The sequence below is a fragment of the Bufo bufo genome, chromosome 6 (assembly GCF_905171765.1).
Source record: "Bufo bufo chromosome 6, aBufBuf1.1, whole genome shotgun sequence".
Lineage (NCBI taxonomy): Eukaryota > Metazoa > Chordata > Amphibia > Anura > Bufonidae > Bufo > Bufo bufo.
This window is the reverse complement of record NC_053394.1, coordinates 360944120-361211947: the sequence shown is the minus strand read 5'-3', so window position 1 is coordinate 361211947 and position 267828 is coordinate 360944120. Positions and strand designations below refer to the sequence as shown.

Here is a 267828-nt window from a genome sequence, read left to right as displayed (position 1 = left end):
GGCATTAATTCCGGATCCGGCCTTGCGGCAAGTGTTCAGGATTTTTGGCCGGAGCAAAAAGCGCAGCATGCTGCGGTATTTTCTCCGGCCAAAAAACGTTCCGTTCCGGAACTGAAGACATCCTGATGCATCCTGAACGGATTTCTCTCCATTCAGAATGCATTAGGATAAAACGGATCAGGATTCTTCCGGCATAGAGCCCCGACGACGGAACTCTATGCCGGAAGAAAAGAACGCAGGTGTGAAAGAGCCCTATTAGACACCGGCATTATAGAAAGTGCATGCTGGTCAATTTACACCTCTGGCTGGGGGGGAAGGAGTGAGGTTAAGAATTTGGCATGAGGGGGCGCCCTTTCAATGTTTGCCTCAGGCAGCAGGAAGGATATGGGCTCCCCTGCCCCTTGCCAACAAGCACTGAGGGAGGGGGCCCCAAGCTGAACTCTTGCACCCGGGCCCATGAGCTTTTAGCTACGCCCCTGATTACTGGGCAGTACTGCGGCTGTAACCTGCACTCTCGCTCTTTTCCACTACAGACGGGGCTCTTGCTTTCCTCTCTCCTCAGGAGGCTGCTCGTCTCCGGGGACAGAGGCTTCACATTCCTCCGCACAGAGACCGGACCCGGGCCAGATGTCAGGTTGGTGACACGGCCTGGGGCAGAGCCCTCCGCCGGTCACGTGGTCCCACGGAATACTCAGGGTCATGTGAGTGATCTGCAGCGATGAAACAAGAAGTGGGTGCGGCTCACACTTTCCCTCATTTGCATGATTGCTTCTCTTTGGACTTTCTGGTCCAATCAGAGCCCAGCCTGCCTTTCACTCCGCCCGCTGATTGGTGCGGCCCACTGTCACTCTCGGCGCTCGCCCAGCTGCTGATATAAGTGACGGTCCCGGAGAGTTTCTGGACAGTAGAAAGTGAGGTAACGGGAGGAGAATGGCCCCGGAACGGACGTGCGTCCTGGAGAAAGGGCCGGCGGGCTACGGCTTCCACCTGCACAGTGAAAAGAACCGGCCCGGGCAGTTTGTGAGGCTGGTGGAGCAGGGCTCGGTGGCGGAGAAGTCGGGGCTGCGGGCGGGGGATAAACTAATCCGGGTGTGCGGGGAGGATGTGCAGGAACTCGGGCACCAGCAGGTGGTCAACAAGATCCGGGCCGTGACTGAGACGCTCATCCTGGAGGTGGAAGGACCCGAGGAGCCAAGTCAGGAGGCGCCTCAGGTAGATATGGTCCTTGAAGCTGTGTGACGTCATCAGTGTCTGCCACAATGTGTCACCATCTGCAACTTGGTTTCAGCCCCATCAAGTCAAAGTTATTAGACAGTGCCCAGGTCCTTGTCAGAATAAGATGCAGGTTGTAGTCATGGGGTGTTCTCGCCAGATGTATGAAAGTTTGCACTGCTTTTCTCAATGCAATTAATGCTTTTTGTCCCTTCCAGTTGCAGGAAGTACAACAGATTTACAGAATCTTCTCCTCCACTTTGCATCTTTGATAAGTTTATGCTGAGCCCCGGCATGGTGCATCAGTGTTTGCCGCCATCTTGGTGAACACAGCATTCGCTATACTTTGCCCATGTGCCAGTCTTCATACGTTTTGTGTTTCATGGGGGCAGTTTTTTTTATTTATTTTTTATTGGGGAAAATCTGAGATCATGATCTCTAGAGACTGGGTATGGCTGTTGCATAGCAACCAACCATGCATGCACTGGGTGACAACCGCCAGTCTACTGCTTTGTGGATTTCTCAGTCTGATGACCTCTCGGTGCTGCAGCTCGACCCACCCCACCCCCAGAAAGAGGGATAGGGGGCTGTTTTGTAGGCGCCGCTGCACCTCATAGCATTAGACTGTTTTTTGCCCTTTTGAACTCATGAATATCTGTTCTGTTTTCAGACTGTTAAAGAGACGCCTGCATCTGTTACCGTCACGGTGAGTGTGTGTGTATATATAGATATATATATTGTATGAGCCCCTTCATGCAGGACAGGGATCCGCAACCTCCAGCCTTCTGAAACTACAACTCCCAGAATCCTCAGTTTACTTCTATGGGAGTTACAAGAACTGCTGAGTAAGGCCTTTTTCACACGGGCGTTGCGGGAAAATGTGCGGGTGCAAAACATTGTAATGCGTTTTGTATGTTTGGTACCCAAATCCGTACTTCTTCACAGAAGTTCGGGCTTGGGATCGGTGTTCTGTAGATTGTATTATTTTCCCTTATGGTTATAAGGGAAAATAATAGCATTCTGAATACAGAATGCATAGTAAAACAGCGCTGGAGGGGTTAAAAAGAAAAATAAAAAAAAATTTAACTCACCTTAGTCCACTTGATCGCGGCCCGGCATCTCCTTCTGTCTCCTTTGCTGAACAGGACCTGTGGTGAGCATTAATTACAGGAACAGGACCTTTGATGTCACTCAGGTCATCACATGATCCATCACCATGGTAAAAGATCATGTGATGACCGGAATGACGTCACCAAAGGTCCTGTTGCTGCACAGAGATCAGAAGGAGATGCCGGGCTACGCGATCAAGTGGACTAAGGTGAGTTAAATTTTTTTTTTTTTTTTTTTTTAACCCCTCCAGCGATGTTTTACTATGCATTCTGTATTCAGAATGCTATTATTTTCCCTTATAACCATGTTATAAGGGAAATTAATAATGATCGGGTCTCCATCCCGATCGTCTCCTAGCAACCGTGCGTGAAAATCGCACCGCATCCGCACTTGCTTGCGATTTTCACGCAACACCCATTCATTTCTATGGGGCCTGCGTTACGTGAAAAACGCACAAAGAGGAGCATGCTGCGATTTTCACGCAACACACAAGTGATGCGTGAAAATCACCGCTTATCTGAACAGCCCCATAGAAATGAATGGGTCGGTATTCAGTGCGGGTGCAATGCGTTCACCTCCCGCATCGCATCCGCGCGGAATACTTGCTCGTGTGAAATGGGCCTAAGTGTGCATGTTGGGAGTTGTAGTTTCACAGCAGCTTGAGCCTCTGACGTGGGAACACATGTGATATTATATAATACACCACTCTCAGAAAGTGAAAGAACTGGACGCAGTGGGGGTTGTAAAGGGTTCAGGTGCTGGCGAACTGGTTGCGTGCAAAATACGCCCAGTCACGTGTATGGTGCGTCAGTGGACAGACTGGGGTCACAGATGGTAAGAAAGCCCTAGAGGACCCGTCGCCCCGATACGTCTGTCTTATGAAATAATTGTATTCCCCATGACATAAGTTCTGGAGTATCTTTTCTTAGAACCTCTGTTATTCCTCCTGGAAATGTGAGCATAAAATGGCGCCTGGTTGTATGTTACTTTTTTTTTTTTTTTTCCTTCTCAGTTGGGCTTCTCTGCACATTCTGTCGCTGACTGAACAGTGTAGGTAACTCCCAGTTGTCCGTTCATCGTTTTCCAAGAGGAGTAACAGAGGAATGGTATAATACAGAGTTATTATGTTGTAAAAATGCAATTAAAAACCTAGGAGGGTTGACAGATCCTCTTAAAGGGGACATCGAGGGTACAGGCGCCACATGCTGGGCGAGACAGTTGCTGAGATAAGCGTCTGATGCTCGGCCAGTTCTAGGAGACCTCCATGATGCTAACTGGGCGTCAGACGTCTGCAGTAGTGTCTTTCCAGTATGCCAACACAAGTGACCTGCTTTACTAATGCACCTCGGCTGGTGCGCCCCCTGTAGGTAATAATGGGTGCAGCGCGGGAAGTGCTAGCTCAGGCTACAAGACACATGCTAATGCTTTACCTCCAGATGTTAGCAGGGAGGGGGGGGGGGGGCTTGCAGCTACGTCCTCCCTGACCCAGATACATGTGCATTTAAAGGATATGTTGCAGATTAAGCGTACGTTTTTTATCTTTGCAGTCCACCCGTAGCTGAGTCTTTCTGTGCATGTTCTGCGGCTTTGTCTTCTCCACCCTCTCCCCTCTCTGTCACCGTCTTGGTGGCTTCAGCACTTCCTCTTGTGTCACTGCCAAGTAGCTGCTCAGAGGAGTCCTCCCCCATATCCTATGTGTATGCAGCGCAGGTCGGAGGCAAAAGAAAAGTGTTGCCCTGTTTACCAAGCCTCAGAGTTTAATACGGTCCCGTCTTCTTGTGCCCCCTCCCGAATTTCCCACTGATGTCAGTAGTGCCCAAGTCCAAGATGCCTAAAGATAATAGAACGGATTTGGGTGGCATGTCTAGGCATGCAGGGAAGGATATGGATGGCCTACAATGAGTTTCAGTGCCCTGACTGATGGCCGTCATCCAAGTGCAGCGTTGAGGGTGTGCCTTCTAAGGGCCCGTGCCTCCCATCCTAATCTTATTTGCTTGGGTGGTACGTAGGACATTTAGGTGACAACCTTGACAAATAACCGTGAATGTGGACACCATGACTGCAAGTTTCTCTCTCTCTCCAGAGCGAAGGACGTCCTAGGTTGTGTACAATGAAGAAGGGCTCCGGCGGTTACGGGTTCAATCTGCACAGTGACAAGAATCATCCCGGACAGTATATCCGAGCAGTGGATCCTGACACACCTGCCGAACGAGCCGGATTGCGCCCAAAAGATCGTATATTGGAGGTATGGGGTCTTACTAGGCAACGGTTCTTCAGCTATGGAGGACATCAGATGCAAGGCCATAATTGAATTGCTTCTGAATAATCTTATAGACGGTCACACAAGTAACTGCCGATGACTTGTTCATAAGCTTTTTTTTTTTTTTTCTTTAACGTTTTTATTTTTTTAATAGCTTTATTTGAAAGTTAGCACAATTTGGCTTGTGCAGCTTCTATGTTTCACAGTACACAGCAGCTGCAGAAAGCCATCGTCCGACTGCTCGATCACTAACCCCTGGCCCTCTTGTACAAAGCTCTATGCTGATCAAAGTTCACCTTTTGCTTTGGGCATAAATCTGCTTAGTGGATCACTCGAGAGGTTGACTGTGAACGGCGTTCTGCAGTCTGATCTGTAAGTGATGCACCGTAGCTGCAGAAGTCAAACTAAGCAATATTTTTAATCAAAAGCTATTGCAATTTTATTTATTTTTTTAACCCAAAATGCATGTAATTCAATCATTCATTCAAAAAGAGCCTCTGAAGGTGTCCATAGTCCCTAAATCCTAGGGGATGAACAGATGGAGTAAATCCGGACCGACCCTTGGGATGGTGCTCAGACCATTTACGCTGAAGATCACATAGTTGGTGTAAAAGAAGCAACGCTGGGTGATGGTTATGACCAGTTTGCCTGGCTCGTCGGTGTGGCTAAGTTATTATTCAGGGTTGGAAGGAGTTAATGACGGCTACTCCACCCTGATAATCTGCCGCCCAGCTAGGGACGGATAACGCAGCGCGGGTCCTTACACACCTGCACATTCTTCGTTCCTAAGCAGGTTCAGGACCCTGCGAAAGATGAACCTGCAAACCAGGGGTTGTCACTGATGTCTGAATTGAAGGGGTCGGGTGGCACTCTGAATTCAGTGCTGTGCGACAACCACTTTAGGATTGGCATATAGGGGGCATATGGGCTGAAGCTATTGGTATGACATTTCATTTTATGGCATATTAATTTATAATAATTGCCATTGAAATCAACATTACGTCCAAACTTCCTCTCCAGCTGCGGAGTACAATCTAGTGTTCAGGATGGACGGTGCGCCCTTCAGTAGGATTAGGAGACTGATTACCCTTTATACATAACTTTTTGGGGATTGTGTGATCTTGAAGCTTCATGTATATGTGACTTCATCAGTTCCATCCTGAAAATTGTGCAATGCTTAAAAGGGTAGATTAAGTTATTCCCTATCCACAGGAGAGGGGATAACTTTTAGATCAGTGGGGGTCCTACCGTTGGGGCCCCGTACCCCTCCAGCACCCCTGAAATGAACGGAGCCGCAAGAGGGGCATTTCCTGATTGGTTTATTGTAAACACATTATCCAAAAGCGGAGAAGTCCTTTTATTAACCCTAAAAGATGACTGTTTTCTGTCCCCTGTCTGGCTATACTGCTGATTTGTCGCTTATTGCTTTCAGGTCAATGGGGAAAGCATGCTTGGAAAACCACATAGTGACGTGGTGAGTGCCATCAAATCAGGGGGGGACGAAACGACTCTGCTTGTGGTGGATCCGGAGACGGAAAAGTACTTCCAGGAATGTCATGTGACCCCTGGACGGGAACACTTGACAGGTGAGTGAGATGGGATTGTGAGGGATTGGCGCCTGCTTCCACCCCCCCTCCCCATCTATAATCTGCTTAACCCGATTATAAGGAATGAATGTGAGCTGGATGTTCTGTTACATGTGGGGGCTGCATGAAGGAGTTGAGTAATTTGCTCATCTAGCAGTTTGCTAGGAGCTTTTGATCTGCGCCCTTCCTGACTTTTGAGCCGCTGACACACAATACAGGATTTGTTTTTTCACTCTTTATTACTTTTTTCCCTCCTGGGTTACTATGGGACCTTCAGAATAATCCCCTACATATTACTGCCGACGCTGCATTGTAATCTGAAGTCTGGCGGTGAATGAATGTGGCTGTACAAGCGTGCTGATCTTATTTCCCACTACTTATATTGCGCTGACCTATTCCACAGCACCGCACAGAGGCTGTCCCTGTCCCCAGCGGGGTTCACAATTTTATCTTTATCTTATACACATTGGGGACAATTTTTTTATATATTTTTTTTTGCATCCCTAAAAAACGGATGCATTGTTGTATCCTGACCTCATAACTTTTGTCTATAGAGCTATGTGCGGGCTCGTGTAGTTTTTATTGATACCATTATGCAGTGTGTATGACCTTTTTTTGATCACTTTTTATTCAATTTTTGGGGAGTTGAAGTAAAAAAAATTTATGGCGTTCACCATAAGGGATTAATACGTTTGTTTTAATGGTTCGGGCAATTTGGGACACAGTGATCTTTTATGGTGTGTTTTTGCATTTGGAGTAAGGGGATGATTTGAATCTTTATTTTTAGGTCCCTCTAGGGGACTAACATTTGATCATCTGATTGCTTCTCCCATAGACTGCAGTGATTTTAACTTTGCAGCCTTAGAAAGATTAGCTGTGTTCCCATGGAGCCCTGCCACAGAGGCTGTCATAGCATCCAAACAGCTCCCTTGAGCCATTCGGTCCCTGGGGGTGCAGTGCTTCCAGGGTCTTGATGCTGTGGAGTACGGCACTTGTCGGGTTAAATATCCATGATTGGCGTTATCGCCGATCATGAACATTGCCTCTGGGTGTCTGCCGTGTAAAACAGGAGGTAACTGGCAGCTATGGTCCTCTTTAAACTCTCGACATGTGCCGTACATGTTTGCCGCTCATCCTTAACGGGTTAGGCCTCATGCACACGACTGTTGTTTTCACTTCAATGGGACCCCAAAAGATGCAGACAGCACTTCGTGTGCTGTCCGCATCCGTTGCTCCGTTCCATGGTCTGCAAAAAAAATATATAATCTGTCCTATTCTTGTCCGTTTTGCGGAACACACACGGACGCCATCTGTGTTTTGCGGCTGTACAATTTGCAGACCGCAAAACACACAATGGTCGTGTGCATGAGGCCTTAAATAAATGAATAGATGCTCAATCCTGTTCACACTACTTCCTGTGCTGCACAATGGTTCTCCCCATCAGCGACATTATTTTTCTGGCTGCAGCAGTGATGTTATGCACACAGTGATGCTCCGTGTACAGCTGAGGGCAGTGATTGGCTCGTGTGCACACTGCATCTCTGCTGCAGCCAGGAAGACTATCAACGGCAGTGTGGATCGGAGCGCAGCAATGGAAGAAGCAGGAGGCAAAGGGGTGAGCATTGATTCTTTGGTCATTTTTAGACCATTTGCAGGGGCTGTCAGTTATTATTTAAAGGGAACCTGTCACCGAGATTTTGGGTATAGAGCTGAGGACATGGGTTGCTAGATGGCCGCTAGCACCTCTGCAATATCCAGTCCCCATAGCTCTGTGTGCTTTTATTGTGTACAAAAACCCGATTTGATACATATGCAAATTAACCTGAGATGAGTCAGAGCTTGACAATATGACTCTTCTCTGGTCACACAAAAAAGATATGACTAATGTTAATTTGCATAAAAGGTGGGAAGTACAAAAATGCACAATGCTTATTGAATTAGTCTGCAAATGAAATTAAAAGTGTAATTTATATGTTAAGGGTAACACAATGAACATTTAGAAACGCTCAGTGAGGGTAGCATAGTAGAGGTGACCGGTTCCCTTTAACTTGGACAACCCCTTTAATCTGCCTTGGGGGTCACCTTTTATTTAGCTTTATTATTTATTACAAATGTGGACACAATTTTGCACCATGGTAAACACTGCAATCTGTGTTGTATGTAAAAAGTATTTGATTTGGATTTTTAAGTGGCAAAATTAATAAAATTTTTTTTTTTTTTTTCAAGGTCCTTTGCCGAATAAATTTGCTAATGGAGACATTGAAAAGGTAATGCGGTGCGCTGTATCTTCGCAGTGTCCTTTGTGGCTTGTGTGATTATTAACACTTAGTATCCTCTCGTTGTAGGAGAAGTTGGAGGAGGAGCATTTGGAGAATAATGCTGATGGAGACTCCCCGGTGTCCTCTCCGGTGTCCTCTCCAGAGCCACTAGATATGTCACCCACCCAGAATAGCCCAAAGGTAACTTTAGCACACTTAACATAGGTAAATTCAGGACTACCTGTCACCATAAAATGCATTGCAAACTAGGGTTGTCACGATACCAAAATTTAGATTAGATTTCGATACCATAAAAAAATTACCATTACACCTAGAGGCTCTGCTCTCTCTGCAACTGCCATGTCCTCTGCACTTTGACAGAGCCAGGTGTAGTGGTGATTTCACAACCTGGCCCTATCAATCAAAGTGCAGAGGTGCTCTAGGTGTAATGGTGACGCCCCCGTTGCTCCTAGAGGTTCATTTGCATATATTAAAACATAATTTTTCTCAGCAATGCGGGCACATATGAACATGGCACCAACACAGATGCCTTCATTTGCCAAGCGCCCATTAGCCATAGGTACAAATCTGCTGACAGATGCCCTTTTAAGGAATGAAATGACTTCCTGGTGCCTATAAGTTCTCCTCACCCTGATCTTCTAGACTTAACTTACCTGCTAATTGAAGAATCTGTAAAATGGTAGCAAAACTCCCATCCAGTTACCTGCTGTAAGTAGGCTCCCCAGTTCAACCCGTAGGGTAAGTCCAGACATTGCAGCAAATTTCTGGTAGGAATCGTCTGCCAAGTTTCAGGATTTGCCTTGGATTTTACCCCCGTGCATTATAACGGTGAAATCCACAGCGAAAATCTGTCTTTTCTGAACAAAAATTAGCTTATTGAAGAGCTGAAAGCCTGCGGTATGACCATCATGTGCATTTTTGTTATATATATTTTTTTGTTACTTCTGTGTGAGGATTAGGTTTTGAAAGCCCCATCCGCATGGGTTGTACTGTAAATCTGTGCGGAGCCACACTGCAACTTTTCCACTTCTGAACTTTGTTCAGGCTTGCACGCCCCTATGCAGGGGTCATTAACATCACATTTCGTTCGTCACTGAGCGTTCTGCCAGGCAGGTACCTTTTTGAATACTTGTCTTCAAACGTATCCCGTGGCCGATCCATTCACTTTAATGAGGCAAGCGGGTCCCGAGTGATTAATCGTTGGATTCTTTGACCTGCTTTCCTTCTACGTCCGGACACAATAGCACGGTAGATTGGATTGTGTCCTCAAAAAGACTCCGGCATTGGATCTGTTAAAGAATACCTGCTGCATGTGACGGCACCCCTATTCGGGAATCGAGACCTGTTTCCCGTGATGTGAACAGCTCCTTACAGACGCCTTGTGTATTGCAAACACTTCACCCTGTATTGTGTAATTCTGTTGTTTTGTAACCTTGATGCTTTGTTACTTCTGTGTATACCAAGGTCGTCTTTTATCTCCTTTTGTATTTAATGGAAACAACACCTGTGAATCTAAAATTTAACGTGTCATATTTTTTTTATTTGTAGGGTATTCCAGATTCTGCCCCAGCACCCAACGACGACGCCGTGCCCACAGCCGAATCCCTCGATCTTAACATGTCGCTGGCCGCAGCAAAGGAGCGAGCCCACCAAAAGCGTTCCCAGAAAAGGGCACCCACTATGGACTGGAATAAAAGAAAAGAAGTTTTTAGCAGCCTGTGAGGCACTCGTCTGCACCACGCGATATTCCTGTCACCTGAATCAGCCGTTCTGTACGTCCCGTTCCTGTTCTCGGCAGAGACTGGTTATTTACCCCTGTTCTGTGGGGTCGGTCAGTGAAGGAAGACTCTTGTTACCCGGTGAATCCGTCCATTTATCTGGAGCTCAAATGTTGGAGCGCTAGTGGGACAACGCAGCAGTAACGCTCCATCCTAGCGCAAGGGTGCAAGCGATAAAGTTTTGAATGCCACCTGCAGGCGTCTGGTCAGCGTGGTTCTGATAGGTTGTCGCCATTGAGGTCATTGTTCCCAATGGCTGAATGACTCTTCTGTTTGCCCACAGCACTGCTAGTGCCTGCATATTCCCATATACTGCAGAGACCCACAGCCATTTGGCTCAATGACCCCAGTAGTCAAGTCGATTGGCCAGAAATGTCACTTCGGTGTCGTGTAGGCATCAGACTGCTCAAGCCTTTCATTTTCTGGCTGGAGCACACTTTATTATTATTTTTTTCTTCTGTATTAAGTGGTCTTTCTCTTAGAAAGTTCCATTTCAGAGACTCTAAGGTCCTGCTGAATTTCCAGTTTATTCACTGATTTATAGTTTGTTTTTTTTTTGCTTTTTTTTTTTTTTAAATTTTTTCCTAATGGTTTGTTAAACTGTGACCAGATATTTTGCTATGTAGCGGAATACAGATATCTTTACTTTTAACAGTTGTGCTGTGTTATTGAGTTGCTGTGGTGTGAAAATACATATTAAAAGCGGACATCCATCTTGACACCTCTTCTAGTACAGAGCAGAAACCGCAGCAGATCTGCTGCTTTTTTAACCTTTTCCATTACAAAGGCCGAAAGCCATGGGTATAAGCTGACCAATCCATTTATGCTGCAGGTTTTTTCAGTGGTGTGTCTGGATTCACTGGTACTGTAAAACGCAATGGAACTCTATGGTGTACGGATGTCATTGTACAGCATCAGTCTGAGGCATCCGTTTTTCGTTTTTTGTATACATTGAACAGATGTGAAAAAATGTGTTGTGAACCCAGCCTAAGCCTGTTTAGTGGGATATGATGTAGTCGTCTGGAGCCTTTTCTGGTGTATTCGTCAAATATAGACCTTTACTGTGATGTGAACAATCCCCAATAATTAGAGGTTGTATACACTACATGAGATCATTAAAGGGGTTGTTGGGGTTTAGAGCTGAACCTGGACTTATCCCCCATCTTCATCCCTCCAGCCCCCAATATGAGAAACATAGAATGTGTCGGCAGATAAGAACCATTTGGCCCATCTAGTCTGCCCAATATACTGAATACTAGGAATAGCCCTTGGCCCTATCTTATATGAAGGATGGTCTTATGCCTATCCCATGCATGCTTAAACTCCTTCACTGTATTTGCAGCTACCACTTCTGCAGGAAGGCTATTCCATGCATCCACTACTATTTCATGCTCAGATGCTGTTCCTTGTCCTGCGATTGAACACCCTGCGATTTTGAAAGTTCTCCCACTTAGAAATCATGGAGGGGTCTGAAATTCATATTGTAGGTGCATTCCCAGAATAAAAAAATAAAAAATTCAGGAAATCATTGTATGATTTTTAAAGAATTTATTTGCCTTGCACTGCTGAACATAAGTATTTGAACACCTGAGAAACAGCAAGAATTCTGGCTCTCAAAGACCTGTTCCTGTGCCTTTGAAAAAGTCCACCTCTACTCCACTCATTAATCTAACTTAGTAGCTCCTGTCTGAGCTCTTTAAAGACCCCTGTCTACCCTACAGTCAGACGCCAACTACTACCATGGGCAAGACTAAAGAGCTGTCTAAATACACCAGAGACAAAATTGTGGACCTCCACAAGGCTGGAAAGGGCTACGGGGCAATTGCCAAGCAGCTTGGTGAAAATAGATCAACTGTTGGAGCAATTGTTAGACAATGGAAGAGGCTAAAGATGACTGTCTGTCACCCTCGGACTGGGGCGCCATGCAAGATCTCACCTTGTGGGGTATCACTGATAAGAAAGGTGAGGAATCAGCCCAGAACTACAAGGGAGGAGCTGGTCAATGACATGAAGAGAGCTGGGACCACAGTTTCAAAGGTCACTGTCGGTAGAACACTACGCCGTCATGGTTTCAAATCATGCATTGCACGGAAGGTTCCCCTGCTTAAGTCAACACATGTCCAGGCCCATCTGAAGTTTGCCAATGACCATCGGGATGATCCAGAGGAGGCATAGGAGAAAGTCATGTTGTCAGATGAGACCAAAGTATAACTTTTTGGTCTAAACTTCGCTCGTTGTGTTTGGATGAAAAAGAGGGAGGAGTTGCATCCCAAGAACACCATCCCTACTGTGAAGCATGGGGGTGGTGCTTTTCTGCAAAGGGGACAGGATGACTGCACTGTATTAAGGAGAGGATGAATAGGGCCATTTATTGTGAGATTTTGAGAAACAACCTCCTTCCCTCAGAGCATTGAAGATGGGTCGTGGCTGGGTCTTCAAACATGACAACGACCTGAAGCACACAGCCATGATTACCAAGGAGTGGCTCCGTAAGAAGCATATCAAGGTTCTGGAGTGGCCTAGCCAGTCTCCAGACCTAAATCCAATAGAACATCTTTGGAGGGAGCTGAAACTCCGTGTTGCTCAGCAACGGCCCCGAAACCTGACAGATCTGTGTGGAAGAGTGGGCCAAAATCACTGTTGCAGTGTGTGCAAACCTGGTCAAGAACTACAGGAAACGTTTGACCTCTGTAATTGCAAACAAAGGCTTCTGTACCGAAATATTATAATATTTTTATTTTTTTTATTGTCTCTCAGAGTAGGAATGCACCTAGAATTTTCTTTGAAAATAGGTGGCAATTATTGCCCTTATTTAAGGAAAGAAGGCAGCAAATGTTGTACATGCTGGTTACAGTGCATTTCTCTCTGAAATTCTGAGGAAAATGGGTTGTTCCGGACATTGTTCAGAAGAACAGCGTACCTTGATTAAAAAGTAGATTGGTGAGGGGAAAACATATAGAGAAGTGCAGAAAATGATAGGCTGCTCAGCTAAAATTATCGCAAATGCTTTAAAATGGCAACCAAAACCTGAAAGACGTGGAAGAAAGCAAAAAACTACCATTTGAATGGATAGAAGAATAGCCAAAATGGCAAGGACTCAGCCAACATCAGCTCCAGGAAGATCAAAGAAGGTCTAAAGTTACCTGTGAGTACTGTTACAATTAGAAGACGCCTATGTGAAGCCAAGCTATCTGCAAGAAGCCCCCGCAAAGTCCCACTGTTGGAAAAAAAGACACGTGATGAAGAGGTTACAATTTGCCCAAGAGCACATTGACTGGCCTAAAGAGACATTTTGTGGACTGATGAAAGTAAGATTGTTCTTTTTGGGTCTAGTGGCCGGAGACAGTTTGTCAGACGACCCCCCAACACTGAATTCAAGCCACAGTACACTGTGAAGACAGTGAAGCATGGTGGGCAAGCATCATGATATGGAGATGTTTCTCATACTACAGTGTTGGGCCTATTTATCGCATATCAGGGATCATGGATCAGTTTGAATACATCAGAATACTTGAAGAGGTCCTGCTGCCTTATGCTGAAGAGGAAATGCCCTTGAAATGGGTGTTCCAACAAGAGAATGACCCCAACCACACCAGTAAATGTACAACATCTTGGTTCCAGACCAAGAAGATTGATGTTATGGAGTGGTCAGCCCAATCCCCGGATCTTAATCCAATAGAAAACTTGAGGGGTGACATCAAAAATGCCGTTTTTGAGGCAAAACCAAGAAATAAAGAAGAACTGTGGAATGTGGTCCAATCATCCTGGGCTGGAATACCTGTTCACAGGGACCAGAAGTTGGTTGACTCCATGCAACACAGATGTGCAGCAGTTCTCGGAAACAGCGGTTATACAACTAAATATTAGTTAAGTGATTCAAAGGAAAGCAAAATCTTCGAACATTTTTCAGTTTTATATAGTGAATGTTTGAGTTTGTAAAGAAGAATACAAACACTGCTATTTATTTGAACAGTCTAATATTCACTTTTCTTCAATATTTTTTTTTTTTTTTTTTTTTTTTTTTAGAGGAACACAAATTTGATATTTTTCGTTGTTTTGATTTGGAATAGAATGTGTCGTGTTCCCAATGCATTTGTGTGTATGGAAATAGAAGTTAGGCCTCTTTCACACTTGCGTTGTCCGGATCCGGCGTGTACTCCATTTGCCGGAGGTGCCCGCCGGATCCGGAAAAACGCAAGTGTACTGAAAGCATTTGAAGACTGAGCCGTCTTCAAATTGCGTTCAGTGTTACTATGGCAGCCAGGACGCTATTAAAGTCCTGGTTGCCATAGTAGGAGCGGGGGAGCGGTATACTTACAGTCCGTGCGGCTCCCGGGGCGCTCCAGAATGACGTCAGAGCGCCCCATGCGCATGGATGACGTGATCCATGCGATCACGTGATCCATGCGCTTGGAGCGCCCGGGGAGCCGCACGGACGGTAAGTATGCTGCTCCCCCACTACACTTTACCATGGCTGCCAGGACTTTAGCGTCCTTGCAGCCATGGTAACCATTCAGAAAAAGCTAAACGTCGGATCCGGCAATGCGCCGAAACGACGTTTAGCTTAAGGCCGGATCTGGATCAATGCCTTTCAATGGGCATTAATTCCGGATCCGGCCTTGCGGCAAGTCTTCAGGATTTTTGGCTGGAGCAAAAAGCGCAGCATGCTGCAGTATTTTCTCCGGCCAAAAAACGTTCCGTTCCGGAACTGAAGACATCCTGATGCATCCTGAACGGATTTCTCTCCATTCAGAATGCATTAGGATAAAACTGATCAGGATTCTTCCGGCATAGAGCCCCGACGACCGAACTCTATGCCGGAAGAAAAGAACGCAGGTGTGAAAGAGCCCTAAGAAGGATTTTGTGCTTTTTTTTTTTTTTTTTTCAAATCACTGAATAAAGTAGCCTAAATGGGAGGAAATGCTAAACCCCAAACACTGTGGCGTGTTTATAACCAGGGGAGCAATTCCTCTGCATGTGAACCGTTGCTAACTGCAATCCCCAGCAAAAATGCATACAATGGAGGATGCCGGCAGCAAATCACATGCACCACAAAAACATCCTACACAAGATGAAATGATGTATGTATGAAAATATAAAAATACATAAATCACTAAAAAAAGGTGCACCATAGTCGCATATTATTGTGGTGTACCTTTTTTCAGTGATTTATGAGATTACTTTTTAGCCTATGAAGCATGAGAGTGGAGCAAATGTCGCGGTATAAGAAGTTATGGACGGGTTTTGTCCAGATTTAGGCATGCGATTATGAATGCTCACATAACCATTACCTGCTATGGTAGACCAGTCTCGGCAGAGGATTGAAGATTTGACTAATTTTCTCTGACTGATATAAAGGGTGATTTTTATTTTATTTTTTATTTTTGCAAAATGACGGAGTTTAAACACCATGTCAAAAAAGGCAGAAAAAAAAATGTACGGTGTATATATAAACCCCCTAATGTATCAGGAAGCTTGTCCTGTCAAAGGACAAAATCCACATTTTAACTACAGCATAGATCTAGGGGGAGGGAGGGGCGGGCTAGAAATAAACTGATCAATTACTGTAGTTTTCACTTTACTTACACCCTACATGGTGGTCCTTGTGCATGTCAGTGTATTATGGATCCGGAGTATGGTGTCTAAAGGGTTTTCCAAGATTTTGATACTGATGACCTATCCTCGGTTGGGGTCTGACATCTGGGACCTCAACTGTTTTTAGAGAGCACCGGTGCTCGCAGTAGAGCCGCTGCCTTCTCGCCGATCACAGCGCTGTATAGTGGCTGTGCTTGGTATTGCACTCGGCCCCATTCACTTCACTGGGGTGGAGCTGCTCCTAGGCCACATGACTGATGATCAGGTCGTCGCTTGCCCTAGAAAAGCAGCAAGAAGGCCGCGGCGCTACTGTGAGCACCGGTGCTTTCTCAAACAGCTGATTGGCGGAGGTCCCAGGCGTCGGACCCCCACCAATCAGATACTGATGACCTATCCCGAGACGGGATGGGGGTCCTTTCTGCTGCAGCTGGTGGCAGTTGAAAAATGGAACTGAGCATGTGCAGTGAGCAGGACAGAGAAATTAGAAAAAGAGCAAACGGCAGGTGGCGCAATAGATAGATAGATTTCTTTGAATACCTCAGTAGCTATAATACATTTTTAATTACATTCAATTACAAAAGTATTCAGGTCCAGGTGCTGGTTTGTAAACTGTAGAATATGTTTCGTAGGACAACCCCTTTAAGGGGCTGTTCAATAAACTCTTCATTTTCACTCTTAGGGTACTTTCACACTTGCGGCAGGACGGATCCGACAGGCTGTTCACCATGTCGGATCCGTCCTTCCGCTATTTCGCCGGACCGCCGCTCCGTCCCCATTGACTATAATGGGGACGGGGCGGACCTCTGGCGCAGCATGGCGAAAGGCCGCCGGACTAAAAGTCCTGCATGTCCGACTTTTTAGTCTGGCGGCTCTCGCCGTGCACTGCTGGAGCTCCGCCCCCGTCCCCATTATAGTCAATGGGGACGGAGCGGCGGCGGCACGGCGAAATAGCGGAAGGACGGATCCGACATGGTGAACAGCCTGTCGGATCCGTCCTGCCGCTAGTGTGAAAGTAGCCTTAGTCCTTCTTAAACAAATTGCCCATACGGTATCACCAATTTTGCAATCGGGGGATGGAAACTTTCGCAAATAGGAGTTTGTGTCCATTGTTTTCCTCAATCGGGTAGTTATCACTTTACATTCTTCCACCTTTACCGACATGTCTAAAAGTTCCAGATGTGTCGCCCTTTCGCTGGTATATCTCACATTTATAGTGTTCTTAACATTCAGATATTCCACAAACTCCTGAAATTACACTTCACCATCAGTCCAAATAATGAATACATCATCAATAAACCTCAAAAACAATCGTACATGGCTCACGTCATGATTTTCTACTGTGAAACTTGTGCCGCCAAGAGTAAATTAGCAGCTGTACGTGAGACAGGTGTCCCTATAGGTGTCCTGGTCTTCTGAAAAAAACATTTATCTCCACACATAAATGCATTGTGCAACATGATCAACATAGTCAGGACTCTTCATGGTTCTGCAGGATAAAGCAGACAAACCATACACCTAAATCATGTGCTATACGTCTATACAGACTCTCAATGTCTACTGTGGCCAAAAAATAACCTACCTTTCAATGCTTTAAAAAAAACAACTTTTTTTTTATTTTTAATATAACCTTGTCAGCTGCAATTATTATGAGGTCTTCTCTCATTGTAAATCCTTTAAGGAGTTATACCATGAATAATATATATATATATTTTTTTTTAAATCATACAGTACAAGACTCTTTCTACCAAAGCTAAAACCAGCCCTGTACCTCACATGGGTCCAGAGATCTCCCCATTCATTGTTAAAAAATAAAAACTCAGCTCAGGGTGTGTGTCCTTTCTACTGCAGCTAGGGGGTGTGTCCCTATTATTGCAGCTCTCTCCCTATCGCAGCTCAGGAGGCAGTTGAAAGATGGAACTGAGCATGTGCGTCCCCCTCAGTGAGGTGGACAGAGAAATAAAAAAATAAAAACAGCAGGTGGCGCTATACAGATACATTTTATTGAATAACTCAGTGGCTTTACAAAATTTTTCATTACATGCAATTACAAAAGTATTCAGATCCAGGTGCTGGTTTGAAACCTGCAGAATATTTTTCATGGGACAACCCCTTTAAGTCCTGCTTTCTCACCAACGCTAAGGTTCCTTTCCATAATGTGGTAAATCGATGATTTCACATCTTTCTACACCTGCTTCTGAAACAAGTCACGATTACTGCCGGCCAGCAAGGGAGGGTCAAAAGTGGATCTAACACCACCACAGAAAGGGGGAATCTTCTCCAAACTCTCACTCAAGTTCCGCTGCCCGTACGTCAAAACCCAAGGGGTCCATCCAGCATCGGACTGGCCCACCAGAGTACCCTCTGGTGGGAACAAGCTCTGATACCATAATGGGCCCCAGATGTCTATGAGAAAAAACAAAAACATTTTGAGCTGCCTTTGGAGACAGTCACTTGCCACTAGGGTCTATTGCTTTGAATCAAAATCTATTAGACTTTACTGATGATATGGGGTTTGGGCCCCAAGAATAATTTTCTCTGGTGGGCTCAAGGTACACCAGTCTGAACTTGAGATCACCATACTTGTTATCTCACCCTCTGTCTGTTTGACTGCATCGACAAGCAATTCTCAATGTGTGTCAGATTAAGATTAGTGCCTAAAGGTGAGTTTTCTACAAGTCCCACGTCAATGGTTACCGCCTCCACGTTACTTGCTTCCGTTTCCATCCAACTTTCCACCTTGATCTACTGTCTAATTTTCCTTCTGACTGTGTCTCTGTTCTTCTGTGGGATTATCCTTCCTCTCTTCATTCTGAGATGATGCCACCACAGCGTCGTCTCATGCACTAGAGTCCGCCCCTGGTTACCAGTAATTATAACTCTTTGTATTCTATCTTCTACCTTTTATTTCTCGTTTTCATCAAAAACCTTATTACCACCATAGTCTTGCTTGTCTCTCAGGAACTTATCTTTCTTCCGTTCTTTTATTTCAGCTTGTACTCGTGTGAAACGCTTCTCAAATACTTGGGTTTAACTCTCCGTTAATCTAGTTCTTAATTCTGTCTTCACCGGACCTGGCTCAACTGTGTCTAATTTATATTCCTCTGAATTGCGCCTGAAAACCAATGGCATCAATCTAAACGAATGCTCCATCTATAATGCCCTCCTCACCTCCACAAATCTGGCATCATCTTGATGCAATCCTCTGGGCACTCTCCTATTTTCTTCAAATGAACGCAATAAATTAATTGGCCAAAACAATCGTTCTTCTTTCTCTGACGTTTTTTGAATGACCAGTGAATAGCGGCCATCAAAAAGTATGACGTGTCCTATTTCTTGCTGTCTTCACAGTCAGACGGACCCCTATGAAATCAATAGGCTTGTTTTTTAATGGCCATTGAGACAGAAGTGCACCTGTCTTATAGCCATTAATGGGTACAAAGGGCCTTTCATGGGTTAAATAAATAAAAAAATCAAGAAAAACCTCATCCACTTGAGGAAAGGACCTACGCTCCCACCGTGATGACATAATCACACTAGGAGCGCAGGTTATTTACGGCTGCATCCAGTGAGGAGCAAGAGTCTCCACGCTTTTTTGTTTTCTGCTCTTCTGATGGATTAGAAGAATGGAAAACGAAACGGTCATGTAAACACGCCTTAATGCTGAGTTAGGAACTCCAGCTGCTGTGAAACTACAACTCCCAGCATGCACACTTAACTTGGCTGTTCTTGTAACTTCCACAAAAGTGAAACTAGGATTCTGGGAGTTGTAGTTTCAGAACAGCTGGAGTGCCGGAGGTTGCTGATCCCTGGTCTAGGTGATTTTACTCTTGTTTCCACCGATCCCTTATGTTCTCTACACCACTCATGTAGGCTTCCTATCTTTTTTCCTATGTATAATCCCCAGATCATGACTAACGTGAGATATCGGAAGAATTGTTCATGTACACAAGGTGGCCCTGGCCTGTATCTTGTACCTGTCTAAGTTCCTACTACCTGTATTTGTATTCAGGGTGGAAGAATCATGTCACTTGTTGTTGGCGGCATCTAGCTGAATTACCCGAATGAACTTAACCTCATAGTCTAGGCCCTACTTCCACTTCTCATGATGTCTCCGCACAAGCTGCCCTGTGCCCTAGAATCTAGGTCACCTTGTGCTGAGACATCATGAGATGTGGAAGGTGGGGTACAGATGGTGCACAGGGTGTGCAACGTCCTAGGTAATCTGGGAACACTGATAATGGTACAACATATTACCTCTCTGATATCTGAGTCACCCATCTGTACACGTAGACATCTTCTGTTTCCTTCCCGCGTCCACTATCCAAAGAAGGACCAGCTGTGTCTTTAGGGGCGCTGCCACACTATGGGGGACTTTTATCAGCTGTGGTTTTGTTTGTGTCAAGTTTATGGTCTGTCTTTGGGTTGTCTTGTTTCACCATGTTATGACCGACGGTTTTATAAATTCGACGCACGTGCAATGTGGCTGCGCCTTTTTAACGGTAGTACGACAGGGGGTTACCTATCATACTGTGTACGCTAATGTGTCATTTTGTGCAACATTTAAAAATGTCGCTCGTAATAAATGCCCCTTAAAAGTGACCTAGTGGCCGAAACAGGCCTACCTTCCACACTGCTTTTCAAAGTGGGGTAGATCTCCAAAAGTCGTAGAATTTTAGACGAAAACTCGCACACATCACTTGTGACTTTTTACCTCCAGAAAACTGGTGTGGCAATCTTGATACATGTCCCCCTATGTCCTTTTTCTTGTTATTTGTTTGGCTTATTAAAAAAGCCATGAGATTCTTCCATTTTTTTCCCTATAGAGAGGTCTATTGGAAGACTTCTGAAAAAATGCCAACGGAACAAAAAAGCACAAGGAAATTGTCCTAAAGGGAGTCTGTCACTTTAGACACCTGAAACTGTTATCACTGCCCAGTAGGTGACATAAACAGTTAACAGATCTTACGTTTTTTTCTTATTTCTGTGTATTTGATGTTGAATAAACGAAGTTTGGATATACAGTACAGACCAAAAGTTTGGACACACCTTCTCATTCAAAGAATTTTCTTTATTTTCATGACTATGAAGGCATCAAAACTATGAATTAACACATGTGGAATTATATACATAACAAACAAGTGTGAAACAACTGAAAATATGTCATATTCTAGGTTCTTCAAAGTAGCCACCTTTTGCTTTGATTACTGCTTTGCACACTCTTGGCATTCTCTTGATGAGCTTCAAGAGGTAGTCCCCTGAAATGGTCTTCCAACAGTCTTGAAGGAGTTCCCAGAGATGCTTAGCACTTGTTGGCCCTTTTGCCTTCACTCTGCGGTCCAGCTCACCCCAAACCATCTCAATTGGGTTCAGGTCCGGTGACTGTGGAGGCCAGGTCATCTGGCGCAGCACCCCATCACTCTAATTCATGGTCAAATAGCCCTTACTTTCAAAGTTTTCCCAATTTTTCGGCTGACTGACTGACCTTCATTTCTTAAAGTAATGATGGCCACTCGTTTTTCTTTACTTTTTCTTTCCATAATACAAATTCTAACAGTCTATTCAGGAGGACTATCAGCTGTGTATCCACCTGACTTCTCCTCAACGCAACTGATGGTCCCAACCCCATTTATAAGGCAAGAAATCTCACTTATTAAACCTGACAGGGCACACCTGTGAAGTGAAAACCATTTCAGGGGACTACCTCTTGAAGCTCATCAAGAGAATGCCAAGAGTGTGCAAAGCAGTAATCAAAGCAAAAGGTGGCTACTTTCAAGAACCTAGAATATAACATATTTTCAGTTGTTTCACACTTGTTTGTTATGTATATAATTCCACATGTGTTAATTCATAGTTTTGATGCCTGCAGTGTGAATCTAAAATTTTCATAGTCATGAAAATAAAGAAAACTCTTTGAATGAGAAGGTGTGTCCAAACTTTTGGTCTGTACTGTATATGCAAATGAGTTGCAGATGCCCAGGGGCTTTCCCCCCCAAATGCACGTTCCTATGTCACCTCGAGAATGCCGTTATAGCTCCTCCCATGTTTCACTTTAAGCCAGCCCAGTGCCCTTACATCACGGATTCTGCTCCCTGATATCCCGCGCCAGCTGGCGTTACTGTCGGGCCCAGGCATGCGCTTTACACCGCCCACTGTGGTTTTCTGACTCTTTCTAACTGATGATCTATCCTCTGGATCTGATCGGAGGGGGTCCGACACCCGGGAACCCCACCAATCAGCTGTTTGAGAAGGCACCACTGCTCGCAATAGTGCCGCGGCCTTCTCTCAGCATAGCATAGGTCATGTGACGTCACGTTTATCGGTCACATGGCCTAGGCGCAGCTCAGCCGCATAGAAGTGAATGGAGCGGAGCTGGGATACCAAGCACAACCGCTATACAATGTATGGCGCTGTGCATGGTGAGCTGAGAGAAGACGGAAGCCGGTGCCTTCGCAATTAGCTGATTGTTGGGGTTCCTGGGTGTCGGACCCCACTGATCAGATACTGATGACCTGTCCAGATAGGTTGTCAGTTAAAAAGTGTTAGAAAACCTCATTTAAAATACAACTACAAAAAAAATGTTTGTAGGGCGTTTTATCATTTCCTATTAGTCAACATGTAACATCTGACTACAGCAGTTTTGCAAAAAAAAAAAACATTAAAAAATGTTTTCATGTTTTAAAAAAAGTCAAGAAAAAAAGACAGTGTGAAACCCACCCAGACACTACCAAGCCAGAGCTTCAGGTAATTAATGTCTAGGTCCCCATTCACACGACCGTATTTTTGCTCCGCATCCAATCCACATTTTTGGCAGATCATTTGAATGGGGTTGCAAAAAATGCGTACAGCGCACCATGTGCTCTCTGCATCCGTATGTCCGCAGCCGCTCCGTAGTCCCGCAAAAAAACATAGAACATGTCCTATACTTAAAGGGGTTACCCAAACCACTATAATGCCCCCCAAAATGCCCGGGCACTGCATACAGGTTATACTTATACCACTCCCTGGCACCCGCAATGCTAAGGGAGGCTCGTTCCCGTCGCGGCCTGCTATTGGCTGTCCCTCCTGTTGCTGGATGTTTTGATCTGTGCGACGGGGAGATGCAGCGGCGGTGGTGCAGGAACAACGCGGGTGCCGGGGAGCGGGGTAAGTATAACCTGTATGAGGTGCCCGGGCATTCTGGGGGGCATTATAGGGGTTGGATAACCCCTTTAAGAATAGGCATCGTTACAATGGGTCCAGAAAAAAAAAGGATTCAACGCGGACATCACCCGAACGTTATCCGTATTTTTTGCGGACTGCAAAATACATACAGTCGTGTGAACACACGTGTTGTCCAGTTTGGACATTTATGGCATATTGATAGGGTCTCTCCTCTGGGACCTGCTCCTGTCACAGAAACAGGGCCCTGAAGTGAATGAAGAGCATGGCGCACGTGGTGTGTGGCAGCCCCTCCATTCTCTGCTACTGGACTTCAGAAAATAGATGAGCGAATCTGCTTGGTCATTTTCAGAAGTTCCATAGCAGTGAATGGAGAAATTCATGCTGCCTAATACATCCTCGCCCTTGACAGGTGCCCTCATCCACAATATTCTCATCACTCGTCAGTGGTTTTCATGTCGTGGCTGATCGGTGTATATATACCGGACCGAGAGATCTACTCTGCAGTCGGCCTTTTGGGCTTTAGCGCCGCCTGTGTGAGTTCCACATTTTGAGGAACAGAATGGGCTATCCATAATAGAAATGCCTATTATGGGTGGCCCATAATAGGACATGAATAGGACAGAGTGCTGTCCGCATCTTTTACGGCCCCATTGAAGTGAATGGGTCCGCACCTGAGCAGCAAAAGAATGCAGCTCGGCTGCCAACCCGAACAACGTTCATGTCCCTGAGCCCTTACATGTAGGAGATACGAGCAGGAACGAGTTCAAGAAATTCAAGTAGAGCTTTTCACTCCAAACCGACTTGCTGGTCACGGTTATCATCTAACCTTTGACTGTGCCAGGGATGAAGATTTCAAGCTACTTTATACTGGATGTTCCTGGAACCCGCTGAGATGCCTCCACCCGTGACGGATTTGCTTGCAGAAATTTCTGCAACTGAATATGAGTTCCATACATCTGAATGGAGCTCGCAGAAATCCATGTGCTTGTCGCCAAAACAACCCCTCGTACAAATGAGTGGAACTGATTTTCAGTTGCAGAAATTTCTGCAATTAAACCTGCCTGGTGTGAAGGCGCCTTTAACGTTTTACAACGTACGAAGTCACATGTGGTTCTGCTCCTGTGGCCGGGCTGAATGGCGTCCGCTCGGCAGGTTACCCAGCCGTTTTTTTCTTCCGTGTTAGTTCTCTGTAATGCTTTCATCTCTGTGCATTATTTGATTTGTTCTTTAGGCTGCACGCAGACATTTCGTAGCTCTAGAGCTCGACTTTTAACCCTTGCCGGGCCTCATTAGAGACTGTCACATGCAATCTGTCACAGGTTGACATTGGCGCGTTATAAAATGTTTGTGTGTCCTCCCGGCCTGGTGTGTTTGCATTTGTTAGGTGTCACATGTTCATGGACGGAGCTAATCTGAGCAAAGTACATCAACCCGTTACATCACACGGATGATCGTACAGTACAAGCGCTGACATTCTAAAGGCAGTCACATTTTAGCACTAATCCGGAGATGACAGCATTGCATAACGTATCTTGTACCGAGCTATAGTCTGTATGATACTCCAGAGCTGCATTCACAATTCGCCTCGTTACTGTTGGACCTTCCATTACATATGAGAGGTTGATGGCAGAATACCACTGATTTCAACCCTCTCCAGTTGATGCCAGACTGAAGCAATAGTTGAACAGGTTGGATGCTGACCCTTCCAGTCCTTCCATAGGGGGCGCCGGACCCAGAGGTGTCTGACAGGTGCTTGCACACCCCTTTTGAAATATCTTGCTGAACAGGCATGGGGGAGTTGGGGAAGATAGTGCAATGAGCAGGACCGTGGTACGGTTAGGCGGACGCCAACATATGCAGTGGGTCCGGATATGGGTATAATAGTCTATGTTTTTTGTTCGTGACGCCAATTGCAGCGTGCGCAGGGTACAGTCTCAGGGCCCTTTAAGGTGTTGCAATTCACGTACCAGGTTAGGAATGCCAGAGTGGTGTAATGTACGGCTGGACTCCTGGATCCTGGCTCACTTGCAATAAATGAGTGTGTTGCTAGTAGGAGTAATTGAGGGTTTTGGTAGCAGTAAATGAGATCCAGACTTGTAATATAATTCAACTTGTCTTTACTGGTTGCAGCAGTAATCCATATGAGATATAGCAATAGTCTTGGGTCCCAGCAGGTATTGGCAATGTATGGCAGGGATCAATATCTCTTCTGCATCTATCATGTGCCTGGAGAATATGGCAGGAATCTGTCTTCTGCTCTGTCTATCTTCTGCTGTGTATGGGACTGACTAGCTGAGGAGGAATTTGGCTTCTCCTGGTCTCTGGATAGTTACTCACAGTTATGCTCACAGGGAATGGTTCGTCCTGAAGTTCTGGAGATGGCTGCTTGCTGGTCACCAGTTGAGGCTTCAGGCTCAGACTGGGAATGGTGATTTTTGGTCTCAGCCGAGACACAATCCTGGGTTGGGATCCCTAGAACTGGGAGCTCCTACCAGCACAACCATCCCCTAGCTGGGGTGGCTGGCACACTAACTATAACTTCCTTTCCTCCCCATGAGGCAGGATGTGGGAACATTCCACACCTCCTCAAAGAGGGGGGAGCTAAACTGGAATGTACTATTCCAGTTTAGATATGCTAAACTGACCTAAGGTCCTGCTAAACATTGCTGCCACCTGCTGGTGTACATGAAAATTACAGCAAATAGATATAACAGGCTTAGAATAAGCACATTTGTGAGAATGTGATGTTAAATTACACAGGATGACAGTACAAATACACTAAACAGGTTGTAGCGGGGTAAAAGAGTTTAGTAACATAACGCTGGGATGTTACAATAGCTGTTGGCCAAATGAATGTAAGAGCTATCTTACAGGGGTATTCTCCTACAAGAAGATGTCTCCTTTCCAATGGATGGGGGATAACTAATAGCTTGGGGGGTTCCGACTGCTGGGGCCCCCACAGATCATGAGAACAGGTGTCCAGTACCTTGAAACAAATGGACTGGTTGATCGCATGTCCTGTGATGCTCAATGCTAGAAATAACTGAGCTATCACAGTACATGCCCAACCAGCCGCTTCATTCATTTCTGGGCATGGGGCCTCCGTTCTTGTGATCAGTGGGCATCCCCACCAATCTAATATTGTCCTTTCTGCAGCAGCTCTTTCCATGTAACTGCCACAGTAGATATGGCTGGTAGCAGTTGAAGATTTAAACTGAGCATGTGCGACCACCTCAGGGAGGTGGACGGAGAAATAAGGAAAAGAACAAACAGTAGGTGGCGCTATTAGATACATTTTGTTGAATAGCTCAGCGGCTGTACTAAATTATTAATTACATGCAATAACAGAAGTATTCAGATTCAGGGGCTGGTTTAAAAAATGTAGAATATTTTTTGTGGCACAACCCATTCAAAAGGACTGTAAATTGCCTGATTTTAAGACAGCACAAGCCTTGTGCAGCCATTTTACAAGCACTGGAGATTTACTTATTCTGGCTGCACCAAAGATCAGTGATTGGGGATGTAAAGGTAGACATACCCCTCAGAGAGCTGACGGCTCAGTGCACTTTCGATAGCTGATGGTCGACACCTGTTCCTTCCAGAGACTCATGTGGTCACAATAGGGAGAAGGGAAAGGCCTCTAGTGGCAGCTTATCTACCATGAAATCCAACATGTTTGATCCTTCTTTCCCCCATCACCTACTGTCACGGCCTATGGTGTGCGCTGTGACACTGTTTTTTTTTTTTATCAGACTGCAAGGAGAGGGGAACACATACAGCTATAGAGATGGCAGGTAAGCGAGACCAGTAACACACCTACCTGCCACAGACACACTGACTGGAACCCGTGCACTAGTGCTGCTGTCCACACCAACATTAAAGGACACAGCACACACCACAAACCACACAGGAACCCAGGACACCCATAGCTGCAATAACATGAGACACCATAAAAACATCTACTATCTTCTATGACCACAAGGGTGGCCCTCACTGGACAGATGGAATATGAAGACCAGGAGGATAGCTCCAGCATACACCATGGCTGGAGTACCCCTCAGCTTCAGGCATCCAGCAGAGGCTAAATAGCCCAAGCAGCCGCACCCACACACACATAAACCCAGTGTTAACAAAACACTAGGAAGGGAGTTAACCCTTCCAACACCAGACAAGGGGAGGAAGCCACTTAAAGGGCAAGTGCACACACAAGCATGGAAAGCTACACGTTGCCGCAGGCAACAACATGCGTGGCAACCATGTCACGGCAATCACCCAGAAGGCCGAGACACTGCCACCGCATGCACACACAGCAACACGTTGCCGTGGGCAACCGCAAGTGTAGCAACAGTGTCAAAGCGCACACCATAGGCCGTGACACCTACAGTTGGTAGAGAGCTGGGGCGGACTGGGAACTCAAAGTGGTCCTATGTTGTGGGCGAGTCCAAATTGACAGAAGACAGGGCAAGACAAATAGGCAGGAATACGGTAGTGCAGCACAATATACTGCCTCAGCAGCACCAAATACCACAGTGCAGCACAATATACTGCCTCAGCAGCACCAAATACCACAGTGCAGCACAATATACTGCCCCAGCAGAACCAAATACCACAGTGCAGTACAAAATACTACCACCCTTGCTGCAGTGTTCAACTGTATCACTGTCCTGAGGACGACAATGCAGTTGAATTCAAGAGAGCATCAGATCATTATGTGAGGACTCAGTTGGCCCCCTGCGAATCAGCCCACCAGGAAATATCTCTGTAGGGTTTATTACCAGTCCTTCCTTGGTAGAGAGTAGGGACACCCACTTTTGATGGTTGGCCTGTCCTACCGAAATCATTGGGTTCACTCAACATCTATCTAATGTAGAAGCACTGTTCAGATTAGCAGATGCAACTACTACATGTGAGCTTTGCATCATCTTGGGGAGAAGCAGCGGCGGCGGTGCGGGGACCAGGAGCGGCGCAGGGAGTGGGGAACCAGGTAAGTATATTCATCGTCAGGGGCCGGGCATACGGGGAACATTCTTTAGTCTCGGATAGCTCCTCTAAATGAAGTCTGAGTGCAGAATAGCACCTTAGCATTACTTATGTAGGTGAAGTATTGGTGACAGATTCCCTTCAGATCAATAATTCAGTTGTCTGAGTAACAATAAACAATGTGTAACAATGTATCACTGTAGATACAATGTATCAGACCGGAGAGCTCAGCTAGGAGCAGGTGAGGACGGTTCTCGGAAAGTGACTTTGTAGCCGTCTGATGTTTGTGCAAGACATTTCTCCATTTCTGGATCAAGGTTCAACCTTTCAATTAAAGTAGAACAAACCCGGTTCCAAAGACTCAGAGGAGAAAACTGATTACACAGCTAAAATAATTAGGACGCCAAGATTTCTGAGTATGTCCTTTAAACAATAACTTTCTAGTGTAACATTAGAAAGCCTTTGGAACAGGCATGGATTTGTCTTCTAACACAGTTACCTTAGGTTTAAGAGCACCTGTCAGCAGGAGCATCCCTATTAAATCAGCTATATATTTTTAGGGCTCATGCATTTTTCCTTGTCCATACTGTGTTTTGTGGCCTCTAGGCAGAACCATTCACTTCAATGGGGCTGCAAAGAAAAAAAAAGAAGAAAATTACTCCGTGTCCGCATGTCATTTCCGTAAAAAAATAGAACATGTCCTATAATTGTGCACATTACGGACAAGGATAGGACTGTTCTATTAGGGGCCGGCCATTCCGCTCGGCAATTTACGGACCTTAAAACACCAACGGTCGTGTGCATGAGCCCGTATTCTGTATGTAAATGAGGGCTTCAGTGCACTGAGGGGTGGGGCCTGGCCACAGTGCACCTAAGCTTTCCAGTGCTGGCCCCACCCTTTGGTGCACTGAAACCCTCATTTGTTTTTGTTCTCGAGAACACCGTAAACGGATTTTCACAGGACAGGAATAATTTAAACAGCAGGTTCAACTCTACCAGGCAGAATAGCTTGTTTAAGAGGGTTGATCCTGCTGATGGATGCTCTTTAAAGGAAAATAAAACAGTGATACAGCTGAAACGTGATAGTACTGTAATTATAATGTAATTCTAATGCTATGACTATACATGAAACTGGAAATATACGTGCAATATACATACAAATATGTCCAGTATTTTGCTGTATACCAGTGTCAGCTATTGCTGGTCTCAGAGGATAACATTTGATTTTGCACCTTCTGTCAAACAACACATCCAAACCCTTACCATCTACTACCGCCTTCAACTCAAGAACAGCTTTCATATTTGCTCCTTCCCCATCCCAGAGTCGACAAAAATGCTAGTGAATGCCCCAGGGGTGGATTGGGAACTTAAAGTGGTTGTGGAAAAAATACTAATAGTGGCCCCGTTTTGTATTCGGGTCAAAATTGATAGAAGGCAGGGCCAGCACAAGTAGGCGAAGCCAGCAATACCATATTGTGGCACATTATACCACCCCAACAGAGCCAAATACCACAGTCCATCACAACATACATCCCCAAAAACTTCCACTGGCCGGCCGTGAAGAGGGCCCAGGCAGCCCCCGGGCTGTTATATACTTCTTATAGTCTTTTCTCTGTTCCCCCCTCTCTGGATCAGCACTCCTCCCCATTTGGCCCAGGTGTTTGTAATCGGCAGAAGTCTGCAAAGGGTCTATAAATTCCTACCACCTCTCAGTTGGAGTTCCTGAGAGTCTGTGAATAGGTGAGCTCTTTGCGCCTGTTCACATTATGCGGTGCTGCACGGTGGCCATTGCTGCTTTTGTGCTGTGCTGGTGGAGGGATGGGGCCCGGGGCCAGGGTGGCTTTGCCGCACAGTGAGGGCGCTGTGTGGCTGCTGGGTCCCGTCGCCTGCTGGTGGTCACCGCACAGGGCCGCGCCAAAGTTAGAGTAGGTCCCCACTTGAAGAGGCAACCTTGTCGTGGTAAGTGGGCCTATGCTCTTTGATCAAACTGTATACTAATGCCTCATTTTAATGCATAGCATAGGGTTATATTTATTATAAATTGTGCTGAGAAGCCATGTTTTATTATGCTGAAAAACAGTTGTCATATCAAAAGCATAGCATTGAGGATGTGCGATCTAGATTCTCTCTCACATGTTATCTATTTCTCTATTTTAATGACATTATTTCCAGACTCGATTAACACTTGTCATAAGTAGTTTTGTTATTATTCCTATTATTTGCATATTATTATTCACAGGGATAATGCGCTTTCTCCATTGACATCACCACTGGGGTCATGTGCCATCATGGATCACTGAACTGCTGGCGATGGATGGCATGTTTACTGTGTGGGAATACAATGGGAGCACTATTACTGTGTGGGTCACAAAAAAGTGGTATTATGACTGTGTAGGGCACTGGGGGAAATGATTACCATCTGGGGCACTGTGGATTTTGGGAGTAGAGGTGGGGAGGGTACAGGAAAGTAATGAGCAAAAACAATCTCTGTGGGCAGGCACAAGTCATGGCTGGAAGAAGTCTTCATGGCAGTCTGGGCCTGATGGAGAAGAAAATGAAAAGTGAACAACTACTAACTTGTATTCTAATCACGTAGGTAGCCTGTAGCGTGCCTGTGTTGAACTGGTATGTACTGCTACATGGCCACTGTGAGGTGGTAATTTGTGTTTTAGTATAGCTCATCTGTAGGGTGGTATTATATAATGCAAGATCAGCATTGATGAAATTTAAAAAAATAAAACTATTACACGTTTGTGTATATCCTGAGTATTTATGCATTGTTAATTTACATTGTTCTCTTCCATCATAGGTGAAGAGCAACGCAATGATGGTAGTTCTGTTACGTGACTGACACGAACGTGCACAGCAGACCCCATTGGCTATAATTGGGATCTTTCAGGTTTCTGTCATGGTGTCCGTCATTTTGCCGATAGAAAACTGCATTTTGTGCTGTTTTGTCCAACATTTCTGATGGAGCCTCCAAAGCACAAGATAACATAGAAACTGAAAAGAATGGCGTGGTATTAAACAGGCAGGAAATGCTCAAACCCACATGCAGTTGTGCATATATATACAGGGGAGCAAATCCTGCACTTGTGGCCCGTTGCTAATGGCGATCCCCAGCAAAAATGCATACAGTGGAGGATGCCCGCAGCGAACCACAAGTACCACAATAGACATCCTACATAAGATAGCAATTATGTGGATGTGATAATCAATATAACAAAATAATAGCAAAGACAGGTGCACTCTGCGGTCTTACTAAACCCTCAAACAGATTTTAAAATTGAGAGATTAGCCAAAATGTCCTACGGTGTAGGACATGTCTGAGCCCGAGCACCGCGCCAAGGTTTCTCAAGTAGCTCGGGAACACTCACCTACCTGTGCCATGTGGGCAATACCAGGAGCCAGTGGGCAAATTACAGGAGCATGAGGCTGACTCACAAGCAACTCACCAGTTACCTCCAGCATGTAACCCGAGCTACTTGAGAAACCTTGGCGCGGTGCTCGGGCTCAGACATGTCCTACACCGTAGGACATTTTGGCTAATCTCTCAATTTTAAAATCAGTTTGAGGGTTTAGTAAGACCGCAGAGTGCACCTGTCCTTGCTATTATTTTGTTATATTGTCATTGATTATCACATCCACATAATTGCTATCTTGTGTAGGATGTCTATTGTGGTACTTGTGGTTCGCTGAGGGCATCCTCCACTGTATGCATTTTTGCTGGGGATAGTCATTAGCAACGTCCACAAGTGCAGGATTTGCTCCCCTATATATATATATATGCACAACTGCATGCGGGTTTGAGCACTTCCTACTTGTTTAATACCGCAACATTCTTTTCAGTTTGTATATATAGAGATGCCTGGAGGTGTATAAACTCCAATTTAAATGTGCCTGCTTTCCATCTACAGGCTACATTTAGGTGCACCTGTGAGGCCTGGGCCATATCAGCCAGTCTTGAGTGGGACTCGCAGACTCCTCCCTCCTCCCATTGCTAGCATGGTTACATGCTGGAGGTAACTGGTGAGTTGTTTGTGAGTCGGCCTCATGCTCCTGTAATTTGCCCACTGGCTCCTGGTATTGCCCACATGGCACAGGTAGGTGAGTGTTAGGTCCCGAGCTACTTGAGAAACCTTGGCGCGGTGCTCGGGCTCAGACATGTTGGCTAATCTCTCAATTTTAAAATCAGTTTGAGGGTTTAGTGAGACCGCAGAGTGCAACTGTCTTTGCTATTATTTTGTTATATTGTTATAAGATAACATAGCCTTACAACCAACAGGGTGTTGCTGCACGTTCGAGTTAGCACCTGCCCCTTTACTTCATTTTGTTAGGAGGTGCCAAATAACTTTCTTTTTGCACTACCAAAAAATCCAACACAGCTTGAAATTTAACTGCAAGCCTGATCTTCTATGCTTTCTATAGTTGACAGTGGAGCAGATCAGATTACTTTACACTTAACTAAAACCCTGCTCTGAACCCGATGAATGACATCACTGAGCCAACGTAATTATGTCACTGCGTAACTAGACATGGTCACTGTGATAATAATGATGTTGCTAATCTGATGATGATGATGAGCTTGATGAAGTCCATGAAATCCTTTCTTCAGTGTGACCATATGCTTACCTTCTGTACCTCTCCCCTATAATCCATGTGATCCAGCCATAATCCATTATGTTCGACTAGAATAATTTTGTGGTATTTTGCAGGTTAAGAGTTATGTACAAGTGGGCAGCATGGTGGCTCAGTGGTTAGCACTGGTGCCTTGCAGCGCTGAGGTCTTAAGTGCGAATCCGACCAAGGACAACATCTGCATGGAGTTTGTATGTTCTCCCCGTGTTTGTGTGGGTTTCCTCCAACACTCCAAAGACTTACTGATAGGGAACTTAGATTGTGACCCTTTTGGGGACAGTTGGATGCTAATGTCTGTAAAGCACTGCGGAATATAGTAGCGCTATATAAGTGCATTAAATAAATTTTACAAAGCGCGCAAGTCACAGAGCTGGAAATATTTTGCAGATAAAGCTCAGCATCAAATTCTCATCTTGACCTTGACTACCAGAGAGACCATCCTCCATAAACAGAACATCAGACAGAGAGCCCCAAATAACAGTCTTTACCCATTTTAAAGCACCAGCATACCAGATCTCACCACAGTCACTTTCTCAGTGCAGCATGAAGTGGTATTTAGCAGCCGTGTAACATAGCAGGTGTGGACCCACTGTGCCATTGAAGATTTTTACTTGGAGATACTCCTGAGGGCATTGTCAAAGTGGACCCCTGGTACTCACTCTTCAACCACATGCAGGGATCTGGAAATCACTGCAGGGTCCACCTGGCCGCTACCTCTAGGAGTAATCTCCTTTCAGAGGCTGCTGACCAAGAGATACCGGTGCGTGAACAAGAAGAAGAGTGGTCAGAACAAAGGCCTAGGTCAGGACACGCAGAGTTCATGCAATACAGTAAAACAGGCAAAAAGTCAGGGCGGGCTTTGTCCTGCTTTACAAATCAACCAGTTTCCAGTTGATAAAATACAGTAAATTCTAATTTACAATCAAATTTTAAAGAACAGATAAAACCGTTATAACATAACTGTTGGCCCTTCAATGGGGTTGGCCACCTTGTACCCAAAATTCAGTAATTCCATATATTAGTGTGCAATGGCATAGGAACCTGTTAAATGATCTCCGGGCTCATTTTAGCTCACATGGGTAGCTGTGTATAAGCAGGCACCAGCATCCATACCTTCTCCAAGATGGCGCTCATGCACTGAAAGCAGTCAACTTCAGCGCAGACACGGGATCCCCATTGCTTCCCTGAATGCACCTGTGTTGACCTCCTCAGGATAAGCCATCAATATCTGATTGGCAGGGATCGGATACCCCTGAACCCCTGCCGGTTAGCTGTTTTGTGGTAGCTCTGGTGCTGGAAGTCAGCACTGGAACTCCACAGCTCTGTCCATTGTGCGGCAGATGGAGCTGGTTACTGCAGCGCTGCTCCCATTGACGTGAATGCTGCAGTAACCGACTCTGTCCACTACACAATGGATGGCGCTGTGTAGTTTCATTGCTGACTTCTGGTGCCATAACTGCCCCGAAATAGCCGATTAGTGGGGGTGCAAGGTGTCTGACCCTTGCTGATTAGATAATGATGGCCTGTCCTTAGGATAGACCATCAATAATCAATCAGTGCATGCATGAATCTTATTATGTGGATCCAAATTACCAAATCAATCAATATTCATATCCTGGCTTCACTAATGGCAGACATTGTGTATGGTGATTCGGGTGACAACACTAGGGTTCTTTGTGCTCGTTGGTACCCACTGAAAATCCAGAGATGCAACTTGGACTTGTTGGATTTGGGGGAAGTAGTTGTCCAGCTGGCTGGTATACAGGATTATAGAAAAACCTGCAAACCAACCCATAGCTTACACAGCAGCCATGCAATATAGCAGCATGAAGGATGACCACTAATGCTCGTATCCGTGTGTCATCTGCACACAAAAGTTTAAATGGATTATCTGCAGCTGATTGCTCTGACAGTAAGCGTATAATTGCCTGAAACGGGCTGACACATACGAAGACCATCACTCTGCTGATAACATTTGCCATGGTCTCATGTTGTTCAGTGAAAAGCGATCTGATGTGTCTGGTAAGAAGGCAACAGGATGCAAAAATAAATGACATCACCGAACCAAAGCCACTGCACAGACCGAGCCTGACACTAAGAAGATTATGTGGTCTTAGCAGAAGAGGATAGTAGTGGCCATAAAAACACCAGAATGTAACACAGAGAGGGATCCAGGAGGTAACGCCTGCTCCTGACTGTATGGTCACGGTGGAGGATCTCACAACTTTTAAAACGCCCAAGGAGGGACTATATCAGTGGTGCATCCAATTTTATTTTACATTAAGCTACCCCTCTAACTCTGCCCAATCCTGCCCAGTTCCCTTTGTGCCCCCACACAGTAGTTATGCCCCTTACAGCTTCCACACAGTAGTTATTCCACTTTAGTGCCCTCATACAGTTTTTATTCCCACTTAGTGCCCCCATACATTAGTTATGCCCCCTAACAGGATTGCTGCTTTTTACTTTTCCTTTACAATAGTGTTGCCCCCTTAGTGCCCTCTTACAGTAGTTCTGCCCGCTGACATTAGTGCTGCCTCTCAGTGCTCCCTTAAATAGTGCTGCCCACTTAGTGCCCCCTCACATTAATGCTAGACCCTTAATGCCCCCTCACAATGGTGTTGCCCACTTAGTGTGCTTTCACAATAGCGGTTCCCCCTTAGTGCCCCCCATCACAAAAGCACTGGCCCCTTATTCACCTCATACAATAGTGTTGCCCCCTTAGTGCCCCCATTACAGTAGTCCTGCCCCCTTAGTGTAACCTTACAATACTTCTGGCCTTTTAGTGCCCACTTTATAGTAGTGCCCCCTTACAATACTGCCCCTCAGTGCTCCTTCACAATGGTGTTGCCCCCTTAGTGCTCAAATGACATGAGTGGTGACCCCTTAGTGTCCTCTCACAATACTGATGCCCCCTTAATGTCCCCTTACAGTGGCACTGCCCCAGTAGTTTAAATAAAATAAAAAAGTAATGTTCACCTAGCCCCGTTCCCCTGTTGAACAGAGTTCGGTACATCACTTGCCGACGTGCACTCTCTCCCGCTCAGTGCAGCAGACATCACTGCTGGGGGGCGCACAGGCCGGTGAATGGTGGAGCGGAGAGCTGGAGGCTTCTTAAATCATTATTGTGTTCAATTGTATCTGCATCCTCAGGACACATACACTATTGAAATTAGAACATACAACAGCCATCCTGGGACTGCGGGACAGCCCCCAAAATCTGGACTGTCGCACCAGATCCAGAAAGGTTGGGAGGGATGCTATGGAGTTTAAAGTGACCCTCCAGTTCATGAAGATAACCTAGGGAATGAACAGAACACTTACCTGGTGTCCTCCTTTTTATATTTTTAGTTGCAAATCCACTAATGGCTTATTAGGATGGAAGATTCCTTCCGGCTGCTACACGACCCCCCCTCCCCCCACTTATCATTCTAACAGAACACGCAGAGACTTACTTCTTGGTGTAAAGCCGTAGCAGCCGATTTTATTAATAAATTAAATAATTATAAAACATCTTAATAATAAGAACTTAAACAAATATCATAAAGTGCCATAACATTACAGTCCAACATTGGCCAACCTACCCAGCGTTATCACTATGGATGAGCGAATCGACTTCGGATGAAGCATCCGAAGTCGATTCGCATAAAACCTCGTTCTAATACTGTACGGAGTAGGAGCTCCGTACAGTATTGGAATGTATTGGCTCCGATGAGCCGAAGTTATTGCTTCGTGAAGTCTCACGAGACTTTGCGTAATAACTTCATAAATTAATTTGTACTGTAAAAAAAGCATTTCCTGTACTCATGTTCGGTTCCAAGGTCCTGCTCCGTACAGTATTAGAATGAAGTTTTATGCAAATCGACTTTGGATGTTTCATCCGAAGTCGATTCGCTCATCCCTAGTTATAACCTTCGATATTGTGGAAGGATCCTAGAAGGCAACCCAAGCAAATTGCATTTTTCACTCACCACCTCCACTTTTATTGCAACCTTACCCTTGGCCACACTCACAGACTCAAGGGCACCAAATCATCAAATATATATACACACCCCTGTAGGCCTTTTAGCCCAAACAGGAGCCCCCAGCCTTCAGGTTACCAAACCTAATAAGATGCACGCTCCAACGTGTCATGTACCTATTAAACATTGTTTTGCCTCCCTGGATCCCCCCATTTACCTGCACCCACTATGACAACGTAATCCCACAACCTAGCACAGGTACCCTCCGGCAACTGAAGGACCATTCCCCCTCCCCAGCTTATATACAGCCCGCCAAACCCTTAACTGTTCCACCCCTCCTCCCAATTGAACCATTCCTTCCTCACTTCAAAACCTTAACCCCTTCCTGCCTACCGACTTACCCCTAAGTCAAGCCCCACTGCGCTACGGCTGCACCCCGCTCCATTGCTTTACGTCTCACGGTCCTTTTCTGTAATCCTATATGGCAGCACCTACTGTGCTTCAGTAGCCCGAGATACTCCCTACTTGTCCAACCTTGGTCTTGGGGCCAATGCAAGGGCAGAAAGAAGTGTTTTGGGAAATATTCCTTTTCCACAGCAGCAAAGTCTCTTTGTCATAAATGAGCAAATACCTCACTGTTGGAATTTTGTACGGCCTGCATGGTTTTGGACCTTCCATAGACCTCTGATCCCTTTCCTACTCTGGTAGTAGAGGTGCTTCTTTGGCAGCTATAGTATTAGGTTCTCTGAACTTTGGCCAGATGTGCAGGAACTCACACACACTTCCTTCCTGTGGCTTGGTCAGACTAGACTCCTACTAACTAACCAGGGGGCCGACCAGGTCCATTACCCTGGCAACCCAACTAGTCTGCCAATATTAACCATATATTACCCACACATTGCTATTTGGGATACAGAGTGCATTAAAAGATAAGTGCTTTGACAACAAAGCACAACATTTTACCTGGTAACATCAAATTAACCCTTTAAATATAATTAACCCTTTGCAGTCCTCCACTGAGGCAATGCACATTGCTGCTTCTTTTAACTCTATGGGACTGTATAAGTAGTTGACTGTCTCTGGAATTCCCATTGAATTGAATGGAATGCTAGCCCATATGTGTGACCATCAATTCATTTATCGTGATTGGTGGGGGCCCTAGTGGTTGGACCCCTACAGATCAAACTCTTATCCCTTATCCTGTGGATAGGAGTTATACTTTTGTAATGGGACAACCTCTGTAAGGCATTAACGGTGAAGATATTTTTCATTTTAATCTCGTAAAATATGTGAAACCAGAAATATATTAAAGGAAACTATAGTGCAAAGGAAAAGTGGACCAGTTGCCCATGGCAACCAATCAGATTCCACCTCTCACTTTTCAGAGGCCCTTTGGAAAATGAAAGCAACGACCTGATTGGTTGCCATGGAAAATTGTTTCACTTTTCCTTTGCACCAGTTTCATAACATCTGCCCCAATTTTCACATGTTACTATTGTGAAAAAAACTTGAAAACACTGAGGCCTGGCACTTTAAGTAGCCCAGAAGGCCAGCGTGCTACGTCCAGGGTCAGAACATAAGGGTAACCGTGCTTGCTGAGAAGAAATACTTGACCTGTCATTGAACAATAGTAAGCCATAAATTATTAGTGGCCCTCTGCCAGCTTTCTACATGCCTCCATGTCTTGGTTACAACAGGGAAAGTGTTTGTTTTTTTACAAGCTGGTGCAGCTTTCTCTTGCTTGGCAGGGTTGCTAAATCCACCTCTAGTATACACAGCGTGAAGCTGTAAACCATCGACCAGTTACTAAGTGACGGATAATTGCACACAGTCAGTGTCATAAAAATCAAATAGTGAGTCATCAGAGATAAAACACTCCCTGATCTGACCTTCTGGAATTTTCTCCTGAACGACCAGGGTGGGGTCCTCCCAGGCCTTTACATAGACATTGTGTTGGTGTTTACTATTAGCAACTTGTGGACTATGACCATATGGATTAATATCCGCGCCTAAATACCCTCTAGATGCAAAAGGGTTATTCCACCGAAAACATTCCCCAATTGTATGAATGAAAGCCAACAAATATATGAGGTTGTCTGGAACGTAAGATGAGGTAGTCTGAAAAGTAGATGAGGTAGCCAGGGACGTAAGAGGAGGTAGTCTGGAACGTAAGAGGAGGTAATCTGGAACGTAAGATGAGGTAGCCTGGAATGTAAGATGAGGTAGTCTAGAACGTAGATGAGGTTGTCTGGAATGTAAGATGAGGTAGTCTGAAACATAAGATGAGGTAGTCTGAAACATAAGATGAGGTAGTCTGGAACGTAAGATGAGTTTGTCTGGAATAAGATGAGGTTGTCTGGAACGTAAGATGAGGTAGTCTGGAACATAGATGAGGTAGTCTGGAATGTAGATGTGGTTGTCAGGAACGTAAGATGAGGTAGTCTCGAACATAAATGAGATAGTCTGGAATGTTAGATGAGGTCGTCTTGAACGTAAGATGAGGTTGTCTGGAACGTAAAATGAGGTACTCTGGGACGTAGATGAAGTAGCCAGGAACATAAGATTGATGGAGACGTGATAAGCTCCTACAAATCAGGTCACTGCAATTGTATGTCACCTATCACGTACCCTTGCCACAATCTGGTAATCATTTTGGGGATGTAATGCACATAACACTTTGTGCTGTGGACTCGGGGGAGATTTTGCTGCTGGAAATTTCCAATAATCATGTAACTCCAGGATCTGGTGGGTGATGACTATCAAATTTGTCTCATGAATATGAGAACCTCTGGTCCACGGATTGTCAAGTATCCAGTTTCCGAGATGCCCAGTGAAGAGCTGATTTAGCCAGGGAGAAGCTGCCATCGACTGCTCATTTCCGCTAGAGGGAAAATGGAGTATTACAAGCGGCACATGGATAGCGGCTCTTTGTTTTGGTGCGTAAAAGGGTTTCTAAGAGATGGACTCTTCTCTATGTTGTTCATGTGCCCTAAAGGGCAGGATTAAAGCGGTTGTTCTATCTCAACGTTTATGGCATATTACTAGGATATGCCACAAATGTCAGATAGGTATGGGTTCTTTTCTGTGAGCTCCGGAGCTGAAAACAAAAATAGTGGGAAGTAAAGTGCAGCTGAAACAGGGAATAATATGACTGAAAAAACATTAGGGAAGCCCAAACATAACTGTTCCTTCACAGTTATGATTTTACAAAGAAGCACAGCCATTATGCAAACTTTTTTTTTTTTTTTTTTTTTTTTTAACTCAGGTACGCTTTAAAGAATACCTAACTGTCCAATCGTGTGGAGTATGAAACCATATAATTTCTCTGGATCCATACTCCACGTGCTTGAACAGCCGGGCAGAGCCAATGAAACCTGAGAACGCTCAGAGTGGCGCTTCTGCACCCTTCCTGTTATTTAACAAAATTTTTGTTACCCTTTAAGGTGCCCATACTCATTAGTCGAAAGTTTATCAAAGTGCACAATTGTAACCAAAATAATTGGTCATCAGGTGAAATTTATATTGTCGTCATCTGTAAAAAGTCAGCCATTTTTAAAATTTTGGTCGATATTTCCATGAAAGAACGTTCCCACAAAGATTGTTCTTCCTTTGTCCAGTGTCAATGACCATGTATGGCCAGTCTGAATGACCAATATGGGCAAATCGTGTGTGGCTACATCGGCAGAATGATCATTCTCCATACGATGGTTTAGTCAATGGATGTTCAACCATCAGCCTACTTCCGTATAATGTGTATGACCAACTTCAGGGTCTTAGGGGTTGATGCCCAGGACGTCTAATATTAAAAAATGCTAACCTATTTCTGGTTCATTCCACTGAATTCTCTCATCCTAGGTTTGCTCGCCCTTCCTTCCATCTCATATTGAAGGATAGAGTGGCATAGCAACGTCTCTGTGGGAGCTCAACCTTGCTTCTCACTGCTCATGAACATGGGTAATGGGCCAACCTGATGTAAAACCCACTCCTACATGACCCATAGAACCTGCGTGGGCTGTCTCGATGGCATGTATGGTCATTTTATCCTAAGACATCATTTACCATGGAGTTTGTTGTCATTCTTATATATTCAGATTGTCAGCAGATCTCACAGAAACTGACTTGTAGACAAAACACTAGTGTTTTTTCAGCTTTGTATTATATATACAGTACAGACCAAAAGTTTGGACACACCTTCTCATTCAAAGAGTTTTCTTTATTTTCATGACCATGAAAATTGTAGATTCACACTGAAGGCATCAAAACTATGAATTAACACATGTGGAATTATATACCTAACAAACAAGTGTGAAACAACTGAAAATATGTCATATTCTAGGTTCTTCAAAGTAGCCACCTTTTGCTTTGATTACTGCTTTGCACACTCTTGGCATTCTCTTGATGAGCTTCAAGAGGTAGTCCCCTGAAATGGTTTTCACTTCACAGGTGTGCCCTGTCAGGTTTAATAAGTGGGATTTCTTGCCTTATAAATGGGGTTGGGACCATCAGTTGCGTTGAGGAGAAGTCAGGTGGATACACAGCTGATAGTCCTACTGAATAAACTGTTCGAATTGGTATTATGGCAAGAAAAAAGCAGCTAAGTAAAGAAAAACGAGTGGCCATCATTACTTTAAGAAATGAAGGTCAGTCAGTCACCCCAAAAATTGGGAAAACTTTGAAAGTAAGGGCTATTTGACCATGAAGGAGAGTGATGGGGTGCTGCGCCAGATGACCTGGCCACCATAGTCACCGGACCTGAACCCAATTGAGATGGTTTGGGGTGAGCTGGACCGCATAGTGAAGGCAAAAGGGCCAACAAGTGCTAAGCATCTCTGGGAACTCCTTCAAGACTGTTGGAAGACCATTTCAGGGGACTACCTCTTGAAGCTCATCAAAAGAATGCCAAGAGTGTGCAAAGCTTTAATCAAAGCAAAAGGTGGCTACTTTGAAGAACCTAGAATATTACATATTTTCAGTTGTTTCACACTTGTTTGTTATGTATATAATTCCACATGTGTTAATTCATAGTTTTGATTCCTTCATAGTCATGAAAATAAAGAAAACTCTTTGAATGAGAAGGTGTGTCCAAACTTTTGGTCTGTACTGTACATCTAAGCCAGCAAATAAAGGATGGTAGAATGATCACATATGTAACCTGATCCTCACCTGTGCTATACAGTGTTATATGACATAGTGCCGTGATATAAGGCCTTAAGTCGGCAGGTGTAGATATCACCCTGCAACCTAATCTTTTGGGGACTTTATTAGTTTATCTTCTATACAGATGTTGGGGTTTTATAATTAGTGCTGCCATCTAGTAACTTCCAAAAATAAGAGGAGAGAATATACAGTATATACGAAAAATATATACACTATATGGAGAAAAGTATCAGGACCCACCTCTCAGTCATTGAATTCAAGTGTTTTATTCAGTCGCATTGAGACAGGTGTATAAAATCCAGCCTCTAGCCATGCTGTCTGCCAATGTTTGTGAAAGTATGTCTCGTTCTAAAGAGCTCGCTGAATTCTTGTTTGGTCCTGTAGTAGGATGCCAGAGTTGTAACAAGTCAGTTCATGAAATTTCTTCACCCCTAGATATTCCACCATCACCTGTGATGGGTATCACTAAAGCGTTTAGGCAGGAGCATACATAGAAATCACTGGGACCCATAGCAACAATCTAAATTGGGCCCCCACTTCTTTATATACTATATATCTGTACACACTGCATCTATTATACCTCGTACCTCAAATATCAGTACACTGCTGTATATACTATATATCTGTACACACTGCATATATTATACATCGTACCTCACATATCAGTACACTGCTGTATATACTATATATCTGTAAACACTGCATCTATTATACCTCGTACCTCACATTTCAGTACACTGCTGTATATACTATATATCTGTACACACTACATCTATTATACCTCGTACCTCACGTATCAGTACACTACTGTATATACTATATAGAAAAAATGTGGGGGATTCAGTCAGCACAACCCTGTATGCAGGTGCACATCGCTATGGCGAAATACATATTCAAAGAAAAAAACACAAATGCAATAGCACTCTGCAACCAGCACTCCGCCCTGCCTCCATGCTGGATGTTGAATGAGGCATTGGTGTAGATTTTGGCCAAAGCGTAATAAGCCACTCACCACGTCAAGGTCGCCTCTGAGTGGTCCCTAACACTAGTTCCTACCTGTTTATGGGCCATGACAGCCACACAAAGTCCAGGGAGCGCAGGTACAGTGCTGGTTGCAGAGTGCTATTGCATTTGTGTTTTTTTTCTTTGTATATACTATATATCTGAACACACTGCATCTGATTGTGAACTTCTAATACTTGCTATTAGGGGTTGAAGGACCTGTGATTATGTCATCACAGGTCCTGCCAGATGTACCTTTCAATTGAAAATAAGAGTTGCCTCTATGCCTCGGATGCCTCTATTATTGAAAATACTCATGCCGTGAACAAGGTCTTGGATAAGACCGAAACATTAGCCAGTATACCACTATGAATTAATTTATTTCCGGATGGATATATAAAAAATATAAAAGAAAATATATGAAAATAAACAAGATATTTATGCAATATTCTCTTTTGAGTGCCGTGGTCTTCCTATCAACAGATGTACCTTTCAAACTTGGGAACTACACCATTTTTGGTGCAGTTCCTTTGCTAGATCCTGCAGGACCTGTGATATTGAAGATGATGTCATCACAGGTCCTGACAGATGCACTGTTCTAAGGCTACTTTCACACTTGCGGCAGAGGATTCTCTCCATTCAGAATGCATTAGGATAAAACTGATCAGTTATTTTCCGGTATTGAGCCCCTAGGACGGAACTCAATGCCGGAAAAGAATAACGCTAGTGTGAAAGTACCCTAACCTAGGAATTACACTTTACACTGTGCAGTTCCCTTACAGGACCTGTGATGACATCATCAAAGGTCCTTTAGCTTTTGGAAGATAAAGGGGAGCAATTAGGGGGCCTCTTCTCCACTGCGAGCCCCCCTTCCTCACGGGCCCCATAGCAGCTGTGTGGTTTGCCTATATGGTCCAAACCTCCTCTGCCATTAGCAACAGCACAAAAATTGTGCTGTGCTGGGAGCTTCATGACATGAGGTTTCATGGCCAAGCAGCTGCATACAAGTCTGACATCACCAAGCACAATGCCGAGCATGGGATGGAGTTGTGTAAAGGATGCCGCCACTGTAGTCTGGAGCAGTGGGAACATGTTTTGTGAGGGGATGACTCATGCTTCTCTATCTGGCAGCCTGAAGGACAAGTCTTGGTTTGGTAAATCCCAGGAGAATGTTACCTGTCTGACTGGATTGTGCCAGCTGTAAAGTTTGGTGGAGGAGGAATAATGCTGTGGGAAGGTTTTTCAGGGGTTGGCCTACGCCTCTTAGTTCCAGTGAAGGGAAATCTTAATGCTTCAGCATGCCAAGACATTTTGGACAATCATATGCTTCCAACTTTGTGGAAACAGTTTGGGGAAGGTCCTTTTATCTTCCAGCATGACTGTGACTGAGTGCACAAAGCAAGCTCCATAAAGGAATGGTTGGGTGAGTTGGTGTGGAAAAACTTGACTGGCCGCAAAGAGTCCTGACCTCAACCGTATCAAACACATTTGGGATGAACTACAATGCAGATTGCAAGCCAAGCCCTCTCGTCCACCATCAGTGCCTGACTTCACAAATGCTTTTCTCGACGAATGGGCAAACATTCTAACAATTAGAGCAGGCTTTGTTCAGCTGTAGAACAAAAAAATGGCGCACCATAGGGTAATAACGTCTTAAATAGAAGATAAATAGTATCTCCAAAATTGGGGGCTCACCTTGTGGAGTTGTGCTAAGCTAGGCACAACTCTAGTGTAGGCACATATAAGATTAGCAGAAGCCCCTCATAAACGGATAGTATGCAGCCCGGGATATAGATACTTCTATTCAGGGATGCCTGAAATCCCTCAGAAAGCCAGTGATTCAGTAAGGTAGAGATGTCCCACGGCGCAAAAACCACCCGGTGGTTGGATTGGATTACAGGGTTCTTTTATTAGGCAAGCGGTACAACGCGTTTCGGGGATATACCCCTTCTTCAGGTACAAATGACTTGAAGTCATTTGTACCTGAAGAAGGGGTATATCCCCGAAACACGTTGTACCGCTTGCCTAATAAAAGAACCCTGTACTCCAATCCAACCACCGGGTGGTTTTTGCGCCGTGGGACATTTCTACCTTACTCAAACATTCCAACACACAGTCTAAAATCTTGTAGAAAGCCTTCCCAGAAGAGTCAAAGCTAAAAGGGGTACCACCTCCATATTAATGCCTATGGATTGACAATGGAATGTCATATAAGTTCCTATAGGTGAAAAGGTTAGGTGACAATACTGACTAAGACAATCCCTAAACTTTTGCACATAATTCATTTTTGGGGTCATTTATTAAGACTGGCGATTTATATGCCGGTTTTAATAGCCCTGAGGTGGTGGTGGATGTGCCTAAGTTACGTAAAGGCGCAGGCCCCAACATAACTTAGGCGCATGTTCTAGTGGCGTGCAACAAGTTTAAACTTAAAGTGGTCATCCAACCCCTATAATGCCCCCCACAATCCACGGTCCCCTCATGCTGGTCATACCGTCGCGGGCCTGCTATTGGCTGCAGCCCCCCCCCCCCCCCCCCGTATCGCCGAGTGTTTTGAGTGTTGGGAGTTGGGAGATGCAGCGGTGGGCATCAGGAGCAACGCGGATGCCAGGGAGCGGGGTAAGTATGACCAGTATGAGGGGCCTGGCCATTTTGGGGGGCATTATAGGGGGTTGGATAACCCCTTTAAGCCAGCTCCCTTGCTGGCCTAGTTTTAAGCTATTTTCTACGACAAAAACAGGAAAATGCACTCCCATGCCACACCCCCATTTCTCAGCACTTGTGTGAGCGATGTAAAAGGGTGAAAAGTCACAGATTTTGCCACAAAACACCTTTTTGACAAAATCTGTGCCTAATATACACCAAAAAGTGACTACGGTGTTTAAGGGGTTTTCTCAACAAAACAACTCAGTTTTGAAAGATGCTGGAAATCCATGCAAATGTATGTTTCCTGAGAGGGAGAGGCGCACTCATTTTTGCTTCGTAGAGGGAGATCCAGAGCAGGGGATGCCTTCATTAATTAACCAAACACATTTTACTAGGTAAGCATGGCAAATTATATTATATGGCATGCCAAAAATTAAAATGATGGGAAAAAATTAATAGTGTCCACCATCGGTCCGTCCCAGGGTACATTATTCACAGCAGGAATTAGCATTTGCCCTGCCACTCCTAGGAGCTGTGATGAATGATCCTCATTGCCCTTTGTTAGGCTTTAAGTTGTATAATGGAGCAATTCTGTTCCACAATGGACCCTTTGTGCTACTTTGTAAAGCGCTCAACTTTTTACTATTTTTGTAGGTTTACTTTTGGCATCACATTTAAAACCAGCACTTTGGAATCAATGGCTATGAGCTTGTGCCGGAAAATCGTGATCGATACTGTAAGAAGGTACCTGGAAACATCGTGGATGGAAGGTATGTGTCACCGATGTTCCTGGCCTCAGTGAAGTAAGATCCGGTATTTTATGTATCAGCAGCATCTATTGCTAATTGACACCGTGAGATTTAGCATGGCTGTCATAGCTGATCCGGGACGGCTCTTACTGGGAGTAGTCAAAGTGCTGGGTGGGTGACTACTCCCCATGTACCAGGCCGGGTTTTGCTAGGCATAAAAACCAGCCAGCACTGCCAGGTGTGTGGATTTACCTCCCTCTGACAGTGGAGCTCAGGAGTCTGTGTGCTGTGCTAGGATTTGAGGTTTGAGCCAGGCTGGAGGAATCGGGCCGCTCTAAAGGCGAACAGGCCGCCTATGGACTTGATGAGGCTGAATTGCTAACAGGATGAAATGGGAGAAAATGTGACTTTTATTGTTTATGGACTTTCCTTGTGTGTGAACAAACACCAAGCCACCTGCCACCTGTGAATAAACACCGCTGTTTGATTCAAGAACTGTGTACTTTGCCTCTATACTGCATCCGCTAGTCCTAACTACCAGAGCGAATCCCCACAGTGCATAGTTTGTTTGAAAAATTGGACAAAAACATTTCTCAAGTGAAAAGCAACCCATGTCCCCTATAAAGTATTAGCGGTATCAGAACTAGACCATATGGCTGGCATTGCCCTCAAGTAGGGTACCGTTTTTTCACTTGATGTTCCATGCAATGGGGTAGTTGTTTAGCACAATTTATATAACTCATCATATAGCTCAGGACACTTTCCAGCATTGTTTGCATTTATATGGGCTTCCTTCAGATTTCCCTGCCTTTCTACTGTAGAATGACTTGGGCAGGTGCTTTGTAGCCTTCAGTGAATGCCCTCTTTAAAATCCCATTTAGTTTAATGTCTCCCCACCCACCGAGCTGCACAACATGGTTCCCAGGAGATGCAGGTTAAGAATGTTCTTGGGAGAATTTATGGGGGGTGGGTGAGACCTTGTTAAGAGATACACCCCCCTAAGGAAAAGGAGAGGAGCAGGGCTGGATGGGCAGGGGTACCTCTGACAGCATGACACACTGGAGCACTGCAAGACAGGTTATAGCAGGAACAGGACTATATCAGGATTACAGAGTTGGAATTCTGGTGGCCTAGGAAAATAACTTTAGGTGGCTTAGATGGCTATTGACTTGTCCTAAGTGCATATCTCAATACAGGTGACAATGGTCTTTATGGTCCCTGCACCTGCTTCACTGGACCTTCTAGGTTCATCTATAATGTTCAAGTGCTGGACAGGGGGACAACCAGTACTACTGTATTTCTTGTATACTACTGTATTATATGAATCTCTGTTAAATGCAGAAATAGCATTGAAGGAAAAGAGATCTGAAGAGTCAGGGGGATGTAGGACAACCTATCTAGAAAATGAAGACACCCCTTTAGACACCGATGATGACTGTTCCTTTGACCAAGGATGGAGATCAAACCTACAGACCCCAATACGATGTCCTCTGCAGTGCAAGTGCACATCCACCTACGTCAACTGTTCTGGTGCTGGATTACGAACCATCCCTCCTGCCCAGGACTTTCCACCAGACACCATCACCATGTGAGTAACACCATGTAGAAAACATCTGAGCAAATGTTAACTTCATTGTTGTCATTACTTTATCCTGAATTGCCAATATTTTTCTATGATGTGTACCTAGTCCTATTGAAAGTCTTCCTGTGTATACTGTATTTGGTAATGTCTGAATGTGAACTGTGCTCACCTGCAAATATTTGTTTCTGTTCTTCTTTATTTCTGGGTAAGTCGCTCCCTTTCCCACTGCACCACCTCCCCCCCTCCTCCCTCCCGCACATTGTGTGGGAACTGGCAGCACAGACCGGAATGCCAGAATGCCATTCTGCAGGCTTGGCACACATGGAAGGAAACTCTGAGAGCGTTAGAAACCCTGCTACTAATTGTATATTATATAGTATCAAAGAGATTCTGCAGCAGCTGGGGCATGTGAAGTAAGGTATAATGTAATACCCAATTGTATAGCCCTGGAATCCCTTCCACTGACTTCTACTATTATTACAGCAGGATGTCCTTTACCCATATTCATTAGTTTTATTCATTTCTATAGCTTTTAGGTTACTTTCACATCTGTGTTTTCTTTTCCGGTATTGAGATCCGGCAGAGGATCTCAATACCAAGAAAAAAAAACGCTTCCGCTTTGTCCCCATTCATTGTCAATGTGGGCAAAACAACGGAACAGAACGGAATGCTCCAAAATGTACTCCGTTCCGTTTGGTTGCATTTCCATACCGGACAGAAAATCGCTGCAAGAGATGGTTTTCTGTCCGGCAAGAGATGGTTTTCTGTCCGGCAAGGTATGCGGAGCAAAACGGATCTTACATGAAACACAATGTAAGTCAATGGTGCCGGATCCGTTTTCTCAGACACATTAGAAAACGGATATGGCACCCGTTGACTTACAATGGCGTTCATGCCGGATCCGTCATTGCTATTTTAAAGATAATACAACCGGATCCGTTCATAACGGATGCAGCCGGTTGTATTATCAGTAAAGGAAGCCTTTTTGCTGAACCTTGACGGATTAGGCAAACACGCAAGTGTGAAAGTAGCCTTACATAGTTCATGGCGCTGTGCAGAGATTGTCCTCCTTCACTGTCCCCGAAGCTCACAATCTAAATGCCAAGTTAACCTATACCAGTATGTTTCTGGTGTGTGGGCAGAAACTGGACTGCTTGGAGGAAAGCCACACAAACATCGACTCCCTTATAGCCTATAGCAGGGCTGGCCAACCTGCGGCTCTCCAGCTGTTGCAAAACTACAACTCCCAGCATGCCTAGACTGCTTACAGCTATCAGCCTACAGCAGGGCATGGTGGGAATTGTAGTTTTACAACAGCTGGAGAGCCGCAGGTTGGCCTGCCCTGGCCTATAGGACCCTGGATCACATGTTGGATCCAGCAATTCCATTTTCTCTGTTCTTATATTGGAATAGAAAAATGAAATTGTAACATAGTAACATTGTTTGTAAGGCTTAAAAAAGACCTCCGTCCATCCAGTTCGGCCTGTTATCCTGCAAGTTGATCCAGAGGAAGGCAAAAAAAAAAACTTATGATGTAGAAGCCAATTTTCCTCACTTTAGGGGAAAAAAATTCCTCCCCGACTCCAATCAGAATATCTCCCTGGATCAACGACCCCTCTCTAGTAGATATAGCCTGTAATATTATTACGCTCCAGAAATACATCCAGGCCCCTCTTGAATTCCTTTATTGTACTCACCATCACCACCTCCTCAGGCAGAGAGTTCCATAGTCTCACTGCTCTTACCGTAAAGAATCCTCTTCTATGTTTGTGTAGAAACCTTCTTTCCTCCAGACGCAGAGGATGTCCCCTCGTCACAGTCACAGTCCTGGGGATAAATAGATTGTGTCAGTGATGTGAAACCAGCCTAAGGCTGAGTTCACATGAGCGTTGCGGGAAAAGGTGAGGGTGCGTTGCGGGAACATGCGCTATTTTTCTGCGCGAGTGCAAAACATTGTAATGCGTTTTGCACTCGCGTGAGAAAAATCGCGCATGTTTGGTACCCAAACCCGAACTTCTTCACAGAAGTTCGGGCTTGGGATCGGTGTTCTGTAGATTGTATTATTTTCCCTTATAACATGGTTATAAGGGGAAATAATAGCATTCTGAATACAGAATGCATAGTACAATAGCGCTGGAGGGGTTAAAAAACAATAAAAAAAAATTAAACTCACCTTAGTCCACTTGATCGCGGAGCCCGGCTTTTCGTCTGTCTCCTTCTTTGCTGATTGCAGGAAAAGGACCTGTGGTGATGTCACTCCGGTCATCACATGGTCCATCACATGATCCATCACCATGGTAAAAGATCATGTGATGGATCATGTGATGACCGGAGTGACGTCACCACAGGTCCTTTTCCTGCAATCAGCAAAGAAGGAGACAGACGAAAAGCCGGGCTCCGCGATCAAGTGGACTAAGGTGAGTTTAATTATCATTATTTTTTTTTAACCCCTCCAGCGCTATTGTACTATGCATTCTGTATTCAGAATGCTATTATTTTCACTTATAACCATGTTATAAGGGAAAATAATAATGATCGGGTCTCCATCCCTATCGTCTCCTAGCAACCGTGCGTGAAAATCGCACCGCATCCGCACTTGCTTGCGATTTTCACGCAGCCTATTCACTTCTATGGGGCCTGCGTTGCGTGGAAAATGCACAATATAGAGCATGCTGCAATTTTCACGCAACGGATAAGTGATGCGTGAAAATCACCGCTCATGTGCACGGCCCCATAGAAATGAATGGGTCCAGATTCAGTGCGGGTGCAATGCGTTCACCTCCCGCATTGCACCCGCGCGGAATACTCGCCCGTGTGAACTCAGCCTAAAACCTTATTCACACATCATTGTTTGCTCAGTGATTTCCATCAGTGATTGCCAACAATCAGGAACAAATCTTTCCATTATACCTTATCTCTGTAGGCTTCACTCCTGGCTTTGGCTCACAATCAGGCCTCATGCACAAGACCCTTGTTGAGTTCCGTTCCGCAAAATGGGGTTCCGTTGTTCCGTGATCCGTTTCCGTTTTTGTTTCCGTGTGTCTTCCTTTATTTTTGGAGGACCACCAGACATAAAGGAAGGTAAAAAAAAGTCTAAGACAGGTTTGCCATGCAAATGATAGGAATAAAACGGACGCGGATGCGCGGACGACAATCTGTGTGCCTCCGCGTTTTTTAGCGGTCCCATAGACTTGAATGGGTCCGCTAACCGTTTTCCGCGGACAAGAATAGGACAGGTTATATTTTTTTGATGGACTGGAACCACGGATCACGGACGCGGATGGCAAACGGTGCACTATCCGCATTTTCAACGGCTCCATAGAAATGAATGGGTCCGATTCTGATACGCTAAAATCGGAGGAACGGACACGGAGACAAACAACGGTCGTGTGCATGAGGCCTCACTCATGGAAATCACTGATCAAACACTGACTGTGTAAAAAAGTCCTAAGGTACAGTTCACTCCTTTGTTGGAGCCTCCGTTGCAGATTTGGTCATATTTGCCCGTAAAAATAGCGCAGGATGCAGCACTCTTTTTCTTGTAAAATGATGGAATTGGATGAACCTCATTATAAGTCAAAGGGTCCATCTGTCATGTGATGGGTTCCACAAGTTGGTGTTCAGTTCGGTTGGTGAGGGTATTTAGAGGGAGGGCTATGGCGCAGACTGAACCTTCATCCTTGGTGCAGTAAAGCTTGGCTACGTCTCAGATAATATTTTGCCGCCTGTTTGTCCTCACCGATTAGGCTAGTTTCACATCTGCATTTAACGGATCAGGCAAGCTGTTCTGGCAAAGGAACTGGATCCGGCCTAGCTGGACACTATTGTTGACCGCTGGACCCCATTGACTATAATGAAATCCAGCAGGAAAGTGGCCAGACCCCCACCGGATCTCATTATAGTCAATGGTGTCCAGTGGTGAACGTCAGTATCTCAGCTAGGCCAGATCTTTGTCGGAACAGTATACTGGATCAGTTAAATGCCTCTTTGACACGGTCAGTATTTGTAAGCCAAAACCAGGAGTGGAACCTACAGAGATAAGGTAGAATAGAAATATTTGTGCCTCTTCTGTGTTTTGGACGCACTCCTGGTTTTGGCTTCCAAATACCGATGCAAATATACCTACCGTAAGAAAGAGGCCTACGGCCGAGTTCACACTTCATTTATCTGGTCAGTTATTTCAATAAGTTATGGTGACCCAAAACCAAGTGCGGGTCAAAAACACAGAAAAGGAGCACATTTTTCCATTACACCTGATCTCTGAGTCGGCTTCACTACTGGTTTTGGCTCACATTAAGGGATGGAAATAACTAATCAAATAACTGAAGTGTGAACTCACCCTAAGGGCTCATGCACATGAACATATGTATTTAGTGGTCCGCAAAAAACGGATCTGCAAAAAATACGGATGGGGGGAAGAAGCTCATTAGGGGCAGGAGCACTAACTGGCTCATTTTCCTTAAAGGGGTTGTCCCACGACAAATACTCATATGTGTCAGATTGCTGGGGACAGAGGATAAGTTCCTGTGCTGGGTACTCCACCGATCATAAGGACGGCGGCTCTGTGTTTCCTAGTTTGAACAGAGTGGCGGTCACACATGCGCACTGCTGTTCCATTCAACTACATGCTGAAAAATGGCAAAAAGTTGCAAATTTTTGCGCAAATGAGGCCTCCGACAAAATTTGTGACTTTTTAAGGCCATTTTTTTGGCGTCAAGCTAATGATGTGCTGCTAGATATATCATCTTGCATAAGTGACTGTGATAATCCATTTCTAGACTGTCTAGTCTTAGGGGGTAATGCATCAAGATGCCACTTTTTGGCCTTTTTCTCAAGTGTCTGCTTAAATTGAAGCTGTTTTTTCCCCCCACAAAGTTAAAATTGGTCGCCTGATTTTTCAGTCAAATCATCTTTATTACAAAAGCTCCGTCAGTTTGTACGCCGCCACAGAGGACTCTAGTATATTTGTGTCTTTTTGCAAAAAGTTGTAATGATAAATCTGGCTAAAATTGTAGCTCCGCCCCCCAAAAAACATCTGCCTGCCCCTTGACAAATGTAAACTGCTGTGCATGGCGACCACCCTAGAAATAGCACAACTATATCATAAATTTGGTGCAGCTGCAAATACCTACTCCACTTCTGTGGCGCATCACATTTTGTCTATTACCCCTTAAAAAGGAGCTGTCCCCTCCCCTGACATGTCTGGTTTAGTAGCTGCTTGATTTCCCCATGTAATAAAAACTCTGGAGCATCTATTCTTATTATCACTCTCTGTTGTACTGTTCCTCTATTATTCCTGCTAGATGTTTATGCATGAATTAGCAGGAGCTTGCCATAAAGGTACAGATGGGTGTTACTAGTTGGGGGTGTGTCCTTGCACAGTCTGACATCAGCAGCACTGATTGGACAGAGTCAGCCACACCTGCTATTGGTAACACCCAAAAGTACCTTTTGCAATTTAGCGGTAAACTTCTAGCAGGAATAATATAGGAATGGCACAACATAGAGCCATAAGAATAGACACTCCAGAATTGTTATTACATGGGGGATGCCAGTAGTTACTAAAACTGACATGTCAGGAGAGGGGAGAGGTCCTCTTTAAGTTTGCAGTTATGCAGAAGATTTATCAAAACTGGTGCGAGGTAAAACTGGTTTAGTTGCCCATAGCAACCAATCAGATTGATCCTTTCATTTTCCAAAGGAGTTCTTAAAAATGAAAGGCGGATTCTGATTGGTTGCTATGGGTCACTAAGCCAATTTTCCTTTGCACCATTTCTTAGACACTTTTAGTAAATCTGCCCCTTGTTAGAAGACATATCTCTGGAGACAACGGGGTAGATTTAGCAAAACTGGTGTAAAAGAAAACTGGCTTAGTTACCCACAGCAACCAATCAGATTCCACCTTTCATTTTTCACAGCTCCTCTGGAAAATGAAAGGTGGAATCTGGTTGCTATGGGCAACTAAGACAGTTCTACTTTACACCAGTTTGATAAATCTCCCCCACCATGTCCTATGAGATTCCCCCTGACATTATTTTCTTGGTGTCCGTGGATCACCCGCAGGGTGTCCGCAGCTCCGGGTATCCGGGCAGCCCCTGAGAGAGATCAGGAATGTCCTGGCTGATTGTGCTCAGTCTATCTCCATGGCAATGGTAAGGGACTGTAGACAAAGTGTTCATAGCCGCGGTGACCGCCCCTCTGACCCCGGTGCCCGTCATAAAATCCCATTCCACCCAGGACCCTTCTGAGTGGGATAATGAAAGGCACAAATCTGCAGCCGCACAAAACCAGCTGCATGAGAGCTCATTCCTGTTTCTACCAATACAGGGGTCTCTGTGATAAAACGAAATTATGATAAATCACTTTTTTGTATTTTTTTTTTTAAACTTCCATTTGATAATCCAGAAAGTCCAATAATCCGGCACAGAGCACAGATATGATGTGGATCAAAAGCAGAAGACCAATGATAAACTGTCTCCTGACATGTATTCTTCATACAGTAGTATAACCATTCTGGAGCACCTTTCCTAAGGCCTCTTTCACACGGGCGAGATTTCCACGCGGATGCGATGCGTGAGGTGAACGCATTGCACCCGCACTGAATACCGACCCATTTATTTCTATGGGGCTGTTCAGATGAGCGGTGATTTTCACGCATCATTTGTGCGTTGCGTGAAAATCGCAGCATGCTCTATATTCTGCGTTTTTCACGCAACGCAGGCCCCATAGAAGTGAATGGGGCTGCGTGAAAATCGCAAGCATCCGCAAGCAAGTGCGGATGCGGTGCGATTTTAATGCACGGTTGCTAGGAAACGATCTGGATGGAGACCCGATCATTATTATTTTCCTTTATAACATGGTTATAAGGGAAAATAATAGCATTCTGAATACAGAATGCATAGTAAAACAGCGCTGGAGGGGTTAAAAAAATAATAATAATTTTTAACTCACCTTGTCCACTTGATCGCGGCCCGGCATCTCCTTCTGTCTCCTTTGCTGAACAGGACCTGTGGTGAGCATTAATTACAGGTAAAGGACCTTTGGGGACGTCACTCCGGTCATCACATGGTACGTCACATGATCTTTTACCATGGTGATGGATCATGTGATGACCGGAGTGACGTCATCAAAGGTCCTATTCCTGTAATTAATGCTCACCACAGGTCCTATTCAACAAAGGAGACAGAAGGAGATGCCGGGCCGCGATCAAGTGGACTAAGGTGAGTTAAATTTTTTTATTTTTTTTTTAACCCCTCCAGCGCTAGTTTACTATGCATTCTGTATTACATAGTGTCAACATGCCCATTTGACAAGAGTAATTGTAATCAATTTAGTCATAGAATCCCAGGAGGAATAACAGGGGCACAACACAATGCAGGGTTCTAAGAAAAGATGATCCAGAATATGGTGCTGTGCTTGGTATACTATGAAGAGGCCCCTTCAACGGCTGATCAGTGGGGGTCCTGAGAATCGGTTCAACATTGATCAGATATTAATCACTTATTTTGAGGATCGGCCATCAATATTTAACTCTCTGGGAAAATCCATTTAAAGGGGTATTCCCAACTCGTGCAATAATGGACTATACCACAGAATATGTCATATTTGTTTGATAGGTGCGAGTGCCACCTCTGGGACCTGGTGGCCCCCATCCCACCTGGTGACAGCCTCTGGCAGGTGTAGAACGAGTGAAGAGGTGGATGTGCATGTGCATCGACCTCTCCATTCAGGTCGATGAGAGTTAGTGCTCATTCAGACAGCCGTATGTACGGGTCCGCAATTGTGGAACAGGGTGCGGACCCATTCATTTCAATAGGACCGCACATGATCCGCATCCGAAGTTCCTGGCCCTAGTAGTTTCTATATAGTGCTGATCCTATGCCTTCCGCAAAATACAGAACTCCCACGGCCTGCATCCATGTTTTGCGGATCCGCAATTTGCAGACCGCAGAACACTTACGGCCATCTGAATGAGCCCTTATAAAACCAGTTGAGCTTGGAACCAGATAGAAGAGGAGTCAGGTGAACCCAATTCTCCATGTAGGTGCAGGTCAATCTTGTTGATATTCCATAAATGTTCAAAATACCCCTTTAAGTGGAAAGGGGCCAGTACTAGAGGTCCAGAAGACAACCCGATTTGGAAAGTGGGCAACCACATGTTCTGTACAGATGCAGGAAGGTCTCGAGGAACCCTAAGAAGATACTGAAGGGGGCAGTTACTTTCTCACAAGGGTAATAATTTGAGTACTGGATAGTGAACAATTCCGGAATTGTGTTATGCCTAAGGCAGAGTTTACACGAACGTGTGTGACCCGTGCCCGTGCTGCGGCCCGCAAATAGCAGGCCGCAATGCACGATCGCCGGCCGTGGGGCAGCCGCATCGGATTGCGGACCCATTCACTTTAATGGGTCCGCGATCCGCCCGTTCCGCTAAAAGATAGGACATGTTCTATCTTTTTCCTGAACGGAAGTACGGGACGTAACCCCACGGAAGCCCTCCATAGTGCTTCCGAGGGGTCCCGTCCCGTGCGGCCGTTCCGCGATTCCGGATTTGCGGACCTATTGAAGTGAATGGGTCCGCATCCGTGATGCGGAATGCACACGGAACTGTGGCCGTGTATTGCGGCCCGCGATTTGCGGGCCGCAATACGGCCACGGATCACACACGTTCGTGTGAACTTAGCCTAAGGGTATGGCCACACGGTTAGATTTTCTCATGCAGTTTTGGATAGTGTTGAGCTAATCCAAACGAAGTGGAATTCGATCCGAATTTAAGGGAAAATTCAATTCGCTGCAAAGCCAAATTTTTTCATGCTTCGTGATAGTGAATCGATTTTCCCTGAATGGCGGTAAAAAATAAATAAATCATACTTACCTGATCCATTTGTGCATGAAGAGCTGGCAGCCGCCATATTGATTGAAGATCTCACACGAAATCTTGTGTGTGGTGATTTATGACGTCACCACACCGAATGATGCGATGAAGACATCAAAGGGCAACGCAAAATTTCGTGGTAAATCTTCAAACAAGATAGTGGTGACCGGCTCTTCGCAATCAAATGGATGAGGGAAATGACGGACAGGATACACGGATCACGGAGGCGGATAACAAACGGTGCATTTTCCGAAAGTCAATGGGTCCGCAGAAAATCACGGAAAACGTAACAACGGCCACGGGTGCACACAACGGTCGTGTGCATGAGGCCTGAGGCCTTATTAGAATTCTTGCTCACGTAATTTCTGAGACAAATCCCTCCATCTAATCAGGATGTTAATGGATTGCTCCACATTCCAGTCATTTCTGTGGGACGCTGTTTTCACACACACTGAGCAAAAACAATTCTCCTCGGCCATGTCCAGATCCTGATTGTGAAGACACAATGGAAGGGGAGAAGCTCGTTACTGGAAGAGATGTGTGCTGAGACATACTGTGAAAGAGTCCACACATGACGTGCCACAATCCGTCCTCCGCAGCGTCCGCATGCTGATTAGATGGTCATTATGCAGCTATGCGCCATGATTATTACAAGCTGGATATTATGCAGTTATTTAATATGGATCCACAGCCCACTTCTTACCAGAGGCCTAATAGATATGAGGCTGTGCAGACGGAGAACACATCTCTATATATATTGTGGATTTGATTTTTTAAGCAAAATTGAATATTAGACCAAATGACCCTAGGGCGCATTCACACAGTCAGTTTTCTGCGTGCAAAACTAGGAGTGAATTCAAAAAATAAGAGAAGTCGTTTCTGATCTCCATACCAGTGACGGTCAGTTTGCAGTGTTCGCCAGCGAACACATGCGGGCTGCCATCTTTAGTAAGGTAGATTCACCCGTCCGGCGATGCACAGGTAAGCTCTTACCTGTGCCTGTGTCGGGAGCCGGTCTGAAATCAAATGCAGTCACCGGGAGCAGGCAGTTCCGAGAACAGCCCGATGAAGGCCCCCGGCGGCTGTTCTCGGAACTGCCTGCTCCCGGTGACCGCATTTGATTTCAGACCGGCTCCCGGCACAGGCACAGGTAAGGGCTTACCTGTGCATCGCCGGACGGGTGAGTCTACCTTACTAAAGATGGCAGCCCGCATGTGTTTGCTGGCGAACACTGCAAACGGACCATCACTGCTCCATACCTTCTCTCCTTCTATGATCCACTCTGGATTTTCGCTTCCAACACTGGTGCTGATCGAAGTATTAAAAAATTCGATTCGGCTGCTTCACCGAATTTTACAAAAAAATTTGCTTTGTGACGAATTACTTAGTCACGAAGCGCATTTCGTTGTAAGTAGTGGGTGCAATGACAGGGAGCGCACAGTGTAAAATAGAAAAAAAAAAATCATACTTAGGCCTCCTGCACACGACAGTGTTTTTTAACGTCCCGCAAAACGGGGTTCCGTTGGTCCGTGATCCGTGGGTCTTCCTTGATTTTTGGAGGATCCACGGACATGAAAAAAAAGTCGTTTTGGTGTCCGCCTGGCCGTGTGGAGCCAAACGGATCCGTCCTGAATTACAATGCAAGTCAATGGGGACGGATCCATTTGACGTTGACACAATATGGTGCAATTTCAAATGGATCCGTCCCCCATTGACTTTCAATGTAAAGTCAGGAGTTAATATACCATAGGATCGGAGCTTTCTCCAATCCGATGGTATATTTTAACTTGAAGCGTCCCCATCACCATGGGAACGCCTCTATGTTAGAATATACCATCGGATTTGAGTTACATCGTGAAACTCAGATCCGACAGTATATTCTAACACAGAGGCGTTCCCATAGTGATGGGGACACTTCTAGTTAGAATATGCTGAGAACTGTGTACATGACTGCCCCCTGCTGCCTGGCAGCACCCGATCTTTTACAGGGGGCTGTGATCAGCACAATTAACCCTTCAGGTGCCGCACCTGAAGGGGTTAATTGTGCGTATCATAGCCCCCTGTAAGAGATCAGACCCCCCTCCCTCCCCAGTTTGAATATCATTGGTGGCCAGTGTGCGCCCCCCCCGGCCCCCCCTCTATTGTAATATCATTGGTGGCCAGTGTGCGCCCCCCCCGCCCCCCCTCGATTGTAATATCATTGGTGGCCAGTGTACGGCCTCCGTCGGCCCCCCTCCCCCCCTCTATTGTAATTTCATTGGTGGCCAGTGTGCGGCCTCCCCTCTCCCCCCCCCCCCCCCCCCCCCCCCCCCCCCCCCCCCCCCCCCCCCCCCCCCCCCCCCCCCCCCCCCCCCCCCCCCCCCCCCCCCCCCCCCCCCCCCCCCCCCCCCCCCCCCCCCCCCCCCCCCCCCCCCCCCCCCCCCCCCCCCCCCCCCCCCCCCCTCCCCCCCCCCCCCCCCCCCCCCCCCCCCCCCCCCCCCCCCCCCCCCCCCCCCCCCCCCCCCCCCCCCCCCCCCCCCCCCCCCCCCCCCCCCCCCCCCCCCCCCCCCCCCCCCCCCCCCCCCCCCCCCCCCCCCCCCCCCCCCCCCCCCCCCCCCCCCCCCCCCCCCCCCCCCCCCCCCCCCCCCCCCCCCCCCCCCCCCCCCCCCCCCCCCCCCCCCCCCCCCCCCCCCCCCCCCCCCCCCCCCCCCCCCCCCCCCCCCCCCCCCCCCCCCCCCCCCCCCCCCCCCCCCCCCCCCCCCCCCCCCCCCCCCCCCCCCCCCCCCCCCCCCCCCCCCCCCCCCCCCCCCCCCCCCCCCCCGCCCGATCATTGGTGGCAGCGGAGATTCCGATCAGAGTCCCAGTTTAATCGCTCTGGGGCTCCGATCGGTAACCATGGAAACCAGGACGCTACTGCAGGCCTGGTTGCCATGGTTCCTTAGCAATATTACAATATTAGAAGCATCATACTTACCTGCTGGCTGCTGTGATGTCTGTGTCCGGCCGAGAGCTCCTCCTACTGGTAAGTGACAAGTCTGTGCGGCGCATTGCTTAATGATCTGTCACTTACCAGTAGGAGGAGCTCCCGGCCGGACACAGACATCGCAGCAGCCAGCAGGTAAGTATGATGCTTCTAATATTGTAATATTGCTAAGTAACCATGGCAACCAGGCCTGCAGTAGCGTCCTGGTTGCCATGGTTACCGATCGGAGCCCCAGAGCGATTAAACTGGGACTCCGATTGGAATCTCCGCTGCCACCAATGATCGGGCAGGGGGTGGGGGGAGAGGGGGGCCGCACACTGGCCACCAATGATTTTCAAACTGCCCCCTCCTGCCTGGCAGCCCCTGATCTCTTATAGGTGGCTATGATATGCACAATTAACCCCTCAGGTGCAGCACCTGAGGGGTTAATTGTGCGGATCACAGCCCCCTGTAAGAGATCGGGTGCTGCCATGCAGCAGCGGGCAGTCATGTACACAGTTCGTAGTATATTCTAACTAGAAGCGTCCCCATCACTATGGGAATGCCTCTGTGTTAGAATATACTGTCGGATTTGAGTTTTCACGAAGTGAAAACTCATCTCTGAAAAAGCTTTTATGCAGACGGATCTTCGAATCCGTCTGTATGAAAGTAACCTACGGCCACGGATCACGGACGCGGATGCCAATCTTGTGTGCATCCGTGTTCTTTCACGGACCCATTGACTTAAATAGGACAGGTCACATTTTTTTGACGGACAGGAAACACGGATCACGGATGCGGCTGCAAAACGGTGCATTTTCCGATTTTTCCACGGACCCATTGAAAGTCAATGGGTCCGCGAAAAAAAACGGAAAACGGCACAACGGCCACGGATGCACACAACGGTCGTGTGCATGAGGCCTAATGGAAACTGTATAAAAGAGAAATACAGCGGCTCACCCGTTTCAATGGTTCTGCAAGAAAAATGGAATGTACTCCATATGCATTCCGTTTCCGTATTTCCGTTATTCTGTTCCGTTCAAAGATGGAACATGTCCTATTATTGCCCGCAAATCACGTTCTGTGGCTCCATTCAAGTCAATGGGTCCGCAAAAAAAAAAAAAATTCTATGTAATTACTGTATACTGTATAGGCCATACGGAAAAACGGAACGGAACCGGAAGCACTACTGAAACAAAAAAACGGAAGAACGGATCCGTTAAAAACAGCCCGCAAAGCACTGAAAAAGCCATACGGTCGCGTGAACAAGACCTTAAATCGTAAAAAGTAGGCTCAGTATGATCCTAATGTGCCTATTTCATCCAATAATCCTGCGGATTTGATTAAAACGTCCTTTTTGTTGTATCCCAAAAAAGAATGAGTGCTCATTCATTGCAAACAGCTGTAAACAATGTCAATTCTTCATGATTCAGTTTCATTCTCTCATCAATGTCCAGGATTATGGGCAATAAATGGTTACTTAATCCAGGTTTTGTATATAATTTGATGATGGATAATTACTTTCTTTTCAAGGTGCAAATGATGTTATTGCTAATTCAATTTCATTCATAAATCAATGTACATAATTATAAACATGAGAAGAATGCTTGATCCAGATATTATCAATCAGTGTTCATAATTCACTCTATATATATTGTTTGTCTTTTCAGGTGTAGATAATAATAGAAGGTTGTTCTCGCTCTGCTTTAGATGCTTATGTAAATAGTGTAACTCTTTGTTACAATGAAATTGAATTAGCAATAACATCATTTGCACCTTGAAAGTAAAGTAATTAGGCTACTTTCACACTAACGTTATTCTTTTCCGGCGCTGAGTTCCGTCCTAGGGTCTCAATACCGGAAAAGAACTGATCAGTTTTATCCCCATGCATTCTGAATGGAGAGCAATCTGTTCAGGATGCATCAGTTCAGTCTTTTTGACTGTTCAGGATGGAGATAATACCGCAGCATGCTACGGTATTATCTCCGGACAAAAAAACTGAAGACTTGCCGGCATTTTTTTCCATAGGAATGTATTAGTGCATTTAAAATACCGCAATGCCGGATCGGTCCTTCCGTTCTGCGCATGCGCAGACTGAAAAAAAATGCTGTCCGGTTGCATGCAGATTACTTGATCCGGCAGGCAGTTCCGGCGACGGAACTGCTTGCCGGATCACTCTGCCGCAAGTGTGAAAGTAGCCTAATCTATCATGAACATTGATTCATAAATCTAATTATATGCAAAACCTGGATTAAGTAACCATTTATTGCCCATAATCATGGACAACGGAAAACGGAACAACGGACACAGAACAAAACAACAGTCGTGTGCATGAGGCCTAATAGTGTTTTTTCTTGGGATTTAATGATATTGTGTATATATGTTCAGGATGTGTCTAGTCACATCTATAACTGAGTGCCAGCCTACATCCAGCACAGCCCTATGTGCCGCTGGCAGTTAGTTTGCATCTGACTCAACAACACAGGAGAACACACCAACTGATAGCTGACGTATTAATTTGTGACGTGTACTCGCTTTTAAATACTCATTCCTATTTTATGTAAATATCTACCAATATTTATTTTTATATATACAGTTTTTTCCTGCCTATAAGACTACTTTTTAACACATGAAAATCTTCTCAAAAGTCGGGGGTCATCTTATACACCGGGGGTCGTCTTATATGCCAGGTGTCGTCTTATATGCCGGTATACGGCGTGCTGAAACTTACTTCCTAGCCGGACTGGAGAAGCTGTCCTTCTCCAGCTTCAGGGACAGGCGTCCTCTAGCGGAGCCATCATGCACTGCATCCCGGCCAGCCGCTCCTGAAGCAGCCCCCTCTCCATGCTCTCAGTGGTTTTCTCATGCCGGCAGTATCACATTGCATACTACCTCTCAGATCGTCTTGGAGAGAGGGAGGGCTGGGCAGGCAGGGAGAGCGGAACCACCCAATCCAAGCAGGCTTTGTATGCAGTGTGCACAGAAAATACCGGTACATCGCTTGCCGTGATTGGCTGGTTGTTGTATACTGGGTTGGATTGGCGATTCTGAGGGAAGGCAGGGGGACGCACGAGCATCTGCACTTCAGCCAATTCTAATGTTGGAACGGCGGATCTCTAATGAAGTTTGGTGTGCATCTTATCTGTGGTGAAAAAACAGAGTCTATCTGGGGAGAAGATACATGTGGTGGTGAATACAGTACAGCACCAGTATCTGTACATACAGTACAGCACCAGTACATACAGTACAGCACCAGTACATACAGTACAGCACCAGTATCTGTGCCGGTTCATACAGTACAGCACCAGTATCTGTGCCGGTTCATACAGTACAGCACCAGTATCTGTGCCGGTTCATACAGTACAGCACCAGTATCTGTACCGATTCATACAGTACAGCACCAGTATCTGTGCCGCTTCATACAGTACAGCACCAATACATACAGTACAGCACCAGTATATGTACCGGTTCATACAGTACAGCACCAGTATCTGTACCGATTCATACAGTACAGCACCAGTATCTGTGCCGCTTCATACAGTACAGCACCAATACATACAGTACAGCACCAGTATATGTACCGGTTCATACAGTACAGCACCAGTATCTGTGCCGGTTCATACAGTACAGCACCAGTATCTGTGCCGGTTCATACAGTACAGCACCAGTATCTGTGCCGGTTCATACAGTACAGCACCAGTATCTGTGCCGGTTCATACAGTACAGCACCAGTATCTGTACCGATTCATACAGTACAGCACCAGTATCTGTGCCGGTTCATACAGTACAGCACCAGTACATACAGTACAGCACCAGTATCTGTACCGGTTCATACAGTACAGCACCAGTATCTGTGCCGGTTCATACAGTACAGCACCAGTATCTGTGCCGGTTCATACAGTACAGCACCAGTATCTGTGCCGGTTCATACAGTACAGCACCAGTATCTGTGCCGGTTCATACAGTACAGCACCAGTATCTGTGCCGGTTCATACAGTACAGCACCAGTATCTGTGCCGGTTCATACAGTACAGCACCAGTATCTGTGCCGGTTCATACAGTACAGCACCAGTACATACAGTACAGCTTCAGTATCTGTTACATACAGTACCGCACCAGTATCTGTGCCGGTTCATACAGTACAGCACCAGTATCTGTGCCGGTTCATACAGTACAGCACCAGTATCTGTGCCGGTTCATACAGTACAGCACCAGTATCTGTGCCGGTTCATACAGTACAGCACCAGTATCTGTGCCGGTTAATACAGTACAGCACCAGTATCTGTGCCGGTTAATACAGTACAGCACCAGTATCTGTGCCGGTTAATACAGTACAGCACCAGTATCTGTGCCGGTTCATACAGTACCGCACCAGTATCTGTACCGGTTCATACAGTACAGCACCAGTACATACAGTACAGCACCAGTATCTGTACATACAGTACAGCACCAGTATCTGTTAATACAGTACCGCACCAGTATCTGTGCCGGTTAATACAGTACCGCACCAGTATCTGTACAGGTTCATACAGTACAGCACCAGTATCTGTACCGGTTCATACAGTACAGCACCAGTATCTGTACCGGTTCATACAGTAAAGCACCAGTATCTGTACATACAATACAGCACCAGTATCTGTACATACAGTACAGCACCAGTATCTGTACCGGTTCATACAGTACAGCACCAGTACATACAGTACAGTATACAATTGGCTAACAGTCAAGACCCCATCATGGCTCTACCAGCAAGAAGAAAGAAATATGAAGCCAGTTTTAAACTTAAAGTTGTAAACTTTACAGCCATGGAACATAATAACTGCGCTGCTGCAGGACAATATGGAGTAACAGAAAAGATGGTTCGGGACTGGAAAGCAAATGAAAAAGCATTAAAGAGTATGCCAAGGGGTAAGTGTGCATTAAGAAGAGGCACCCCACATTGGCCCGGACTCGAAAAACATGTAGCAGACATGGTGAATGAGCATCACCAAAACGGTTATGTAGTGACACGAAATAAAATACGTTTGTTTGCACTTCACTTCAGTGGGCCAAATCTAACCCAGATAACAGCAACAGATTTAGGGCCACTGTATCCTGGTGCACTAGATTCTTGGAAAGGCATAATATGGTACTGAGGCAAAAGACGAAAATTGCACAACAATTACCTGCAGATCCTGATGCCAAAGTAAATAGCGTTGGAGGGGTAGTCTTATACGGCGAGTATAGCCCAAACCCTATATTTTAACTGGAAACGTTGGGGGTCGTCTTATACGCCCAGTCGTCTTATACGCCGGAAAATACGGTATTTTTTTAATATATTTTTATTGTCTGCATTGATTTCATTTATACTTGGTATAATAAAAACTGGTGATTGAGTGCCTGTTAACTTTTAGAAACATAATTGTAATAATGTGCATGTTTAATAATGCGGCATTGTAAGGTCTCTTTAGACAGGTCGACTTAACGGGCAATTATCAGGAACGAACTGTCCTTTCCTGATAATTCCCAGCTCGTCAGTAGAGGTGAGAGCTGCATGTACATGCAGCAATCATATCCTCTGTATAGGTCAAGCAGCTGTGATCGCTCGTCCCCATAGAGATTGCTGATTTCTGGTAGTGATGGACAAACATCAGCCGGGACGGTCAAATCTTCGCGAACCGCAAGTTCGTGGCAGGCCCCATTCACTTTAATGGCAGGCGAACCTGAAAAACCTTCAGCTCATATTTGCAGCCACCAAATACTTACAGTCGGTTCAGACTGAGCGTTTTACAGCGCGTTCCTACGCGCTGTAAAACGCTCAACAAGGAGAAACCAATGCTTCCCTATCGGCATGGTTCTCACCTGGGCGTTTTACAGCGCATACGATCGCGCTGTAAAACGCCCGACGCCCCAAGAAGTTCAGGAGCTTCTTTGGGGCGTAGTGTCGCGCGTTCCCGTACATAGACTTCCGGGAACGCGCGACTATGGGCGTTGCTTGTTGCCGGAGCCGTGTCTGTAAACGCGTGATACAATCGTCTGAACCCAGCATGACTAGAAGTGCACAAATAGTCCCACAACATGGACAGTGACATACCAAAGGGGGATCAATGACAAAAATTCCAACAAAAAATATGTATCTTAATCAGGGGACATTTTTATGCGTCTTAAAGGGAAATTCTGTGAAATGTGCCCTGTTGGAGCCTGTACGGGCCTTAAAAATTAAGCATTCACCTGACATAAAAGAAATTGTGATTATGTGGCTCGAGATACATTATGCGATCACTGAATAACAGTTTTCTGTAGCCCACTTTTTTTTCACTTTTTTGGGGGGGGCAACTGGTAAATCACACCAGTAGAAATTATTTCTTCCAATGTCGTTTGTCACTATCTGTAGCTGAGGTAACGCAGCAAAACCACAGACAAATGCTGCACTACCTAAATGCACTATATAGAATGTATATACTGTAATTGGTATATAACACCCCTGATTCAATCAGTTTTTTGGGGGGCAACTGGTAAATCACACCAGTAGAAATTATTTATTCCAATGGCGTTTGGCACTCTGTGTAGCTGAGGTAACGCAGCAGAACCGCACACAACTGCTGCACAATACAAATGCACTATAATATACTTTCTAGAAAGTATATTATAAGTATATTACACCCCTCAGTAAGTCACACCTATCGATAGCACACCTTTTTTTGGCCATATTAGCTAGCGTTTGGTGTCCCTAACAGACTGTCCCTGCTCCACACAGCAACCTCTCCCTACACTGGCAAAACACTGAATGTAAAGTGGTGGCCAGATCAGGTTTATTTATAAGGTAGGGGGTATGTCCATGTGCTGAAACGTCTCAATTGGCCTGTACCACCTGATGGATGTGTCATGGGTCAAAGTTCTTCACAATGTAAAAGAATATGGCGCCAGCGCACATCACCAAATGTTCGCCAGGTTCGAACCGCAAGGCCGTCTCTAATCTCTGGGCAGCAGAACCCCACCCACACTCCGCCCTCGCTCCTTTCTGTAAAACTGGAGTAAAATGCCATTGAAAAGTCACAGTTCTGGTGGATTTGCGACTTTTCTACGCCAAAAACTGGTCTAGGGGAAATAAATAATTTTCTTCATTATTTCAAATGTTGACCCTTCTATTTCAAGACTTCTGCAATTTGCCCTGGCATGCTGGATATCAGCTTCTGGACCAATGGTAACTCATTCTTCCCAGTCAGTGCTTGGAGTTTATCACAATTTCTGTGTTTTTCTTTGTCCACCCGCTTTTTAAGGATTTACCTCAGGTTCTCATTGGGATCAAAATTCCTGGCCGTGGATCCTAAGTTTCAATGTTTTGTTCACCTAGCCACTTAGCACTCTTGACTTGTGACATGGTGCTCCATCATGCTGGAAAAAGCCTTGTTCCTCAACAGATTACTCCTGGATGGTTGGGAGAAGTTGCTCTTGGAGGAACTTTTGATCCAATTCCTTATACATGGCAATGTTCTTGGGCAAAATTGTGAGTCCACTCTCTTGGATGAGAAAGGTCTCAGGATGCTAGAGTGCTAAATCAGTGGATCTTGATCGATTAGGATCTATCTTGGTCTTTTACTATGTAAAGTATATTTAACCTCAAACATTTCATCTTCATGTAGGGATCTCTCAAGAAACCAGTTGACTTTGCTTCACTCAAAAGACTTTATTGGACTCCAGAACATAAGGAACCTGTAAGTACAGAATTGATGGGAAAAGCAGAAATCACACTATGGTTGATGAACCAGAGGTGCTGTGTATGTTTCACACATGCAGATCTTCTATTCACCTTTCTTCTCTGCAGGTATCTAAGTCACAACCAGATTTGGATAATTGATGAATTATGGGATGTATCCCTGCCTGAGCTGCAGACGTTGTGAGTATTATTACATTGAAACATGCTTGTACTACTCAGAAATCATGGGCAAGCATCCCAAAACCCCAATGTGACCCTACAATAAGACTACAGAATGCGATTTCCACTTTCTACCTGCCTAGAGTTACCTGCCCGGCTATTACCGGTAATAATACCTAGATGCCTGTACTTGTTATCAGTGACTGATAGCTTTCTCTGTAAAGGGCCACTTTCACACGACTGTATTTTTGCTCCGCATCCAATGAGCATTTTTTGCAGCTTGGATGCAGACTTATTCATTTCAACGGGGGAGGGGCCGCAAAAAATGCAGACAGCACACGGTGTGCTGTCCGCATCCGTATGTCCATTCCGCAGGCCAGCAAAATAGATAGAACATGTCCTATTCTTGTCCATTTTGCGGACAAGAGTAGGCATGTTACAATGGGTCCGCAAAAAAAACAAAAAATAAAACGGATGCAACATGGACATTGTCATCCATATTTTTGTGGATCTGCGATTTGTGGACAGCAAAATACATACGGTCGGGTGAATGCATCCTTAGGCCTCATGCACACGGCTGTTGTGCGGTCCCCAATGCACGGGCAACGTCCATGCGGCGGCCAGGACGGATCGAGACCCATTTAACTTGAATGGGTCCGTGATCCGTCCACAATGCAAAAAAATAGAACATGTTCTATTTTTTTTGCAGTGCAGAGGCACGGACAGAAAGACCACTCCGTAGTGCTTCCGTGGGGTTCTGTGCCTACGTTCCGCACCGCAGCTCCGGACACCATCCATGATGTGGGGAGCACACGGCCGTTGCGCGCATATTGCGGATGCACTGTTTGCGGGCCACAATTTGGCCACGGCTGGGCAACGGCCGTGTGCATGAGGCCATAGTGTTTATACAGAGAAAGCTGTCATTCGCAGATAGCTGTACACAGGGGTGGTCTTAAGTTCAGAAAAAAAGGTATACATGTATATATTTAAAGTTTTACTGAATCTTTTCCCTTTCTTATCTATTAACTACACTGCGTGCAGAATTATTAGGCAAATGAGTATTTTGACCACATCATCCTCTTTATGCATGTTGTCTTACTCCAAGCTGTATAGGCTCGAAAACCTACTACCAATTAAGCATATTAGGTGATGTGCATCTCTGTAATGAGAAGGGGTGTGGTCTAATGACATCAACACCCTATATTAGGTGTGCATAATTATTAGGCAACTTCCTTTCCTTTGGCAAAATGGGTCAAAAGAAGGACTTGACAGGCTCAGAAAAGTCAAAAATAGTGAGATATCTTGCAGAGGGATGCAGCACTCTTAAAATTGCAAAGCTTCTGAAGCGTGATCATCGAACAATCAAGCGTTTCATTCAAAATAGTCAACAGGGTCGCAAGAAGCGTGTGGAAAAACCAAGGCGCAAAATAACTGCCCATGAACTGAGAAAAGTCAAGCGTGCAGCTGCCAAGATGCCACTTGCCACCAGTTTGGCCATATTTCAGAGCTGCAACATCACTGGAGTGCCCAAAAGCACAAGGTGTGCAATACTCAGAGACATGGCCAAGGTAAGAAAGGCTGAAAGACGACCATCACTGAACAAGACACACAAGCTGAAACGTCAAGACTGGGCCAAGAAATATCTCAAGACTGATTTTTCTAAGGTTTTATGGACTGATGAAATGAGAGTGAGTCTTGATGGGCCAGATGGATGGGCCCGTGGCTGGATTGGTAAAGGGCAGAGAGCTCCAGTCCGACTCAGACGCCAGCAAGGTGGAGGTGGAGTACTGGTTTGGGCTGGTATCATCAAAGATGAGCTTGTGGGGCCTTTTCGGGTTGAGGATGGAGTCAAGCTCAACTCCCAGTCCTACTGCCAGTTTCTGGAAGACACCTTCTTCAAGCAGTGGTACAGGAAGAAGTCTGCATCCTTCAAGAAAAACATGATTTTCATGCAGGACAATGCTCCATCACACGCGTCCAAGTACTCCACAGCGTGGCTGGCAAGAAAGGGTATAAAAGAAGAAAATCTAATGACATGGCCTCCTTGTTCACCTGATCTGAACCCCATTGAGAACCTGTGGTCCATCATCAAATGTGAGATTTACAAGGAGGGAAAACAGTACACCTCTCTGAACAGTGTCTGGGAAGCTGTGGTTGCTGCTGCACGCAATGTTGATGGTGAACAGATCAAAACACTGACAGAATCCATGGATGGCAGGCTTTTGAGTGTCCTTGCAAAGAAAGGTGGCTATATTGGTCACTGATTTGTTTTTGTTTTGTTTTTGAATGTCAGAAATGTATATTTGTGAATGTTGAGATGTTATATTGGTTTCACTGGTAAAAATAAATAATTGAAATGGGTATATATTAGTTTTTTGTTAAGTTGCCTAATAATTATGCACAGTAATAGTCACCTGCACACACAGATATCCCCCTAAAATAGCTAAAACTAAAAACAAACTAAAAACTACTTCCAAAAATATTCAGCTTTGATATTAATGAGTTTTTTGGGTTCATTGAGAACATGGTTGTTGTTCAATAATAAAATTAATCCTCAAAAATACAACTTGCCTAATAATTCTGCACTCCCTGTATTTATCAACCTGCTCAGCTCCCCCTGATTTATAATCTGCTGCCTGCAGATTGCACTGCAAATTTTTTAAAAGTAGCAAAACATAACATCATATATATTTAATATCTCCATGATTGTCCTTAGCCACAGATTAAAGTTATCATGTCATTTTTACCAAACAATAAACAATGTAAAAATGTAACAATACCATAATTGCTGACACCATCACCTTTTTATAACCCCTTCCTGATGCAGCAATTTTCTGTTTTTCATTTTTACTCCCTGCCTTCCCGGAGCTATAACTTTTTTATTTTTCCGTTCACACAGCTGTATGAGGGCCTGTTTTTTGCAGAACAATTTAACTTTTTAATGGTACCATCATATGATGTAGCTGGAAAAAAAATTCTAAATTGGGTGAAATTGGAAAGAAAAAAATGTGATTCAGCCGTTGTTTTACGGGTTTTATTTTTACGGCGTGCCCTGTGCGGTAAACCTGACCTGTTAACTTCATTCTGTGGGTCAGTACGATTACAGCAACACCACATTTTAATAGTTTTTCTCAGGTTTTTTTCAAATAAAAATAAAATAAAAACTAGCCATAACATTCTGACCCCATACATTTTTTGGGATATTAACGACGGCGACAGAGTCACACCGAAGAAGTGATCAGCCAGTGTTGCCGAGCAGCTAGTGTTGGCCTTCATTTAGAAAAGGCTAGGCAACCATTTTAAGCAGATATGTCAGAGCTAACAGATCTTCTTTACATAAAACAATGGTTGCTTTCCGCTTCTCTTTGTGTCCACAACCACAGTTTCATTACTATATTGCAGGGATATGTCTGGCAATCGTGTGCCATGTGGTTGTCCCTTGAACCGTTTCGTTTCCCATTTGGCAGCAGGAGTGAAAATAGTCATGGACCCAGAGACAGAACGTTGCCTTCATGATACCAGTATTCCTCTACTTCCCTGTGGTAAGAAACATGTAAAGCAACCCCCCTAGTTATGCCTCCTACGCTCCCCATACAACCTCCCACCCACTGTTATGCGCCCTTAGTGCCCCCACACAGTGGTTATAAAGCCTTAGTGCCCCCACACAGTGGTTATTCCCCTTTAGTGCCCCTACACAGTGGTTATGTCCCCTTAGTGCCCCCTTTAGAGTAGTTATGCCCCATTAGTGCCTCTTTTGCTGTAGTTATGCCCCCTTAGTGCCCCTTCACAGTAGTTATGCCTCCTTGTTGCACATTTCACAGTAGCATACCCCTTTTAAGAAAAAAACACAAAACAGTAATACTCAAGTAGCCCCATTTCCCCAATGTACTGATCACATCATGTTCTCCCTAGCAGGGGGGAACATCGCTGCTCAGCAGAGAGCGCACAGGTCAGGGACAGGCCAGTGAATGATCTTTGCCCTCCGCACTCTTCCATTCCATCCAGCAGGGGCGATTATGTCAATGCATCACCCTGGGGAGAGCACAGGCTGAGAAACAAGACACGGGCCTCCATGGATGACCGACATCCATTACAGCCTAGGCCTCCCTGCCACTGTGGGACCTGTAGCAGCAGCCGCTGCGGAGGTAGTTTCGCCTCAGAACAAGTTTGTGTCACCCCCAGTTTGCAAGACGGTCACAGGGGCTCGAATTGCCCCCTTTGAATGGAGCGGCAGTCAGGCGTGCACATAGAGCGACAGTCATGCGTGCGCACTTCAATTCCATTTAACACTATGGATCTGACGGATGTAGCCAAGTACTTGTACTTGACTATCTTTGGCAGTCCCATAGACTGCCAGAGATAGTCCCAGTAGCCTCCATAATTCTTAAATGGAAAAGTTTGGAACAACCAGGACTCTTCCTAAAGTTGGCCACCCCACCAAAATAAGAGAAGAGGGAGAAGAGGGCCTTGGTATGAGAGGTGAATCTAATTGTCACTCTGGCTTGAAAAATCCTGTGTGCAGATGAAGAAACTTCCAGAAGTTCAACAATCACTGCAGCACTCCACCAATCTTGGTTTTATGACACACTGGCCATAACCAAGTCTCTCTTCAGTCAAAAAAAGATGAAAGCCTACCTGGAGTCTGCAAAAAAAGCACCTAAAAGACTGTGAGAAACAAAATTCTCTGGTCTAATAATACTAAGATTGAACTTTCTGGCCTGAATTCTAAGCGTCATGTTTGGTGGAAACCAGACACTGGTCACCACCTGCCCAATACCATCCCCACAGTGAAGCATGGTGGTGGCAGGATCATGCTGAATGGAACAAAATGAAAACCTCATCCAGAGTACTCTGGACCTCAAACTGGGCCGAAGGTTCACCTTCCAACAAGACAATGACCCTAAGCACACAGCCTAGACAACACAGGAGTGGCTTAGAGACAACTCTGTGAATGTCCTTGAGTAGCCCAGCAAGAACTCTGACTTGAACCCAATCAAACCCAATCGAACATCTCTGGAAGGACCCGAAAATGGTTGTCCACTGACGGTCTCCATTCAACTTGACAGAGTTGAGGGCATTGCTAGCCCAAAACCGGGCTAGATACCAGAATGCTTTGTCCAGTGTCCTGAACATTGTGTCTGCGGTGGCATATTCAACTGTATCATCAGTCTCAAGACGGGGAAACAGTTGAATATTGCGGTGGGGCATAAGAGCCCCGCAGTTTCATCTAATAGGCCGTGGCCTGCCATCACAAACAACTGTAGATAGCGGCAGTCAGGTATTTAATTTTATTATTATTTTATTAATGTTTTATTTGTCACTATGGCTATGGATATTACTGGGGTGCTATGGATACTACTGGGGTGCTATAGGGATCAGGGGCATTATAAGTTCTGGGGCACTACAGGGGAGATTATAACTACTGAGGCACTACAGGGGTCAGGGGCACTTTAACTACTTGGGGTACAATAGGGGACATTTTAACTACTGGGGTCACTACACCAGCCATATTAACTACTGGGGCACTGTATGGGCATTTTAAGTACTAGGGGCACTATTGGGGGCCTAATTTCTACTGGTGACAATATAGAGAGGCCTTATTACCACTGGGTGCACTATTGTGGACACTATTATTGGGCACATTATAAAGGGCACTAGTACTAATGGGGCATTCTTGTATAATTATTGGGGACATTGTAGGGGATATTATTACTAATGAGGGCACTCTGGGAGAGAATTATTATTATTGGTGAGACTTTTATATTACTATGGGGTACTATCTGTATAGCACTATTATCTCTGCAGAATATTAGTTGGGGGCATTGGGGGCACAGTGGGCACAGTATTGGGGTAGCAGTAGGATAACACTGTTGGGGCACCAGGGTGGGGAGCATGATATAAAAGTGAGGAACCTAAGATGAATAGAAAAAATAACATCTAGATCAGAGGAGACATCACCTGTGAGGCATTGGAAGTAATAAGTATGTGGTGCTGTATAGTCCTATTTAAGCAAGTAACATATTGCATGTCTTTAGTGCTAGCACATGGCGGTCGGGGGATATTTGGCACACATGCATTAGGGCTTGGGGCCAGGATCTTTTGAGACCCTAGCAATGCTCCTGAAAGAGTTTGCTTGAGAGGATCTATAGAGAACAATGGGAGAAAAATAATCTAATCTAGGTGTGCAGACCTTGTGGCATCATATGTGCAATGGACAGTGGATTTGGATCCACTGTACCAATTGACCAGTTTGGCTTTGGGCTAGCTCTAAGGGCGTTATTCTGGCAGTTCCCTGATTTTCACCTTTTAATCCTTATAAAGGGATCTTTTCTTCTCTGCAGGGAAGTCACCAGGTCGCTACCTCTTGAAATAGTCCCAGTGTAGTTGGCAGCTAATCCACTGGGCACAGACACTAGTGCAAAGCACCAAGGTGACAGGCAATACTCGTAGTCAGGAAACAGGCCGGGGTCAGGGCAGGCAGAGTTCATGCGTACAGTATTTGTAAAACAAGTCGGGGGTCAGGCAGGCACTAGAGGGTCAATACGTAAACAGGCAGGGGAGGATTAGAGTCAGTTAACAGGCAGAGTTCAGTACACATGCAGACAGACTGTAAAGCACACCTTCACTAGGACTAGCTAGCTGGAATACCTGTTGCTCAGGCACCTCTCCATTGGGAAAGGCTCCTTATATATTCACAGGTGCCCAGCCATTAGCTGGAGAAAGTAGTGTTTAGGTGCACTGGCCCCTTAAGGGCCTGGAAGTGCGCATGTGCTCTCTATTTTAGAGAGGAAAAGGCATGGCAGCAAGACTGCGACCTCCAATGCCAGGCACAGGACCCCAGCATGCAGCCCTGCCACTGGAAGGCAGGGAAGACTCACCTCTGCTGGGCCACTGGGCAACAGCAGAGTAAGGGATGTGGCACCCTTGTCCACCCCAGATGGCAGGCATGGAGCGCCACCATGACATTACCCAAGAAGACTGGAGGCTGTAATCGCTGACAAAGGTGCTTCAGTACTGAGTAAAGAGGCTGAATACTTATGTCAATGCAAAATTTTAGTTTTTCTTTCTCATAAATTAGCAAAGAGCATTCTGTTTTCCCTTTCTCATTATAGGGTGTGGAGTACAGAATGATGGGGGAAAATTGGATTATTTTTTTTTTAGCACATGGCCGCAACATAACAAAATGTGAAAAAAGTGAAAGGGTCTGAAGACTTTCCAAATGCATTGTATCAGAACTGTATGGCAGCTTGACCCTCACTGGTGACTCTGCTGGGCCTTGTATTACTTTGGGGAACAGACACCAATACGGAGTGGTCCATGCTCTAGATGACTATGCTTTGTTCTGTTCACCATATTCCTTTTTCTTCTTTATGTGATAATATCTGTTCTGTCTTTTTCCAGCAGATAAATATGTGTCATGTTTGAGAGGACCCCCTGACTCTGCTGTGCATTACACTATTGTGACTCCGACCGCTCTCTCCATGGAAGCCTGCCTCGCTCTTTGCTTTAGTCATGGTTACTCATATTACAGTAGAGACGATATACAGCGATGTCTTTGTGGCTCTGTGCTCTCGTCACAAGTCAATGGCTCCTGTGTGGGAATATGTTCAAGAAGTGGAGAAAGAAACACGTGTAATAAAACTATCATACAAGAGCCGCGGTCTGTCCAGGTGAAGAAAGATTTTTATAAAGTCTTAACCGTAAATCTGTCTCACAGATATAAGTCCGGTGTATTCATGAGGAGAGCGTTGTGTATGTGCAGCAAGTCCCTGAGGAGCCAGTGAAGAGGATGGGAGTGGTAGTGGCCCTGATGAGGTCTTGTGTCACGTGTACTCCCTTAGGCCGTTGCTCCCTAGGGATTGGTGCAGTGGAAAGGTGGCTTGAAGTAAAAGTACAGTATAAAAGTCTTTACTTTGCGAAGAAGATAACTTCCAGCAGTATTGAGTAAAAAGTGAAGTTTCTGGCACCAGATAAGAAGGTGTGGTGGCTCTGCAAAAAAAGAGGGTTAGTCAGCACCTCCCAGTGCGCAGGTGCACGCCGCCATGGCAAAGACCTAGAGGAAAAAAAGGAGACAATGCGGCAGCACTCTGCAAATCAGACAAAGTACAACAATGCTTACAAAAATTATGGTGCTAATACTACGCTTATTTATAAAAGCGAGATGCTTGGTCAATGCATTTTGTACAAAACCATCTAAGCCCGTATGCTAAACGTCAAGGCGATCTCTGTTACACGGGTCCTAACACTAAATACTACCTGTTATGCGCCATAATGACCGCCATAAAATTCAGGGAGTGTTGGACCCACATGCATGTTGGATCCACTCTGCCTTTTTCCGTTTTTTGTGCCAAAATGGCCTCCATTACAAGGGATGCAGGTTCCAACATGCATGCTGAGCCCACTCTATACCCTTCCTGGTGCTAGACAGCTTCCAATGAATGTAGTGAGAGCAGGCCACAGCTTTATACTGAAAATAATTAAAATCAGCCTATGGGGCAGACAGGCTAATCAGGAGTGCACGACTCGCTGGAGTGCCACATCTCCAGCATTGTAAATCTGCAAAAAAAGAGGGTTAGTCAGCACCTCCCAGTGCGCAGGTGCACGCCGCCATGGCAAAGACCTAGAGGAAAAAAAGGAGACAATGCGGCAGCACTCTGCAAATCAGACAAAGTACAACAATGCTTACAAAAATTATGGTGCTAATACTACGTCAAGACGTTTGGCATACGGGCTTAGATGGTTTCGTACAAAATGCATTGACCAAGCATCTCGCTTTTATAAATAAGCGTAGTATTAGCACCATCATTTTTGTAAGCATTGTTGTACTTTGTCTGATTTGCAGAGTGCTGCCGCATTGTCTCCTTTTTTTCCTCAAGGTGTGGTGGCTGGTTGTGTAGCAATTAATGGCACTTACAGGCACTTGTGGATTCACGTGTCCACTGTGTGATACAGGCTTGAGGTTAGTCTGGCCTGGTGGTTGTTCTAGGTCAGTGATGGCTAAAGACCGGCACTTCAGCTATGGTGAAACTACGACTCCCAGCATACTCCATTCTATGGAGTTCTGAGAACAGCCAAGCAAGTGTACATGTTGGGAGTCATAGTTTTACCACAGCTCGAGTTCCAGAGGCTAGCCATCACAGTTCTAGGTGATGAGTGCCTGACCTGTTTTCTCTCACTAGCAGTAGGGTCTGTAGAGCTGAGAGTTTGCTGGTCCCTCTGCTGTCCTGCCTTCTGAAGCTTCTTGGAAGCAGTGTTCTTGATTCTGGTAATCTCTTGGAGTACTGGAGAACTAGATCTGGTCCCTTGGAGTAGGAGCTCTGACATGTGCTTCCTACCTCCTTTTTGTCAGAACTCGAACTCCCTCTCCGGGCAGGAAGCAGGACCATCCCACTCCTACTAGAAATGGGAAGAACAGGGTGGTTATCCAACCTGCCAACCATACCTCTTGACCTCCAATGTACAGTCAGGTCCATAAATATTGGGACATGGACACAATTCTAAAATTTTTGGCTTTATACACCACCACAATGGATATGAAATGAAACAAACAAGATGTGCTTTAACTGCAGACTGTCAGCTTTAATTTGAGGGTATTTACATCCAAATCAGGTGAACGGTGTAGGAATTACAACAGTTTGCATATGTGCCTCCCACTTGTTAAGGAACCAAAAGTAATAGGACAATTGGCTTCTCAGCTGTTCCATGACCAGGTGTGTGTTATTCCCTCATTATCCCAATTACAATGAGCAGATAAAAGGTCCAGAGTTAATTTCAAGTGTGCTATTTGCATTTGGAATCTGTTGCTGTCAACTCTCAAGATGAGATCCAAAGAGCTGTCATGATCAGTGAAGCAAGCCATCATTAGGCTGAAAAAACAAAACAAACCCATCAGAGAGATAGCAAAAACATTAGGCGTGGCCAAAACAACTGTTTGGAACATTCCTAAAAAGAAGGAACGCACCGGTGAGCTCAGCAACACCAAAAGACCCGGAAGACCACGAAAAATAACTGTGGTGGATGACCGAAGAATTCTTTCCCTGGTGAAGAAAACACCCTTCACAACAGTTGGCCAGATCAAGAACACTCTCCAGGAGGAAGGTGTATGTGTGTCAAAGTCAACAATCAAGAGAAGACTTCACCAGAGTGAATACAGAGGGTTCACCACAAGATGTAAACCATTGGTGAGCCTCAAAAACAGGAAGGCCAGATTAGAGTTTGCCAAATGACATCTAAAAAAGCCTTCACAGTTCTGGAACAACATCCTATGGACAGATGAGACCAAGATCAACTTGTACCAGAGTGATGAGAAGAGAAGAGTATGGAGAAGGAAAGGAAATGCTCATTATCCTAAGCATACCACCTCATCAGTGAAGCATGGTGGTGGTAGTGTCATGGCATGGGCATGTATGGCTGCCAATGTAAGGGGTTCTCTTGTATTTATTGATGATGTGACTGCTGACAAAAGCAGCAGGATGAATTCTGAAGTGTTTCGGGCAGTATTATCTGCTCATATTCAGCCAAATGCTTCAGAACTCATTGGACGGCGCTTCACAGTGCAGATGGACAATGACCCAAAGCATACTGCAAAAGCAACCAAAGAGTTTTTTAAGGGAAAGAAGTGGAATGTTATGCAATGGCCAAGTCAATCACCTGACCTGAATCCGATTGAGCATGCATTTCACTTGCAGAAGACAAAACTGAAGGGAAAATGCCCCAAGAACAAGCAGGAACTGAAGACAGTTGCAGTAGAGGCCTGGCAGAGCATCACCAGGCATGAAATCCAGCGTCTGGTGATGTCTATGCATTCCAGACTTCAGGCTGTAATTGACTGCAAAGGATTTGCAACCAAGTATTAAAAAGTGAAAGTTTGATTTATGATTATTATTATTATGTCCCATTACTTTTGGTTCCTTAACAAGTGGGAGGCACATATGCAAACTGCTGTAATTCCTACACTGTTCACCTGATTTGGATGTAAATACCCTCAAATTAAAGCTGACAGTCTGCAGTTAAAGCACATCTTGTTCGTTTCATTTCAAATCTATTGTGGTGGTGTATAGAGCCAAAAATGTTAGATTTGTGTCGATGTCCCAATATTTATGGACCTGACTGTATGTGTTATGAAAAGGTTCAAAATTTTCCAGTATTTCTTCTGTATCCAATCTTCATGGCTTTCTAGGTTTCTGCTTACTACCACTGAATACTACTTGTTTACTTTACATGGTTATGTGATGATCACCCAGGTACACGGGTGACAAGACAGAGCTCCGATAACTGTACTGTAGTGTACTGCATCTATAATCCGTCCTTCACTGGCTTGTCCATCACTTGACCAGCAGGGGCATAGCTACCATGGAAGCAGGGGAAGCTGCTTCTACAGGGCACAAACTCAGGGTTACTGTAACAGCGGCTGCTGTGGGCCGATATTCCCCTGCTTACTGCCGCGGTCCCGGGCGCCGTGTTCAGCGGTGACCTGTGTCACGGTCCCTCCTGTGACAGAGGTTAGAAGATCTGAGAGACTGGCTGCACGTTAGGTTATCTGACAGCCTGTTTTCACTTGTTGCAGTGTTGTTGTTGGTAATGACCACACCTCTTGTCTCAGGTGTAGCTTGTGGTCATTACTGCTCCTCTATTTAGTCTGGACTCACACTTCATACCATACGGTTGATATTATATGCTTGGAGTTGGAAGAGCTGGTGTGTGATCCTCATCTGAGTTCCTGCTCATCCATTTTCTATTGAAGATAAGTGTACTTCCCTTTGTATTTTGTTGTTCCTATTTGCTCGTTGTTTACTAGGCCTCAGGGAGATGCTGGTTTGTTCATCTGGGAAGGAACCAGTGGTCTCAGACCCTGTCACTACTCCTAGGGATGTTCAGGGTTACTAGGGCCTAGGTTTCCGGTGTATGAATATTCCCACCTTCAGGGTCTATTCATACTGACAGGAGTCAGGGCTAGGTTTAGGGTTTCCTAGGTGGTGACTGTTTCCCTTTCCCTATCCGTGAGGCCTAGTTTCTGGTCATTTCCCTTCTGTTGTCATTCTATGTACCTCCCCTCTCCCTACACTGTGACAATCTGCTGCCAGTGTTTCCTTTCAGCCCCTGCCACAGCATGCTTACTGCTTGTTTCCTGCAGCATTTCCTTAAGGGCGGCGCACGTCACTTCCTGTGTTTTATGGTTTGGATCATGTTACATCATCAACCAATCCTTTCCAGATGCCTCAGTGTCAAGGTCCTTTTGTCCTGCTAAGGTTCCTGATATCTGCTTGTGTTCCTGTGTTCCTGACTCGTACTTGTGTTCCTGAACTCTGCTACCTGTTTGCCAAACCGGATTCCCTGGCCTGTACCTGTGCTGCCTGCCCTGACCTATTGCCTGTCTGGCTTCTCCTCTGCCTCATCCTTCGGTCCTGCCCTTTTGCTCCTGGTAACGACTCAGCCTGCTGACAACGCCAATACCTCTAGTACCTTTCTCAGGTATCTCCTGCACCGCCTGGACCAGCTGCCTCGTGTGCCTATCCTCCTCAAGAGGTAGCGACCTGGTGTTCCCCTCGGGAAAGTCTATCCCCACCATCAGGGGTACTGTGAAGATCGAGGGGTTCACTTAAGCAACGCCCTTAGAGGAAGTAGGACACGTGACACAGTTACACCACTGGTGACCAGGACAGACTTTAATTCCTGTAACTAAAAAATTATGGTTCCTATTGAAGAGATCTTGAAAACTATTAGGAATTGATAGAAAAAGTATATTAGATAATTGTATACACATTTCGTTTGCTGAGGCTAGTGAATGGCTGCAGTGGTCCACATGACCTGAGACATGATGTCACATTTGTGCCAGGACCTATGGTGGTGGAACGGAGCTCCTTTCAAGAGGATACACAAATTTGACAGAAATAAATTTTGTTTTTCTGTGATTATTGGAGGCATTGTAATAAGGGCATTCTGCTGGCACAGGTATTGGCTTTCATTATGGGATTGTGTACCTTTACTTGTGTCAGGGTTTAGAAAGATAGCCGTGGGCCAAACCACTCTTTGCCCAACGGCCATTATAGCTGTATAGGCACCAGGTGTGCTTGGATTAGGTCAACTTCCTGAAGTAAAGATCGTATGAAGCACACTGCAGTACCTGGCAACATCATATGACCATCTCCCTCCTTCTCACCCACGATAATCCTTAAGTAAATTTGCTGGGATTATTGTCATACCCTTGTCAGGCTCCAAAGGTTCCAATATTGGCTGTAATCATGTTTTATTATTGTTGCTATAGTTTATAATACGTGTTTTATGCCATCACATGATCTTTGATTACAGACCGTATTGTGAGAACAGTTAGTAGACTTGAAGGCTTCTCTGATGATTCTTTATCAGGACTGTTTTGTATTAGGATACTTTTATGTTGTGTTTACCCTGCATATTTGCCGTATTTGCTGGTAAGCCTATGGATACGTTTGACTTAAGTCAAACATATCCATAGGCCTCTGTTCAATCTACAGAGGCCAAAAGTGTGTCTTTTTGGCCTCCATCAGGCTGGAATATTTTGAAGTGCGTTATTCCATGCAGAGGAATCCAGTAAAAAAAAAAATATCATGCATAATATGTTTGTCTTTACAGTGGAAGCCTATGGGTGGAAGATACTACTCTATACCTAGTCAGTGGCATCCGTTGGAGGCATATGATAGGAAAAGCTACCAACCTGTACCTCCAACTGACACTGAAGAACGCAGTGTGAATAGAACCTTACACTGGATACACGCTACATAGTTCTTGACCAAACACAAATTCAGACAACAGCTATTCCTTCCTACCCCCACATACACATGCACCCTCAGCTTGGCTGTGTGTACTCTGTATAGGTAGAGGGAAGTAAACCACTTCTGGTGGTAGCTAGTCTTCTCTGAGAGCAAAAATAATTTGAGTGGAGCAGGATCCAACTGCTCGGTCATTCTTTCCTCCTGACATGTGCTGCTGGGAAAGTTTTGATACCACCATATACTTTAGATGGCTAGTTATTCTTTTCAGAACTCGTGCGTTCAATCAGCATTAATGTGTGTAGCCGCAACTTGCAATGTGAACCTAAATTACAGTATATCATTAGTAATAGGTCAGAGCATTTGGACTTCTTGTATTTTGTTTTCTTGAATAATTTTTGCTAGTCAGTCGACTGACTTTGTTAATTAGAATGACTTATACAAGTAATCTCCTACATTAAATACTGGTGACTCATTTAATGCCGGAGATTCTTGTACAAGTCGTTCTAACTGAGAAAGACATTCAGATAACTAGCAAAACGTGTTAAAAAAAATGCAAGTCTAGTTTCTCTAACTTGTTACTGCTAACCTGTATGGATGAGAACCTTCACAGACTAAATTACAGTAAATTAGACTATTCCACTTGAATTGTCCATCTCATATGTCATGGATGGCACGGCCATTGAAATTAACGGTATGTCCAAAGCTCGGTGCCAGACTTAGAAACAACTCAAAGTGTACACAATTGAAGATTTGTCAAATTCTAGAAATGTAGCTATGTTTCTGCTTGTTTTTTATTTTTTTCATCTGTGGCAGTAATTTGACAATACCATTTTATTCCTGCAGCTGGCAGTCTCCCTGTCAACCTATTCTCACTACTCTGTGTTTCAACCTTCTGGGTTTCATGCAGAGGCTTCTGCTCCTGTCCAGCAGTTCGTCTGGGAATTCAAAGATGGAAGTAAACCTGTCACCACTGCTGGCGGAGATGTCACTCATAAGTTCAGTCTGCCAGGGCAATATAGAGTAAAAGTGAAAGCAGAAGGCCAGGAACCTGCAGCAGAACGCCTGGTCAGTGTGACAGTACCTGTAGATACAGCGGAACTCCAATGCCCAATGATGGCCCAAACAGGACAAAGCCTGGAGGTCTGGTTGCGTGTCAAGCAGGGAACCCACCTCCGGGCAGTTTATGGGGTTCACCGACAAGATGGCCAGCATCTGACAGGTAAGTTCATTCATACATGGACTGCTTATATCTAGATATATGTATGTGTATGCCAACGCCTGATCCCATACTGGATCAGCGTTATGTATGGCCCTCTAAAGGAGTCAGGGGCTGCATTTCAGATCCACATAATGGCACGTTCGACAATGAATGTAACACTGTTCTACACCCATGTGTTAAAAAAGGGGCTGCTGTCACTTTAAGATATACATGTATTGTTGAATTCATGGGGCTGCTTATTTCTGTGCTCGTGCACCACACTTCAGTGCTGTTTTTGCTGCATCATTTTATGGGCAGTGTTCATGATGATTATCACCGTTAAAGGGTTTCTATCACTTCATATGACATAATTAGCTGGCAGACACTAGCGATCTGCTAGTGTCTGCTCTGGCCAACCATCCTACTATAATCACTTGTGGGGCAACGGTTTTGCTAAAAAACTAACTTTTATAAATATGCTAATGAGCCTCTAGGTGCTATGTGGGCGTCATTAGCACCTAGAGGCTCCGTCTACCTTCATACACAGCGGCCGCCCAGCACGTCCCTCCAGCCCGCCCATGTCCTCCTCCGTGTGACGCAGCGGACGAATTCTCGCGCATGCGCCGTGCGCGGCTGTATTCGGCGCATTAGAGATGTCTGAGCTCGGAGCTGTCAGACATTCAATGCGCATGCGCGGCTGTATTCGGCGCATGCGCATTGAATGTCTGACAGCTCCGAGCTCAGACATCTCTAATGCGCCGAATACAGGCGCGCACGGCAAATGCGCGAGAATTCGGCCGCTGCGTCACACGGAGGAGGACATGGGCGGGCTGGAGGGACGTGCTGGGCGGCCGCTGTGTATGAAGGTAGACGGAGCCTCTAGGTGCTAATGACGCCCACATAGCACCTAGAGGCTCATTAGCATATTTATAAAAGTTAGTTTTTTAGCAAAACCGCTGCCCCACAAGTGATTATAGTAGGATGGTTGGCCAGAGCAGACACTAGCAGATCGCTAGTGTCTGCCAGCTAATTATGTCATATGAAGTGATAGAAACCCTTTAATATGTGATGTATTACATTATTTTATAAGGGAGAAGGACCTGTGTTCACATAAACGTGTCTGTGCAGGTCCTCAAGTTAGTAATACTTGACTATGCCCAACCGAAATAGAAGTGGGTAAGCCTGGCCTGAGATGCAAAGATTTTTGGGCATTTGAGTAGGGGCGCTGCGTTCCTCATTCCTGCTGCAGTGGCTGGGTTTATAGTGGCCCCAATGCTATGATGGGTCCCCTGACACCATCGAGGTGTCACCAGGTGTTGCTGCTCTCTGGAAGGGATGGTAAGGCATAGTGTACCCCAAAAAGAAGGGGTTTGTAGTAAACCAGTATGCTTCTTTGACGGAGAAACATAAGTGCAAAACAATACAGGCAAAGCACTGGACTGGATTCTCTAGTCTCATCTCTGGCAGAAGAAGGTTCTGTGCTGAGTAAAGGCCTGAGCTAGCTGTCTCTCTCTCTCTCTCTCTCTCTCTCTCTCTCTCTCTCTCAGAAGGCTGGTATTCTGGTCAAATGGCTGGTGGCTCAAGGTCTGTGTCTCAGTCGTATGGCTGTCCTTCTGGTCAAAGGGCTGGTGACCCAGGGTCTGTGGTCTGTGACAGAGTATGCCCGTATCAGCATCTTGTTCTGGTCACTTGTGCAGACTGGCAGAGTCTCTTCAACTGAACACTGGGTCTCTGATTGGTCTATTTATATACAGTTTCTAGCTGAACTGGAACCTTCTAGTGGGAGGTGAAGTGGAGAAGCACAGCCTAAACGGAAACAATGTTGCAATTTCAGTCTGCCATACACTTGTATAGAGTTACAATACAGATCTATGGGAATGAATGAGCAGTTTTTTTCCAGACATAAACCAGACATACACCATCTAAAACACCGATCTTAATAAATGACCCCCATTGTGTCTAGTTTTTCCCTCCAAAACTTTGCATGGCCCCTTATAGTAACTGTGGAAGATTTCTAACTTCTCAATGCATAGATAGAAATTCCCAAAGTCTATCAGTATTAGCTGGCTGTGCATTAACCCTTTCCACAGTGCAGTGAAAATATAGTGCAATAACAGTGCAAATGAACAGGATATATTACAAGAAACATTTGAAAATGCAGTTCAACAATTTAAAACAGTATAAGTATAAAAAACGCCATAAATAACAGTGCAAGTTAACCCTTCAAAGTGCAATAAAATAGTGAGTAGATGGCTTTGCATAGTAGCAAAAGACACAAATGTGCAAAAACATCCAAAGTACCCTTTCTCTAGGGCACTACACGGCCAAACAGGAGCAGAAGCTGAGTGCACATTACTTATACTTATCAACATTTTTGTTGGTAAATTTGTGACATTTAAGCCCCGCTGCAAGAATGGTGCAAATCTGTCAGGGATTGCCTACATTGAGGCTAAATTTATAAGCCCCATTTATTTTTGAAGGAGTCTCTGGGATAGTAAAGCAGGCCTTGTGGGGGCGCTGCAAGATCAAAATTGTTGCCACTGTATTTAAGACTGCACGCCGTTTGTGCCTTTCGTGTCTGAGAAGAATCCCTGCACAAACACCTGGTGACATTACCTATAACATTACAGAGGGGCCAGGGGATAAGTTGCAACTACTTCCCTGAATTTCTTTCAATACAGCTGATCGGTTTGGCTGATTTGAAGAAAATTGTACAAAAGCCATTTATTATAAAGATTTGCCATGGTCATAGAAACCAATTTCTGCTTGACCCTGATTATTGGTAGACCCCAGCTTGTGACTGCAGAGACATCTTCTGTGGCATTAGGAGCCTCCATCGCAGATTCCGGCAAAAACTGCGGACAAATTCCAGCTGTATAAAGCAGAATGCCAGACCCAATGGTCCTCATTAGAGTCAATGATGATCAGTTGGGCCAGTTCTTTTTTTTTTTTGGGGCCTTTCTGTTCCTACACTGGAGCATGGCCATCCGGCGTGCTATAACCTTGCATCTTGAAGTTCTGTTCCATGCAGAATATCATTTTTACTCCTGTCTAGAAGGAGCATATTGCTCTGCACAGAACAGAGCAGCAAAAGATGTGCTGCAGCCCCCAGCCTGGTCCGCTCCATCCTCCAATCATAGGACTCTAGGATCCAAACCATTGATCTTAGGCCTCCTGCACACGGCCGGTGTTTCGGTCCGCATCCGAGCCGCCGTTTTGGCGGCTCGGATGCAGACCCATTCACTTCAATGGGGCCGCAAAAGATGCGGACAGCACTCCGTGTGCTGTCCGCATCCGTGGCTCCATTCCGCGGCCCCGTTAAAAAAATATAACATGTCCTATTCTTGTCCGCGCTTTGCGGACAAGAATAGGCATTTATATTGCCGGCGCCCGTTCCGTTCCGCAAATTGCGGAAGGCAACACGGGCGGCTTCCGTTTTATTGCGGATCCGCGGTTTGCGGACCGCAAAAAACGGCACGGCCATGTGCATGAGGCCTTAGAATCAAGTTTTTTTCTGGAGATGTATAGTAACTCAATCGTTTTCCTTTGGCTACATTTTAAAACATTGTTAAAGGCAAATCTGTGCCTTAATTTTACTTATCGGTTACAATATGCCTTACTCTAAATGATACTGCAAAATACTATAATAAAATACCATAATATACTTTACAACATAAAACCCTCGATTTTAGAAGTCAATCTGCAGTAGAATGGCATGGCTTATACTTTATTAACTTAAAGGGATTCTGTCACCAGGTTTGACCCCTGTCAGCTAAACATATGCTGATGTTCAGGGCGTCTTCACGATTCCTAATGTGGTCTTATAAATGTCATCTGTGGGCTTATTTAGCTAAAAAACAGCTTTTACTAACCTGTCAGTCAAACAAATAAGGTGCCCAAGGGGATGTTAATGGGTGCAAGATGCCCGCCGCACCCACCGCCGTTCGTGCCCAGCGCTGCCTTTCCGGACTTCTGCGCCGCCTCCTAATCCTCTGTGCCGCCTCTCGCTCTCCCTCCCTCCCCCCTCCTTCTGCTGTAAGATCTCGCGCTTGAGCACAGGGCTCTGCCTGATGCACCCGTGCGGACTTCTCCATTTGGCTTCTTACAGCGAAGTGCGCATGCGCCGGCACTTCGCTCAACCCCTGTATGCGCGAGATCTTACAGCAGGAGGAGGAGGGAGGGAGAGCGAGAGGCGGCACAGAGGATTAGGAGGCGGCGCAGAAGTCCGGAAAGGCGGCGCTGGGCACGAACGGCGGTGGGTGCGGCGGGCATCTTGCACCCATTAACATCCCCTTGGGCACCTTATTTGTTTGACTGACAGGTTAGTAAAAGCTGTTTTTTAGCTAAATAAGCCCACAGATGACATTTAGAAGCCCACATTAGGAATCGTGAAGACGCCCTGAACATCAACATATGTTTAGCTGACAGGGGTGAAACCTGGTGACAGAATCCCTTTAACACATTTTTCCTAGCGAATGCTACAACCTATGAATAACCGTGGTCTTCACAGTCAGTCATTGTAGCGGATAGATGTTCATTAGGAGGAGCTGTAGCGCCATCTAGAGATTACATTACATCTGATACATTATTGTCACCATATTTTTGTACTAAGCATGGTAAGAGTAGGTGACAATATGAGGTGTTTCCTCCTCACTGCCATTAAAGGGAATGTGTCGCCAGGTTTAGCCGCCCTTACAGAGGGTGGCATAGACTGGTGACCCTGATCACAGCCCAGGATCATCTACTTTTGGCTGTGGGTTTCCTACAATCACTGTTGATCACCTCTAGTTGTCCACTCAATGTGATGTGCTTGTAGAGACGAGCCCCTGGCTCCGTCGCTGCTGATTGACAGCTTTCTCTCTATACAAAATATAGTTAATCATCCACACGGGAGCGGGAGGAGTCGCCACTTATAGATACTAGGACTATAGGGTTCAGGTCCAGCTGGAGCTTCTAAAGCTGAAAAAAATAAATAATTAACCCTGCATTTATAGAGATTGCAGTAACCCAGAGATGATCAGCACAAGATAGAATTATAAGAATTGTCATTTGATGTCAAATACCAATATTTTATAAAACAGGTATTGTCCTATTTAAACACTCCAATCAGCAACAGTTTGTTTCCTACGGTAGTATACCTAACATAGTGCCCACCACCACTAGTAATGCATGCTATATAATAGACATCCGGCGTGACGAGCCCAGCATAAAATGTGATACCCCCCCGCCCTAAACTCGTTCAGCCAGGTCACGTCTCAACCTGGATGATGTCGGGTCTGCCTTTTAGTGAACCAGCCACACAGCCATGCTGCAAGCCCACCGATTACCACCCCCATGTTGTGGTAAAGGTTGCAGTTCCACCTCATTGTCAGATCGGAATTCCGAAACCCTCGCCTGGCCCTTCTTTCATACCTGTAACTATGCCCATCTTTTACACCTGGCCCAATTCCCATACCCGTTTTTTCCACCACATATTAGTTTTTTTCTTAAAAGCTCCAATGACACCTCCGGCCCTGGCCGCTCTCCCCAGTGTCTTCTTGACCTAGCGACTCCAATTCCAATCGAACCACTACCCCAATCATTCTTTTTTTCCTTGGATGGAGGTTACAATGGCCTGCTTATCACTCTTTGCCCCTGGTCCTTGTTGCTCTCTATCGGCACTTGCTACCTGTCATCAGACTATGTACCTTCAATTGTGGCATTCCATAGTTTTCTCATATAAAGAACAGAAGAAAGAGAACGAGAGCTTCACCGGGGCCCAAACAAGGTAAGTAGTTAGGTAAGTCAAACAATCAAGTCAAGCTTGTAAGTCAAACAAATGGTTTTATTAAAGCAATGCATTTCTGGGCCATACTGGCCCCTTCATCAGGCAAAACTGCAGACCCTCTAATGTTCACTTTACTGAATGAGCCTACAAGGGTTTGTCTGATTCAGAGAACCTAGTTTCCAATGCTCTTGTAGGAATTCAATATATTAAAGTACTGCAGCAACAAAGAGCTGCTACCTCCATACATTACAGATTTAGCCAATTTTAAAAGACGCTGGTGCAATTCTCTTTTTCTCCTCTTGCAATAGAGCAGGATTTGGGGTAACGCTGACGCCACTTATGCAGTGGCCAGGATACGGGTGGATAATAGTCTGTATTTGTTCGTGACGCCAATTGCAGCGTGCGCAGGTTACTACCCGAGGGCCCTTCCAAGGTGTTATAACTCACGTCCCAGGTTACGAATGCCAGAGTGGTGTAATGGCTTATAATGTCTCTGTAGTTTTGTGGTAGTTGTGTCACGGTGTCTCCTACCTGGTACGGCTGGACTCCTGGCTCCTGGCTCACTTGCAATAAATTTGAGTGTAGTGATAGTAGGAGTAATAGAGGAATTTTGCAGCAGAAATGATGTCCAGACCTTAAGATGAAGTTCAAACGTTTCTTTACTGAAGGTAACTTGTATCCAAGCAGTATACAGCTTTGGTCTCTGGTCCCTCTTTAGCCCTAATTTCCACCTTCCCATTCAATCCTTAAACTTTGTTTTCTCCAGACATGGAATAAAAAGCATATTTCCAAATATCCCACAAGATGCTGGCCTGACAGTATTTAAGTTTCTTATCTAGGTCTCTCCATTTTTCCAATAAATGAAACACAACGGCGAAATCTCTTTAAATAAGTCCAGGTATCTCGCCATTTAACCCAAAAATTAACCTAATCAAAAAGCTCAAAAACCTAATTTCTTATTTAAACCCAGACAGGCCTACTTTCACCTGACTACTTGGACCCAATTTGTACTATTCATTTATTACAGTAAGGCCTCATGCACACGACCGTGGTGTGTTTTGCGGTCCGCAAATCGCTGGTCCGTAAAACACAGATGGCGTCCGTGCGCGTTCCGCAATTTGCGGAACGGCACGGACAGCCTTTAATATAAATGCCTATTCTTGTCCGCAAAGCGTGGACAAGAATAGGACTTGTTATATTTTTTTAGCGGGGCCACGGAACGGAGCAACGGATGCGGACAGCACACGGAGTGCTGTCTGCATCTTTTACGGCCCCATTGAAGTAAATGGGTCCGCATCCGAGCCGCAAAAACTGCGGTTTGGATGCGTACCAAAACAACGGCCGTGTGCATGAGGCCTAAGTGTTATAGTTCAGAGCTGCATGCACAGTAATGCTGGCCTCAGAGCTGAAATCTCCCAGCATTCCTTGTTGACAGTCTACACAGATTTTGCTTTAGTGATTTGCATTCCACAACATGTTGTCTTTACACCTGACATATATCAACTTGCCCACTGTACTATAGGATCTCAGCTACACGTCTGTTGACATCAATGCCACAGAGCTTGGAGCACCGGAGTGGAGGATGGGAATGGTAGTGAATTAAATGGCTGTAACGGTCAATGACAGTGGAAATCCTCACACCAATCCTCCTAAGGTCAGGGCAGTGTTAGGAGGTTGCACCCTTTCTACCCCCAGGGCACACCTTGATGTTGGGTCTCCTGCCTAATAGTAGTTGGGGTACCCTTGATGTTATCGATTTGGTGCGGATGCAAGGCAGGAGGTGTAGGGTGAAATGGACAGCATATGGCGCAGGAGTCAGCAACCAGGTGTGGAAAATAAATGTCTCTCTTTACTAAAGTGAAGAATGGGAGTTGTAGTATATCCAGCGGTATCAGAAGACAGTTTGCAGCGCAGAGCTTCCCAGATAGCAATGTATGTATTTAAGCAATGGGGAATGTAGTACTCTTTCATCTGTCCCTCCAAAGTCTCTCTCTGCAGAATTTATGCCTAGCAATATTACTCTTACAATGGTGGCTGTAATTTCCCATATACAGGGATACAGGGCTTAAGTTACAGTTGGCCATATAGTGTCCAAGTGTGCCCGTGTCCAGGTGTAGCTTCCCTCAATTCCCCTGCTAACTCTAGACTGAGCTAAGGGCCAATCCACATCCCACACCTATCTTTCTGCAGTGGAGTCAGGATCTTTAACCCCAACTGATCCGTACAAAAGCTATACTGGGTACAATACAATGCATTAATACATCAAACAACACCAAACCCAAGGAACAGTTTGCAAGTACCCTGGTCTGGGATACTGCAGTAACAACTAGTAGAATTGTGATGCAGCTCTGGGATATAGTCCTATAAGATAAGTGGTGCAATATATTCACAACTTTTTAAGCACATCATATGTATAGATGTTGTTGGTAGTATTACCTTTCATGCTAACTAAATCCTCATTATTATGTTCTGTACCATCTTTCAGATGAATCATCCTGCCCTCGCGGAGGGAGAATTTTCCTCGGTGACCTGCACTGCTATTGGTTGAGTCATGTAAGAGAGTCACTCATTTCTGCCCGCAGTCGTTGTTCTGCAGTTCCTGGAGGTCATCTTGCGTACATAACCTCAATGGACCAACTAACTTTTATACAGGAATCTTTTTCTGGGTAAGAAGTTATTCCTTCCCATAATGGTATATTTCTGTAAACATAAATCCCATTGTGTCCCATTTCTTCTGTCACCTGATTGGATATTGTAGACTAGAAGGTCAGCCATATTGTATATACAGAACATACAGTTGCAAGAAAAAGTATGTGAACCCTTGGTCATAAAATGTGATCTGATCTTCATCTAAGTCACAACAATAGACAATCACAGTCTGCTTAAACTAATAACACACAAATAATTAAATGTTACCATGTTTTTATTGAACACACCATGTAAACATTCACAGTGCAAGTGGAAAAAGTATGTGAACCCCTAGACTAATGACATCTCCAAGAGCTAATTGGAGTGAGGTGTCAGCCAACTGGAGTCCAATCAATGAGATGAGATTGGAGGTGTTGGCTACAGCTGCCCTGCCCTATAAAAAACACACACCAGTTCTGGGTTTGCTTTTCACAAGAAGCATTGCCTGATGTGAATGATGCCTCGCACAAAAGAGCTCTCAGAAGACCTACGATTAAGAATTGTTGACTTGCATAAAGCTGGAAAGGGTTATAAAAGTATCTCCAAAAGTCTTGCTCTTAATCAGTCCACGGTAACACAAATTGTCTATAAATTGAGAAAGTTCAGCACTGATGCTACTCTCCCTAGGAGTGGCCGTCCTGTAAAGATGACTGCAAGAACACAGCGCAGACTGCTCAATGAGGTGAAGAAGAATCCTAGTGTCGGGATTCGAACCCGTGACCAGCCACATCCCAGGCGGTAGCCCTGCTTACTAGGCTACCGTCCTCTCTGGACATTCCTCCCTGAAGCCTATTAGTTAACCTCAGTCTTGCCAAGCCTTGCTCATTTCCCTTGATTCCTCACACCTGGTACTTCCCTATATAAGTCCAGCCCCTTGCACTCCAGTTTGCTGATTATTGAGCTCCTGAGCCTTGATCAAGCTTCTCCTCATCTGCTGCTCTTGCTACTGCTGGAAGTCCACTGCTGACCAGGAATTGCCTACCGACTACTCTTCTGCCTTGTCCCTACCTACTGAACTACCTCCACCGTTGCCATCCGGATTGTCTGACCACGCTTACTGCCGCCTGCCCTGACCCACCGCCTGCCTACCGACTACGCCTCTGCCAGACTTCCTGCACCTACTACCTGCCTGCGGTCCTTGCCACTGGGCTCCACTCCTACCTCCAGCAAGCGGTCCTCTGACTCAGGTGAGCCTGTAGGACTGTTACAGAATAATCAGCCCACTATGGAGTCCGCAATGGCCACTCTGCGTAAGCAGGTCTCCGAACTTCAAGAATTTGGTACTACATATCAGGAGAAATTTGCCCAGCTCCAAGGCGTAGTCCAAAGCCAGCAAAGGGAGATTATTGAACTACAGAGGCAACACCTGCATGTCCGCGGCGCAGCCGCAGACACCCGCATGCCACTCCCATCAAGATTCGGCGGTGACAGACGCCAGTATCGGGGGTTTCTAAACCAATGCCGCATCTATTTTCAGATGTACCCGGCCCCCTTCACCACCGAGAAAAAGAAGGTGCTATTCATGGTCAATCTCCTGACGGAAGAAGCATTAGCATGGGCATCACCTTACGTGGAGACTAACAGTCAGCTCCTGGACAACCTAAACAACTTCATCACCGCCATGAGCCAAGTCTTCGACGACCCTAACCGCTGTGCGACAGCTGAGGCACGACTACATGGTCTGCGGCAAGGGAGACGCTCCGTCGCCGAATACACCGCCGAGTTTCGCCATTGGGTCACAGACACCACCTGGAACCCAGCGGCACAGAGGAGCCAATTCCGGCGAGGCCTGTCAGAATTAATAAAGGACGAACTCGCCAGAGTTGAGGCCCCGGACGATCTGGATGACTTCATTCAGTTATGCATCCGGATAGATCAAAGACTCTCCGAGAGGAAGAAAGAAAGACTCTGGTCCGCGGACCACAGACCCACTTACTCCTTCTCTTCCAACGCCCAGCGCGACCCCCAATCAGCAACTGAACCTATGCAGGTCGACGCTCTACGTAGGTCTCTATCTACAGCTGAGAAGGAGAGACGGCTGGCCGAAAACCTCTCCCTCTACTGTGGGGAGCCGGGTCATTTTGCCATCAAATGTCCTCATAAGATCCGAAAGACTATTGCCGTCACGGAACTAAAGGAGCAACCACAGACTCCAACCCCGCCAGCAGCCCCGGAAAATAACAACACGGCGGCTCATGGATCCCACTTCATCGTTCCCATCTTCATCGACATTGAGGGGCGACAACTCCCCTGTTCAGCGATGTTAGACTCTGGGGCGGGAGGCAACTTCATGGACCTAACCTTCGCCCGCGAAAAGAACATTCCACTGACAATCAAGGCAGCCCCCGTTGACCTGGAAACCGTCGACGGATCCCCACTCTCCTCGGGGCCGGCCACTCACGAGACCACCGAACTACAACTCCTCATAGAACCCGATCACCGCGAAAAGATCCACTTCTCGCTGATCGCTTCCCCGAAGTTCCCGGTGATCTTGGGCATCCCTTGGTTGGCCACCCACAACCCCTCGGTGGACTGGGAAACCCGCTGCATACGATTCCCATCCGAGTTCTGCTCACTAAATTGCTCCCACAAACCCGTCCTTCCACCCGAAGACACCACCATCTCAAAACTATCCGTCAAGGATCTGCTACCCCCTCAATACAGCGAGTTCCAGGATGTCTGCGACAAGAAAAACGCAGACAAGCTGCCACCACACCGACCCTACGACTGCCCTATAGAACTGTTGCCCGGGGCCGAAATACCCTTTGGCAGTATCTACCCCCTCTCAGAACCTGAACTCAAGGCTCTGAAAGAGTACCTGGACGAGGACCTGAGGAAGGGGTTCATCCGGCCCTTTACCTCCCCAGCGGGAGCCCCCTTTTTCTTCGTAGAGAAAAAAGACTCCTCCCTGCGTCCCTGCAAAGACTACAGAAAGCTTAACAACATAACTGTAAAAAACCGGTACCCGCTCCCACTAATTTCAGAACTTCTCGAGAGACTCCGGGCAGCGAAGATCTTCACTAAACTCGACCTTCGAGGGGCCTACAACCTCGTCCGAATCCGCCCTGGGGACGAATGGAAGACCGCCTTCCGGACACGTTATGGTCATTTCGAGTACCTGGTCATGCCTTTCGGACTCTGCAATGCTCCCGCCACCTTCCAGCACTTCATTAACGACATCCTCAGGGACATGCTGGATCTGTTTGTAGTCGTTTACCTGGACGACATCTTGATCTTCTCTAAAGACCTCGAGCAGCACCGCGAACACGTCCGCAGGGTACTGCAGAGACTCCAACAGAACTCTCTCTATATCAAGCTAGAGAAATGCGAGATTGAGCGAACCACCACTCAGTTCCTCGGATACATCATCTCCCCTGAGGGCCTAAGTATGGATCCGGGGAAGGTCCAAGCTGTGATGAACTGGCCCGTTCCGAGAAACGAGAAGGAGATACAAAGATTCATTGGCTTCGCCAACTTCTATCGGAAGTTTATCCGGAACTTCTCCAAGGTCATAGCACCAATCACCCAACTCACCAAGAAGGCAGTCCCTTTCTCCTGGACACTCAAGGCCCAGGAGGCCTTCACCAAGTTGAAACTCCTCTTCACTTCTGCTCCAATTCTAATCCACCCAAACCCCGAGCTGCCATTTACAGTTGAAGTGGATGCATCAGACTCCGCGGTGGGGGCAGTTTTGTCACAACGGACAGGGGAGAGGATGCTATTACACCCGTGCGCATATTTCTCCCGCCAGATGTCCCCCTCCGGGAAGAACTATGACATCGGGAACAAAGAACTACTGGCGATCAAGGATGCCTTCTCCGAGTGGAGACACCTGCTGGAGGGAGCCACCAACCCCATAATCGTACTAACTGACCACAAGAACCTCGAGTTCATCCGCAGCGCTAAGAGACTCTCAGCCAGACAGGCCAGATGGAGCCTATTCTTTTCCCGCTTCAACTTTCTCATCACCTATCGCCCCGGATCAAAAAACGGCAAGGCTGACGCCCTCTCCAGAATGTTTTCCGAGCCCTCACAGAGTAACAAGGGCCAAAATAACATCCTACCCGAGAGAAGGGTCGTAGGGGCCACCTACTCTAAAGAACTCCTGGGCACAATCAAAGAAGGATATGAAAATGACCCCTTCCTCTCCCACCCCACAGGGAATGTCAGCCTTACGTTTAAGAACGGTCATTGGTTTCATCAGGACCTACAACTATATGTACCAGAAATCGCACGGCTCGAAGTGCTCAAACTCAACCATGACTCCAAGGTGGCCGGCCATTTTGGCACAAGAAAGACCCAGGAGCTTCTCTCCCGCTCCTTCTGGTGGCCAACATACAAGGAGGACATCAAGAGGTACATCTCCTCGTGCACGGTCTGTGCCCACAATAAGACTCCTCATTCCTCTCCCGTGGGTCTGTTACAACCCCTCCCGATTCCCTCCCGCCCCTGGGGCTCGATCTCCATGGACTTTGTGGTAGACCTTCCTCCTTCAAAAGGGATGAACACCATCCTGGTCGTGGTCGACCGTCTCACCAAGATGGCCCATTTCATCCCCTACAAAGGCCTACCCACAGCCAAACAGATGGCCGATCTTATTCTCAGAGAGGTCTTCAGGCTGCATGGGATCCCAGACGACGTGGTCTCCGACCGAGGCGTACAATTTGCCTCAAAGTTCTGGAAGAACTTCTGCCTGGCGCTCGGGGTTAAAGTGAACCTGTCCTCTGCTTTCCACACTCAGTCAAACGGGCAGACGGAGAGAACTAATCAGACCCTAGAGCAATACCTACACTGTTTCAGCTCCCACCTGCAGGATGACTGGCTTGATCATCTCCCCACGGCCGAGTTCGCCTACAACAATGCTGAGCACAGCTCAACCAAGCACAGCCCCTTCTTTGCTAACACAGGCTCGCACCCAGCACTGGCCGAACGCCTAACAACCCTACAGGAGGCACAAAAGAACATTATAGACAACCTCCAGCTTGCCCAGAGGCGCTTTAAACAGGGAGCAGACAGACGTCGCAAACCCACCCCGGGCTTCCATGTGGGAGACAAGGTGTGGCTGTCCACCAGGAACTTCAGATTGAAGGTCCCCTCCAAAAAATTTGCCCAAAGATACATGGGTCCGTTCCGGATCACCGCACAAATCAACGAGGTCACGTTCCGGCTCGACCTTCCGGACTCCATTAGGGTGCACCCTGTCTTCCATTGCTCTCTCCTCAAGCCATACGTGGAGAACACCTTCACAGGCCGCCACTCGCCCCCTCCACCACCCGTGAGGGTACAGGGTGAAGAAGAATACGTTGTCGCAAAGATTCTCGACTCCAGGATCCACCGGGGAAGACTACAATACCTAATTGGGTGGGAGGGTTACCCTCCCGAGGATAACTCCTGGGAGCGAGAAGAAAATGTCCACGCCCCCAGACTGGTAAAAGAGTTCCACCAACGGCACCCCGGTAAGCCTGCCCCTGCGGTGCCCGGAGGTCACCTTGGAAGGGGGGGAGTACTGTCGGGATTCGAACCCGTGACCAGCCACATCCCAGGCGCTTAGCCCTGCTTACTAGGCTACCGTCCTCTCTGGACATTCCTCCCTGAAGCCTATTAGTTAACCTCAGTCTTGCCAAGCCTTGCTCATTACCCTTGATTCCCCACACCTGGTACTTCCCTATATAAGTCCAGCCCCTTGCACTCCAGTTTGCTGATTATTGAGCTCCTGAGCCTTGATCAAGCTTCTCCTCATCTGCTGCTCTTGCTACTGCTGGAAGTCCACTGCTGACCAGGAATTGCCTACCGACTACTCTTCTGCCTTGTCCCTACCTACTGAACTGCCTCCACTGTTGCCATCCGGATTGTCTGACCACGCTTACTGCCGCCTGCCCTGACCCACCGCCTGCCTACCGACTACGCCTCTGCCAGACTTCCTGCACCTACTACCTGCCTGCGGTCCTTGCCACTGGGCTCCACTCCTACCTCCAGCAAGCGGTCCTCTGACTCAGGTGAGCCTGTAGGACTGTTACACCTAGAGTGTCAGCTAAAGACTTACAAAAGTCTCTGGCATATGCTAACATCCCTGTTAGCGAATCTACGATACGTAAAACACTAAACAAGAATGGATTTCATTGGAGAATACCACAGAGGAAGCCACTGCTGTCCAAAAAAAACATTGCTGCACGTTTACATTTTGCACAAGAGCACCTGGATGTTCCACAGCAGTACTGGCAAAATATTCTGTGGACAGATAAAACCAAAGTTGAGTTGTTTGGAAGAAACACACAACACTATGTGTGGAGAAAAAGAGGCACAGCACTCCAACATCAAAACCTCATCCCAACTGTGAAGTATGGTGGTGGGGGCATCATGGTTTGGAGCTGCTTTGCTGCGTCATGGCCTGGACGGATTGCTATCATCGAAGGAAAAATGAATTCCCAAGTTTATCAAGACATTTTGCAGGAGAACTTAAGGCCATCTGTCCACCAGCTGAAGCTCAACAGAAGATGGGTGCTGCAACAGGACAACAACCCAAAGCATAGAAGTAAATCAACAACAGAATGGCTTAAACAGAAGAAAATACGCCTTCTGGAGTGGCCCAGTCAGAGTCCTGACCTCAACCCGATTGAGATGCTGTGGCATGACCTCAAGAAAGCGATTCACACCAGACATCCCAAGAATATTGCTGAACTGAAACAGTTCTGTAAAGAGGAATGGTCAAGAATTACTCCTGACCGTTGTGCACGTCTGATCTGCAACTACAGGAAACGCTTGGTTGAAGTTATTGCTGCCAAAGGAGGTTCAACCAGTTATTAAATCCAAGGGTTCACATACTTTTTCCACCTGCACTGTGAATGTTTACATGAGTTGTTCAATAAAAACATGGTAACATTTAATTCTTTGTGTGTTATTAGTTTAAGCAGACTGTGATTGTCTATTGTTGTGACTTAGATGAAGATCAGATCACATTTTATGACCAATTTGTGCAGAAATCCATATCATTCCAAAGGGTTCACATACTTTTTCTTGCAACTGTATATCACCGCAGAATTCTGTACCTGAACAGTTGTCATCTATACAGTATAATGTATTTCTTACAGGCACCTCTCAGTGTGGATCACTATGTCGGAGTCTTTGAGAAAAGAGGACAGGATTTCCTTAGTTGTGCCTACTTCAGGTGACCAGAAAGAACAGGAGGAGTGTATAGTTTTGCCATTAATACCTGGGAAAATCTATCAGAAGCGTTCATGCATGGAGAAGGCTGCATTTTTGTGTCAATGTCAAGCAGGAGGTCAGTCTCCGATTCTTCTACTTCTTACCGCAGCTATATGAAAGGGGATTGTTGATCTTAAAAAATTGGAATAACTTTTACAAAGACAGGTGCACTCTGCCGTCTTACTGACCCTCATACTGATGTAAAATTGAGAGATTAGCCAACATATCCTACTGTGGAGGACATGTCTGAGCCTGAGCACCGTGCCAAGGTTCTTAAAAAAATTGGTCCTCATGTCTTGCACCAATCTTTTGCCTGACAGCTACTAACTGTGTACAGACAATTGCCACCCCTAGGACCCTAGTAAAGGAGGTAGCAGTCAAACCAGGTCAAGGTGCCAGTGGCCTAATTTCTTCACTATTATGGTATTCTGGGCAACAATTCATGTTTGTATTTGCACATGTGGCCTGAGGGGGCAAAAAATGTACCTCTTCCACATAAGATGCCAGTATTATAAATGGCACATGGCAGGTCGGGGCCCTGTTGAGATTTAACATTGGGACCCAGGATCTTCAGGTCATTATTAGCTGGATGTTCCAGTACATATATTCTTTACATTGTCAAGGGCACCTTTCTTTTCAGCCCACCTTCCTGATGCCCCCGTGTACCTGGTAGGGGTCCCTGTTTTCGATGAGGCTGACACAAGAAATATCACATTATCCTCTTTACATGAAGACCTTGAAAGTAACATTGAAGTAAGTCTTTGAAGTTTTACAAACCTTTCACACACGGTTATATAAGTGTATCTCATCATCTATGGAAAGTGCGTTGCAATGTACATATTCTCACTGGACACTATGCACAATGTTCTCTACCTTGCTGCAGGTGATGCTGTTTCCTGGTCTTTGGTTCAGCCATTCCGGATTTCCTTTGTCTCTTGAATTGGGAATCCAGCCCCTTCAACACGAATACCAGGCTCGAGTCCAGATCCTACGGCCATTTTGTAGTCCAGAACAACATTTGGTTCCCCCTGGTAGGTTTTGCAGTTTTCCCTGTCACTACTGACTTGATTTTATGAGACCCAAACCAGCAATCAGGATTATACACTGCCTGTCCAAAAAAATTGTCGCCACCTAGATTTAACTAAGCAAATAGTTATGGGACTCCTATTCAGTGGCGTAGCTAGAAATGACTGGGCAATGACTGGGCCCACAGCAAAATTTTTTATGGGGCCCCCCTCCCCCAGTAATTTTTTTGCAACCCCTTCCTTTCAGGCCACCCCCATTCCCGTGGCTAGTAAAGATCGCCCTCTCAGACTGTCTATACTGTCACTTTATATAATTTCATTGTGTAATACTGTTGAGGGGGCCCTGACCAAATCTCTTAGTCCTCCTCTGCCTAGATGGGCCCCTTTTGGGTCAGGGCCCCAAATCAGCCGCTTCCCCTATAGCTACGCCACTGCTCCTATTGGATAATTACTGCATGGGCGATTGTCTTTCAGCTGGCAACAAGTTATTTAACCCCAACTGGTGCAATGAGTTTCTTCTCATTTCTTAAACAACGATGTCGAAAGACACATCTCGTGGTCGTGGAAAAGATGTTGGTCTGTTTGAGAAGGGTCAAATCATTGGCATGCATCAAGCAGAGAAAACATCTAAGGAGATTGCAGAAACTACTAAAACTGAGTTAAGAACTGTCCAACGCATTATTAAAAACTGGAAGGATAGTGGGGACCCATCGTATTCGAGGAAGAAATGTGGCGGGAAAAATATCCTGAATAATCGTGATCGGCGATCACTTAAACGTTTGGGGAAATCAAATCGAAGAAAAACAACAGTAGAACAACAGTAGAACTCAGGGCAAGGGATTGGGACTGAACAGCTATGTAGCCGTAAGAAAACCACTAATCAGTGAGACAAACCAGAAAAAAAGGCTTCAGTTTGCTAGGGAGCATAAAGATTGGACTCTGGAGCAATGGAAGAAGGTCATGTGGTCTGATGAGTCCAGATTTACCCTGTTCCAGAGTGATGGGCACATCAGGGTAAGAAGAGAGGCAGATGAAGTGATGCACCCATCATGCCTAGTGCCTACTGTACAAGCCTGTGGGGGCAGTTCTATGATCTGGGGTTGCTGAAGTTGGTCAGGACTAGGTTCAGAAACAGTATGTGTTCCAAGAATGAGGTTTAGTTGACTACCTGAACATACTGAATGACCAGGTTATTCCATCAATGGATTTTTTCTTCCCTGATGGCACGGGCATATTCCAAGATGACAATGCCAGGATTCACCGGGCTCAAATTGTGAAAGCGTGGTTCAGGGAGCATGAGACATCATTTTCACACATGGATTGGCCACCACAGAGTCCAGACCCTTAACCCCATTGAGAACTTTTGGGATGTGCTGTAAAAGGCTTTGCGCAGCAGTCAGACTCTACCATCATCAATGCAAGATCTTGGGGAAAAATGGATGCAACACGGGATGGAAATAAATCTTGTGACATTGCAGAAGCTTATCGAAACAATGCCACAGCGAATGCGTGCCGTAATCAAAGCTAAAGGCGGTCCAACAAAATATTTTTGGTGGCGACTTTTTTTTTTGGACGGGCAGTGTATAATGCTTGGACAGTCTCTGCACCTCAGCAATCACGCTTGATTGAGCAGAGAACAACTTTCAAGCAATATTCTTCTTGGGGTACTTTCACACTAGCGTTATTCTTTTCCGGCATTGAGTTCCGTCCTAGGGGCTCAATACTGGAAAAGAACTGATCAGTTTTATTCCCATGCATTCTGAATGGAGAGCAATCCGTTCAGGATGCATCAGGGTGTCTTCAGTTCAGTCTTTTTGCCTTTTGAGGATGGAGATAATACCGCAGCATGCTACAGTTTTATCTCTGTCCAAAATTCCGGAACACTTGCCGGTAGAGATGAGCGAACTTCTGTTTTAAGTTCGGCGTCTAAAGTTCGGCTTCGGGTTAGCGGAGGATCCCGATATGGATTCCGAATTCCGTTGTGGTCCGTGGTAGCGGAATCAATAATGGTCATTATTGATTCCGCTACCACGGACCACAACGGAATTCGGAATCCATATCGGGATTGATTCCGCTACCACGGACCACAACGGAATTCGGAATCCATATCGGGATCCTCCGCTAACCCGAAGCCGAACTTTAGACGCCGAACTTAAAACAGAAGTTCGCTCATCTCTACTTGCCGGCATTTTTTCCCATTGAAATGCATTAATGCCGGATCCGGCCCAAGTGTTCCGGCAAAACGGATCCGGCATTGTGGTCTGCGCATGCTCAGACTGCAAAAAATTTAAAAATAAATAACTGCCGGATCCGTTTTCTGGCTGACACTGGAGAGACGGGTCCGGCATTTCAATGCATTTGTCATACGGATCAGGATCCTGATCCGTCTGACAAATGCCATCAGTTTGCATATGCTTTGATGGATCCGGCAGGCAGTTCCTCCGGAATCCTCTGCCGCAAGTGTGAAAGTACCCTTAGCCAGGTTCTCCAAACTGGCTGCTCTGAAACATGGACTCTGGCAGTAGCAGAGCTACATACAGTCATGTGAAAAAATTCGGACACCCTTTGAAAGCATGTGGTTTTTTGTAACATTTTTAATAAATGGTTATTTCATCTCCGTTTCAACAATACAGAGAGATTAAAGTAATCCGACTAAACAAAGAAAACTGAAGAAAAGTCTTTTCAAGATCTTCTGTAAATGTCATTCTACAAAAATGCCTATTCTAACTGAGGAAAAAGATAGGACACCCTTGCCCCTAATAGCGAGTGTTACCTCCTTTGGCTGAAATAACTGCAGTGAGACGGTTCTTGTAGCCATCTACCAGTCTTCGACATCGGTCTGAGGAAATTTTACCCCACTCCTCAATGCAGAACTTTTTCAGCTGTGAGATGTTTGAGGGGTTTCTTGCACGTACAGCCCTTTTCAAGTCACCCCACAGCATCTCAATGGGATTCAAATCTGGACTTTGACTTGGCCATTCCAGGACTCTCCATTTCTTCTTTTTCAGCCAATCTTTGGTTGATTTACTAGTATGTTTTGGGTCATTGTCATGTTGCATGGTCCAGTTCCGCTTCAGCTTTAATTTTCTAACTGATGGTCTCACATGTTCTTCAAGCACCTTCTGATACACAGTAGAATTCATCGTGGATTCTATGATGGTGAGCTGACCAGGTCCTGCTGCAGCAAAGCAGCCCCAAACCATGACACTTCCACCTCCATGCTTCACAGTTGGTATGAGGTTCTTTTCTTGGAATGCTGTGTTTGGTTTACGCCAAACATGTCCTCTGCTGTTGTGTCCAAATAATTCAATTTTGGACTCATCTGTCCAAAGAACATTATTCCAGAAGTCCTGGTCTTTGTCAACTTTATCTCTGGCAAATGTCAGTCTGGCCTCGATGTTTCTCTTGGAAAGCAAAGGTTTCCTCCTTGCACACCTCCCATGCAAGTTAAACTTGTACAGTCTCTTTCTGATTGTAGAGGCATGTACTTCTACATCAACAGTAGCCAGAGCCTGCTGTAGTTCTCGAGATGACACTTTAGGGTTTTTGGAGACCTCTTTTAGCATCTTGCGGTCTGCTCTTGGGGTGAACTTGCTGGGGCGACCAGTCCTGGGCATGTTGGCAGTTGTTTTGAAAGCCCTCCACTTGTAGACTATCTTCCGGACAGTGGAATGGCTGATTTCAAAATCTTTTGAGATCTTTTTAAATCCCTTCCCAGACTCATAGGCTGCTACAATCTTTTTTCTGAAGTCCTCTGACAGCTCTTTTGCTCTCACCATGGTGCTCACTCTCACTTCAACAGTCAGGAGCACACCAAACTAAATGTCTGAGGTTTAAATAGGGCAAGCCTCATTCAACATGCAGAGTAACGATCTACTAATTATGTGCACCTGGTGTGAGATCTGAGCCAATTTAAGAGGGAATACATGTGAGGGTGTCCTATCTTTTTCCTCAGTTAGAATAGGCATTTTTGTAGAATGACATTTACAGAAGATCTTGAAAAGACTTTTCTTCAGTTTTCTTTGTTTAGTTGGATTACTTTAATCTCTCTGTATTGTTGAAACGGAGATGAAATAACCATTTATTAAAAATGTTACAAAAAACCACATGCTTTCAAAGGGTGTCCTAATTTTTTCACATGACTGTATCTGGGTTCTGCGCACACACTGGAATAGTATTCTCTGCCCACTTCCTGTCCAGACTTAAAGGGAGTCTGTCACCTCCATATGGCCATATACAGTGCTTACATTGCCCTATAGCACACCTATACATGAATGTAATGGTACCTTTGTCTTTGCCTTTACACTTGCAGAAGCTGGAAAAACGAACTTTGATTGATATGCAAATGAGCCCTTCGCAAGTGCCAAGGCAAGTGCCTCACTGTGTTGGTGCCCAGACTGCCCTGCCTTTTTTCATTGTTCCCCCACCCCAGCCTCTGCATATGCCCGCCCTCCTATTCCCTTGCGTCATCCTAAGGTCCGGCCGAGATCCCGCGACTGTGCACTGCCTCACCGGGCCGGAGCATGCACACTGCGATGCCCATTGTTGGCATGGCATCGCTTTAACTACTGCGCATGCTCCGGCGAATGACGCAAAACCAGCGGCAATGTGGTGTTTGCTGGCGCATGCGCAGTAGTTAAAGCGATGCAATGCCCACAATGGGCATCGCAGTGCGCATGCTCCGACCCGGCGAGGAAGTGCACAGTCGCGGGATCTCGGCCGGACCTTAGGATGATGCAAGGGAATAGGAGGGTGGGCATAGGCAGAGGCTGGGGCGGGGGAACAATGAAAAAAAGGCAGGGCAGCCTGGGCACCAACACAGTGAACGCCGCCCCTGGGCACCTGCGAGTGCTCATTTGCATATCATTTAAAGTTCTTCTGCAAGTGTAAAGACAAAGACACAGGTACCATTACATTCATGTATAGGTGTGCTATAGGAAATGTAAGCACTGTATATGGCCATATGGAGGTGACAGACTCCCTTTAATCTTGTCGTCTTGACCAAGGATCTGGTGCCCTCTGCTGGAGTTGGATATTACAGCAGTTTTGCTGTGTGTTACAAGATCATGCATGGGCATAAAAGTTAGGAGAAATTGAAACACAAGTATAGATAGATTTATTTTACTCACTTATATAGCTGTGACATGTTACTCAGCGCTTTACAGACATTAGCATCACACTGTCTCCAGTGGAGCTCACAATCTAAATTCCCTATACATAGTACATCTTTGGAGGAGGAAACCCACACAGATATGAGGAGAACATACAAACTCCATGCAGATGTTGTCTTTGGTAAGATTTGAACTTAGGACTGCTGCGCCGCAAGGCATCAGTGCTGACCACTGAGCCACTGTGCTGCCCATATTTAGGAAAATTGCACAACTGTTGTCCCCAAATGAAGGAGACTACCCGGCAAACTTTCTATGGGACTGACCTAATTAGCCGAGTACAGCCGAATTTGCCGACTACAGAGTTTGGCAGTCCTATAGACAATGAATGAAGCAGCAGTGTGCATTCCTGATTGCCGCTTCATTCAGTTGGGGGTATTGTAAACCCCATTCTTAAGATCAGTGAGGGTCTCACTGCTGGGACCCCGTCAATAATACCATCATGTGTTCCCGGGCCAAATACAGTGACCTGCTAGACCAGGGCATGTTTCACTCATGGCCTAGGGGGGCAGCATTGGGCGGTGTTTGCACTTGCCGGGCTGGAGACTGCTCCAAGGGCACTGCCAGTTCATTTACATAATGAATGAAACTTCTCTATCTCTGCAGTAATAAAGCAGTCAGCGACCATAAAAGTGTGACATTACAAATTTTAAGTGCCCTACCCAGCGATATTAACGGTGTAATGGCCATATAATTCATGGCGGGGCTGCCAGTCACAGTGAATAGGTAGAAGTGTCTTGATACATAGGATAAAGAAATGTCATTGGTACAGTATTTTTAATTTAGAAATTTGTACTGTGTGTGGATTAAAGGGATTTTCCAGGACGTAGATATTGATGAACCATCCTCAGGTTAAGTCATTAGATCACATAGGTGGAGGTCTGACACCCAGCACCCCCACCAAACAGCTGTCTCAGGTAGATACTGGAAACTATACAGTGGACGGGGCTGGAAGCAGAAGGGTCCATCTACCGTAGTGGCCGTGCCCGTTCCTGCAGCTCAGCAGCTTCCATTCAATTGAGTGGGAACTAAGCTGCATTATCCTGGTGCTGTAAAGTACACAGTGGACAGACCCTTCTGCTTTCAGCTCCGTCCACTGCATAGTGGCTGCCCAAAACAACTGATCAGTGGGGGTAACGGGCAACTGACCCCCACCAATCTAATATGAATGAGGATCCTGAGGATAGACCATGAATATCTATGTCCCTTTAAATTAGTTCTCTTTGCAGTGTAGTACCATTGTGCTATTGGAAGTGATCGTTCCTATAGTAATGTGTGCTCCTTTCTATATCCGTGCAGGTTGTGTACTCCAGCAGTCTCCTTTTGCTACCTGCCATCCGCATCCTCTATGTAACACTACTGGGGCCTGTCAAAATGGCAAACAGTGGTGCCCACTTACCGAAAGCTGTTTGAGTCCTGACCATCCCTGCAGTACTTATACCTCTGAGGGCTACATAAACCCACCTCGATATGTTGGAACTCCCCCACTTTACTCACCAGTCGCGGACATCCCTTTGCTTCTTTCACCTAGCAGTAAACGGCAAAATATCCAAGTAAGAAAAGATGATGTGTAATTTATTAGTATGTAGAAAGAAATGGTAGGTAGCTCCTGGCCACCCGGTGGTGCAGGGAACTGCAGCTGGTCCCAGTCACTTGAATGGAGCTATGCTACAGGTTCCTTAAAGAAGAACTCCTGCAAAAAAAATGTATTCTCTGACTGGTTAGAAAGGTAGATGATGTAATCTGTAGTGAATATAATCTTCTCATCAGTGACTGTATTTGTGAGTTATCCCCTCCCTTCTGCTTCTCAGCTGTGTCATGTGACCAGCAATCAGACTTTCTAAATCAGCATCTTACTTGTGGACAGGAAGTCAGTTTCTCTATGTATGCATATGAGAGCCTCAATGTCCGTCTCATAGGAATGAATAGAGAAGTAACTGACTTCCTGCCCTGTGTCAGTTGGAGATCAGAGAGTTGGTCACAGGATCAGAAGGGAGGGGATAACTCACAAATACAGTCACTGATGAGAAGATTATATTCACTACAGATTACATTATCTACCTTTCTAACAGGTCAGAGAATAACATTATTTTGTGGGAGTTCTACTTTAAAAATGGGTGACTTGAGCCCTGCTGTGCAGGTAAGAACTGTAAAAGGGCCACAGCCCTAAATCAGCATTTTAGTAAATACCCTATAAGAAATTTAAAACATGGATTAGGCAGTGGCTGAGGGACAGGCAACAGAGGGTTGTAGTCAATGGAGTATATTCATACCATGGTCTTGTTACCAGTGGGGTACCTCAGGGATCTGTTCTGGGACCCATATTGTTTAATATCTTTATCAGCGAAATTGCAGAAGGCCTCGATGGTAAGGTGTGTCTTTTTGCTGATGACACAAAGATTTGTAACAGGGTTGATGTTCCTGGAGGGATACACCAAATGGAAAAGGATTTAGGAAAACTAGAGGAATGGTCAAATCTGGCAACTAAAATTTAATGTGGATAAGTGCAAAATAATGCACCTGAGGCGTAAAAACCCAAGAGCAGAATATAAAATCAGTGATACAGTCCTAACCTCAGTATCTGAGGAAAGGGATTTAGGGGTCATTATTTCAGAAGACTTAAAGGTAGGCAGACAATGTCATAGAGCAGCAGGAAATGCTAGCAGAATGCTTGGGTGTATAGGGAGAGGCATTACCAGTAGAAAGAGGGAGGTGCTCATGCCGCTCTACAGAGCACTAGTGAGACCTCATTTGGAGTATTGTGCTCAGTACTGGAGACCATATCTCCAGAAGGATATTAATACTTTAGAGAGAGTTCAGAGAAGAGCTACTAAACTGGTACATGGATTGCAGGATAAAACTTACCAGGAAAGATTAAAGGACCTTAACATGTATAGCTTGGAAGAAAGACGAGACAGAGGGGATATGATAGAAACTGCTAAATACATAAAGGGAATCAACAAGGTAAAAGAGGAGAGAATATTTAAAAGAAGAAAAACTGCTACAAGAGGACATAGTTTTAAATTAGAGGGGCAAAGGTTTAAAAGTAATATCAGGAAGTATTACTTTACTGAGAGAGTAGTGGATGCATGGAATAGCCTTCCTGCAGAAGTGGTAGCTGCAAATACAGTGAAGGAGTTTAAGCATGCATGGGATAGGCATAAGGCCATCCTTCATATAAGATAGGGCCAGGGGCTATCCATAGTACTCAGTATATTGGGCAGACTAGATGGGCCAAATGGTTCTTATCTGCCGACACATTCTATGTTTCTATGTTTCTATGCTTCTATGCAATTATTACAGGACCCGTAGTTAATAGATTTGAACTACAGGAAATGTAACCTTTTTGATGATGATAAAGTTGTCTAGTTTAGAAAATCCAACTTGTTTATGGAATCCCTTTTAAGGACTGCACCCAGGTCTTCTGCGTCGTATGTCCCACCATTTTGTATAATGACCAGTGTATGTTGTCAGCTACGTCTCATTGGTGACTTGAAGTTCAGCACTGACTGTTCACTATGCACATAGCCCGCACAGTGCTCACTTTTACTGGAGCATAATGTGTATATGGGCCTATACTTACTGGCATTGCTGAATTTCCTGCGTAAAAGTAATTGTTGCACATCAACCAGAGGCTTTCCTGACATCACAGAAACGTACCGTCATGACATGCCGGAGCGTAACTGTAAATTGTGGTTGGACCCCAGGGTCCAAAAGGTCTGTGTCCCATTTGAGGAGATGATTTTTTTGAATGGCAAATGAGGGCTATGTTGCAGATTTTGCATTGAGGCCCAGTCACTTCAATTTATTCTTCTGATGAAATGTAAGACAATCATCGATCAGCCATAACATTATAACTACTGACAGATGAAGAGAATAACATTCATGTTCCAATGGCACCTGCCAGAAGTTGTGATATAATAGCCAGCAAGCAGCTCCTGATGTTGATGTGTTGGATGTAGGAAAATGGGCAAGAGTAAGGATGAACTTTGACAAGCACAGAATTGCAATGGCTAGACAACTGGGTCAGAGCATTTCCAAAACAGCAGGGATTGTGTGGTGTTCCCAGTGTTCAATAGTTAGTATTGACCAAAGATGGTCTAAGGAAGGAAAACCAGTAAACCAGTGATTTTGTCATGAATGTACATCGGTCAGACTTGCCACGTCAACCCCTGATCACCACCTAAAGTGCCTACAGTGGGCATGTAAGAATCAGAACTGGTCCATGGAGCAATAGATGAAGGTAACCTAATAAATCATGTTTTCCTTTACGTCATATGGTTTGCCGAGTGTGTGGGCATCACTTACCTAGGGAAGAGACGGCACCGAAATGCACTATAAGAAGAAAAGTCAGTGGAGGCAGTATGATGCTGTGGGCAATGTTTTGCTGGGAAACCTTGAGTCCTGGTTCTGGCAAGGTGCCACCTACCTAAATATTATACAAACAAGTGCACCCCTTCATGGCAGTGATAGTCTTAATAGCAGTGGCTCAGAAATGGTTTAGAGAACATAGCAAACAGTTTAAGGTGAAGACTAGGCCTTAAAATTCCCAATATCTCAATCAAATGTGTGGGATGTGCTGGAAGTCCGATCCACGAAGGACGCACCTCATAACTTACAGGACTTAAAGTCTATGTACACCTTTGGAGGCAATTTTTGTTTGATTGCATTTCACTCAAAAATCATATTTTCAATTGGCCTTTATTAAAAATATTGAGCTGTTCTGTCACAAAGGGTTAACTGTTTTTCTAACTGTGTTACTGGTACTTTCACTTTCACTTTGTTCTGGTCATCTACCCCTCTTCTCTAAACTACTAAGAGGTCATAACCACTCATTTAAGCCACATTATTATCAGTATGATAAGGATTGAGCTTTGATGAGTGTTTATAATGTCAGAGAGCAGAGATAAGGAGCCTGTCTGCTCCTCAGATGACGGAAAAGACAAAAAATCCACAGGCAGCTAGTACAGCATCTCAGTGTCACGGACGTACCAAGACATACGGACGTCCCGGCGACAGTGAGTGGCAGGAGATCTGTGAGACTGGCAACACGTGGTTTGATCTGACAGGTTTTCCTTGTGGATCAATAGGTGTCTGTGTTGTTTCTGGTAATGTCCACACCCCTTGCCTCCAGGTGTTGCTTATGTGGTCATTTAACCTTCCTTATTTATAGTTGCTTCTCCCACTATGTTGTGCAGTTTATAGCTTCTGTGCCTGTGGATTGTTTGTGGTTGGATCTTGGCTGAGTTCCTGGTGCTTCCATAGCCTCTTTGAAGTTAAGTCTTTCCTTTCCCTTTTGTATTTTGTTTGGATTCTGTGTGTTGCATTTCCCTATTGTTTGTATTAGGCCTGAAGTAGACTCCTGTTCGTCCTTCCTTTTGGAGGAACAGGTAGTCTCGTCCCTGCCATTAGTAACAGGATCCTATAGGGCTAGATATGACTCTAGCGAGTCTCTAGGTATTCCTGCGTATGAACTCACCTACCTTTGGGGTCTGTTCATACTGGTAGTCAGTCAGGATTTTGGTTAGGGTTTTCACTAGGTGTCCATCTTCCTTCTATAGTTCTCAGGCTTGATTGCCAGTTCCCCCCCTTCCCTCCTATACTCAGTGTGGTGTTTCCCTCCCACACAGAAGCGTGATACTCAGCTCTGTAGACAAAAAAGGATTCCATATTGTTAATAAAGACTAATTAAAAAAATAATTTTAGCTCAAAATAATTACAATGCAATAATTAAAAAAAAAATGTCCACAAAGGTGTACATAGCCTTTAAAGACCTATTGCTAGCGTCTTGGTGCCAGACACCACTGTACACCTTCCAAGGTCTTGTAGAGTCCATACCTTCAATATTATAGCTGATCGGTGTATATATATATATTTTTTTGTAAAGATAGTTTTTATTTTCAATAAAGCATTTGAAAAAAGCAGCGGTTTACAATGATCTTGTACATAGCATATACATCAATCTCACATTTATTCATGTAATTCCGCTTACACATTATATATATATTGTACAAAAAAAATTTATAATTCCCCCCACCCTATTTTCCTGGATTCCCCCCCCCCCCCTTTCCTCTCTCAGCAAAAAAAGTTATCTTCTTCCAGATGTGTTCATCTTTCCCATGAACATTTACAAGCTCACAAGAAATCTTGCTTTATTTCTTTATTTGACCCTGACTTCCTCTATATCTAGGTTGTCCCTTTCCCCCATTTCTTATCTTGACAATATATCCACTTAGGTATCTATCAAGAGTCTACCTAATCTACCTGCCTCTTTTTCCAGGAGATACCATGATGTATGATGGAATGGTGTTACTATCATTTGTATTTCTTCTGTAGAAGCAAAACTTTCAATAAAAGTATTCCATTTTTTGAAAAACTTACTTCTCAGCCCTGTCTTATTATTTTCTACTTCAATTTTCTCTAAAAGTAAGCATTTTTTAAGATGCGGTATTACCCCCCCCCCCCAGGTTGTGGGCATTCCGGTTTCAGCCAGTGTGCTAATAGACTTCTTTTGGCAGCCAGTACAAAGAGATGTATAATCAGCGGCATACAATTTTGTTTATCAGCATATTGAAAAATACATTGATTAGGGGAATCTGGAAGAACTACATACATTTTGATAGATATCATTTTACGTCTTTCTTCCCAGAAATCCCTTACTTTAGGACATTGCCAAAGTCCATGATAGAGGTTAGTATCCTCCATATGGCACTTGGGGCACCTGGTCAATTTGTCCATCGTGTTTTTCCTAGAATGAAAGCCATATATGGCTCTATGTATAATACGGAAATGGGATTCTCTCCATACTTCATTTGTTGTTGCTGAACACACCTTTTTCCATCCCTCTAATAATTCCACCGGGGTATTAAGGTCTGGTACCTCTCTTTTCCAATTATTAAAAACCTTCGAAACATGTTTCGATGAGATCAGTCGTCGTATATCGGTGTATATTAAAGCTCCTACGTCTACTGCTTTTAACAGTGCCTATATTTTCAATTTTCTTATGCACCTTTATCAAGTATAATATCATTGGATTATCTCTCTGAATTAATAGCAGCCGATTTAGTAAAAAATAGTAAAACATACTGTATATGATATTGTATGGAATATATATGATGAAAATTGTATGTGGTGCAAAATATGCCTATAATGTGAACTGCAAACATATTTCTCTTGCAGGTCCTGCTATCTGAACTGTCTTACTCTGTACACCCTGACGACATTCTGTCAATACAGCACACAGGAGTCAAGGGGTCTTTCTTACATTGCTCCTCTAGTTCTGATTCACTCTGGCGGCAAAGTTATATTACCATATCACATGGAGGATGGCTAAAAGATTCCATTCGTATAGATTCTGTCAGCTGGGTCGATGATGTGGTGTGTGACCTCCATGTCATGTATGGCTCAGAAGCACACAGCCTCGTGGTCTCGCCTTTGTTATGGGGTCTTCAGGAAGCTGGAACATATACTGTCAGTGCCGTCCTGACCAATGTGGTTAGTTCGACTACAGCCACTTGTAAAGTGAATATTGCGAGTCCTATCACTGATGTGCAGATTGTTCACCCTACGCCTTGCAATGGCTCTTTACATCTGCTGACCCAGGTGGTTAATCTGGTTGTTATCAGCGCTTGTAGTACAAGCGTTGTTCACGTTCATTGGTTAACAGCCATGCAGAGTGGAGAATCCATTATGCAGCAAGAATGTCCTTCAACTATCGTATCCTCCTTGCCAATTTGCACCACCCATTCCAAGGATGTGAGATTTTCTGGCATGTCGTTGCATTTTAATAATCCACAGAGCACCTTACTTTCCATCCAGTTGACTGGTGAAGTCAATGTCAAAAGTATTATCGTGGAAGTCCAGGCTCATGATGCCATTCAGGGGCTTCAAATTCACACTGATGGATCTAATCACATACAGTTACACCAGACTCAGGTAAGTAAGCGTACCTACATCTACTCTGTGTGGTAATTCATTGGTTTTTTCATCATCGCCTTCCATCAAAATGAGCAAATTATTTTTTTTTTGTCTCTTCATCTCCCAAAAGACTGAATAAAATGTGATCAAGAATTCATACATACCCCAAAATGGTATCAATAAAAGTGACAGATCCCCACACAAAAAAATGAGCCCTCACACAGCTCTGTAGACGGAAATATAAAAAAGTTATGAAAGTCAGAATATGGTAATGCAAAGAAATGTTATTAAGTATTAAAACATAAGAAAAAGTATAGAAATGTGGTATTGCTGTAATCGTAACCCGCAAAATAAGGCTAAAATGTCTTTCGTGCACAATGAACATTGTAATAAGAAAACCCATAATACAATTGTGGAATTGGAATTTTCTTTCCAATTTTATCACATTTAGAATTTTTTCCAGCTTCCCATTACACAGCATGGATTATAAAATGGTGCCATTAGAAAGCACAATTTATCTAAAAACAAGCCCTCATTTAGCTATGTGGAAAAATATAAAAGTTATGGCTCCTGGAAGGTGGTGAGTAAAAAATGAAAACAAAAAAATGGAAATGGCTGCGTCAGGAAGCGGTTAAACATATAACTTTTCTGCATCTACTATTTCAGACGTTCACAGCTGAACTGTCTCATGGCTCATCTGCTACCTTTACATGGACAATGGATAATAAAGAGTCTTCATTCAAGGGTCCAAGCTACACTGTGACATTCAGAACTCCAGGAGATTATCACCTGAAGGTAAGTTTTTCCTTATGTTTCTCACCGGACAGTATTCCCCCATAGGACTACAAAGATTATTAGCATAGTTGATATTCAAGGTTTAGCTTTGCATAACCCCTTCCTATTTTATATATTACATTCTATGATTATTGCATTTTTGCCTCTAAATTTCTTTCTTTCTGGTCTGTTTCTCAGGTTGTTGCTGAGAACCCGGTTAGTTCTCAGGAGGCGGCCAGCATGCTTCATGTAGATGGGATCCTTCCTCCGCTCCATGCCGAACTTTTTGGGTTTTCTACTTTGCTGCTTGCAGCTAAGACTCATGAAATGTCTTTAAAGATACAACTGGAAAGGTCATCTAATGTGACTATCAGGTACTGATTTTATAATAGTCATACTTGATTTTTGATCTTTGAAGGTTTTTTTGTTAAAAACAGCATCTTACTGTTCCTCCACCACTTCCATTCCGACCTTTACCAGGTTCCTGCTGGCCTTTTCGTTCTGTCCCTTCTCAACATGCAGAAAATACCTAATCAGGGAATCGCTGGCTGTAGAGATGACCTGCCCCATTCAGCGACTGAATCAGCAGGCATCTTTAGGGATTTCCAGTGTGTTGAGATGGGACCAAGAATTGTAGATCAGTGGGGCTGCAGAAAGCATCAAAATAGGAGCAGCGAGAGAGCAATAAGATTTTTATTTTATTGTTTTACACTAATATGAAAGGAGTTACCTAAGGTGAGATGACCACTTTAAGTAGAGAAAAAACTGGAGATCTGAGTTCTTACCTCCTAGTCAATGTTTTCTTTCAGTCAAATCTTCTTGCTTATTTTCTTTTGAAATTTTACAGGATAGGGACACACATTGTGGTGTTTAAAAATTTTGGACAGCCCTTTTAAGGTAAAATTTGGGTCTATCTATCTATCAACTAAAACTGGTCAAAATTCAGATGTCTTTATACAAGTTTCCAACATTGAACATTCATGCTTAAAAAAGCATGGGCTACAAACAAGGTGACGGACATTTTGAATCACAGCACTACATATGCTATGGAATTGATTCAGATTCTCCGTAAAGAGATTAATGTACAGTTTTGGTTCTACACCCTCCCCTCTTCTTTGTAGATTTTTCACCATTCTTAATGTCAAGTCAATTGTACATTTTGCCTTTTTACAGCTGGAACTTTGGAGATGGCGGCCCCCTGCTCAACAGAAGATTTTCGCCTCCGTATGATCCCCAGCATCTGCAAAACCTACATGAGCCATTGGTCTCTTTAAACAGAACAGAAAGACATATATATGCCCAGCCTGGTAGGAGAAAAAGCAAATGGTCTGTTGGGTCTGGATGTTATTGTTACAGATAGTGAGGTCATCTCCTGGGTTTTATTTTCACAGGAAATTATCAAGTTAAAGTGACAGCATTTCAAGGTGGATCTAAAGTCACCTGCATAGCACAGTTACAGGTTATTTCTCCACTGACATCCTTGAACCTTGAAGTTGATCGGTCATCTTTAGGACTGCATACAGCTGCATTATTTTCCGCATTATGTCGCCCTTCATTGTTTGCTGTGTCCTTCACTTGGGACTTTGGTGATGAATCTGGAGTCGTCCAAAGCAGAGATCAGCAAATAACACATGACTATACATCAACTGGTACCTACAAGATCACAGTCACTGCAAGTAATGAGCTGAGCCACATCAATGACACCTTGATAGTCACCATAGAAGAACTGATCAATGGCTTACAAGTATGGGGCAATAGTCCTGCTGAGCTTGGTGCAAAAATACCAGTTTTCTGCTCAGTAACCCAGGGCACTAACATTATTTGGACCTTCGATATGGGAGATGGCAAAGTCTACATTAACCAGTCGGAGGCATCAGTAAACCATCGATACAGCCAGCAGGGTAATTTTAGTATTGCAGTAATTGCTAGAAATGCTCTAAGCTTGGCCAGGAAATCACTCATTGTACAAATATACAGAATACAAGTCACCAATGTTCTTCCTGAAATTACCTCCAGCCAGATATCTACAAAATTTACTGCAAAGCTCTCCATGCCAACCAAATTGCAAATATTTCACTGGGAGTTTGGAGATGGCAAGCCATCCATCCTCACTCAAGGGATGGAAGTTGTGTGGCACACCTATAGTTCTGCTGGTAATTACACAATTAAATTGCTTACCTCTGGAGATACTGAGAGCAATTTTTACAGAAAAGTAATAACTGTTGAAGATAGAATCATCAATATAACCATTAATACATCACCCATAGCTGCAAACGTATCCCAGCCTGTCTTCTTCCATGCACTGGTGCAACCTCTGCCTGACCTCCAGCACCATTACTGGTATCTTTGGGATTTTGGTCAAGGAATCCTGCCTATAAACACATCATCTTCAGAGGTTACCTGGGCATATATGTTTGAAGGTCACTACAATGCGACGGTCACAGTCTGGAACCAAGTGAGCCAACATCGAGCATGGTGTTTTGTCACTGTTCAGCAACCAATTGTTTCCTTGTTTATAGAGCACAATGGTGGAGCTATAATCCCTAATGGTGTTGAGAAGATGTTCATGGCTAGGGTTACACCAGAGATGACAGCTCAGTTTTCCTGGAATTTTGGTGATTCCTCCCCTGCTTGCTACGGACAAAATGTTACACACACTTTCCAGGTCTCTGGAAACCTAACAGTTAGTCTCTATGCACAAAATATCGTGAGTCATCATGAAGCCACCTACTCATTGTATATACAAGCCCCAATCAAAGACCTTTCACTGACTCCTGATATCATGCTAGCAAACTCTAAGCAAACAGTTAATTTCTATGCTGTGTTGTCTAGCGGTGACGATGTGCAATATTTCTGGTCAATGTGTGAGTCCTGTCCATACCTAAGTGGAACATCAAACATATCCCACGCATTTTTCTATCCTGGTAGATATATGGTTAGAGTACAAGCTAAGAATACAGTAAGCTCTGCTTATGCTTTTGTCATCATAGATGTTCAAGAGCAAGTGCAAGGTGTAAGCATATGCCAAGAGAATGTCCAAGTTGATGGATATGCTGGCATTAGTGAACCTCTCACTCTTACAGCTCACGTGGTCAGTGGATCCAACCTTACCTTCCATTGGGTATTAATGCCAGGAGCATTAGAAAGTCAAAACTCCTCCATCAGTTTCCATCCATTAGAACTAGGGGACTTGTTGGCAGAGGTTTGGGTAGAGAATTTATTAGGAAGAGCGTATGCACAATCTCAAGTGAAAATCATACAGAGAGTAAGTGGCCTCACTCTTCAAAAACCTATTTGCAGTGTGGCTATTGGGATGTCTTTGAATTTGACTGTTCATGTTCAATCCGGCACCGAAATGCGTTATACGTGGGATCTTGGGGAAGGAGCATCTTTGCATAATGGCCAAAATAGGTTAGTGACTTTAAGTTATCTCACACATGGCTTGAAGGTCATTACGGTTATGGTGTCCAATGCTTTGAGTTCTGAGTCTGCATCAGCAAAGTTGATAGTACAAGAATCTATGTCCAATATTAGTATTGTCATCAATGGGATGCATAACCTGACAGCAGTACCATCATGTAAATCAGTTTTATTATGTGGCATAGCAGAACGCGGCACAGAGCTTATGTGGGAATGGAGGGTGTCAGAATTGAATGAAAAATTCACATATAGCACACAAAATGTGTCTCATGTCTTTGAAGAACCTGGTGAGTATGTGGTGTCGCTTAAAGTCTATAACTCGGTGAGTAAGGCCACTATCTCCCATAAACTGGTTGTGCAAGATGCAGTAACTGGTTTTCAAGTCAATACAGGAAACAGTAATGTCTGCATTGGACAAGAGGTTACATTTTGTCCAAGTATCCAGTATGGCACAGATGTGACCTTTATGCTCACTGTTCCTCAACTGAATTTGACTCAAGTTCTTTATACAACATGCAGTCAATTGAGCTTCCCTTTTCCTGGCATTTATGAAGTTTTGTCATCTGCCTATAACAAGGTCAGTCTGGCCAATTATACACTTCACATAAAAGTCTTGGAGACTATTAAAGATCTAAAGGTCCATGATCTTCCCTCTGCCTGGCCAGTTAAGAAGACCATGTATTTACTTGCAGAAGTAGAATCTGATTATCTCCCCAGTTTTCAATGGTATTTCCAACAAGACAATCAACCCGGACTTACAGAGAGAAGGCAAAGGGTAGAATTTACTCCACTTGAACCAGGAATGCTTCACATCAACCTTAATGCCAGCAACCATGTATGTTTTTCCTTAATGCAATCTCTGGTCATTGTACAGGAACCAGTGACTGGTGTTTCTCTGGAGATTAGTAGTGAAAAAGTGTTCTTGCATCAATGTGTCATATTTATGGCAGTGGTATTCGATGGCTCCGACTTACATTTCCAATGGACATTTGAAGACACAAATATCACAGGTGTGGCAAACTCAGTAGAGTATTGCTACAATGACATGGGGCAGTTTGGAACTAATGTGACTGTGTTCAACCTGGTGAGTGTGGTTCATGCATACAAACTAATAAGTGTAAGGACAGTTGATTGTGAACAACCACTCGCCTGGCTGGTGGACTCACCATCAGTAATGTATCGGGCCGATGATGGTAATTTTGAGGCTGTTGTGGATCTAAGAGACTGTTATAAATATAAAGTTCTATACCAGTGGCAGGTGTACAGAAGATCAGATAACCAGACAATAAACCTTTCAAACATAGACATATCCAACTCTCTGCTGATCATCCCTGGACACTCACTGAATATTGGAATCTACTGTCTACTTTTTACAGTCACTCTTAAAGGGACTCCGCTATCAAATAATGTTACACATATATTTGAAGTAATTCATAGTTTGTTAGTGGCCAAGATACATGGAGGATCAAAAGTCATCTGGCCAGTGGAAACCGACTTGACTCTGGATGGCTCACAATCCTATGATCCAGATCATGATGATCCTGAGATGGAGTATGAGTGGAGCTCAGAATCTGTGGACACTGAGGTATGAGAAATGGATATGCAGAATAAAAGGGGATGAGATATAGTATAGTGAAAATATACAGTGGTTACTATTTTATCTGCAAAACAAGATAAAGCTATTCCGTTGTGGGGGTCAAGATACATTTACAAACTTTGCATGAATCAATAGTACAAAGTACTACATAGTAAAGTTTGTAAAATATTGTATTAGTAAAACATGGCTCTTTCTCCACTAATCAGCCAATTGTTCTCCTCCACCTTCTTGATGAACTAATCTGTCGCTCTCATTTAACTGCTAAAATCCATCTTCAGTGTGAGATGAGATGGACTCTCAGCTCACTGAGGAATAAGGTTACATGTTGCTTACAGAAGTCTTTGGAGAGTGGAGGGGGTGGAGGATGCAGCTGCAGAATAAGAAAGGCAGTGCACACACACACTAACACTGCAGAATAGTTTAGTTAGTTTTCTATCTCACTCCAGTGCTGGATTCACAGCTACACTGCTTAATACTGATGTACAGGGTGGGCCATTTATATGGATACACCTTAAAAAAATGGGAATAGTTGGTGATATTAACTTCCTGTTTGTGGCACATTAGTATATGTGAGGGGGGGAAACTTTTTAAGATGGGTGGTGACCATGGCGGCCATTTTGAAGTCGGCCATTTTGAATCCAACTTTAGTTTTTTCAATAGGAAGAGGGTCATGTGACACATCAAACTTATTGGGAATTTCACAAGAAAAACAATGGTGTGCTTGGTTTTATCGTAACTTTATTCTTTCATGAGTTATTTACAAGTTTCTGACCACTTATAAAATGTGTTCAATGTGCTGCCCATTGTGTTGGATTGTCAATGCAACCCTCTTCTCCCACTCTTCACACACTGATAGCAACACCGCAGGAGAAATGCTAGCACAGGCTTCCAGTATCCGTAGTTTCAGGTGCTGCACATCTCATATCTTCACAGCATAGACAATTGCCTTCAGATGACCCCAAAGATAAAAGTCTAAGGGGGTCAGATCGGGAGACCTTGGGGGCCATTCAACTGGCCCACGACGACCAATCCACTTTCCAGGAAACTGTTCATCTAGGAATGCTTGGACCTGACACCCATAATGTGGTGGTGCACCATCTTGCTGAAAAAACTCAGGGAACGTGCCAGCTTCAGTGCTTAAAGAGGGAAACACATCATCATGTAGCAATTTCGCATATCCAGTGACCCCCTTAGACTTTTATCTTTGGGATCATCTGAAGGCAATTGTCTATGCTGTGAAGATATGAGATGTGCAGCACCTGAAACTACGGATACTGGAAGCCTGTGCTAGCATTTCTCCTGCGGTGTTGCTATCAGTGTGTGAAGAGTGGGAGAAGAGGGTTGCATTGACAATCCAACACAATCGGCAGCACATTGAACACATTTTATAAGTGGTCAGAAACTTGTAAATAACTCATGAAAGAAAAAAGTTACGTTAAAACCAAGCACACCATTGTTTTTCTTGTGAAATTCCCAATAAGTTTGATGTGTCACATGACCCTATTGAAAAAACAAAAGTTGGATTCAAAATGGCTGACTTCAAAATGGCCGCCATGGTCACCACCCATCTTGAAAAGTTTCCCCCCTCACATATACTAATGTGCCACAAACAGGAAGTTAATATCACCAACCATTCCCATTTTATTAAGGTGTATCCATATAAATGGCCCACCCTGTATAATAATCCTGTATGTTGCTGTTTCTAAGGATGTGCTACAGAGAGATAGGGGAGTAGGATTTCTTCTTCTCTGTGTGCTGATTATGGGAGACATCATAGCATCTACAGTAGTCATCACCCACTTGCTCAGGGAAACTGACATTAAGATACAAAGACTGCAGAAAAATCTCGTAAAGAATGCCGAATAGAAGTCATATAATGGCCAGAAATATTAATATTCCTTGTGTGCATACACCAAAGTTTATTCTGAAAAGCTATCTGAAATGGCAAGCTCTCTACACACTGCATAGGAATAGAAAATATTAGAAAACAACTTGATGGTACAGGGCATCATTTTAACAACTTTATTTTCTCTGTCCACATCCATCAGGACCAGGCCTGCTTTCTAAATTCTTTGCCCAGTCTTCCAAAAATTACAATTACTTGGTCTAAACTATGCGCCAATATTTCATACAACTTTACACTGACTGTTCAGAAACCTGGAAGAGCCACAATGATAGCCAGACAGACAGTAAGTAATAGTCTTAACTTGCTTGTTATCCCACGTACTTTATTGTAGAGCTGAAATTTAGCTTTGTCTCTTCATACAGGTTTTGGTTCACAAGGGTTCTGTGTTCCCAGTTTATATCCGGTGCATCTCCTGTGATTTATCATCCTCAACTTCTATCAGCAATAGGACTCCTGTGATTCTGTATGGAGAATGTGGCAGCTGTTATAATGACACGTTGGTGAGAAATTCTTAATATTAATCTTTCTATATCTTATTTAAATTTGCAAACACTAGTGTGTGGGGGTATGTGTGGACAAACCATGGTCTCATAATGGCTTACATTAGAAGTAGTCCAGTATAAAATCACACGTTATTTAGAGGCTATGCATACCTTTGCACTATTTGTTTTTGTAATTGTTTAATTGCTTCCTAAATGCCAAATTAAGTGTGTGTACATTTTCTTTGTTCCCGGAGCTGCAGAACCTGACATAAATGTGATATCAGAGCGCTGCTCATGTTTCTTGCAGAATTCCCTGCTCCCGGCGCCCTTCTCTTAGTTTTAGACAGAGCAGCAGGGAGGGGGAGGAGGTTGTCCACAGCAGATCAGAATGTGGAGAACAGGGAAAGCATCCAATGAGTGCAGCTCACACAAAACAGAGAGGAGAAAACAGACATGACAGTCTGCAGGGGGAAGGCAGCGGCATCTTGGACAAACAAATCCAGAATGTGTTTCATGGAGGGACACATCTACTTGAGAAAGTTTGACACTAGGCGCAGATTTTAAATTAAATATAAGGAATGAAGAATGCAGAATGAAACTTTGTCCAACTTTTTTCTTTTACTCAAGATAACCACCAACATTAAATATATAGGGTAAAATGTGACATATAGAGACTATGAGAAATATTTGTAAATAATAAAGGTATAAGGGTCCATTCCCACGTTCACAATTTCGGACCCATTCATATCTTTGGGGCAGCACGATGTGCTGCCCAGATCCGGAATTGCGGACCCGCACTTCCGGGTCCGCAATTCCGTTCCAGAAAAAAATAGAACATGTCCTATTCTTGTCCGCAATTGAGGACAAGATTAGGCATTTTCTATTAAGTGTCGGCGATGTACGGTCCGCAAAATGCGGAACGCACATCGCCGATGTCCGTGTTTTGCGGATCAGTGTATCCGCAAAACACACACGGACGTGTGAATGGACCCTAAGTGTGATAAAAATATCACAATATTTTCCAGTAATTTTATATTTTACACAGTTTAGATGGAGTGCTGTGGACTCTCATGGGAATCCTCTGACCCTGAACGAGCATACAACTACTATTGGCTCCTTACAGCATCGTCTTATCATTCAAGAAGGGGCTTTACAGGACAGTCATGGCTATACATTCATCCTTCATGTTATTCAGCACATGGGACCAGGATGGGGTGAAGCGAGCATTACGTTAACGCCAAATCATCCGCCTACTGGGGGCCAATGCTCACTGCTCCCCTGGACTACTATACTGTGGCAGGAGACCCCTCTGGAATATAATTGCCCAGGTTAGTAGTCACAGTCACCAGATCTTAATAACATACCATACACAGCAGAAGCTTTTTAAAGAAACCTGGCGCCTCTCTTGTCACCTCTGTTTTAGTAAATATGGAATTATTCTGGATAATTTTTTTTCCTTAAAAAATTCTAAGTTGTGCTGTTCCTCTATTAATGCCACAAGAAATTAATAAATATATTGATAATTTGTCATTACCAGTTGGAATGTGTCCCTACACACTCTGACACTATCAAATTAGTCAGAGTACGTACCAATATGGCCCGTTAACCAAGGGAATGGTAACACCTAGTTGTAATTTAGTCATCAATTTCTTTGAGGAATAACGGAGAAAGGGCACAACACTGAGTTCAAAGAAAAAGATGATCCAGAATAGTTATTTTATTGAAAATACACGCATACACGAAAACCGATATGTGCAGAGAGCTAACAGATCCTCTTTAAAACAGAAGGTGTTAATATGCTGACTTCCATTTCGTCTGCACACAACAAAGACATTTTTCCTGACTGTTTGTATTCTCTGCCAGGATGGAAGGATCCAGATATGGGCACCCAGTTGTTTTACCTCCTGTCAGTACACATCTGCTCATTCACAATTTGTCAAAAACTGTACTTATATCGAGGATTGAAGAGCTCGCACAGCGTACGGGTTCCTGCAGCAGTTGAGGTTGGATATATTCATGTATATATAGAAGTAGAAGACATGCAGGGAGATCGGACATTGGCATTAAATCGGTAAGATTGAAGGCAAAAAACATTTACTTTCAAATTATTAAGAGGAATGCAAGTATTTACTGAAACAGAGAAGTTAGGCATGCTGACAGGTCCTCTCTAAAGCGTAATCTTTGAATTTTTGGGGAGTCTTTGTCCCATGTGTACCATCAACCTTAGTTGTCTAAGCTGTGTAAATATAATTCCAAGTACTGTAAATACTGTAAGTGTAATTTTCCCTCTTTGTATCTGTTCTGTGAGCTCCAGAGCTGAAAACCAACATAGTGGGAAGGAAAGGAAATGATGCCACAGCAGTAAAGTTTTGACAGATTCCACAGAAAGGAGATGTCCATTCTTTTGAGAGAAATGCATCTAGCTGTGCAGCTAAAAAGGGGAGCAATTTGGCTAAAAAAGACATTAGGGAAGCCCAAAAAGACCTATTATTCCCCTTTTTAGCTGCACAGCTAGATGCATTTCTCTTACAAGAAGGAAACATCTCCCTTCTGTGGAATCTGCCAGCACTGTACTGCTGTGGCATAATTTCCTTTCCTTCCCACTATGTTGGTTTTCAGCTCCAGAGCTCACAGAACACAAGAAGAGGGAAAATCACACTTACAGTACTTACAGTACTTAGAATTATATTTACACGGACCACAGTTTAGACAACTAAGGTTGATGGTACACATGGGACAAAGGCTCCCCAAAAATTCAAAGAAAGGGGGCATAACTCACCTGTTCATTTAATTCAAATGGACTCATGGTCTTCAAAGTGTATATCCATCTTGTCTCCTTTTGTGCAAGTCATTTTTCTCCAATTTCGTCCTCTGGTAGAAATCGGGACACGGTCAATGCCTACAAATCCCATCTAAGTGAGCCACCATCACACTGGTGATATTCTGTAAAGTGTCTGGAGATAGTTTTTAGACTTTTCAGGTCTTGTGTCTCCCTTGTGGTCACATGGCCGGATGGAGTGGAGTACTTCTGGAGATCATACATGGCGCCAAATAGGAATGTTTATTCTGTAAATAATTTAGTTATCATTTTAACTGCACAGATGCAAATGATTGGTGTTTCTGCTGGTCACCACATTTGGTTGGTACTTACTTTTTTGTGCATTTAGGAGGTAGTGGTGATATTTTGTTCAGCATTTTGATATAAGTATATAACGTTTGTATTACTGCAAGCCTGGCCATATTGTTATTATATATAAGGGTACGTATTACTCCACCTATTGAATATATTTACAATAAATTGTATTGCTTTTTGCACATTGCATTTGTACTTTACTTGCAAGACCTATGTGGTGTTCCTGAAAGGATGTGGTTGTACTGTGCCTTTATTATGTTTCAGTCTAGGTGCATTCCTGGTATTTTATATACTTTCTCTACAGCTCTCTGTCAGTCGCTGTACCCTTCTTCTCCAAAGGAGTCTCGATGGCACAGTGGTTGAGGAATCACAGTGACTCCATGTTAGAACACATTGAGGTAGTAGGAGACTCTCCGTTATTGCTCCAACTTGCCCTGGAAATGGTTTCGACCATGAAACTGGTGAGAAACATTGGCTGTGCTTTATGGAAACACTACACACCAGTGATGTTTTTTCTATAATGTCTCTTGCTTCTCTACATAGGACAATAACCTGACAGAGGAAGAGCACAAGTATCGTGTCTACGTACATAACAGAGTTATCGATGCATTGTCCTCTCGTAGTGTCTCTAGTCCATGGGAAGTAGCAGCCTTCAGTGCTGCTCTGACGCAGTGTGTGGTATGTGTAGCTCTGGAGCATCGTTGTTTGACATCTTGAGTTCATAGAACAGTATTCCTTATCACCGGATATGGGAGCTATTTTGATTGGCAAATTAGAAGTCGAGAAGGAATTTTTCTGATAAAATTGTAAATTTTGGCTTTTGCCTCATGGGAGTTGTGGAGACTTGCTTTGCATTGGAATAAGTTTGATGAGATGGATTTATGTCCTTGTTTCAACCTTACTGATTATGTTACTATTACCCCAAGGACCATCAATCTGAGCTGGATACAGAAGTGCTTCTCAAGGTCCTCAACTTCACTGAGAAAATGTTCCATGTGCTGAATACAGAAAGCAACAAGGGAAGAAGAGTTGAGAATGATGTTCAAGAAAATATTCTCACTGTGCTAGGTACGAAATAAGCATCAAGAAAACATTATCTTGTCACAAAATGGTAGAAATTTTTCAGGCTCCATGTAACGATCCCATATAGTCAGCCCATGAGGAGCTTATACACTGTAGGAATTAGCTCTGTAGTGGTAGGCAAAATGGGGTCAAATGCAGTCAGTCAATGACACAGAAGTCTATTTCAAAAAGGGCTTTGCCTGTTCATAAAATCATAGGGGGTCATTTATTAAGCTGAAATACACCTATGTTAGGCATATTTCAGGTGCAGATTGTGGCGCAACAGCTAGTTGCACTTTAATCTGTGACTTCTCCCCACTCACGGCAGGTCTAAATAAGTAGGCGTGGCGTGGGCAGGGATGGAACGGCAGGTCCGTCTCATTTATCATTTTCTACGCCTGTTTCAGGCATAGGAAGGCTAGGAAGCTGTCTTACATTTACAACTGGCAGAGAGTCCACCGAAGTTATGAAGAGTCCGACGCCTCTTCATAACTTCGTTGGATCCACCGCCAGCTTAGAGGTTTATTAAGACCGGCGTCGAAAATGTCGGTCTTAATAAATGTTCCCCATAGCCTTTACTTTCAGGCCCAAAAACACAAATCAGCCACTGCCAGGCTGAGCACTAACGTATACGTTTCCCTGACTATACAAGTGGCTTACTATAAAAAGATTTTTGCAGCACTCACCTGCGTTGAATGCTTCCGAAGCACGGACACAGCCTGGACAGGACTCGGCTGTTATACAACTTGCAAACAAATGGATGAAGTCCAGTTTCTTTAAAATGCAATTTTCTTTATTTCAAGCGGTAAAATCCATAAGCAGCTTATGGATTTTACAGCTTGAAATAAAGAAAATTGCATTTTAAAGAAGCTGGACTTCATCCATTTGTTTGGTAGTGGCTTACTACCTGCCACTCGAACAAAGTTACATTAACATGTGTTACCTCATAAAAAGAGCAAATGTCCTCTTTGAGGCTAGCAATCACAGGTACATTCTATCCCGACAGGTTCTGCCTACTCAGATGGCTCTTTCTCTTTAGTGCACACCTTGCATGTTAATAGCCCAGCAATAATCTGGACTTGTGTTACAAAGAAAACGTGTACTGGCCTGGAAGGGAATGATAGGTCCCACTACCAACCTGCCCTACATTTCATAAAAATGCTAGCCCAATTTACTAGGGATTCTCAGCTTTCCTGGATTCCTTATATCTCATCTAGCTTTCCCTGGAATAGATATCTACTTCCTGGAGCCTAGTACACATACAGTATGAGAGGAATCCTTAGGAAATATAAAGATTCCCAGCAAACTCACATGGGATGGAAATGCTGCAGATTTTTTCCTGCAGTTTTGCACCAGAAGAATTTACAGAATACAGTACAAGGCAAGTGGATAAAACTGGTGTGGAGTTTAAAATCCACAGCTTTTCAATGTTTGCACATTTTGGTTGTGGATTTTCCCCATTTCAGTGGTGAAGGCAAAATCTGAAAGTAATCCTATTGCTGCGGCATTAGGTATGTATAATAGTTATGAGAATTTGTCCTGTAAGTGTTGCTGAATTCTTTTGATCTAAAGATGGACCCCGTCTTGGTTCTTGGCATGACAAAAGTGTAATGGTCCCAGTATATGTAATGTGTATCGCCTCTTACAGTAGATGCATCCTACACTTGTGGACACAAGTGTGTTATATATGCCATTTAAAAATTATTTTTTATTTTCATTTCAGGCAGTTTTATGAAAGTCCCATATTCTGATGCTTTTTCTCTTCATGCTTTTAACCTGACCCGGGATTTTACAATAATGCTTGGCAAATCATACATGGCTGGAGAAGAACCTTTGTTAATTAATGTTCCTGGACTTAAAATACAAGCAACAAAAGTTCACCCAGAGCAACTCCTGTACTCCTCGTCATCCTCCTGCTGCCAAATACCCAAATTCCAAGCTCTTCCAGGTACTTTGCTGGACCACCATGAGCTTCTACAACTGTCTATAGAGCTGGACCACAACCCATTTCCTGGTGGACTTTTTCCGAATATTCCTATGACCTCCCAGTTGGTGGCTTTGGAATTCACATCGCCACATGGAGACACAGTACCAGTAAAAGACCTGCCAGCAGATGCGACCATTCAGTTGAGGATTCCTGTAAAGAAAGAAGTTGTCTTGAGCCCTATATCAGTATTCTTACCACCAAGAGGTTCTGCCAAATTTACAGTAACTGTAGAAGAGAGGACACCTAGATCTGCAGGAGTGCATCTGTATATTATGGTCACCAAAATGAATGGTGAGTGGTACATGCAATGCTAATGCTACATTTTGGTCAGCCTGCGAAAACAGTGGACAGTCGTATATGGATTAGTTTTGTATGGGGTGGCTCTGAAGTTTTTGACATCACAGTACAGGTATGGCAATAAGGAACATCCCCTGTGTCTGTTAAACAGTTACCAAGGGCTGGTATAGTCTCAAAGGGAAATGAAAGACGTTATAACTTTCTGACTTAATGGATGATGTTCCTTTTCCAATTGTCTTCTATTGCTTAGGTTCGGATTGGTCTCATGAAGAGGCTCCAGAGTTACTAATTTCATATGGACCCATTAATTCTTCTAATAAATCTGACACTCAGATGAGTCACGTGTTTCAGTTAACTCTTGGACAAGAAGTGGAACAACATCTAAGCCTTCTGCTTCCAAGTTCATGGAGGTATATGCTGTCTGTATGCTTTATCAGTACTTACAGTTCTTTACAAAACCACAGATTTTGAGAATTTTTGCTTATTCCTACTTATAAACCAGGGTGTAGCTATGGGAAGTTCACAAGACTTGTGAGGGTACCAATAAACCAATCCACCTTGCCCATTGGACAGGGCTAGAGCAGTAAACTGAATCTATGCCCCAAGTGAATGAAAACCTATCTGCGACTCTAGATACGTAACCCAATGTAATTAGATTTACCAATCTGCTTTTCAGCCGGCCAAAACCAGTGCTTGAGTACCAAGTAAATATCATCAGCCTGCTTTCTATCTGCCCAGTCACCATGTCTGTCAGCCTCTTCTCAAGCCTCTGTCAATACTTCCATATGCCCAGCCAGACATGGAGGACAGACGGAGTGACTCCGAGTAATGCTAGCTTACCTCATGAGGCTGTTTGCCAAACCAACCACCTTACGCTATTTGGAGCTAGTGTGTTTGTGCCTCCACATCAACTTATTTTGCTTCCTCCTGTAAGTATATATCATTTTCCATTTTTGTTTCAATATTTGTATTTCAATAATCTGCAGCCCCTCAGTACTCATTTACATACAAGTGGTATTTATCAATGCAGTATCCTGGCACAATAACATTGAAGACAATGGCTTTTGGTATTTATCAAGGCCTATCAGATGCATGCCAGAAGGACGATCTTTTGGCTTACGTGTAGCTCATGATAGCCTATGGATACTTCTGAAGTACACATCAGGAGATATTCCTGGAATACATGCTAGGCATCTCCAAAATGGAAGGGCTTGTGGGGCTTGTTCCTGGTATGCAGTGCTTAGTACCTACCATAAGTGGTCAGAGAAACAAAAACTGCTAAACCAGCGACAGCACTCAAGGCTCATTGATGTATGTAGGGAAAGAAATCTAGCCCACCTGGTCTGATCCCACAGGAGAGATAGCAGTACAAATTGCTGAAAAAATAGTGACCAGTGGAAAGGTAGTTTGAAGAATCAGGCCAGAAGTAAAAGTACAACAGTCTTTCTTGGTATACCCTGCAGTATTAAGTACAAAGTGCAGTTGCTGGTGGCTGGTTGTGTGGAAATTAAATGGCCCTTGTGGATATACTGTAGGTGTCTACTGTGAGAGATTCAGGCTTGAGGTTAGTATGGCCTGGTGGTTATTCCTGGTGATAGGTGTCTGACCTGTTTTCCCTCACTGACAGCAGGGTCTGTAAAGCTGTGATTTCATTGATCACTCTGCTGTCTAGGCACAGTGAAGCTTCTTGGAAGCAGTGTTCTTGGTCTCACAGGAGAACTGGGTACAGTCCCTTAGAGTAGGAGCTCTGGCATGTGCTTCTTATCTCCTTGCTCCTTGCACTTGAACTCCTCTTCTTGGCAGAAAGTAGAACCAGCCCACTCCTACCAAGAGGGGAGGTTAGCCCTTTTCTTGCAAACCATTGGCAACCATACCTCTTCTGCAGGAATATATGGCAGAATATAACATAACATGACCTTGCTCTAACAATACATAATAAAACATAAAAGCAATGACCGATAGCCCCAGGTGTGGGGTACTGCTTTTGTTCTACACAATTAAGCTTTCTTCAGTGTATATATAAATGCGCCCCATGGTCAGTACTTATCATCCTTTAGTATTTCCATGCTTTTTTTTTTATACATAGGCCATTTCCTAAGATATATTTGCTTGATGTTTGATTGCCCTCCTAGGCTCCTCGACAGTGGACCCTCGTACTGCTGTGTTGTTTAGGGCTCCTTTCTCTGTATCTGCTGCTGGTCCTTATTTCTCACAAGTTGGACCATCTGGATGTATCACGAGTAGGAACCATTCCATTGTGTGGTCCAGCAGGTCAATACAGGTATTGGGTCCTGGTGAAGACAGGCTGGAGAAGAGGGGCAGGTAAATATTTCATTGATTATTTCATATATCTATAGATGTTGTAATTATTTATTACAGTATGTTGGCAGTATAAATGTTCAGTTTTAATCTTCCGTTAAAAACTATACAAAACCCCACATGTAGAGGATCAGGTATGGCTTACAAGTTTCAGACAGAGTCAATTACAGGCTAGTTTTACTTATTAGTCACGTCTTTCACATCCACAGCCATTGTTCTTTCGCTTTATTTTACATACCGTATATTATGCAGTGGGCCAGTTATGGATCTGGGTATCCATTACTGTTTATGCTACATCTGGCCCTTGACATGACGTGGTAGCACTATTTGCTGGCTTTTGTTTTGATGGTGTCATTGAGGCATATAGCTGTATATCTCAGCATTTCTCCACAGGTTGAAGGCCACGGCTGTTGACTAGAACAATGCCATTTATTCTGCTGATGATCATTAAACCAACTTGCGTCTGTTTATTCATCCTGCAGCTTTTTTCTTTTTCTTTTTTTTGGTCAGGTACAACGGCACATGTTGGAATTTGTCTATATGGAGTGACCAAAAGTGGAGCCCGCCAACTACATAGCAGAGAAGGCTTTACTACTGGGAATCTGGACATGTTTCAGGTTGAAACTGATTGTAACTTAGGAGAAATCTGGAAGATACGTGTGTGGCATGACAATACTGGTAAGATACATAATATTTTTTCCTCTATGGCAAATCTAAACTGTGTGAACCTTGCATAAACTTCTAAAAGTCTAAAAACTTATAAAAGTCTAACTTTGGGGAACATATGAAAATTTGTTCGAAAATAGTATTAATAGCAACCCCCTATTAAACTTTTATCATAAAAATCACTTCCTACAGTAGATGACGTAAACCCAGAGCTGCAAGGAATTTACAATGTTCTTTGCACTGTGAATCTATTCATTGTAATATGAATTAGTTGGCTTTTAGAAAGAGTGACCTGTGACCGGTTTGCAGCTCCACTGTGTCTGTAACATGGCAGACAAGTAGAACAACTTTCTTTTAGTGAATTTGGAAAACAGGAGAAGTCTGCAGCACATATGGCTGAGCTTTTAAGAGAAAGGTTCCACAAAGGTAATGTACATGAGGAGACGTTCACTCATATGCACTCATATTATACTGTATTTTATTAAAGTGGCTCTGTCACCAGGATCAACCCTATACAAACAGACGTATAGCCTGATAGGGTTGATGAAGCTGATTAAAAGGATACCTTTCTTTTCTCTGTAGTAACCTGCGCTCTTAAAAAATTAGAAAATTAGCTATCTGGGCGTCCGTATGGAGCACCATGGCTGGAGCAGTGCTCAAATCACATAAGACTGCCTCCTGGTGCTCCAATAGCTCATTTGCATATTAATAAAAGTTCCAATTTCTCAAGAACCCAGGTTCCTACAGAGAAAAGAAAGGTATCGTTTTAATCAGCTTCATCAACCCTGTCAGGCTATACATCTGGTTGTAAAGGGTTGATCCTGGTGACAGAACTGCTTTAATAAGAGTAAATTGTTTGAAATAATTTCAAATGTTGCAGAAGTGTATGTGAGCTCTCCTGTTATATTGTATTAATCAAAGTTAGATACATGTAGTACACACACATAATGATGCTCTTGTATTCCTAGGATTGGATCCTTCCTGGTTCTTACAGTATGTGGCTGTGTGGGACAAGCAGACAGATTTCCTTTATTTCTTCGTGGTGAATGACTGGCTCTCTGTAGACAATGAACGGAATGGGGGAAAAGTGGAAAAAGAGATTCTAGCCACATGTAAGTTTTATTATGGGGTCATATTACTGATTTTGGTGGTTGTCCTTTTTCACATATTTTTTGGTTAACTGAAGTCTGAGGTCTCGTTCACATTGCTGATACACCTCCGCTAATCATTTCTGCAGTTCTGTTCCATCATAAGAGCAGAGGAACGAGGGGCAAATCTTTAAAAATGCTGACAGCAGCACCCATTGGACCCCTTTGACTATAATGGGTGGTCCATGAGGTTTCTGTCATGGCAGTCCTCATTTTAACAGACTAAACAGTGCAGTAATGACACTCCAGGCATAAGCGGGAGGCATTCACCTTACCTATAACTTACATTTCCCTTAGTGATCTGAAGATCTGTGGAATTTTTGGTGTACAAATATGGGGGGAACATTATTAAGTCAAATACTTAACTTTTTAGTGTATTAAAGTTGTAGATTTTGTCGCATTTTTAAGGCAAAATCTGTAACTTTTCCCACTTTTCCAGAGTGCTAAGAAATGGTGGCGTCGTGTGGACAGGGAAGCGCGGCTCTTTTATAATTTTCCACTGAGGTTTTTGTCGTGGAAAATATCGTAAATCTATGCCAGCAAGGGAGCTGGTGTAGATTTAAGTCTGTCGCACTGCCTTCTGAAGGAAACGGCAAACTTATGTAGAGGCCTTCCTCCAGCAGCACAGAGGGACTTAAGATCGCGGGTCTTAATAAATGTCATCCATAATTTGTATGCCTAAAAGTTTTATAGTTTTTTTTTTTACACGCACAATATACAATATTGCAGGAGATCAGTCCTATAGACTAGTAGTAAGTCTATTCCTTACTTACTATCCAGAACGTATGGGGTTTAACTCCCACTAGGACCTGAGAAATTTTTCTGCAAAAAATTGTTGTTGCTAAAAAATAAATAAATGACATAGCAAAACACATTACAATAAATGTGTTTTTGTAACATACTCACTTTCAAATATCACAAAACAGCATTTGGCAGCCTTGTAATCAAAATAACCTGTACAATATAGTGATCGGTAAACAGCGTAAATAAAATTGGCGCAACATTTTTTCCTTCATTTATCCATAACAAAAGTTGATAGAAATTTAAATCTTATTGATGTGTATGGCAAAATGGTCTGACAAAAAAAAAAAGTTATGGCTGTTACGGCTATGAATGCTAGAAGGCTGGTGGGGTAGGGCACATAGTTTGCCTGTATGGGGCCCTGAAATTGTTAACAGCAGCCCTGAGTCCAGGCGCAACACCTTTGTTGGGTTCAAGTTAGGACCAGTCGTATACTCCCAGTTCATAAAATAATGGTATATGATGATGATGATGATGATGATGATGTATGGTCTTGTGTACACGCAGTCTTACCCTTCGGGCCTTCGATGCGCTGTAAGTATGTCAATGGTATATGATCAATGGTATATGATGACGATGATGATGCCTTGTGTACACGCAGTCTTACCCTTCGGGCCTTGATGCGCTGTAAGTATGTCTTTGGAGTGTGAGAGGAAACCGGAGGAAACCCACGCAAACACGGGGAGAACATACAAACTCCATGCAGATGTTGCCCTTGGTCAGATTCGAACCTAGGACCCCAGCGCTGCAAGGCAACAGTGCTAACCACTGAGCCACCGTGCTGCCCATGCTAGCATATGACCGCGGGGGGACCAATCTCTGGGGGCTCCTTGTAGTAGTTTTCCTGGAGAGCAGTGAACCAACAACAGCAACATCCAGGAAAACTGCAGCCAGACTAATTGCTGTTGTTGCATCTGTTATTCTATGCCATATGCACATCATACTGTATAATACTAGAAAAAGATGATATAGCAGTATAATGGTCTCATAAGGGCTATGTTCTCTCAGTATTCTATCTTCTACCTTATCTCAGGTCCTCAGGAGCTCTCCAGTTTTTCACAAGTGTTTCCGGCACAACTAGCTCTTGGCTTGACAGACTGGCACCTCTGGTTGTCTGTGTGGTGGAGACCTGCCCGCAGCCGCTTTACACGTCTCCAGAGGGTAACTTGTTGCACACTGACGTTTCATCTTTACATGACAGCTTGCGCCCTGTGGTATGGGGCCGTTGGAGTTCAAGGAGAAAGGTATTAGTTACTTTGTTATTTCATTCTGAAGGGGTTGTATAAAATTTGAAATGAGGCCGTGGTGCAATACCAGACACAGCCCATTGGTCAGGGTGGCACTGTTTCTGGAAAAAAAAACAATGTCTCACAGTAATTTAATAATTTTTAGACAGGGTGAACTTAGACAGAGAGTCCGAAAATGTGCTGGGTTTATCATGTGGTTGATGCTGGATGATAAATATGATGCATCTTCAGGATGTTGAGTCTGTACCACCTATTTGTTGGCTTAGCTCATGTCCAATATTTGTCTACATGCTACAAATGTTTGTCTAAATGCCCTGGAAATGTCCACCAAAAACTTAAGATCAATTTAGATTATCTAAAGAGTTTGATTTTATTTGGCTATGTTTCAGCTTGCCTTTAGGATTTCAGTCCCTGGTTACCTGGCAGAGTGCATGTGTTGGGATTCTTACGTCTGTTATGGTTCTTCCAGCACAGCTTCTCTTCTCATTCCTTTTCAGAGGAACCCGTAGTTTGGTAAGAAGATTCCTGTATCACACAATACAACGTGATTATATGTTTACTCTGAATAGTTGCCTAACTGTGTGTAAATTAACTGCTTTTAGGTATTTGTAGAAGATTTGGTTACTTCTACTTCAGCCACAGAAGAGGAAGCAGATATGGATTCATCATCAATATTATCCATTCCCGGAAGAGCCGATTCTTTGGCAGATATCAGTTCTCTCAGCTGTGTAGGTCACGGCAACACACAGGAATCTTCATAATACCCATTATATATCATTAATATACGCTTTATCATGTAGGAATTCATCTAATTCATTTAATAAACTTTTTCTATTTAGAGGTCCATAACAAGCAGCAAATTTACCTTTGACCTTGGTAAGGATGAATTCTGGCATCTGGAGAGGTGAGCTCTATCTATCTATTGCATATCTATCCATCTATCTTCATCCAGTGCTGATGCTGCTGTAATCACAGGACTTTTGTCTTTCTGCAAGCACACAGACAGCATGTAAATCCTTTTTTTCTAAATTATTCAAGTTACTTTACATCTATCTATCTATCTATCTATCTATCTATCTATCTATCTATCTATCTATCTATCTATCTATTATCTATCTAATATCTACCCATCTACCTATATATCTATCTATCTATCTAATATCTATCTATCTATCTATCTATCTATCTATCTAATATCTATCTATCTATCTAATATCTATCTATCTATCTCTATCTATCTATCTATGCTGAAGACGCAGCACACAAACAGTCGGGTGCAAAATCAGGACAATACAAACTGCCACCAAGGTCCCATTCAATGGAGAATATTCAAAAATCCAGCAGCACTCCAATAAAGTCAAAAAATCAACGTGGTTTATTGACCCAGTGTCAAATAGCAGCAATTTTTGACACTGGGTGAATAAACCACGTAGATTTTTTGACTTTACTGGAGTGCTGCTGGCTTTTTGAATATTCTCTATCTATCTATCTAAAAATTGGAAAATGAAGACGCAGCACACTTTTTCGGTTGGGTGCAAAATCAGGCCAATATGAACCAGCACCAAGGTCCCATTCAATAAGACAGAAGAAGCCAGCAGCACACCATTAAGATGAAAAACACGTGCGGTTTATTCACCCAGTGTCATGTAGCAGCGACGTTTCAACCGCTTGTTGCGGTCTTTCTCAAGCTATGTGCACATGTGTTACAACCACAATATATACAGTATATAGGTGTAACAATTCATAATACAAAATATCCAATTAACTATAAAAGTGAACAAAATTCATAAGAAAATCACATTTAAAAAATATACAAATTCATCCACATCAATGTGAAAAATACATAATTAGAATAAAGTGACAGTGCCTTGTAAATAATACATAATATATAGGGACAATACATAATAAGGTATAATTGATGATTAAAAAAATATACAGGTGTACCCAATACATGATGTGTATTAAAAATTCACACAATCAGCTGATAGACTGTGCACGCCGAGCATAGCGGTCTCGGTGGCGTCCACATTCGGTTACTGCGCAAGAGCGGGAGCAATTAATCTCACGATATCTCAGGCGCAAGGGAACTTAATAGAGATCTCATCAAAGATGGCCTAATCCTACGGCGCCCACATGTGCGCATGCTTACGCAATAGAGGCCACCCACTATAGAGTCATGTGATCCTTGTCACATGATCCAAACAGAGCCGGATAAACAAAACTATGAGGATGTAAAGGATCCAAGCGGTAGACTACAGGTCAGGATCGCGCAAGCAGCCCATGGTTCCCCAATGATCGGCGGCGAAATTATGTATTTTTCACATTGATGTGGATGAATTTGTATATTTTTTAAATGTGATTTATTATGAATTTTGTTACCAGTGCTAATGTTGCTGTTATCACATTACTTTATTACCTATCAGTTTCTCTTTGCAAGCACACAGACAACATGTAATTCCCTGTTTTGCTAAGACATTCAAGTTACTTTACATCTATCTACTTACAGTACTTCTTATAAATACAAAAAAAACGAAACAAAAAAAAAAACATATGCCCCTCTCTCCCACCAGTTCAGCTCCCATCTGGATGTCCTCTTGTGATAGTTTGTATGACATCCGGTATGATATTCCATTAGAGTCAAGATTTAGCATCACTCAACCATTGTGTAAAGAGAAGAGGAATGATCCTGCTGGCATACAATCCTCCTGCAGCTCTGGTGATGACCGCTTATCCCTATCGGAGAGGTCCAACTACAGTCCACACTTCACTCTTTCAGGTCAGTCCGCACTTCACACTTTTTGGTAACTTCAGTTTACTTATCCATCAGTTCTACAGGGAATGTACAAATGTGGAAGTATTTTATATTATCTTCTTAAACCCAGACTGGGAGCTGTATGGCTTCTGACGTTCGAAAAATCCCAGGACTTTGCACATCTGTTGTGGTAAAAGTGGTTCAACCATTATGGTGGTACCCAAAAACTGTTAGGTCATGGCCACATGATCAGGTTTCCTGATGCAGTTTTTGAAAGCCAAAACTGGGAGTGAATTCAAAAAAATAGAAGAAGTTGTATTTGTCCTTACTTTCTCTCCTTTCATGATCCACTCCTGGACACATCAGAAAATCTGGACGTGTGACTGCACAATTAGGCAACTAGCATTTTGATATAAGCATTAGCTCCTCTGTGTTGGACATTTAGTTGTAGTTTATTCAACCTGTTTTTGCTCCCACAGTCTTTGTATGTATTTGTGCTAATTACTCCTTCCGCTGGATGTTTCTTCAAATGAATGTGAAAAAGTACAACCCAAAAAGATTGCCCAAAAAGGGTTTCTACAATGTAGAAACTTGTGGTGCAGTCCCAACCTCCATCCAGTAGTACGTTATTTTTTTGTAGTTTGGAGGAAAGGACCATTGTTGATCATGGTTGAACATTCATTTTGCCAAAAGCCACCCCTCCCAGTGCCCATACCCCTATACTGTATGCTTGGCTCAGTTGAGTGCATGTGTTCTCAATAGATCTCAGGCGGTGGCTTATCTCTCTTTAGAACACAGGATCAGCATGTAGAAATTCATAAAAGATTGATGGCAGAAATAGACCACATGGTCCATCTAGTCTTCTCATATGGTATTTCCCTTTGGATAGATCTATGTTTATCCTAGCCATGATTCACTTAAGTTTGTTTTTCAACCACATCTGCTGGAACGTTGTTCAGAACCTCTACTACTGTTTCAGTGAATTAATATTTTCTGATATTGCTTCTGATGGAAGATGATGGAAGAAGGAGGCCTCTACTTTGTGTGAAGCATCAACGTCTTTCTGTCCACATTTTTTCAGAAGAGAATTTACTCCAATCTATTGTTGGTAAAACTTATGAATGGAAATCAAGTGAATCAGATAGCGGCAGGTTTTCACCTCGTCCAGATCGAGGATCACCCAGGTAATAGAACTGAATCATATGGCTAATAACTTGATGCCTTTTACTATTTTCCTTATTACTATTACTGTTGAAAAGTTTAAGTCGTTATTACAACTACTGCAATGTAATGATAGGTTCACTGTTGAACACTCTTCACGTATGAGGCTGTGTTTACATCTCTGTCAAAGGTTCTCCCACTGATTACATCAGATGTGACAGAAAGAACAACATGCAACTCTATTCTTCCAGTCACAATGCCTGACACCACAGCAGAACCCACCCAACCCTTTTATAAGGCAATGGGGTCCGTTGTCCATTGGATCTGGCACTGCGTTGTGGTTTCTGTTATAAATGGAATCCAGGACACAAATATGAGAAGAGCTTTAAGCTGCCTATACACCTCAGATAGCTGTCAGCTGACCTCCATACACATGCATGTTCAACTCAACCAAACTTGCATATATTCTCAACAGGTAGAGAGGGTAAGCTGCTGCCAAATACCTCTGGTGGCAGCTTCTAGTATCTCCCTCATCAGCAAAATAATCAATTCCAACATGCCTGATGCTTCTTACCACCAAGATTTACTATTGGGGACAGTCGAGCACCCACATACATATTAGATTGTCAGCCGGCACTACCAAAATCAGAGGGTTTAGCCAACATTAATCTAAGGCCTATGACCACGTTGTAAAAATGCAGCAAACATGGACCTCTCTCTCTGGACCAGATCAGATAATTTCTAACAAGCAGAGGTTCTTTCTGGTGTACTCTGGCTGTCCATGTATTACATGAACCACCATTGATCTAAGTGGCCTCCTTGTTTTACTACATTACCAGTTGCTGCAAGGGACACGTACAAGATCGAAGAATTTTTTCTGGGCAAAATCAGCTGTTTGCCAGGGGTCTCTGAAATCAAACCCGTGTCGATCAGCTGATCACATCCATTGCAAATGGTTTCTCATCATGGTTCCTGGTTTTCTTGCAGTACTGAAAGCTGTTACAGCCACATGTCTGAAAATACATCTACCTGTGTGACTGGGTGTTGGTCTGTGAATGACCTGTATGTACCTAAGAGGGGATCGGTTTCTTCCTCTTCGGTTTCTGATATAACCAGCAATGACTCTGAGCTCCAAGACTGCTGGGACATCTCTTCTCCATCCCCCTTGCCCTTTAACACACGCATTGGTAAGAGCAACGTCTATGAACTTTCCAGATTCTCATTCTTTCCAGTATTAAATTTAGATCTCTGTGCCCTCAGGTGTTCGCTGGAATCCTCTCGGATGGCTCTTTCCTTCCGGGATGCTGTGGGTGGTTTACGTGGTGTCACTCGTGATAATAGCTGGCTGTGTTGTGATCACAGTTCTATATGTGTCGTCACTTGCAGAACATGGTTTCTTGGTATGGCTTATTTCTTGCACATGTGCAGTGCTCACATCCGCTCTACTACTGGAGCCTCTTAGGGTAAGTGGACTAAACTGTCTAAAAGGACATTTAGATGGAAAATGTTCCCTACTTACCCCCCTCCGGGTCTAATACCTATTTAGTACACGTCAATTTTAAATGTTATTTCCATTGCCCGCCCATCTGTATATATTTGTATATATATTTTTTGTCATGGTAGATTAATAATAAATTAAATAAAGTATAGATTTTCATATATACAACTTCTGCATGATCATCACAGCCACAACTTGGTGTTGCACCAATTTTGAATTTGACAGCAATTTTGATGTAACACAGAATAACTGCGTTTAACATAAGTGAAATTACAACTTTTTAGATTCATGGGAGAATTCTAACTAATATTCCATATTCTTATGTGTTTTCAACTTACAGGTCATGTTGCTGGCACTTTACTATGCACTACGTTGCCCACCAGTTCTCAGTGAAGGACTGGGGCTGGTGGAGGAGCCACTTGTTAAGAAGATATCGGATCAGTGTAACAAGGTTCGAGCTCCAGGAGGTTTCAGCCTCCTCCAGGCAAAAGAGCAAGCGAGGAGAGTTCGTGCACTTAAGACCATGATCAAGGTGAGAATGAGAATCACAGACTGTAAGGCCTCTTGCACACGAATGTATTTTCATTCCGCGTCCCTTCCCTTTTTTTTTTGCGGACCGTATACAGAACCATTCATTTCAATGGGTCCGCAAAAAAAACAAAAAACGGAAGTTACTCCGTGTGCATTCCGTTTCTGTATTTCCGTTCCGCAAAAAAATAGAACATGTCCTACGGACAAGGATAGGACTGTTCTATTAGAGGCTAGCTGTTCCGTTCTGCAAATTACGGAATGCACAAGGATGTAATCCATATTTTTTGCGGATCCGTTTTTTGCGGACTGCAAAATACATACGGTCGTGTTCAAGAGGCCTAATTCAGAAAGATCTAAGCAGAGAAGCCTGACAAATAAGAATTTCTGGGGGAACCACTTAGGATCCATGATGTTTGCCTGATTTGTAGAAATCAAGCCTAAAGGAGCAAAGGACTAAAGTGGGCCATTCACATATGATACTTGTTAGCTAAACACTCATTTAGACAACAGCTATGTCTTCCAAGCTTGACACGAACATGAATGCTAAGATCAACATGGTTCTCTTTTGGTGTTCTTCAAACAGCAGATCAGCGGGGGTGCCGGGTGTCGGAACCCTAATCCAATCTGATACTGATGACCTATGCTGAGAATAGATCATCAATTTAAAATCCCTATACAACCACTTTAATGTTTCCAAACTCCTTAGACATCTGTTGGCCAAACAAGCTCTTTCTGACCCCCTCACACACATGCACACTGAGCTTTGTCGAAATTGCATGTGTTCTCAATAAAGAGAGGGGTAGAAGTCACTGCCGTAAACCTATGGCGGATTATCTTCCCTGAGAACCAAAGGATTGAATGTGTTGAAATCCAACAGCCTGATCTTTCTCTCTCCTGACATTTGCCATCGGGGGGAAAGTCAGCAGGACCTGATACACGTTAGATGGTCTGGGTGTCAGTTGACATGTACTGGACAGCATTGAGGAGAAGACTACAGAACAAAGCATTACTTATCTTGCAGATCTCGCACCGCCGTTCCAACCATTGACCTGTGTGGTTCACCATAGAGGCCAGTGATTTGGCTGCAGCAGTCACGTGTTGTCAACATGACATCTCTGCTGCAGCCAAGAACCAGTGTGGCTACGTAAAGCTGCTAGGTAAGTACTGCTCAGTTCTTTATTTTAGGCTATTCCCCAGTGCTGTCCAGTTTCTTGCTGAAATTGGACAACCCCTTTAAGAATAGAGATAATCATCTTGAACACATTTGGTTTCTTGTTTTTTTATATACTAGGTAGGTGATTAAGGTTTGTTTCATTTCAGAGTTGCACAGGTTACATGATTTTCCTAATTCTGGTGCTAATGATGAATTTTCAAAGTACTTTTCATGACAACAATATCAGATTACTCCACTCAACCATTAAAAGATCTATTAACCGGACCACTGGTGCGGAGGTCAGCTTTACTACAATACACAGGTAGGAAAGCTCACATCATACTGTATTGGAGGACTTCAGAAGGAGTGGAAATAATCTGCATGAATTGTATTTGCAGTGTTTCTGATCTCTGGCAATGGCTAGAAAGTGTGTTACCTGCTCACCTTTACAATGATCCTCGATTGACCTTGCTGGGATCTCCACGTCTATGCCAGTATGATTCTGGTGAGGAACTTTGCCAGAGTATAACCGCTGCTTATGTTCTTCAAAAGAAATATCACTTTATTTTAATATTTTAATATTTCTCTTAATAATATTTTTCAGCTTTGTTTCCCACCTTACAACCTCAGTCTGTGAGGGTCTTTCCAACTAAATATTATTCCACCAGCTGGGACTATGCAGAATTATGCACCAATCTTACTTTAGGGTCAAATTTCCCACATGACTCTTTAAGGTAAGAATGTAAGTGGGTCACACTTTGCAGTATGGATCTTTTTGGCCCTCTGTGGTATGCATGTGGCTCGCCAACCTAAGATGGTGAGGGAAGTCTCGAATGTTTCAACAAGGGGAAGTTTTTTTATTTATGGCAGGTATAAGCTTGGCCATTCTAAGTCTCTCAGAGAGGGCACAATCATATCACTGACAACAGGTATTTATAGACTGTTCCTTCAACAGGGGATAACTCCCCCCCACAGACTTACGTTGATCTTGTCTCTTTCATTAGCAGCAGGGAGACGGACAAACTGTCTGCAGCAATACAATGTGCACCATTTAGATCAGGGGTGTCAAACTCAAATTCATCGGGGGCCGCATCAGCAGTTTGGTCACCCTCAAAGGGCCGGAAAACTTACAGTTACTTGGCTTGGCCCTTTGGGATCTCGGACGCCACTTCCACACTTTGGCCGGGGGCTCGGTGGAGCTGATGAGGTGTTTTATCCTAATGAGAAAGATTTCATAATAAGTATTTGGAGATAATAGCAGCCCCCAGTAATAACAGCCCCCAGTAATAACAGCCCCTCTGTGCCAGTAATAACAGCCCCCGCCAGTAATAACAGCCCCCTTTGCCAGTAATAACAGCCCCCCTTTGCCAGTAATAGCAGCCCCCCTGTGCCAGTAATAGCAGCCCCCAGTAATAACAGCCCCCAGTAATAAGAGCCCCTCTGTGCCAGTAATAACAGCCCCCAGTAATAAGAGCCCCTCTGTGTCAGTAATAACAGCCCCTCTGTGTTAGTAATAACAGCCCCTCTGTGTCAGTAATAACAGCCCCCAGTAATAACAGCCCCTCTGTGCCAGTAATAACAGCCCCCAGTAATAACAGCCCCTCTGTGCCAGTAATAACAGCCCCCAGTAATAACAGCCCCTCTGTGCCAGTAATAACAGCCCCTCTGTGCCAGTAATAACAGCCCCCACCAGTAATAACAGCCCCCCCTTTGCCAGTAATAACAGCCCCCCCTTTGCCAGTAATAGCAGCCCCCCTGTGCCAGTAATAACAGCCCCCGCCAGTAATAACAGCCCCCAGTAATAACAGCCCCTCTGTGCCAGTAATAACAGCCCCCAGTAATAACAGCCCCTCTGTGCCAGTAATAACAGCCCCCAGTAATAACAGCCCTCAGTAATAAGAGCCCCTCTGTGTCAGTAATAACAGCCCCTCTGTGCCAGTAATAACAGCCCCCGCCAGTAATAACAGCCCCCTTTGCCAGTAATAACAGCCCCCCCTTTGCCAGTAATAACAAACAGCCCCCCCTTTGCCAGTAATAACAGCCCCCGCCAGTAATAACAGCCCCCCCTTTGCCAGTAATAACAGACCCCCCTTTGCCAGTAATAACAGCCCCCACCAGTAATAACAGCCCCCCCTTTGCCAGTAATACCAGCCCCCCCTTTGTCAGTAATAACAGCCCCCCCTTTGCCAGTAATAACAGCCCCTCCTTTGCCAGTAATAACAGCCCCCCCTTTGCCAGTAATAACAGCCCCCGCCAGTAATAACAGCCCCCCCTTTGCCAGTAATAACAAACAGCCCCCCCTTTGCCAGTAATAACAAACAGCCCCCCCCTTTGCCAGTAATAACAGCCCCCCCCTTTGCCAGTAATAACCCTCTGTGGTATGCATGTGGCTCGCCAACCTAAGATGGTGAGGGAAGTCTCGAATGTTTCAACAAGGGGAAGTTTTTTTATTTATGGCAGGTATAAGCTTGGCCATTCTAAGTCTCTCAGAGAGGGCACAATCATATCACTGACAACAGGTATTTATAGACTGTTCCTTCAACAGGGGATAACTCCCCCCCACAGACTTACGTTGATCTTGTCTCTTTCATTAGCAGCAGGGAGACGGACAAACTGTCTGCAGCAATACAATGTGCACCATTTAGATCAGGGGTGTCAAACTCAAATTCATCGGGGGCCGCATCAGCAGTTTGGTCACCCTCAAAGGGCCGGAAAACTTACAGTTACTTGGCTTGGCCCTTTGGGATCTCGGACGCCACTTCCACACTTTGGCCGGGGGCTCGGTGGAGCTGATGAGGTGTTTTATCCTAATGAGAAAGATTTCATAATAAGTATTTGGAGATAATAGCAGCCCCCAGTAATAACAGCCCCCAGTAATAACAGCCCCTCTGTGCCAGTAATAACAGCCCCCGCCAGTAATAACAGCCCCCTTTGCCAGTAATAACAGCCCCCCTTTGCCAGTAATAGCAGCCCCCCTGTGCCAGTAATAGCAGCCCCCAGTAATAACAGCCCCCAGTAATAAGAGCCCCTCTGTGCCAGTAATAACAGCCCCCAGTAATAAGAGCCCCTCTGTGTCAGTAATAACAGCCCCTCTGTGTTAGTAATAACAGCCCCTCTGTGTCAGTAATAACAGCCCCCAGTAATAACAGCCCCCAGTAATAACAGCCCCTCTGTGCCAGTAATAACAGCCCCCAGTAATAACAGCCCCTCTGTGCCAGTAATAACAGCCCCCAGTAATAACAGCCCCTCTGTGCCAGTAATAACAGCCCCTCTGTGCCAGTAATAACAGCCCCCACCAGTAATAACAGCCCCCCCTTTGCCAGTAATAACAGCCCCCCCTTTGCCAGTAATAGCAGCCCCCCTGTGCCAGTAATAACAGCCCCCGCCAGTAATAACAGCCCCCAGTAATAACAGCCCCTCTGTGCCAGTAATAACAGCCCCCAGTAATAACAGCCCCTCTGTGCCAGTAATAACAGCCCCCAGTAATAACAGCCCTCAGTAATAAGAGCCCCTCTGTGTCAGTAATAACAGCCCCTCTGTGCCAGTAATAACAGCCCCCGCCAGTAATAACAGCCCCCTTTGCCAGTAATAACAGCCCCCCCTTTGCCAGTAATAACAAACAGCCCCCCCTTTGCCAGTAATAACAGCCCCCGCCAGTAATAACAGCCCCCCCTTTGCCAGTAATAACAGACCCCCCTTTGCCAGTAATAACAGCCCCCACCAGTAATAACAGCCCCCCCTTTGCCAGTAATACCAGCCCCCCCTTTGTCAGTAATAACAGCCCCCCCTTTGCCAGTAATAACAGCCCCTCCTTTGCCAGTAATAACAGCCCCCCCTTTGCCAGTAATAACAGCCCCCGCCAGTAATAACAGCCCCCCCTTTGCCAGTAATAACAAACAGCCCCCCCTTTGCCAGTAATAACAAACAGCCCCCCCCTTTGCCAGTAATAACAGCCCCCCCCTTTGCCAGTAATAACCCTCTGTGGTATGCATGTGGCTCGCCAACCTAAGATGGTGAGGGAAGTCTCGAATGTTTCAACAAGGGGAAGTTTTTTTATTTATGGCAGGTATAAGCTTGGCCATTCTAAGTCTCTCAGAGAGGGCACAATCATATCACTGACAACAGGTATTTATAGACTGTTCCTTCAACAGGGGATAACTCCCCCCCACAGACTTACGTTGATCTTGTCTCTTTCATTAGCAGCAGGGAGACGGACAAACTGTCTGCAGCAATACAATGTGCACCATTTAGATCAGGGGTGTCAAACTCAAATTCATCGGGGGCCGCATCAGCAGTTTGGTCACCCTCAAAGGGCCGGAAAACTTACAGTTACTTGGCTTGGCCCTTTGGGATCTCGGACGCCACTTCCACACTTTGGCCGGGGGCTCGGTGGAGCTGATGAGGTGTTTTATCCTAATGAGAAAGATTTCATAATAAGTATTTGGAGATAATAGCAGCCCCCAGTAATAACAGCCCCCAGTAATAACAGCCCCTCTGTGCCAGTAATAACAGCCCCCGCCAGTAATAACAGCCCCCTTTGCCAGTAATAACAGCCCCCCCTTTGCCAGTAATAGCAGCCCCCCTGTGCCAGTAATAGCAGCCCCCAGTAATAACAGCCCCCAGTAATAAGAGCCCCTCTGTGCCAGTAATAACAGCCCCCAGTAATAAGAGCCCCTCTGTGTCAGTAATAACAGCCCCTCTGTGTTAGTAATAACAGCCCCTCTGTGTCAGTAATAACAGCCCCCAGTAATAACAGCCCCCAGTAATAACAGCCCCTCTGTGCCAGTAATAACAGCCCCCAGTAATAACAGCCCCTTTGTGCCAGTAATAACAGCCCCCAGTAATAACAGCCCCTCTTTGCCAGTAATAACAGCCCCTCTGTGCCAGTAATAACAGCCCCCACCAGTAATAACAGCCCCCCCTTTGCCAGTAATAACAGCCCCCCCTTTGCCAGTAATAGCAGCCCCCCTGTGCCAGTAATAACAGCCCCCGCCAGTAATAACAGCCCCCAGTAATAACAGCCCCTCTGTGCCAGTAATAACAGCCCCCAGTAATAACAGCCCCTCTGTGCCAGTAATAACAGCCCCCAGTAATAACAGCCCTCAGTAATAAGAGCCCCTCTGTGTCAGTAATAACAGCCCCTCTGTGCCAGTAATAACAGCCCCCGCCAGTAATAACAGCCCCCTTTGCCAGTAATAACAGCCCCCCCTTTGCCAGTAATAACAAACAGCCCCCCCTTTGCCAGTAATAACAGCCCCCGCCAGTAATAACAGCCCCCCCTTTGCCAGTAATAACAGACCCCCCTTTGCCAGTAATAACAGCCCCCGCCAGTAATAACAGCCCCCCCTTTGCCAGTAATACCAGCCCCCCCTTTGTCAGTAATAACAGCCCCCCCTTTGCCAGTAATAACAGCCCCCCCTTTGCCAGTAATAACAGCCCCCCCTTTGCCAGTAATAACAGCCCCCGCCAGTAATAACAGCCCCCCCTTTGCCAGTAATAACAAACAGCCCCCCCTTTGCCAGTAATAACAAACAGCCCCCCCCTTTGCCAGTAATAACAGCCCCCCCCTTTGCCAGTAATAACAGCCCCCCCTTTTCCAGTAATAACAGCCCCCCCTTTGCCAGTAATAACAGCCCCCCCTTTGCCAGTAATAACAGCCCCCGCTTTGCCAGTAATAACAAACAACAGCCCCCCCTTTGCCAGTAATAACAGCCCCCGCCAGTAATAACAGCCCCTGCCAGTAATAACAGCCCCCCCTTTGCCAGTAATAACAAACAGCCCCCCCTTTGCCAGTAATAACAGCCCCCCCCTTTGCCAGTAATAACAGCCCCCCCCTTTGCCAGTAATAACAGCCCCCGCCAGTAAAAACATGCCCCCCCTTTGCCAGTAATAACAGCCCCCCCTTTGCCAGTAATAACAAACAGCCCCCCCTTTGCCAGTAATAACAGCCCCCCCTTTGCCAGTAATAACAGCCCCCGCCAGTAATAACAGCCCCCCCTTTGCCAGTAATAACAGCCCCCCCTTTGCCAGTAATAACAAACAGCCCCCCTTTGCCAGTAATAACAGCCCCGCCAGTAAAAGTATTGTACATAATAAAAATAATTAAAAAAAACCACATACTTACCTCCATGTCAGTGATGCGATGCAGGCCTCTTCTGGCCTGTGTCCCACGCTGTATGGCTCAGGCAGCGCGATGACGTCATCGCGTCGCCTGCGCCGGCCTCTGATAGGCTGCCGGCCTAGTGCCTGCAGCCTATCAGAGGAAGGGAAAGGGACACGCCTCTCCCTCCCCTACCGCAGCACAGGCAGGCATCTGTATCGCTGTCCTGAGGACGGCGATACAGATGACTGGAGATGAGCGCTTCCACAATGGAAGCGCTCATCTCCCTGTGCCCAGCCGCCGCCGCCAGCTCGCTCGCTGCGCGGGCCACATGACGAGGTCTGGCGGGCCGGATTCGGCCCGCGGGCCTTGTGTTTGACACCCGTGATTTAGATCATTCATGGTATCTCCCTTTCTTCTCGACTTGGCGTTAACACCCTGGCTGGACATCACCACACACGGTCAGCTGTCTGTCTGGTTGGTCTGCTCCTCTTTTTGAACTATTGGTTCTGATGCCCTAGCTAGTCCCTGAGCTTGTGCGCCATATAGGCAAACGTCACACACTCCACTGTCCAGCTAGTTATCATGGACAGCTGCAAAAAGGAAGTAAAACACCAACCTCACTCCAGCACCATGGGAAATCCATAATACAATGCAGCCCAAAAATAACTTTTCTACTAACTCAGTGCCCCACTCAGTTCCAACTGTGAAGTCCACAGCATCCTGCACAAAGTAATATGACCATCTACCGTAAAACTGCTTCTGACGCGTTTAATCTTCTCTTTAAGACAGACGACACATACAGCAGATTATAAATGACACAAATATATCAGATTTAGTCTTCTCTATCCTGTTGTGTTCGTCCTTGTTCCCCAATCGGGAGATCTGGATTCTACAGCAGCGGATTAAGTAGATATCAGCACTAAACAGCGGATGGTTTGAACAATACATACTAAGCGTGAACTTGGTCTATCTAGACCGCAAGTATTTAGATCCGTCTGGTTTTACTTAGTGATTGATTTGCGTTTTCTGATATTGGTTATATTTACTCTGTTTTCCTACATAAGCTGGCATGTGTGTACTGTTCTGATATACAGTATGCTATGTACTAACTTATAGGTGCAGGGAGGAACCATGTCAGTCAAATGGCAACACAAAAGAAAATACAAAAGCAATCATCGAGGCCCTGAAGAACATGAGCTGGATAGTTAAAAGGTATGTTAAGACAACGTGGGAAATCCGTACCCCTAGCAAAAGTTGTTCTTGTTTCTGGGAGTCATTCGTCAGATGTTTTGGGAACTATAACCGAAAGGACAATGGTAAAGGTACCAATGCAGATGAAAGTTTGCACTTCTCCATTCACTTGTATTGGATTGATGTAGACAGGGCTCCATCAGTCCCATAGAAGTGATTGGAGCAGTGGACCACACTACCACTTCATTCAAAGAAGGGTCTTGGTGATCTCTCGTACTCTGGATCACTTGGGGTCCCATTGGTTGGACCCCTCGTGATCCAACATTTTTCCCTATCCTATGGATAGGTGATTAATACTTTTTATAGGATAATCCCTTGAATAGCAGATGTTGGGGAAAGAAAGTTAGGGCTTTTTTGATTTTAACATGCCCAATCCCTTGTGCTAAGTGAAGATAAGCTGCTGCCAGAAGTATGTGCCAGCGACTTATTCTTCTCGCTCCCCATTGAAAACACCGCTGAGGCCAATAATTAGCTGCAGCGGTGCACATGATCCCGTCCTTGCAGAAGTTGATTGACAGGGGCAGAAGACCAGTGAAGTGACTCAGGGAGCTAGTATAGAGTGGTGGGGAGCAGGTGAGTATGGGTTTCATCACATATACAGATGGCTGGGGGACAAATTAAAATGTTTAAGATTTGACAACAATTTCCATAGGAAATCCCAGCTAAATTCTTCATCTAATCTGTAATCAATCCACCTACCATGCAAGTTTGGCAAACCCTCCAGATGCAGTGGAAAAAAATGGTGTGGATTTTAGTTTATGCTGCCAATCACAAACATGATAAAGATGTTCGTTCTTCTCGTGGATTCTGCATGGATTTAAGAGTCAGATTTCTGCAGTGGATCCTCTAGTAAAATATATTGTGAATTAGCCATAGGCAATTCTTTGACATGGGAACTTAGCTTAACAGTATGGAGCAGCTCCACAGCTCCCTCTAGTGGTGGCCGCAGACAGTCAAAATGATATTTTTTATATCTAATTTTAATTCATTTTAATTTCAAACCGATTTAGATAAAAATGAAAACAGAATGGTAGTGAAGAAATTCACTTTTAGGATCCGCTCTTGGCTTTGAAAAAAAAACCTGTAAATATTGAATGAACTGAGTAAAGGTTTCAAGATTGCAGTTATCTTTTTTGCAATCCCTAGTGCTTTGGAAGTAGAGATAACCCAGTATCATAAGGATGTTCAGCTTCACATCTCCACTGTTCTCCAACTCAACCTCTCCCCACAAGGCACCGGATCTTCCAGACTGACCATCCTCCCATTCCACCTCTCGGAGGTCAGATATGGTCTGAACTTACCCATGTTACTGGCTGTGAGTATCTCATCCTAGTCTGTAACTGATTGCTTACGTGTCCTAATTGTGGTTGACAAGTCTGTTTCCATCTTTCACCAGTTATCTTTAGTTCTTGCTGCCATTTGTTTCTTATATCGAGAGCTTGCTGCTGTAAAGAATCTCTGCGCCATGAACTCATCTTACTCTCCAGATTGGACGCAAATTATCATAGGGCCCACATCTGCAGCCACTGGATCTCTGTATTTCATTAGGACTTGGCTAGCCAAGGATGTGATGACCCAATATCATGCAAATCCCTGGGCTTTCATCAGCCTGTATGATGTAGCAGTTTTATCACGAATACAAGTTGCGCTGTCTGCCTCTCTGCTCTTTCTTATCATGTTGAAGGTGAGGATGGCTATTTGGTTTTATTCACTGTGAAATTAGTTACAGACAAATCATTTTAGGGCAAAGACATCTCATTTCTTCTTTTTCAAGGTTTCTCAACAATTGCGCTTTGTACGGAGATGGTCAATTTTTGGAAAGACATTTCAAAAGTTAAAGCGACATCTTTTGGGATGTGTATTTTTTATCACAATTTTATTCCTTGCTCTTATTCACTGCGTGAGTGTGGTAAGTAATAGAATTTTGTCTTATCAATAGGTTATCTGTCTAATAAAGGGATGTCTTGTGAGGGCATTCCCTGTTCAAAGGCCCTATTTAGACATACTGATGTCTCTATGAGCAATGTTCCAGTGTCTCCTTCTTTGACACAGTTGCTGTATCCATGCTATTCATGGTAAACCGTCAAAAGCGATTTCAGAAGAGTAAAGGTGCCGATATACAAAGGAATAAAATTGACCAGACCGTATGACAATCTTAGGGTGTGCATACATATTAGACAGCTGTCAGCCAAGCAAGACAGCTGTCTGTCCCAATACATCCATACACATGTCTCGTTATAGCATTAAACGTGTCCTGAAAGTGGAGACCGGCATCACCAGAAACCTCTGGCATTGAAAAAAAGAAAGGACTGAGCATACATACATTTCATCTAATATCTGCTGGTGGGGGAGAGTCAAGAGGCCACCATACACATTATGGCAGGCCAGTCCTGCTAAAATCTAAAAGTTAGACTAAGTGTGGCCAACTTTATGTGTATGAGGAGTACCAATGCAATGACCAGGATGCGGGTATTAAAGTTCTGTATTTGTCGTGACGCCAATTGCAGCATGCGCAGGGTACTACCACAGTGCCCTTCCAAGGTCTTATAATGCACGTCCCAGGTTAGGAATGCCAGAGTGGCGTAATGGTCTATAATGTCTCTGTAGAGTAGTGGTAATTGTGTCAACGGTGTCTCCTACCTGGGTACGGCTGGACTCCTGGCTCACTTGCAATAAATTTGAGTGTAGTGATAGTAGGAGTAATAGAGGAATTTTGCAGCAGAAATGATGTCCAGACCTTTAGCTGCAACTCAAACTTTTCTTTACTGAAGATAACTCGTATTCAAACAGTATGCAGCTTTGGTCTGTGGTCCCAGCAGGTTTTGGCAATCATTGGCAGAAATAAATACTTCTGCTTTTATGTGAGCTTGCAGGATAATTTGTCTGCTTGTTAGCTCTGTAACCGAGGCAGGAACTAATCTTCTGCTTTGAACTGTACCTTCTTCTTTGTGGGGATGAACTAGCTGAGGAGGAATGGCTTCTCCTAGGTCTCTGGACTTGATTCACAGATATATTGTCACATCTGTGACAGGTCCCAGAAGGTCTGAAAGATTATCTGCACATTAGTTATCTGACAGCCTCTTTTGGTTTCACTTTGTCTGTGTGTTGCTGGTATGTCCACACCTCGGTGTGGATCATGTGACCTTTACCTCCCCCTATTTAGTCTGACTTTTCCCATCACTCCTTGCTTGGGATAGCTTAATTTGGTCTTGGAAGAGCTGGAGTGTGGTTAAGTGTTCCGCTTGTCGTGTTTTGTATCCCCCCCCGGGTTGTTTACTAGGCCTCAGTGAGACGCTAGTTCCTTCACCAGGGAAGGAACATGTGGTCTCTGCCCTGTCATTATCTTTAGGGCATTTGAGGGTCACCAGGGTTTTCTAGGTTCCCGTGTATGGGTATCTCTACCATCGAGAGGTGCCCATACGGATATGAGTTAGGGCCAGGAGAAGGGTTTTATAGATGGTGACCCTTTTCCTTCCCTAGCGGTGAGGCCTAGTGTCTTTCCCCTTCCTTCTTGATTGTCTTTTGGTGTTCTCCCCTACTACATCCGTGACATATATTCTCAGGGGGTGCTTTCTTCCTGGAACTTGAGGTGGTCTGCAACTTTGTGCTTTCTTTTCATTCAGTTTTGCTGCAGGGCTCTGACTGTGAATATGATCAATGTCTCAGCTGAGACAAGATCCTTGCTGTCTTCCCTATGCAGGGGATCTCCTCACACACACCCTACTCCTAGCAGGGGGTGGGCTACACTGACTCTAACTTCCTTCTCCACCCCGGCTGCAGGATGTGGACACAGCCCACTCTGCACAGAGGGGGAGCTAAGCTGGAATAATCCATTCCAGCCTAGATATACTAAACTGTAACTAGTACCTGCCAATGCATTGCTGCCACCTGCTGGTAAACCTGGAAAATGACAAGAAACAACTGTGTTTAACATGGTTTTACATGCACATTTGTGGAGACATAATACAAATTATATCAGATGACAATATAAAAGCTCTTAAAGGGCTGTAGTAGGGTAGAGGCGTGTAGTAACACAACTCTGGGGTGTTACACCAACTTTCCCTCCACAGGTGTTGTCAGGAGAATGAAGGTTCAGACATGTTAAATTTTAATGCCCAATGCTATTCTCAAGGGAGATGAGCCAGAGTTGTCTGGCAGCAGCTTATTCCCCTCTTCCCATTGAGAAGGCCTCTATTTGTATGGGGAGTCAGAGAGTATAACTCACTCACATGACTACTATTGAAGGTGTATGGGCCCTTTAATTGTTGCACCTAAGCCCCAGTGCAAATATGCAACAGGACCCCCACCTTCCATGTGAAATTTATAATATGGGTGCCTTCTTATGTAGCATGGAGACATTTGCACCTGCAGTGATCCCCTGAGGAGCCGGGGCAGAGGATGGGAGTGGTAGTGGCCCTGATGAGGTGTTGTGTCATGGTGCACTCCCTCAGGCCATTGCTTCTTGAGGATCGGTGCAATGGAAAGGTGGTTTGAAGAATCAGGCTAGTAGTAAACAGTAATAAAAGACTGTTTAGTGCAAAATATAACTTGCGACACATCAGGCAGTAGTGGGTTCAAAGTGCAGTTTATGGTACCAGTTGAGTTATGGTGGCTGGTGGTGTGGACATTTTATGGCAATAGCAGACACTGGTGGATATAGGTGTCCACTGAGTGATACAGGCTTGAAGTTATTATTGGCCTGGTAGTTATTCTAGGTGATGAGTGTCTGACCTTTTTTCCCTCACTGGCAGCAGGGTCTGTAAAGCTAAATCTTGCTGGTTAATCTGATGACTTCATCCGCTGTAACTTTTGACTCTGGCAATCTTCCCGGAGCAAGGGTCTCACGGGAGAATAGTATCAGGCTCTTGGATTAGAAGCTCAAGCATGTGCTTCCTTCCTCAACACTCTCTAATCTGGAACTTTCCCTCCTGGCAGGAAATAGAACTAGCCCACTCCTACCAAGAGGGGAGGAACAGGGTGCTTAGCCCTGTTCCTGCCAAGCATATCTCCTGTTGCTGGAATGCATGGCAGAACACAAAATAATAGTACAATCTATATAAAACAATTGCAGATACCCCCAGGTCTAGGGTACTGCACACCAATTCAGGCATCAAGCCCAATGTGTGTCTACTATGGTACCTCTTCTGATTGCTAGTTCCAGTTGAGGACCACACTGGCCTCCATTTTCATAGCTTTGATGGCTGTTTTCATAAGACAATTCCTTACATGTATTAAATATATTCTTATAAATGCTTTGACATTTTTTCTTTTTATATCAAGTTACTAGGTGGGTGTTCTTCATGGACAGGTTTGTTCCCACCATATAATGTTGTATTTATCTCTCATATAATCTCCATTTAGGTATCCTATGTGAAACAACCTACAGTCTTTCTTCATACTCTACGGCATGGTTCTGGTCTTCAGTATGTACTAAAGCGTTTCCCTTTGGTAGGATTATGTCTTGGAGTGGTCCTGTTTGTGGTCTTCAGAGGGTTTCTATGTGGTTTAGTACTTAGTGTCCATCGCAATATTCGAGCTGAAAACTACTGCTCAGCCTTGGAACCTCAAGACCATGAGATGATTGATTTTCTTGTCAAAAGGTTCAGATTATGGTTGGGAGTCAGCAAAGTAAAAGAGGTAAAAATATTTCTTTATTATATAGTCTTTATATAAGACTTCACCCTTGTGAAGTTGATGGCATGGCATCAGAAGACTTGACATTATTATTGTGTTTTAGGCTACTTTCACATTAGCGTTTTTTGCGGATCCGTCATGGATCTGCAAAAACACTTCCATTACAATAATACAACCGCATGCATCCGTCATGAACGGGTCCGGTTGTATTATGTCTTATATAGCCATGACGGTCCGTCTTGAACACCATTGAAAGTCAATGGGGGACCGATCCATTTTCTATTGTGTCAGAGAAAACTGATCTGTCCCCATTGACTTACATTGTGTGTCAGGACGGATCCGTCTCGCTCTGCACCACATGGCGGAGAAAAAAACGCTGCAGGCAGCGCTTTGGTGTCCACCTCCAGAGCGGAATGGTGACTGAACTGAGGCAAACTTATGCATTCTGAGCGGATCCTTTTCCATTCAGAATGCATTAGGGCAAAACTGATCCATTTTGGACCGCTTGTAAGAGCCCATGACGGATCTCAGAAACGAAAAGCCAAAATGCTAGTGTGAAAGTAGACTTGATTTTTAGATTACTTCATGAAGATCAAGTGATTCCAATGACGCATGATATCTGCTGAAGCCAAAGATCTGTCTGCTCTTGCTATATCCTGTCTCTCCATAGCCTTTCTTTTAGTACACATTTAGCTCAGTATTTTTTTAAATGTGTGATCCTGCTCCTTTCCCAGGACCTGCATGATTTCTTATAATTCTTTTACTCTTCCTGCTGTCCACAAAGAAGGAATTGTGTGGAGAAACAGGGTCTTAAAATGGTGGTTACCTAGGCAAGAAGATAAGTGGTGGCTAAGCAGCCCAAACTTGCCTTTATACAAACATACTTATTTAGGTTGAAAACGACACCACAGTTACCAACAGTTCTGAATTGTCAGCCATAATCTTGGCAAATTTGTCCAGGCCTAGCACAAATATAAGCAGGGCTTATGTAAACCCAGACCATGATTGGGCAGTTCCAGTGGGTTTGGGACCTAGCTTACATAAATACTAGGGATGAGCTCCGCACAGTATTAGAATTTATTGGCTCAGATGAACCAAAGTTATTACTTTGCGAAGTCTCGCCAGGCTTCTTGTACTAACTTTGTGAATTAATTATTACTGTAAAAACCTTGATACCGAACTCTGGTTCGGTTCCAAGGGGTACCTTGGAAGCAAACCCGAGTTCGGTATCAAGGTTTTTACAGTAATAATAAATTCACAAAGTTATTACATGAAGTCTCGCAATGAAGTATCTGAAGTCGATTCGCTCATCCCTAGTAAATACCACAAATTTACAAAAAAATGTCGCTAATTCAGAGACACTTGTCCATCATGTTCAACCTTTAGGATTTCCTATAATCAAGACTTATCAGCTCTCTACAGGACAGGCAATATGTGTCTAATCATGGGGGTCCCACTAACTGGATACTAATCAATCATGCAAAAGGGGGTCCTTTGTCCCCCGTTTCAATGGAGTGGTGGTCACTGTCGCTGAAATTTAGGACAAGTCCCAAACTAAGGGACTATACCTCGCTTGTCTGTGGGATTCAAATTAGTTAAAAAGTTCTTCCCATGTGCCAGGGGATGCGGTGGACCTAAGAATAAAATACCCAGACACTTTACTGGTTAACGGATTCTCTGCCGGGCGACGCCCGTAGAGGCAATTTTATTAGTTATACATTGGGGATCTAACCCCCCCCCCAACCTTAGCCTTAGCCATCAATTTTAATATGTCCAATGACAAGCAAGTAATAAAGCAACCAATCAGAAGCATAATGGTATGGAAAAATACATCTAGACATTACAGCCGGGTGCCCCCTCCACACATTTCATAATGTCTCAGTGTCTGAGTAGTTCTCTATTTGCCGTGTCTCCTTTCATAAATGTTGCAAAACAGAACCAGGAAACAGACTACTGTATATTCCTTAATTCAGCGTAAAAATTAAAGCTCTTCATAGATGTTATATTAGCCTAAACATTTAAAGCGAACCTGTCACCATGATTTTGTGCATAGAGCTGGGGACATGGGCTGCTAGGTGGCATGCGCAGTGTCGGCGTCATGTTCATTCCCTGTGCTGGCATCAGCACAGGGAACGAACTACGCATGCGCTAGGCTCGCGCATCGCAAGATTTCGGCGCTCCAGCTCTGTGACGTCAGCCGGCAAGGAGGAGATTCGGAGGACGCGGGGCGGTGCTGGGCTCCTTTCCGCTTGACTCATCTCCGGCTACAGGACTCATATCAGGTAATTTGCATATCACTCAAAACGTTTTTTTAACATAATAAAAGCGCAGAGAGCTATGGGACCTAGGTACTGCAGATGTACTAGTGGCCATCTATCAGCCCATGTCCCCAGCTCTATGCGCAAAATCATGGTGACAGGTTCGCTTTAAAGAGGACCTTTCATTGATTTTTTTTTTAGTTTAATTAAATTCCTTTCTATGCTGATGCTGCCACCCTGCCTGTTTTTTTTTTAAATATTGCTTCTACGTTCCGCTGTGCTCCCCCGCAGTTTTCCCGCTCAGTATGTTAATACTAAGCACCGGTACAGGGAGGAGGAAATGCCAGGGTTTCTCAATGGGCGTCTCCTTCTCCCTGGCTGTGCTGCGATCCAATCACAGCGGAGAGCGTCACAGCCAAGGAGAAAAAAAAGCTCACCTTCTCCCTGGCCGTGACGCTCTTCACTGTGATGGGACCGCGGCACAGCCAGGGAGAAGGAGACGCCCATTGAGAAACCCTGGCATTTCCTCCTCCCTGTACCGGTGCTTAGTATTAACATACTGGGTGGGAAAACAGCAGGGCGTATAAGCGATATTAAAAAAAAAAACAGGCACGGTGGCAGCATCAGTACCCGGCAAAGAAAGGTATTTAATTGAACTAAAAAAAAAATCTGTGAAAGGTCCTCTTTAAGCATAAAATGTAAAAATGGAGAATACTTGACCAGTGACGTACAAGAGAAGTAAAGGCCCTATAGCAAGGATCAAACCAGGCCCCCACACAGGACAGAAGGGTTTCCGCCTAAAACCCTTTCGGTGACCCTTGGGCCATTTTTTTCCACTGCCTCATTTGCTAAAAGTGATTCCTTTAGAGGGTCGAGTCCTGACCAAGTTTTTACCCTCCAGTAGAAGAGGAGAGGATCCCAACTGGGCCCCCTCTTGCCTTGGGCCCCATAGCAATCGCATGGTCTGCCGCTATGGTAGTTAGCCCCCTGTACTTGACAATTAACTAAAATTAGCACAATTCATGTTCATTAACCACTTAATTTCTTTCACAAGAAGATCGAGATCAATTTAGTCTGTTTGTTCAGTATTTAAATGATAACAATATGAACATGAGTTTTACTAGCAATATACAAGAACAGGCCATTGAATTCCTAGATGTCCAAGTTAGGATCATCAATGAGGAAATCGATACCACCATATATAGAAAACCTAGCTCGACTAATTCCCTTTTGCATTATGATAGCTTTCACCCACCACATGTAGCTGCGGCTGTCCCGTATGGTCAATTTGTCAGACTTGCAAGGATCATTAAAAATGACAAAGAGTTTGAAAATCAGAGTAGAGATCTCAAGAGCAGATTTATACAACGTGGATATCCGCCTTCCTTGATTGATAAGGCTTATAATAGAGCATATACACGTAGGCTAAGCAAGGATTTATGGAAGAAGAATAAAAAAATGCATCATGGAGAAAAATCGCAGGATGTCACTAAGGCAGTGTTCACATTTGAATATTCTCCCATGGCCCAAACCATTAAAAATGCCATTTTAAATAATTGGCATATGCTTCAAAGAGATGAGCAACTAATCGATAAAGTGAAAAACAGACCAATTGTCAGTTTCAAACGAGCGAAAACCATAGGAGATATTGTCACCAGCACTAATCTTCCAGACACAAGCCATACTTGGTTGGATAGATGGAGCCCCATGGGAAACTTCATATGTGGACACTGCGCAATGTGCAACTTCATGCGCACGGGAACACAGGTTCAGATAGGACATATAACACACACTACCAGGCAATTTATTAATTGCAAATCGACTTATGTAGTGTATGCAAATTTTTTGCCCATGCGAAAGATTTTATATTGGCAAGACCCACAGACCCCTATATGTGCGATTTAGAGAGCACAAAAGATCGATCGTTACAGGTATTGGAGCTACGCGCCTCATAGAACATATTAAGGATGTACATCAGGGCAATAAAGAAGTGTTAGGCTGGGTTCACACGAGCGTGTCCGGATTAGTTCCGGATGCGTCCCGGTGTGTTGCGGCAAACCCGCGCGAGTAGGAATGCAATTGCAGTCAGTTTTGACTGCGATTGCGTTCCGATGTTCAGTTTTTATCGCGCGTGTGCAATGTGTTTTGCACGCGCGTGATAAAAAACCGACTGTGGTACCCAGACCCGAACTTCTTCACAGAAGTTCAGGTTTGGGTTCGGTGTTGTGTAGATGTTATTATTTTCCCTTATAACATGGTTATAAGGGAAAATAATAGCATTCCGAATACAGAATGCATAGTAGGTGATCAATTGAGGGTTAAAAAATAAAAAAAATTAACTCACCTTCTCCTCTTGTTCGCGTAGTTCTCCCGGTCTTCAGTTCTTTAAAAAGATGAACTATGGGCTAAAGGACCTTTGGTGACGTCAGATCACATGCTCCAATCACATGGTACATCACCGCGGTGATGGACCATGTCATTGGAGCATGTGATCTGACGTCACCAAAGGTCCTTTAGCCCATAGTTCATCTTTTTAAAGAACTGAAGACCGGGAGAACTACGCGAACAAGAGGAGAAGGTGAGTTAATTTTTTTTATTTTTTAACCCTCAATTGATCACCTACTATGCATTCTGTATTCGGAATGCTATTATTTTCCCTTATAACCATGTTATAAGGGAAAATAATACAGTATATAGACTGTCACCTAGCAACCGTGCGTGAAAATCGCACCGCATCCGCACTTGCTTGCGGATGCATGCGATTTTCACGCAACCCCATTCACTTCTATGGGGCCTGCGTTGCGTGAAAAACGCAGAATATAGAGCATGCTGCGATTTTCACGCAACGCATAAGTGATGCGTGAAAATCATCGCTCATCTGAACAGCCCCATTGAAATGAATGGGTCCAGATTCAGTGCGGGTGCAATGCGTTCACCTACCGCATTGCACCCGCGCGGAAATCTCGCCCGTGTGAACGCAGCCTTAATCTACCAACTAGAGGAGGAGATAGAAAGCGTATTTTATTACAACGAGAAGCACAATGGATTATTAAAACTAATGCCATGGGAGGTTTAGGCTTCAATGACAAGAATGATCTTGCTGTCTTTATATGATTTTAACGTTTTATTTGTATACAAAGGTGATTCGAAGATTTGATTGATTGATGCACCTGTTTAGCAGTGACGTGCAAGGAGGAGACAGGTATATATGGCGCTCCCCTTTCACGTCACAGTAGGCTTGACAAAGCGCGATTGTTGCGCGAAACGGCTGTTGCCTTTTCTTCTGTGACATGTGACCCGCACCCGCCATGTTTTTAAGCGAATAAAGCTACGATTTAACGAAGATTCGGTGAGTGCCGCCATTTTTCCCTTTTTTCTTCGACGTTGATGGCATTTGGCCATTCACTCTGGCAGAGCACCACTCGGTTTTTTGCATGGTCGCTGAGAGTAAGTCACCTACACCGTACCGCATTCAGTAGTGCCGGCTGCGTTTTCTTCTTTGTATTACTAATTTCTTTCACAGTCACACATGTACATTGTTGCTCCATTCAGTCTCTGTAGGATTAAGGAAGATAGCCCAGTACAGTGCTTGGTTATCTCTCAATGTGAAAGGAGCAATAGTGTGAATGTCTGAACACCACTCCATTCAAACAGGTGAAAAGGGACTCCCATTTTTGTGATAAGTGGGTGGGGATATCCAACGATCAGACGACTTATCACCTATCCTGTAGATAGCTAATAAGTGTTCATTATTGGAAAACCATGGCTAATTGAATTAGGCGAAGGCAAAATAAACACCCTGCACATCCGTAGCCAGTTTGCCCAAAAAATTTCCTTCCTTCGTTAAGTAATGGGAATCAATTAAACAACATTCTCCTGCCTTAATCATTATAATCCATTCGACATTACTTTTTAGTGGAGAATTCAAAAGTTGAACTACTTTAACTGTAAAGAATCCTTTCCTGCATTGATATCCTACTGAAGATAACTAATGATTAAACTGATAATTCTGATGTTTAGTCAGTTCATCTTCTGTTCCAATTATCTTATCTTTCCCTTTTCTAGTATCGTCACACAGTGAGATTTGAAGGTTTGGATTCTGGCTTAACAAGACCTTCCACGACATCTTTCCGGGGTCGGTCCATGAGTGTTCTGTCAAATCACGCCTCTACTTTCCAGCATGAAGATGTGGCATCACCAACCAGCCCTAGACCTTTATTTTCACCGGGTCTAGCTGTGGAACACCTCCCTACGGCAGTGAATGACCTACTGGACAGGATGGATAAAGTAACTACCGTCCTTAGAGAAGTGTGCACCTTGGAGCAAAAACTGAAGCTCTGGCAAATCAGACAACAGTCTTGCAAAGTTCCCAATAAAGACGTAATGTTAGTTCCAGATAATCCTAAACAACTTCCTTTGCCACGTACCTACAGTACTTTTTCAGAGTCTGCTCTCACTCGTCTAAAGTATAAAGGACCTATGTCAGATAACTACTCCAGGGCTACTCCAGAAAGTGCAGGTTTACTAGTCGCCCCTGGTTCTGCCGGTAAGTTCAAGACCCTCCTGTCCATGAGAAGACCTCACAGTGAAGAAAGATCGGGTGTTCGGAAACTAAATGAAGTTGTGGTTCAGCCCATTCCACAGAAACGTAGAGCCTGGGACTCCGAGAAGCCTGGAGATGCTGTGTGATAGACAATATTGTATGTAAGAATCTTAAAGGGGTTATTCCATGATTTATTATTCTGTTAATGAAAATCCAGTTATCATATAGTACTTGACAGTTTCTTTATAACAAGCGTAGAACCAGCCCTGCACCTCACTTGGATCCAGAGATCTCCCCATTCATTGCACCAATTACTCTGCTATATTTACAGGCATGTCCTTTCTACTGCACATGGTGGCAGCTGAAGGATGGAACCAAGCATGAGCTTCTATCTCAGTGAGCAAGACACAGAAATTAGAGAAAGAAAAAAACAGCAGGTGGCGCTATACAGATAGATTTCACTAAATAACTCAGCGGCTATACTGCATTTTTAATTACATGCAATTACAAAAGTATTTAGATCCAGGTGCTGGCTTGAAAAATGTAGAATATTTTTCATGGGACAACCCCTTTAAGGCTCGTTTGCCTTTCAGTGGATTCATTACAAGATTTCCTTCCAAAGATCTACAATTACATCAATCAATCCTGAAAATGACTAATTGGTCAAGTAATTTTATGTTTGGTGACATCATTGTTGGCACGTTGAATCCCAAATATTCCCAATAAATCAAGTTTCTTTGTAAGAATTATAAAAATCTGCAGCATGCTCTCAAGACTTTTCTAATTCATTTGGCTGAGAGTCCATAAGTCTCTTTTGCATTGTACTGTAATGTTTTAAAGGGGTTCTCTAACTCGGGGTGCATGGTGTAAAAAAACAAACAAAAAAAACCCTCACCTGTAACTGGTGCTCCAGTGTCAACAAACACCTCCTCCTCCGCTTTTCCTCAGCCTGACTTCTTGCAGAGAACCTGATGCGTCTCTGGCTGACTTGCTAATTGTCCTTGAAGGAGTTACGCCATGATTGATGTGAAAAATCAAAATCAAACATCATACAGTACATGACAGTCTCTTTCTAACAAAGCTAGAACCGACCCTGAGTTCAGAGATCTCCACATTCACTGATTCAATTGCTCTGCTAGATTATCTTCAGCTTGGCATCTAAGGGGGCATGTCCTTTCTGCTGCAGCTCTCTCCCTGTTACTGCCACAGATTCTAACAGAACATATGGCTGGTGGCAGTTGAAGATTTAAACGGAGCACGTGCGACCAGCTCAGTGAGATGGACAAAAAATAGGGAAAAGAACAAACAGCAGGTGGCGCTATACAGATACATTTTATTGAATAGCTCACTGGCTATACTAAATTTGTAATTACATGCAATTAACAAAAGTATTCAGATCCAGATCTAGGCCCGGTCATGTTATTTGACACAACCCCTTTAATAAAAGCTATAATCCTAAATGGTATACTTTTGTCAAACCTATGCTTAGATTGGTGACCCCTTCCAAATTCTGCTGTGGCCTTCCTATTACTACTTATGCTCCTTTGTCAAGGTCATCTAGTTTAAAAACACTCATCATGTTTCCTAATGATGAACAATGACAGATATGAGGAAAGGATGGGGTTAGGCAATTGTAACATCGTACCAGCAAATTAACAACATTTTTTAAGTCCTTCAACCTGCTCCACAGAGTCATAATGAGTAAGTTTAAGGAGAGGATCAAGTTTCTCCTGTCATAAAACACATAAGGAAGCTATGAGATTTCTAAGTGTGCAACATGTCAGAAAAAAGGGAGAGATAGCATACTATAATACACTGATCAGCCATACAATTTAACCACCCGTCTAATAGTGTGCAGCTGCCACACTTGCCGCCAAAACACTGACCTGTTAAAGGGAGTCTGTCACCACATTTGAGCATATTATTAGACTGATCAAATAGCGTTATATGTGCCACCCAGAACTTAAAAACGGTACCTTTGTTGTATCTAATGGAGTTTTCTTTCAGCCAAATATGAACTTTTAAGATTCTGTAAATGCGCCCTCTCAAGTGCCCAGGGCGGCGTCTCAATCGTCCGAGCCCCAGGCAGCACCTCCTCAACGGCTCATAACCCCGCCCTCCGTGTGCCTCTGCCCGCCCGTTTACTCTCCACCTCTCTCCTTTTCCACTGCGCTACGAATTTGACCGCGCAGCCGCAGTGGAAAAGGAGAGAGGAGGAGAGTAAACGGGCGGGCAGAGGCGCACGGAGGGCGGGGTTATGAGCCGTTGAGGAGGTGCTGCCTGGGGCTCGGACGATTGAGACGCCGCCCTGGGCACTTGAGACGGCGCATTTACAGAATCTTAAAAGTTCATTTTTGGCTGAAAGAACACTCCATTAGATACAACAAAGGTACCGTTTTTAAGTTCTGGGTGGCACATATAACGCTATTTGATCAGTCTAATATGCTCAAATGTGGTGACAGACTCCCTTTGGACGTCACAGGATCTTTGAAGGTGTCCTGAGGTATCTGGATCCAAGACATTAGAAGTGCATTGACTAGGCTGGAGGTGACACCCAGACACTGTCTTGTCACCATGTGTTGCTGCTCTCCAGAAGGGATGGTAAGGTGTGGTGCACTCCAATGGGAAATAAGTCCAGAGGGTCAGGGTCTGCAGCAAACCAGTGCACTTTGCTACTGGAGGAACTCAAGTGCAAAACAATACAGGCAATACACTGAGCTGGCTTCTCCAGTCTCCCTTCTGTGCTGAGGAAAGGCCTGAGCTAGCGGTCCCTCTCTCTCTCAAGGCTAGTACCCTGGCCAAAGGGCTCGTGGCCCAGGGTCTGTGGCTCAGGCTTCTGGCTTGCTCCCTGGTCAAAGGGCTAGTGACTTAGGGTCTGTGGCAGAGTATCTGTCATGCCCTGCTCAGGTTATGTGCGGAGGTCTGCCAGGTTAGCAGCACGTGTCTAGCCTTTTGTTTTGGAGTTGAGCTGTATCCGCCTCCCTTCAGGTGCACTGGGTGGGGTCTCTAGTTTGAGTTTAAATCACGCCCACTCCCAGTGTCCTGTGCGGGTTATAGCTTCTGTCTTGCTCAGAGGAAGGAAGGAAGGATTTGCTGTTCCTGCTCAGTAACAAGATAAGTTGGTTTTGTTTTCTTGTGGTTGTCTGTCTAGGCTGTTAGAGAGACGCCTGCCCCCTCCAAGTCCTGAGGGAGCAGGCTGCCTCTTTCCCCCTTTCACCATCTTAGGGATTTTAGGGAATCTTCAGCCTAGGCACGGGGACAAGTTTATTTCCACCTTCAGGGTCTGAACGTGGGCATAGAAGTCTAGGGAGAGCTGGTAGGGATTTGTCAGGAGGTGACCTTTATCCCCAGCTTCTTGCCTAGACACTTGTTTGGTGGTATTCTGTGTATCTTATATCCTGTCCACCGTGACAGTATCCCTGTCTCAGCATTTTCTGTTGGTCACTCGTGCAGACTGGCAGAGTATCTCCTACTCAACACTGGTCCCTATCTGTAGGCCTCTAGGGGCTCTGACTGCTCTCCTTAGGCTACTTTCACACTAGCGTTAATATTTTCCGGTATTGAGATCCGTTTTAGGCCAATTCCATATTGATATGATCCTAAGTTATATATAAGAGGGAAAACGTTGTACATAATCTATAGGCAGTAGTTGTTGCATTAGATGTTTGCCACAGTAAATTGTTGCATGTGTCAACACTCCCATTGTTAAAGCTGGCGTTTAAATAGATTCCTTGCTAATTTTAATAGGACCACACCATCTCATAAATCACCGGCACTAATATACTTAATGTCAGTGGCGTAACTAGAGTGTTATGGGCCCCAGTGCAAACTTTGGCTCAGGACCCCCCCCCCCCCCATTTTTACAAAGAGGTGGCAGATTTTCTTTACACTAAGGGCTCTTTCACACGAGCGGATGCCGTGCGGGTAATCCGCTGCGTGAAAGAGAGCCAAGCCCTGTTCCGGACAGCGGAGACACCGAGCATTAACATGATTAATAATGCTCTGCGCCTCTCTGTTATCTTTTTACTACAAAATCACAGTGAGATAAAGTTCATTTTGTAGCAATAAGATCACAGAGAGGCACGGAGGATTATCAATCATGTTAATGCTCCGTGTCTCTGCTGTCTGGAACAGGGCTTGGCTCTCTTTAAAGCAGCAGATTACCCGCACAGGATCCGCCCGTGTTAAAGAGCCCTAAGCCCAATGCATGGCTACACTCACCCAGTCCTAATTAAATCTGGTCCTACCTCATCCAGTGTGTCGCTGGCGTCGGTGTGATGTCCACTGGATCCAGAACAAGGTCTCTGTGGTCATAGAGAAAAAAAGAATAATAACAGAAAGGGATGGTGACTGCCCCTGTGAAATCACCAGCATGAGGCGCTGTGCTGGCCTGTAAGACTTAGCCATGTCAATGTATGGCAGGGTAATCTAGGACATTTCCCCTAAGTACTACTATACAGGACCAATGCCCACATTGTGGCTCCTCACAGTACTAATGCCCACCTTTTGGCCCCTCACAGTAATTAAGCCCAACTTGTAGTCCCTTAAAATAGTTATGTCCTCCTTGTGGCCCCTCACAGCAGTTATGCCCAACTTTGTTCCTGTCACAGTAGTTATGCCTACTTTTGTGCCTCCTCACAGTAGTTATGCCAGATTATGTGCCCTTCACAGTAGTTATAGCCAGATATGTGCCCCCTCACTGTGGTTATGCCAGATATGTGCCCCCTCACTGTGGTTATGCCAGATATGTGCCCCCTCACTGTGGTTATGCCAGATATGTGCCCCCTCACAGTGGTTATGCCAGATATGTGCCCCCCTCACAGTAGTTATGCCAGATATGTGCCCCCTCACAGTAGTTATGCCAGATATGTTCCCCTCACAGTGGTTATGCCAGATATGTGCCCCCTCACAGTAGTTATGCCAGATATGTGCCCCCTCACAGTTGTTATGCCAGATATGTGCCCCTTACAGTATGCCCGATATGTGTCTCCCTCACAGTAGTTATGACAGATATGTTCCCCCTCACAGTATGCCAGATATGTGGCCCCTCACATTAGTTATGCCCACATATGTGCCCCCTCACAGTAGTTATTCCAGATTAGGCTGAACCCTCAGTAAAGATACCCACTTTTGTGCCCCCTCACTCTAGTTGTTACCCCCTTTTTGCCTCCAGTCTGCAGCTTTATGGAAAAAAAACACATACTTACCTTCTTCCCTGATAACACGCTCCCACACTCTCGATTCCTGGTATTTCAGCGCTCCTCCCACAGCCAGTAGCGCCATGTGCGGCTTGCAGGGGGAACGCCGGAGCTCAGAAGAACAGTGAAGCAGGGAGCAGAGAGGTTGCCCTGCTTCACTCTGAAAACGAACAGCCTGGCAGTGACCAGAACTGCCGGGTGAGTGCGCCCCCCCCCTTCCTTGCCTCTGCGCTCCCCCTGCCTCCTGCGCCCCCTCATGTTTGAAGAGCGCTCTGACAGGGCCCGGCATTCTCACTGTACTACATGCCCGGCCCCGCCAGAGTGCTCCCATTACATGTAAATGCAGCGGGCCCCCTCCCCCCGCTGGGCCCGGTCGCACCCTCTGCGACCTAAATCATTATGCCTCTGCAACAGTTTTTACATGTGTTTCCTCCCACATATTAAGTAAGACTTCCTTTCGATTTCACAATGTGTTGCTTTTATTGTAGTGATTACATAATTGAGGAAAGGATCCACTGGTTACATTTTTCTTATTGTAATCTTCCTATTGTAAACAATCTTTTTATTTTTGTGACTATAATGGGGCGGGGCTGGAGTTCAGGCGGCAGCACGGCAAACATGCCAAGAGGCGGCCGGAATAAAATTACGGCCTTAGGCTAGTTTAACTTTAACGGCAGAGATCCGGCAGGCTATTCCAGCAGGAAACAGCCTGCCGGATTTCTATTAATTCCGTCATTGCCGGACGTTTGTAAGGCTCCATCCGGCCCCATTCACTGTAATACGGCCGCATTCTGGCAAATATAAAGATATCTAACGGCTCACTGTTGGTACGTGTTGGCATGCAGTGGTTTTCTTCCGGCCGATTCTCGGCATATTTGCCAAAATAATGACTAGTAGTGACTAGTATAATAATCACTCGGTAGGGAAAAATAAAGGTAATAAAAAAAATGAAAAAGATAAAAAATAATATGAAATGTCAAAAAATTTACATAAAATGTCAAAAGTAATATTAGTCAGTATGCATAAGTATGCATTGATGCCAGAGTCAAGGAGATTAATGTCTTATGCGGAGATGAAAAGAGGTGATGCGCTGCTGCGCCGTACCACCCTGTTACAGTCTGTGTGCTGGGTGAGGTTACTTCAGAGCTCCGTGTTTCTATTCTATCCTACGCTCTGGCAGTGTTCCTTTGTGAGCTGCAGAACTGCAGAGTTCCGCTGCTATCTATGACTAGTGGAGGGCGGGACCATGTCAGTCTGTAGGCACGTGCGACATCCTAGATGATTGACTGTGATCACTCTGTGCACTGGGGTAACTAGAAATGACTGGGCCCCACAGCAAATTTTTAAATTCCCCCACCAAGCAACTTCTTCGCACCCCCCTCATCCCGTGCAACTCCCACTCCTGTGGCTAGTCAAGATCGCTCTCTCTGACCAGGCCCAGCAGCTGCTGTAGCGGACCAGACTGCAGGGGCAGTATGTGAGTGCACGGTGGGCTGATGGTGGTAGTAGTCATACTCACGGTTTTGCAGCTCCCTGGGTCGGTGTGCAGTGATGATGAAGACAGCACTAAATCCTCCGGGGCACTCTCTGTTGCAGGGAACACTGATGGTAATAGGTACGCTTAGGGTGCTTTGGTGGCTGGGCCCCTGTTCTGTTCGTGACGCCAGCACCGTGAGGTGCAATTAGGAGATGAAGTGGAATAAGGAGACCAAGTTTCTTAATAAACTCCCAGTACTTTACTGAAGCTGATCCGAAGGTCATCAATGTATGCACAAGTCATTTACAGCAAGGAAGCTTTTCCAGTGATTCAGATTACTTCCCAGAAGTTGCATAAGGGGCAATTTATTATGACAATCAATCTTTCTCCATTGTTTGTCCAGGCTGGAGGGATGGACTATCTCTGCCGTACTGTATAATCATATACTTCTGTATCTTCTCTAGGAATACTATATTCTGACAGATGGCCTTTCTGTCCTTGGTTATGGTGGGCAGCTTGTAGCTTAGAATCTCTCCACCCAATGCAAAGGAGACTAGAGCCTGATAAACGACAGTTACCTTCCTTTGCCAATATTCTCACTTCCTCTCTGAGTTGCCTAGTTCTTCTGTAATCTTTCCCTTCTATGGGCTGGTGCATTGAACTAACTATGGAGTTTTTATAACTCTCCAAAATGGCTGCTGAGGTCAGACATCACACACACTGACCTTCTTCTCTGTACTGTGTTCAGGGCGGAGTCAGCCCTGGGAGGCTTGTTAGGACCTCTCCCTCACTATGCAACTTTATTGGAACTCATATACAAGTACAATTTACATGAAACACAATCATAGTATTAAGCATAGTGTTTCAGGACACTGCACTGCTCCATCCTACATTGTTTCTGTATATGATGTCATTTTATAATACTGTTGAGGGGGCCCTGACAATAAAATCTTTTAGTCCTGCTCCTGGGTGGGCCCCTTCTGAGATAAGGCCCCAAAGCAGCCGCTTCCCCTGCTTCCCCTATGGCTACGTCCCTGGCTTTTGTGCAGCCAGTTTATATCAAAGTAGCTGTTCTCGGCTTGGGAAGGCTGAAAGTTTTTTTTAAATGCCAGTACTGGAAGTATATTAAACAGATCAAGATAAACTGAATACTATATAAAAAATAAAGACTGACATATAGTGCCCAGATGTGTTTTGGTGTTGTCTCAACACCTTCAAACACAGATGCCTTCAGCTGCCAAGCGCACATGTAACAGGTCAGCCAATTTCATAGATACAAATCTTCTGACAGATGCCCTTTAATTCTGGACATATTTAACCCCTTAAGGACCCATGACGTACATGTATGTCATCTCTGGCCATGACTTAAGGACCAGAGAAGTAGATGTACGTCATGGTGATCGGGCGGGTGCAGGAGCTGCGCCCACCTGATCAGCGGCAGGGGTTCGGCAGTCACTGATAGCTGGACCCTTGCTGCATGCGCCGGCATCGGTGAAATCACCCATGCTGGCGCATTAACCCCTGCACAGTCACGGTCCGCGCTGACCGCGGCACGTGCGATGTTCGTGCAGGGAGAAAGCAGCCATCGGGTCCCTGTGCTGCTATGACGGGGACTCGATTGCATGGAAGGCAGCACGATGCCTTCCTTAGGCATCGTGGCTGCCTTAAGGGAGAGCCTGTGAGATCCAGCCCCCTGGATCCCACAGGCAGGAAGTCTGTAAGTGTATTACACTTACAGCTAATACATGACAATACAGAAGTATTGTCATGAATTGTAAGGATTTCAGACCCCCAAAAGTTGAAGTCCCAGAGTGGGACAAAAAATAAAGTGAAAAATAAGGTTACTAAAATAAAGTTAAAAAATTTTTTTTTTAAGTTTCAAGTAAAAAATAAATAAAATATCATTTTGCCAAAATAAAGGGAAACAAAATTGTAAAAAATAGGGAAAAAAGAAAAGTACACATATTAGGTATCGCTGCATCCGTATCGACTGGCTCTATAAAACTATCACATGACCTAACCTCTCAGGTGCACCGTCATAAAAAATCAATAAAAACTGTGCTAAATAATTTTGGTCATCTTACATCACTAAAAGTGCAACACCAAGCGATCAAAAAGGCGTATACCCCCCAAAATAGTTGTCACGGATGATGTTGCAGATAGCTGGAACTTATAAATAAACATCCGACTGGCTTGATCCCAAACTAAGGAGCATATGGGTGAGCCCTATAAAACCCTTAGAGCTCTCCCTGACTGCTATGCCCATGCAAGGGTCTGAATGGTAGACGATTGCATGCCCACGTACCTAAGACTGTGTGACACCTGAAGACCCTATAATAGTGAGGGGACACGACCACCGGCTCCCTGCACTTAATACGGATGGAGTCAGGGTCACCTAGAATCAAGCCAGCAAGGAAACACAAATAAAGAAAAAGACTTATCTTAGCAAACAGCAGCAGCAGCCTCCAGCAGTGAACACCTCATCCAGGAAGTAGTATAAACCGCAAAGTGAGGCAGTATGGGAGGGAATATAAAGGGAGACAATTAGTCTAAATAGGTGACACCTGGGAGAAGGAAAGGAGATGACAAAGTGAAACCAAAACAAAGAACGTCATGCAAGAGGTAGAGAAGAATGTCTGCCAGACCTTCTCACAGAACTGGCGGTGACAATAGTACCAATCTAACCGTCACCTCATCCCGCAAAAAATAAGCCCCTACCTAAGACAATTGCCCCCCAAAAAAAACAAAAAAACTATAGCTCAGTATATGGAGACACTAAAACATCGTTTTTTTTAAAACTTAAGTAAATAAAAAAAGTAGATGTATTAGGTATTGCCGCGTCCGTAACAACCTGCTCTATAAAAATACCACATGACCTAACCCCTCAGGTGACCACCGTAAAAAATAAAAACGGTGTCAAAAAAGCTATTTTTTGTCACCTTACATCACAAAAAGTGTAATAGCAAACGATCAAAAAGTCATAAGCACCCCAAAATAGTGCCAATCAAACCGTCATCTCATCTCGCAAAAATCCTACCCTACCTAAGACAATCGCCCAAAAACTGAAAAAACTATAGCTCTCAGAATATGGAGACAATAAAACATGATTATTTTTTTTTGCAAAAATTATATTGTGTAAAATTTAAATAAATAAAAAAAGTTGACTTATTAGGTATCGCCGTGTCCGTAATAACCTGCTCTATAAAAATATCACATGACCTAACCCCTCAGGTGAATACCGTAAAAAAAAAAAAGGGTCAAAAAAGCCATTTTTTGTCACCTTACATCACAAAAACTGTAATAGCAAGCGATCAAAAACTGATATGCAACCTATAATAGTATCAATCAAACCGTCATCTCATCCCGAAAAAAATTTGCCTCTACACAAGACCCACCCAAAAAATAAATAAAACTATGGCTTTCAGAATGTGGAGACACTAAAAAAATCTTTATTTTTCATAAATGCTTTATTATGTAAAACTGAAACAAACAACCAAAAAAAGTAGTCATATTTGGTATTGTCACGTCCGTAAAAACCTGCTCTATAAAAATACAACATGATCTAACCTGTCAGATGAATGTTGTAAATAACAAAAAATAAAAACTGTGCCAAAACAGCTATTTCTTGTTACCTTGCCTCACAAAAAGTGTAATATAGAGCAACCAAAAATCATATGTACCCTAAAATAGTACCAACAAAACTGCCACCTTATCCCTTAGTTTCCAAAATGGGGTCACTTTCTTGGAGTTTCTACTCTAGGGGTGCATCAGAGGGGCTTCTAATGGGACATGATGTCAAAAAACCAGTCCAGCAAAATCTGCCTTCCAAAAACCGTATGGCGTTCCTTTCCTTCTGCGCAATGCCGTGTGCCCGTACAGCAGTTTACGACCACGTATGGGGTGTTTCTGTAAACTACAGAATCAGGGCAATAAATATTGAGTTTTTTTGGCGGTTAACCCTTGCTTTGTTAGTGGCAAAAAAATTATTAAAATGGAAAATCTGCCAAAAAAGTGAAATTCTGAAATTTCATCTCCATTTTCCATTAGTTCTTGTGAAACACCTAAAGAGTTAACAAAGCTTGTAAAATCAGTTTTGAATACCCTGAGGGGTGTAGCTTCTAAAATGCAGCTGCGTTTCCGGTCCATTCGGGTCTCCGGTGACCCGATGAACCAGAAAAGGACGGTGATCGGTGGTGTGATTACACACCACCAATCACAGTCTGAGCATTTCGGGGAGGCGGTGCTGGCCGTGGTGCTGATTGGTGCTGTACTTGGTGCTGATTGGTGCTGGAGAGAGGCGGGAGATTCAAACTCCTGGCGCTCCTCTCTCCCCTCCTCTTCCTGCTGCTGCACCTGCACCGTCCAGCACCAGCTCCTGCGAACCCCCCGTCGGCACCCATCACCCTCCTGCACCCATCACTCTACAGGTAGGTTAGGGTCAGTGAGGCAAAGGGACAATTAGGCAGGGATAGAAGGGAAAAGTTAGTTAGGGGAAAAAAAAACCCACTTTATCTGATTTATTGTCTCTGGTGGCCTACGTATCTGGAAGGGAGGTCGCGGTTGATGAGTCTCTCGTTGATGAGTCTCTCGTTGCGTTCAAAGGGGGGACTCAGTTTCCGCCAATACATTCCCACTAAGCGGGCGAGGTATGGCGTGAAAATGTACTAAATTTGTGAGAGTACCGCAGGGTACACTTACAAATTTTGTGTGTACGAGGGGCGAGATTCCCGTATTGAACCCTCAGAATGTCCCCCCACTCTGGGTGTTAGCGGGAAACTCGTGTGGGACCTTATGTACCCACTGCTAGATAAGGCTTACCACTTGTATGTGGATAACTTTTATACTAGCATTCCCTTGTTCAGGTCCCTTGCCGCCAGATCCACGTCCGCTTGTGGGACCGTGCGGAAAAATCAACGCGGCCTCCCTACCTACCCCCTCCAGGTACCTATCCCCAGGGGTGAGACCTGTGCCCTTAACAGTGGAAACCTATTGCTGGTCAGGTATAAGGACAAGAGTAATGTCCTTATACTGTCCACAATCCACGGTAATAGCATCACCACTGTCCCTGTGCGAGGTACCGCGGCAACGGTCCTCAAGCCCGATTGTATCGTCCACTACAATCGGTATATGGGAGGAGTTCATCTCTCTGATCAAGTCCTCAAGCCATATAATGCCATGCGCAAAACCCGGCAATGGTACAAAAAATTTGCGGTCCACTTGGTACAGGTTGCCTTGTACAACGCTTTTGTACTATCCCGAAGCGCTGGCAGCACAGGGACATTCCTCCAATTCTATGAGGCAGTCCTCAAGGACCTGATTTTTTCAGACCGGGAAAGAGCAGGCCGGAGTACCTCGGGAATTGGAGGTGCCCGGATCGTCCCTGGCCAACATTTTCCAGGTGTGGTCCCCCATACTGGAAAGAAGGGACGAACCCAAAAAAAGTGCAGAGTGTGTCACACAGGAGGGGGATACGGAAGGACACCACCACTCAATGTCACACGTGCCCCGATCATCCGGGCCTCTGCGTTATCGATTGCTTCAGGGAGTATCACACTTCCATGGAGTACAACATTTTTATAATCCCCAACAGTCCCCTAGAGAACATAAAAAACTATGGACTTTGGAGACACGGAAACAATTTCCCCCCCCAAAAATATTAGTTTTAGTGCAGACATCCTCAAACTGCGGCCCTCCAGATGTTGTAAAACTATAACTCCCAGAATGCCCAGACAACCTACAGCTATCAGCAGGGCATGGTGGGAATTGTAGTTTTACAACATCTGGAGGGCCGCAGTTTGAGGATGCCTGCTTGGTGTCTCCAAAGTCTGAGAGCCATACATATTGGGCATCGCCGCATTCGTAAAAAACTTCTCTATAAAAATAACATTTAACCCAACCCCCCCGGATGAACAGCGTTAAAAAATAATTTTTTGTCACCTAACATCACAAAAAGTGTAATAGCGAGTGATCAATATGTCATATGCACCCCCAATTAGGGCCAATAAAACCGCCATTTCATCCCGCAGAAAATGAGCCCCTACATTAGATAGTCGCCCAACGAAAAAAAAAACTGTAGCGCCCAGATTATGGAGATACAAAAATTTTTTTTTTTGGTTCCTAAAATGATAATATAGTGTAAAATTGTGTCTAAATAAATAAAAACATTTAGACATATTAGGTATCGCCGCGTCCGTAAGAATCTGCCCTATAAAAATAACATTTTTACCAAACCCCTCGGATGAACAGTGTTAAAAATATAAAATAAAAATGGTGCCAAAACACCCATTTTTTGGCAAAATTTCCATTTGAATCCTTTTTTTCCGGAAATAAAGCAAGGGTTAACAGCCAAACAAAACTAAATATTTATTGCATATGTGGTCGTAAATGGCTATATAGCCACACGGCAGGGCATAGAACGAAGGGAACGCCATATGGTTTCTGGAAGGCAGATTTTGATGGACTGGTTTATTTACACCATGTCCCATTAGAAGCCCCCCTGATGTAACCTAGACTAGAAACTCCAAAAAAGTGACCCTATCTAAGAAACTACACCCCTCAAGGTATTCAAAAGTTACTTTACAAACTTTTTTAACCCTTTAGGTGTTCCACAAAACTAAATAGCGAATGTAGAAACAATTTTAGAATTTACATTTTTTGTTACCTTGCCTCAAAAAAGTGTAATATAGAGCAACCAAAAATCATATTTACCCTAAAATGGTCCCAAAACAACAACCACCTTATCCCATGGTTTCCTAGATGGGGTCACTTTTATGGAGTTTCTACTCTAGGGGTGCATCAGGGGGCTTGAAAGGGTACATGGTGTAAATAAACCAGTCCAGCAAAATCTGCCTTCCAAAAACCATATGGCGTTCCCCTTCTTCTATGTCCTGCCGTTTAGCCAAATAGTAGTTTACGACCACATATGGGGTGTTTCTGCAAACGACAGAATCAGGGCAACCCATATTGAGTTTTGTTTGGCTGTTAACACATTTTTTCCAGTAATAAAGTAAGGGTTAGAATGGAAAATTTTCAAAAAAATTGAAATTCTAAAATTGTTTCTCCATCTGCCAATAACTCTTGTGGAACACCTAAAGGGTTAACAAAGTTTGTAAACCCAGTTTTGAATACCTTGAGGGATGTACTTTCTTAGATGGAATTACTTTTTTGGAATTTCTATTCTAGGGGTGCAACCGGGGGCTTGAAATGGGACATGGTATAAACAAAACCAGTCCTGCAAAATCTGCCTTCCAAAACCCATATGGCGTTCCCCTCCTTCTATGTCCTCCCGTTTGACCAAACAGTAGTTTAGGACCACATATGGGGTGTTTCTGCAAACTACAGAATCAGGGCAACCCATATTGAATTTTGTTTGGCAGTTAACCCTTGCTTTGTTCCTGGAAAAAATGGGTTAAAATGGAAAATTTTCCCAAAAATTTAAAGTCCAAAATTGTTTCACCATCTGCCATTAACTCTTGTAACATAGTAACATAGTAACATAGTAACATAGTACATAAGACCGAAAAAAGACATTTGTCCATCCAGTTCGGCCTGTTATCCTGCAAGTTGATCCAGAGGAAGGCAAAAAAACCCTGTGAGGTAGAAGCCAATTTTCCTCACTTTAGGGGAATAAAAAATTCCTTCCCGACTCCAATCAGGCAATCAGAATAACTCCCTGGATCAACGACCCCTCTCTAGTAGCTATAGCCTGTAATATTATTACACTCCAGAAATACATCCAGGCCCCTCTTGAATTCCTTTATTGTACTCACCATCACCACCTCCTCAGGCAGAGAGTTCCATAGTCTCACTGCTCTTACCATAAAGAATCCTTTTCTATGTTTGTGTACAAACCTTCTTTCCTCCAAACGCAGAGGATGTCCCCTCATCACAGTCAAAGTCCTGGGGATAAATAGATGATGGGATAGATCTCTGTACTGACCCCTGATATATTTATACATAGTAATTAGATCTCCCCTCAGTCGTCTTTTTTCTAACGTGAATAACCCTAATTTTGATAATCTTTCAGGGTACTGTAGTTGCCCCATTCCAGTTATTACTTTAGATGCCCTCCTCTGAACCCTCTCCAGCTCTGCTATGTCTTCCTTGTTCACTGGAGCCCAGAACTGTACACAGTACTTCATGTGTGGTCTGACTAATGATTTGGGAGGAAAATTTACAGACTGCCAATAAATCCCATTTTACTGGGCAGAAGAGAAGACCATGCTATTCTGCTCGCCAAAAGTAATGAAAACCTGAAAAAACAAGGCCAACTGATGCCCATCATAACCCCAATTAATGAGACTGTTCACGGAAAAAATAATCGGGGGCACATACACAGAACCTTCAGATAAGCCTATTTTGGAGATTAGGACCAAAGGACAGTTTTCATTTTTACTTCTCCACATTCATAAAGCCAATAAATCTTACTTTTCTGTCGGGATAGCAGTATGAGGACTTGTCTTTGTTGCAAGATTAAATTTGTATTGGAACACCTAAAGGGTTAACAAAGTTTGTAAACCCAGTTTTGAATACCTTGAGGGGTGTGCTTTCTTAGATGGAGTCACTTTTTTGGAATTTCTATTCTAGGGGTGCAACGGGGGGCTTGAAATGGGACATGGTATAAACAAAACCAGTCCTGCAAAATCTGCCTTGCAAAAACCATATTGCGTTCCCCTCCTTCTATGTCCTCCCGTTTGGCCAAACAGTAGTTTAGGACCACATATGGGGTGTTTCTGCAAACTACAGAATCAGGGCAACCCATATTGAATTTTGTTTGGCAGTTAACCCTTGCTTTGTTCCTGGAAAAAATGGATTATATTTTAAAGAAATTCTTAAATTCTTAAATTTTATGTCCATTTGCCATGAAGTCTTGTGGAAGACCTAAAGGGTTAACAAAGTTTGTAAAATCAGTTTTGAATACCTTGAGGGGTGTAGTTTCTATTACGTAAGCTTCACAAAGTGACTTCAGACCTGGACTGGTCCATAAAAAGTGGGATTTGGAAAATTTTGGAAAAATTTCAAAATTTGCTTCTAAACTTCTAAGCTATGTAACATCCCCAAAAAATAAAATGGCATTCCCAAAATGATACAAACATGAAGTAGACATATGGGGAATGTAAAGTCATCACAATTTTTGGGGGTATTACTATGTATTACAGAAGTAGAGAAACTGAAACTTTGAAATTAGCTCATTTTTGCAAATTTTTTGTAAATTTGGTATTTTTTAATGCAAAAAAATTTACTTTTTTTACCCAATTTTAGCAGTGTCATGAAGTACAATATGTGACGAAAAAACAATCTCAGAACGGCCTGGGTAAGTCAAAGCGTTTTAAAGTTATCAGCACTCAAAGTGACACTGGTCAGATTTGCAAAAAATGGCCAAGTCCTTAAGGTGAAATAAGGCTGAGTCCTTAAGGGGTTAAAAAGTGGGTTTTGGAAATTTTCTGAAAATTTTCAAGATTTGCTTCTAAACTTCTAAGCCTTGTAACATCCCCAAAAAATATAATGGTATTCACAAAATAATCTATTTTTGGAGGTATTACTATCTATTATAAAAGTAGAGAAATAAAAATTTGGAAATTTGCCAAATATTTGGTAAATTTTTAATTTTTTTTTATAAATAAAAATATTTTTTTTGGGCTCAATTTTACCACTGTCAAGAAGTACAATATGTGATGAGAAAACAATCTCAGAAAGTTCTTAAGGTGAAATAGGGCAGGGTCCTTAAGGGGTTTTAAGCGCAATTGGTGTACTATTTGCGAGACTTTAGATTCATTACTCATCATTATAATAATAATCCTGAAACATACTGGAATACTGAGTGGCTAACTATCTCTGCATTTCCCTCAATTGCCAGTTGGCGTCGCTATTGCTTATGATTGTGATCATTTCTGCCTAAGAAATGATATGAGCTCCAGCAGAAAAGGTTTATATTACACTATTGTGTGTGTGTGTGTGATGAAACAGTCACTGGGTGATTTATTGATCCATTGGTTAAATTCGCCCACATTTTTGTGCATTTGATGTATGAAGGATGTATTGTGTCCTATATGTTCCTGCAGTGTATCAGTGGTTGCAGGCTCATCCTGGTGGCATTCTTGTCTGCGGTGTCACTGTATGACATCTATATACTGAGTTGTCAGAGAGAGCTTGGATAATACTAAAAGGTCATGGAGGTCAAAGCAGCGATTAAAATCCCAGCTTGGTTTTAGTGACATGAAACAAGCAGTTTAATTGGGTGCGGAGACAAGAAAGAGAGTCAGACAGCGCAGCAATAAGAAATGAAACGTCCCTGTCTGATATCTAATAGAAAGAGAAGATGGGTTAAAGGGAATGTCTCACCAGAAAATGACCTACAGTATTGTTTAAATCACGTTTTTAGGTTTAACATATTTTTTCAAGAAATTTTTCATGATGTTATTTTTTATTTATCATTTATTTTGCACTTAGCAGAGAGAGACTTTTATACGTTCACTTCTGGCCTGATTCTTCAAACTACATTTCCACTGCACCGATCCCCAGGGAGGGAGTACACGGGGACACAACACTTCACTAGGGCCACTACCACTTCCATCCTCTGCACCGACTCCTCAGGGGCTTGCTGCATATGTGAGTGGTGGTTGTGGGCCTGAGAGGAGAGTGGTGGTTGTGGCCCTGAGAGGGGTAATAGTATTCACAGTTTAGAGCGCCAGTCCTCTCTCTTGGGCTGTGCAGTGAATGGAGGGTGCACCCTTTCTTCCCTCGGGGCACTCCCTGGTATTGGGGCTAATGCCTTGTGCCAGTTGGAGTGTCCTTGATGGAATATGTTTGGCTGGAGGCAAGGCAGGAGTGTTGGAGTAGGGGCCAGCGAATGGTAGAAACAATAATCAGGCTGTTGATTGCACTAAATAAAGTCTTTCTTTACTGAGTTGATGATAGGAGCAGTAGTAAATATAGCAGCAAAAGGCACAGTGGGAGATTTATCAAGACTTGCCTTCCTATACGCAATTACTTGATCTCCCTCTTAAAGGCATTTTTCCCTCTTAAAGGGAAGAGAAGGTACGTGCCGTCTATGTCTATGGCAAGCAGGAAGAGGGACAGGCACACGGCTTCTCTTCATACAGCTGATCGGCAGAGGTGCCGGGTGTAAACCCCCACAGATCTGATATTGATTACCTATCCTGAGGTCATCAATATTAAAAGCCCAGACAAGCCCTTTAATAAATGTGCACCAGAAACTCGAGTCTACACCAGCTAGGGACTTGCGCAGACTTGAGCTATAACTTACACCAGTTTTTGCTGTAAGTTATAGTATATCTAAATGTCTCTAAATGTCCCAAATTATGGCACATATATGGCGTGCACCATAATTTGTGACTTTTTTTTACACTGTAAACACTATGATAAATGTTCCCCACAGTTCCAAGGTGGATCACAGGACAATCCTCTCACAATAGCAGTGAAGAAGAAACAATGGTGGTAGTTGTAGTACTCCCTTGTTCTCTCTCTCACTAAGGAACTATTTATAGTCTTTCAGCAGAGTCACAGGCATGCAATGAGGTTCTTATTAACTTCTGAGGAGTGCAGATACAGGTGTTCAATCCGTCTTAAAGGATTGGGTATGTTTTAGCAGTATTCCCTCTCCACATCAGTCTTTCTGCCATAAACCTGCACAATACCTTGCTGTCTGAATCCAATGCCTGCCTTGTGGGTTCTAGAACTTCAGGGGTACCTTTATAGTAGAGTTGCTTGAGCCTAGTCCACACAGAAGCTCTCAGCAAACAAGTCTCTCCTGTAGCTTCTCCTCAGACTAATCTCTACCTGGCAACCTAAAAAAAGTCTGCAAACTGGCTAGCCATTACTTTACTATTACATTGCTGCTGCGTTCACATAAAACACAATAAATCACAACATATAACTGAAGAACTTTGCATTAATTCTGGAATTAGTTAACCTTGGGGTACTGCATACGTATAAGATTTGTGAATTCTCTTACCCCTCTTAAAATCCACATAACTTTTGCAGTTGTAGACTGTTGTTGTGATTCATCGTTGACCCTGTTATAACGCCACCCATGTTGTACTGTTATGTGCCTAAACTATGCCAGTATACATCTAAGGGTGCATTCACATGACTGTAAGGGTTTTGTGGTCCGCAAATCACGGATAACGGCCCTGTGCGTTCCGCATTTTGCGGACTGCATATGGCCGGCACTATATAGAGAATGCCTATTCTTGTCCACAACCGCAGAACAAGGGATGCGGACAGCACACGGTGTGCTGTGCGTATCTTTTGCGACCCCATTGAAATGAATGGGTCCGCACCCGTTCCGCAAAATTACAGATGCAGATCCATTTATACGGTTGTGAGAATGCACCCTAAATGTTAGTATTATTATGACATGCTAACTCATTACAACTACTTGCACTTACACGTGCCATATATAATGCCTCATATGCCATATGATTTCCTATTTTGTTCCTTATGCTGCAGTGAGATGCCAGCAAGGGAATGAGTGATGTCCAGTAAATACAATACTGTGACCGTGAGTATAGTTGTATATTATATTGTGATATCACAGGTAGCCTATGACAGGTGAACAATGCCTTGGTAGTCAGATACCATCAGGCAGGATGTCAATGGGTGCAGCAACCATGTTTGAGGTTAACCACACTGTTTATTATGTGATATACATGGTGTTTCTTGTAAAAATTACACTGTAAATGTTGGCAGGAAAGGGTCAATCAAAGAAATGTGGAAGTGCTAGGCTGAGCCACAGAACACATTCCTGTGAGGACATAAACGGAGCTGGTGAGATGCAGAGCCAGCTGACTCCTGCGTGATTGCTAGCTAGTAAGTGGAGGTAGGCGATGTTGGCAAATTGGTGCTCTATCTCACAACCTAAAGGGGATGAAGTAGCTGAGCACTACAGTAGAGAAAATAGCCTGGAGTGGCATAGGAAATGAGTGCAGAGAATATGTTGTGAGGAGAGAGATACAGCGACCTAAAACCTATGGATATTATGCACCAGTGCACCACAAAGAGAGAGTTGCCATGGCCTGTACTAGAGACTGTGCAGTAGTGTGCCATGAGTAGAGAGTGCTGTGACCTGTCAACTGCAAATCCATTTTCATTGCTTTCAGCTAGAGGTAGGCTTCCAGACAGAGTGTTATCGCTTAGGAGTTGGGTGCAATGCCTGTAGAGACAGAAAGAGTAAGCCTGTTGTCTCTTAAAGAGGAGGTCCAACTTCCAAATCTATTGCCTCTGATTAAGCTTGTGTGCTCATTGAAAGACTCTTGTACCCAGGGTATAGCTACAATGAATGCAGGGGAAGAGGCTGCTATGGTGCTCGAACTAAGGAGTAAGACAGATTAATTTATTTTCAGGGCCCAGGGAGTGGTGAGTATGGTGCTTCTAGTCCTAGCACTGGTATTACTCACCACTCCCTGGTATTCTTCTCTGGGTGGCTAAACTGCACAAAGACCTGGCAGTGCACAGCTTCAGGACAGGACGTAGTGTGCGTATGAGCACACTATGATCTGACACTGTGACGTCAGGTCACAATGTAGTGCGTGCCTAGACACAGTGCTGCATGAAGAGCGGAGGTGTCTGTAGGAAAAGAGAGGTGAGTTTTGTTTATTTTCTTGGTCCGGACTGATGCCTACGGGAGACCCGTTCAAGAATTTGCTGTTGGGCCCAGTCAGTTCTAGTTATGCCACTGCTTAAGCTCATTGTCCCATGTGAGGCTTTAACCGCTAAGCTAGTTGCCTTTTCTGAGTGTACTGTAACCACTAAGCCAGTTGCCTTTTGTAAGAACTCTGTAACCATCAAGCTTATTGCCCCACCTAAGAACAGTTAAGTTGTTATTCCTGTTACATCAGTGTCCGCCTGTTTTCTTTCATCACTAATGAGTGGGGAGTGAGCCACATTTACCACTCATGGACCAAGAACATTCTTACATGAGGACTGACACCCCATAAACATAGTCAGATATAGCCAGCTAGAAAAAGCTGCATGCAATATTTTTTTGTCCAGCTAAAAGGAGGTATCAAAATACCAAAAACGATCCTATGGAAAAACATGGATCCTATTTACCCATCATCATCAGTTTCCCTCTGGTGTTTTTGTCCAGATATGTGAGAACCCAATCTTACCAGGTAGATGCGTTGTTCAGGGATAGTCAATAAACCAGGCAGACATTCATGAAGAGCTTCACGTTTAATATTGAAAAGTGCACGAGTGCTATTTAAGATTTATTGTAAAATGCTAGCCTCGGACCAGAGGAAGTCATATAAAATATTTAACTATGCACACATATAATTATACATTTTTATGTTTGTGCTCCTGTATCTCTAAATATATACAATGTGGAATTATTTCTCTTCAACTATACACTATCAATTTAATGCATAAATGTGCATTCACTGACTATACACCTACCTATGTACAGGGACACAAATACCACGCACGCACGCACACACACACACAAACAGCCTATTTGATGCCAAGAAAGAGACTACAATGGTCACCAGTGATGACTTCATGTGAGCTTCACAGTATATGACTAGTACTGGCCAAAATACACAGATTGCAGAATGCACCATACATTATTCTTCTCAGGGCAGAAGGAATGGTGTATAGGACACCAGTATAATTGGGGACCCTGATTACGCTACAATCTATTGTGATCTATCGTGGCGCTCAAATACATTTTTCCCCCCAAAAAAGAAATTATTGCAAATTTTGCACACTCTGTCCAAAATAGTTTGCCAACTGTGGTATTATCAGATACATGTGTCTCCAACTTCAAAGAAATTTCGACACTGGACAGATTTCACCTATCATCAATATCTGACCCTTAAAGGAACCTGTCATCATCTTTATGCTGCCCATACTGACGGCAGAATAACGTAGAGACAGGTGAGTTGATTCCAGAGGTCTGTTATTTATAAGTTAAAAGTAAGTGGTTGCCGAGAACCAACATCACAACCATTGCAGACTGGGCCTGGAAAAGAGTCCCGGCCACCTGAGAAGAGTCCTGGTTATTTATGAATTCCTGCTCTCCTGCCCACCTGCTGATGATTGACAGGCTTCTACCTAGTTTTCTCCCTAGAAGAGAACTGCCAATCATCAGCGGATGGACGGGGAGAGCAGGAGATTATGAATAACCAGGACTCTTCTCAGGTAGATTTGACTCTTTTCAAGGCCTGTGCTGAAATGATTATGATGCTGGTTCTCAGCAACCACTTACTTTTAGCTCATGAGTGACACACCGCTGACATCAGCATTTCTGTCACTATTTTATGCTGCCCTCCGTGATGTCAGCGAAAAGTTGATGACAGGTTCCCTTTAATTTACAGGCGGTTGGCAACCCTGCTCCTCAGATTAGGTTAGAAACACAACAACTACACAATATTGTTTCGCTCATCACTGTCTATAAATAGTTAAAAAAATAAATCAGTCTTGCTGTCTTGTTGTCGTTTCCATCTGTTTATAGATCACAACGAGAGGAAGAGGTTTGCCCGTCTCAGGTATATTTTCACATTGTCTTTAAAAACGTTGCATCCTGGGTCTGCTCAACCTACGACATCCGAAACACTTCCAAGAGGCTGGCAGCTCCGTGCATACGGTAGAAAATGCCAAACGGAAGGCTGATGTTGGTGATTATAGTCCATACTGTGGCTCCATAGAACTTCATCTCTAGATCATTCTTTAACTGTGGTCGAGCTCCAAACGCAGGCATCAACCAGAGCTGTGAAGAGAAAATGTGGAGCCTTAACATGATAGTATGACTATAACAGAACTTTCTATAGCATGGTCACCTGCAATAGATTTATGTGAAAATGTATGTAAGTAAATATATTGGCATCCAGAGACTCTATTGAAAGGGGCCACAAAATTCTATCCAGTTCCTTTTTCACCTCCCTTGTGATAATTGTATTGAGCACCAAAAAAGAAGACCATACTGCCATGCGGTTCTGGGAGGGAGAGGCCCCAGTTTTGGATTATCCCATTCGCTTTGCTAGTGACCAGGACCTGTGTACGAGTTCCCTTTCTAGAGAAACTGCATTACTGGCAATCATGGTTGGGAAATGGACCAATGGTCATGGAAAGGTTGAGAAAAAAAGCTCTTCTGTTCTGGATGGCATACCCAGTACCATAGTAGGAGGATTGTGTGATCTATGCTACAGGGCTCCCTCTCTTCTAAAACTGAGCACCACTTTGTTCACAGGCGTGAAACAGTATGCTGCCTATATATACTATAGACTAATTAGCTATAACCACTGACAGGTGACCTGAATAACATTGATGATCTTGCCAGATGTGAAGTGGGTGGATATCTTAGACAACAATTAAAATGTCAGTTCCTCAGGTTGATGGGTTGTAAACAAGGAAACGGGAAATGGAAGGGTCAGAGCACCTCCAAAATGTCATGTTTTGTAGGGTGTTCCCAGTATGCAGTGGTTAGTTTCCATCAAAAGTTGTCCAACGAAGGACAACTGGTGAACCAACAACAGGGTAAGGTTGCCCAAAGCTCAATAATGTGCATGGAGGCAAAGCCTAACTCTAAGATAGCCTCATCAGTATCTATTCATTGGTGGTCCGACACCCGGGACCCCCGCCAATCAGCTGCTTGAGAAGACATCTGCACTCTTGTGAGCACCTTGACCTTCTCCGTGCTTACCAAGCACAGCACTATACATTGTATAGCGGCTGTGCTTGGTATCACACTCAGCCCCATTCACTTCAATGGGGCTGAGCTGCGCCTAGGCCACGTGACAGATGGAAAAGCTGAGAAAAGTCTGCGGCCCTACTTTGAGCGCCGGTGCCTTCTCAAACAGAAGATCAGCGGGGGCCCTGGGTGCAGAACCCCTCCGATCACATACTGATGTTCAGTATAAAACTCCCAGAACACCCCTTTAAAGGGGTTTTCACAGATTTTACAAGTGATGGCCTATGCTCAGGTTCATTTCAAAGGGAGCAGCACAGCAATTACCAGATCTGTACACTACACAACAGACAGAGATATGTAATCCAACTTTAGGTGCTGGAACTACTGCAGAACAGCTGATTAGGGAGGGTGCAGCGTGTCAGACCCCCACTAATTAGGGTTGTAGAATACCTTGAGCGATCTTGTGGAGTTTATGCCTCAAGGGGTCAGACTCAGAGGTGTCTTGATTACACATGGGGGCTCTACATAATGTAGGGCAGGTGGTTATATAATGTTATGGTTGATCGGTGTATACATTGGTTATACCATATAAAATAAGACCATTTTATATATATATATATATATATATATATATATATATATATATATACACATCCCCGATACTTACTATAACGTTACAGAGCAGCAGAAAGAGGGAAATCTCCTGAATGAATCTTCTTTTTAAATTCCACGGGTGAATATGATCCACTTGCATTTGATTATTTGCTGTGTTTGATCCAGAAGGTTCTGTGGGTTCATGAGATGTTTCCTCAGGTAGACTAGGGGCAACAGATTCATTTGTGTAAACCAGTTCTTTATGTGGATCCATAGGGGAATCTTGGAAAGATTCTCTATGTAGCCCTTCAATGATGAAGGTATTCTGCAATGTGAGTTGTATAATCATGAGTATGGAGTACACCAGATTCAAAGCATTGAGCAGCTCCCCAGGAGTCGTAGCCACCATTGCTACTATGGAGTAATATGAAATACAGTATTGGCCGAGTGCTGCTCCCAGGAGCAAAGTCACATCTAAAGTGCGGGTTGGATTCTTGTGACCATCCATGTCCCTCTTATCGAAACGGTAAATGATGGATCCAGTGAGTGAACCCATGGACATAATGGTGAGGACAACGACATTGAATGAATAAAACATGATATGGGCCTGGTAGCTTTTGTCTTGGATATTGACATGTACTTTGTATGTCACAAGAGCCACAATACCACCAAGAAGAACTATTCCTCCGAGTATAAGTCCCACAAAGACGCTATGAAAGCAGAAACAAGGGCTAAGACGTCGGTGGCATGGCATGTTGTCATCCATCTCACGGCCAACATTTTTCCACATCACATATGTCATAGCTGAAGCAAAGAGGCTATATTCTATATTAAATGGGTAAAGGTAATAATATCCAGTCTGAAAGATGTGGCACAAGTGGTTACTGCAACGGCAAGTGTGGCCATGTGCTCCACCAGCATCTGCAAAAAATAATTTAAAAAAAAGTTAAAGTGAAGTCAAAGATTTAAAAAATAATAATTTTTAGCCATATTCATCATGTCTTATACCTCTGTGATCATGGTACCCAGCTGTGCTGGCCACAACTTGTAAATCATCCTCCATGTCCTTCGTCTGATGGACAGACTCATCAGTCACTGCAGCCATCCAGATACTGAGGTTAGTTATGAGCACCAACATAAGACCATATCTGAGAAGTAATAATAATAACTAGTATTAAATATAGAAGGATAGTGTGCTCTCTGAGTTAAAAATGAATGAGATGTCAGGTTATTGCCACATTACCTCTATCCCTTTAGTTGGTTAGAATTTGCATGCTGCCTGTGACAAGCATGTTGCTGCAAAAAGCACAGCCTCTACAGCCTCTCTTGTGCCTTCGAGGGTAACTGTCATATTTTTTTATTTGCTAGTTTATTAGAGCTAGAAATGTATACATGAATTAGTCTGTCAATGATTGTCAAAGGATATGTAATTACCTTATAATAACAGCTTTCATTAATGTCCTGTGTCTTTTTCCACTGCTCCCTTAAAAGACAGTTGCTATGGCTTGTCTGTCTCTGGCTAAGAAGACAGGAAGATGGAGGGGCAGTTCTTCACACTGCATGCCTGCATTAGGCTTCAGAGTGAGGAGGCATGTCTCTCAGCAATCCAATCTGTTTGGCTGGCAGGGAACTACTGGCTACAGCAAGTGTGTATGGGAAGTGAGGGAAAGCAGTTTTGGCCTCAGAGAACTGGCAGAGGAGTCATCTTGAGAAGGTCCTCATATTGTAAATGCTTAAACAGCCGTAACTAAGGGAAAAACTCAAGGAAAACAGTGGTATGTGAAGAAACTAAAGATTGTTTTATGCATAATGCTGCAGCAGCAGGAACATATGCTAAAATAGATATTTTTTTATGAAAACATGACAGTTACCCTTTATAAGCATAATGCTCACAGTTTGAAAATCTGAGTTACTATAGCTTTACATACTTGTGACATGACCACTAGAGATGAGCGAATTTCTAAAAAATTTGATTTGGTCGGTTCGCCGAACTTTACAAAAAAATTATATTTGATCCGAATTTATTTGTGGCGAATCTTGTTAAAAAACAGCTATTTCCTGGCTGCAGAGAGCCTGTATAGTGGTGTAGAACACTGTGCCTTGCAAAAACACACATAGGGGGTCTGCTGTGGTAGTGAAATAATACTGTGAGTCAGTATGACATACAGATGATAGAGGTGTGTGAATATCTTTCTTTCATGTAACTAGATTGATTTTCTTATGTAGTTGCCTTAAGCTGCTTGTTCCTTATCTTAACTGCCCCCCCCCCCCATTTGCTTAAAGCTGTCTATTTTTCCAACACTGAAGCGAGAACGGAGGAAGATTGAAGCTGCAATAGGCCCCTCACTTCTCCCACAGGATGATATATAGAATGTAGAAGAATGTTTGAGCTAATAAGCTAGATACATACACACATAATATTCACTGCCTATAGTAAAGCACCTACTTAAAGTGTCACATATGACGTATGTAGTATTGATGTTAGTAAGACCGCCATTATAACATGGCACAGGTGTTTACATTAGTTCACATACCAAAGTTTGCACACTGCGCAGACTCTAAGTGTTATCTCCTTTCTTGTTATCTCTTTTTCCTTTTTAGCCAATGAAATAAGAAGGCATGAGCCTCAGAAGGGGACGCCCCCCTCTGAAGATGTAAAACGGCTTTACTCATTGTAATAAAAAAAGAGATTGCCTTGACCAGCTTTGTGTCAGCGTGTGTCTCTCGACACGTGGATATTAACCCCTTGAGGGTACCTTGATTTGGAGCACCAGAGTGTATCTTAAATGCTTTAATTAAAGCAACTTAAACACAGATGAAAGGCATCTCTCTTAGAATCACTGCACACTTCACTTATTTAGGCTAGTTTCACACTGTCCTACTTTTATTCCGACCACCTATCGGCATGCGCTACCGTGCTGCCGCCGGAACTCCGCACCGCCCCCATTATAGACAATAGCATGGATCCGACAGGCTGTTCACCCGCCGGAACAGCCTGCCGGAGTCCCTTGCCGCTAGTGTGAAACTAGCCTTAGGCAGTACGTTTGTGTTGACGTCACTGATTATTTTGCCCTTCCTCTGATCTGTCAGAACAATAACCCCTAAAAAACTGATCATGTCTGTTGAGCATCCACTTTCACTCGGTCAGCATTTGTTCAGTAATCCATCAGTATTGCTAAAGCCAAAAATAAAACAGGAGTGGATCCAAAACAGAGATGACACGTGAATAGAATATTTGTCTGTCTTCTGTCTTTTTTACCCACTTCTGCTTTTGGCTACCAAATCACAAGCCAATTTTGATGGGACTATACAGGCCTTACAGCTGCTACATAGACAGGATCCATTGTGTGTCTCATTTTTCCTTCCTTCTGACAGATCAGAAGAAGGGTCAAATAAAAGATGATGTCATCCAGGCCAAAAAGGCAAAATAGTGGCCCAGTCATAGAGTGGGGGGTGGGGGTGGGTGGGAACAGCATGGGAAGTCCACATAGTGGCCCAGTGACAGAGTGGTGAGGTAGCAGCAGCATGAGGAGACCACAGAGTGGCCCAATGACATAGTGTTGAGGTGGCAGCAGCATGAGAAAACAACAGAGAGGCCCAGTGACATAGTGGTGAGCTGGCAGCAGCATGAGGATACCACAGAGTTGCCCAGTGACATAGTGGTGAGCTGGCAGCAGCATGAGGAGACCACAGAGTGGCCCAATGACAGAATGTTGAGGTGGCAGCAGCATGAGGAGATCACAGAGTGGCCCAGTGACATAGTGGTGAGCTGGCCGCAGCATGAGGATACCACAGAGCGGCCCAGTGACATAGTGGTGAGGTAGGGGGAAATACCCGTACCAGCTGAAGATGATGGGTGGCAGTAGGAGCACCTGGCAGCAGGTGTGTGGCATCAGGCGGGTGGCAGCATCAGAATAGTATGCTGAAGCAGGTAGCCAGAAGAAACAGGTCTCTTTTGAAGTTTAGGTGTGGCACCATGGATGATCTAGTCTGATGCATCATGATTCATCTTCACAAAGGTCAGTTTTTCCACATTTTGGGTGGACAGGTGAGTTCTCCTTGGGGTAACTATGGCCCCAGCAGCACTAAACACCCGCTCTGATGCAGCTTGTCCAGGGCAAACTCGGCCAGTTGCTGCCACAAATCGAGTTTTGATGCCCAGTAGTCCAGAGGATCTTCTATGTGGGATGGCAGGGTGCACTCCAAGTATGCCACAACCTGCTGATTCAGGTTCTGCTCTATGTCTACCTGCTGCTGCCGGTGAGTAGTTTCTTCAGTAGGCGGGTGAAGAAAACTGCTCATCAGCGACTCTAGACTTAAGTTGCTGGTGCTGCTCCTGCGCCATCCCTCCAGCAGCGATGTTAGTGGAATGTGAGCGCAGAGGGCCCCACGGTCAGATCTACGTGAGGATGGACGATGGCGCAGATAGGCAGCGACCAACTGACTACATAGGATGTCTCGATAGTAGTTCAGTTTGTCCTCCCTCTCACCGGGTGGAAAAAAGGCACCCATTTTGGACCGGTAGCAAGGGTCTAACATGGTGGAGAGCCAGTAGTCATTCCTCTGCCGAATGGTGACAATTCATCTTACACGAAGGAACTGAGCATGCATCGGGCCATTTGAGCAAGTGACTCGGAGGGACTCCCTGTCCCCATCTCCACTGCATACTACCACGGTGTGTCTGGGTCATCTGCCTCGTCTTCCTTATTGCCCTGTAGCTCCTCTTCTGCTGTCACCTGTGTAGAAAAAACACCCATTTCTCTACACATTGCTTGTGCTCCAGTGTCCTATTCCTCCTCCTCCTCCTCTAGTTCAGCCCCCACAGGGCTCATCTGGCCGTGAGATGTAGTCGCCACGTCTCTTGTCCCCTGGCCAGCCATATTTAGCAACATCTGCTCCAGAACATGAATAAATAGAATGATGTTGTTAATCCCATAGTCCTGACAAATAAAGTAGCTTCCTCAAAGGGCCCAAGCAAACGGCAGGTGTCACGCATGTGCTGCCATTGGCTAACATCAAAGTTACACAGGGGAGTACCTCTGTCTGCCTGTATCATCAAGAAATTGTTTATGGCCTTTATCTGTTTATATAATCGGTCCAACATATGGAGGGTGGAATTCAACGGGTGAAAATGTCGCACATCAGCCTATGTTGGGGGGATGCCGTTCTGCCGCTGCAGCTCAAGGAGGGTGTGCTCCCAGGCCACTTTATGGTGATGCTGCATGTGTCGAAGCAGGGCGGTGGTGCCAACATCGGTACCCTGGTCACCCTTCACCTTCTGCCCACAAATTCGGCAAATTACCATGTTCACCTCCTCCGGCGGCTTAACAAAAAATTACCGCAACGCCAAGTATGCCAATTTCCCCCGAACACTCCACGCTGACTGCCTCAGTGAACCCCTGCACCGCTACTTTTCAGGCAGGTAGACTAGAAGCAGGTGCTCTACCCTGGGCACGTTTGGCTCCTGACTTCCCATTGCTGCCACCCTGCTGACTCACGGCCACGCTACCACCTTGCTGGCTCAGCCGCTGCCTCACTCGCAAGCTGACGCCCTCTTCTCCTGATGATGATGAAGCCCCTTCACCCGGCTCCCAAGTCTGATCGGCTACATCATCATCATCCGCTACTGTCTGCACATCACTGATGTCCCCCCTCAACGGTCTCAAAGCCAGGAGCCTGACCACTCACACACCTACTCCCAAGCGACTCTCACCATCACTACTTGCCCACCTACCGGAGGAAGCAGCAGATGTCTCCTCCAGATCTCGGCTGGGCAGTAGCTCCTGACTGTCCTCTAGTAGCTCTTACTTGCTGAAAGTGGAGCCAAGTCTACGGCATATAATACTTTTCATGCTGAGGGAACAGAAAATTTAAGAGGCAGGTTGAAGACAGTTGGGGGCACAGGGCCTGCTCCCGGGCCATGCCAACTAAGGGTCATGTCAGAGGAACCCACCGACACTTTTGCTTGGGGGTGTCTGATGTCACTTGCGATGAAGTCGAAGACCAAGTCAACCATTCAAGTACCGCTGGGTTGCTGGTCGAGACACCGCTAGATGACACCGGGAGCTCAGGCCTCTTGCTGCAACTCCTGCTGCCACCCCCTTCTTCTGCTGCTACTTCTGCCTGCGACAGAAACATTTTGGCCACTGCCCGTTACCTTTCAAGAGCCTGTCACTTGTCTGTCTGACATACTGTATAATAAAAGAATTAAATTAAAATAATACAACCCAAAAAAGGCTGTAGTACAATGTACCTTCACCGCAGAATGGCAATTAAGATGTATTCTTTTTCCTATTAATACTCCCCCCCAGAAAAGTATAACAATCAAAATTCACAGCAGAACGGCTAATAGGACATACGTATTTTTCCTCTTAATACACCCCTTAAATGGCTGTATCACACAGCACTTGCACCCCAATAATCAAGCAAGGTTTGCTGGAATTACTGAGCTATCATTTAGTGCAATTTGGATCCCCGGTTAGTGCAGCAAGGTGTAATAGAATCGCTCCTATTACCCAGGCTGTACACTCTCCTATTGCACCCTGTTCTCATTTTATAGTGTGGATAATGCCTTCCTATCCTTTCCCTACACTATGCATAATCTTTCCCTGAACTTCTAAATCATTTTTTCAGCACAATAAAGTCTTTCCTAGCACTGTCCCTAGCGTCTGTCACATCTCTCCCTGCACTAAGTGCACTGGAAAATGGCAGAATTAAAGATGGCTGAGGCTATTTATAGGGCTTCGACATCACAGGGGCTGGCTGCTGATTGACTGCATGCACGGCATTGTGGGTGATCCCTCGTTCCCAGAGTTCTTTGCTCCATGTCCTAACATGTGCATCAGCCATTTTAGGAAAAAATGCGATTTGTTACCACGGAAATTCGGCTTCGGTGCAAATCAAATTTTTTCATGAAATTCGGATCGAATTCCACTTCGTCAACTTCGATTCGCTTATCTCTAATGACCACATGATCTCTCGCTATGTGATGCCTGGGAAGGTACCATCACCATGGGATGTATAAAAACTACAGTGACTGACTACAGACATTGATTTCTACAATCAAGATTTCAGACAGAAAGTAGATGAAAAAAAAGAGATCTAGTAAGGGTAGCAGCATCCTAGACACACAGATCTATCATGTATCAGCATGTGAGAAAAGTCTGAAACTAGGGGCAGGCTGAAAACTAAATATCAGGAAAGGGGGGTGAAAGTTAATGAAAGAATAAAGACTACAGTCCAAAACGTAGTGCAATTTATTTTTATGTTAGTTGACCACTAATATATGTGAAAATCATTTTTCTTCATCAAAACTATTACCTTTATTTGAAAAGGACATGCAGACATGGTAGACCTCATAAAGGAGTAAAATGTACAAAGGCTACATGGGTACATTAAGTCAAGGATAAGCTATACTAAGTCAGAAGAAGGTATTTAGCTAACTTCTAAAAGTAATATCATATGAACATTTAGAACAACACATTCAGGAATTTATAAAAAAAAGTCTGCTTTCAAAATTTTGCCAATTCTTCAAACTTCTTACCTGGAAATGTTGGTATGAATCTGCACACAGTGTTTGCTGGAGACCCAGAGAAAATATGTCTGAAACGCAGAAGCAAGTACTATTGATTAATATGATATATAATGGTTGGGGCCTGAGGTGAATTGTCACAAAGAGAGCAATAGATTCTACAAACCACATCTAGATGGGACTATTACCTGAAGGATGATGAATGCGCTCTGCACCATGGGGTGAATAAGCTTGATTGGAGACTCGCAATCAATATAACTAATGTAATAGCCAATCTTAAACACGTCAAGAACCAGACTGCAGATCCCAAAGAAGACCAGGCCACCTGCCGGAGGAGGAACACAGCGATCTTAATGACCTTTATTGAACAGCATATAAATCAAAGAACGTTTGTCGAAAGAAGTCAATAATTTGAAAAATTATTCCAAATAGTCATAGGAAAAAGATCCTATTATAATCAGTGTATGTAGGGTTAGTCTTAGTCAGCCATTATATAAAGAGGCTAAAGAGACCATATGGATAACATGGTTTTCATGACATTCTCAAATATTGGTTCTAAAAATAAGTCTTAGGGTCTGTGCAAAAGCTGTGCTGTAGCCCCTTTATTCTGGAGGTGCCAGTAGTGTAGTGCCTTGGAGCAGGCTTACTTTGAAGTCTGGACATTTGTAGACATTTGCCTATTTCCCTTATAAACTTCTTACTTTATTTCACTTGAAAGGGTTAACTAGCACAATTTAATACTGCTTTACTGAATTTTATATGTATGTTGTGATATATGTCCTGTTCATCTGCACTGTTTTTGCTAGGCCCCGAGGAAAGGGTTAATGAATACTGAGAGACTTTTGGGACTTTAAATAAGAAGCTGGTAATTTCCCACAGCTGCCATAGGGTTTAAAATAGAGCATGCTTTGGAGGGGAAAAGCCCGACTTGTTTACCACCAAAACCAGACAGACTGACCTTTTAAATGTCTAGTTTTAGCTCTGTTGTTATGTCTGGAAACTTGTTTGTGTGTGGAAAAACTGCAATGTAATTGCCATTGAGTATCATTCAAGCTCTAATGTAAGTCTGTGACAGACGGGTGTGGTAACTTTGTAATTGCTTGTGCTGAGTTTCTCCACTCCACCCCTCCCAATAGAATGTTCCATTCTAACTAGAAATAATATATAAGGAGAGCAGTCAAAGCCCCTGCAGTTAGGGAGGAGACTGGAGAAGCCAGCCCTATGCCTCGTCTATATTGTTCTGCACCTGAATTCCTCCAGTAAAGAAGCACACTGGTTTATGGCAGACCCACGCCTTACCATCTCCTCCGGACTGAATGCAGCACGTGTTGACACCTCAACGGTGTCTGGGAGACCCAGCGTAGCGTTGGGGCCAAGCCAAAACCGGTCACTGCAGTAGTATTTAAGGGAGTTTTGGGGTTTATAAAACGTATCATTAATAATTTATTAGAAAAATTAAAGGGATAGGCCATCAATACCTGATTGTCGAGGGTCTGAGCCCTTTAATAAAATTGTACCCATTCAGGACCCTCATCAATTAACACTTTGTCAAATATAATCTACAAAGAGCATGTCTTCTTCTGGATGATCCCACAATGTCAATGCATTTTACTGACAGCCCACTGATTTATATGGGAAATGTGTAATGCCTTGTTTCCCATGTGGTGGTGCTGCACCACATATTGAACACTTGCTGTTCTGTTGCACCATAGACTACAGCTGATTGCTGGCCACAGCAATGACCTGCCTTGAGCATCTACAATCATTTCCAATTTGTCAAGTAGGGACCAGGACTGGAGACCTGTATAGTGATAGGCTTAACCTATTGAGGATTTTAGTTTTGCAACAACTGAACAGTCATAGGTTGGAGATCAGTGATATCGGGTAGTGTGTATTACCTCTCAGCCACACAGGTCCTGCATGGCAATCCTTGTAGAGTACTGCATTTTTTCGGCAAGAGAAATAAAATTGGAACATCATCCAGATGGTAGAGAGCAGCATCAGAATGACCAATAAAACAAGAACTTCAGTGTCCTTCACAGAGACATTTTCTAAGGTTCCACTGCTCACAAGAACACAAGCGATCAGACCAACATTAATGGCCAGCAGTGCAGAAAGCAAGCGGCCTCCTTTCTTCCAGATGTCAGAGGCAACTTGATGGATACAGTGGGTCTGATTTTGGACAGGCAAACCCACTTGAACCACAGAACTGGGCAAAGTTATGGCATCTGCTGTAGGTAGAGACATCGTATCTTCACGAACCGTGTTTGGAACATTTACTGAATGGCTTTGGCTAATGGGGGGTACTTCCAATTCTTGCTGGGCAGATTCTAAAGTGCCCATCTTTCACTGAACAGACCTGGAAAAAAAAGGGAAAATAGAACCTTAATCTACATTTCCCTTATTCTTTATCTGGTAATGTATTTAAAGTATTGACCAATGACGTTGCGATTCCATATCTTGGTTACTATGAACTTATAAAGAGATTTATGTTGGGTTAATTCCATCTTAATCATGAGTTTCTCCTTTATCACCTCCCAACACCCTACATACAAAACCTTTCTTGGCACAGCTCTACTAAAGTTAAGGGTAAACCGAAAGGGTTAACTCTGCGGGAACAGCTGGAGCAGTTTTAATTAACAAAGCCCAAGACATCTAATTTAAATGCAAATATGTGCGATAAATCCCTTGCAGAATTCAGAAAGGTCACAGGTCAGAACTCTCCGCTCCTTCTAGATACTCAGAATGTCATGGCAATATTTCTTGGTAAACTGTAGATGGCATTTTTATGACGTAAAGAGACCTTTGACCTTCAATTGAAAATTGTTTTGTCATGAAGAAGCCAGTTGTAACTTATCATCCCTTTTTATATTGGGTTTCAGAGCACCTTATACATAAATTAAAGGGGTTTTCTAAGACTTTACTACTGATGACCTATCCTCTATTCAGTAGGAATATTGAGGAGAGGAGGAGTTAAGGAATTGATACTTAGAAAGAAGGAACCGAAGTGGATCTTTACTTTGAGAGCATTCCAACCGCATGGTTTGAATATAGAGTTTAATGTAAGTGGTATAGAGTAATATCTATATATGTCACATCAGTGTATAATTATGGTCGAACTTATGGCGTTGTTTTTAATATGTCTGTTATTTGTATTTTAAAGGGTTAAAACTGTATACAATAGCCGTCCTGAGATGACCATTATGCCAAAATGTTTTGATTGGGTTTAATCCACGGATGTAAAAGACGCTTCTAACACCATGGTTTAATCCATGGTGATGAAGACGCTTCTAACACTGGGCGGATTTCGGCATGGTCAGGTGGGCTGGAGCTTTTTTTTATCATGTGATCCTGAGTGAAGCACATAACGAAGATACGTCATGGCTCTGGAGGAGGGAGATACTGATCCTTGCTGAGCATGCGTATTGCGAATAGAGGAACCCCAAGACGGCATACATGTGCGCGATATGGGGCTTCCAGGTGCAGCCATCCCCTGAAGGTAATGGAAGTTTTTATCGATTGGTGAATAGTGATAGCAATCACTGTATGAATAGATGTTATTGGTGAACACATTTGAACAGGTGTTTAGTTGTCGTAATTAGTTATTCCATTGGCATATTGATATGAGAGGAGGGGTTGAATGCACCTTATATACTCCTGTTGCACTTCATAAGTAGCTTAAGAAAGGCTACCATGTATCTGAAACGTCGCACTTTATTTGACCTTGTGTACTGTCTCATGGACCATGTGTGAATAAACCTTTTTGGATTGGAGATGCTGCCACCACTCTTTATTTGGATATTATCGTGTTGACCCTAATGGATCTGGGGTCTTGGACTGGCTGATGCATTCCTAGGAAATCCGTTGAGGTACTATAGTGCTGCTCTATTGATATATTTCTATCCTCTGGATAGGTTATCAGTATCTTATCAGTGAGGGTACGACACCTGGGACCCCTGACGATCAGCTGTTTGAGAGAAGGCAGTGGCACTTGCAGTGGAGCTGCGGCCTTCTCTCAGCTCTCCAAGCATAGAGTCGGACCCCCACTGATCAGATACTGATGATGTATTCACAGGATAGGTCATCAGAAAAAAAAAAACTCAGAAAACCTCTTTAATGAGTCTTGCAACATGACTAAGTAAAAAATATATTTGTACCATGTTAGCCAGTAATAGAAGATAAAAAAAATGAATTCCTCAGTGGTTGATACCTTTTAATGGCTAACTCAAATAATGATGACACAATTCCAAGCTTTTGAGACTACTTTGGCCTCTTCCTCAGGCATCTTTTTAGACAGTATCTGAAGATTCACATATTTATACATCAAAGTACACAGGAATAATAAGGTAGATGAGACAAGTGACAAGAGATAAGTTCACTTGTCTTATCAACCTCATTATTCCTGTGTACAAAAAAACAAAAAAAATAAAAACAAAGAAAAACATGATTTTGTGATACTGTGTCACAATATATCTATCCTATATGTGTTGTATTTAAATTGCAGTCTGTCAAGGGTTTTTCTAGGATGTTGCAATATTTTATTGAAATTGTTTCATGGTAAATTGGAGACCTTAACAAATTCATGCTTCGGTGAGGGGGGACACACCTGTAGACATGTCAGTGAATCTGCAGATCGTTCATAGTCACTAACTCTTCAAGCCTGGGAAACTCAAATTTGCCGCTTCTGGCATCCTTCTCATACTGCAGAGACTAGAAAATACTCTAGTGCTGTTGCTGCTGTAAACAAAGTACTTTATTACCTAGCAATTCCCCCCTACAGGCAAATGAACAACTTGTTATTCCCTGTTTTAGTAAGATATTCAAGTTAATTTACATTTTTTTCTAGCTCACAGCTATTTATCTCTCACCATGTATGGTATCTCTCTATCTCTTTATCTCTTACTCACTGTCACTTTGTACAGTATATATCTCTTTCTAGTTATTTCTGTCTTTAACTCTCAGCAGGGAGAAAGTAAAGCGCTGTAGCAATTTATGCATCCTCCTACTGTACCTCATATTAAATACATACAGTGTCTAACTGGGGTTTCTTGGGCCCACAAGAGGAATTCTTTTTTCAGGCCCAAACCCCCCGATACTATCAATAGTGTCTAATAAGTTTTGAATCGCATAAATAGACCCTAAAGTTAAGTAACTGACTCCAAAGGCAGCTCCAAATGGATATAGGCCCACTGGATGATCCTCTGGTACTCTGGTGGACCAGTCTGACCATGACAACATGAACGGAATGAAGCTAAGGAGGTCACAGGATGAACAATTTAAGTAGCATTTTAAAGATTCTCAAATATACAACATAATATAATTTCTTACAATGGCAAAAGGGATTTTTGGAAAGAGTTCTGAAAAGATGACTCTCAAGTGTTGCAACCTGGTGTAAATATGTGTAAAGAGCATTTGACTAAATGGCATTGTTTCAATCATAACAAATTACTAACTAGTTGCTATGTACATTTGCATAACAGAATCTGCTAGTAAATATTGTCCTTCCTGTATTTAATACGTTAGCTGTCATTTCATTTATTTTTCAATGCGTAGGGGCATAATGCAAAGTGTTTTTTTTATATACATCTAAAGTGTCCCCTTAGCAACCCTCTAATTGAGCAATGCTAGAGAAATTCCATCTTTAGCATCTACTGAATGCTGACGATAATACCCTTTAAGCTGCAGAGGTAGGCTAAGAAGCCTGCCTCTCCTCTCCCTGCCCCAGCCCTGCCTCCTTACATGTCTAATAAATGTTGCAAAAAAAATATTAAATTCTGCCTTGCATACTTCATCTACTGTCAGCACTGATTGCAAGCAGCAGTGCTCCCTTCTTTGTTCCCCGAGTCTCTAATTAGCATTGGGAAGATAGGGAGAAGAGTGGGGGTGCAGTGATCATCACTAACCGAAACCACACTGGTAAGATAGTGAGCTGTGGGAACATACAGTAGTACACGTACTGTCTCTAGTGCTGATGATTACTATAGCGTTGCACCTATCTTAATCTTCCCAGTGCGCTAATCGTTCGCACTGGGAACACACACAGAGTAGTGGGATTGCAGTAGTCAGTGCTGACAATATGTGTACTATGTTCTTGTATACATTCTGTTAGGGCACACTTTCACACTAGCGTTTTTGTTTTCCGGTATTTGGTTCCGTCACAGGAGCTCAACACCGAAAAAAAAACTGATCAGTTTTTTCCTAAGGCATTCTGAATGGAGAACATTCCGTTCAGTATGCATCAGGATGCATCAGTTCAGTCCGTCTTACGTTTTTTGGACAGAGAAAATACCGCAGCATGCTGCAGTTTTTTCTCCAGCCAAAAATACTGATCATTTGCCGGCATTAATTTACATTGAAGTGTATTAGTGCCAGATCTGGCATTAAGTGTTCCGGCAAAACGGATCCGGATTTCCGGTCTGCGCATGCGCAGACCTTTAAAAATGCTAAAAAAATTAATACCAGATCTGTTTTTCAGGATGACAGCGGAAAGAGACGGATCCGGTATTTCAATACATTTGTCAGACGGATCCACATCCGGATCCGTCTGACAAATGCCATCAGTTTGCGTCCGGATTGGATGGATACAATAAGTCAATATCAATAAAAATAAGCATTTGACGTAACAGCAAAAAGAGAGTGCCCTGGTCTTTCCTTCAAATACATGAACCTTGTATACCACTGAGCACCTCCCTTCACACAGTGAACAAGGCAGACATAGCAGAGCTGGAGAGGGTTCAGAGGAGGGCAACTAAAGTGGAATGGATGGACCACAGTACCCAGAAAGATCTGTGATGAGGGGACACCCTCTGCATCTGGAGGAAAGAAGATTTCTACACAAACATAGAAAAGGATTCTTTACGGTAAGAGCAGTGAGACTATGGAACTCTCTGCCTGAGGAGGTGGTAAAGTGAGTACAATAAAGGAATTCAGGAGGGGCCTGGATGTATTTCTGGAGTGTAATAATATTACGGGTTATAGTTATTGGATTTCTGGAGAATGGTCGTTGATCCAGGGAGTAATTCAGATTTTCCCCACTAAAGATTTAGAAAATTGTCTCCTACCTTCTAGGTGTTTTTTGCCTTCCTCTGGATCAACACTGCAGTATAATAGGCTGAACTGGAGATATGTATGACTTTCAGCATAATAAGCTATATTTCAATGTTATTATGTAAGGCTTCTTTACTGTAAGAGCTGTACATTTGTGGAATACACTACCTTAGGAGAACATTTCAGCAGCACAATTGATGGCTTTAAAAAAGGATGATTTCTTAGAACAAAATTACATGAATATTCTTGTAAATGTATTAGGTTCTTGTTTGATCCAGGGTGATCCCATATTGGAATCAAGAAAGTATTCTCTTTAAGAGCAGATTGACTCATTCCTTATAGGTTCTTGCCTTCCTCTGGATCAATAGGGGAAAAAGTAGTAGCAAAAGTAGTAGTAGTAAATACAGTAGTTCTAATATTTACCCTCCCCTTCCCTTCATCCTCCGTCATCCCCTGGTTTAACCCAATGGACATGTAATTTTTTTTATACCGTGTATATTGAGCGTAGCTTTATAGTTTGCTTTTATCACCTATTTGCTTTCTGTTACATGTTATTTACTACAAACCAGACAATCCCTCTAATTATACCTGACTACTGATGACAGCAGGCAGTTTACATTTGACATTGGGAAGATGAAATCATGAAAGTTGAGTTACACCTAGACAAGTACAGTCTTGGCAGATCAAACATGTCACGTCCCTGAGCAGATAATAAAAACGGGCTGGGAAGTCTTTTGCATAAGGCAGGGGAGGAAGCATCTTGTCAAGATTAAACATGATATTTAAATAGTTGTCAGGAAGGTGATTATCAGGGTGAACCAGTGAAAGGATCATAATGGGTTTATATTGGCAGAGTCACCAGTAGATTTGTAGTCCACATTAGGTGTACATATTTGTAGTCAATGTTTGTAGGGGCCATTTTGTCTGATCTGCACTTAACAGCATTTACTGTACAGTATATGCTCTACAGCGGCCACATGAACCATAGACACATTAGACATGACATGTTTATTGTAGACATGCTCTGTGACCTGTACAGAGGTGATTGTGCAGGGAAGGGCAGTAGATAAGCTGTTAACAACATCTATTGTGAAAGGTGGATACTGTGTTATCTATTTAGAGGTGTTACTTGTCATTTTAATCCTGCCTGTGATGAGATGTCTGCTGAGAAGTGATCTTCTCAGAACAGAAAGTGTTGACATATGATTAGGCTTAATAGCCAGAGTGAAAATTGCAGGGTTTTAGTATGTTTTATAAATATAGAGAGTGAATTTTTTTTTAAAGTGGTTAAAAATATGTCTACCATACAAACTTGAAGAGGCCATTTTTGGATGACATTCACTTTAAGGGAAAGCTGTCATCTCCTAAAGTTGTGACAGACACTTTGACATGAGAGGTCTGTCATTTATCTGATAATGGACAAGAACTTACAGAGTCACAAGCTTTTATACAAAAGTTATGATTATTCATGAACTATCTCTCTTCTTCTCCACCCACCAATGACTAAAAAATGTCTTCTCCTTAGGAGAAAGCTGTCAATCATCAATAGATGGTCAGGAAAAGAGCCCTAGAATAAGCCAGACTCTTCTCTGAACATGCCTGACTCTACTTTATGCTGCTATCAGTAAGGGCAGCATAAAGGAGATGACAGGTTCCCTTTAAAGGATTGCATACCTGGTGCTTGCTTCTCTCTCCACTCCAACTACCCAAATAGTTTGTCCAAATCTTTGAGAAGACCGACCCTTGGGAAATAGCCTGTTCCATGTTCAAACACAAGGGGCACAGCCCAGGTTACCATTCTAAGGTTTTGTTCCAGAATTTATCCAAAAATCAGAACATTGGAACACCATAATGAATAATAAAGAATATAAGTAGTTGGAGTCTATAGCTACGAATAGTATTATGAACACATCCGCAGTAAATACTGTGAAGTGTGAAATGATCATCATTACAATCTCTTGTCTGAGGGCACCTCAAAAAGCTACTCTGCCACATCTGAAGGCCTTAATCACTGGTCAATCTCCCTCCCATGGTTGAACTTGATGGACATATAGGGAGCTTCAAATTGTGTCTCTGCATAAGTGAATTTAATATACAGTAGGTTGTACTTGGTGTATTAGTTATCTCCTGTCTTCTCCACCAACTTACAGCTATTCTGTAGCTGGTGCACATTATATGTATAATAGTGGTGCAGTGAGGGAGGTCTAGGAACGAAGAGGGGAAAAATAGGAGCACATGCAGCTATAAGTGCGGGTACTTATTATGGTTCCTACCTGGCCCGTCTGACTTCTCTATCTCCTCTTGTTAAGGTCACGTGCACTTATCAAGGTTAGGAACCGTCAACCAGTTGGGGGCCGCCATTTAGTGGAGATCGTTCAAGTAGATAGGGACAGTGGTGCAAGTGGAGTTTTAGGGCTGCACCGTTCCCTACCTTATGTCACAAAACCCAATTCGCATACAGTAAAAATTCTGCACAGATTTAAGAGCATGTTGCAAATTCTAAAATCTTCAGCGTAATCTATTCTGCCATGGAGTGCTCCAGATTAGCCAACTAAAATGTATTACAGCATACCTCTGATTTCCCACATCAAATTGTGCCATGTTCTTACCTGATTGATCTTATGTAATTCCTCCTGGTTCTAATTTGGTACAATACGAAAATCCTAAATTTTTATCAAGAAAAGGTAAAGGATATTATGTAGATAATAATCCTGTCCCTACTCTCTATCTTGTCTATCCTGACTGCAGCAACACTCGAGCCACAAGTCCAGGTATTCAGCAGTTTGTGGCAGCAATGACTTACCTCTGGGCCACCGGATTGCTCCCTGGGAAACTGTAGTCATAGCTATGCAGCTAAAGGAGGTATAAATGACTATATCACATATTGGTAGTTGTTAAGGGTTGGCACCTCAGGTGGTATGCCAGGAGTGGAAAAAAATTCTAACGATCTAGGGTCCATCAATGTTTTATTCCTAGTTGGTAGGGTACAGACATACAAGCCGACATGATTACAGTGTAGCAGGTCGGAGAGCAGCCTTTGTCAAGAACTTGATGAGAAACTAACAACCGATATGGCCACACTCTTACAAAAATGGCTACCACAAGTCAACTGGTCAGTTGTAATAGGTCTGCAAGTGCGATAAACATAATTTACAAATATATTGCCATTTACAAGTTTTGTCATACCATAGGGCTGTGATGGCTAACCTCCGGCACTCCAGTTGGGTAAAACTATGACTCTCGAGATGTACACTTGCTTGGCTGTTCTCAGAACTCCATAGAATTGAATGGAGCATGCTGGGAGTTGTAGTTTCACCACAGCTGGAGTGCTGGAGGTTACTTCTCACATTACTGCGAGAAACAGACCATGGGACTGCTACATGGCCCTTACCGAGAGGGGGCCCAGGTCTGGATGGTTCCATCCCCAAAGCTACATGGTGCAGGTCTTCTCTCTCTAAAGAAACTGCACTGTTAATAAAAAGGATATGAAATTGTCACTAGGGCCCTTTAAAGGCGCAAATCAAACCTTTTTGGCCTTGGTGGCAAAAGTTAGCAAAAATAAAAAGATTATTTGCAATAGGAAGATTACAATAAGAGAAATGTAAACCGTGGATCATTTACTCGATTATGTAATCAATACAATAAAAGCACCACATTGTGAAATCTAAAGGAAGTCTTACTTAATATGTGGGAGGAAACACATGTAAAAACTGTTGCACATTAAGTATATTAGTGCCAGTGATTTATGAGATGGTGTGGTCCTATTAAAGTTTGCAAGGAATCTATTTATACGCCAGCTTTAACCATGGGTGTGTTGACACATGCAACAATTTACTGTGGCAAACATCTAATGCAACAACTACTGCCTATAGATTATGTACAACGTTTTTCCTCTTAGGGCTCTTTCACACTTGCGTTGTCCGGATCCGTCGTGCACTCCATTTGCCGGAGGTGCCCGCCGGATCCGGAAAAACGCAAGTGAACTGAAAGCATTTGAAGACGGATCCGTCTTCAAAATGCGTTCAGTGTTACTATGGCAGCCAGGACGCTATTAAAGTCCTGGTTGCCATAGTAGTAGTGGGGAGCGGGGGAGCGGTATACTTACAGTCCGTGCGGCTCCCGGGGCGCTCCAGAATGACGTCAGAGCGCCCCATGCGCATGGATGAAGTGATCCATGTGATCACGTCACCCATGCTCGTGAGGCGCCCTGACGTCACTCTGGAGCGCCCGGGGAGCCGCACGGACGGTAAGTATACTGCTCCCCCGCTCCCCACTACACTTTACCATGGCTGCCAGGACTTTAGCGTCCTTGCAGCCATGGTAACCATTCAGAAAAAGCTAAACATCGGATCCGGCAATGCGCCGAAACGACGTTTAGCTTAAGGCCGGATCCGGATTAATGCCTTTCAATGGGCATTAATTCCGGATCCGGCCTTGCGGCAAGTGTTCAGGATTTTTAGCCAGAGCAAAAAGCGCAGCATGCTGCGGTATTTTCTCCGGCCAAAAAACGTTCCGAAGACATCTGAAGACATCCTGATGCATCCTGAACGGATTTCTCTCCATTCAGAATGCATTAGGATAAAACTGATCAGGATTCTTCCGGCATAGAGCCCCGACGACGGAACTCTATGCCGGAAGAAAAGAACGCAAGTGTGAAAGAGCCCTTATACAGTACAGACCAAAAGTTTGGACACACCTTCTCATTCAAAGAGTTTTCTTTATTTTCATGACTATGAAGGCATCAAAACTATGAATTAATACATGTGGAATTATATACATAACAAACAAGTGTGAAACAACTGAAAATATGTCATATTCTAGGTTCTTCAAAGTAGCCACCTTTTGCTTTGATTACTGCTTTGCACACTCTTAGCATTCTCTTGATGAGCTTCAAGAGGTAGTCCCTGAAATGGTCTTCCAACAGTCTTGAAGGAGTTCCCAGAGATGCTTAGCACTTGTTGGCCCTTTTGCCTTCACTCTGCGGTCCAGCTCACCCCAAACTATCTCGATTGGGTTCAGGTCCGGTGACTGTGGAGGCGAGGTCATCTGGCGCAGCACCCCATCACTCTCCTTCATGGTCAAATAGCCCTTACTTTCAAAGTTTTCCCAATTTTTCGGCTGACTGACTGACCTTCATTTCTTAAAGTAATGATGGCCACTCGTTTTTTTTTACTTAGCTGCTTTTTTCTTGCCATAATACAAATTCTAACAGTCTATTCATTAGGACTATCAGCTGTGTATCCACCTGACTTCTCCTCAACGCCACTGATGGTCCCAACCCCATTTATAAGGCAAGAAATCCCACTTATTAAACCTGACAGGACACACCTAAGTGAAAACCATTTCAGGGGACTACCTCTTGAAGCTCATCAAGAGAATGCCAAGAGTGTGCAAAGCAGTAATCAAAGCAAAAGGTGGCTACTTTGAAGAACCTAGAATATGACATATTTTCAGTTGTTTTACACTTGTTTGTTATGCATATAATTCCACATGTGTTAATTCATAGTTTTGATGCCTTCAGTGTGAATCTACAATTTTCTTAGTCATGAAAATAAAGAAAACTCTTTGAATGAGAAGGTGTGTCCAAACTTTTGGTCGGTACTGTATGTAACTTAGGATCATATCAATATGGAATTGGCCTAAGTCCGATTCCTGGGACCGCCACCAATCAGCAGAACAATGCACTGGATTGGAGGTTGGCAGCCGTGCCAAACACAGAGTGAACCAAACAGGACCAAACACAGAGTGAAGACTCTTCTGGGGATCAGTAGGGGTAAAGCAGTATGTCACCTAAATTCTATATTGGGGAGCCCAAAGGCCATTTAGGAAAACACCTGTAAGTATTATAGATGGCACATGGCTGGAAGGGGGCTGGTTACAGACTTTGAATTGGCCACAGAAACTTCAAGTTATGATTTTGGTGGGTTTCCAGACCCTCAAAGATCATACACTCTTGACTTATAAAAGGTGATCATTATGTATTCCTAGAAAGGCATTTTAAAGGGAGCGTGTCATCAGAATATGATCTACTGTTTTAATCATGTTTTTCTATGAAACATATTTTGTTGATTATGTCAAGGCCTTCTTTTCTGTACAGATCACTTCTCAGCAGTCATCTCATTATCATCACAGGAAGGATTACAAGATATCAACTATATATAGGTAACACAGGATTGACAATTCAAAATTGGTGATGGACGCAACTTATCTACTCCCCTCCCTGTACAATGATGACCTAAAATAAATTATGTTATAAGGCAAGCTTTCGATCCCTTCTTCTTTCATTTCAGAGTCTTGAAAGCTTCCCTTATAACATCATTTGTTTTAGTTAGCCATTAAAAGGTAATAAATTACAATATTTTATATTGTTTCTCTTTTGGAGAGCATCAAGACATGAGAATGTCTAGAAAACTCCAGTCTATTGTATCTATGGCCCATGGTAGCTGCTGTAAAACATCTCTCTAAGTGTTGTTAACTAGAGATGGCCTTGCGGTTCGCCCGGTTGTGGGTTCACAACGAACTTCGCTTGTTCGCGATTCGCCAAACATGCGAACATATGGCGATATTCGTGCCCGCCATATTCTTTTACATTGTGAAGAACTTTGACCCATGACACATCCATCAGGTGGTACAGGACAGCCAATTGAGACGTTTCAGCACATGGACATACCCCCTACCTTATAAATAAACCTGATCTGGCCGCCACTTTACATTCAGTCTTTTGCCAGTGTAGGGAGAGGTTGCTGTGTGGAGCAGGGACAGGCTGTTAGGGACACCAAACGCTAGCTAATAGGACCACAAAAGTCCTTTTAAGGACTGGTATATGTGTACTATTGTTTGGTGTGCAGTATATAGGGGTGTAAAAGACTTATAATATACTTTCTAACATAGAAAGCATATTATAGTGGATTTGTATTGTGCAGCAGTGGTGGTGACTGGTGAGCGGTTCTGCATCGATACTACAACTACAAAGAGTGACAAACGCAATTACAAAAAACTATTATAACTGGTGTGATATACCAGTCGCCCCCAAAAACGACTTATTGAAGCAGGGGTGTTATATACCAATATACTTTCTTTATAGGTCATTTGGGTACTGCAGCTACACACAGTGACAAACATTATTGGAACAAATAATTATAACTGGCGTGATATACCAGTCGCCCCCCAAAACGACTGATTGTTATATACCAATATACTTTCTTTATAGTGCATTTGGGTACTGTATAGTGCATTTGCGTATGCGCGTACGCGAAAAATATATTGCTGATATTTCGCATTGAAAAAAATAATGAATGGAGATCGCAAATTCTAATAATACATCTGGTATGTCACTGTCCATGTTGTGGGACTATTTGTGCACTTCTAGTAATTATTTCTTGGCTGCAAATATGAGCTGAAGGTTTTTCAGGTTCGCCTGCCATTAAAATGAATTGGACCCGCCGCGAACTTGCAGTTCGTGAACATTTGATCGCGTTCGCGAACCGTCCCGGCAGATGTTTGTCCATCACTATTGTTAACAACAGCTCAGGCAAGATGGCTGCCTCTATAAATTTTCATAGAAAATGGAATGAAAACATCTACAATTAGACAAAAAAACTGATTATGATAAAAAAAATATGTATCATATGTATATAAACATAGATGGCACATTCCCATTATGGACAATCTCAAACTAATTATTTGAAAACAATGTAAGCTGTAGGAAAGGTTTTCCTGATCCTATACCACAAGATCAAATTCCAATAAATATACAGCATGAGCCAACCACCAGCTGGTACCTCTAGTTCTTTTGAGTGCATTTCGTATAGTGGATAATGTTGGATGAAGTAGTTAGGTTCTGAGGAATAATGTTAAATGGGAGGGGGTGGACCCAGAAGAGTTATATTAGGGGATGTGATAGGCCACACTAAAACTTGTGTTTTTGGTTTACCAACTAAAACTGTGGTTTTTAGTAAATAACCTAATTGTCTGGGGGTAGCGCATTACAGAGAATTGGGGCCCCACGAGAGAAGTTTTGAAGACGGGAGTGAGAGGTTCGAATTGTGGAGGATGTTTGTTAGTTGTAAATCATTGGCAAAGCATAGAGCATAGGTAGAGCGTTGTGTGTGAGAGTGATACATCAAATTCTATAGCATAAGGGTTACCAGTGAAGTTACTGGCACAGGGTGTAGGGGGATCGGTGTAGTGGTTGGACAGATAGATGAGCCTGGCTGCTTCATTTAGGATAGACTGGAGAGGGAAGAATTTAGTGAGGGGAAGAGCGATTAGTAATGAGTTACAGTAATCAAGGGGAAGATGGATTAAGGCAGCAATGGGAGTTTTGTTATTTTCACAGAAAGAAAAGTGCAGATTGAAGAGATGTTTTTAAAGTGCAGGCGGCATGAGTGAGCAAGTGATTGAATATAGGGGGTCAAGGAGAGATCAGCGTCAAACATAAGACCAAGACAGTGAACATACTGCCTAGGATTTATGATAGTGTGACAGACTGAAATTGAAATATCAGATTTAGGTAGGTTAATAGATGAAGAAAACACCAGATGTTCAGTTTTTGAAAGATTCATTTTCAGATAGAGAGAGAACATGAAGTTAGAGACGGCAGACAGACAGTTGCTGGTGTTGAGGATGAGGTATATAATTGAGTGTCATCAGCATAGAGATGGTACTGAAAACCAAGTCTGCTGATCGTTTGTCGTAGTGGGCCTGTGTAGAGAGAAAAAACAGGAGGTCCTAGGACTGAACTTTGAGGAGCCTCAACAGCAAGTAGATGAGATGAAGAAGAAGAGCTGACAAATGATACATTGGATGAGCAGTCTGAAAGATAGGAAGAAAAAACAAAAGAAAGAAAGTGTCTTCATGGCCAGTTGATTCAAGCATTGTGAGGAGGAGTTGGTGGTCTACCATGTCAGACACTGCAGAGAGATCCAGAAGATTCAGTAAATAGTAGTCAACCTTGCATCTAGCATCAAAAGATCTTTTGACACTTTGGTAAGGGTGGTCTCTGTAGATTTGTAGATTGAGTTTGGAAACCAGATTGTAAGGGGTCGAGGAAAGAGTAGCAGATGAGGCAAGAGTCAGAACAGGCAGGGGTATAGAGGTAAAGGAGATAGTTGGATGGGTCAAGAGATGGTTTTTTTTAGTAATGGGGTAATGACAGCATGTTTGAAATAGGATGGAGTGATACAAGAAGAGACAGAGGTTACTTATTTTAGTTTAGTTAAATATTTACATTTTAGGCTACTTTCACACTAGCGTTCGGGTGTCCGCTCGTGAGCTCCGTTTGAAGGGGCTCACGAGCGGCCCCGAACGCATCCGTCTGGCCCTAATGCATTCTCAGTGGATGCGGATCCACTGAGAATGCATCCGCCTGCCAGCGCTCAGCCTCCGCTCCGCTCAGTGAGCGGACACCTGAACGCTGCTTGCAGCGTTCGGGTGTCCGCCTGGCCGTGCGGAGGCGAGCGGATCCGTCCAGACTTATAATGGAAGTCAATGGGGACGGATCCGCTTGAAGATGACACTATATGGCTCAATCTTCAAGTGGATCCGTTCCCCATTGACTTTCAATGTAAAGTCTGAACGGATCCGCTCAGGCTACTTTCAGACTTAGAAAATTTTCTAAGTTCTAATGCAGACGGCTCCGTTCGGAACGGATGCGAACGTCTGCATTATCGGAGCGGATCCGTCTGATGACACATCAGACGGATCCGCTCCGAACGCTAGTGTGAAAGTAGCCTAAAACCAATTACAAAATAATTTCCATCTAATAGATGCAATTTAATAAAAAAATTGATGTGAAGGTGTCCATAACTTTTAAGGCATAGAGTGCAAGTAAAGCGCCTACGGATAAAAAACAAAACAAAAAAAAAACAAGCAGAGGTGTACTTTCACCATGGGTGTGAATGGAGAAGAAAATGAGATAAAAAAAAACTGAAACAGTACAAGATAAGTAAAGTTACTCAAGTTATTATGTAGATTGATTTTGAATTGTTGTTCAAAAGGGGAGTTCTCTTTTAACCCTATGTTCAAAGCACCGCTCTGTATGTGTGGAGTACACGGTTGATGAGTGCCAACGAATGTATACCCCATAGGTCTATAATACAGAATACATCTGGCATTGACCAGCTCATTCACAGTAACGCTGCAGGTGTTGACGATCTGTGCCACTGAACTGGTTTGGCTTGAGACTACTCCTGAGGGTTCTGTCAAGGTGGACCCCTGGTATTCATCCCATACAGGGATCTGACTTTGCTGCTGGGGCCATCAAGTGGCTACCTCTAGGAGTGTTCTCTGTTCAGCAGTTGTTGACCCTGGCAGGTCAAGAGACACCAGTGCATTGCACCAAGGGGACAGGCAGAGGTGTGGTCAGAGGGAAAGCCAAGGTCAGGTCAGGCAGAGTTCTTACAATATGGTAAACAGACAATAGGTTAGGGTAGGCGGCATAGGGTCAATACAGTGATCAGGCAGAGGTCAGAGTGAGTGTTCCGATAGCTGTTGTGATGCCATTGTCCATGACAGGAGATGCTGGTGGGCATGGACAAGGGCATCACAACAGTTTATGAAATAAATACCAAAATGGTCATCTGTTCATGTGGCTTTGCAATTTCCTATCTTAGTGGATTTCTCCTCCCTTCTATATGACCAGTGGGTCGGCAAGTACAAAGTAATTGGCCAGCAGGAGAAGAAAAATTGAGGTGGTCACCTCAAAAGGCAGAAGGTATGTTCAGACATTGCAGACCCCCACCCCGCACTGGTCTATTGGGTCAATTGAGAAATAGTTGGGTCTAGCGCAGGGTTGCATAAACTATGGCCTATATATATATATATATATATATATATATATAAATTCATACAGCTTAGTATGTATGGTCCGCTGGAAACCTAATAATAATAGATTTAATGCATCTGGTATGTCAGGTGCGGTCTGATGTTATGGCAATGTAGCATCCACAATATATTTGGTGTTTTCCATCCATTATTTCCAATGTTGTGCTATAATAATCCAGGATTAGCCCCATTCCTCACACACCACATGACAAATTCTCTCTATTATGTCCTGGGCCATTATGTTGTCCTTTTATGAAGACGTCTCAAGCAATGAACAGATTAATGCTGAGGCTTTACGACTTCTGAGGACGGAGGATCTAGTTTGTGTGTTTTTGAGTATTAAATAACTCTTACTAATAATACCGTACTGTAGTCGTCTGATTTGTTATCTCTGTTGCAGATTCGGAGCATTTACATTTGCAGACACCTCTGTTGACTTAGGCTTTTCTGAGCAAGAGACAGAGTGTATTTGTACAGAAATTCGCTGGAAGCAAACAATCTGAGTATATTCAAGCCCACGAGCATTAAAGCTAATGTCACATTGTATCTGCAGGCAGCAGGTTATAGAGCAGGAGGAGCTGGGCAGACAGATGTATAGCTTTGTGGGAAAAGATTTAGTATAATCAGTATTTTATTCAATAAAATCTCTGCTCTTTCTATGTTTAAGAGTCCAGTGGGCGGTCCTTATCCATGAATGATAGTTAGTCATACAGGAAAGGCTCCAAAGGAGAAGAAAATTATAAGCTGCATGATTTATGCCATTCACAACTTTAAAATGTTTCGCCCTCTTATGACACCCAACCAGTGGCGCACCTATAGGGGGCGTCCAGCGGGTCTGGACCCCCCCTAGAACAACCAGCCCAATTTTTTTTTTTTTAATCCTTCAGGGCCGCACGGCCGATCACCACAGGCGGCGCGGCCCTGGATGTAATTGAGGCGGTGGTGGGGGGGGGGGGGGGGGGGGGGGGCAGTAGGAGTACTAGGAGATGAGCGCTTCCATTGTGGAAGCGCTCATCTCCATATCTAATCCATCTGAATCGCCGTCCTTAGGACAGCGATACAGATGCCTGTGCTGTGCTGCGGCAGGGGAGGGAGAGGTGTGTCCCTCCCTTGTTCTTCTGATAGGCCGCAGGCACTAATGCCTGCAGCCTATCAGAGGCCGACTCAGGCGGCGCGATGACGTCATCATCACGCCGCCTGAGCCGGGCAGCACACAGCAGGGACACAGGCCGCAAGAGGCCTGCATCGCATCGCTGCTGATGGAGGTAAGTATCAGTGTATTTTTTTGTTGTTTTTTTTTGTTTTGTTTTTTTTGGAGGGGGGGAGCTGGCACTATGGGGGCACTAAAGGGCAGAACGGCACTATGGGGCATCTGGTGGTACTTTTTTTTTGGGTGGCACTTCTTACTGGCACATTATGTGGGGGGCACCATGGGGGAGAGGAGCACTATGGGGGCTCTAAAGGGGCTTTTTTTTTTACACATTATGGGGGGCACTATAGGGGAGAACGGCACTATGGGGCATCTGGTGGCACTATAGCGGCATTATTTGGGGGCACTATGGGGAAGCGGGGGTTCTAAAGGGGCCTTTTTTTCTTATTGGCACATGGGGGCATTATGGCATCTGGTGGCACTAAGGGGGCATTTTTTACTGGCACATTATGGGAGGCACTATAGGGGAGGGTGGCACTATGGAGGAGTGGAGCACTATTGGGGCATATGGTGGCACTTTGAAGGGGCATTTTTTACTGGCACATTATGGGGCGGCACCATGGGGGAGAGGAGCACTATGGGGGCATCTGGGGGTTCTAAAGGGGCTTTTTTTTATTGACATTTTATGGGGGCACTATAGGGGAGAATGGCACTATGGGGCATCTGGTGGCACTATAGGGGCAATATTTGGGGGCACTAAGGGGAAGTGGGGGCTCTAAAGGGGCCTTTATTCTTATTGGCACATTATGGGGGCATTATGGCATCTGGTGGCACTAAGGGGGCATTTTTTTACTGGCACATTATGGTAGGCACTATAGGGGAGAGCGGCACTATGGGGGAGAGGAGCACTATTGGGGCATATGGTGGCACTTAGAAGGCGCATTTTTTACTGGCATATTATGGGGGACACTATGGGGAAGGGGGAGAGGAGCACTATGAGGGCATTTACTGGGGCACTATATAGGGGTATTTTATACTGGCATACATTATGGGGACATTAGCTCAACAGCGGGCACTAAGTGGGGGTATTTCATGTACTGTCATATTGTAGGGAGAATTATTAGTACTAGGAGGTATTATGCGGAGCTTTGCTAATACTGGGGGGCTATGAGGAACATGATTACTAGTATGGGCACTATAGGGGCATTATTACTACTAAGTGTGCTCTGGCAGAGAATTATTTCTATTTTGGGGGGCACTGTTACATTGGGGGGCACCCTGCCACAGTATCAGCTTAGCACAATAATTTTTGGGGGACATTATCTTTATACTATTAGTGTCTGGGCGCAGTTATTTTTTTAGAGCACTGTGTGCCAATAATTGTTGAAGGGGGCACTATCTGTGTGGTAGTAGTATTCCCAGGGGGACTGTTTCTGCAGTATAGTATTGGGGGTGGCAGGAAAGGGTGTTCAGAAGATGTGAAGATGATGGAAATGTGGGAAACTAATGTCTGTTTGTTAATCTCTGCAGAGATGGCTGAAAAATCATCATGGCGGTCTGGTCTGAATGGAGAAGATGAGGAAAGAGAACGTCTACAACAAAGGTGACATCACTGGATGTAAGAGGTATGAGGTGCTATGTAGGAGAGGAGATGCTCCAGCTCCTCCCCCTGCCATTTGCAGAAGGAGGATTCAGAGCTGGGTGAGGACGGCAAAAGGGGGCAACAGGCCACGGGCGGGTGGCAGATGGTGGGGGGAACCACAGGCCTTGAGCAGGATCTGGGGAGGGAGGAGAGCGGAGGAGCTTCCTGGCTGTAGCTTGTTGTTGTATAAGCAGGCAGTGCAGCCAGGACAGACCCTCCCCCTCTCTCCGTATGATGTGTAGAGACAGGCCTCAACTATAGAATTTCAGCTGAACAGTGTTTGTTGGGAGTGGCCTATTATATGTAGGAGGGGCTTTTAATAATGGGCATTCTTATTTTACTGCAGAGCTTTTAGAATCGCCAAGTAAAAGAATCAGCGCAACACACTACACCCCTTCCCTGCATTTTTAAATATAAAGGGGGCTTTGAAAAATTGAATTAGCACAGAGCACTACACATGCCACATTTTTTTGCCTTTCGGACCCCCCCTAGACAAAATTCCTGGGTGCTCCCAACTGTATAAGAATACAATTAACACTCAATAAAACCAATTATTCGAAGGAACATCTGTATCCAGAGTCTTTGTTGAAGCTAAGAAAGATAAAAGTAGGCAAGTCCTTCTGGTTAATGGGATATGAGCAAAACACGCACGGTTATTAAATGGTATGAGACATCTTCTTAAAAGGAAAAGTGAACATTAAAACAAGCAATGGATGACTTGAAGATCTATCAGTTCTGACAATTTTCATCTTGACAATATCATTCAAGGTATTTTCTCGATGGATAATTAAAAATAAAATGATAATAAATTAAAGGTCAGAAAGGGTGTAAAATAAAAAAAGATTTCATCACTCACCTCAGTTGATCCCGGTCGCTGCTGTGTCGGCATTGCTCCGATCCCTGCTGCTCTCCACTTTCCGTCCAAGCTCAACAGGCCAGGGATGTACAGCCAATCACAGGCTGAGTAGGGCCACTGCTGAGGACAGTGATTGGCTAAGGAGGTCTTTCCTGCCATTTCCTGTGTGTCAAGCTAGGGAAGGGAGTGGAGAACAGCGGGGACCAGAGTAACGGTGGAGATGAGTAATGTCTTGTTCACATCTCCGTTTTGGAGATCTGGCTGCCAGATCTGGTGCAAATGCCGGCTGTCGGCCAGCCAAAAAAATGTTGCATGCAAATCGGCCGGATCAATGTCAGACCTCATTGCAGTCAATAGGGATCCACCAGTGAAGTAGAGGATCTGGCAGGTTGCTCTGTGCCGGATCTCCTAACAAGGCCTAATGCTTCTTTGTTAGGGTGGGTTCACATCACATTTTTCCCATCCGTTTAACGTATGCAAAAAACTTATATATTAAACAAATGAATCAGACTGATGCCATACAGTGGCATCCTTCACCATAGAGTTCCATTGTATAAAAAAAACATATACTTTTTTTACCGGACTCTGCAGTATACAAGAACGTGGTGTGCTGCGTTTTTGTATCCTTTTTTTTCTAACAAGTACGTCAAACAGAAGCATAAAAAGTGATGTGACCCCACCCTTATTTTTAACAATGTTTAACTTTTATCTTTTTTTATTTCGTATTTGATAACCTGTATTACCAATACAGGCGTCCTCCATTTAGGTTTACTTACCTATTTCATATATATGTTTTTGTTATGTGTATTGTCCACCACTGTTGTATGTATGGCATTTCACATTGTCCCCTGATGAACCATTGCCTAATGGGGAAACGTGTTGGGACTTTGGAGTAGGGTACTCAAAAATTCTTCAGATTTACTGTAAGTACCCACCCAATCACTATATTACTTGTACTACTTGTGGTTTACATATTAAATGTGTACTAAATGTGTTTGGTTTGCTGACTGACTAGCGGTGCCTCTGTATCTTTATCTACTAGCTGGGGCCTCCTACTCCAGGGACACCCATCCATGATTTTTTGTTGAAATTGTCATCATTACATCAAGAACTATTTGCAGTTTACTCCCTTTGGAGATCAGTGATTTGTTATTCTGTAGGAGATCTGATCATGATCAGCGATATGTTAAAGGGGTTGTCTCACTTCAGCAAACAGCTTTGTAGAGGAAGTTAATACAAGGCACTTACTAATGTATTGTTATTGTTCTTATTGCCTCCTTTGCTGGCTGGATTCATTTTTCCATCAGATCCATCATACACTGCTCGTTTCCATGGTTACGACCACCCTGTAATCCACCAGCGGTGGCCGTGCTTGCACACTATAGAAAAAAAGCACGGGCCTATGTGCGGTCCCACTGTCCCGGCCATCACAGAGGCTGGACCTTTTTCCTATAGTGTGCAAGCACCGCTACCGCTGGTGGATTACAGGGTTGTTGTAACCATGGAAACAAGCAGTGTATACTGTGATGGAAAAATGATTACAGACAGCAAAGGAGGCAATAAGGACAATAACAATATATTAGTAAGTACCTTGTACTAACTTGCTTTTTGCTAAAATGAGACAACCCCTTTATTACATATTTGTCCAGAAAACCGCTTCAAAAGCACAATCAGAATAACAGTGACTTCTATGACAATGACAATAACCGAAATGACATTTAACAGGCACACTGACATATGGGCATAGGAGCTTTGGAAGGTGAACAGTAACCTCATCATTCAAAATGGTTAAACGGGTAAAATTACCGTGGCCATAAAGGGCGTTGGCCCAGTGCTACATGGTTACTGGGACCATCTATGGGGCACTGAACTTCTGAAGACGGATGACTATATAAAAACCCTTAACGAGGACCTGCCACCTCTCCGGACGTGTATTTTAGTAAATACTTATATTCCACATGAAATATCGGTGGTAGAACATCTTTTCTCATAAAGAAATTTGCCTGCTCCCATCCACTGCCTGATCAGTTCTAAACTCTGATATGTAGAAAATATCATTAAAATTTAAAATGGCAGCCTAACTGATTCACTTTTCCTGTAAACCCCCCCCCCCCCCTATATGTATCTCTTGTAACACGCAGTCCCACAATGCAGTGCAATGCAATACAGGTGGCTTCACTTTGAAGAAATGCATTGGACGACGCTGTATTGTAGTGGGGCTTGGCTAAATTTGGAGAAGGTGTTGCACAGAAAAGCATCCCTATCAGACCCCGACATGAGTTCCACTTCTAACCCTCTAGTGACATATAAAATCTCAATGGTCCCAAATCAATGAACATGAACATAGCTATAGCTTGAACCTCAAAGCTCAGTGTTACGGTTACTCCCAGGCTAGCTGGAAGCTGGACCGCTTGGATAGTCTGGATCTCTGTTTAGGGAGAGAGAGAGGAGCCGCTTCGTCTCGATATCCAGAAGGATCCTATAAATGTAGAACAATCCCACTAGCTATTTTACAGCTAGGATAATCTTTCCCCCACAAAACGAGGCGATGCTGCGATTTGAAGGTCAAACTAGGACTGCCTGTCCTGGGGCATACAGCCTCTTTTATTTACAATCCACAAACCTAGTACTGCCCACAGGGGTTTGAAATACAACCAATCAATCCGTACAATAAACACAGACACTCCCACACAAAATCCTCCTCTCTGCCTGTGATAAGATTACTGAATACAATGGCGAATATAATTATCAGAGGCAGAGAAATACAGTTTTATAAAACATATCACAGGAACCCCAAAACATGCAATAACCCCATAACAAGTATATCCTCGGATCCGGGGGATCTGGGTGAACCACATATCCAAAATTCACCCAGATCCGTTCAGTAGTCTGGAAGATACAGTTTTATGCCAGTTACACCGAAAATATACAAGTTATACAGAAAATAGTCACTAATAAATGTGTCCCTTGTTTGGTAGTTTCAAACTACTGAATGATGTCTCTGTGCACCAAATACCGGCGAGATGGCACCGTGTAGAAAAGTCCAAACAGTGTCTGTGAGTTAAAATGGCCGCCATCCATTGTTCTCGCCATGTGCTTCATCCATTCAGACTAAAAGGGTAAATAACAGTTTTGTAACACTCAGCATTATTGAAAAGTATTAATAGGATTAAAGAGGTTGTGCCACAAAGCATATCCTACATTTTTCAAGCCAGCACCTGGATCTGAATACTTTTTTTTAGATTTTAGCATAACCACAGAGCTATTCAATAAAATGTATCTGCATAGCGCCACCTGTTGTTTGTTCTTTTCCTAAGGTGGTCGCACACGCTCAGTTTAAATCATCAACTGTCACTGTCTGTTAGTAGCTGTGGCAGTTACAGAGAAAGATCTACAGCAGAAAGGACACACACCCCTGAACGTGCCCATTGAGCTGTTAAAGTGAAATAAATCCAGCAGAACAATTGGAGCAAGGAATGGGGAGATCTCTGGATCTATGTGAGGTACAGGGCTGGTTCTAGTTTTATTAGAAAGAGATTGTCGTGCACTATTACTGTACTATATGTCTGATTTTTCACATCACTTATGGCATAACCCCTTTAAGTATTAGTATTAAGACAGTTGATACCACTTATTTAAAGGGGTTGTCCCACGAAAAATATTTTACAGTTTTCAAACCACCATGTGGATCTGAATACTTTTGTAATTGCATGTCATTAAACATTTTATATAGACAGTGAGTTATTTAATAAAATGTATCTGTATAGCACCACCTGCTGTTTGTTCTTTTTCTTATTTCTTTTTCCTGCTCACCGAAAAGGCCGCACATGCTCAGTTTCATCCTTCACCTGCCTCCTGATCTGTGATAGGAAGAGCATGGACACGCCCCCTGAGCTGCAGCAGGAAAGACACTCCCCTTGAGCTGTCAGCTTGATATAAATCTAGCAGAGCAATGAATATGGAGATCTCTGGATCCATGTGAGGTACAGGGCTGGTTCTAGCTTTGTTAGAAAAAGGTTGTCATGTACAATATGATGTCTGATTTTCATTTTTTACATTAATTATGGGATAACCCTTTAATTATGCACAACGAGTACATCTATACCGTCAACAAACTAATATATGTACAGAGCCAAAACCATGTGCCACAGGCTGCAGGAACCACCAGACGAGCAGTGGTGAAGTGCTATGCTGTTAATGTCTCGATTGCACCTGTGTTATGTTTCCAAGGAATTGATTGATTTTTTACAAATAAAGGCGGGTTCACATCACCATTATGGATTCTATTTTTGTTTTCCGTTATAACATGTTTATAATGGAAAATAACGGAATCCATAAGACGGAAGTCAAAACGGAAAGCTTTAAGAGGCATTCCGTTTTGATCCGTGATAATAGAAGTCTATGGGAATCATAACAAATCCATCTGGTTCCCGTTATGCAAGACGGAAAACAAAGTCCTGTGGGGTTGGGCAGAGGGAGGGTGCTCTCTGACTACTAATTGGAGTCCCCACAATAAAGTCATGGGGCTCCAATCCGTTACCATGACAGCCCTGTGCCTTCTGAAGGTTCCCAGGCCTGTCATGGTAAATTGCCTGTAAAGACATGGGCAAGGCAAGGCTCAGCAGGCAGAGTGTCAGAATCCCATAGACCACAATAGTATTCTATTGTGGTCTATGGGACAAATGATCAGAAGATTGCATGTTCTAGGGGGCTGAAAGTTATTGTGTAAAAAACAAAACATAAAAATAATAAAAATTCAAATCACCCCCCTTTCTCAATAAAAAAAAAATCAAAATAGCAGGCATTGCCGCATCCTAAAATGTCTGAATGTCTGTATTTTTACTGTGCAGTGAACGCTATTTTTTGATCACCATATACACCCCAAAGTTTTTTATAACAGTTATCACCCCAAAAATGCTTCCAATAAAAAATAGTTCTTCATGCAAAAAACAAGCCCTCATACAGCTCTGTAGACAGAAACATAAAAAAAATATGGCTGCAAATATTTTTTGTGTTTTTGACAGGTTATTTTTTTAAACGTAGTAAAAATAAAAACTATACAAATTTGGTATTGCTGTAATAATATTGACCTGCAGAATAAAGATATCATGTCATTTTTAGAGCACAGTGAATGGTGTAACCCAAAAAACCTTGGCGAAATTGTGTTGTTTTTTTAAAATTTTCACACCACAAAGAATTTTTCCCATTTTCCAACACAAATACAAAAAAAATAAGCCCTCATTTGGTTATGGGAATGGAAAATCAAAAAAGTTATTGAATGCTTGAAATATGGGGAGGAAAGAACAAAAATGCAAAAACAAATATGGGCTTCATCTTTAAGAGGTCAATATGATAGCATGCCGGCTGCTATATCTAGATATTATTCCATCATTTGGTACAGTTTGAACCCTAAAAATGTCTATATTCAGATGTTTTTTTGTGTGTTGATATTTAAATAAGAAACTATAGCTTATAGATGGGCATGAAGAATTGGATCTTTTACCTAATGAACCATGAGTGACCAGTATGATTATAGAATGATTTGACCACAACTAGAATTTTCACATCACAGTGACCTTAGTAAGATCCAAAATGAAGAATGCTCAAGGTCAAATACACATCCCATTAAAAAACAAGCAATATGTTTTTCGGATAACACATCAAACTAAATCAGAGCTGGCTTAAATAGTAACCAGAGTAGAGCTGTGATGGCGCATTACACCTGATTATTATGTATTTGCAAGTCCTTTTTAAACAAGTCCCATTGACCCAAACAGGAGACCTAAGAAAATTTAAGAATATTCAAATGGGACTTTTCATCTCAATATCTCATGAGGTTAAAGTTAAGAAACCCTAAAAAGGCATTAGATGAATATCTTCCAAAAAAGATTGACTAGATATGTTGTACTAACCATAAATTTACGCATCTACTGAAGAACTGACAAAGACTGGTGCACATATGTCACCAGTTTTAGGTTTTGAAGGACAGGTTTTAAGTTCTTACCTTCTGTTGGTCACAGATGAAATTATTGTTACTCTGCTGAGAAGAGTACACTTGTAAAGTGCTATGTGCTCCTGAATCATGAGAGGCAGCCAGGTAATTCCTGCCTTTCCTCACTGCTTGAAGTTGCAGAACTAAGAAGTTGTGGACCAACAGGTTCTATATGAGGGACACTCCCAGGATGTGTGTGCACCTAAGAGCCTTGTACGAAGGCGAGTATATCACTGGTGAAACCAACACCCACAGGCTGCACGATTACTCTAATCTGTAATACCTGCCTAGCAGGGGGTGCTTACTTTTTGCAGCAAGCTGAAAGTACAAGGATGGGGGTCTGCAGATGGCATTATGTGCATCACTTGTTTGACTGATTGTTAAACATGAATGAAATTAGGTAAAAGTGGTTCCAACAAATGTGTTACCAGAAGTACATCCTTTTGATCTTTAAAGGGGTTTTCCCACCTTAAAAACTTATTACCTATCAACAGCAGTCGGTTTCCCACCGATCAGGGTCCCAGAATCACTGGACTGAATAGAGCCATGGTGGCACATGTGCACTGCCACTCGATTAATTCTCTATGGAATTGTCAAAGATAGCCCAACGCTGTACCCAGCTATCTCCAGCAGTCTCATAGAGAATGAATAATGCGGCACTGCGCATGCATATCTGTGGTTTCGTTCATTCCAGGAATTCTGGAATCTAATTCTCATATTCGCAGGGGTCACCTATGGTGTGAATAGTGTTAACATTACCCTTTAGTGGAAATAAGGAGATAAACTCCTGATTAGCAGCCCCCACCATTGTCACTCTTCCACTAAATTTTACAGTACAGGCTACAATAGAGGTGATGATAAAATGCAGAATGTTGGAGTGCTCACGACGTACGACCTGGTCTGCTATACCACCTAGCATATAAAATCAGAAAGTTAAACTCAATGACTGGCCCTTTGTAAAATTTCACAATTTATTATATACATATGCCACTTGTAAAACTATATAAAGCCGTATAGCCCTATAAGAAAAAAGACATCCAATACATATAGATAAAAATGAATAAAAAAATAAAGATAAGCTTTCACATAAAATCCTGGTCCCTCTATTCTGTTACAGTGCGGAGCTCTCACACTGTTCAATACGATCAATGTTCCATAGCGTTATTCTGTGCTCAGGTATGGAGCTTGCTGTTTTTAATTGTGTGGTAATTCTGGTATCTATGGTTCCCCAAAGTTTTTCCAGATAGCTTATTAGATTTATATCAAGGTGCAAACATTAAATATCCAGATTGAATGTAATAAAATGTGCCAGAGTCTTACCGCAAACTTGATGTGTCAGTTGTTTATAACATACATACGTATATATGCGGCTTTTGGATTCCGGTATTCAAACCCGCAGGTGTCTGTAGTCTTACCCGCACTAGTGCCGGCACTTTTGTTGTTTTAGCACATGCGGACTGTGAACAAGGAGATGCTGAATATGAACTGTAGCTGCAGATGGCAATTTTGGAATAGTACAATGGTTTTCTCCTGGGTTTCTTTGGCACAGAAATATAGACCTCGTTATGGTTTAGTAGTCATCAGATGCGTTTCGAAACCGGAGCGGTTTCTTCCACAGTGGTGCGAAATGTACAGTCCTGATCAAAAGTTTAACTTGAAAAATGGCAAAAATCATATTTTACATTTACATGTATCCTAACAAGATTCCAAGTAGAGCTTCAACATGCAACAAGAAGAAATGAGAGTGAGACAAAACATTTTTTGAGCATTCAATTTAATGAAAACAACGCATAAACTGAAACAGGCTGTTTTTCAGCTGATCAAAAGTTTAGGACCACATGCCTTTAAAAGGCCAAATCTGTGCAAAGATGTGGATTCATTGTCATTTTCTGTCAGGTAGTCACATGTTGTGATGGCAAAGGCAAAAAAACTCTCCCTTTTTGAACGTGGTCGGGTTGTTGAACTGCATAAGCAGGGTCTCTCACAGCGCGCCATCGCTGCTGAGGTGGGATGCAGTAAGACAGTCATTTAGAATTTCTTAAATGATCCTGAGGGTTATGGAACAAAAAAGTAAAGTGGAAAACCCAAAAAAATTTCACCAGCACTGAGCCGGAGGATCCAATTGGCTGTCCGTCAAGACACTGGACGATCCTCGACCCAAATTAAGCCCCTTACTGGTGCTGACTGCAGCCCCATAACCATCAGACGGCATCTGAGACTGAAGGGCTTCAAAAACAAAAAACGTCTTCAAAGACCTCGTCTCCTTGAACGCCACAGAACTGTTCGTTTGGACTTTGCAAAAGAGCACCAAACATGGGACATTCAAAGGTGGAAGAAAGTTTTATTCTCTGATGAGAAAAAATTTAACCTTGATGGTCCTGATGGTTTCCAGCGTTACTGGCATGACAAGCAGATCCCACCTGAGATGTTTTCTACACTCCACAGTGGAGGGGGTGGCATAATACTCTGGGGTGCTTTTTCCTTCAGCGGAACAATGGAGCTTCAGGAAGTGCAGGGGCGTCAAACGGACGCTGGCTATGTCCAGATGTTGCAGAGAGCATTCCTCATGACTGAGGGCCCTCGTCTGTGTGGTAACGACTGGGTTTTTCAACAGGACAACGCTACATTACACAATGCCCCCAGGACAAAGGACTTCTTCCAGGAGAATAACATCACTCTTTTGTCCCATCCTGCGGGTTCCCCTGATCTAAATTCAATTGAGAACCTTTGGGGATGGATGGCAAGGGAAGTTTACAAAAATGGACAACAGTTCCAGACAGTAGATGGCTTTCGTGCGGCCGTCTTCACCACTTGGAGAAATGTTCCCACTCACCTCATGGAAATGCTTGCATCAAGCATGCCGAAACGAATTTTTGAAGTGATCAACAATAAAGGCGGAGCTACTCATAACTGAGTCCATGTTTGGAAGTTGGATTTCTGTTTTGGGGGGGTTTAGTTTTTTTTGGGAGGTGTGGTCCTAAACTTTTGATCAGCTGAAAAACAGCCTGTTTCAGTTTATTCGTTGTTTTCATTAAATTGAATGCTCAAAAAATGTTTTGTCTCACTCCCATTTCTTCTTGTTGCATGTTGAAGCTCTACTTGGAACCTTGTTAAGATCCAGTCATGCTAAATATGAGTTTTTGCCATTTTTCAAGTGGTCTTAAACTTTTGATCAGGACTGTATTAACCCCTTCAACCCCGGGCTTGTTTTCACCTTCCTGCCCAGGCCATTTTTTGAAAATCTGACGTGTGACTTTATGTGGTAATAACTTTAAAACGCTTTTACTTATACCGGCCATTCTGAGATTGTTTTCTCGTCACATATCGTACTTCATGACACTGGTGAAATGGAGTCCAAAAAAATATTTTTTATTTATAAAAAATTACCAAATTTACAAAAAATTTTGAAAAATTAGCAAATTTGCAAATTTCAATTTCTCTGCATTTAGAATAGATAGTAATACCTCCAAAAATAGTAATTACTTTACATTCCCCATATGTCTACTTCATGTTTGGATCATTTTGAAAATTAAATTTCATATTTTTGGGACGTTAGAAGGCTTAGAAGATTAGAAGCAAATCTTAACATTTTTAACAATATTTCCAAAACCCAAATTTTTCAGGATCAGTTCAGTTATGAAGTCACATTCTGTGGCTTACATATTAGAAACCACCCATAAATCACACCATTTTAGAAACTACACCCCTCAAGGTATTCAAAACTGATTTTACAAACTTTGTTAACCCTTTAGGTTTTCCACAAGAGTGAATGGCAAATGGAGATGAAATTTCAGAATTTCACTTTATTGGCAGATTTTTCATTTTAATCCATTTGTTCCAGTAGCAAAGCAAGGGTTAACAGCCAAACAAAACGTAAAATCTATTACTCTGAATCTGGGGTTTACAGAAACACCCCATGTGTGCTCAAAAACTGATGTATGTGCGCACAGCAGGCTTCATAGTGGAAGGAGCATCATATGGCTTTTGGAGAGCTGATTTAGCTGGAATGGTAATTGGGATGTATGTCGCATGTGAAGACACTCTGAGGTGGCCCTACAGTGGAAACCCCCAAAAAGTCACCCCATTCTGGAAACTACACCCCTTTAGGTGTGTAGTGAGCACTTTGACCCATCGGGCGTTTCACAGAATTAGGAAACGCTTGGCTATGAAAATGAAAAATGTAAATTTTTTCCATAAAAAGTTGGTTTACACCCACATTTTTCACTTTCACAAGGGGTAACAGGACAAAATGCACCCCACATTTTGTTCCCAATTTCCCCCCGAATACGCCAACACCCAATATGTGCTCATAAAATGATGTATGGGTGCATGGCAGGGTCCAAAAGGGAAGTAGCGCCATAGGGCTTTTGGAGGACAGATTTTGCAGGATTGACTTTTGGGAGCTATGTCGCATATAAAGACACCCTGAGGTATCCCTACAGTGGAAATCCCCAAAAAGTGACCCTATTCTGGAAACGACACCCTTCAAGGAATATTTCAAGATGTGTAGTGAGAACTTTGTCCTCAAAGGTAAAACATGGAATTGGCTGTGAAAATGAAAAATTTAAATTTTTTCAAGAAAAATTGACTTTAGCCCCAAATTTCTCCCTTTCAAAAGGGGGAACTGGAGAAAATGTACCCCCTAATTTATTGCCCATTTTTTCCTGATTACAGCAATACCCAATATGTGCTTGTATACTGCTATATGGGCGTACCACAAGGGTCAGAAGGAAAGGAACACCAAATGGCTTCTGGAAGGCAGATTTCACCTGAATAATTCACAGGCGCCATCTTGCAATTGAACACACCCTGAGGTAACCCTAGAGTGGAAACCCACAAAAAGTGACCCCATTCTGGAAACAACACCCCTCAAGGAATATTCCAAGGTGTGTAGTGAGCACTTTAACCCATTGAGCGTTTCACAGAATTAGGAAATGCTTGGCTGTCAAAATGAAAAATTAAAAATTTTTCCTAAAAAAGTTGCTTTACACCCACATTTTTCAATTTCACAAGGGGTAACAGGACAACATGCACCCAACATTTTGTTCCCCATTTCTCCCCGAATACGCCAACACCCAATATGTGCTCATAAAATGATGTATGGGTGCATGGCAGGGTCCAAAATGGTAGTAGCGCCATAGGGCTTTTGGAGGACAGATTTTGCAGGATTGACTTTTGGGAACTATGTCGCATATAAAGACACCCTGAGGTACCCCTAGAGTGGAAATCCCCAAAAAGTGACCCTATTCCGGAAACTACACCCCTCAAGGAATATTTAAATGTGTGTAGTGAGCACTTAGACCCATCGGGCGTTTCACAGAATTAGGAAATGCTTGGCTGTGAAAATAAAAAATGAGAATTTTCTTCCAGAAAAAGTAGATTTACACCCAAATTTTTCACTTTCACAAGGGGTAGCAGGACAAAATGAACCCCACATTTTTTTCCCCATTTCCCCCCGAATACGTCAACACCCAATATGTGCTCATAAAATGATGAATGGGTGCATGGCAGGGTCCAAAAAGGAAGTAGCACCATAGGGCTTTTGAAGGACAGATTTTGCAGGATTGGCTTTTGGGAACTATGTCGCATATAAAGACACCCTGAGGTACCCCTAGAGTAGAAATCCCCAAAAAGTGACCCCATTCCGGAAACTACACCCCTCAAGGAATATTTCAATGTGTGTAGTGAGCACTTAGACTCATCGGGCGTTTCACAGAATTAGGAAACGCTTGGCTGTGAAAATAAAAAATTAATGTATGGGTGCATGGCAGGGTCCAAAAGGGAAGTAGCGCCATAGGGCTTTTGGAAGACAGATTTTGCAGGATTGGCTTTTGGGAACTATGTCGCATATAAAGACACCCTGGGGGCGTGGCCGGATGCCGGGAGAAGAGGACGCATAGTGCTTGAGCTCCATGTGGAACCCCCGAATATCGGCTCATAGCAACCCTTTTCAAAACGCTATATTCACATACCGAATAGCTACAGATCATCTCTGCACCCCCTTACCCTCGCTGATGATGACTAGGGGGAAAAAGAAAGGTGCGCAACCCCAGAAGATAACGGCCTTTTTCATCCGGCTGCTGAAGCTAAACAAGATGGCGCCGGCGCCAGCTCGCGCCACACGGAGGGAGAGAAACATTCTTCTGATGAAGCTGCATATCAGCGTTCCCCTCAATCTGCCTCTTCTACAAACTCCAGTCCTCCTGGAATCCAAGAAGCTAAAAGGCAAAAAAGGGTGAGTGAACAGCACCACCATACATCTCCCCCCACTGCCCTTAACATCTCTCCATCCAAAGACACATGCATCTCAGTGTCCATAATGAAGGAGATGCTTATGGATTTAAAAAGATCCATTCATAGCGACTTTAAGGACACTATAACAACCATACATTCTGATATTGTGTCTATAGGAGAGAGAACTGCACATCTGGAGGACAAAATGGAGGAATTTGTAACAACACATAACTCCTTAGTGGACAACCACAATCTGATAGAAGATGACCTGAAAAACATCAGACTTAAAATTGCTGATCTAGAAGACCGTTCCAGACGGAACAATATCCGTTTTAGAAGCATCCCTGAAAATATTAATGACTCTCAGCTGCACGAATTCATATCTGATCTTATAGTGTCTTATCTGCCAGATACTCCTGGGTCAGAACTGATTATAGATAGAGTACACCGCGTACCAAAACCTAAGTCCCCACCTGCATCTATACCCAGGGACATGCTAGCCAGGATTCATTTCTACCACCTGAAAGAATCTCTTATGAAGGAAGCTCAAAAGAAAAGAAGCGACATCTCTGAAAGATTTCGTAATGTACTCTTATTTACAGATCTCTCCTCAGCTACACTCAATAGAAGGAAGGAGTTTCAAAGATACACCAAAGCATTGCGGGATAACAATATCCCTTACAAATGGGGATATCCCGTAAAACTGATTGTGAGACACCACAGCTCATCACACGTACTAGTATCCCCACAGGAAGCAGCAGAGACTCTTTCTAAATGGAACATCTCCATACCACCAGTGGGCGCCAAAGACAAAGCTTCAGATCCTTCTCTCAAAACTCACCAGCAAGGAGAAAATAATCCAACCTGGCTCAAGAATGGACCAAAGTAGGAAAATCTCCATCTTGAACTCTCTCAAAAGGCAATGACTCTATTCCTTTGCTCTTTCAATGTAGGGGTTCCACACCCTAAATCTTAGAGCTCATTTATCACCTAAGTGCTCTTATTCCCTAATCCACTTATATACTCCCGCCTTCCAAACTAAATGAAAGGCTTTACATGATTAAGGTCCCAGTTGGGCCGTTTACTATGTTAATTTCTTTTATTACTGTTCTTTTGTTTCTTAACAATCTCTACCTAGGTTACATCCATGGGGACAACCTTCTATAGCCAGATCGCCTGAACATCACCATTCAAGTACTCGCCCCCCACCACCCTCACTATGTATCGCTTGGGTATTGTACTCTATACTATCTACTCTCAATTACTCTATATTATACAACCATACATGTATATGTTTTACATATATGGTCTCAGCTCCAGTTACGTAAATTAATAGTATGTCTAATATGGGTATAAAAATACTTTCTGCAAATGTTAAGGGTCTCAATAGTTCTTTTAAACGTTCTACATGCTGGGCAGAGGTGAAGAGACAGAAAGCAGACATTATCTGCTCACAAGAATCCCACCTCAATGTGGCTGATTCCTGCAGATTTTATAACCCCTCTTTTCCACATTTTTTTTTCTCGTCGACTGTAAATAAAAAAAAGAGGAGTTATATTAGGTTTCAAGAATACTATAGCCTTCCATTGTCATAACAAACTAATAGACAAAGATGGTAGATACATTATCATTGTATGTGATATCAACAACACTAGATATACATTATTGAATCTTTACGCCCCGAACACTGACCAGTTTAGCCCTTGATATCAAGCAAGGCGCTTTGCTAATCTGTGGTGATTTTAATATGTGCCCAGACTCTTCTATAGATAAACTCCCCCCTACTCCTCCTTCCCACAAAAGCTCCTTACTTCAAGACTACCTTTTTAAAGAAGGCTTACATGACACATGGAGAACTTTTCACGCTAATGAGAAAGATTTTACTTTTTTTTCACACCCTCACAATATCTATTCTAGAATAGATTTGTTTGTGATGGATAAGTGGCTCCTTCAAAAGGTTGTGTCTGTGTCTATTGGCAGTATTACTTGGTCTGATCATGCTTTCTCCACCCTTATACTGAATGATAAATACAACAACAGAGTTTATTCTCCTTGGAGACTTAACAATTCCTTGTTGCAGAACACAGCAATACGCTTAGATATTGAAAAGTCTCTAAAGGTTTATTTCGAGAGCAATGACAATAATACTGTAATAGACACCACCCTATGGAGTGCTCACAAAGCCTACATTAGGGGTATCTTGTTAAAACACGCGGCTTTCCAGAAAAAAACCTGAATGAAAAATCTAGATGCATTACTGTCCAATATTCAAAACCTTGAAAAGGCCTCCAAATCATCTCTAGACCCCAGCATAACTAGTAAATTAAAATCAGCTAGACATCAATTATACTTGCATCTACACAACAAATATGAGTTCCACCTTCGGAAAACTAAGACTGACCATTATTTCCACGGAAATAAAGCCTAAAAAATACTAGCAAACAGGATAAAAAAAAGAGAGGCTAAAACTAAAATCCCCTATATATTTAACTCCCAGGGGGAAAAATTATTCAATCCCAAACATATTGCGGAGGAATTCGCCAAATATTATACTGACTTATATAATTTGGGAGCATCTAAAGAAACTTTCCAACCCACGACTGAATCTATTGATGGTTTCCTTAACGGCATTTCCTTGCCTGTCTTATCTCCATCTCAACGCCAATTACTTAATTAAAAAATCTCCTCATCTGAGATATATGAGGCGATACAATCCCTTAAACATAATAAATCCCCTGGCCCAGATGGGCTTACAAATGAGTACTACAAAATATTCTCCCTACTGTGACCCCCTTCTTGAATAGAACTTTTAACCTGATCGCCACTCAGGGTTACATTCCTAAAGATATGCTGAATGCTCTAATTATCACTTTACCGAAACCCGGAAAACCCCCAGATAGACCAGCCAATTTTAGACCAATATCATTATTAAATTCCGATGTCAAAATCTTCACAAAAATTTTAGCCAAAAGATTGGTAAACATTCTTCCCTCCTTGATCTCAAATAATCAAATAGGTTTCGTGCTGAACAGGCAATCTTCAGACGGAACGAGAAGATTTATAGACCTTATAGATGTGGCTCATATCTCTCGAACGCCTTCTCTGCTCCTATGTCTGGATGCGGAGAAGGTGTTTGATAGGATCCATTGGGATTACATTTATAGAACCCTGAAAAAATTTGGCTTTGGAGACTTCTATCTATCTGCAGTCATGTCCCTTTACTCTAATCCTTGTGCCTCAATATACTCCTCTAGTTTTTTATCCGCCCCATTTAACATTAAAAATGGTACCAAACAGGGATGCCCCATGTCCCCTCTAATTTTTGCCCTCGCAATGGAACCATTTGCGGAAAATATTAGAACATCTCCGCACATCATGGGTTTAAAAATTGGGAACATAGACCACCGTATAGGACTATTTGCAGACGATGTATTAAACGTCACATCTAATCCTATTTCGGCATTGCCTGCAATAAACGAAATCATATCCAAATTTGGCGAAGCTTCACTCTATAAAGTAAATGTCAATAAATCCCAAATGCTTGACCTAGGCCTTCCTCCAACTGTCAAACAACAAATTTCCAGTTTATATCCATTTCCATGGGCTAGTGAATCTTTAAGCTATCTAGGTATAAAATTAACCTACCCCACCAATAAATTATTCAAAGCCAATTTCTGGCCTCTATTCAACGAAGTAAAAGATTCACTTAATAATCTACATATGGAATCTTTATCTTGTCTAGGGAGAATGACCGCAATTAAAATGGTTATTCTCCCCAAGATAATTTATATGTTCCGTAATATTCCAATTACAATCCCCAACTTCTTTCTAGCAAAACTCCAAACGCTAATTAACCATCACATTTGGGGCAAACTAAAACCTAGGATGAAAGCAAATATCTTGTACAAACCCCTTTCATCAGGGGGTCTAAATGTCCCTTCAATTAGACACTATTATTTCTCCTCGATACTAGACCAATTGAGATACTTAATAAGAGAAGATCCAACCAAAAAGTGGGTCCTCCTGGAAAAACAATTCTTGGGCGTATCCAATGTCTTATTACATCTATCCTCTGTAGCCGCTTTTGGTTCCAATCATATCCTCCCCTTATCTACTCTAACAGCGATATCTAAATTATGGTATTTTCTTGCCAGAATAGAAAAGAAAGTTCCAACTTCTACCGCTTCAGCCCCCTTGAAAATTTGCGAAATAGCATTACCAGATCTATACATTGGTAACTGGGTCGCTGCCGGCACTAGTGTGGGTCTGACTACAGACACCTGCGGACCACAGACACCTGCAGGTGTGAATACCGGAATCCAAAAGCTGCATATATAGGTATGTATGTTATAAATAGTGATGGACGGACATTGGCCAGGACGGTTCGCGAACGTGATCAAATGTTCGTGATCCGCAAGTCCACGGTGGGCCCCATTCATTATAATGGCAGGCGAACCTGGAAAACCTTCAGGTCATATTTGCAGCCACCAAATACTTACTAGAAGTGCACAAATAGTCCCACAACATGGACAGTGACATACTAGAGGGGGATCAATGACAAAAATTCCCACAAAAAATATGTATTTTAATCAGGGGCCCTTTTTATGCATCTTAAAGGGAAATTCTCAAAAATGTGCCCTGCTGGAGCCTAGAAAATTAATTAAGAATTAATATGATTACACGCAATGTGCATATGCCCGATGTAACGAAAGCAGCTTCGTCACTGGGATTTGGAGAGGCCTGCTTGCCAGCCTCTTGCCCTGTGACTTTGGCCCCTTGGACTTTTAACTGGAACAGATTTAAACATGTGGCGGTGGCCTTTTTAAATGGACACAGTACATATACTTTTCATTTTTATTTTAGTGCATCAACAATAAGGATCACAGAATACAAGAGTTAGGTTATTGTATGAAGCTAACATCCAAATATAACAGGTGAATGGCGAATAAATTGAAACCTTCCACAAATGAATATATAAGATGGAGGTTTCAATTGCAGAAATATTATATAATGACAACAATGCATTTGAAATATAACACATAATTTATTCATATATGTATCTGGTTGTATAAAATGCAAGGTGTATAGCGGTATTTTATATGCCTTCATAATATATGGCTATTATAATTAGAATTTACGAGGCCTATTAGCAACATAAAAACTGCAACATCAGAACATGGTATGGAAAGTAGGGCATGCGTAAATTCAGACTGCGCATTACTTATCATGAATCGTGCAGTCTGAATTAAATACATTAAATGGCCCTTTGGTCAGATGTTTGAATCCCAATATAGAGATTGATGTAAGAATTAATATGATTACACGCAATGTGCATATGCCCGGTGTAACGAAAGCAGCTTCGTCACTGGGATTTGGAGAGGCCTGCTTGCCAGCCTCTTGCCCTGTGACTTTGGCCCCTTGGACTTTTAACTGGAACAGATTTAAACCTGTGGCGGTGGCCTTTTTAAATTGTCCAGCAGTGTTTTGCCGTCGAGTGTATGGAACTATTTTGGCCATGGGACCATGTGCATGTTGGGGCAAAAATAAGACTTCCAGGAAATTCCTAAAACACCTGAACCAATGTGGGTGATTTTTGGACAGTTTGTTCACCCAGATTGAGGCTATCAGGGGATGTGACTTTTATTGGGATATGTGGTGTTTTGGGGTGTTTTCTGTGGTTGGGAAAAATGTGTGTTTTCTGCCTGTGAGTGATTAAGTTATCCCATTGTGTTTGTTAATTGTATCACAGGTGTGTGTTTTCTGCCTGTGAGTGATTACGTTATCCCATTGTGTTTGTTAATTGTATCACAGGCAGAGGGGGTGGGGGGTTGAGTACATTAGCTGGAGTGTCTAACTGTACAATACTGTGTTGATTGGCTGTTGTGACTTTGTCTCCTGTGCTCCACAAGGTCCACGTGGGTGGTAACCTTGTGGGGAAAACTGTATATAAGAAATGCCATTGTGCTCGTTAAACAGACCTGCTTTACCCTTTCATGACGTCTTGGCTCATGTTTGGGGGATGGGATAACTACACTATTGGGGATTGCTATATCACAATACTCCCCTGAGTATAAGCTCTTGTAAGAGCTTGTTCCTGGTTGCTGCTCTCTGGATTGAGGAGCGGTTCTCCCACTGGTCTTGGGTCCAGAGTGGGTGGAGGACGGCGAGACCCCAACCAAGCTGCGGAGGTTCGTGGGGTCCGTGGTTCTTAAGGTGTCAAGTGGAGTGCTTGGAGCCCTTGGGAAGCACTAGAAGCATCCATCAACGGAGGCACCCAGTCGGGGTGCAAGGCGTTCCGTTATTGGATGTCTTTTTTCTTATAGGGCTATATGGTTTTATATAGTTTTATAAGTGGCTTATGTATTTAATAAATTGTGAAATTTTACAAAGGGCCGGTCATTGAGTTTATCCTTCAAGGAAATCAAGGAAATGCTTACATGCAACACAGAAGCTGTTATATATATTTTGGAATGTCCATGTTCCAAACAGTATATAGAAAGAACGGGGAGAACACTAAAAATCTGAATATCCGAACACATTAACAACATCAAAAAAGGATATGAGAAGCACTATGTACTATGTTATGTACTATGTTACTCTGTGGCTCATCATTTTAAATTGCATCATGCCAGTAGTCCAGCCGGGTTGAAGTTTGCAGCACTCCAGTCAGTGAAGAAGGATTGGAGAGGAGGAGATTTTACATAAAAAATGTCAAGGTGTGAATCTAAAATGATGTTTGAATTTAGATCCTTGGCACTTTCAGGATTGAATTCGGAGATGGAAATTTTTGGTTTCCTATGATGGGACCGGCGGCAGGAATGCATGACACGTCGCTGAAATTAATACACAGACGTGTCCAGCATCCTTCCGCCGGCCCCCCTCAAAGTGATATAAATCATCTCCCCTTTTTATTATTTATTTTTTACTCTTTTATTTTTAATTTTTTATATTTTTTACTCTATATTTCATTTTTCATCGTTAATGTCTCACTCCCATTCCGTGGACTTATGGACACAGTACATATACAGGTGAGTCTTATTTTAACCATTGCACCCATCCTGCACATATGGGTGCAAAAATTTGATTCGGCCGGTCTGGCAAATTTTTCAAATAAATTTGGTTCTATCCGAATTTATTTGTGGCGAATCGCTATTTCCTGGCTGTAGAGAGCCTTTATCGTGGTGTAGAACACTGTGCCTTACAGTAACACGCATAGGGAGTCTGCTGTGGTAGTGAAACAATACTGTGAGTCAGTATGACATGCAGATGACAGGCGTCGCTCTTAGAATCACTGCACACTTCACTTATTTGGGCAGTCACGGGGCCAAAACTGACCAAATAACTCAAGTGTGAACTCAGCATTACAGGTCAATGTTAGCGTCAAGAAGTGCACTCCATTTACACAGTCAGCAGCTGATTCCACATAGATGTCTACAGAACCTGTTCTATTAAACGCTTATACAAGTAGAGCCCCCCGACAGAGTGGAGAGCGTATCAGAAGTAAGTTTGTGTTGACGTCACTGATTATTTTGCCCTTCCTCTGATCCATCAGAACAATAACCTCCAAAAAACGGATCCTGTGGAGCATCCGCCTTCACTCGGTCAGTATTTGGTCAATAATCCATCAGTATTGCTAAAGCCAAAAAAAACAGGAGTGGACCCAAAACAGAGATGACACGTGAATGGAATATTTGCATGTCTTCTGTGTTTTGTACCCCCTCCTGCTTTTGGCTACCAAATCATAAGCCAATTCTGATGCAAAATAGGGACCATGTCATGCAGGCCTTATAGCTGTTACATAGACAGGATCCGTTGTGCGTCTCATTTTTCCTTCCTTCTAACAGATCAGAAGAAGGGTCAAATAAATTATAATGTCAGCCAGGCCGAAAGGCAAAATAGTGGCCCAGTCATGAAGTGGGGAGGGTGGGAACAGCATGAGAAGTCCACAGAGTGTCCCAATGAAAGTGTGGAGGTGGCAGCAGCATCAGGAGTCCACAGAGTGGCACATGGCACAATGACAGTGTGGAGGTGGCAGCAGCATCAGGAGGCTACAGAGTGGCACAATGAAAGAGTGTGGAGGTGGTGGCAGCAGCAGCATCAGGAGGAGGCCACAGAGTAGCACAATGACAGTGTGGAGGTGGCAGCAGCAGCATCAGGAGGCCACAGAGTGGCACAATGACAGAGTATGGAGGTGGCAGCAGCATCAGGAGGAGGCCACAGGGTAGCACAATGACAGAGTGTGGAGGTGGCGGCAGCATCAGGAGGCCACAGAGTGGCACAATGACAGAGTGTGGAGGTGGCGGCAGCAGCATCAGGAGGAGGCCACAGGGTTGGCCAATGACAGTGTGGAGGTGGCAGCAGCATCAGGAGGCCATAGAGTGGCAAGGTGACATAGTGTTGAGGTAGTAGTAGCATCTGTAGACCACAGAGTGGCAAGGTGACATAGTGTGGAGGTGGCAGAATTATCAGAAGACCACAGAGTGGCAAGGTGACATTGTGTGGAGGTGGCAGCAGCATCAGGATACCACAGAGTGGCAAGGTGACATAGTGTGGAGATGGCAGCATCATCAGGAGACCTCAGAGTGGCAAAGTGACATAGTGTAGAGGTGGCAGAAGCATCAGGAAACCACAGAGTGGCAAGGTGATATAGTGTGGAGGTGGCAGCAGCATCAGGAGACCACAGAGTGACCCGGTGACAGAGTAGGGAGGTGGGTGGCAATACCAGTACCAGCTGAAGATTGTGGGTGAAAGAAGGATTGAACTTATCTACTAAAACTCTGCAGCCAACTAAAATAGGAATTTTAAGCAGAGGACTCTCCTTTGTACCAACTCAGGCATTCAACCTCTTCAATTGCGTTAAAGATATTACTCTCTTTGCAAGAAAGTTCAGATGGTACAAACACTCTGTCACGGAACCATGAACCAGACGTACAACAAGAGATAAGAGAAAATAAGAAGGCTTTATTGAAAATAAAGCTGTAAAGCAAAAGTCCAAACGGATGGTGAAACCGAGCAGAGTCTTTGCGAAGCCAGAGGTCAGGAACCAGAAGGGTAGTCAGACGAAGCCAGGATCAGGAACCAGCAGGGTAGTCAGACGAAGCCAGGATCAGGAACCAGCAGGGTAGTCAGACGAAGCCAGGATCAGGAACCAGCAGGGTAGTCAGACGAAGCCAGGATCAGGAACCAGAAGCAGCAGCAGTCTTAGAAGCATGTGAACACAAGAGGACCAAGCAAGGAACTGAAGCCACAGACCTCCTATATATATGAGCTAGGCATCCAGCTCCTCCCAGTGGGAAGGAGGAGCCGCAGGGTGGAAGGCTACAAGAAACCCAGAAACCAAGATGGCCGCCAGCACATGTCAAACGAAGGAGAACAGCAAGAAGGTAAGACCATGACAGTACCTCCCCCTCAAGGGCCCCTCCTCCGCGGAGCACAAAACGGTTTCTGAGGGAAGCGTGCGTGGAAGGCTCGGAGCAAGGCAGGAGCATGGACATCTGCGGAGGGAACCCAGGAACGCTCCTCTGGACCATAACCACGCCAATGGACCAAAAACTGCAACCGACCGCGGACCAGGCGTGAGTCCAGGATATTGCTCACCTCATATTCCTCACGATTGCCCACTTGGACCGGACGAGGCCGAGGAACCGAGGAAGTGAAACGATTACACACCAGTGGCTTCAACAGGGAGACATGAAACACGTTGGAGATCCGCATGCCAGGAGGAAGCGCAAGGGCATAGGCTACCGGGTTTACCCTGCGAAGCACTCGGAAGGGACCAACAAAGCGAGGCGCCAGCTTGGGAGTGGGCACTCGAAGGTTGAGGTTGCGGGTGGACAACCATACACGGTCTCCGACCTGGTAGGAAGGAGCAGGCGCTCGTCTGCGATCAGCCTGGAGTCTCTGGCGCTGCGCAGAGACCTCAAGGGACTTCTGGATCTGTACCCAAGAAGCACGTAGGACGGAAAGGTGATCCTCCACAGCCGGAATATCCTGGGGAGTGAATACCTCCGGTAACACGGCAGGTTGGAACCCATAATTGGCCATGAAGGGAGACGTCCCAGAGGAAGAGTTCACCGCCGTGTTCCTGGCAAACTCAGCCCAAGGCAGGAGGTCAACCCAATTGTCTTGGTGGTCGGAGACATAGCAACGAAGGAATTGCTCCAAGGCCTGATTGGATCGTTCTGCGGCCCCATTGGACTGAGGGTGGTAGGCCGAGGAGAAGGAGAGATGAATCCCCAACTGGGAGCAAAAGGCGCGCCAGAACCTGGACACAAACTGAGTCCCCCGATCCGACACAATCTCCTTGGGCAAACCGTGCAACCGGAAGACCTCCCTGGCAAAAATCGTGGCCAACTCTTGTGCAGAGGGTAACTTCTTGAGAGGAACACAGTGGCACATTTTGGAAAACCGATCCACAATCATGAGAATGACCGTATGGCCTCGGGATGCAGGGAGGTCCACAATGAAATCCATCCCCAGGTGTGACCATGGGCGCTCCCCGGTGGCTATGGGTTGCAGAAGGCCCAACGGAAGGTGCCGAGGGGACTTACTCTGGGCACAAACGGAGCATGCCGCTACATATGCGGCGATGTCGGAACGTAGGGAAGGCCACCAGAACAGACGTGAAACAGCCCAGGACAGCTGATTCTTTCCAGGATGCCCCGCGGTCTTGGAGTTATGGTAGGTTCGCAACAACCGAGTGCGCAACTCCTCAGGCACAAAACATCTGCCGTTGGGTCTCCCAGAGGGAGCACCAGATTGAGCCGCCAAAATCTGCTCACCCAGGGGAGAGGTCAGGATGGTGCGAATGGCGGCCAGGATCTGATTCGGAGGTATGACCGAAGTCGGAATCGACTCCTCCCTGGACAGCTCGGAGTACTGCCGTGATAAGGCATCCGCCCTGATGTTCTTGGAACCGGGTAGGTAGGAGACCACGTAATTAAAACGTGACAAGAACAGAGCCCATCTGGCCTGACGTGGTGTCAATCTCTTGGCCTCAGAAAGGTAGGTCAGATTCTTGTGGTCCGTCAGGATGAGAACCGGAACCACCGAACCCTCGAGCAAGTGCCTCCATTCTTTAAGGGCCTGCACGATGGCCAATAACTCCCTGTCACCAATCTGATAGTTGCACTCCGCGGAAGACAGTTTCCGGGAGCAAAACCCACAAGGAAGCAGAGGACCCTCTGGTGTTCTACGCTGAGACAGAAGGGCGCCTACTCCCGTCTCAGACGCGTCCACCTCGAGGACAAAGGGCAACCCAGGGTTGGGATGCGACAGAATCGGAGCCGACACAAAGGCGGACTTTAGGGCCTCAAAAGCTCGGATGGCCTCGAGCGGCCAGACCTGGGAATTACTGCCCTTCCTGGTCAGATCCGTGAGAGGCTTGGCCAGCATGGAAAAGTCCCTGATGAACTTCCGATAATAATTGGCGAAGCCCAAAAAGCGCTGCAGGGAACGAAGACCACTGGGCTGGGGCCACTGTAAGACAGCCGAAACCTTCTCAGGATCCATGGAGAACCCCTCAGCGGAAATGATGTAACCTAAGAAGGTTACCTGGGATCGGTGAAATTCGCATTTCTCAAGCTTACCGAACAGCTTGTTCTCTCGTAACCGTTGCAACACTCGTCTGACATCCAGAATGTGGGCCTCCATGGATTCAGAATATACCAAGATGTCATCCAAATAGACCACCACACACTGCTGCAACAGGTCACGAAAAACATCGTTGATGAATTCCTGAAAGACTGCGGGCGCATTGCACAACCCAAAGGGCATAACCAAGGATTCATAATGACCGGTCCTGGTGTTAAACGCGGTCTTCCACTCATCGCCCGCCTTGATCCTTACCAGGTTATATGCCGCCCTCAGGTCGAGTTTGGTAAAGACCGTGGCCCCTTTAAGGCGATCGAACAGCTCGGAAATCAAGGGTATCGGGTAAGCGTTCTTGATCGTGATGCGATTGAGACCCCTGTAATCGATGCAAGGCCTCAACTCACCGCCCTTCTTTTTCACAAAGAAAAATCCAGCCCCTGCCGGGGACGAAGATTTGCGAATGTGTCCGCGTGAAAGCGCCTCCCTCACGTACTCCTCCATGGCCTCATTCTCCGCTACCGACAGTGGATAGACTTTGCCACGAGGAGGAACGGCACCAGATTGTAACTCTATGGCACAATCGTATGGGCGGTGCGGAGGTAGGGCAACCGCGCGCACCTTATCGAATACATCCCGGTACTCCTCGTATTCAGGAGGCAACAGAGAGTCCGAGGAAGTACACAGCAACTTGACAGGCCCATGGATGCAACTAGCCCCACACTGCGGTGACCACGAGAGGATCTCGACCGATCTCCAATCGAAAGTCGGATTATGCTTTTGGAGCCAGGGGTACCCCAAGACCACCGAGTAGTGTGGAGACGAAATAACCTGGAGGCAGACCGACTCTCTGTGAACGGCACCAATGGCTATCCCCACTGGAAGGGTCTCATGAGTCACGTGTGGCGGCAGAAGGGGTCTGCCGTCTATCGCCTCAAGAGCCAGTGGGGAACCTCGAGCCTGCAGAGGAATGGAATTGGCGGCAGCGAACACACTATCAATGAACAAACCACCAGCACCAGAGTCCACCAACGCCTGGGTCGTCACCGAGCCCCCGACCCAGGAGAGGACAACAGTGATCAGTGGTTTGTCAACACGGGAAACCGGGGACGAGGAGACTCCACCCAAGATCTGCCCCCGACAGGATCTCAGGTACGAGCGTTTTCCCGGACGGTTCGGACATGCCAACCGAAAATGCCCACCGAGACCACAGTACATGCATCGGCCCTCGCGTCTCCGGAGTGCCCTCTCCCCCTCGGACAGGCGAGCAAACCCCAGCTGCATGGGTTCATCCCCAGACAAGTCATCCCCAGGAGGCGTGGGAGGAGAGGGAGGCACGGGTGGGACAGCAAACGTAGGCACCAATCTGTTAGAAGACCTCCGCAGGTTCTCCTTAAAGGAAGGTCTCTCCCTGAGTCTGGTGTCAATCAAAATCAGGAAAGAAATAAGAGACTCGAGCTCAACTGGTAGGTCCTTAGCTGCAACCTCATCCTTCAAGGCATCCGAGAGACCATGAGAGAAAGCAGCGACCAGAGCCTCATTATTCCAGCCCACCTCTGCTGCCAGGGTACGAAACTCAATGGCGTATTCAGCTACGGATCGTGAACCCTGTCTGATGGACATAAGGAGCTTCGCAGCAGAGGCAGCACGAGCCGGCACATCGAATACCTTCCGAAGAGAAGCAACAAAACCGGAAAACTCGGCAACCACCGGATTGTTGTTCTCCCATAAAGGGCTGGCCCAGGCCAAGGCCTTGTCCGAAAGCAGCGAGATCAAGAAGCCCACCTTTGATCTCTCAGTAGGAAAGGCATGTGGCAGCAACTCGAAATAAATGCCCACCTGGTTAAGGAAACCTCGGCACTGAGTTGGCTCTCCCCCAAAGCGCTGTGGAAGAGGGGCAGAACCGGTCATACCCCGAAACACCGCAGGCGCAACAACAGGTGTCGGGGTAGACTCTGGCGCAACAACCGGAGCGGCAGTAGGAGCGAGCCCAGGAGCGACAACCGACCCATCGGCAACGGGAGCGAAATGAGCCGTGCGTTCAAGCAGGGTTTGCAACGCCACAGCGAACCAACCCAACAGGTGATCCTGCTGATCAAGTCTGGCAACCAGCGTGGGTAGCGAGGATGGCCCTGTACCGTCAGAATTCATGGCTTGGTCCTAATGTCACGGAACCATGAACCAGACGTACAACAAGAGATAAGAGAAAATAAGAAGGCTTTATTGAAAATAAAGCTGTAAAGCAAAAGTCCAAACGGATGGTGAAACCGAGCAGAGTCTTTGCGAAGCCAGAGGTCAGGAACCAGAAGGGTAGTCAGACGAAGCCAGGATCAGGAACCAGCAGGGTAGTCAGACGAAGCCAGGATCAGGAACCAGCAGGGTAGTCAGACGAAGCCAGGATCAGGAACCAGCAGGGTAGTCAGACGAAGCCAGGATCAGGAACCAGAAGCAGCAGCAGTCTTAGAAGCATGTGAACACAAGAGGACCAAGCAAGGAACTGAAGCCACAGACCTCCTATATATATGAGCTAGGCATCCAGCTCCTCCCAGTGGGAAGGAGGAGCCGCAGGGTGGAAGGCTACAAGAAACCCAGAAACCAAGATGGCCGCCAGCACATGTCAAACGAAGGAGAACAGCAAGAAGGTAAGACCATGACACACTCTCAACTGGTAAATAAGAAAGTAGGCAACTAGGCAGTCCATTAGACATACTGCAGGATGTACGACTTTTATATACTGTAGTTTGGAGGAGAGTGCCCCCCAGGAAGGTAGGGGCCCCTTTACAACACTCAAAAATAAAAGTTCTAAAATGCCACCTTTAGCAGATCCATCTTGTGTTTGTAAATCAAGTTTACCTCACATTGAACAAAAAGAGATTTAACTGTACAAAAGCAGAATATAAGGCCTTGTTAAATCTGGAGCAGGACAGGGAAATAACAATTAAGCCCTCAGACAAAGGAGGCAATATTGTTATAATGGATACAACACAATATAAAACAATGTGCCTGGACCTCTTACGAGATAAAGAAACCTATGAAAAACTAAAATCTGATCCCACGGAGTCATATCAAATCCAATTGGTGAATATTGGGATCTACATTGACACCCATCAGGGATACGGGTGATTTACTTGGAAGATTAGAAGGTGTTTATCTAGATGAGGATTTACTGCTTGGGTCAATTGATGTGGAGGCCCTTTATTCTTCAATCCCTCATCATTTTGGGATTAAAGCAGTGGATACATTTTTGATGACAAGAGGTTGTCAATTTCAGGCACATAACCTGTTGATTTAGAATTTATTGAAATTCACCTTGACTTGCAATTACTTTCTTTTTTATGGCACCTTTTACCACCAGCTATGGGGCACTGCGATGGGGCGTCCATGTGGTCCATCGTATGCAAATCTGTTCCTGGGCTGGTGGGAGAAGAATATTGTCTTTGCTGATCCCCCCCCACTTGCACACAATAGACGTCGTCATGTAGGCAAGATTTATTGACGACATCTTTGTCATCTGGGAGGGGACGACTGATGAGTTTAAAGACCTATTGTCAGCCCTTAACAGCAACGACATTGGTTTGAGGTTTACCTCTGAAATTAATAAGACTTCAATTCCGTTTCTAGATATACAGATTGAAAGGGGCCCCAGGGGGGAGATTCAAACAAAGACCTTCAGAAAACCCACAGCGACTAATTCTTTATTGAATTGGGAGAAATGTGAGATCCCGGTAGGTCAATACCTGAGGATAAGAAGAAATTGCTCTTCCCTTGGGGATTTCAAACGACAGGCAGGGGACCTTCGTGATCGCTTTCTTGAAAAAGTCTACACAGAGTATATGTTAAGGAGAGCATATAAAAGAGCGCTCAGAAGTGATTGTACCGAACTTTTGCACCCTAGGAAGGATCAGATGGGGAAGGATTGTATTTGTCTGGTAGATACCTATGATGGGATGGCAGACAAAATCAGAAATCTCATCTCTAAATACTGAGGAATTTTACAACTAGACCCAGACATTAGGAGTGTGATAGCAGAGTTCCCACAGATTACATAGCGTAGGGGGCGAAACTTACGGGACCGGTTGGTCCACAGCCACTACAGATGGGTGGTTGGCTCCGCCCAGTGTGTGGGTGCTATCGCTGTAGTGGCTGTGTAGCCTGTACGTATCTTACTGAGGGCCGCACATTCATGAGCAATGTGACACTAAAGAGATATCCCATTAGAGGCTTCATTAACTGTTGCCCTAAGGGGGTTATCTATAAGGCAAATTGTGAGTGTGGTTTAGAGTATGTGAGGAAGACTACTCGGGAGCTCCGGAGACGTATTGGAGAGCACCTGGGTGACATGCGTCACAAGAGAGATACCCCCCTGACGAAATACATTGAGTTTGTGCATGGGGAGACTACTCAGGGGTGCGATTTATGGGGATTGAAGTTGTCCCCCCTTTGAAGAGAGGAGGCGATTGGGAGAAAAAAATCTTGCAGAGGGAGACCTGGTGAATCTTTGAGTTGAAAACGACCCAACTAAGGGGTCTAAATGAGCAACTTTTTTATGGTTACTTTATTTGATCTCAACCACAGGTCTCCCTCATTTTTGACCCCCTCCTCTGTCATATAGAACAATGATAAATTTACATGATATAGACATTCTTTTGTGCATTTTCAATTTTATTTATTTTCCTTTTTTGCCTTTCTGAAAAGCACCATAGTTTGACCGATTGTGTTGACCAAACGATCCCTTGCTAATTTAAGCCTTGGTGGGACTGGGCACGTCTATTATGCTGTGCTGCAGTCTTCTATCATTCTATCAGCACTACTATTGTGATAGCCCAACCTAGTGTGGAGTGGGTGGGGTGAGTTATAAGCCCGACCCCTATGCTTCCGCTAAACTCTGTCCCATATCAGCATCACAGAGTGGGCGTGCTTTTTATGACTATGGCACGTCCACTCTTTACTATCTGAACACTGTGTTTATGGAACTGGATCACATGATGGTCCATGTGACTGGTACGTCACTGGTTCCCAATCACGTGACGGGCCATGTGATTGGATGGGGCGGGTCCATTAGGCCGCGCGATCCCCTTTAAAAGGCGGGGCCTTAATAGCTGACAGGCAGTGTTGTTATACGCACAAGCCGGAAGCCCGACTGGACACCGCACAGTATCCAAAAGTGGAAGGCTATTCCTATGGGGGAAAGTGAATGGTGAAACTGAGACTGAACCCTTACACGATGGAATGAAGATTTCAGATCTACTTATAAGCTAAGTTTTCTTTTGTGCTATCACGTTTGCTGCGAATCCGCTGATTAGTTGGCCCCAGGCCAATGAAACGTGTTGGAAGAGTCAATTGGTTAGCATTAGGGTCCCTCTTTTGCCACCCACCCCTGACAAAGCTAAGCAGTCAATCGGCACTGTGTAGGGACTAGTGTTGGGAGCGAATATTCGAATCACGAATTTTAATCGCGAATATCTCTACTTCGAGAATTCGCGAAGATTTAGAATATAGTGCTATATATTCGTATTCTCGAATATTCTAGATTTTATTTTCATCAGTAACCTTCTTGCTTGTGGGCCAATGAGACGGCTGCAGTGTCTTTGTCCGAGCTTAGCAACATCCCTAGCAACCAATAGGAAAGTTGCCTACCCCAGCAGAACCTCCCCAGCAGCCCTTGTATGCAGTATTTAGCAGATCTGAGAGAGACAGCAGTGTTATTGCTGTGCTCTGTGCTTTGCTGAGTCATTACATTAGATAGGTAGTCAGCTCATATATATAATACGTGGGAGATAGTCAGTGTAGGTTAGATCCTGATATAGTGTAGCTGATAGGTTCCAGTGCAGGGTGTTAGGTAGTGTGATAGGAATTACTGTTCCTCTGCTGTCCATACATACATGCTACAGACATAGTGCTGTGATGACACAACAATACTTAGTACACCAATCAGTAATAAGTAGTCAGACCTGCTAAAATGTGAAGTTGCACGTATTGCGCAAAAATATGCGCATCATTAATTGCCAATTTGAGCAATTGTGAATATATTGGAGCACTCTATCTGCATATAAAGCTATTGTAATGTTCTGCCGTGCCAACCATTTTCTCCAGTCTCAGGAAACTTCTAGCAGCTTGAAAAATGTAGCAACAGTGACCCACGCCTGATTTTCACAATCAAGAAAATAATCACGAGTTCTCGAATTCACAAATATATGATGAGGAATATTCGCCCAAATATTAGTGAAATATCGCAAATTCGAATATTTCCCCTGCCGCTCATCACTAGTAGGGACTAAGAGGGACACCTAGGTAGATAGACAGGAGTGATACAGTGGGGTCACCCTCTTTAGGGTCCATTTACACATCCGTAAAACACGGACACCGGCAATGTGCATTCCGCATTTTGCGGACCGCACATCGCCGGCACTATAATAGAATATGCCTAATCTTGTCCGCAATTGCGGACAAGAATAGGGCATGTTCTATTTTTTTCGGGAACGGAAATGCGGACTCGGAAGTGCGGATCCGCATTTCCGGATCCGGGCAGCACGTCGTGCGGCCCCATAGAAATGAATGGGTCCGCAATTCTGTTCCGCAAAATGCGGAACAGAATTGCGGACGTGTAAATGGACCCTTAGGGTGAGCATTTTGCCCCCTGTGTTTTGAAATTTAGATCAGGCTGAGTAGGGATTTATAGGGGAAGAGACCTAGCACTTGGATCCCCACCTCCCCTTATGTATATCCTGACTAGAGATGAGCGAATAGAATCAGACGAAGTGGAATTTGATCCGAATTTCAGGAAAATTTTTATTTGCAACGAATGCGAATTTCCTCGCGCTTCGTGGTAACGAATCACAATTTTTCCTAAAATGGCAGCTACGCGTGTGAGGACATGGGGCAAGGAACTCTGGGAAGGCGGGCTGACCCATAATGCCATACATGCAGCCAATCAGCAGCCAGCCAGCCCTGCGATGTCACAGCTCTATAAATACGACGGCCATCTTAGAGTCAGACATTTTCCAGCATTCAGAGTGCAGGGACACACGTGAGAAGGCACTAGGGACAGCAATTTGAAAAACCTCTATGTTTAAAAACAAAACTGAAAAAATGATTTATAAGTGCAGGGAAAGGATAGGGAGGAATCATTTCACAGCATCTTAGTGCAGGGAGAGACGTCTGAAGTCGCTTGGGACAGTGCTAGAAAAACCTCATTGTGAAAAAAAAAGCGATTTACAAGTGCAGGGAAACATTATTTTGGAATACAAATAGTCATTATACAGCTCTGGCATTCTAGCAATTTGTTCTTGTAATTGGGGTGGAAGTGCTATGTTAAAAAGCCTTTAGTGGCTTATATCTGTGTAAAAAGAAAAATATATACACATTTCACTTCTGCAATTATATTTGTTGAAAGTGTCCTATTTCAGTATAAGGCCTCATGCACATGACAGTTGTTTTTCTCGACCTGCGTTCCATTTTTTTTGCGGATAGGATGGGGACCCATTAATTTCAATGGGTCAGCAAAAAAATGCTGATAGTTCATCCGTTTGTGTTCCGCGTCCGTTGTCCGTGTTTTCCTTCAGCAAAAAAATTTGTGCATGTCCTACTTTTTTCACATTTGGGGACAAGGATAGGCATTTATTACAAGGGATCTGTGGGAAAAAAACGGTTCCTCCCCAAAAAAACGGATGCCGCATCCGCTTTTTTGGGCGGACGCACAATTTGTGGACGCAAAAAACAACTGTCGTGTGCATGAGGCCTTAAAAGGGAAAAAAATATACGCACTTCACTGTTGCATTTATTTGTGAAAGAGTTTAGTGGCCTATTTCAGGAAAAAAAGGAAAATTATATACGCATTTCACTTCTGAAGTTATATTTGTTGAAAGGGTTCAGTGTCCTATTTCAGTACCAAAAGGAAAAAAATATATGCACTTCACTGTTGCATTTATTTGTGAAAGAGTTTAGTGGCCTATTTCAGTACAAAAAAAGGAAAAATATATACGCATTTCACTTCTGCAGTTACATGTGGTGAAAGCGTTCAGTGTCCTATTTCAGTACAAAAAGGAAAAAAATATATGCACTTCACTGTTGCATTTATTTGTGAAAGAGTTTAGAGGCCTATTTCAGGACAAAAAAGGAAAAATATATACGCATTTCACTTCTGCAGTTATATTTGTTGAAAGGGTTCAGTGTCCTATTTCAGTAGAAAAAGGAAAAAAATATATGCACTTCACTGGTGCCTTTGTTTATGCTAAAAACGTTTATTGGCCTACTTCGGTACAGAAAGAAAAATATATACGCACTTCACTGGTGCAGTTATTTATGCTAAAAACGTTTATTGGCCTATTTCGATACAGAAAGAAAAATATATACGCACTTCACTGGTGCAGTTATTTCTGGTAAAAGCGTTTACTGCCTCATTAGCCCCCATATGCCTCATTAGCCCCCATTATGCCTCTCATTATCCTCCATTATGCCCCCAGCAGCCTCATTTTTAAAAAAAAAAAAAAAAAACATTTACCTCTCTGCTTCTCGATGCCTCCGCTCCTCGCCGCCAGCGATCCTCTTCCTCCTGCTGTCTGCTGTGCTCTGAACTGGCGCGCACAGCGTCACGCTGTGCGCAGCCCTGCACAGCCAACAGCCGAGGACCAGGAAGCGGTAAGTACATAGCGTTCACCGTTTCCTGATCCTCCGGTACTAATGAGTGCTTCCAAAATGGAAGCGCTTCATTAGTATTCGCCGTCCAGCAGGCATGATTAGGGTGTGCCCAGACACACCCGGAACACCCCGTGCGCACGCCTATGGTTTTAATTTGATTTTAATTTATTTAGTTCAGATAAAAGTATGTCAGAGAGAAAAGTGCCAGGCCATGCACATAGGAGGGGAAGAGGCCTAAATGCTTCTGGTGCAGGCAGAGGTCGCAGCAGAGTAAGGGGGCATGGCATCAGAAGTCGCAACAGCGAGAGGCCTGAGCTCCGGGTGTCATCTAGCGGTCGTGTCTTGACCAGCAACCCAGCGGTTCTTGATTGGTTAACTCGGTCATCCACTTCATCCCAAGTGACATCAGACCCCCCCAGCCAACAGTCGGTGGGTTCGTCAGACAAAACCCTTAGTTGGCATGGCAGCGGCGGTAGCAGTCAGGGGTTCACGGAGGCAGCGGTGGTAGCAGTCAGTCAGCGAGGACTGTTGGGGGGAAAATCACCTACTCGGCGGTGTGGCAGTTTTTTATTAAGCTGCCAGAGCTACTGCTGCATCAAACAGTGGCACGTACCCGGTTTCAGCCAGTCAAGGCTCCACCACCTCAGCTGAAGGGAGCTGTCTGTCATTCCCATCTTCTGCTCGTCCAGATACTCCTGCTCCTACTCCTCGTCAGTCATTCCATCAGCAATCAATCACCGAAGCGATTGCCAACAGACAACAGTATGCGTGCACTCATCCAACGGCGCAGAAGCTGAATGTGCTCCTGTCCAAGTTGCTGGTGCTGCAGTCCCTCCCTTTCCAAGTGGTGGACTCTGCACCTTTCAGAGAACTGATGGCTCGTGCCGAGCCGAGGTGGAGAGTCCCAAGCTGTCATTTCTTTGCCAAAAAAGGCAGTACCAGCCCTGCACACACATGTAGAACAGAAGGTGGGCAAGTCCTTGAGCCTGTCAGTGTCTGCCGAAGTGCACGGCAGCGCCAATGTGTGGAGCTGTAACTATGGTCATGTCCTTTACGGCCCACTGGGTGAATGTGGTTCCTGCCCAGCCACACCAGCAACTTAGCCAGGTCACGCCGCTTCCGCCTCCACTTTGTCACGACGTTGGTCCTGCGACAATATCCGCCTCTGCCTCCTCATCCTCCACCATGTCCTCAGCCTCTACTGCAGGGACAAGTCCCATTACCCCTCCAGCATACCACATGTGTAGGGCACAGCGGTGTCACGCTGTTCTGCACCTGGTTTGCCTTGGAGAGCAGAGTCACACAGGGGAGGAACTGCTCCGTGTGATTCATCAAAAAGTCGAATCCTGGCTTTCTCTGTGACAACTGAAAATCGGAACCATGGTGACCGACAACGGGAAGAACATAGTGTCAGCACTACGTCAAGGAAGGCTGAGCCATGCGACCTGCATGGCACACGTGTTCAATCTGGTTGTCAAGCAGTTCCTGAAGTCTTCCACCCATCTGCAGGACATACTAAAAATGGCCAGGAAACTTTGCATGCGCTTTAGCCACTCGTACACTGCAAAGCACATCCTTCTCGAATTGCAGCAGCAGAACGGCATCCCCTAACATAGGCTGATATGTGACATTTCCACCCGTTGGAATTCCACCCTCCATATGTTGGACCGACTATATGAACAGAGAAAGGCCATCAACGATTTCTTGATGATGCAAGCAGATAGGAGTACTTCCCTGTGTAACTTCCATGTTAGCCAGTGGCAGCTCATGCGTGACACCTCTCGTTTGCTCAGGCCCTTTGAGGACGCCACGTTATTTGTCAGTCACCAGGACTACGGGCTGAACGACGTAATTCCACTGCTTCATGTCCTGAAACAGATGCTGCTAACAATGGCTGGTCAGGGGACTGGAGACGTGGCTCCTATATCTCATGGCCACATGAGCCCTGTGGGGTCTGAACTGGAAGAGGAGGAGGAGGGGGATGAGAACATTGGAGCACAGGCAATGTGCAGCAAAATGGGTGGTTTTTCTACACAGGTGACAGGAGATGAGGAGCAGGAGCAGCCAGAGGAGCTCCAGGGCAATGAGGAAGACGAGACAGAGGACCCAGACACACCGTGGCAGTATGCAGTAGAGATGAAGGCAGGGAGTCCCTCCGAGTCACACCCGATCCATGCTCACTTGCTTGCGAAGTGACAGTCGAATTGTCACCATTCGGCAGAGGGATAACTTCTGGCTCTCCACCTTGTTGGACCCTCGCTAACGGTCCAGAATGGGAGCCTTTTTTACACCCACTGAGAGGGAGGACAAACTGAACTACTACAGAGACATCCTATGTAGTCAGTTGGCTGCTGCCTATCTGCGCCATCGTCCATCCTCTCGCAGGTCTGACCGGTGGGACTCTGAGCTCACGTTCCACTGCCAGGGCTGCTGGGAGGGGTGGCAGGAGCAGTACCAGCTCCATCAGCAGCAGCCTGAGTCTACAGTCGCTGATGAGTAGCTTTCTTCACCCGCATAGTGAAGAAACTACTCACCAGCAGCAGCAGCAGCAGCAGGTAGACCTGGAGCAGGACCTGAAGCAGCAGGTGGTGGCATACTTGGACAGCACCCTGCCAACCCACATTGAAGATCTGCTGGACTACTGGGCAGCCAAACTGGATTTGTGGCCAAAAGCAACTAGCAGAGTTTGCCTTGGAAAAGCTGTCCTGCCCGGCCAGTAGTGTGGAATCAAAGCGGATGTTTAGTGCAGCGGGGGCCATAGTTACCCCAAGGAGAACTCGCCTGTCCACCCAAAATGGGGAGAGACTGACCTTTGTCAAGATGAATCAGGCATGGATCAGCCAGGATTTCCAACCACCAATTCCTGATGCATCAGACTAGATCATCCATGGTGCCACACCAACACTTTGATAAAAGAGACCGGTTTCTTCTGAATACCTGCCTCAGCTACTACTCTGTTGCTGCCACCCACCTGATGCCACACATCCGATGCCAAGGGCTCCTTCTTTCAGCCACCTTCATCAGCGGGTACTGGTATTGCCACCCACCGCCCCACTCTGTCACAGGGTCACTTTGTGGTCTCCTGATGCAGCTGCTGCTGCCATCTCCACACTATGTCACCTTGCCACTCTGTGATATCCTGATGCTTCTGCTGCTACTGCCATCTCCACAGTTTGTCACCTTGCCACTCTGTGGTATCCTCCTGCTGCTGCCATCTCCACACTATGTCACCTTGCTACTCTGTGGTATCCTGATGCTGCTGCTGCCATCTCCACACTATGTCACTTTGCCACTCTGTGGTATTCCGATGCTGCTGCCATATCCACACTATGTCACCTTTCCACTCTGTGGTATCCTCCTGCTGCTGCTGCCATCTCCACACTATGTCACCTTGCCACTCTGTGGTATCCTCCTGCTGCTGCCATATTCACACTATGTCACCTTGCCACTTTGTGGTATCCTGATGTTGCTTCCCCCTCATCAATATGTCATAGGTCCACTCTGTGGACTTCTCTTGCAGTTCCCACCCTCCCCACTTCATGACTGGGCCACTATTTTGCCTTTCGGCCTGGCTGACATCATGATTTATTTGACCTTTCTTATGATCTGCGGATGCACAGACAGGATCAGTTTTTTGCGGGTTATTGTTCTGACGGATCAGAGGAAGGGCAAAATAATCAGTGACGTCAACATGAACATACTGCTGACACCCTCTTCACTCTGTCTAGGGAGCTCTACTTGTATACGCATTTAATAGAACAGGTTCTGTAGACATCTGTGTGGAATCAGCTGGCGACGGTGTAAAAAGAGTGCGCTTCTTCTTGACGCTAACATTGATCAGTTTTGGCCCTGTGACTGCCCTAATAAGTGAAGTGTGCAGTGATTCACTGGCTATATTTCTCCCTTTTTAAGTTTGAAGTAATATGTGTCCACGCATTGTTGTGCGTCACTGGTTTGTCAAGTTTTTTATTATAATGGTTTACTATTTTAATAGACTAATAAAAGTTAAGTATTATTTAAGGTCACCCATCATTTTCTGTTTTTACTTGCATCAGGCAGGTAGCCAGAAGAAACTGGTCTCTTTTGTCAAAGAGTTGGTGTGGCACCATGGATGATCTAGTCTGATGCATCAGGCATTGGTGGGTGGAAATCCTGGCTGATCCACGCCTGATTTATCTTGACAAAGGTCAGTCTCTCCACATTCTTGTGGACAGGCAAGTTCTTCTTGGGTTAACTATGGCCCCCCGCGGCACTAAACACTCGCTCTGATGCCACATTACTAGCCAGGCAGGGCAGCTTTTCCAGGGCAAACTGCCAGTTGCGGCCACAAATCCAGTTTGGATGCCCAGTAGTCCAGCGGATCTTCAATGTGGGGTGGCAAGGTGCTGACCAAGTATGCCAACACCTGCTGGTTCAGGTCCTGCTCCAGGTCTAGCTGCTGCTGGTGAGTAGTTTCTTCACTAGGTGGGTGAAGAAAGCTACTCATCAGCGACTCTAGACTCAAGTTGCTGCTGATGGAGCTGGAACTGCTCCTACCTTCCCTTTACCACCACCACCACCCTGCCACAGCAGCCATGGCAGAAGAATGTGAGTGCGAGAGGAGGGATGATGGTGCAGATAGGCAGCGGCCAACTGACTACATAGGATGTCTCTAAAGTAGTTCAGTTTGTCCTCCCTCTCATCAGGTGTAAAAAAGGCCCCTATTTTGGACCGGTAGCGAGGGTCCAACAAGGTGGAGAGCCAGAAGTTATCCCTCTGCCGAATGGTGACAATTCGTCTGTCACTACGCAAGCAAGTGAGCATGCATCGGGCCATTTGTCCAAGTGACTCAGAGGGATTCCCTGCCTCCATCTCCACTGCATACTGCCACGGTGTGTCTGGGTCCTCTGTCTCGCCTTCCTCATCACCCTGTAGCTCCTCTGGCTGCTCCTGCTCCTCCTCTCCTGTCACCTGTGTTTAAAAACCACCCATTTCGCTACACATTGCTTGTGCTCCAATGTCCTCCAGTTCAGCCCCCACAGGGCTCATGTGGCCGTGAGATCTAGGGTGCCATGTCTCCAGTCCCCTGACCAGCCAGATTTACCAGCATCTGTTCCAGGACATGAAGCAGTGGAATGACGTTGTTCTTCCCGCAGTCCTCGCAACTGACAAATAACGTGGCCTCCTCAAAGGGCCTGAGCAAACGGCAGGTGTCACACATGAGCTGGAGGGTGGAATTCCAAAGGTGGAAACGTTGCATATCAGCCTATGTTGGGTGATGCCTTTTTGCCGCTGCAGCTCAAGGAGGGTGTGCTTTGCGGTGTACGAGTGGCTAAAGTGCATGCAAAGTTTCCTGGCCATTTTTAGTATGTCTTGCAGATAGGTGATAGACTTCAGGAACCGCTTGACAACCAAATTGAACACGTGTGCCATGCAGGGCGCATGGCTCAACGCTGACACCATGTTCTTTCCGTTCCTCCCCTGTGTGACTCCATTCGCAAATGAGGTGGACATTGTCGCAGGACCAATGGTGTGAGAACGTGGAGGTGGAAGCTGCGTCACCTGGCCAAGTTGCTGGTGTGGCTGTGCAGGAACCACATTCACCCAGTGGGCCATAAAGGACATGTATTGTCCCTGACCATAGTTACAGCTCTACACGTCGGCGCTGCCGTGCACTTTGGCAGACACCGACATGCTCAAGGTCTGGCCCCCCTTCTGTTCTACATGTGTGTGCAGGGCTGGTACTGCCTTTTTTGGCAAAGAAATGACAGCTTGGGACTCTCCACCTCGGCTCGGCACAAGCCATCAGTTCTCTGAAAGGTGCAGAGTCCACCACTTGGGAAGGGAGGGACTGCAGCACCAGCAACTTGGCCAGGAGCACATTCAGCTTCTGCGCCGTTGGATGAGGGCACGCATACTGTTGTCTGTTGGCAATCGCTTCCGTGATCGATTGCTGACGGAATTACTGACGGAGTAGGAGGAGGAGCAGGAGCATCAGGACCAGCAGATGATGGGGAGGACAGACAGCTCCCTTCGGTTAAGGTGGTAGAGTCTCGACTGCCTGAAATCGGGTGCGTGCCACAGGGTGATGCAGCAGTTGCTGTGGCCACTTTATGGTAACGCTGCATATGTTGACACAGGGCCGTGGTGTTAATATTGGCTCCCTGGCCACGTTTTACCTTCTGCCCAGAGATTCTACAAATGGCCATGTTCACCTCCGCCGGTGGCTTAACAAAAAAACTGCCACACCGCCGAGTAGGTGATTTTACCCCCAACACTCCGCACTGACTGACTGCTACCGCAGCTCCTTTCGTGAACCCTTGCACCACTACTTTCTGGGCAGGTAGGCTCCTGCAAAGCGGGTGGTCTACCCCAGGCACGTTTGGCTCCTGACCTCCCACTGCTGCCACCCTGCTAACTCCCGGCCATGCTAGAGACTTGCTGGCTCCACCGCTGGCTCACGGGCTAGCTGCCACCCTCTTCTCCTGATGATGATGAAGCCCCTACTTCACCCTGCTCCCAAGTGCGATCAGCTACATCATCATCATCAAGTACTGTTTGCATGTCACTGATGTCCTCCACAATGGTCTCTGGGTCAGGAGCGTGACCGCTGGCAACACCAGCTCCCACGCCACTCTCCTCATCACTACTTGCCCGCCTACCGGGGGAAGCGGCGGATGCCTCCTCCAGATCTTGGCTGGGCAGTAGCTGCTGACTGTCCTCTAGTAGCTCGTGCTCACTGTATAGTGGAGCTGAGCCCACAGCATATAATACTTGTCTGGCTGAGGGAACAGAAAAGGACAGAGGCAGGTTGAGGACAGGTGAGGGCACAGGGCCTGCTCCCGGGCCATGCCAACTAAGGGTTGTGTCTGATGAACCCACCGACTCTTGGCTAGGGGTGTCTGATGTCACTTGAGTCAACCATTCAAGAACCGCTGGGTTGCTGGTCAAGACACAACCGCTAGATGACACTGGGAGCTCAGGCCTCTCGCTGCGACTCCTGCTGCCACGCCCCCTTACTCTGCTGCAACCTGTGCCTGCGCCAGAAACATTTAGGCCTCTGCCACTCCCCTGTGCAGGGCCTGGCACTTCTCTGTCTGACATACTGTTAGATCAAATAAATAAATAAAAAGGACCCCAAAAAAGTCTGTAATTTTCTCACTTCAGCACACAATGGCTAATAAGCCCTTTTTCCCCCACTAATCACACCAAAAAGGGCTTTAGAACATATACAGTCAGGTCCATAAATATTGGGACATTGACACAATTCTAACATTTTTGGCTCTATACACCACCACAATGCATTTGAAATGAAACGAACAACATGTGCTTTAACTGCAGACTGTCAGCTTTAATTTGAGGGTATTTACATCCAAATCAGGTGAACGGTGTAGGAATTACAACAGTTTGCATATGTGCCTCCCACTTGTTAAGGGACCAAAAGTAATGGGACAGAATAATAATCATAAATCAAACTTTCACTTTTTAATACTTGGTTGCAAATCCTTTGCAGTCAATTACAGCCTGAAGTCTGGAACGCATAGACATCACCAGACGCTGGGTTTCATCCCTGGTGATGCTCTGCCAGGCCTCTACTGCAACTGTCTTCAGTTCCTGCTTGTTCTTGGGGTATTTTCCTTTCACTTTTGTCTTCAGCAAGTGAAATGCATGCTCAATCGGATTCAGGTCCGGTGATTGACTTGGCCATTGCTTAACATTCCACTTCTTTCCCTTAAAAAACTCTTTGGTTGCTTTTGCAGTATGCTTTGGGTCATTGTCCATCTGCACTGTGAAGCGCTGTCCAATGAGTTCTGAAGCATTTGGCTGAATATAAGCAGATAATATTGCCTGAAACACTTCAGAATAAATCCTGCTGCTTTTGTCAGCAGTCACATTATCAATAAATACAAGAGAACCAGTTCCATTGGCAGCCATACATGCCCACGCCATGACACTACCACCACCATGCTTCACTGATGAGGTGGTATTCTTAGGATCATGAGCAGTTCCTTTCCTTCTCCATACTCTTCTCTTCCCATCACTCTGGTACAAGTTGATCTTGGTCTCATTTGTCCATAGGATGTTGTTACAGAACTGTGAAGGCTTTTTTAGATGTCATTTGGCAAACTCTAATCTGGCCTTCCTGTTTTTGAGGCTCACCAATGGTTTACATCTTGTGGTGAACCCTCTGTATTTACTCTGGTGAAGTCTTCTCTTGATTGTTGACTTTGACACACATACACCTACCTCCTGGAGAGTGTTCTTGATCTGGCCAGCTGTTGTGAAGGGTTTTTTCTTCACCAGGGAAAGAATTCTTCGGTCATCCACTACAGTTGTTTTCCGTGGTCTTCCGGGTCTTTTGGTGTTGCTGAGCTCACCGGTGCATTCCTTCTTTTTAAGAATGTTCCAAACAGTTGTTTTGGCCAAGCCTAATGTTTTTGCTATCTCTCTGATGGGTTTGTTTTGTTTTTTCAGCCTAATGATGGCTTGCTTCACTGATAGTACACAGCTCTTTGGATCTCATCTTAGGAGTTGACAGCAACAGATTCCAAATGCAAATATCACACTTGAAATGAACTCTGGACCTTTTATCTGCTCATTGTAATTGGGATAATGAGGGAATAACACACACCTGGCCATGGAACAGCTGGGAAGCCAATTGTCCCATTACTTTTGGTTCCTTAACAAGTGGAAGGCACATATGCAAACTGTTGTAATTCCTACACCATTCACCTGATTTGGATGTAAATACCCTCAAATAATTAAAGCTGGCAGTCAGCAGTTAAAGCACATCTTGTTAGTTTCATTTCAAATCCATTGTGGTGGTGTATAGAGCCAAAAATTTTACAATTGTGTCGATGTCCCAATATTTATGGACCTGACTGTAACTGCACCGCTGAACGGCAAATATATATATTTTTTGCCACTAATTCACGCCAAAAAGGGCTTTAAGACATATAACTGCACCGCTGAATGGCAAATATATTTTTTCTTTTTCCACTAATACACACCACAAAAGGCTTTAGAACATATAACTGCACTGCTGAACGGCAAATATATATTTTTCTTTTTCAACTAATAAACGACAAAAAGGGCTTTAGAACATATAACTGCACCGCAGTGCAAGGATTTTTGTCAACACAAGCGAATCTACATTTTGCCCCTCATGATTCATGTCCATTTCTTTCCCCCCCCATCATTTCACATTTCTGCCCCTCATGATTCATGTCCATTTCTTGCCCCCCCATAATTTCACATTTCTGCCCCTCATGATTCATGTCCATTTCTAAGCCCCCCACCATCATTTCACATTTCTGCCCCTCATGATTCATGTCCATTATCATATGTACCAATATCATAGTGCTATCCTCTCCCCCTGCCCCCTAGTGTGCCAGTATCAAGTACCACTCTCCTCCCCCCTCCATGTGCCAGTATCATGGTGCCAATAGCCCCCCCTCCCCCGTGGCAGTAAAGTAACAGTCCGGTATTTTAAAAAAAAAACAACACTTTTATACTTACCTCCATGTCAGTGATGCAGGCCTCTTCCGGCCTGTGTTCCCACCAGCCTCTATTGTTGAAGATTTGGTGCTCATGTTCTTATTTAGCCTGTCTTTCAGAAAAGTTTATGCTGGGATTCAAACCCATGACTTTCTGTATCAGTGACAAGGCACTTACCCACACAGCTATTACAGCTGTATAGCCAGTTACTTAAAAAAAAAAAAAAAAAATATAAGACTTCTACTGTAGATAACATGACAGCTGCCCCAACACACCCAGCTCTGCTAAATCCATACACAGTGTGCTGGGGCAGCTGTCATGTGTATGGATGTACACTAGGTATCAAAGTCATCTACAGTAGAAGTCTTATATTTTATTTTATTTTTTTATTTTTTATTTTTTAAAGTAACTGGCTATACAGCTCTCATAGCTGTGTGGGTAAGTGCCTTGCCTCTGATGTGAAAGGTTGCGAGTTCGAATCCCAGGAGAAACTTTTCTGGAAGACATGCTAAATGAGATTTAAAGACACCAGGGTCTCGTAGCTCACAGTGTGTGTGTTTTGTGTTGCTGCCTCAGCCTGTCAGCTGAGTGCCGCTCGCTCTGTGACTGAGACAGTGAGGGCCGGGCTGTGTGGCACATACTCAGTGGGGCAAGTTAATTGTTTTCCGCCCCGGCGCCTTCCCTTCTCTGCGCCCTTAAGCAGCCGCTTGGACTGCCTTATGATAGAGCCGGCCCTGTGCACTGCTGAATGGCAAATATATTTTTCTTTTGCCACTAATACACGACAAAAAGGGCTGTAATTTTCGCACTTCACCACACAACGGCTAATAAGTCCTTTTTTTCCCACTAATACTGTACAAGCCAAAAAATGCTTTAGAACATATAACTGCACTGCACAAGGGCAAATAAGACGTAGAAATATTTACTTGTAATAAACCCTGTTAATGCCAGTAGTAAGTGGGGACATAACTCATCAAACTCAAAGTGACAGATGACCACACCCTTTTATGCCCATAACCCCACCCACTCTTACCCATAACCCTGCCCACAATCCGCCCAAACCACGCTTTAAATATAGCCCATTCAAAACCCCTTTTATTCCTTGAGATCCGATAAAGTGTCAGTAATTTAATTAAGTTTAATATGTTTAAAAATAAAATGATATCAAGCTTGTATTAAGCTTATATTAAACTCTTATTAAGCTATTATAAATATTGGCAATAGTTATTTGATCCGTCTAGCTTTGCTAAAGCTAAATGACCTTTGATGATGTCACAACAGGTCCTGTACTAATTAATTATCTATCTAACCCAAATCTATCGCTCAATAGATAAATATTTTATCTATCTAACAATCTATCTATCTATCTATCACATATCTATCTATCAATTTATCTATCTATGTATTTTATCTAGGACCTTTGATGAGCCCCTATCACCACCCATAACCCCGCCCACACCTCCCACAAATTCTCCCAGTCCAGCCCCCAAAACTTATGTCAGAGCGGATCTCACCGAAGGTCCTGTTCTAATTAATTATCTATCTAGGAATCTAACATTCAAAAGATAAATATTTTATCTATTATCTATCTATCTATCTATCTATCTATCTATCTATCACACATCTATCTATCTATCAATTTATCTATCTATTTTATCTAGGACCTTTAATAAGCCCTTATCACCGCCCATAACCCCTCCCTAACCTCCCACAAACCCTCCCAGGCCCCGCCCCCAAAACTGATGTCAGAGCGGATCTCACTGAAGGTCCTGTTCTAATTAATTATCTATCTAGGCCGAATCAAACGTTCAATAGATAAATATTTTATCTATTATCTATCAATCTACATATCTATCTATCTATCTATCTATCTATCTATCTATCTAACACACATCTATCTATCTATTTTATCTTGGACCTTTGATGAGCCCCTTTCCCCGCCCATAACCCACCCAAGCGTTCCACAAACCCAATAGTACTGTTTATGCATGTGTTATGAGGCATAGGCATCACAGTTAAATCAAGCCTAGCCTGTGAACAGAGGTTCACAAACATGTCAGGGGATGTTCTAATATATTTATATAACTATCTATCTATCTATCTATCTATCTATCTATCTATCTATCTATCTATCTATCTATCTACCAATCTATTCTATCTATCTATCTATCTATCAAATCAAATCAAATCAAATCAGCTTTATTGGCAGGACTAAATACATTTTAGCATTGCCAAAGCAAGTGGGAAATAATTGGGTAGGGTTGGGGCATGGGGACATATACAGGGTGGGGGTATAGGAGTCCATGGTATATCAGGCTCCTCTCAGTCTATGGCAGACAGTAATAGTGTTCTCCTCTTCCCCCAGCAGTATGGAGAGTCTTTCTTCCTCCTCCATGGAGATGAAGTCTGGGCAGAGATCAAACAGTCTCCTGAAGTGAAAGCAAATAGTAGTGTAGAAGCAGCACTATGCGGTCTCAGGATAATGCGTCTGTATCAATGCAGCAGCCTAACCGTAGGCCCTTGATCCATCAGGCCATATAGTATACATGTAAGAAAGAAGATGGCTTCGGCAGCATTCCGCAATATCAAAAAGATTCTTTAATCATACCTCCAGACACAAATGGCAACGAACGTTTCGACTGTACACCAGTCTTTGTCAAGCCTAATGACATAAATTCTGATGGGCATATATATACCCCCCACATAAAATACACACCCCGTTACATCATCAGTGCAAATCACTGTATAATAGAATACACATGTTCATATTTCAACTTACAGCTAATGACATGTCCACCAAGCTCGTGTTGTTCGCCTCGGCGTTCCCTTGTCTGTAATGCGCAGCCGCGTCTCAATACATTTACATACCGGAAGTATCATGCATCGCCATGGCACCCGGCGCGCTCGTGTCTCTAGCCAATGAGCTGCCAGAGGCACCCACTGACGTCACAGCCTGCGCGTCCACCCCGTGACACTCATTCAAGTGCGCATATCCGTGCGTCAATAGCGTGGGTCACATGGGGTACGCAGCAAATGACAACCCAGCGCAAACACCGGCGCCATGACAACGATGACGCCACGGTCAACGCTGCTTACTATGAAGTAAATATGTGCTATCCGTATCTAAAGTGAACAGGTCTATACACTATAAGGACCCTGCCCACACCGATGATCACCTGATTATAAAGGGACATCAATCCGGACTGCACATATTCACAATCATGACAGAAATAGAGAAAATACATATCATAACAAGTGTGGTGCCCAGCAACCACACATAGCCACCATCTGGACAGTGTATCCCATGTATACATCACATATGGATCATCACCATAGCACTTTGACATATAGGTTGGAGACTGTTCCCCCGGGGATGCGCTACATATATGTTAAAAACATGATGTCCCTATACTAAGAGGACAAAACAGTGACAAATATCAATCGATGGATGAGACATTGAACTCTAGATTCAAGCCAAAAGGTTGAAGGGACCTAAGGGTATGGATCCATTTAAGTTCCTTTTTCCTCAGGATTCCCTTCCTGTCCCCACCCCTTCTCAAATATCCTACGCTATTGATAACTCGGAATCTCAATTGATTGATGGAATGTTTGCAATCAATGAAGTGTTTTGCAACCGGTTTGTCGAGTGCACCTGTTCTTATTGTACTTTTGTGTTTGTTAATTCTTTCCCTCAATTCCATCGTGGTCTCCCCCACATAGATCAAACTACACGGGCACTGTATCATGTAAACCACATCTGTGGATTTACATGTATAGTGACCTTTGATCTTAAACCGTTTACCACTGTATGGATGTGTAAAACCGTCACCTTTCATGATGCCACCGCAGTTGCAACAGGAAAGGCAAGGGAAATTACCATTCCTCAGTGGTGCTAGTCTTTTCTGTCTTTCGGTGTCCTTACCCCCTATATCCGCCTTCACCAATCTATCACGTAGGTTGGGGCTCCGTTTGTATGCCATCATTGGGGGAACTGAAAATTCAGTGACTGCAGGCAATCCTTTCTGCAGGATCTGCCATTCCTGTCGTAGGATGGTGGCTATATTGCCGCTATCACTCCTAAAGATAGATACAAATGGAAATCGGGGGGTCTCCTGTTTTTGTGGTTTCCTTACCAAAGTGGAACTACGTTCCATGGATGTAATCCTATGCTTGGTACGGTTGATCAATTTGGTGGGATAACCTCTCTTACTGAACTTATTGCACATCTCATCCACCCTAAAACCAAAGAGAGTGTCATCTGATACGATGCGACGTACCCTAAGTAATTGACTCCACGGAAGGGAGCTTACCATATTCTGAGGGTGGCTACTGTCATACATTAACAAGGTATTCCTGTCTGTAGGTTTTTGGAAGAGATCAGTACAGATCCTTCCATTGTGCACCTGAATTCGGACGTCAAGGAACTGCAGCTCACGGGCAGAATGCATCACGGTGAACTGCAGGTCCCGGACCCCAGAATTCAGGTGCGCATGGAACTCATCCAACTCAGGTACAGTACCCGTCCAAATCAAGAAAATGTCGTCGATGTAGCGCCACCAGCACAGAACTCTCTCAAAAAATGTGGAGCGATACACAAGCCGATCCTCGACCTCCGCCATGAAGATGTTTGCGTAGGTGGGGGCCACATTGGACCCCATCGCCACACCCCGCTTTTGCTGGTAGAAGGTGTCCCCGAAGAGAAAATAATTTCTCCTCAGGACAACCTCCAGGAGGGCGAGGATCAGCCGGCGCGCCCCGGGAGAGAGCTCTGTGCCGGCCAGGGCCACATCGACGACATTTAAACCATAGGAGTGATCAATGGATGTATACAGGGATACAACATCAAAACTCACAAGTAAAAACTCTGCCGGCAAGTCAAGTGAATTCAGTTTTGTCAAGAAATGGCCAGTATCCCCGATATAGGAGGGGGTTGTGGTCGCGTGGATCCGCAACACTTTGTCCAAAAAAATGGACACAGGATTAAAGATGGAACCCCTGCCCGACACTATAGGTCGGCCAGGGGGATCCACAAGACTCTTGTGGATCTTTGGTAATACATATATCACAGGGGTGATCGGATGGCTCACACGCAGAAAGCTATTTAGTTCATCGTCAAGGATTCCTTGGCTGAGAGCCTCATCCAATAACACCCCTATGATATCTGCTATGTCCCACCTCGGATCCTTGCTCAACATCTCATAAACATTATTATCTCCTACCTGTCTTTTGATCTCATCAATATATTTACAGGTGTCCATCACGACCACGGCACCCCCCTTGTCAGCTGGCTTGATCGTCAATTGTTTATTATGTTCCAGCTCAAGAACAGCCCGTCTTTCATCTTGAGACAGGTTGTGTTTGAACTGGTGGGTTCCCTCCACCCTCAATTGATCGATACGTTTCCTGACAAAACCGATATAAGTTTCAACCACATGGTTGTTTTGCGGTGGAACAAAGTGACTTTTATTGCGCAATTCGAAGTTTTTACACATTAAGGTATTAGTGGATACATCAAGTTGACTGACAGGTACATCAATATTTCTAGCTGAAAAAAAGGCTTTTAATCTCAAACGTCTAAAAAACTTTTGTAGGTCGAGCTCGAACTCGAACCAGTCCCGTGAAGTTGTAGGGCAGAATGTTAGGCCATGGCTTAGCACACTGATTTGTGCTTTGTCAAGCTGGGAGGAGGAGATATTCACTACCAGGTTCATCATTTCCACTGTCCGCGTCTCGTTACTCTCCCCTGAATATGGGTGGAGGCCTCTATCGGTATTGGGGGAAGGGTTCTTGTTGGATCGGTGGTGTTTCCTACCACCCCTTCTATATCGCCCTCCCCTCTTTTTCTGCTTGGGCCTAAAAAATTAGACGCACCTGATTCATCAGCGGAATCGGATTCACCAGTGCTAAAGCCAAATTTGCCTTGATCAAAGCGTTTACCACGTCTACGCCTATTGAACCTTTGTGGTTGAGATGACTGCCAGTTGTATATTTTACCAGACTGGTAATCATCTAAATCTCTATGCCACTTATCTCTCTTGATGTGTTCCACTTCCAACTTATGTCGTGAAATGTGTTGAGTGGTCTTTTCTTTGTACACTGTAAAATCCTCAGCACTCATAAGGTCCTGGATCTGGATTTCCAACTCGGCTGTGGTTTTCTTCAGGTTGTCAACCTCTTTCTGCAAAAAGTCTATGTTTAATAACATTAATTCAAAAGAATATTGATTGTTGATTGCTTCAAAGGCTTTACAAAAATCACCATTAGTAGGGAATAAATTGGGGCGAAGATTAGATCTAAGTCCCCTTGGTATCCTTTGTTGCTTATAATATTCTCTTAAAGTAATTAAATGAAGTTCCATGGTATTCAATCTTTTGAATTCAATCTTTTTTGGACAAAGTGTTGCGGATCCACGCGACCACGGCCCCCTCCTATATCGGGGATACTGGCCATTTCTTGACAAAACTGAATTCACTTGACTTGCCGGCGGAGTTTTTACTTGTGAGTTTTGATGTTGTATCCCTGTATACATCCATTGATCACTCCTATGGTTTAAATGTCGTCGATGTGGCCCTGGCCGGCACAGAGCTCTCTCCCGGGGCGCGCCGGCTGATCCTCGCCCTCCTGGAGGTTGTCCTGAGGAGAAATTATTTTCTCTTCGGGGACACCTTCTACCAGCAAAAGCGGGGTGTGGCGATGTGGCCCCCACCTACGCAAACATCTTCATGGCGGAGGTCGAGGATCGGCTTGTGTATCGCTCCACATTTTTTGAGAGAGTTCTGTGCTGGTGGCGCTACATCGACGACATTTTCTTGATTTGGACGGGTACTGTACCTGAGTTGGATGAGTTCCATACGCACCTGAATTCTGGGGTCCGGGACCTGCAGTTCACCGTGATGCATTCTGCCCGTGAGCTGCAGTTCCTTGACGTCCGAATTCAGGTGCACAATGGAAGGATCTGTACTGATCTCTTCCAAAAACCTACAGACAGGAATACCTTGTTAATGTATGACAGTAGCCACCCTCAGAATATGGTAAGCTCCCTTCCGTGGAGTCAATTACTTAGGGTACGTCGCATCGTATCAGATGACACTCTCTTTGGTTTTAGGGTGGATGAGATGTGCAATAAGTTCAGTAAGAGAGGTTATCCCACCAAATTGATCAACCGTACCAAGCATAGGATTACATCCATGGAACGTAGTTCCACTTTGGTAAGGAAACCACAAAAACAGGAGACCCCCCGAATTCCATTTGTATCCATCTTTGGGAGTGATAGCGGCAATATAGCCACCATCCTACGACAGGAATGGCAGATCCTGCAGAAAGGATTGCCTGCAGTCACTGAATTTTCAGTTCCCCCAATGATGGCATACAAACGGAGCCCCAACCTACGTGATAGATTGGTGAAGGCGGATATAGGGGGTAAGGACACCGAAAGACAGAAAAGACTAGCACCACTGAGGAATGGTAATTTCCCTTGCCTTTCCTGTTGCAACTGCGGTGGCATCATGAAAGGTGACGGTTTTACACATCCATACAGTGGTAAACGGTTTAAGATCAAAGGTCACTATACATGTATATCCACAGATGTGGTTTACATGATACAGTGCCCGTGTAGTTTGATCTATGTGGGGGAGACCACGATGGAATTGAGGGAAAGAATTAACAAACACAAAAGTGCAATAAGAACAGGTGCACTCGACAAACCGGTTGCAAAACACTTCATTGATTGCAAACATTCCATCAATCAATTGAGATTCCGAGTTATCGATAGCGTAGGATATTTGAGAAGGGGTGGGGACAGGAAGGGAATCCTGAGGAAAAAGGAACTTAAATGGATCCATACCCTTAGGTCCCTTCAACCTTTTGGCTTGAATCTAGAGTTCAATGTCTCATCCATCGATTGATATTTGTCACTGTTTTGTCATCTTAGTATAGGGACATCATGTTTTTAACATATATGTAGTGCATCCCCGGGGGAACAGTCTCCAATCTATATGTCAAAGTGCTATGGTGATGGTCTATATGTGATGTATACATGGGATACACTGTCCAGATGGTGGCTATGTGTGGTTGCTGGGCACCACACTTGTTATGATATGTATTTTCTCTATTTCTGTCATGATTGTGAATATGTGCAGTCCGGATTGATGTCCCTTTATAATCAGGTGATCATCGGTGTGGGCAGGGTCCTTATAGTATATAGACCTGTTCACTTTAGATACGGATAGCACATATTTACTTCATAGTAAGCAGCGTTGACCGTGGCGTCATCGTTGTCATGGCGCCGGTGTTTGCGCTGTGTTGTCATTTGCTGCGTACCCCATGTGACCCACGCTATTGACGCACGCATATGCGCACTTAGATGAGTGTCACGGGGTGGACGCGCAGGCTGTGACGTCAGTGGGTGCCTCTGGCAGCTCATTGGCTAGAGACACGTGCGCCGCCGGGTGCCATGGCGATGCATGATACTTCCGGTATGTAAATGTATTGAGACGCGGCTGCGCATTACAGACAAGGGAACGCCGAGGCGAACAACACGAGCTTGGTGGACATGTCATTAGCTGTAAGTTGAAATATGAACATGTGTATTCTATTATACAGTGATTTGCACTGATGATGTAACGGGGTGTGTATTTTATGTGGGGGGTATATATATGCCCATCAGAATTTATGTCATTAGGCTTGACAAAGACTGGTGTACAGTCAAAACGTTCGTTGCCATTTGTGTCTGGAGGTACGATTAAAGAATCTTTTTGATATTGCGGAATGCTGCCGAAGCCATCTTCTTTCTTACAAGTCTCCTGAAGTGAGTCTCCCTCACTGCTGAGTATTTGGGGCACCGCAGCAGGAAATGAGCCTCATCCTCCACGGCCTCCTGGTCGCACTGCTGGCACAGTCTGCTCTCCCTGGGCATGTACCTCTGTCGGTGACGCCCGGATTCAATGAGCAGGCTGTGGGCGCTTAGTCTGTACCGGCTCAGGATCTGTCGGTCTTTTGGATTGGGGAGTTTCTCCAGATATGGGGCCAGTTTGTACTCCCTCTGCAGGCTCTAGTATACTGTCAGCTTCTGGGATGTTCTTATGTCGTTCCTCCAGACGCTAATATACTCCTCTTTGTACTTGTGTAACGTCCTCTGGATTTCACCCTTTGTCAGGCTATATTGGTTGGTGGCTTGGGCAGGCTTGGTTTGGGTGACTTGTTGCAGGGTGCTTTGCCTTTCTGGGGCTTCTTGGTGTAGCAAGGCTTTGTGATGGTAGGAGCTGGGACTGCTGCTATGAAGATGGGCTCTGAATGATAGTGCCCTCTTCTGGACAGCAAAGTAGAGTGGGAATCTGCCCAGTTCTGCTCGACAGGCGCTGTTTGAGGTGCTCCTGTGGACCTGGAGAAAGTGTTTGCAGAGTTCTAGGTGGAATAGTTCTGTTGGCCCAGAGTCCCACTTTGCCCACTCTGGGTATATGTCTGGGCCCCAGACTTCGCTGCCATACAGGAGGATTGGGGCGATGATGGTGTCAAGGATTTTAAGCCAGGCGGTCACTGGTGCTTTAAGGTGATACAGACGCATTCTGATGGCATAGAAGGTTTTGCTCGCCTTGTCTTTCAGTGTTTCCATGGCTTTCTTAAAACTCCCTGATTGGCTGATTTCTAGGTCCAGGTAGGTGTAGCTGTCGGTTTCTGAAATTGGACAGTTGTTTAGCAGGAAGGGAGGACGCCCGGCTGCTTTTCGATTTCTTTTCTGGAATACCATGATGTTGGTTTTCTTGGGATTGATGGGCATTGCCCACGTGTTACTGAACTTCTCCAGGATTTTCAGGTTATCTTGGAGACCTTTCTTAGTTGGCGATAATAGCAGAAGATCATCTGCATAAAGAAGAAATTTTACCTTGGTGTCATGGAGTGTGTCAGGTGCTGTGGAGGACTCCAGAGCTGCCGCCAGCTCATTGATGTAGATGTTAAACAGGGTTGGACTGAGGCTGCAGCCCTGTCTGACTCCTCGGCTCTGCCGGAAATAAGCTGTTCTCCTCCCATTTACTTTCACGCTGCATCTGTTCTCAGTGTAGAAACTTCTGATGACATCATATGTTTTTCCTTCTATTTCGCTTTCAAGAAGTTTCAGATTTATTCTATCTATCTATCTATCTATCTATCTATCTATCTATCTAATTGAAGCAAAAATGGAAAGGCAGCACTCCGGTCTTCAAGTGAAGAAAAGTGGATCTTTAATTACACCCAACATGTTGGGTGTAAATAAAGATCCACTTTTTTTTCACTTAAAGACCGGAGTGCTGCCTTTCCATTTTTGCTTCAATTGGCTGTTTTTCTGTCCAGGAACTTTTTGGGGAATTGCACCTGGCATTTTGAAAGTGTGCTGCTTTTTCTTTTTTTCTTTTATCTATCTATCTATCTATCTATCTATCTATCTATCTATCTATCTTCTAATATCTATCTAACGTCCTATCTTTCTATCTATCTATCTGACATGTCTGTGAACCTCTGTTCACAGGCTAGGCTTGATTTAACTGTGTTATTCTGGCTCTTTATTGTTTCAGCTGTTTGTGCAGCATGATGCCTATGCCTTATAACATATGTATAAACAGTACTATTAGGTTTGTGGAACGCTTGGGCGAGTTATAGGCGGGGAAAGGGGCTCATCAAAGGTCCTAGATAAAATAGATAGATAAATTGATAGAAAATAGATAGATGTGTGATAGATAGATATGTAGATTGAAAGATAATAGATGAAATATTTATCTATTGAACGTTAGATTTGGCCTAGATAAATAATTAATTAGAACAGGACCTTCGGTGAGATCCGCTCTGACATCAGTTTTGGGGGCGGGGGCTGGGAAAATTTGTGGGAGGTGTGGGCGGGGTTATGGGCAGTGATAGGGGCTCATCAAAGGTCCTAGATAAAATAGATAGATAGATAGATAGATGCTGGATAGATAGATAGATAGATAGATAGATAGATAGATTAGCTAGATAGATAGATGGATAAATTGATAGATATGTGATAGATAGATAGATAGATAGATAGATAGATAGATAGATTGTTAGATAGATAGATGAAATATTTATCTATTGAGCGATAGATTTAGATAATTAATTAGTACAGGACCTGTTGTGACATCATCGAAGGTCATATAGCTTTAGCAAAGCTAGACGGATCAAATACCTATTGCCAATATTTATAATAGCTTAATAAGAGTTTAATATAAGCTTAATACAAGTTTGATACCATTTTATTTTTAAACATATTAAACTTAATTAAATTACTGACGCCTTATCGGCTCTAAAAGAATAAAAGGGGATTTGAATGGGCTGTATTTTAGGTGTGGTTTGGGTGGGATTGTGGGTGGGGTTATGTGTGGAGTGGGCGGGGTTATGTGTGGAGTGGGCGGGGTTATGGTGTGGAAAGGGGGCATGGTTACCTGTCATTGTGAGTTTGATGAGTTATGTCCCCCTTACTACTTATGCCTGTATCAAACAGCACTTGCACCCCAATAACAAGAACGGTTTGCTGGAATTACAGAGCTGTATAATGGCAATTTGGGTCCGCAGTCAGTGCAGCAAGGTGTAATAGGATTATTCCTATTACCCAGGCTGTAACCTCCCCTACTGAATCCTGTTCAATACTGTGGATTGATTCCTCTCTACACCTTGAATAATCTTTCCCTGCACTTGTAAATCTTTTTTTAGCACAATGACGTTTTTCCTAGCACTGTCCCTAGCGCCTGCTGACGTCTCTCCCTGCACTAAGTACGCTTGTAAATGGCAAAATCTAAGATGGCTGAGGCTATTTATAGTGCTGTGACATCACAGGGCTGGCTGGCTGCTGATTGGCTGCATGCATGGCATTATGGGTGATCCCGCCTTCCCAGAGTTCCTTTCTCCATGTCCTCACACGTGCAGCAGCCATTTTAGGAAAAATGCGACGAAGCGCGAGGAAATTCAGCTTTGGTGCGAATCGATTCGCTCATCTCTAATTCGTACCGGTGCCAAAATATTCCACTTGGAAATTGAATGTTCCTGAGGTTACACTTGGTTAAAAAAGACTGTTCTACCTTTACTGCTGGCCTCACTCTTCAATACTACATTTCCACTGCAGCGACCCCCAGGGAGCAACAGCCTGAGGGAGTACTCTGTCTATGACACAACACTTCTTCAGGGCCACTACCATTCCTATCCTCTGCACCGGCTCCTCCTGGGCTTGCTGTACAGTACATCCTCCTCTAATAAGATGTGGTGGTTGAGGAGGAGAGATGTGGGTGCACATTGCCAAAGTGAGCCATGATCACTCAGACGGTTGCAACACAAGCTTGTTCCTCATCATAAATTAGTCGCATCCTCTGGTAGCACACGAGATTTAAAAGACCCGCATAAAACACCAGTCTTTGAAAAATCATTTTCATGACCCGACGAAAGCAATATTACTAAAAATGGACCAATGACCTGGCTGCAACCAAAGGTTCTCTAGTGTAGGGATTCTGCCAAGTAACGTCTCATATCTCAGCTTCCTGGACCTTTGTGCGTAGAATATGGAGAAGGAAGTCAGATATTGTGTTACTGCTGCCATCTTTGAATATGAATGACGAGGCATTGAGCGTAGTTACTGGCAGAATAATTATTCCCGTAAAATCTTAATTGCTATTTAAAGGACTTTGCAGCAATAGATTGTGAACCCTGCTGAGGATAAATTGACATTCGGCAGATGTAAGATCCACGCCACATGTCAACTTCCAGTATACTGTATGTAGATATTGTTGAAGAATATTTCCGCAGTTCTCCCATGTCCTAATATGAATTTTGCAAGACGTCTAAATTATATATTACTATATCAAACATATTTCACCTGCGTATTTACGAGTGCATCCTGTGTGTCAATAACACTGGAATTAACAGTGCTTTGCAGGTCTTAGATATTGATGTCCTATCTTTAGGAAAGGTCATTAATATCAGATTAATAGGGGTCCATAACCCGACTTCCCCACCAATCATCTGTTTCGGGGAAGCAGACAGCTCCGTACACAGTGTAGTGGCCGTGCTAGGGTACTGCAGCTCCACTCCTATTTAAGTGAATGGGTGTTGAGCTGAAGGAAACCATCACGGGAAAGTACACCGTGTATAGA

General features: G+C 44.3%; 3 protein-coding genes across 3 annotated transcripts; 2 read left to right on the top strand and 1 right to left on the bottom strand.

The window, feature by feature from the left end:
* Nucleotides 1-879: 879 nt before the first annotated feature.
* On the top strand, nt 880-11126 carry SLC9A3R1 (SLC9A3 regulator 1). The gene is made up of 7 exons (XM_040435720.1): nt 880-1212; nt 1883-1918; nt 4406-4567; nt 6015-6168; nt 8395-8435; nt 8514-8627; nt 9996-11126. Exons 1-7 carry the CDS (start codon nt 931-933, stop codon nt 10167-10169), a joined length of 963 nt encoding a protein of 320 aa, XP_040291654.1. The 5' UTR covers nt 880-930; the 3' UTR covers nt 10170-11126.
* A 32576-nt stretch (nt 11127-43702) lies between these two features.
* Nucleotides 43703-160515, top strand: LOC121005732 (polycystin-1-like). The gene is made up of 48 exons (XM_040438501.1): nt 43703-43871; nt 47454-47700; nt 67133-67204; nt 67315-67386; nt 70768-70907; nt 74767-75065; nt 81957-82332; nt 90564-90744; nt 97855-98045; nt 98610-98722; nt 98853-99000; nt 105462-105715; nt 111342-112097; nt 112746-112874; nt 113052-113227; nt 114027-114160; nt 114245-117858; nt 119919-120059; nt 120139-120276; nt 121304-121586; nt 122122-122329; nt 123696-123852; nt 123935-124069; nt 124318-124459; nt 126177-126731; nt 126988-127147; nt 127414-127666; nt 128870-129059; nt 129567-129734; nt 130691-130834; nt 132705-132915; nt 133308-133431; nt 133521-133646; nt 133758-133822; nt 135522-135694; nt 136752-136854; nt 137819-138018; nt 138092-138294; nt 138670-138861; nt 140181-140335; nt 140412-140518; nt 140618-140720; nt 147233-147328; nt 148514-148682; nt 148764-149051; nt 149142-149276; nt 152729-153004; nt 159325-160515. Exons 1-48 carry the CDS (start codon nt 43703-43705, stop codon nt 159946-159948), a joined length of 13095 nt encoding a protein of 4364 aa, XP_040294435.1. The 3' UTR covers nt 159949-160515.
* Nucleotides 160516-181736: 21221 nt separating this feature from the next.
* On the bottom strand, nt 181737-218899 carry LOC121003807 (proton channel OTOP2-like). The gene is made up of 7 exons (XM_040435709.1): nt 218777-218899; nt 193152-193612; nt 191442-191578; nt 191266-191324; nt 184731-184870; nt 183796-184643; nt 181737-182207 (listed from the first exon to the last, which is right to left on the bottom strand). Exons 2-7 carry the CDS (start codon nt 193594-193596, stop codon nt 182037-182039), a joined length of 1800 nt encoding a protein of 599 aa, XP_040291643.1. The 5' UTR covers nt 193597-193612; nt 218777-218899; the 3' UTR covers nt 181737-182036.
* Nucleotides 218900-267828: the final 48929 nt, after the last annotated feature.

Bases quoted from the DNA above. Each gene is read 5' to 3' on its own strand.
- LOC121003807 (XM_040435709.1), bottom strand. From the start codon at position 193,596: ATGGGCACTTTAGAATCTGCCCAGCAAGAATTGGAAGTACCCCCCATT. The intron at 191,579-193,151 runs GTAATACACACT...CTCCTCCGGCAG, and splicing joins AGGACCTGTGTGGCTGAGAG to GTGGCCTGGTCTTCTTTGGG. The intron at 184,871-191,265 runs GTAAGAAGTTTG...ATTACTTCTCAG, and splicing joins ATTCATACCAACATTTCCAG to ATATGGTCTTATGTTGGTGC.
- LOC121005732 (XM_040438501.1), top strand. From the start codon at position 43,703: ATGGCCAAGCAGCTGCATACAAGTCTGACATCACCAAGCACAATGCCG. The intron at 113,228-114,026 runs GTACTGATTTTA...GCCTTTTTACAG, and splicing joins TCATCTAATGTGACTATCAG to CTGGAACTTTGGAGATGGCG. The intron at 123,853-123,934 runs GTGAGAAACATT...TTCTCTACATAG, and splicing joins TGGTTTCGACCATGAAACTG to GACAATAACCTGACAGAGGA.
- SLC9A3R1 (XM_040435720.1), top strand. From the start codon at position 931: ATGGCCCCGGAACGGACGTGCGTCCTGGAGAAAGGGCCGGCGGGCTAC. The intron at 4,568-6,014 runs GTATGGGGTCTT...TATTGCTTTCAG, and splicing joins CAAAAGATCGTATATTGGAG to GTCAATGGGGAAAGCATGCT. The intron at 8,628-9,995 runs GTAACTTTAGCA...TTTTATTTGTAG, and splicing joins CCACCCAGAATAGCCCAAAG to GGTATTCCAGATTCTGCCCC.